This window comes from Molossus molossus, unplaced genomic scaffold (assembly GCF_014108415.1).
Source record: "Molossus molossus isolate mMolMol1 unplaced genomic scaffold, mMolMol1.p scaffold_m16_p_8, whole genome shotgun sequence".
NCBI classification, from domain to species: Eukaryota; Metazoa; Chordata; class Mammalia; order Chiroptera; family Molossidae; genus Molossus; species Molossus molossus.
Window position 1 is genome coordinate 90,342,389 of NW_023425402.1, and position 280,644 is coordinate 90,623,032.

At 39.8% G+C, this 280,644-nt stretch overlaps 3 protein-coding genes, 1 long non-coding RNA gene and 1 pseudogene across 9 annotated transcripts; 3 read left to right on the forward strand and 2 right to left on the reverse strand.

Annotated features, from left to right (window-relative positions):
* Positions 1-6,227: 6,227 nt before the first annotated feature.
* Positions 6,228-75,424, forward strand: ECT2L (epithelial cell transforming 2 like). Its single transcript, XM_036248694.1, has 20 exons — positions 6,228-6,293; positions 8,228-8,340; positions 29,203-29,365; positions 33,721-33,973; positions 35,298-35,466; positions 36,705-36,843; positions 38,348-38,516; positions 42,181-42,309; positions 46,515-46,607; positions 48,100-48,282; positions 50,028-50,131; positions 58,562-58,648; positions 61,709-61,923; positions 62,869-63,016; positions 65,136-65,209; positions 65,309-65,465; positions 66,086-66,151; positions 67,470-67,558; positions 73,489-73,661; positions 75,257-75,424. The coding sequence occupies exons 1-20, from the start codon at positions 6,228-6,230 to the stop codon at positions 75,382-75,384; spliced, it is 2,718 nt and encodes a 905-aa protein (XP_036104587.1). The 3' UTR covers positions 75,385-75,424.
* LOC118621263 lies at positions 12,456-26,584 on the forward strand (annotated as a pseudogene).
* On the reverse strand, positions 44,867-47,190 carry LOC118621378. Its single transcript, XR_004957682.1, has 3 exons — positions 47,015-47,190; positions 46,601-46,859; positions 44,867-45,061 (listed from the first exon to the last, which is right to left on the reverse strand). It is a non-coding gene; the product is annotated as an uncharacterized LOC118621378 (long non-coding RNA).
* Positions 75,425-77,500: 2,076 nt separating the features above from the next.
* REPS1 (RALBP1 associated Eps domain containing 1) lies at positions 77,501-156,878 on the reverse strand. Of its 6 annotated transcripts, none has more exons than XM_036248174.1 (20): positions 156,161-156,384; positions 120,328-120,451; positions 118,468-118,664; positions 118,182-118,335; positions 117,565-117,689; positions 116,871-117,033; positions 116,518-116,581; positions 114,719-114,873; positions 100,957-101,075; positions 97,346-97,423; positions 91,616-91,703; positions 90,535-90,636; positions 89,736-89,808; positions 88,418-88,536; positions 87,577-87,641; positions 85,166-85,351; positions 84,002-84,097; positions 82,112-82,260; positions 81,264-81,369; positions 77,501-77,911 (listed from the first exon to the last, which is right to left on the reverse strand). In XM_036248174.1, exons 1-20 carry the CDS (start codon positions 156,311-156,313, stop codon positions 77,843-77,845), a joined length of 2,385 nt encoding a protein of 794 aa, XP_036104067.1. In that variant the 5' UTR covers positions 156,314-156,384; the 3' UTR covers positions 77,501-77,842. The 6 variants fall into 6 exon arrangements, with proteins under 6 accessions (XP_036104067.1, XP_036104070.1, XP_036104069.1 ...); XM_036248173.1 differs by having other exon boundaries at positions 77,653-77,911; positions 89,736-89,805; positions 97,346-97,426; positions 156,161-156,878; XM_036248172.1 differs by having other exon boundaries at positions 77,715-77,911; positions 97,346-97,426; positions 156,161-156,872.
* Positions 156,879-194,456: 37,578 nt separating this feature from the next.
* On the forward strand, positions 194,457-206,816 carry ABRACL (ABRA C-terminal like). The gene is made up of 3 exons (XM_036248562.1): positions 194,457-194,584; positions 199,353-199,419; positions 206,238-206,816. The coding sequence occupies exons 2-3, from the start codon at positions 199,359-199,361 to the stop codon at positions 206,420-206,422; spliced, it is 246 nt and encodes an 81-aa protein (XP_036104455.1). The 5' UTR covers positions 194,457-194,584; positions 199,353-199,358; the 3' UTR covers positions 206,423-206,816.
* The last annotated feature ends 73,828 nt before the right edge of the window (positions 206,817-280,644 follow it).

The following is a 280,644-nucleotide window of genomic DNA, read 5'->3' on the forward strand; positions in this document are numbered from 1 at the left end:
CGAGATACGTGCTCTTGACCGGAATCGAACCTGGGTCTCATTGGTCCGCGGGCCGACACTCTAATTGCTGAGCCAAACCAGCCAGGGCCCTATTTCTTTTTTAAAAAACAGATACTCTGTTTTCTATAAATGAAAGTGTCCATCTCATCCACTTTAATTTATCATCCAACCAGTGTTCCCTTACTTAGATGTCCTTCTCCATGCTAAGACCATCCTACTACTCTAGCTTTCTCATGAGTCTTGCAATCTAGAAACACATCTCCCTCCTTGTTCTCTCAGGTTGTCTTGACTATTTTTGGCACTTTAAACTTCCATAAACATTTAGAATCAGCTTTTCAGTCACACACAGACACACACACACACCATAATATCTCCTGGGATTTTTAAAGTTGAGATTGCATTGAATCCATCGATCAGTTTGAGGAGAATTAATCTCTTCATTCTTCTGAGTCTCTAATTTGTGAATAAAACACGTCTCTCCATTTATTGGGGTCTTTAGAAATGTTTTTCCATAAAGGTTTATAATTTTTCTTCATAAAGTTTATACTTTTATTTTTTAGGTGCTTCGTAATGTTTTATATTATTGTAAATGATTTCTTTTTTTTAACTTATCTTTATTGTTGAAAGTATTACAGATGTTCCTCCCCTTTCCCCCATTGACTCTCCTCCTTGCTCCTGCGCCCCCTTCCCCAAACTATTGTCTGTGTTCACTGGTAAATGATATATTTCCTAAAACATCTTATTTGAAAGAGAAGAGATAGGAAATATGCAGATCATAAGTGTAGAACTCAGTGAAAGATCAAATGACTCACCTGGGCTCCCACCACTAGCAGCACCTCGGGGTTGCCTCTCATGTCCCTCCCTGTCATTACTCTCTTTTTCCTCCCTAGAGGAACCACCATCCTAACTTCCAACATTTAGTGTAGAACTTGGTATAAATTAAATCATATCAAACGTTTTGTTTTGCTTTCAGCTTTTGTTTAATGTCTTATGTGAGCGAGTCCTACATATTTGTGTGTGTAGCAGCAGATTGTTCATTGGTGTGTAGCATCCTGTTACATGAATATATGACACATAGTTATCCATTTATCTGTCGATGGTTGTTTGGGCTTTTTTCAGTTTGGAGCTATCTGATGCAGCTGTTAACATTATTATGGATATATCTGGTTCACATGTTCCTGTTTTTCTGTTAGATCAAGTGTATGCACATTGAGGAGCAATGCCAAACAGTGTTTGAAGTGTTTATATCACACCAGCTGTATATGGGAGTTCTGGGTGCACACCGGCACGTGGCATTGTCGGTCTGTGCTGGATAACAAACCATCCCAACATTAAGTAGCTTGAAACAGGACTCGTTAAGTTCTGTGGGTTGGCTGGCCTTCCCGGGACAGTTCTTCTGCTTCCTATTATAGGCTGAGCTCACTGATGCGGTTGCATTTACCTTGGAGATCAGTTTGAATGGAATACCCTAGATGGCTTCATTCACACGTCTGGCGCATTGGCTGGGTGGTCGACCTCTTTCTCTCCATGTGGTCTCTCAGTGTTCAGTTATCTCGCCCAAGCTTACTCAGTTGCCATCAGCTAGATCTCAGGAGTGCAAAAGTAGAAGCTGCAAATCTTCCTAAGGCCTAGACTCAGAAGCTGCACATCTTCACTTCCACAGCCTCCTGCTGGTTAAAGCGAGTCAGTGCTGGTGCCCGTTCCGATGTCAGTGTCCCGTGCTTTAAGTCATGCTATGGCAATGACCTGCTTCGGGTACCAATTTCATATCAGTTGTTATTGCTGAATAACAAACCACCCAAAATTCAGTGGCTTAAAGCAATAATTATTTCTCATGATTCTGAGGGTGAAAGGGGCCCAACTGGTCAGTTGTCCTACTCCATAAGTTCCTCACTGGGATCTTCGTTTTCCCACTTGTCTCTCTGTGATAGCACCTTTGTCTTAAATCGGCTGTCTATATATATGAGTCTGTTTCGTTGATCCTTTCTGTTTATTTGTCTATTCTTGTGCCAATATCTCATGCTCTTATTTACACTAGGTTTATAATAAATAAGTCCTGATATCACACAGAGTAAGTCTTACCACTTTGTTCCTTTTGAAATTGTCTTTGATATTCCTGACCCTTTGCATTTCCATACACTTTTATTTTATTTTTATTTTTTAAATCAGAAGTGTGAGTTTATTAATTAATTTTTGTTACAGATGTTTCTCCTTTTCCCCCCACTGATTCCCCCTTCCCCCTCCCTCCCCACCCTGTCCCCAGCTTTGTTGTCCATGTCTATTGTTCATGCATACATGCATATAAGTTCTGTGGTTTATCTCTCCCCCACTACCCCCTCTTCTGGGGATTGTCAGTCTGTACCCCACTTCCACGTCTCTGGGACTACCCCATTCCTCAGACTGTTATGTTCATTATATTCCACAAATAAGTGAGATCATATGATACTTGTCTTTCTCTGTTTGGCTTGTTTCACTTAGGATGATACTTTCCAGGTCCCTCCATGTCACCTCAAAGGATAAGAGATCTTTCTTTCTTACATCTGCATAGTACTCCATTGTGTATATGTACCACAGCTCTTGTATCCATTCATCTACTGATGGACACTCGGGCTGTGTCCAGATCTTAGCTATTGTAATAGTGCTGCTACACACCTGGGGGTGAATACATTCTTTCTCATGGGTGTTTCAGGTTTCTAAGGGTATATTCCTAGAAGTAGGATCCATACACTTTTTATCACGAGTTTGTCAAACACACACACACACACACACACACACACACACACACAGTACCTTCTGGGTTTTGATTGAAATTGTATTGAGTTGTAGATTTGTTTGATAGAACCAACATCTATAGAGATGTATACTCTTATTTAGATCTTTAAAATTGTCTCTTGATAAAATATTTAGTATTCTATGTGGAATACTTGTCCCTATTTGCTTTAAGTTGTATTTAAATTTAATTTTACGAATGATATATTGTTATTTGATAAAGGTTTGTTGTTAGTAAACAGAAATACAGATTTTTTAATGTTGTCCCTGTATGTGGCAAACTTGCTAAGTTTATGTACTGTCTGACAATTTATTTGTAGATTCTTTAGTATTTTCTACATATAATTATGCCATTAATAAATAATGGCAATTTGTTCTTTTCCATTATTATACATTTTACTTTCTTTTATTGCTTAATTACATTGGACAGGACCTTCAGAACAATGTGGAATAAGGATGATGGTAGTGATCAGAGGGAAAGTTTCAACATTTCATTATTAAGTTAAATGTTTGCTGTGTTTCTTATAATAGGTACTTATTTGAATTAGGAGGTTCCCTTCCAGTCATAGTTTCTAAGGTTGTTTTGCTGTTTTTGTTATGAATGGGCACTGAAGCTTATCAAATTTACTTTTTGGATCTATTGAGATTATCACATAATTTTTCTCCTGTATTTTGTTAATGATGAGAAGAACATTGATTTTTTTAATATCAAACCAAATTCTCATTCTAGGAATAAATCCACTTTGGTGGTGATATATTATCTTTTTTATATATTGCTGGGTTTGGTATTCTAAAATTTTCATTAGGATTTTTGCATTTATGTTTATAATAATAAACCTATAATATTCCTCTTTTGTAAGGTCCTCGTTGTGTTTGGTATCAAGGTTTTGCTAACTCCATAAAAGGACTTGGTAATAATTCTCACTTTTCTGTTTTCTGGAAGATTTTTTATACATTTACTGTTATTTCTTCCTTAAATGATTCATAGGTACAAATATTGGTTCCAGGAGTAGGGTGCTACCATAGCAACAGCAACACATTTCAAATTATGTGGCATTAACATCCAGTCTGGCACCATGAATTGGTGATTGGACACCTAGAAAGATGGCAATCCATGCTATAGCGTGGGGAAAAAATTTGTAAAACTATAGTCTTAAATAGGGTAAAGGGCATATTTTATACCCAGTGAGCTTGTGTTTTATGCAAAGAGGTAGAAAATTAATGTTATTAGAATGAGTTCATTACCACTAGCTGCATTTGCCAAGGCACTACAAGAAAGAAAGGCGCTCACGGAACATTTGGCTGGTTTGCGAGCAGGAATATCAAGGAGTGCAGAGACAGCCAAAAAACGCAGGTCCTGGCAAGGTTGCAAGGTGCAACTTATTCACATCTTCAACTAGTAAAGAAGCAACTGAGAAGACCTTTGATCAACAAATGCTGCTTGAAAGTCGGCCGAGTGGCAAGGGCCAAGTCAAGGGTATGGGTGCCACACCATTGTTAGGATGTCTGAATGGAACATGGTGGTGGCCAGGAAATACCTTCAATTGTAAAAATATCTCAGAGAAGGTAGACTTAGGCTTTGGTTCTTCCTAAGGAAGACTGATAGGCTCAATCTGCTTGCAATTAAATTAGAGAGAGAGAAATGTCTCTAAACAATTGTGGTACATAGCACTGCCTAGAATTAAATACCTGGCTTGAGATAGATTTTGAGAAAGTGGTATTGTCAAAGGTATGATGGGACATGGTTTAAAAGACAATGTGATTGAAACTAAAAATAATAATTGGGCCCCAGCCTTCTACAGCAGGATTTCAGAATTGCTATGGATTAACTATTTTATATGTCATTCTTCTTTACACAGAAGAGTTGTCCTTTGCCTGTTCAACCATTATATATATTATATATAGGACTGGGGCCAGAAAACTTATCTTTTTAGCTCAGAGATCTCTAGGTCAAGAGGTGCTATATCTGGATCTGTAGAGATTGTTACGAATCATTCATGTCTCCTGGGATCTAAGCTAAAAACACTGTCTCCCTTAAAAAGTGAGTGAGTATGTTCTGCATGTGGGAAAAGAAGGGGAGCGAGCCAAGGGGACTGTGAAAGACTGCATTACTCCTCATGGTCTGGTGTAACCCTTGCCCTTGAGTGTCGGACGGACCCAGTGGCTTGGTTTTTACTAACAGAATAAAGCGACAGTGATGGGATATCACTCCTGAGATTAGGTTACAGGGTGATCCTACCTTTTCTGTGCCTTCTCTTGCTTTTTCATTTGCTGGGAGCCAGGTGCCATTGAACGGCCCCTGGAGAAGCCCGTGTGGTAAGAAAGGCAAAGCAAGCCTCCAGCCAACAGCAAGTGAGAACTAAGACCTTCGGTTCAACAGCCCATGAGCTGCCGAATCCTGCCACCAGCACATGAATGAGCTTCAGACCCTTTCAGTGAGACGAGTCCTGGCCAACACCGTGACAGCAGCCTTGTGAGAGACCCTGAAGCAGAGGTATCTGTTATGAAACTGTTGTCTCCCCCTCCCCTCCCCAGTGTACATGTTGAAGCCCTAACCCCCAAGGTGAATATATTTGGAGAGAGAACCTATAAAGAGACCATGAAAGTTAGCTGAGGTTGTAAGGGTGGGGCCTTAGTCCAATAGGACTGGTTTCCTTATAAACAGAAGAGACACCAGGTGTCTCTCTCCCCCAACCCATGTGTGCACAGAAGAAAGGCCTTGTGGGAAGACAGAGAGAAGGTGGCCGTTTCCAAGCCAGGAGGAGAGGGCTCACCAGAAACCGGCCCTGACAGCACCTTGATCTTGGACTACTAGCTTTCAGAACTGTGAGAAAAGAAATCGGTCTTGTTCAAGCCCCCGGTCTGTGGCGTTTTGCATGGCAGCCCAAGCAGACTAAGACAGGACTCCACTAAGCTGTGCCGAGGCTCCTGACCCATAGGAACTTGGAGTTTTAGGGTAATTTGTGCAGCAATGGAAAACTAATACATTAACCTATTTTTTCCCTCTTCATTCTCTTTGACTTGTGTCCTCAAAAAATAGGCATTTGGAGTGGTGTCCTTTGTGCCCTTCAGATGCCTGCTGTCTGGGGGATAAAGAGTCGAGTCAATATTCCTGGCTGATACAGAATCATTCCCATTTCTGAGTCACTTCCCCAGCAAAGTGAAAGACAGCTCTGGTTTAGACTCACATTTGGGTGCAATCAGATAAGGACAGCATAAATTACAATGACTTGGAGTACACGAACTCCCTGTGTATATTTGTATGGAGTACCTTCCATGGATATGTATGAAAGTGAATGGCTGTAATTATTTGATTCCTAAAAGGGCAATATTAATATTCTGGATGTTTCTAGGTGATCTTGGTTAAGCATCTATTGAATGAGCCTGCAGTTTCTAGGACTGGAAGAAGATAGTTTGCTGAGATGTCAGTGGGGCGCTCTCCCAGGGAAACCCCGGAAATGGAGAGCTTCTACACAAGGTTCAGTGCCTGGACACCACTTAGCAACAAGTCATTAAACAGACAGGTGAGTTACATGCTCTAGAATGAAACAAGTTCCATTTGTGAAGCTCATTTTACTATGACACATTGCGTCTCCTGATGCCATATATTTTTTAAAAACACCCCTAAAGAATTTAGTTTTTGAGTCATTTTCAATAAAAATAAACCTACATCTGTCTGCACCAAAGACTGTTTCTCCTCACCCCAGTCTCCAACTCCTACCTATGGAAGGCTCCAATCCGTCTCCCCTTTCCTCTGTACCTCCAGGGACAAACAGAAGCCTCCAGGACACCTACTGTGTACTGTAACAGGAAAGAGAAAAGATGAGGTGCTTTTGGTGATGTGGAGTGTTAATGTACCGGGGTCGGCAGAAGTAGGGTTACAGCCCTGGCCAGGTGGTTCAGTTGGTTGGAGCATTGTCCATGCACCAGAAAGGTTGTGGGTTTGATTCCTGGTTGTCCGATGGCCTGGGGACTGGCGCCAGGCAAACTGCTTGACCATTGTCTCGCTGGCTCAGCCTAGACTCCCACCCTGCTGCGGAACCGCCTGCCGCGGGCTTGTAGACTAACTCCCACCCTGCTCGGTGCCCTGGGCTGATCCACTCACATTCCAGAGGCTCCATGCATAGCCCCCGCAAGGTCAAACCCTAACAGACAAATTCCAGCTGCAACGGGCGGATATAAAAAGCACAAACCCCAGCATCGGGCGCGGCTTCTAGGACTCGACCCCCGGAGTCTGTGAACCCGCCCGGAGTGCACCCAATAAAGCCTGATCCCTGTTTATTCGGCTGTTTGGCTCTCCAGTCTCTTCTCTGTTTTTCGGCGGCACCCCCGATTCCTTACCCTGGTCAAGGCACTTGCCTAGGTTGTGGGTTCGATCCCCAGTTGTGCATATGGGAGGCAACCAATCGATGTTTCTCTCTCTCCTTTCCTCTCTCTCTAAAATCAATAGAAATATATCCTTAGGTGAGGATTAAAAAAAAAAAAAAAGAGTAGGTTTATAGTCATGATCATGCAAAACAGAGTTTATTCTTGTATTATTATTTGTGTATGAATTATTATATTATTTCTTTGTATTATTACTTTATTATTATTTTGTATCCTTACTTAAGATATATCATTTTGGTAATGATGGCTGGTAATCTAACCCACTCCTGTATATGTCTCTGTGTATTTCTTTAATCCTCTTCCTTCCTGTGCCAACTGTGTGGCTGTAGGGCCTGGGGGTGTCCCCCTGAAAGGTAGTACAGGGAGCAGCCTTTGGATGGCTCTGTCAGACCTGAATGGGGAGGCTGGCCGAGCCCCTCAGAGCCCCGCCATGTGAGGTTCGGGCGTTCACGAGGGGAGGAGACTGCAGGCGGGTACCAAGGCTCGACTGAGTAACAAGCCAGTGAGCTTGCACATGGCATCTGAGCAAAGCTGGGCTGAAACCCAGGTTTGGGGGACGCTGGTTCTCGGTGTACGTCTTCCCTGGAGACGCGTCTAACAATGGCTGTTTAGCAATATTTATTAACTCTCATTTTGCTGGGTGCTGTGGATTAATAAAACCATACCTACTTCAAATGGCCTTGTTTTCACAATGCAACAAGGGTCGCCTGTTGGTTGTTGATATGAGATAGCTGGGATCTGTTTCCCCAGGACCTATTAGCCAAGGCAGAAACAAGAGCCAAGATTCTCCACCTCTTTGTTTTGAAAGAGGCCTCTTTGGGCCCCTCTGTAATTAAATCTCCTGCCAGCCTTTTCCAGCAGCCCACCCAGCAGGCCTGGGCTTGTCCGTCCCCCTGGATCAAAGCAGGTGAAGCTGAAGGGAGAGACCTCTACTCCACTCTGTGAAAGTGCTTTGTGAGCTGTGAGCACTGTGCAAACACGAGCCGCGAGGCGGTTAGATTGCCTAAGGATTGCTTAGCAACTAAGAATAGATTAAACTGTACAGAAAAATGTCATTTCCCTCCCTTTATAGCTCTTTCAGGAAAGAGTTGCTCTTATAAGTCATTGGTTTGACCTCTGGACTAAGAAGCAACAGCAAGAATTCTTATTCACGATACTTTTGCGATGTACTAAGTCACAATTAAGGTAAATGTATCTTATGGATGTAAGTATCATTGGTTCTTAAAGAAAATATATAGTAAAATGTTTATATAACGTTAAAGGATTTTTCCCTAGAAAAAAAACAAAGTCATTAATATTTGTAGGTTTATAAATAGACTTTTCTGCTGCTTTTCCTTAAGGGTAAAGTGGAATCTCTGGGGCTTTAATATCTTCATACCACAGTGGGATGTTTAGTTTTTGCAAAAACGTGTACATACTTTCACCCAGTGAATGTTTAACATCCCCCTAGTATATTAAATGATCGTTGGAACTATCAGACAGACAAGATATATCAAGTAGATATTTGGGACATAGGTAAGCACTCCATAAATATTTGTTACATGAATGGATGATCTGAGAAATAGCTGAGATGTAACCATGGTAACAACATTTAGGAATATGGGAAAGACTCGTACAGCTGTGGCCATTGATTACCAGTATGTCCTTGTTTTTGTTCTTACCCTTCTCTCCTACTATGTCTACAATTTACTTTGAAATCCTCCAGCAAAGACAGGGTGATAGTTGAAGGTGTTAGGTGAAATACCAGGGGTAGCTAGTATTCTGATCAGGAATTAATACTCTGGGGGTAGTTAGCTAGCATTGTATTGGAAATGTCACAGTCTCAGTTATCACCAGATACTTTGCTCATTAACAGAGCAAATATCTGACATTCATTATTATCAGAGCAACTAGTGGCTTGTTAACTTGTCAGGTGAATGTTAGAAATGGAGTCTCTCTGGTGAAATTCAAGATGTGGGACAGACCGAAATATTCTAGAGAGCTGTCCAGTGTGCCTGGACATGGGCGAAGAATCCAGCCATGCTGGTCACAGATGCTTGAAAGGATGTTTTCCCAGCCTTCATCCCCAAACAAAAGCCTTGTCAGTCTGGGGATTTCTGGTAGCCTGAGGTCAACAACGAGGATAATGATAGAATCCTGTTTCTGGAACTTGTACTGTTTCTTGTCCTTTCCCAACTGAGTGAAACTTTCAGCCAAAGGACAGAGAACTGAGACTTATGCCTACAGAAGAGTCTGTGTGAACTGGTTTGGGCTTATTTACTAAGCATCACTTGGTGCTAGTGGCTTTCCCCTGTAGCCCGGTGGTGAGGCTGGGGGACTTTGAACTTCTGAAGTAGCTACCAAAAAGCACTTGAGACTTATGCAAAACCAAAGTGGCTTATTCTAGTCTGCAACACCTGCCTCCCAATTTTTCCTGCTCATCTCTTTTGATCAACCATTTCATCTCTCCTATCTGCTCGCTCACCTTCTCCATTGTCAGCTTTCCCCAGCACCCATGGGTGCATAGTGGATTGGTAAAGGACTGTCTGTTACGAAGTCAGTGAGTCACTGGAGAAAGACAGACACTGTCCTAGTTGTGTTGAAAGAAGCTGCAAAACAAGCCACAGAAAAATAGCTCTTCAAGCAATGCTTAAAAATCAGGGAAGGGAACTTTTTATGGATGTCATTGGCTCAGTTTTCTTTTACTCCAATTTGACAGCTTTCAAGATAAGAAAAGAATGTACCAAGTCCCATATCTATAATTGCTTTGTGGCCTAGGCTCACATATCATAAACCAAACAATTTTAGTTGCAACCACTAGAGGTCACTAGAGAACTTCTGGTATATTTTGAGACTTATTAACATTAGGCCTGATATTTTGTCACTGGAAATGGCATCCTTTGTCTGGTACCTGGATTCTTCTTTCTGTGGGACAAGGATATGGAACTAATCTGTTCAGTGAAATTACTTTGCTTTGTTTCCTAGCAGCTGCGTTTCTGCAGAGATCTGTTTGTATTTCATAGTTCCGCAAAACTGTTCTGTATTCTGGGCGACTAGTTTTAGGGGAAGTTGTATGTCAATTTCTGCTCTCTAGATTTGGCATCCTAGACCCATCTTTAATTTGTAGTGGTGGTTTTTGTTGTTTAGCACTAATCATTTTGCTTCCCAAAGTCTGGAGTAAGTCTTTCTTATAGTACTTCCTCCCTTTCAGTCAGACATTTCTTCTCTTCCACTAACATCTCCAGACCCACACACCACCCACAGTGTAATCCAATCTGAACTGCACTCAATTTTATTTAAATCTTAAAGCCCAACTCATTTTATTGTTTGGATTAAAGTTAGTGCAATCAACTTTCTTTTAAACACCTTTATCGAGATATAACTCACATACAATACAATTTATCCACTTCAAGGGTCAAGTCAATAGTTTTAGTACATTCAGAGTTGTGCAATCATCACCACAATCTAAGTTTAGAACATTTTTATCACCCCCAAAAGAAACCCTTACCCATTAGCAGTCATCCTCACCTCCCAGCACTGGGAGACCACTCATCTACTTTCTGTTTCTAGAAATTTGTTTTTTCTGGACTTTCATATAAATGGGATCATATGATATGTAGTCTTTTGTGACTGACTCTCATGTATTATAACGTTTTCAACATTCATCCATTTTGTAGCATGAGTCAGCACTTCTTTCCTTTTTATTGCTAAATAGTATTCCATTGTATGGATAGGCCCTATTTTATTTTTCCATTAACCAGTTGATGGGCATTTGGGTTGTTTATGCATTTTGGCTACTGTGAATAATGCTGCAATGAACATTTTTGAACAAGTTTTTCTATTTGGATGTGTTTATCTCTTTTAGGGATATACCTAGGAATGGAATTATTGGGTCAAATGGTGACAGGGCAATCGACTTTTAATTATTAGATGTTTCTTTCTAAACATATTTATTTCTATAGTCCTTGTTTCCTGATAGCTGTGAATAAGCTTGTGAATAAATGAAATAATTTAACATTGTTTGAATGCCTGAAATCTTTATACATAAGCCAAGCTATACTTGTGTAAAATACCTTGTTTTCAAAGCAGAGAAGTCATTGTTTTAGATGTTTTATTTTATAATTTCTGAATAACATTGTTCTAATTCAGGCAGTTACAGTTATAAAGCTGAAGTAAGATACTACAGTATTGGTCAAAAATATCACAATTTCCTTTAAAAGTTTCTTCTTAACCTCTATGAGATATAGTCAAACATCTAAGATTTTCTTTCCTAATAAATATTCCATATTGTTATGCTTTAAAATTTCTGAAATGAGTTTTATGTTATTTAAGACATTTTTCAATGGTTCAACTTCTGAAATCATCCCTGTGGCAGTTTCTCCCTCTCATCTCACCTTAAATGTCACCTCTGCTGGGAAGCTTCCCCGACAGTCTTTGCAAACCTCTACCACTGGCCTTTCCCCAGTGCATTAGCTTACACGGCCGCGTGCCTAATGGTTTCCAGTGGTGTCCTGCTGCCACTCGACTAGGCTGACCTTTCCTGTGACTCCGCAAAGGAAACTGGGCTGTGTGTGTCTGTCCCATTTGGAGAAACCCGTGAGAGGTTGTGCGTCTGCCTCCCAGCCACACTGGTGAGACCGGTTTCAGATCGCCTGTGCTCAGTCCCAGGTAACGCCCCACACAAAGGCCTTTCTGTCCAGGGCTGGAGCTGTTGAGACTTGTAGCTTTCCCCGGTGGGCGGGGCAGCGTTCGTGCAAACTCTTTCCCCAGACCTGGGTGGAATTTCTGTTTGCGTGTGCGTCTGGGGGAGAGGGGGATGGCGCTCGGTGAAGATTCACTCTCATTGTTTCCTCCGAGCCCACTGGAAACGGGGTTGGAGGGCAGAAAATGTACCAACCAATGTACAGTTAGGAAAGCACACCCCCGACTCCCACCTCAGCACCCCACCCGGCTCCCCAGCAGCCGCGGGAGGGCTCGGTTGAGGATGTGTGTCTCAGTTGTGAACTGTGAGGAAATCTTGCATATACATTTTTCAGAGACAGCATACTACTAGGTTGATTTTGAGTACAGAACAGCTGCGGCCTGAGTTACTGAACGCCCAAGTGGAAGAACAGTTCTGCGTGCAGGGCGTGGCGAGGAGAGCGGGTCCTGAGACACGCGGGTTTCTAAACACCCGACAGGCTCTCGAAATTCGGGTCATCCCGACTCCGCCTCCTCTCAGCTTGTAGTCTGGACGCGTTCCTGTCCTTTCTCCGAGATCCGATGGTCACGGGCAGTCCTATGAAGTATTAGCATTTGTTGTTGGGGTGGTTATAGGGCGGATGAAGCGCAGAAAGAAAACCCTGGAGCTGAAGAGGAAGGAGGAACCAGTGAAACCCAAGCTGTTCAACTGGGTGGGGTGGGGCGCGGAGAGTGGACGCTGGAAGTGCATTGGCTCACATTAGGCAGACCCATGCGCTTGAAGTTCTCACTTCCCACTTCGTCAAGGATGTCTCTCTACTTACTGATGTTTAACTTCCCTTTGTGGCACTTAGCGCCACCTGGCATTATGTTACAGTACTTGTTGGTTTATGTCCTGTCCTTCTGTCTACCAGAACTTCTGGCGATTCTTTCTGTCCCTAGCGCTTCGAGCCAGCCACACAGCCACTCAACAAATGCTTGCTGAACGAATGGAGATGCCCAAGGCACTCCCATTACAATAACAAAAAGGTGCTCAAAAAAATACTTTGATAGTTCGCAGGAGGAAAAAAATTCTTCAAGATACTACGTTTTTGAATAGAGGCAACTACTAATAGTTTGCTTCATTCAAGAGTTTGCATTATTTAATTAATTCCAGGCCTCAGTAAAGCAATCCAAAAGGAATTATGCACAGAAACGCAACGCAAGGGTGCCAGTCACACGACGCCAGCGGCCGCTCTCCACGCTGTCAGCTGAGCCAGTGGCCTCTTGAAGTGCCCCACAGCGCTTCCCCAGTGCAGCTGCCCAGACAGCACCACGAGCCATGTGCCTAGTCCATGGTTTTAGCGTCCAGATCTACCAAGTGTCCTCTTAACCTCTGTGTAGGAGTCAAATTCACAGATAACTCGGGAGGAAGTGGGGACAAGGTGTGAGAGGCTGTTTGTACTCTGTATGCAAGAATCTCTGGATGACCAGGAGCGTTTCAGAGTCAGCGGCCGTGAGACCCGAACGCCTCGCAGGTCTGAGGCGTAGCAGAGCGCCCAGGGTGCGCAGTGGGCATGCGGGGCTATTTGCCAACTTTCCTCCCCCTCTCTATTATTCTTTGGATGTCATGGTCAGAATGCTTTCAAGTGCAAGGAACAGAAATGGAATTCAAACCAGCATAAAAAGAAGTGTGAGTTTATTGACATTAGATTTGTCCAGCTTCAGGCTGGGCTAGATTCTTGGAATCAAACAATGTTACTAGATTTCTCCCCTTTACTCCCCCCCCCCCGCCCCTTCTCTGCTCTGCTTCACTGTCTGTGTTGTATGCAACTAGCAAGACAAGTGCAAGACTGTTAAATAGGAAATTATAAAGTTGTATTATAATATATATAATTTATATAAATGATATAATTTATAAAGGAGAATTAAAAAATAACCCTGGATAAATAGATGGATGTACTATGTTTAAAGATGCCAATTCTCTCCAAATTAATTTTCAAGTTCAATTCAATCTCTAAAAAGTCCCAAAATAGGATTTCCTTATGGACCTTGAGAAACGGATTCTAAAGCTAATCCAGAAAAGAAAATGGATAACAGTTAAGCAAAATTTATTTTTATTTTTTTAGAAAAATTTAAATATAAAGAAAAAATGAGTAAGAGTTGCACTGCCAGGTAATTACACCACTTTTATCCACTTAATAAGTACTCCTTACAACCCAGCAATTTCACTTCTGGGTGTTTATCCAAAGAAAGCAAAATACTGATCTGAATTATGTATTGCAGAATTATTTTAAAAGTCTCTAAAATTATTTAAAATAAGATAAGGATGCAACCTAGGTGTCCATCAACAGATGAATAGATAAATAAAGCTGCAGTACATATATACAATGAAATATTACTCAGCAACATAAAGGAATGAAGTCTTGCCATTTGCGACAACATGGATGGAAATACAGAGTGTCAAGCTAATTGAAATAAAACCATGTGATTTCACTTATATGTGGAATCTAAGAAAAACCCAAAATAAACCAAATAACAAAACAGACTCAGGTACAGAGAACAAACCAATGGTTGCTAGAGCAAGGATGTGGGAGGATGAGTGAAAAAGGTGAAGAGGCAAGAAGAGATACAAATTTCCAGCTATAAAATAAATAAGCCATGGAGTTGTAGGGTAAAACACAGGGAATACAGTCAATACAGTTGCAATAACTTTGTTTGGTGACAAATGGTTAATAGACTTGTGCTGATCACATCATAAGGTATATAAATGTTGAATCACTGTGTTATACACCTCAAACTAATTCAGCATTGTATGTCAACTATACTTTAATAAAAAGCATTAAAAACTTTTTAGGACTTACTGTATAAATTAAAATAAAATAACCTTAAAATTTAAAAAGAAATACTCCCAAGGGTCATAAATGTAAAGAGGCTCTGGACTGAGATAACGAAGAACTTTGAAGGAAAGGGGCTGGTGTCTACAAAGGCTGGGTTGGTCAGACACTTAGGCAGCTGAGTAGATCTTTCCTCTTCTTTCTTCAACACCTATTTAGTGGGCTGGCCACTGTTGGTTATCCACTCACCCATGCCATCCCCCACTCACCCATGCCATCCCCCACTCACCCATGCCATCCCCCACTCACCCATGTCATCCCCCACTCACCCATGCCATCCCCCACTCGCTCATGCTATTCCCCGTGTTTTCTTCTTCCTGACAGAAGCCCTGGTTTTCCCCCAAGTACCATGTACTTCAGGGTGGCTGATCACCCCACCCCTACCAAGGTTCTCAAGGTTAGACAGAATCATGATAATTCTATCTCTGTTGGTGGTGTCTAGTTTAGGAAAGGGTGTGTATATATTAGTTCTGCCCAAGGAAATCTAAAAGAATGGCTACTAGAGCATTCTGGGAGCATTTTCTTCACTCTCAAGGGGACTTAAATAGGGACATGCCCTCTTCCAACATCCTACCTAGCCTGTGGTCTCTGTTGTGTGACAGTTATGCTCACAGTACTTAGTCATTTGGAAACTACCACAGAGGATAAGCCTGAGGACCATAGCAAAGTGTTGAGTAGGCCAATTGAAAACATGGACAATTTCTGGCCCTTGATGATATCACTGAGTCCTTGACTTTACTAGCCCTGGGGCTGCCATCATTTACTTTATTGTTTAAGAAATGTGAAAGAAAAGGCCATATATGGCAAACCCACAGCCAACATCATACTCAATGGGCAAAAACTGAAAGCATTTTCATTAAGACCAGGAACAGGACAAGATGTTCACTTTCACTCTTACTCAACATAGTACTGGAAGTTCTAGCCACAACAATCAGACAAGAAGAAATAAAAGGCATCCAAATTGGAAATGAGGAAGTAAAACTGTCACTATTTGTTGATGACATGATACTGTATATAGAGAACTCCAGTGATTCCACTATACAAAACTACTAGAATTCAGTACAGTAGCAGGATACAAAATAAATATCCAGAAAACAGTTGCATTTTTATACACCAATAATGAACTATCAGAAAGGGAAACTAAGAAAACAATCCCATTCACAATTGCATAAAAAAAATACCTATGATCAAATTTAACCAAAGATGTAAAAGACATGTATTCAGAAAATTATAAGGCATGGAAGAAGGTTGTTGAAAAAGATACAGATAAGTGGAAGCATATACCATGTTCATAGGAAGAATTAAAATGTGCATACTCCCCAAAGCAATTTATAGATTTAACATAATTCCTATTAAGATGCCATTGGCATATTTCACAGAAATAGAACAGACATTTTAAAAATGTATATGGAACCACAAAAAGCCCCACAGAAATCTTGAGAAAGGAGAACAAAGTTAGAGAAATCATGCTACATAGTAATCAAAACAGCATGGTACTGGCATAAAAATAGACATAGATCAATGGACCATAATAGAGAGCCCAGAAATAAACCCATACCTTTATGGCCAATTAATATTAAAAAACATTTTTTTCCTTTATTGATTTTATAGAGAGAGGAAGGGAGAGGGAGAGAGAGATGGAAACATCAATGAGAGAGAACATTGACTGGCTACCTCCGGCATGCCCCCCACTGGAGATTGGGCCCACAACCTGTGCATGTGCCCTGGTTAGGAATTGAACTGGCGACCTCTTAGTGCAGGGGTTGATGCTCAACCACTGAGCCACACCAGCTGGGCAGGCCAATTAATATTTGACAAAGGAGATGAGAACATACAACGGCTTCAAGACAGGCTATTCAATAAATGGTGTTGGGAAAATTGGACAGCTAAGTGCAAAAAATTAAAATAGACCACCTTCATTTACCATGCACAAAATATAACTCAAAATGGATTAAAGACTTAAATGTAAGACTCAAAACCATAAAAATTCTAGAAGAAAACATAGGCAGTAAAATCTCAGATATTTCTTGTAGCAGTATTTTTTCTGATACATCTTCCCAGGTAAGGGAAACAAAAGAAAAAATAAACAATTATGACTACAACAAACTAAAAAGTTTTTGCACAGCAAAGGAAACCTTCAACAAAATGAAAAAGCAACTCAGTGAATGAGAGAATATGTTCGCCAATGATACAACTGATAAAGATTTAATATCCAAATTTTATAAATAATTTTCACAACTCAACATCAAAAAACAAATAATCCAATTTAAAAACAGGCAAAAGATCTGAATAGACACTTCTCCAAAGAGGACATACAGGTGGCCAATCGACATATGAGAAGATGCTCAGAGTCACTAATCACCAGAGAAATGCAAATTAAAACCACAATGAGATATCATCTCACACTTGTCAGAATGGCCACCATCAATATATCAACAACAACAAGTGTTGGTGAGGATGTGGAGAAAAGGGAACCCTCATGCACTGTTGGTAGGAACGCAGACTGATGCAACCACTGTCGAAAACAGTATGGAATTTCTTCAAAAAATTAAAAATGGAACTGCCTTCTGACCCAGTGACTCCACTTCTGGGAATATATTAGAAGAATCCAGAAACACTAATTCAAAAGAATATATGCACCCCTATGTTCATTGAAACATTATTTACAATAGCAGATTTGGAAGCAGCCCAAGGGCCCATCACTAGATGAGTGGATAAAACAGCTGTGGTACATTTACACAATGGAATACTACTGATCATAAAAAACAGGGAAATCTTATCTTTTGTGACAGCATGGATGGACTTGGAGAGTGTTATGCTAAGTGAAACAAGCCAGTCACAGAAAGACATATGCCATGTGATTTCACTTGTATCTGGAACCTAATGAACAAAATAAACAAACAAAATAGAAACAGACTCTTAGATCAGAGCAGACTGACAGCTGTCAGAGGGGAAGGAATGGGGAGGCTGGGTGAGAAAGGAGAAGGAAGCAAAGAACCCCATACTTCACAGACACAGACAACAGTATTGTGATTACAAGAGGGCAGGGTGGGGAGAGGTGGAAGAGGGCAAAGGGGGATCAATGGGGACAGAAAGAGACTTGACTTTGGATGGTGAATGCACAGTACAATATACAGATGATGTATTATAGAATTGCACACGTAAAACCTATATAATTGTGTTATCCATTGTTACCCCAATAAATTCAATAAAAATATAAAAAAATGAAAGGAAGATAAATAGTTGTTTAAATGGTCTCTAAAAGTCCATTTATCTAGTTGTTATTTCTGTGGTCATGTCAACTCCAGAATATAGCTGTGAATGCTAGATGTGGAAAAACAAAAAAGCATGTAGCAGTCAAACAGATGCCTTTTACACACAGAAGAGAGCCTCCCAGACCCAAAGTCAGAGTCTAAGTAGTTCAATGATCAGGGCTTGAAAAGAGTCATATATACTCTTAAAACCACCATACATACCCCCCCTGTACCCGGCTGGGGTCAGCACCCAGGTCTGCGGGCTGCCTCTTCTACCAGAGGGACTCAAGCTCGCCGACGCTGATCACTCGGAATTCGTAACAACACAGCTTGAGTTTCACCCCATAGAGTTTGGCTCAACACACCAGGGATGAGGCTGAGGAAGTTGTTTTCCCCAAGTCCATGTGGTGAACAGCCAAGCGTAAGGCACAAGGTCAAGGCTTCTTCCACCTCTTGATTCTACTCCCCTTTGGAGGCAGAAGCACGGACCCCATGAGTGTCCCATCCCTCTGTTCTCAGTGCAGTGAAACAGAAGTGCTGGTTCAGGTTCTGTAGGTGCCTTTTTCATCTTTCACGTGTGATGTTCCTTGATGCTTGTACACGTAATTAAGGACATATTTTACCGTCACATAACTGAAAAATTCAGAGGTAGTTTTGGCTGTAGTTAAAAGCCTGATTCAGACGTTCAGTAATAAAGCCAATTTTTGTTACTTCTTGTCCCTCTTTTCTGCCTTTGGCAATCACGGCGTCATTATTACATTTCCCCCATTGTGTCCTGAGGGAAAAGGAGCTTCTTTGTTCGGGCTTCCCTCTGATTGGACTAGTTTAGGTCCATGCCCACTTCTGACAAATTGCTGTGGCCAGGGGGCTGACCCACAGGAACTGACTTCGCCTCCATCATGTGCCTTGTAGAGTCGGGGATGGGGTCAGCTTCCATGGAACCACGTGGACCACTAAATGGAGACTATTTTCCCCAAAGAAGGGGAAGTAAAAGATCAGTGACAAAAGCTCAAGTCTATTCATTCATCACTGAACAATATTTAGCGAGTGCCTGCTGTGTACTAGGCACAGTTCTGGGTACATGGGATTCAATACGTAACAGGGTGTGAAAGGTTCCTGCTCTCTGAAGTTCATGTTTTAGTAAACTAAGACTTGGGAAATAGAAAAGAGGGAACATCCATGCCTATCATTGGATGTTTGAGAGTACAGGTTAACACCACTAACTATTTGGGGGTGTTTTCCATATCTCGAAGTTAGAGTAGCGTGGTAGACTAAATAATGGCTTCAAACATGCTCCTGTCCTAGTCCCTGGAACCTGTGGGTGTTACCTAGTATGGCGAAGGGACTATGCAGATGAGACTAAGGGATATGAGATGCGGGAGATTATTCTGCATTATCGGGACTCGGTGGTTCTCACAAGGGATGCAGAGACACCATCAGAAGATACGATGATGAAGCAGTGGGAGGGAGAGATCTGAAGATTCTAGGCTGCTGGCTTTGAAGATGAACCAAGGAAGACAGGCAGCCACTAGAACGGAAAAAGGCAAGGAAACAGAGTCTTCCCCGAGAGCCTCCGAAAGGACCCAGCCCTGCCAACACCTTGACTGTAGGCCAGTGGAACGGATTTCGGACTCTGACCTCCAGACCTCTGCGGGAACAAAATCATACTGCTTTAAGTCACTAATTTGGTGGTATTTTGTTATAGTGACAAGAGAAAATTAATATAAGCAGTGATTTTCTCTTTCTATTTTTAACTTTTATTATTTTTCCATTCTTTTTAAAAATTTACACACATTTATTTAGCCCCTTCCAAATTATAAGCACCATACTAGGTGCTGGGACAGAACAGTGAATAAGACCACATCTTCTTTTAAGGGACTCAGGGTCCAGTGGAGGAGACAGACATTCAGTGGTGAGTCCAAGAAAGGACGGAGTTTGAGGGTCAACAAGAATGGAAACACAAAATAGCACTTAGACTACATGGCAGGGCACACCAAGTACAAAGGACATAGATTTCAGCAAAGGACATGAGGTGGCATGAAGTAGGGAGTGCCCAGTGAGTGACAGTAGCCTTGCATAGGGAAGTGTTTGGGCAGCTGGAACAGAATTGTCAGCCTGAAAGGGAGGAGGGTTCTAGCAGTACCCCAGAAATACCCCCCCTAAAAATTCATTATTACCTTATGTGGTTGCAAAAAATAGCTTTTTAGTAGTTACACGAACTGGAGCTACCATGCTGGTCCCGGATAAAATTTCTCGCTCCTTCCCCAGAACCATGTTTCTTCATTGGCCTGGCCAGTTGTATGATAACTGGGGAGTCATGCTGCAATTATACGACAATGACAAGTCTGTGTGCATGCATCCTTCTTTCATTTCTATAATCCAAGTCAGGCCTGGGCAGCTCGATAGATATCAGATAAGTAGCCACGACTGTGCTAAGTGACAAAGGAAAAGCAACAGGGACCCCACCTAGGCCGAGGATCAGGAGAGCCTTGTCTGAGGATTTGGCATTTGGCTGTACTTTGAAGACAGAGTAGGAGCTAGACAAGCAAAGACTTGGCAGGTGTGCTCACCTGGAGGGAACATGTATGAAAACCGTGGGCTTGTTTTAGAAGCATTGGAAAATGGGATAAACAAAGAGGACAATACCACTCACCTATAGTCCCACCACCCGGAGATACCCTTCTGATTTTTGTGTGTATGTATTCAAATAACTGTGAATGGATTATTTTTAAAACTCTTCAATCTCCCCTCCTTATGGCTTTACCCATACCCAGCTTTGCTCTCTTAAATATGTTGTGTGTGTGTGTGTGTGTGTTTTTACTGAGTTTTTAGAGAGAGAGGAAGGGAGAGAGATAGAAGCATCAATATGAGAGAGAAACATCCATCAGCTGCCTCCTGCACGCTCCCTACTGGGGATCGAGCCTGCAAACAGGGCATGTGCCCTGACCAGAATCAAACGGGGACCTCTCAGTCCATGGGGAATGCTCAATCCCCAGAGCACACCAGCCGGGCCAGCTTTGCTCTCTTATTCACCGAAGACTTTGGCCCCTGGTCCTCCATTACCTTTATAGCCTAATCCTGTGCAACTGGCATCCACATGGAAACCCATTGAATACAGACCCTTGCCATGCCACAGAGTGTTTGTAAAGCCACCAGACAAGACTAAGAGGTGCTACCTTGGCAACTAGAAAACATACCTCTGCCAAACCCACTCGCCCATCTCCAGGCCACCTCCCCAAACTGTTCTTCCAGTCATTTTCACCACAATATTGGCAGCTTCTTTGCACTTATCAGAAATTTAAGAGCAGAGAATTAGATTCAAGTCCCATATTACTAAGCCTTGCTATTTTTTGCAAAGTACACATTGTACATTCAGTGGCACACTGGAAAGCATTATCATGAATTATTTAAAAGAAACTATCCTTGTCACAATAAACGAGCAAAGCACATTTTGTTCATTGTCGCCTTACATGTTGTTACTTCTCTTCACAGATTTATTACTTTGCAACATTAACTAAAACGCAATCAGCCAGTGTCACGATTGCAAACTAGCTGAGTTCTGCTGCTCGTGTCTGATTTTTTTCAAATGTGGCGGAAGCATTTTCTTTCCTTCTTGCTTAAGATTCATTATACTTGAATGTGTCCTTGTCAAAGCAGCACAGACTAGGAACAACTATAAAACATGTATAATTGAGGTTTTCTTTAAAAAGTAACTCAGACTCACCCAGCTGGTGTGGCTCAGTGACTGAACATCAACCCATGCACCAAGAGTTTGCCGGTTCGATTCTTGGTCAGGGACATGCAGGAGGTGGCCAATCGATGTTCTCTCTCATCGATGTTTCTATCTCTCTCTCCCTCTTCCTTCCTCTCTCTCTCAAATCAATAAAGAAAAAAATAAAATAAAATAATAAAAAGTAACTCAGACTCATTTCTTCTCTTTTGCTCTGCTGGAACTAAATAGTAGGGGCTGTGCGGTCGGTGGGACAGAGGATGGGAACAAAAATTCCGAATATACTGAGAGCCCCCTTTTGAAAAGGAGGCTGAAAACACTCCTGTTTTGCCTCTTATTTTATTGGTCTGTTTTGTAATTCCAAATGAGAGCAAGTTGCCAGTGAAATGATTGTGAAGCCTTCCCTCCGTGATGCGTGAGGTCCATGATCCACGGGGATTAGTTGTTCTTGGTGTTGGCACAGTCTCATTCAGCTTTAATCTCCATCAATACTGAGAAGATCTGCCAAGTGACATTTCTGTCCGTGGACACTGTCTGCTGCCAGGACATGCACAACGCCATTCTTTGCCTTCCTGCTTACATTACACACGCACACACACGCACACATACGCACACACGTTCCCCAGACCGACATGCCAACAGGTGTATTTTAAAGCCACTCTCTTTTGTCTCAGGTTGTGACAAGGCTGCTTGGACAGGGATTAAGAAAGGGCAGTGATTTAAAATAAAGCCAGGGGAGTAAAAACACACACAGTACTAGGCAATTAAACCTTGGAACTAAAGCAGGAAGCCTCTTCTTTAAAAAAAAAATCCTTTTTGTTTTGCAATAATTTTTAACTTACAGAAAAGTTGCAAAAATAGTACACATAATTTTTTTTATCCTGTTCTTGGATTCCTCAATTCTTAACATTTTACGTTGTTTGCCATATTATTCCGAATCACTTGAGAGTGGTTGTAAACACGATGTCCCACCTACCCTAAGCATTTCAGTAAGTCCTAAAGAACAAGACAGTCTGCTGAAACATCAGTACATCCTCCAATGCCAGGAAATCAGCACTGATAGAGCACTACCATCCAACCCACATGATGTTCCTGATTTTTCCAACAATATCCCTTATAATCATCCTTTCTGTCTCAATCCAGAATCCAGTCCACGGCCCCCTGCTGTATTTAATTTCCATGCCTCTACAGCCACTGACAATTGCTCCGTGTTTCCTTGTCTTTCTTACCTGACACCTGAAGAGCACAGATGTGTTACTTTGTTGAATGACCTTCAATTTGTGGTTGGCTGACATTTCCTCAAGATTACATTCAGGGTATTACATTCTTGGCAGGAATAACACAGAAACAATGCTGTGTTCTCAGTGGATCACGTCAAGGGTCAACCATGTCAATTTGTCTCATTGCTGGTGATGTTGACTTTACCACTTGGTTAAGATGACTAATTATGAAGTGTTTTGTACTTATTAATAAGTAACTAAAAATTATTTGAATGGGGGGGAGCAGAGTGGAGGGGGTCAATGGGAGAAAAAAGGGGGGACATCTGTGATACTTTCAATAATAAAGATAAATTTTTAAAAAAGTATTTGAAAGATTACTTTTAAATTAATTGAGAATATCTAAATCTATGCAAATATCCTGTTTCTCATCAAACTTGTTTGGTGTATCCACTGATGATTCTTATCTGAAGCAATTATTACTATGATAGCTACCAAGCAGTGATTTTCTAATTGAATTTCTTCTCCATATATTAGTTGATGATCTGTTGCAAGGTGTAATTTGTTCTTCTCCCAAGACTTGCAGACGAGGCTCCAGTTAAGCCAGCAGTTTGGGTAAATTCATGGTCAAGACTCTTTCTGGATTAATGCATGTTCAGCAACCTGTTCATGAATGTAGCTAAGGTTCTTTTTGTCCCTAAGTGGTGGTACCATTTTCATTTTCATTTCACACTGAAAATTTTTGAGGCTTGACCGACTCTATGGGAATTTGGGTCAGAGAAGACCCATTGCGGAATGAAATCTGCTCAGTCATGACTTTTCTTTCAGCGAGTTCATCTGTGTCCATTAGTAACAGGGCAGCAGCAGCCACTTAGCAGAGAGGAAAAGTTCTCTAGTCTCAGTGGCCTGAGGCCAATGAGTCTGGTAAGTTTCTATTGCCAAAGTTTCCAATTGGCAGTGAGATTGGTCACAAAGATCTGTAATTCCATGAAGTTTGGAGGAGATTAGGAGTTCCAGCAAAGAGTTTGGTTTACTGATACCTGATTGCTTCCAAACTTTCTCGTTATAGTGATTCTTATTCAGCGATGACCATCTATCCAGGGATTTGGGCCTGCAGTAGATGTTTATTGCTAACATCCGAAGGGGACAATCATTTCTTGTTTGGTTCTGCAGTTGGTGGCTGCAGGGCCACCAGTGCACCTTCCATGGGCTGTCTAAGGTCTCCTTGGCCCATCCAGCCCCAAGGTGATCACTTTGACAGGGCCTTAGATTTTGTCTCCATTAAAGACCCATCTTTGCTTGAAGATGCACAGTAAGAAGCTTTCTTGAGGGATGCTACATAAAAAGTCTTCTTTATAGATGTCACAATGAGAAACTATTGTTGATTTATTCAAATATGATGATAGGATATAAATATATATATATCCTATCCATATATATTTAATGTTCTCATTGTCCTGGGCTTACTTGAAAATAATATGGAAGTGGGGAAAGAATAAGAAGAAAAAAAGAAAGAGGAGGAGGAGAAGGAAGAAAAGAAAAAAACAAAAACAGATGGGCTACAGGAAGATAATTATTTAAATCAATGAATGGAGTCATAATAGTTACCACAAATGTTAAGGTGAAACAAAGAAATTTTTAGGTAACAAGAAACACAAAGTTTGTTCTCAGAAGACCTGCAGTAAAGATGCTAAAGGAAGTCCTTCAGGATAAGGCCATTGATCCCAGATGAAACTAAGACTCATAAGCAGGAATGGAGAGCACAGAAATGGTATGTAGGTGAAAAATAAAAATAAAACACTTAGGTTATTTTAAATACATGTGACAGTGTAAAGCGAAAACAGCGTCTGGTGGGTTTATAAGTAGATGCAGTAAATGACAACAAAAAGAGAGGAGGTTGAGAACTACACTGTTGCACCGTTTTTGTTTTTCATTTTTACATAAATAGTAACTCTAAGTAGACTCTGAAAAGCTAAAGATGCATATTGTACTTCCTAGCAACAATTTAAAAGAGTAATTAAGGAGGTACCCTAAAAGGCAATAAAGGAATTCAAATGGAATACAAAAAAATGTATTAACTCAAACCAAGGCAGAAGAGGAGAAATATAGTTTCGGAAAACAGATGGGACAACTAAAACAAAATTGAAACTTGGATTCAACTGTATCAATAACCATATTCAATATAAGGGGACCAGACCCTCAAAAAGAGAAACAGTAGTTGTCAAATGAACTGAAAACAACAACAACAAAATTTAACTGTGTCCTGACTAGAAGGGATACACTTTAAATGTGAAGACACTGATTGGCTACAAGTAAAAGGAGAGGAAAAGATACAACGTGCAAATAGTAAGTATGAAAAGTAGGATGGCAATGTTAGTATCAGACAAAATGCACTGGGAGACAAGGGTGTGGTACCTGAGGGATGGAGAGGGACATTTTATAATGAGAAGAGGATCAATTCATTAAGAAGTCATAATGATTACAAATGTGTATGTATCAAATAACAGAGTTCCAAATTACATAAAGCAAAAACAGATAGAATTAATAGAACTAAACAAAAAATTAGTAAGAATATAGAAAAACTGAGCAATTTTTAAAACCACCTGGGTCTAATATTTACAAAAAACTAGACCCGACAACTTTCATATATATATATTCTTTTTAGGAGCAAAATAATGTTCACCAAGGTATATGATTTCTTGGTCCACAAAATCAGACTTAATACATTTCAAAATTGTTGAAGTCCTAAGAATCTTCTTTAACAAAATGCAATAAGTTTGAGATTAATTAAAATATATAAAAAATATGCAAATATTTGGAAATTTATTCACTTATAAATAACCTCTGATCAAAGAAGAAATCACAAGGGAAATTAGAAAATATTTCAAATTGAATGATAATGAAAATATATGTCTAAGTGTGTGGGATGCAGCTTAAGCACAGCTTCGAGGGAATTATATCATTTAAATGCTTATAGTAGAGAATAAAAAAAGGGTTTAAATTAATTATCTAAATCTCCACCTTAAGAAACTAGGAAAAATAGAGTTGGCTCTGGTGGAGGCAGCCGGTGCGAGGCGGGGGGCTGAGCCTCGTGTCCTGCCCTGTGCTGCCTGGACCATGGAACAGTACGGTCAGGACGGCTAAAAGGTGATCCCTAGCCGCCGAAGGGCACGATCTACTTCTGCCTTCTTTGTGCAGACATGCAGAGAGGAACAGAAGAAGAAAAACCCCAAGGCTCCTGTCAATCTCGCAGACTTTCCAAGAAGCGCTCTGAGAGATGGAAGACGACATCAGGGGAAGAGGAATTTAAATCTGATGAGATGGCAAAGGCAGACGAAGTGCTGCGGTTGGGAAGTGAAGGGTTATGGACCAGCTAAGGGGGTCAGGAAAAAGGAGGACCCTAATGCCCTCAAAAGGCCATCATCTGGATCTTCCTGTTCTGTCCATGATTCTGCCTCAAGATCAAGTCCACAGACCCTGGCATCTATTGGAGATGTGGCAAAGACGCTGGGTGAGAGGTGGCATCTCAGTGACAGTGGAAAGCAGCCCTACAACAAGGCTGCAGAGCTGAAGGACAAGTGCGAGAAGGATGTCTCGGACTGGAAGTCTCAAGGAAAGTTTAATGGCACAAAGGGTCCCGCTCAAGTTGCTTAGAAAAATGTGGCAGAGGAAGACAAAGAAGAGGAGGACAGAGAGAAGAGGGGGGAGGGGAGAAGGAAGGGAATAATCCCACTGTTTATCTGTGTCCTTGCGATTACCTTAGAGTAGGGGAGCGCCCTAATTGACACAGCTCTTATTTGAGAGGTGTCTGTTGCCCTCGTTAGGATTCATTACACAATTGGATCATGTTCATATGTAGTCTCTCAAAGTGCTCTAGAAATTGCCAGTGGTTTACATGAAGTGGCCATGGGTGTCGAGCATCCTGAAACTGCGTCCAAGTTGTACATACTGCCAAACACTTTCAGAATGAAAGGGCTCCTGTGTTCTCACTCTGCGCACTTTGCTGTTGGTGTGACAAGGCATGTGAAGATGTTTCTGGCATTTTCTTTTTTAATCTGTAAAGTGATGTTAACTCTTTGGTCATTGGCTAGAAACCATGAGTTACCAACTGTACATATCTATAGTTTGTAAAAAACAAACAAACAAAAACACCAACAACCAAGACAAGCTCTCGATGCTCTTGCTTGGCAAGGCTGTGCAGAAGATGCTTCTGGAGGGCTCTAGCCCAGGGCGTGCACTGTGAGCCTGGGCCTGTGGACACTGCATGGGATCCACTGAGCTTCAGGTCGGCTTGATTTGTGTACAGTGGCACAGCATTCTGCCGTTCTGAGCTGTGGAAAAGGAGGGTCAGCTGGCATGAGGAGTGTCTGGATCTTTTTTTAGTTAAGTGCGGTAGTTTGAAACTGTTGTTTTAAAACAAATTGCACAACTAACTCTTCATTGTTGGCAAAGTGAAGAGTCTCTCTGCATCAGTGAGAGTTCAAGAACCTTCTGTACTAAACACAATTTGGAATGTTTTGTTATTTTTTTTTATGTTTAGAATGCTGAAATATTTTATGAAGGTAAAAAAAAGTATTGCATTAAAAAAAAATCAGAAAAAATAGCACTGGCCGGTTTGACTCAGCGGTTAGAGCGTCGGCCTGCGGTCCCGAGAGACCTGGGTTCAGTTCCCACTAAGGGCAGGTACCTTGGTTGTAGTTTGGCTCTGGCCCTGGTTGGGTCATGCGGGTGGCAGCCACTCGATGTATCTCTTTCACATCGATGTCTCTCTCTCTCTCTTCCTCTCTATCTGAACAAAAAAAATGGAAATGTCCTCAGGTGAGGATAAAAAAAAAATCAGAAATAATGGTTTGGTGGTGATGAACTCCTTTAACTTTTCCTTGTCTGGGAAACTCTATGGCCATCAATTCTAAATGACAGCTTTTCAGGATAGAGTAGTCTTGGTTGTAGGTTCTTGTTTTTCATCACTCTGAATATTTCTTGCCACTCCCTTCTGGCCTGCAAAGTTTCTTTTGAGAAATCAGCTGACAGCCTTAAGGGAAGGAACTCCCTTGTAGGTAACTAACTGCTTTTCTCTTGCTGCTTTTAAGATTCTCTCTTTGTCTTGAACCTTTTGCATTTTGATGATGATATGTCTTGGTGTGGGCCTCTTGGAGTTCATCTCTGTGCTTCCTGGACTTGTATGTCTGTTTCCTTCACCAAGTTAGGGAAGTTTTCTGCCATTATCGTTTCAAACAGGTTTTCAATTTCTTGTTCTCACTCTTCTCCTTCTGGCACCCCCAAGATGCGAATGTTGGCACACTTGAAGTTGTCCCAGAGGCTCCTTACACTCTCCTCATTTTTTTGGATTCCTTTTTCTTTCTGCTGTTCTGATTGGGCATTTTTTGCTTCCTTATATTCCAAATCAATGGTTTGCTTCTATTGAATCTGTGTAAATTATTTTTTAATTCAGTTAATGCCTCCTTCATTTCTGACTGTGCATCCATCATTTCTGACTGGTCCTTTTTTTTTTTTTTTTTTATCACCACCAAACCGTTATTATATGAAATGATGAAGGGTCTTTTTGAAGAAAAAGATAAAATATATGAACAAACAAAATGACAATGAATACATATCTATCAGCAATGGAATCTACAAACAAAATGAGCAAGCAGAACAGAAACATTCTCATAGATACAGAGAACATTTTGTTGGTTGCCAGATGGGAGGGGGTTGGGGGAATGGGTGAAAAAGGTGAAGGGATTAAGAAGTACAAATTCATTGCTAGACAAATTCATTCCTCAAAGGGAAAGGGGTTGGGGGGTGGGAAGAAATAAACCAAAGAACTTACATACATAACCAATGGACACAGACAATAGTGTTGGAAAAGGTGGGAGGGGGCGGGAGTGGGGAGGAGGGGATCAATGGGGGAAAAATGAGGAAGAGTCTGTAATACATTCAACAATAAAGATTAAAAAAAAAAACCCAGAAAAAATAGCAAATTATACCCAAAGTGAGTAGAAGAAAAGAAATAATAAATAGTAAAAATCAATAAAACGGAAGATGGACAAACAATAAAAAAAGCTGTTTAAAAAAAAGAAATAAAATCGACAAGCTCCTAGAGTAACCGAGGAAAAAAGAGAAAACACAAATTATCCAATACCAGAAAATTTAAAAAGGGACTATTTCTATAAATCCTACAAACATTAAAAAGGCAATAAAATAAAATTATCAATAATTTTATACCCCTATGCTCAACATTTTAAATAGTTGTTGTGTAGATTCCATAGATATTAGTGTTCTGAACTAAAGTTCTGTATCTTTCTTCGTAGGTTTGTCCAGGACCAGTTTTCAGAAAGGATACAAGTGGCCAAAGTGGATTTCTCCACGGTGTTACCACGCTTCATTTCTCTCTACATCTTTTCCTTTCTGAGCCCAAAAGATCTGTGTGCAGCCGCACAAGTCAGCTGGCCCTGGAAGTTTTTAACTGAACAGGTTTACTGTTTGTCACTTTGTAGCATGGGGACCCAAATACAATAGTAATTTGTAATGAAGCTATCGGGGTAACTTTCTTTCCTAAAGATAACTGAGGGTATCTGAACCACAGTAAACTTATTCTTAGAAAAAAAAATGGGGGTAAGTCAAATACAGTCGTTTATTTTGTAAGTAAGGGGATATACACTATTCTAATAATTCATGCATTTTTTTAATCCTCACTCGAGGACATTTTCACATTTATCTTGAGATAGAGCGGGAGGAAGAGAGAGAAACATTGATGTGAGAGAGACACATTAACTGGTTGCCACCCACATAACCCCAACCACGGCCGGGCACAAACTGCAACCAAGGTACGTGCCCTTAGCGGGAACCAAACCCGGGACTCTGGTCCAGAGGCCAACGCTCCAATCGCTGAGCCAAACTAGCCAGGGCAATTCATGCATTTTTAATAATTTTTTTTAAGATTCATTCTTTTTTGTTTTAATTTTTATTAATTTATTTTTGTTGCAGATATTTCTCCTTTTTCCCCCCTAGACACCCTCTTCCCGCTCCTGCCCCACCCCCAGCATTGTTGTCTATGTCCATTGGTATTTTTAATAACTAAAAATGATTTTTTTTTCTTTACTGATTTTAGAGAAAGAGGAAGGGAGAGGGAAAGAGATATAGAACCATCAATGACAGAGAACATCGATTGACCACCTCCTGCATGCTCCCCACTGGGGATCAGGCCCACAACCTGGGCATGTGGCCTGGCTGGGAATCGAACTGGTGACCTCTTGGTGCATGGGTCAACGCTCAACCACTGAGCCACACTGGCTCGGCTATTTTTAATAATTTTTAAATACTAAATTATTTAGAAAATATTTTATCTTGGCAAAGAAAAACATTTTTTCATAAAAATTATTTATCTTTGCTTTTTATATAATATTATTTTACTCATGAAAATTCACCTTCGAGATTGCTGTACAACCACAATTTCAATTGAGCTCTCTTCGCCTAATATCTATAGAAGATGATAAGGCTGTCTCTGGCCTATTGGCCTCTTTATTTCCTTTGAAAAGACTTAATAAAATGTAATGGCAGACATACTTTAAAAAGAAGTCAATAATTGACTTCTTTAACCTCAGAGAACAGCTCACTCTCTGTGATGGGGCCACATGCAAATGCCAACTGTGAGCCCTGGGTTTATTGCCATAAAAACAGCCAGGCCTAGTTGTTTGCATGGTGTATTGTTCTCCGTCTTTCTACTTTCAACCTTTCTATGTCCTTGTATTTTTAAAGAATATGTCTTATAAGCAGAATATGATAGTGGAGGTTTTTTAACATTTAGCAAGCTTTGACTTTTAGCTGTGGTAATTTGCTGTGCTTACATTTATGTAAATACTATTTATTTTGTTTTTGTTCCATGTGGTTTGTATTTTGTTTTTCTCCCTGTCTTCTTTTGGAGTACTTAAATATTTATTTATTTTTTATTGTGAATTGTGAATTCTTTAGAAGGTCTTTCATGGCTACCCTAGAGATGACAGCATCATGCCAGGACAATTGGCCACCTATGAGATAATGCCAAGAGCTTAGAACCTTTATCTCCAGCCCTGCCCCCTTGTTTCTATGCATTTGTTGTCAGACATTTTAATGTGACATATAATTTTATATATATTTAACTATACAGAAAAGAGACAAACAAATGTTTATATATATAAATATATATAATATAAAAATAATAATTAAAAAAGAAAATTGTAATTGTAATAATTAAAAAAGAAAAAATAATAATTAAAAAAGAAAAAGACTATTACAATTTTCTTTTTTAATTATTATTTTTAAATCACAGTTTACAGTCAATATTATCCTGTATCAGTTGCAGGTGCACAGCACAGTGATTAGACAATCATGAACTCTACAAACTGGTCCCCCTGAAATTCTAGTACCCACCCAGAACCATAGTTATGATACTATTGACTGTATTTCCTGCTGTAATTTACATCTCTATGACTATTTTATAACTACTAATTTATACTTCTTAATCCCTTCACCTCTTTCACCCACCCCTCAACCCTTCTTTATTACTATTATTTTATATACTCAAATATTTATTTATAAGTAACAACATATTTATATATTCTGTTGCTCTTTATACCTTCCTCTGTCTCCGAGTCTCCATTTGGGATCATTTTCCCTTCTGAATTCTTTTCAATATTTCTTTTCATGCAACTTGCTGCTAATAAATTCTCTTAGTTTTTATCTGAAAACGTCTTTATTTCACCTTCATATTTAAAGGCTAGTGTCACCGGAAATTTGAACTCTAGGTTGGCAGTTAATTTTTTAAAGTATTTTGAAATTTTTTCATGGTTCTCTGGCTTCTATAACTGTTTTGAGAAGTAGGAAGTTTTATAGTTGTTCCTTTAAAGGTAAAATTTCTGTTTGCTTGTTGGGATGTTTGTCTCGCTCTTTTGTGTAATTTTATTATAATATACCTACCGGGTGTGTGTGTTTATCCTGTTTTGTGCTTTGCAGTGATTTTTGGATCTGAGATTTCAGGTCCTTGATCCATTTTGAAAATGGATCTTAGATGCTGTCTCTTTACATATTGCTTCTGCCCCATTTCCTGTCTTTTCCTAGTGGGATTCCAGTACTTACTTACCTTAGACTGATTTACCATATCCCGGAAGCCTCATTCTCTCTTTTCCTTTCTTTTGGCTGTCAGTGTTTCAGTCGGAATGTTCTTCTGGCCTGTCTTTCCGTTTACCTCTGGTCTGTCTTCCAGCTAATTACCTCTTTAGCTGGATTCTAATCTGCTCTTAAACTAGTCCATCAAGTTCTAAATGTCAGCTATCATATTTTTCACTTCTAGAATGTTGATTTAATTATCTTGACAAAATTTTCCACCTAGCCATTTAATTTCTTAGGCAGATTAATTATAGTATTAATTATAGGTTTGTTTGTTTTTAATGTTCATGTCTGATAATTACAACATCTGGATTTCCTGAGAGTCTCTCTCTATTGACTCAAAGACAAGAGAAAAAATGAATAATTTTGTGTGCCTCGTATTTTTGATTGAGTACCAGATACTGAGTATAAGAACTTAATGTGATAATTTGAATCTCTGGATGATATTATCTTCCTCCAGAAAGAATTTGATTTTGGTTCTGGCATTTGGTTCAGCTAGGGATAGATCCTTAAATCCAATAAGAGGATGAGCTATTTCAAAGCTAGCTTCAGTCCTGGTGACAGTTTGTCCAATTCCTTATCATCCTTACAGAAAAGGATCTCAATTGAAAGCCTGGTGTGGTTACCAGGGCTCCTCCTCTTAGTGGACCCTGAATTTAAATTTGTTTTCTTTCCTCCCTGTGAGAATGCCTAAAAGTCTTTATAACTTCGTAGCTTTCTGCTCTGCTTGTCAGCCTACATGTCTTTTGGATCTGTCAAACCCGCCGATTTGAAGGTGATGCTCACTGTCAGGCTCACCTCCGAATTTCCTCTCTCTGGGCTCTTGGCTGCCCAGGTCCTTTTTTGTTTTTTTAAATTGATTTTTCAGAGAGAGAGAGAGATAGAAACATCAATGTCAGAGAGAAACATCAATTGGCTGCCTCCTGCACGCCCCCTACTGGGGATGGAGCCTGCAACCCAGGCACGTGCCCTGACTGGGATCGAACCGGAACCTCTCAGTCCATGGGATGTCGCTCAATGCACTGAGCCACACGGGCCGGGCTGCCCAGGCCCTTTTTGCACTGGGTAGCTCTCTACAATGACTGCAAATAATGATTGTATAATAGTCTGTCTAGATATTTAATTAGATTAAACCACATGAAATTTGCTGTTTTCATATATAAAACTGGTTGTGTATTGGCAATAGCATATGGTTCAATCCAAGTTGTTCTCTGTGGGAAGATTTGGTCTGAAACAACTATACCATTGCTAGAAGCAGCAGTCTCAGGATCTAGGGTTCAAGTAACCAAATGCCATGGGAGTACTAGCTGAGAATGCAGAGATGACTAATACATACAATCATGGACTATATAGATGTCCATCAAAGAATAGTCTTGCCACGGAGAAAGGAATGTCCCTTATTTCTCGGAGTCAAGTTTAGATGGCACGTCCACTGCACTAGAAATCTCAAAGTATTAAAAAAATTATCTGTGCACCTGAAAGCATTATTACTAGGAAATTGACCTTTAAAAAAATCCTCACAGCCCTGGCCGGTTTGGCTCAGTGGTTGGAGTGTCAGCCTGCAGACCAGGGAGTCCCAGGTTCAGTTCCCGCTAGGGGCATGTACCAAAAAAAAAAAAAAAAAAAGGGAAAAAAAAGGAAAAAAAAACCCTCACAACTCATCTTTCTCATTTCTTTCTCTGCAGGATTGTTTATGGATGCCCAAATGCATCAAGTTTGGATGGTTTCTGCCCTATACTGCAACAGAGCACGAATATGGCGCTTGGAAGCACCACTACATTGCTTGTGTGTCCAACTTAGACTGGCTGACGCCTAGGGAAGCCGCTGCTACTTACGGGACCCTGAATGAACCCAAAGGAGAAGATGAGGAGCTACAGGCGAGACAAAGAGAAAAGTGCCTAAGGAAAATAATCTGGGAGAAAATTGCACTGCGCAAGAGTGAGTAGCATTTCAAAACTTCACATCGTTTGGCTTGTTTCACTTAGGATGATACTTTCCAGGTCCCTCCATGTAGTCTCAAAGGATAAGAGATCTTTTGATCTCACTTATATGTGGAATATAATGAACATAACAGTCTGAGGAATGGGGTAGTCCCAGAGACGTGGAAGTAGGGTACAGACTGACAATTCCCAGAAGAGGGGGTGGTGGGGGAGAGATAAACCACAGAACTTATATGCATGTGTGCATGAACAGTGGACATGAACAACAAACTGGGGAAAGGGCAGGGAGGGAGGGGGAGGGGGCAATCAGTGGGGGGAAAAGGAGAAACATCTGTAACAAAAATTAATCAATAAAAAGAAAAAAGAAATAAATCCATTTAAACTGACCTCAGATATATCTAGTAATACATGGTTTATTTGATTCTTCATTCTGGAAACAATATGACATTAAACTGCAAAAATAATGTATAAAAAGAAACAAAAAAACTTCACATCATAATCCTGTGCTGTAGACACCGGCGGATTTCCATGCAAGTCCCCGTGGAGGAGCATAGTGCTGTCTTTCTGGAACCGCGTGTGGGTGGCGTTCTCCAAAGTGTGTTCAGGACAAGCTCTTTTTTCCTTCACTGTCTATTTCAAGTTAATTAATATGCAAAAAAGATTTCAGATGAACTACATAAGGTCAAATACCAGTGTCTCCATGGCTGTCCTAGTTTTTCTCAAATTTATAAGACCAAAGGTGAGGAGAGAGAGGTATGAACATGGGTGAAAGCAAACAAACAGGTTCAGGACAGTTCAGAAGAAGTGGAATTGGTGAAAAAGCAGGAGAAATGAAAATGAGAACGAAGGCAGGAAGAATGGCTTTTTTTTTTTTTTACGTGGAAAGGGAGCAGGGACAAGACACATGTTCAGCCGAGCCTTCTGATTTGTGTGGCAAGTTAATCAACAAAGCTGACTTGAGTTCTCCCATCTTTTTTATTTTTATTTTCTACTGACACACCCTCTGTGAGATCGTAACAAATGGGAAATTACTTGAAACCAAGAAGAAGGGCAGAAATGGATGGGAAGCCTATAAATTAACTGGTTTTCACAAGAAAAGAGTTGCTTGTTCTCTTTGTGTCTTGACCTGAAATGACTGGGAACTTGCACCCATAGTGCTGACGGGCTCGGAAATCCAAACAGAGTCTATAAAAGTGGCTATAATGATTGCCATTTGGAATATTGCCCTGGTGCAGCTTTATTTTTTGATGCTTTTATCTATGGAGCCTTGGCTGGGAGAAGCGTGCAGTAAACAGCCAAGCCGGCTGCTGTTTGTTTTTCAGGGGAGTTATTCCGAGTCCGACCTCCCTGGGTGAGTGGAACAGGCTGCTCTAGATTTTTCGAATCCCGATGCCGTCCACGTCTCCCCGCGACTGTGAGGGATCGAGTGGGATTACGTGAAGCTTTGGAGAAGCAGCTTGTGTTGGCATCCTTAGAAGCTTTGCCCAAGCGGTAAGCAAACCTCCATCTCCTGAAGGCTCAGGACCAGCCCCTTGGTATCTAGAATGATTCCAAGAATTCATTCTAGAACAATCTAGTTAACATGCAGGATCTTTCATAATTATATGGCTCTTATCCTTTGATATAGCAAGAACAATGGTCTTTATTATTTTTTTATTTTTTAAATCCTCACCCGAGGATATTTTTCCATTGATTTTCAGGTAGAGCGGGAGGGAGGGGGAGAGAGAGAGAAACATCGATGTGAGAGAGACACATCGACTGGCTGCCTCCTGCATGACCCCAACCAGGGCCAGGAATTGAATCATAACCAAGGTACGTGCCCTTGACTGAAATCGAACCCGCAACCCTTTGGTCCGCAGGCCAACGCTCTAACCTCTGAGCCAAACTGGCCAGGGCAAGAATAGTGGTCTTTAACATGCTTTCTGAAGAGAGAAACATATGACATTCAAAATTTATATTTTAAATAGTATTAACTCTGCAAAGAGGCCATATTGTAGACGTAGTATTTTTTTCTGTATAAAGTTATTGAGCAAAAATAGCGTTTTTTTTCAGAAATGAGTTTTAGGGTGTAAACATGTCCAGATGATGATGTGGGGTGGGGGTGACTGAGGAGAGAATGAGCACGTTACTCGGAAAACCGTGAGGCCTGATGATTAAGGGAATTAAAAATCTCTCTGAGGCCGCTGTTCAAAATATCGTTTTGAACCCCTAAGTATGTCACTACATTCATTGTAAATGTCCTCAAAAGCTAAGGAAGTTCCAAGAGAAATTTCTGACATTCCACAGATGGAGGAGAGGCCCAGAGGGCAGCCTTGACCCCAACCCGCCCCGAGACCCATTTGCTTTTGTGTCCAAACTGCAGGGAGAGACTGAGGTGCTGAGCCACCTGCCTTGTATACAACAGAACTGATGGCTACAGAGAACATGCTGTTCAAGTTAAATTAAGAGCAAATGAGCCCAGCCCGGCAGTGTGGCTCAGCTGGCTGGAATGTCGGCCATACACTAAGGGGTGGCGGGTTCAATTCCTGGTCAGGGCACATGCCTAGGTTGCAGGTTTGATCCCTGGTCAGGGGAGTGGGGGAGGCAACTGGTTGATGTTTCTCTTTCACATTGATTCACACTCTCTCTAAAAAAAACAAAAACAAAAAACAATAGAATTTTTTTAAATGTTTAAAAAAAGAGAGAGAAAATGAGAACCTCACTTATTCCCCCCTTTCTTTCCCCTACAGAAGTAATGTTTCTGGAAGACATTCCTACCCTTTATTATCAAAGAAAAATTGGCGTGGAGTTTTTAAGAATGATGACAGCCCTTCACATGCCTTCCAGACACACTTCATATTAATATCATCTCGGATTCCTGCATATGAGGTGCGGAGTATGTCAAGAGGCCAGGCCTTTTATGAATCAAGTTTTTCATTGACACTAGAGATTATATAGCAACCTTTTGGCCACCATGTGTATGAAAATAATTCAGCTCCTAAAAGAAAAGTGGTCTGATCTAAGTGGAACTTTACAGAGCCAAACAGTTTTAAAAATGAGAAGCAATAAAGATAACCATAAATTAAAATTATATATTTTAAAAGCATTAAAGGCCTAAACTGCCTTGTATTTAGTAGGTATCCAATAAATTCTTATTGAATTGAATTTGTTGCACTTAATCCACAAAAGAGCAAGGTGATTACAGATTATTTTAAAACTTTTGGAATGCCCAAGGAATTTAATGATACCATATGCCTCCCATCTCTCAAAAGAATAATGTCAGAAATCCTGTTTTGCAATCTATTTAATGAGGATGTCATTAAATTAAAACATGCAATTTCTATAATGGTTATATATTTTAATTTTAATATGAATTAGAGAAATAAATATATATACATTAATACACACATAGGGACATACGTAAGTGAATAAATGTAGTGGGTTATATCCATTGGCCTACTTATAGTTTAAAAAAAATTCTTATTTGTAACAAAATGTTTGTTTTATGAAGTCACTTCTATCTCTGGGCATCTAGGAATGGACCGTGATCATTTACAACAGCTAGCTTAGCTGGTCCTCATGGAGCAAGATCAGAGTTTGATCTCCACATGGGCTGCAGATAGTTTCCTTAACGTTTAAAAATGCGTCACGCTGGGCACAGAGGATAATTGGTGACAGAGAATGGATGAATGCACTGGTATAAAATAGGTCCATTCTCCTATGTGTCTTCTTTATATAAGGTGATGTCATAATTATTTATTAATGTAATGGGGAGTTAGGTAAAAAAAAAAAAAAAAAAAAGGGTGTAGTCATGTGGCAGTGTTCTATTCTGTTGAACTGTGACCTCCAGAAAGTGGCATGAGGTTTTGCAAAAAATCAGTGACTTCAATGACTTTCTGGCCTGTCTGCTGCTAATCAAACTTCATCACAAGGAAAAGTTTATTCAGTTGTTGAATTCAAAGAACAGTGTTTTAAACTATTATTTAAATGGGGACTATTTATCAATATTTATAATTCAAAAATTCATAACTTAGGAAAAAACAAATCTATTTAAGAAGTCTATTGCAAAACTGAATGATTTCAATTTTACTATTTTATTATAAGTTGTATATATGTCTCTGTGTATGGGTGGAAGAAAATAACGTAACTTGTTAATAGACTCTACCTCTGAGTGATAGAGCTACATATGTAAATAATTTTCTCCTCTTATAATTAGAAAAAAAATAACTTTCTAAAGCTCCAGTGGAGGAGAAAGCTTATCTTTCTCTTTCCATAATTTGTGAAAAAAAATTAGTCTTTACAGATGACAAATTACCTATTCATTAAATGTTTTATTAACACATAGTCTAAAGTAACGGGCTTTGGTTCCTACAGCTTCAGTTTTATTTTCTAGATGGTGGTGGCCAGTGTTAGGGCAGGTGTCACTTCTGTGGTGTACGAACACAGTGGCGTAACCTTGGAGAGCATGCTGCAGCTCATAGACAAGGCTCTGGACGGGCAGAAGGCACAGAGTATGGGAATATTTAGCGACGGGGATAGCCGAGAAATCAATTTACTCCAAGGTAAGATGGGATAGGAAAGAACAACCCACCTTGCACTGATGTAGTGTGTGTCCACATGTATGACCTTCAGAGTCGTACTGAAGTCCCAATTTGTTAAGAAGGTTGATAACCCAGCTCAGAGCAAAAGGCAGAAGTAGTCCTATTCAGGCCTTCCACCGATTTAATGAGGCCCAGGCATATTAGGGAATCCACTTTACTCAATCTACCTACTCAAATGTTAATGTCACCCTAAAACACTCCCACAAACACACCCACCCAGAATGATGCTTGACCAAACTGCTGGGGACCCCAGGAAAGTGACACATAAAATTAACCATCACACCATTAAACGATAACTCCCCTATCCCCCTCCCCCAAGCCCCTAGGCATTACTATCTGCTTTCTGTTCCTATGAGTGTGACTACTTTAGATACTCATATAACTGGAATCATACAGTAGTTGACTTTTTGTGACTGGCCCTGTTTCATTTAACATAATGTCCTCAAGGTTCATCCATATTATAGCATGTAACAAGATTTTCTTCCCTTTTTAAGGCTGAATAATATTCTACTGTATTATATAGCACATTTTGTTCATTCACTCATTGATGGACACTGGTTGCTTCTACCTCTTTGCTACTGTGAATAATGCTGTTATGAATATAAGTATGCAAATATATCTTTGAGTTCCTGCTTTTATAAGGTTTTTTTTTTTTTTTTTTTTTAATGGTACAATCACCTTGGGGAAACAATTTGGCAGTTTCTTTTCTTTGTTAATGGTTTTATTGATTTTTTTAGAGAAAGAGGAAGGGAGAGAGAGATAGAAACATTGATGTGAGAGAGATACATGGATTGGCTGCCTCCTGTGAGCCCCCCACTGGGGACTGAGCCCACAACCTGGGCATGTGCCCTTACTGGGAATTGAATTGGGACCTCTCAGTCCGTCCATGGGACGAAGCTCAATCCACTGAGCCACACCAGCCAGGTCGAGTTCCTGCTTTTAATTCCTTTGGATATATACCCAGCAGTAGATTTACTGGATCGTATGGTAGTTCTATTTTTAATTTTTTGAAAAAATGTCATATTATTTTCCATAGTGGCTACACTATTTTATAATCCCACCAATGGTGCACAAGGGTTCCAATTTCTTTATATCCTTACCAACACTTGTTATTTTCTAGGTTTTTTTTTTTTAATAGTAGCCATACTAATGGGTATAAGGTAATGTCTATTATGGCTTTGATTTGCATTTCTCTGATGACATTGAGCATCTTTTTATATGCTTGTTAGCCATTTGTATATCTTCTTCAGAGAAATGTCTATTCAAATCCTTTGCTCATTATTGTTGTTGTTGTTTTTGTTAATCCTCACCCAGGGATATTTTTCCATTTATTTTTAGATAGAGTGGGAGGGAGAGAGAGAGAGAGAGAAAGAAACATCAATATGAGAGAGACACATCTATTGGTTGCCTCTCACATGACCCCAACTAGGAATCGAACTCAAGACCCTTCAGTCCATGGGGCTGATGCTCTAACCACTGTGCAAAACCAGCCAGGGCCTTTGCCCATGTTTAAATTTGATTCTTTGATTTTTTTGTTATTGAGTTGTAGGGATTCTTTATGTAGTTTGAATATTAACCCCTAATCAGATATATGATTTGCAAGTATTTTCTCCCATTCTGTGGGTTGCCTTTCACTCTGTTGATTATGTCTGTTTTATCAAATTTTAAGTTTGATAAAAGTTAAGCAGTTTTAATAGTAGCAAATACTAAGCTCTATACATTGGCGTACAGTAACAACATTCGTTATACTTCCAAATGGTTACACCACAAAGGAAAGGATTGGCCGATATCATTAACTGTGTGCCATCTCTTAAAAACTTCCGTGGTTACCGTTTTGGGGAGGCAGGAGATGACGAATGTTTTAGAAATAAACTTTTAGTTTCTATTCTTCCTCATACTACAACTTGCATCCTTCCTTGCATATACCTAAAATAAAATTAAGTGCTACTAACTTGAGATCTGCCATCTTTGTGGGATGAGCGAAGAGAGGGAACAGATGTCAAGGATCCAGCTGGTGGGGAATCACAAGATGGAACAGAGAGGACCTGACTCACCCTTCAAACTGCCATCTCTGTGGCTGGAACTCAACAACATGGAATAGTTTCGGTTAATTTCATTATTAGCAAAAACTGCCTTATTTTTGGCTTTTCTTGTTTAGTTTACCTGGGCCTGAAGCAAGTTCTATTCCACATTCAGTTTTTTAAAATTTTTTTATTTATTTAGTTTTTATCCTCACCTGAGGACATTTTTGAATTTATTTTCAGATAGAGTGGGAGGGAGAGAGAGAGAAACATCAACATGAGAGGGCCGGGGACAAACTGCAACTGAGGTACGTGCCCTTAGTGGGAACCAAACCCAGGTCTCTCTGGACCACAGGCCGACGCTCTAACCGCTGAGCCAAACCGGCCAGGGCTCCACACTCAGTTTTTATATCCCCCAAAGTAAAGCCCAGCTGCTCTCTGGGGTTTAAGTTTATGGTTAATTGCTCGGTGGCCCTTCTGTAACGGTGGAGAAGTACCGTGTGCAGTTCACACTGAGGTAGCTGGTTCACCTCCTCTCCGGGACTCCTGATCTCAGCTTGTTTGTTCTCCAGATGACAAAGGTTTCCAAACTCTGCCTTTTCTTTGTTGTCTTTTATTAAAGCAATAGTAATAATAACAAAAACACCGCAGGAAACTAGCGCTTCCTTTCATATAACTGTGGTGTTTTCCCAGAAGCTTTTGCCTTCCAAACAACGCAGTGACACCTCTTGGTTCGGTGGCCCGAGGACCTTCCATGTCCCGTAGACGTCTGCACGTGCAGGAGCCACCAGCAGGGCTCCTGTGCCGCCCTGGTCGGCTGGGTTCTGGGCTTTAGGGAAGCAGAGGCCCGGGGGTCAGGAATGGGCCGGCACTTGCAGGCTGGCTGAGTCAGGCACACATTCCCAGGGAGCAGCCTCGCAGTGACTTTACCCCTCCCGACGCGCTGCTTTTGCTCTGAACAATTTTGTTGTTGCTAATCCTCACCCGAGGACATTTTTTCCATTGCTTTTTTTAGAGAGAGTGGAAGGAAGGAGGGGAAGGGAGGAGGGAGGGAAGGAGAGAGATTGATGGGAGAGAGACACATCAATTGGTTGCCTCCCACATATGCCCGGACTGGGGGGGTGGGGGGATCAAACCTGCAACCCATGTATGTGCCCTTGACCGGCAATCATGCCTGTGACCCTTCAGTGCACAGGCTGACGCTCTAGTCCCTGAGCCACACCGACCAGGGCACAATTTATTTTTTGACTGACAGTTGTGGGAAACACTTCTACTTTGGAAGTTGGTTGCAAAGTCCCAGGATTGACTGGCCACCCGCCCTCAGCGCTGTCGTGAGCCGGGGAACCCATACGCCACAGGGCGGAGCAGGGACACAGTCCTGAACGACGTGCGCAGGGTCCCCAGCCCAGAATGTGAAGGAGACGGGCCATGCTGAAGTCCAGGGGTACCAGGTGGCCCTAACACGGGGCGACATTGACGATCTGCAGGTTCCCGTCTTAGGAGGAGATGGTGGCTTCTTGAAGGGTTGTCCCGTGGTCACAAAGTGCTAAGAGTTTCTGTTCATGATAGTGCTACAAATGAATGTGACTTTGGTTTTTCCTCAGGCTATAAAATTGGTATTAAAAATGTATTGAAGCCTGACGTGAGAGACTTCTGGGAGAAATTAGGAAGCTATGTGGCCCCTGAAGGAGAAGGGGGTCACGTGGACCTCTTTGTGCCCCTTGGAGCATCAGGTCAGTCCTGACAGGTAGTGGTCACACCTACTTTGTGGTGATAGTTTGTCAATTTGTGACATACCCTCAGTGCAAATGACTCTGTCACACAATTTCTTTTTTGCTTTATACAAATACTCAAGTATTTAAAGGAAACGGGTATTGGGTTGGTTGTCAGAGTAATCTATTTCTGCAAAAATAAAGTCCCTAGTGACAAGAGCCAGCCAGGAACATTGTCTCTATTTCTTCTGGAAAACACAGTCAATTCAGTGTGCACAATACAGGGACAGTGTCCGACCAGCAAGGGACCCGTCAGCGGTCAGTCTGAGAAAACACCCTGCTGTGTTCTGACCCTGGAATGCGGGAGCACCAACTTGGGGACTGAGGACCCAGACGTGCCTGCCACTCAGGCCACTTCAGCGGTGTGGCCTTAGGCAAGTTTGGGAACCTCTGTTTCCTCCTATGAACGTTAGGATAATAGTGCCTCACCCTGTAGGACTTATGAATAGCAAAACAACAAAAACAAATTGTACAAATAAGTAATAATAGCAGTACTGAAGATGAGAACACCGAGACAGTGCAGTGCTTGGTGGACACGAGGGGGCTGCTGCGCACTGAGGGGCTGGTGTGATTTTAAGGGTCCACCAGGCTAGTATCAGCCACCACAATTCAAAGTTGATTTCAGTACTTGAAGGGAAATTTCAGAAATAGTAAATCAAATTCCCTTTTTAGTTATCTGTTAAATAAACACTATGCCTTCATGGGCTCTGGGTTTGTTTGTTTGTACCAAAAAACCAGGGGAGAAGGAGTGTGAAATTCTATTTTCTCAAACTGTGTCTCAGTACCCATTCTTGGGAGAACTGAGTTTTAAAGTTCTTAATTTTCAAATGCCATTGGCAAGCTTCAACCAGGGGAAAGAATAAAAACCAAAGGATAGGAAGGGGTTTAAAAGAAAACAAAATACAAATTATTGCAAACAAAGTTTACACAGTTATTAGAATGATATAATCTCAACTATGTAGAAAATATGCATAGAAAAATCTATGAGGAAATGTAGCAAAATATTAACAGACTCTATCTCTAGGTGTGTTTTTCAAATTTTCTACTTTTCAAATCAGTGTTAAAAGAGTATGTTACAGAGAACACAGGCACTGCACTGTGATCCCATGTTTAAAACCTGTGCATGGGCGTGGAGGAGGCTGGTGGTGGTACATATAGAGAGAGAAGGAGGTAGAGCACCCTTTTCTAATGTTAGCGCTAGTGTTAGCACTAGTTGGATAAGATGATAAATGAGATTTCCTTCCTTTTATTTAGAATTTTTCTTTGATCTTATTTGCCTCTATTTTCTGTGCTAAACTAGTCTTACTTTCTTTTACAATGAGAGAAAGCAAATTTTCTAATTGGAGTAGAAGAATAAAGAAGGATGAGGGAAAGTGAAATATTGAAAGGCAGACAATGAAGGCAGAAGGGGAACAGAACAATAGATTTGGTGACGTAAAAATGGTCTCAAGTGAAACTCAATGGTACCCAAACACCAGATTTCCTAAAACCATTCCTGAACTTCTTGTCAAATGTCATTTCCACCTGGATGATCCATCAAGACCCTGGATCAGTCAGAAGACTCTGGCCTCTCAGTCCAAAAATCTTCCCACCACCTCAAGCATCACTCTTGAGCTTGAGCATCCTTGTAGCTGCATCACCTCTGATATCTTGGACTCCAAGCATTTGCCTCTGAGCAGCACTTCCAAACCATGTACCGAGTACAGTGATACCTCGGTTCTCGAACATAATTCGTTCCAGGAGGACGGTCGAGAACCGAATTGTTCGAGAACCGAAGCAATGAAACCCAATAGGAAAGCGGACTCCACAAAGCGTGACTCTCTCTCTGCACTCACACTGATGACGCAAGCAAGGGGCGCTGAGCCGAATGAACGCCATTCGGCTCAACTCGGAAGTTCAAGTTCCAAATATTTGTTCGGATTCCGAGACAAAAGTTTCTCGAATCCTGATTTGGTCGAAAACCGAGGCGTTCGAGAACCGAGGTATCACTGTAGTCCCATTCAATCAATTCTTTGCCTGAGACCTCCGATCTACACTCCTACTTTGCCACTATCACCATGCCTTCATCCTTGGTTTCTTCCTTGTAAAACTTGGATTTAATATTACTCTCCTGCAAAGACCCTGCAATTCTTTGTCATGTTTTTCCTGGCTAAATCCCCACCCATTTGGCTAAATCCCAGTGCTGGTTAAAACACAGCCATCTGCAAAATCTATGCCTGCCTGCACTACGGTAGCTGAAGACTGTTGGAAAAAGTAATGCAACTGTTCTCATAGGTCTGACTTCACTGGTGTACTTAGCCAATGGGATTGCAGCACCGAGGAGCCATCCTACCTGCGTTTCCTTGGTAAATTCACTGTTCTGCTCCTTGAGATGACTTCCAATCCTTCTCCTCCCTAGTCAGTCTTTTCAACAACGCTCTCTCAGCTGTTGACCTCACTTTGACTTCCCTGAGAAAACACCCAAATTTCTCTTCCAACTCCAAATCCACCACCTACCCCACCTCTTACCTTCACTGTCTGTCTTCCCTTCCGTTGACAACGGGAGAAGCTGCCCCGCTCAAATCAAAGTTCAGCTGCTCCACGGGGACCCCGTATCCCAATGCCTCTCACCTTCTGACTTCACTTCTACACTCGAATCCTCTCTGTAGCCTGGATTCTCTGACTTTATTGGATCATTCATATCAAATCAGGAACACCTGTAGTAGCTCCTCTCCTGGGGGAAAAAAAAAAAAGAGATCATAAACTTTCCCTCACCATATTTTGAGTTGACTCAAACTGTGGTGTGTATCTGAATCACCTAGAGGTCTTGTTAAAGTACACATTGCTGGGCTCCACCCTAAAGTGTCTGACTCAGCAGGTCTGGGATGGGGCCTGAGGGTTTTCAGTTCAAACATGTTCCCAGGTGATGCTGCGGCTGCTGCCCCGAGGGCCACGCTCTTAGAGCCACTGGTCTATGCTGACTGCCTCTACCTTCCTCACCTGTCACTCGCTCCTCCAAGTGGTCTCTTCATCTCTACTGAAATTACTTTCAAAAGAAAATAAGTGACTTTCACGTGCCCAAACCCAGTGGCCCCTTCTCCATCCTCACTTTGCTTTGACTTCTCAGCAGCGCTTGATGCAGCTGAACACTCCTGGAAACTCTCCTTCTTCTCTTGATTTCCCTAATCCCACCCTCTCCTTGTTTCCCTCCTCCGCAGTGGAGGCTTCTTCCCCTTCTCCTGTGCTGGCTCCTCCTCCTCGGCAGGACTCTTAAATGCGCCAGGGCTGGGCCTGGGCTGTCTCCTTTTCCATGACCGTGCTCGGTTCCTAGGCAGCCTCGTCTATTCCGAAGACTCTAAATTCAGTCTATACGCTGGACACTCCCAAGTGTACGCTTCCAGCTCTGATATCGCTAAGCTGTAGCTCCTGCTTGGCATCGTCATGTGACTGTTTAGTCTGCACGTCTAACAGCTTTCAAAGTGCACACATCTACACAACTCTCCATTGCCTCCCCAGCAGACCTCCCCCTCCCGAGGATTTTTTAGTGAAGAAATCATTCATCCAGTTACTTCATAAGCCGAAAACTTAAAATTCATCTTTTAGGGGCATTATGTTAAAATTTGTAAACAGCTTCATTAAGGTGTAATCGACATACAATAAACTGTGTGTATTTAAATGTGCAATCAGATAAACTTTGACATATGTTTAATATCCTGTGAAACCATAAAACAGTTAAGATAATGAACATACTTCAATCTACATAGTGTCACTGAAGACGTGAAATTAACGCCATGCTAAATTATGACCCTTGTATCCATTCTGTGTTTAACAGTTTTTAATCTATCCTTTTACAATGAGACTCCTCCCTGGAGTCACGCTGTTGTAGAAAACGCATGCAGACTTTTCTGTGTCTTTGGTCCAAGTATTTCAGATAGAAAATAAGCACCAGGTCGGACCTCGTGCCCTCTTTTGCACGCTGCTGCTCAGACCTCATAAGTGAAGTGTTTGGACTTCAGCACTGAGAGGTGAACTGTAACGTGCTGATGAACATTCCATGAGGGATCTGAACTGAGAAGGAGAACAGCTATGGGCTTTCTTAGCCAGCTCGTCGGGGTGCCTACGGAATACTTACCTGACTGTTCCATGGTGAAACCTGTGAGCAAACTAATGCAAGTATTTTTGTGCAGAGGCAGGCGTGGAAGTTCTCTCTCAGCTGTCTCAGCTAACCGGCACGTTATTTACTGCCCCCGCTGGGATCGCAACCGGCTCTTACCAGCACAGTAAGTGTGGATGGGCGCTGGCCTCGTGCCCAGCAACACCCACCGGCTCCGGGATGACCAAAGGTGAAGCGCAGCTAAATGGTTCTGGTTCTGGTTGAGGCCAACGACTGTCTTTCATTCCTTCTCTGAAACCGTGTCATTTCCCATCACTCGGTCATTTGCTTAGAAGAGGATTATTTCTTGCAAATATTTGCTTTAAGCCATCGTTTATAAAACTCGGTTGAAAACAGTTAAAGATGTTCAGTTGCAGTTCTAGAGAAATAATAAGTACATAGAATCATTTGCTGGTAAATACAATTAATCTGGTGTCACTTGGAAAAATGAATAAAGAGGTGAAAGAAGACGCTTGCTCGGGTTCCATTTCGGTAACATTATCTAGGAGGAAAACAGTCACTGACATAACATACCTGGAAGCGAAGTTTCATTTAGATATGAGCTGGAAATATTGGATCAAAACGTAACACTGGCTGACCAACAGGAGAACCAACTTGCTGTTACGGTAATGCTAATCATTTTTCCTTTTAAAACTCCCAGCCTCTTATCAAAGAAGGTTTGGGGTGAGGCAGAAACGATATAAAGTATTCGTTCTCTGATCCCAAATGCCAAGAGCCTTTGAAGACAGGAAAGCTGGCACGATCGGGGAGCTTGTACGGGAAGTGACATAACAAAAAGCACATTGACTTAATATAGTTTGGCAACAGAAGCTACTTGTTAATTGTAGTTTATATTACGATAGCATATTTGGCCCCGTGGAGACAGGAATCTGCCTAGCAGCGCACAGCGGGGTGCGAACACTGTTGTTTGATGGAACAAGTTTCCTTCTTTTCTGCTCTCTTTTTCCTCCTGTTCACCTCCTTTCCTCACTCTTCGCTTCTCCTCTAGAAGAACAGCTATAAAGACATTCACACGTTCAGCACTAAACACGGGGGGAGGCAAGTCAAATAAGTCCATTCAAGACAGAAAATCAAATGTAACGTGGCACTGTGTCCTTCAGTGGTTGAGTTTCAGGGAGAGAAACTTGCATAAGCACCCACTAGAGTCATGTGGAGATGTTTGTAGAGAGACAGCAGTTTGACATAATGTGAAACACACAGAGGGTTGACTTTGGGTGGCATGATGGGGAAATCAGGCAGAGGGTTCCCTTGTATTTTCATTTTGAGGATAGAAACATAAAACAGTATATTCTTACTTAGATGCCTAGTCTGCTTCCTGATGCATAAATCCAGTAGCTATTTAATTTTTTATTTCAAATATAATATCAGCCTTATCTATCACAGAGTAGATAGGCATTTGATACTATTCGTTAAATTCTTTCTGAGTTTCTTAACTTTACCTTTGAGAGCAGACTGTGGGTGTTTATCATCGTCTTCTAATGAGAAAGGATAGTAAGCCTGATATGAATACAACCAAGTGTTTTTGGTACTATAAACAAGAAGTAGAATTGTTTCGCCCGAGCTTATGTCTGCACTAATAAAGGAGAAAACAATGTCAGTTCTTAGTGACTGGCTGGGACAACCACAGGAGAGGGCTCCCCCCTTCATCTACTTCAGCGAATCGAAGCTGCTGATGTGGTCCAGCCTCACCGACTGCCTGGAAGACACCTTGAAGTCAGCGAGGAAACAGTTAAGCCCTCTCTTCAAGGAGCTGCAGAAGCACATCAGCGGCAGGTTGATAGGTAAGGACTCTTGCTACTTCTGTTGCAGATGTTCAGTTGACTCCTAAACATCTTCGGTGCTACTTTGTTCTCTTTTGTTTTCTCCCGTATCTTCTTTCAAATATAATGAATATCTGCTAAGATGAATATTAAATATGATTTGATAAGTATTTAATATAAAGATGAATAACTGTATTCATCTTCAAAATGCTGGAGCTAGTTCCTGGTTTCAGATTTTACCACCATCTGAATCCTGTCTCTGTCAATTATTTACAGAAACAAAATTCGCTCAGAGTTTGCTCAGCCAGAGAGCTCTGTCCTCCCACCACAGCGGGCTCTCAAAGCACCTTGCACACTGCAGCACCATTACTGTTGTTCTGTAACTGGTCTAATTATTCGTTACTGAACATGTGTAATGGGGTGGTGGATTCATGGTCCTCTGCGGAACCTATTGGACATTATTGGATTTCTCATTCATGCTCCACATCCATGATCAACTGATCACAATAGAGGCTTTAGGAAACAATGTCTTATGCCACCTAAATCAGTCCATTCTTTTAAAATACTTTTTTTTTTTTACCATATAGGTAAATGAATTTTCCCTCCATCTGTACTTGTAGAATTTTTCCCTAACTCTTCCCATCTAACTGAATAAAACACCCTATAAATCAAGTCATTAAGTCATCATAACTATGCCTTCTTTTCTTTCTTCCCTTCCCCAGCCCTCCTCCCTATTTAACATCTATTTATACGGTTAGTGTCTACACAAGAGCTGTAACACAAGTCGGCCTGCAGATATTTATGTCAATATATACCTTACTGTCAGTATATATCTTTACATAAATGCCTCCAAAAAGGGCTTTGTCTTCTTGGTTTTAACTACCACGTTTAGTAGATGTTCAACCATATTTTAAAATGGTTATTAGCCCTGGCCGGTTTGGCTCAGTGGTTGGAGCATTGGTCTGCGGTTCAGAGAGACCAGGGTTTGGTTCCCCCTGAGGGCACGTACCTCGGTTGCAGTTTGTCCCCGACCCTGGTTGGGTCGTGCGGGTGGCGACCACTCGATGTGTCCCTTTCGCGTCGATGTTTCTCTCTCTCTCTCTCCCTCCCACTCTATCTGAACAAAATATGGAAAAAGAAATAATAAAAAAATAAAATGGTTATTAAATTATAAGCAAGGAGAAATTATTTTTCCTGGTGTTTCGTAGAGATAAAAACTAGACAGAAAAGTAGAAAGATTAGCTCTTTAAAGATAGAAGTATTTTTTGATGACATATGTAAGCAATTAGAAGTAGAATAGGGGATAATTCTTTTTGTATAAATACATGTTGTCTAAAATATTTTTAAAATGTAAAAGATGTCTGTGTATGTTATGTTAGTATGTTATTTTCTATGGGCTTAAAATATTTATGTATTTGAGCACAAAGACAGAAGGGAGTGTGGAGGAATCTTTGGTGGGATTGCAAATCTAAAATTTAAACATATAAGGGTCATTTTCATGTGTTCTTTTCTTATTGCCCAATTTATAGATTTTATTCAGCATCAGCTTTGCCAGGGTGGGTACTTTGTATGTGCTGCACATTTCAGTTGCTTTTGCTCATCTTATATTTTATCATGGTAGAGAATCCTCATGGCATAATAGAATTGTAATTTTTATTCTTTGCATTTTTATCCACTGAAAAGCAATTGTGAGGACTGAGCTGCTTTCTTCTTGATCACATCTCTTACATAAATTAATTACAGGGCATATGGCCTTACATTTACAGGACAGTTTATGTTTGACACCATGACTATGACTAACATTCTGAATAACCAAGAAATTGCACAAGCTCTGGCAGATGGATTGACGGAGCTTTCAAAGGAAAATCCTGTAAGTATTTTCTTTTCAAAAGAAAGCACACTACAAAAACCCCAACACGTAAATAAATTTTTAGTTAGTATTTATTTATTTAGTGACCTGTATCTCTGTCCTGGGGCACAATTCCACAGAAAAATTACATCAATTTGTAAAAACAGCTACTGAGAGATTCCGGGCCCAAGATCTATTAGATACACAAAATAGACAAATAGGAAATGTAGTTTATTTAAGAGTTGACTCCCTTGTGCACTGTTTTCTGTCTTGTGATTAATTTCAGTCAGAAGTGACTTCTTTAAAAAAAATACACGATGGCTTTATATTTCACACAAACATTCAACAGTTAAAACAAGAGTATGACAGAAAAATGGAGAATGTGTGAAAGCGAATATAAAAACGTGAGGCAAAAGTCTAGAAGAGAGGAGGGGAGACAGAGCACAAAAGAACAGAAATAAGCACATCAATCCTCTGGTTGGGGACAAGGGTGGGGGCCTGATGAAGCGTTTTCATCAGAAGCGAATCTCGGATACTCGCCCAGAAACGTCGGTCCGTGTGGCAGGACAGTGAGGGGTGGCAGTGGGCAGACGCACCCCTGCCCAGCACCTTCACAAAGCGCAGGAAAGTGCAATGAGCCGCTGTGGTCCGGGGGAGAGGATAGGATGGGAATAGGGATGATACTGCCCTACCGGATGCTATTTAAGGTCTTTGGTTTTCTTTCTAAGGAGATAGTCTCAAATCCTCTTTCACGGGAGTAATTCGGCTTTGTGAGTAGATTTAACTTTGTCATACGTTCTCCTTACCTCTCATGAGTCTCTTTGGTTGCACCTTGGCTTCCTGGGCCACCACCGGTGTCCCCAGGGTCAGCTGTCCGGTGTGCAGTCGGAGGCTGCACGGGCCATGGTTTGCCTTCTCTGAAGTCTCAGCTGCAGGGCCCTAGCCAGCCCGGGGCAGCCTAGTGCTCAAAGCCCTGGTGAGCTTTGCTGATAAAATGGGCCAAGCCTGAGGCTTTGAATGATCCTACACTGTCTCCTGAAATACCGAAGATTTACTAAAAGTGTTTGCTGTGGGTTCAGGGTACTTACTGCCACCTCATTATTTAAAAATAACCTTAGATGGTAGAATTTTGATCGTGCTCAAAACGGCAGCCTGAAAGGGACCAAATTTGAGTGTTTCCCCCAGGAATTCAGCTGCTGTGGTCCCTCTGTCAAGCCTTCTATCTCCTGAAAGACCCCTCCAGTCCCCTTCCTCATCTGGCCAAGAGGCCAGTGTGGGCCACGTTAGTTCTGAAGATCTTGAGACCCCCTCATAAGACCCTGGCATCCTAACTGAATTGTGACAATCAGTTGAGAACCAAGAGTATACACGGTAACTGGAATGTGTGATTAACTAGAAGATCCCATTTACTGACTTTAATTGAGTAATCACTACTTTCTTTTCTGGACTTATAAATCAATTAGGTAGAAAGCTGAAAACTTTATTAAAAATTATGTTCTCTTTTCTACTGCACTTTTGTTGACCTATATTTCCAATGAATGCTTTAAATATAAATTTGGGGGTTGGGTGGGTAATATGGATTTTTCAGGACAAACCTCTGGAATTTTTGTCATATTTCCTGTTGAAGAAATGTAGTGAAAAGAGCAAAGATTTGGAAGAGCATGTGATTCTGACAAAATCTGACCCAAAGGCAACATTCGATTTATTCGTGAAGGTAAAGTTATTGCTGCGTTTTTATGTGTTGCTTCAATGTAGAGCTAGACACATGTGCTAAGAAATTCATACACAACAATGATGATTCTACCTGGAAATCTTCCAACTGGTCATTTCTTCTAAGAACTTTGTTTTCTTGCAAAGGTGTTTGTAAGTATCATGAGTGACATTTAAGCCACTTACAAGCATAAGCTGCACCATATTGGAGGGGATAATGCCCTGGGTCATGGAGGAAAAGTTGGACATTTGCATTTTGTCTCTTTTTCAGTTGAGTCCTGAGATAACAAAAAGATTTTTTTTTTTATCCTCACCCGAGGGCATTTTTCCATTTTTTTTGTTCAGATAAGAGTGGGAGGGAGAGAGGCGGGAGAAAGAGAGAGAGAGACAGAGAGGGAGAGAGAGAGAGAGAGAGAGAGAGAGAGAGAGAGAGAGAGAGAGAAACATCGATGTGAAAGGTACACATCAAGTGGCTGCCACCTGCACGACCCAAGCGGGGTCGGGGACAAACTGCAACCGAGGTACGTGCCCTGAGCGGGAACTGAACCTGGGTCTCTCTGGACCGCAGGCCGACATTCTAACCGCTGAGCCAAATGGGCCAGGGCACAAAAAGATTTTTTTTAAAAAAATATGCAGACCAGGATACTTTTTTGTGTGTGTGTGAAACTAAGAATAATTCTTCTTTTCTTAGTTGAGAATCAAATTCATAAAAGAAAAATGTGGTGGGTTAGAAACCAGTACTTTAGGCAAAGAAATAGTAATTCTGCCAGTATTGTATTCAGAATACATATATTCTTAAGTAAAATAATCAGAATTCAGGAAACACTAAAAATTACATTGTCATTCAGAGAGCTGATTTCTATAAAAATGTCATTTTAGAACTATTTATGCCCATAGAAAAATCATCTACCTATCTTGCACGATCACAGGCTTGGGATACCAGCCCCAACACAAACCCACCATAGAAACTGGTAGTAGGAGTAGACTTGTGAGCTCCTTTAGCAGGTAAATCACTTGTTGCCTTAGTAACCTGACAGTGTGGACGTCTTTGCAGGGATAATGACGTGCGGAGAAGGGCAGACAGGGAGGGCCACTAGAGGCAGAGTCCCCTCTATCCCCCCATAAATCTCTCTGCAATTCTTGGGGATTGTTCTCCCAAAAGGGTAGATGTTCTCTCATCCATCCTTCAGCCTGTGAAAGCCTTTGCCACATAGCACCCAGGGCTCCAATGCCACTCGTTTTCCCTTGGTTCACTAAAGGGAATAATCAACCCTGGCCAGTTGGGCTCAGTGGTTGGAGCGTTGGCCTGTGGACCAGAGAGTCCCAGGTTCAGTTCCCGCTAGGGGCATGTACAAAATAAATAGATGGATAAATAAATAAAATAAAATAAAATAAAATAAAATAAAATAAAATAAAATAAAATAAAATAAAGGGAAGAATTAACATGTAACCACATTACGCTGCTTCCAAATTCTTCCATAGTCCTTACAACATCTGGGTCATTACTGACTCCCTGGAAACCTTACTGGTTTCCACATCTATCCCAAAGGTGAAGCTGTCACCCCAAGCCTGGATATACAGACCCCCAAAATGGCTCTTTTGGAGCAAGAAAACTTGAACAAAGCAATAGGGTGCTTCCTCCTAGGAAGTGTTAATTTTATATTTGAAAGAATTTACTGCTTGTAAGAACCATTTCTGGCCTGTGACACCTAAAAGAATCATCACTTGGAGCATCTCCTCTCAGAAACACTGTCTTGCCTCCTCCAACTAAAACCCACACTGAATCAAATCTTTTCAACCTGCTGTTGGACTGAACATGTTTAGTTGGAGCTTAAAGTTGTCTCCACTGGAAATCAGGCCTGCTAGGGTTACACCCGTCTGCAATAAAACTACAGAAATGTCGCCCTGGCCGGTTTGGTTTAGCGGTCAGAGCTTGGCCTGTGGACCAAAGGGTTGTGGGTTCGGTTCCCAGTCAAGGGCACATACCTGGTTTTATCCCCGTGTGTGAGAGGCAACCGGTCAATGTGTCTCTCTCACATCAATGTTTGTCTCTCCCTCCCTTCCACTCTCAAAATTAATGGAAAAATATCCTCAGTTGAGATTAACAACAAAAACTACAGAAATGTGACACTCCTTCATGCCTAAAAATTTCTTTGATTTTTTTCATTTTTTATTTTTATTTTTTATTTATTTTTTATTCTCACATGAGGATATTTTTCCATTTTTTGTTCATGTAGAGTGGGGGAGAGAGAGAGGAACAGAGAGAAAGAGAGAGAAACATGGATGTGAAAGGGACACATCGAGTGGCTGCCACCCGCTCGACCAACCAGGGCCGGGGACAAACTGCAACCGAGGTACGTGCCCTTAGCGGGAACCGAACCCAGGTCTCTCTGGACTGCAGGCCGACACTCTAACCATTGAGCAACCGGCCAGGGCTTTAAAAAATTTTTTAAATGGATATATTTATATTTTAAATAAAAATTGAAAACAATGTTTGATTCTTATTTGGTTTTCTATTATCTAACACTTAATAGCTTGTGCACAAAGCCCATAAAACAAAGGTGGGGACCCCAGGAGGAAAAACCACAGCCTGAACATGGAGCTGTATTAGGATAATGTAGAGAAGCTGAGTTGCTACTCCACACATGAGGGTTTATTTTTACTTTTTTAAAAAAGAATTTAATTAATTAATTTTTGTTACAGATGTTTCTCCCTTTTCTCCCACTGATACCCCCACACACACCCTCCCCACCCTGTCCCCAGCTTTGTTGTCCATGTCCATTGTTCATGCACAGAAGCATATAAGTTCTGTGGTTTATCTCCCCCCACCCCCCACACACACACCGTCTTCTGGGGATTGTCAGTCTGTACCCCACTTCCATGTCTCTGGGACTACCCTGTTCCTCAGACTGTTATGTTCATTATATTCCACAAATAAGTGAGATTATGTGATATTTGTTTTTCTCTGCTTGGCTTGTTTTGCTTAGGATAATACTCTCCAGGTCCCTCCATGTTGTCTCAAAGGATAAGAGATCGTTCTTTCTTATAGCTGCATAGTACTCCGTTATGAATATGTACCACTGCTTTTTTATCCATTCGTCTACTGATGGACACTTGGGCTGTTTCCAGATCTTAGCTATTGTAAATAGTGCTGCTATGATCATGGGGGTACATATATTCTTTCTGATTGGTGTTTCAGGCTTTTTAGGGTATATTCCTAGAAGTGGGATCACTGGGTCAAATGGAAGTTCAATTTTTAACTTTTGGAGGTAACACCATATTGTTTCCATGGTGACTGCACCAGTCTGCATTCCCACCAGCAGTGTATTAGAGTCCCCTTTTCTCCACACCCTCGCCAACACTTGTTGTTGTTTTTTTTTTTTTATCCTCACCCGAGGACATTTTTCCATTTTTTATTCAGGTAGAGTGGGAGGGAGAGAGAGGAACAGAGAGAGAGAGAAACATCGATGTGAAAGGAACACATCGAGCTGCTGCCACCCGCACAACCGACCAGGGCCGGGGACAAACTTGCAGCCGAGGTACATACCCTTAGCGGGAACCAAACCCGGGTCTCTCAGGACCGCAGGCCGACGCTCTAACCGCTGAGCCAAACCGGCCAGGGCCAACACTTGTTGTTTGATGATTTGTTGATGGCGGCCATTCTGACAGGTGTGAGGGGATACCTCATTGTTGTTTTAATTCGCATCTCTCTGATGATTAGTGATGTTGAGCATTTCTTCATATGTCTCTTAGCCATTTGTATGTCCTGTTTGGAGAGGTGTCTATTTAGTTCCTCTGCCCAGAGGGTTTATTTTTAAAAGTAGATACTCATCCAGAAGACCACACAAACCTCACAGCGTTAGGAGTGGAAAGTCATGGCTTCTGCTGAGATATCGTTTTAAAGAGCCTTCACTGGGTCCTGTGTAAGAGGACTTGTGTACCAAATCCAAGGCCAGACACACACACACACACACACACACACACACGTATATAGAGATAGATACCTCTATCTATTGTCTATCTATCTACCTGTCCATCTACCCACCATCTTGCCGCCCAATCAGCAGTGGCTCCTGGTGTTTGTGCACCTGTGGTGTCTACACTAATATCACACAACCATGGCAATGGGTCGCAGCCAGAATCACAGTTGTTCCTGATCAATACCTGTCATTTCACAACTATTTCTGGCCCCTGATCCAGGAAGCCCAGTGTTTTCTAGGAGAAGTACCAGCATACTTGGGCGTCTCTGGGAAATGCAGTGCCTGCCTGAGCTCCATCCTGGAGGAAAATGTCTACCATGTGATCGGACGTCTCCCTTAAACGTCACGGAGAGAGCCAGGGCAAAGGCCCACCAACCTCAAATAATTGTTTTCTTATAAATGTGCAGTTTGTTGCTTCTGCTACTTCTTCTGAATTCATCCCTAAAAACAAAATAAGGGATGGCATCTTAATCTAAAAATAGTCTCTAAAAATCCTAATAATTAGATCTTCAATATAAAATAAGAGAGAACTTGCTATTTTTCTTTTTTTTAATCCTCACCGAGGACATGTTTGCATTCATCTTCAGATAGAGTGGGAGGGAGGGAGGGAGGAAGAGAGAAAGAGAGAGAAACATTGATGTGAGAGAGACATATCGACTGGCTGCCACCCACACAACCCCAACAGGGGCCGGGGACAAACTGCAACCGAGGTACGTGCCCTTAGCGGGAACTGAACCCGGGACTCCCCAGTCTGCGGGCTAACACTCTAACTGCTGAGCCAAACCGGCCAGGGCAGAACTTGCTATTTTTAGGTTCAAATAAAATGACTATGCTATATCAATTTCCTGTCCACAAAGAAAAATGCTTATTTTAAAAATAGCTACTGCTGAGCCAGAGGTGAAACAAAGCCCCAGTGTAAGCAAGCAGCTTCTAAAATAACCCGCCTGGCCTGGGGGTCCATGCCCACGCCTGCATTTTAATGCATAAGCACTCGTGTGAGCCTGTATCAGTAGGGTGATATCCCAGAGAAGGGTGCCCTCCCTTATCTGTGAGATCCACAGTGGGGTTCTGTCCTGCTTGGGTTCTCTTCGTCCTGCGCCAGCAGTTTGAGTTGAATCTTGGCTGTGTCTGTAACCTTCTACCTCCCCCCCTGTGGCATCCCTGCTGATGGGCGGAAGTCGTTGTTCCTCTATGCAAAGAACCAGCGCTGTTATCTGTTGTGGAAGAAGAGAGTGTTCACCTCAGAGAAATTTTAAATTATTTTGTTAAAATTCAAAGTAAATTCTGTTCCCTAGCTTAAATATAAACACATGCCCCATTGATGTGGGACAGCCACAAATGGGGAAGACACAAGAAATGACAGGAAACAGGCCTGGAGGGTGGGGGCTGGGGGGGAGGGGAGGGTGGTGTCTGCAGACCAGGGAGACACTATCTGGCTGCCCTTGGGACCAGGGCCCTTACCCAGAGCCTTCAGGTGGCTATAAGGAATGGCTACAGATAAAATTTATTTCTGACTGAGTAAGGCAAAAGGATTCTTGGTTACAAAATGATGTTCTTGCCTTGGCCTGTTTGGCTCAGCGGTTAGAGCATCTGCCTGCGGACCAGAGTCCCGGGTTCGGTTCCCGCTAAGGGCATGAATCTTGGTTGCAATTTGTCCCTGGCCTTGGTTGGGGTTGTGCGGGTGTCAACCGCTTGATGTGTCTCTCTCTGTCTTCTTCCCCCCCTCTCTCCCTCCCTCTCCATCTGAAGATAAATGCAAAAATGTCCTTGGGTGAGGATAAAAAACAAAACAAACAAACAAACAAAATGATATTCTTCTTCCGGTCTCACCCCTGGGTATCAAGATCTTACATGGGCAGTGTTATTTTTGACCAGAAGGGCAGCAGTAATGACCATTAACCCTCATTAGCTCTCAACACAAACTGCTCCATTGCTCCGTGGGCCCAGGGCTGCTGCTGTTCACAAGGAAGCCACAGAACCACCCCCAGGCACAGCCTCCAGGGTAACTGAGGAAAGAATATGCCACATTTAATGCAGAAACAGGTCTAGAAAGGGCACGAGAATTTTCTGACACATTTTCATTAAGTGAAAACAGGGGTGTGTTTTATAAGGGGCCGTGAGCGTTTCCTCCCTCCCTCCCTCCCTCCCTCCCTCCCTCCCTCTTTCTTTCTTATCCTTACCCAAGGACATTTTTCCATTTTTCTGTTCAGATAGAGTGGGAGGGAGAGAGAGGAAGAGAGAGAGAGAAACACACAATGAAAGGGACACATCGAGTGGTCGCCACCCACACGACCCAACCAGGGCCGCGGACAAACCACAACCGAGGTACGTGCCCTTAGCGGGAACCGAACCCGGGTCTCTCGGGACCCCAGGCCAACGCTCTAACCGCTGAGCCAAACGGGCCAGGGCTCTCTGGCATCTTTAAGGAAGTCGGCCTGTGTGCCCTCCAGGGAGGAGAGCAGAGGCCCTGACCCTGTGCAGCCTCAGGCCGAGGAGCTTCCCACTCCCCTGGCTCCCACGGAAAAGCCGCATGACTTAGTTCCTCGAGTATAATGCAGTTCAAAGGAAGCTAAAGGTTTTGTTTTTATTTTCATCGTGGCATTTACTTCAGGAGAGGCACTGATTTTGTCCAGTGCTTGATCGTTCTGTCTCCGGACACCGTCCTCACGGCTGGGCAGAGCCCGAGAGCCTCCTGTGGGCGCCGCACCGACGGGGCCTCCAGACCGGCCGCCCAGTAATCACATCTGCATTGAACCCCCAGGAAAGAAACGTTCTGGAAGACAGTCCTCGGCGCGCAAATCCCAGTCTCGGCAAAAATGATCCAAATTTTGAGTTGCTGGTTCAGTTGGTAAGCCAATTATTATGTAACGAGAGTTTTCTATTTGTCCTTCTCCTGAAGCCACACCCACACCCCCTCCCCTTCCCCGCAAACCCCAACCACTCTAGCTTTTATTCTGGTTAGTTCTTTTTGTCCTGAAAAACTCCCAGATGTAATTGGGGTATCCAGCCAGTAGCTTTTCCTCTTGAACAGTTCTTGGTCTGAAAAGAGGTTGAGTGGAGAGGATGGAGGGATCACATCTGGGAGCAGACGCCATCCGGCGACCCCAGGCTTTCCCAGCTAACGTGGCACCGCGCCCGTGAAGGTTCCCATCCCCCCCCCCCCCCCCTCGTGCCGGCTTCGAATGCTGCGTAGAATCAGCTCGGCTCTTAGGCCCGGCGAACGCCCGAAGGTGCGGCGGCGGAGGCGAGCGGAGGCCTGGTGCGTCCGCACTGGGACACGGCGTGCGGACACGGCGCTGTGGGCCATTTGCTGTTTCTTCAACCGTGTCCACATCTTTCATCATCGTTCAGTCTCGGGGTCCTGTAATGTAGATGGTAGAAACCACATTTTTGCAGATGAGGAATTAAAGTTAGGACACTTAAATGGCTTGTCTGAGGTCGGATCATCGGCAGAAAGACACCTGAATCCTGGGGCCCGGACAGCGTGACAGCCCCGGCGGGCACACCTGTCTGGCTGGGTGTCAGCGGGATGGCCGGTCTCATCTGACTGTGCGTGATAATGTCTAACAGTTTAGGACAACGGAAAGTTTGACAACTGAAACCTTAAGTCAAAATCATTATAAATATTGGATGGCTCCAATAAATAAATACACAAATACACATAAAATTATCATCTGGGCAGCAAGCCAGCCCTCAGTGGGATGCAGATTATTTTTTAAAAAACTCATTAGATATATCTAAACAGACATATACAGACCGGATATTTAAAGATAAAATTAACCAAGAACTGTGTGTTTATTGTATTCCAAACAGAGAGTTCTCTAATTTTTCTCTCAAGTTACTTTTCAATTTTAAGTTAATTCATAAACTTCTGCTTGACTTATTTTGGGTGAAGACCATAGGGCACTATGCTCTACTACTGTCATTTGATCTGGGGCAATGTGGGGCGCGCTTGGGGCTGGAGGGGAAGCAGGAACTGTGTTCTATGAGCACTCAGAGCTCTAGGCTCAAATAGAAGCCCCAAACATTTTAGAAATGTAAATATTACCATTGTTTTCCTATGGTAAATGTGTTCATTTTACAACTTTTGAAAAGTACAGATAAAAGGAAAAGAATGACCTATTCCCATGAATGAAAACGAATTTCTCCAAATATTAACATGGCACACATAATAATAGGGTGTGGAATTTCTCTACACCAGTTTCTGACTTTTCCCTCTGCATTAACAAACAAAACAGGACTTTGAGACATAGAAAAGGGGTATTTGGCAACCTAGCTCCCCAGGAGAGATGGGCTCAGTGGTCCCAAGATAGGTACTTTTTCTAAATGCTGAAAGAAGAGCATGAATTTCCCTATTTCATAGCGTGCCTGTGGGAAGCAAATTACTTGATAATGAGAGAGCTAGTTCTGTTCTTCTGTCTGCAGCCTAATCGATAAAACACTACAGGAAGAAAAACTAGGACAACAAACAGCAGTGGGCACCCCAAAGCCTTCCTCACCAGAGTCGCGCAAAGGCAGGACTCTGTCTTCACCATGGTCCAGCCAGCAGCTAGCACACGACACTGAACACGTACTTGGTGGGAAGATGGATAAAAGGAGAGTCTCAATCTGCCCCCTCAGGTTCCAGGATTGAAGACCCATCTGTACTGTGGCGTCACACTGGCCTGATGTGAGGGGCTATTTGGCAATACCAGGGACAAGTGATGGTCAGCGGGGTCCCCCATAGTCCCCTCCTAAGATTCCCTTCAGCCCTGGCCGGTTTGGCTCAGCCGTTAGAGCGTCGGCCTGCGGTCCAGAGAGACCCAGGTTCGGTTCCTGCTAAGGGCACGTACCTCGGTTGCAGTTTGTCCCCGGCCCTGGTTGGGTTGTGTGGGTGGCAGCCACTCGATGTGTCCCTTTCATGTCGATGTTTCTCTCTCTCTCTCTCTCTCTCCCTCCCACTCTACCTGAACAAAAAATGAAAAAATGTCCTCGGATAAAAAAAGAAAAAAAAAGATTCCCTTCAACCTTGCATGTCACAGGCCAGCAAGGGGCATCCCAGTGACGGCCTGACTGCTCAATATTTCCATTTCTCTGTCTCCTTCGACTTGCAGGCATTTGGAGGCTGTCAGCCTGGGGAAAATCATTATGCTTTCCCTGAATTCATTTTTTAAATTTTAATTAATTAATTAATTAATTAATTTTATTAACTTATTTTGTTACAGAAGTTTCTCCCCTTTTCCCCATTGACACTCTCCTCCCCATCCCCCCCATCCCCAGCTTTGTTGACCATGTCCATTGTTCATGCATACATGCACTTAAGTTCTGTGGTTTATCTCTCCCCCACCACCCCATCTTCTGAGGATTGTCAGTCTGTACCCTACTTCCACGTTTCTGGGTCAACCCTGTTCCTCAGACTGTTATGTTCATCATATTTCACAAATAAGTGAGATCATATGATATTTGTCTTTCTCTGCTTGGCTTGTTTCACTTAGGATAATACTCTCCAGGTCCCTCCATGTCGCCTCAAAGGATAAGAGATCTTTCTTTCTTACAGCTGCATAGTACTCCATTGTGTATATGTACCACTGCTTTTTTATCCATTCGTCTACTGATGGACACTTGGGCTGTTTCCAGATCTTAGCTATTGTAAATAGTGCTGCTATGAACATGGGGGTACATATATTCTTTCTGATTGGTGTTTCAGCCTTCTTAGGGTATATTCCTAGAAGTGGGATCACTGGGTCAAATGGCAGTTCAATTTTTAATTTTTTGAGGTAACACCATATTGTTTTCCATAGTGGCTGCACCAGTCTGCATTCCCACCAGCAGTGTACTAGAGTCCCCTTTTCTCCACACCGTCGCCAGCACTTGTTGTTTGATGCTTTGTTGATGGCGGCTTCACTGGATTCTTAATGCCTCTCTACAGGAGAGAAAGCTCCAGACGGACTCGGCAGTAAAGCGAACTCGAGTTGTCGGGGAACTCTTACAGAGTGAGAGAAAGTACGTGCAGATGCTGGAGATTGTGAGAGATGTTTATGTAACACCACTGAAAGCCGCATTGTCCTCAAACAGAGCAATTCTGAGTGCTGCAAACATCCAGATCATTTTCTCTGATATTCTGCAGATTTTAAGTCTCAACAGGTAATTCCTGAATACGTATTTTCTGAAATACTCACTACGTGGTGGGAGGGACCCACACTGAACTGCACAGAAGCTCAGGCAGTCTCTGCCTCTCATGGGGACCCTGATCATCATGCAGAAGAGAGAGAATTCTTGCCACTGGGCTGCAACCAGTGTTGATGATTCTCAAGGGCTTATTCCTGCCTCAGTTCAAAGCCATGGTACCAGATCAGTGCCGGGGTGGGGGTGGGGGGGTCTGTATTCTACATATTGTTCATGTAAAAGACAAGACAGTATGTTTAGTTGAGCAATGGGAAAGGAACTGAAGGATTTAATGGGACTAAGTCACTGGGATACTTTACTTGGAGAACCCAGGTGAGCTTCGTAACAGTAGATGCTTTGAGTATGTAATAGGACACAGAGAAAGTGATCATTTGCTCTGCTGGTAAAGACAAACTAAGCTGTGGTTCTCTGCCAGTAACACTCTAGAAGACTGGGACACGTTTCTACCCTCACTGGCCCACCTCCTACAAAATAAAAAGGTTGAACTAGGACTCATCTGTTTTCCAGGCCTGTGATGGCGGAATGAGGGATAACCTTAGATCTACCGGGAAAGGGGCCAAGGGAAGGTCATGGCCGTTTAAAGTGGGTTGAGCACTCTGCTCCGAGGCCTGTAAGAACCTTCCCTGCCTGGCTGGCTGGCTGCGTGGGAACAGAGGGTCAGATGCAGCCTGTAGAAGCCAGCCTGGGGTTCTGAGTCCAGGAATTAAGGTGAAGAGGTGGGATTCCACCACAGTCAACCTACTTCCTCCCTTCCCAGCTCCTCCTGTCCTGTCGAATCTGTATGTGACAAAAGCCCAGCCATAGAAGACTAGGCTGAAACAGGCCGCACTAATAACCACTAATTCATTCGTCAAGTTCATAGGTTATCGCTGGCCAGTATTTCATGCTTTTCTCTTCTTGCAGGCAGTTTCTAGGTAACCTGAGAGATAGACTTCAGGATTGGGGCCCAGCTCACTGTGTGGGAGAAATATTCATAAAGTTTGGAAGCCAGTTGAACACATATACTAATTTCTTCAACAATTACCCTGTTGTTCTGAAAACCATCGAGAAGGTAAATGATTGAGTTACCATCCAGGCATGTGTTAGACCTGAGCATGAAAGGACGTTTTGTGTGCAATTCAAAGGACTGGGATTAATAGAGAGGACGTGTTCCCTGCTCCTAGCTCCCCCCTCCAGGTTACTGTGGATGCTGAGGATGGGGACCTTGACATTTACTTCTGTATCACCGGGGGCTAGCACAGTGCCTGACACAGCAGGGCCCGGAAACTGGTCGTCGGACTGAACTAATCCTCACACAGACTGTCAGACTTCCATCCGCCGCGGATTCCCTGTGGCTCAGTTGTAGGAAAATGTTAACTGTTAGACACAAGAAAGACCGTGAGCTCTGATTTCACTCTGCCGCTACAGACCTTGTGACCTTGACAAAGTCAGCTCTCTTATAAAGAAGGAATTAATGGTCCACGCTTCTTGGAATAAGGATACTCAGTTCATGAAATTTCACTACGATTAAGGAATTTCTTTGTCTTACATTCCTTAGTGTTCACTGTGACTTGTGCCATATGTAGACTGAGCAGGGACATCCACTTCCCTCTGTGTCACTTGCTGTTCTGCTGGGGATCTCTTCTGATGGCAGTAAGACCCCTCTTTCTTTCTCCCTGAATTTGTATCAGAAGTGCAGCAGCAAGCCTGGCCAGTGTGGCTCAGTGGTTGAGCGTCATTGACCCATGCACCAAGAAGTCGCCAGTTCGATTCCCGGTCAGGGCACATGCCCAGGTTGTGGGCCTGATCCCCAGTGGGGGGACATGCAGGAGGCAGCCAATTGATGGTCTCTCTCATCGATGTTTCTATCTCTCTCCCTCTCCTTTCCTCTCTCAAATCACTAAAGAAAACAAAACAAACAAACAAACAAACAAACAAACAAAAGTGCAGCAGCAGAGGCTACCTTGCGACATGGGGGCACACTTCTGCCAATGTCCAGTGTGTTCACTTTGGCCGTGCCCCGCTCTGCACTGAGGTCTCTGGCCGATTTCTGACCTTGGACATCTCCCTTTATGGTACACCTCTCAGCCCACCCGGGGAGTTTCACACTGCTGGACAGTCTGGTTACGTATTATGTGAAAATTGCATGAATGAGGCAATTTCATAGAACTAATCATGAGGACAAGAACTGGAGGAAAGTGTCACATATCATCAGAAACAAATTGATGCCAAAATTTTTATAGGTATGGATAATAATGACATCTGCTTCGCTAGCATAGGTTGTGCATATAAGTACTCAATAATTGTTAGCTATTAATATTATTGAAATCAAGCAATATTTACTTGACTTCTAGGAATTAGCATTAATGGCCTTTTTTGGGCATATACCCACTGAGAAAAATGGGTACTTTCTGGGTACTTTAATGGTGATGAATGAACACATTTTAAAGCAGATGTTAAATGCAGTGGAGCACCTTTATAACATTACACATGATTAGCAGCGGTATCACAGGTGGAGACCATTAATTGTCTTTTACTATAAGGAAATAACGTTTACTGAGTGACAGGCATTTTATGGACAGGATTGATTTTTCCTTCACCACAAGAGTTAGTTACGCTCTTTCTGACTACAACATCCAGAAAGAGTGCACCTGCTCCTGGTCTCCCGTCTGAAGGGTGCTGTTAATTCAGTTTTGCATTCCTAGCGCCCAGTGATGGCACTACTCTGCATTTGCCCCAATTTAAGTTTAGAAATTACCAGTTTCAGTAATAACTGAATCTGTTCAAAATGTTAATAAAGTTTTCATTGCATGGTAGCAAAAAAAAAAAAAAGATTTAGTTACGACATCCATGAGGAAACTGAGGCTCCGGGGAGTTAAGTAATTTAACAAGGTCACAAAGAATTAGGTAGAATTAGATTAGAATGCTAATTCTAATCCAGGCCTCCCTGGTTGCAGAGTCTGTTTTTATTTTTCTGTACTGATTAAGTTCAATGGATAGGGTTAGGTCCGTGGTATGAATAATTCACTATACTTAGTATATTATGTTAGTAAGTACTAATAATCCTTTGACTGGATGTAGACATTACCCTGTTGCTTTGAGTGCTTCATAGATCATGTTTGCCTGGTGGAACAGTTGCTTTGCAACTGTCATAGAGACCCAAGTTTTGACCATATTACGCTCACCTTTAGTGCAGAGAGATGATACCAGCATTCCGAGCTTTCCTGAAGAGGCATGATAAGACCGTGGTCACCAAAATGCTGAGGTAAGTTCTGAGGGAGAGCACAGCTGAGGCACCCCGAGGACAGAGCATTTCTTGACCTTCAGAAAGAGCCCAGGGTTCCCTTCTCTGTGCCCCACACAGCCTGCCGGAGCTGCTCCTGTACCCATCCCGAAGATTCAAAGAGTACGTTCACCTTCTCTACGCTCTGAGGCTCCATGTTCCTGCAGACCATGCTGACCGTGGAGACTTGACCACTGCAATTGACCAAATAAAAAAATATAAAGGTTACATAGATCAGGTTGGTTGCTGACAAGAGTTTGTGTCCTTTAAAAATGTCACAATGCTTTTTTTGGTATCTAGCTCAAATTCTTCAAATTCTTTCACCCTTGTAATATGAAATCATTGTGTTCAGAGACTTGGAGCACTAAAAGCATCTATTTTGGGCCAAGCAACATGAGACAGAATGTTTTCAGATAACTATACAAGTACAATAAAATCTTTATTAATATGAAAATTTGAAGAATGGGGTATTTGGATTGATTTTTCTAGAGGACTAAAAGAAAAAAAATAAGATCCTTTGTTGCTGAAAGAACTTGTTAATGTATTAGATTTCCTGCCCAAGTAAGTCAGCGTCAGAGTACAGTACTGTCGTTCTGCACATATCACCAGGATGTGCTACTGCACGGGTGTCCAGGCTGAATGTAAACTGATCACACATTATGCCCAGAAGATGCTTTTGGAATACAGTCTCGTCATTTGCATCTTTGTTTTAGAACATAGGGTACATGAAATTAGATTCTTATTACAGTTCGTGAAAATACCAAGCCCTGTTCCAAGTGCCATGAAATATTTTAAATCTATTTTTTATGTATACGAATTTCACAATTTTATTTAGCCTAAAATCACTCTGTCTTCTAGATGAAGCAAAACATCGATATGAAAGATCAGCTGTCAGACATACAGAGAACCATCTGCGGGTGCCCTGTACGTATTGTGATGTACTTGCTACTTCTCATGCTCATGGATAAAACCTTGTATCGATGGCAAAAGGAGACATGCAGATGTCAAATCAGCTCACATCTGTTGAATGCCTGCTGTGTGCCTGGTACTGCCAAGCTCTCACATTTCACATCCGTCCTATCTGCAAGGATGCTGTACGAGAAGAGACACACGTGGACTTGACCCTAACCCTTAACTTTTCTGCAGCCTTAGCTCCTTGCTTGGTACTACTATTGTCATGGCCCCTCTGAGGAAAGAGGCCATGTCGTCTATGGCTTTGTGTTTCCCTGTGCATAGTACCTGCAAATTTTGCACACTGAGGATACCTGAAAAATCTTAGAAGCCCTCTGCTGGCTGTGACCTACAGAATATCATCTCTCTTACTGCCTTGCCTACCACTTTATGAGCAAACCACACAGATCTACTCACAGTTCTCCAGTAATGTCTGCCTTTCCTCACACGGTGCTTTGCCCATTCTCTTCCGTCTTGAAAATCACCTCCCTTTCCTACTCTGCTGGATAAACTACTGTTCATCCTTTACACATTCAGTTCAGTTATCATCTTCCTGTAGTTTCTCCTAACATCTCCAGCTGGGAGTTGCCCCCTCCTGGGGGTCCTGAAGCACCCCGAACATCTGTCACCTTCTATTGCAATCTTTTATTCTTAAGACAGGGGGCTCTGTAAGGTATGAGCTATGGTTTACTTGACTTCTAGTATTTGGCATATAATAGGAGCTCAATATATAAATTATATTGAATTAAAGTATCAATTGATTGGAAATGTTACTTTTATTTGGTCAAACGGGGGAAGCGAGATGGAGTTGTTTTGTCTGTATATTTTGGTAAAGAAAGTGGAGTTGATTGGATTGCACAAAGTCCAAACCATTGATACTCACAGAGTCCACAGAACTTCATCTCTAGGTCACTGTTCACGTGATCATCTCCATGGATACAACAGTGCAAGGGCCTGACTTCTTAATGTGTAACAAGTCATTCCCTTCCCTTCCTTGACAGATCCCTGCTTATTCACCCCACTCCCACTTTATTTTTGATACTAAGAAAATGTTTATAAATAAAACAATTTCAGTAGCTTAAGAAATCAGACAACACTCTAAAACATAGTTTTCATTGTCAATTCTGTGGCTTTCTAAAGAAAGCGTTTTATTAAAACATTCATTTTCGTAACTGAACTGAGTTCTACTCAACACTTACATATTCTGGGGTACAAAATGGTTCTGCAGAAGTGGGGCTTTTTCTTTTCTAAAAATGTATGTGTGCTTCTAATTTTGTTTTCTATTTCATAGACTCTATCAGAAGTAAACAGATATCTGATCAGAGTCCAAGATGTAGCCCAACTTCACTGCTGTGAGGAGGAAATAAATTTCTCTTTAAGGTAAACATCTAAATATTCTACAGCTGACACTGTGTTTTACTCATCTTATACCCGACATCCTGTACACTGTCTGACACAGTATACATTTACGGTAATCTGTGTGTTACACTGAAAAGTCACACACACACCCATCTGAGATAAGGTAAGATGCTTTATCACCTTACTTGATTTCCAGGCAGCTACTGGGCAAAATGGGAGAAAAGAAATAGTCTCTGCCAGGATCAGAAACTACACAGAAACAGAAATTCTAAAGGTTAGTCACTTTCCTACTGAGAGGTAATCCGAGTGTCGTGGTATCACATGAATGATCTGCTCAACTGTACGAAAAAGAACATCAGTTTATCATCCTCGGATAGTTATGGTGGTATTTAAAAGGTCTCACCTTAGACCACCCTTATATTGATTTCTCCCCATATCTAGTTTGCACAGAGCTCACAGTAATGTAAGAACAAAAGACGGGAGGGTGTCAGTTTCCATAAACTAGCATTCACTTTTCTCCTGTGGAACAACGAGGGACCCTGTTTCTGTAAAGGGTCGGATAGTAAACATTTTAGGTCTTGCTGGCCAAATAATCTCTGTGGCAGCTACCTAACTGTCAGAGAATCACAAAAGAAACTACATAACCACTACAATACATAACAAATACAGTCTTTATAAACAATATAATACATAAGTGAGTGTGGCTGTGTTCCAGTAAAACTTCTTTATAAAAACAAGTGGTGCCAGTATGCTGATCTCTGCTTTAGGAAATTGTTTGCCAAACTGTGCTCTCAGTATTAATGGCAAAGATGATGACTCAACAAATAACAACCAAATGGAGAGGAATTAACTTCTTTAATTTTTCCAACTCCAATAACAGAAAGAAAAATTGATTTATCTGTTATTTCAATGAATGTATCAGTAAATGTTTCCCAAAGACACAGGGAGGGGTGGGTGGGCGAGGGTCATTGGAAGAAATCAGTTCTCTCACCTAAACCCCACCTAGAGTGACTCTTAAATGAAAATCAAATCACACAGTTGTAACTTCACTTTTCTCACTGTCAGTTTTTTGCTGTTGTTGTTTTGGGTCAGTAGCAATAGCAAAGATACAGTGATGGAAGGAAAATAACCGCCAAACCAGCAATTCTAAACGCACTGGTACAGTAGGAACGTGCTAGGGATTTATTTTACCTTCATAGAATATATTTTACCTTCAACACTCTTCCTCTTTGTAACTCCAAGTTTCTGACCTACATAATTTTCCTTCTCTCTGAAGAACTTCCTTTAACATTTCTTGCTAGGCAGGTCAACTGGCAATGGATTCCCTCAATTTTTGTTTGTATGAGGAAGTCTTTGGAGGAATGATTTTGCTGGCTACAGAATTCTAGCTTGGTGGGCTTTTTCTTTCAAAACATTTCACTCCATGGTCTTCTTCCTTGCATGGTTTCTGAAGAGGGTCCAGTATAATTCTCATCCTTGTTCCTCTACAAGTAGGGCATATTTTTATTCTCTGAGTTCTTTCAAGATTTTATTTTTGTCTATATTTTGGAGTTTGAATGTGATATGCCTAGATGTAGATTCTAAGGTATTCATCCTGTCTGGTATTCCCTAGGGTTCCTGAACCTGTGATTTGGTGACTGTCAATGATTTTGGAAAATTCTCAGCCATTATTACTTCAAATATTCCATCTGTTCCTCTTTCTTCTCCATCTGATATTCCTGTTAGACAGACGTTGCTTATTTTATAATTGCCCCACATTTCTTGGGTAGTCTGTTGCTTTTTTTTCAGTTTTTTTTCCTCTCTGTTTTACAGTTTGGTAAGTTTCTATTGATGTATCTTGACTCACTGATTCTTTCCTTGGCTGTGTCCAGTCTGCTGATAAGACTATCAAAGGCATTATTCATCTGTTAAATGTTTCTGATTTCTAGAATTTCTTTTTAATTTCTTAGTGTTTTTATTTCTATTTATATTACCTATCTGTTCTCACACATTGTCCACTTTTTCCAGTAGAGTCCTTAACATATTTATCATACTTATCTTAAACTCCAAAATCTCTACCATATCTGGGTCTGGCTTTGAGGCTTGCTCTGTCTTATCAGACTGTTTTCTTGGCTCTTAGCATGCCTTGTAATTTTTCTGTGGCAAGTCAGACATGATGTGGTAGATGAAAGAAATAGGCCTCTAGTGTAAGGCTATGTGTAAGCCTGTGTTTCTATTTGTTGTAGCTGTGGTGTTATCAGCTTCAATTTTCCCTGGTGTTGTTTTTGTCTCCTGTTGTCATTGGGTTTTCTAGAGATCCTTTAAATGGAGTGTGAGCCTTGCTCTTCTTTTCAGCTGTAATCCCTTACTATTATAAAGAATCCTATTGATGTTCTGGCTGGTTTGGCTCAGGGGTTCGAGTGTCGGCCTGTGGACCAGAGAGTCACGGGTTTGATTTCCAGTCAAGGGCATGTACCTGAGTTGCAGGTTTGATCCCCAACCCAGTAGGGGTTGTGTGGGAGGCAACCAATTGATGTGTCTCTCTCACACTGATGTTTCTCTCTCTCCCCTCCCACTCTATCTAAAAATCAATGGAGAAATATCCTTGGGTGAGAATTACAAAAAAAAAAAAAGAATCCTATTGATGTGGTGGTAAGACATGAAGGGGAGGGTTAAGAGTTCTATAGTCCTATGATTTGGTCTGTTTTTTAGTGAGACTGTGCCCCTGGGCTGTGACCTTCACAAATGCGTCTCAGCTTTATTTTATTTTATTTCCTTTAAGATAAGACAGGAAAGCTAGAGGGAGCTGGAGTTGGGTATTTTCCTTCCTCTGGGTTGTCTAGGTTCTGGTAAAACAGTTTCCTTTGAGGGCAGTCCTTTGTTAAGGAGAAAAGCACTTTCTGGGCATGTTTCAAAATGGCTTTTCTCCTCCCTATTGGGAGGAATGAGAAGATTTTTCTTAGATATTCACAGTAGGTACCTGTTGGGAGTCCTGGAGGTAAAATTGATGCAAGTGGAAAGAGGATCTCCCTACGGCTAGGCCTCCAGGAGTTTCTCATCTCTTTACTAGTTCAGAGTCTCTAGCAATTAGCTAATCACCCTTTAACTCTTCTTACCCAGTGCTGGCTCCAGTGTGCAGTCTCTGCTTCCAGTAAACGCTAAGCCTCTGCATACACGTCTCTCCAGCTTTTAGGGTAGTGGTTTACCTTTTGACCTCAACTCTCTGACTGATCTAGGTAGAGTTGCTGATTCTGAGTTTTTCAGATTCTTTTTATGAGAATGTAAGTGATGACTTCCAAACTCTGTGCATGTGCAAACAGAAACTAGAAGTCACATTATAATTTAAATGTCCGTCTGCAGTTTCTACAAGAGTATATTTGAGAATTTGAGGGTAGTTAGGTAATACTAATTATTTTGCATCCTAATTATGAGGTACACATATATTTAAATAGGCACTATAGCAGTGCTTTTCTAGCAATAAATATAAATGTAATTTTACATTAATATTTGAAATTAAGTAAATGCAAAACAGGTTTATATTCAGAGATATCACAGAATATGTAGCCTATAACCTTGTTTTCTGTCATTTTATTATATTTGTTTATTGCTTTTTTTTAGAGAGAAGGGAGAAGGAGAGATAGAAATAGCAACGTGATGTGAGAGTGAAACATGAGTGTTTTCTGTCATTTAAAAAACACCACATAAAACTCAAGAAATGACATTTCCATGATTTTCATCATACTTAGAAGGAAATTCTGCTTATATATTTTTAGATACAATACCAAATCACATGAGTATAAAGCTCTGCAGTTGACCATGTATGTTAACTTCTCTCACTGGATACAGTCGTTACACTCACTCGGTGAGGAAGGTGGAGCTGGACCGTATCTGTGGATGGGGAGCCTGAGACCACAGAAGTAACAAGGACAGGTCTAGAACTCGGACCAGGTCCCAGTGCTCTAGCCTGATTAAACCAGCAGGTGGAAAGCTGAACTGAACTTCCTCATAATGAACTCACCAACATAGCAACAATTGCTAAATAAATAAAATCTACCACAGAAAGAGTAAATAATATTTGCACTATCAATAAAAAATTTTGCTCTGGGTAGAGAAGTCAGAGTGATTTTAGAGCTAGAAAATTTGGAGGTATTTGTCTATGCATATAAACCAGAGTCTGGGATATATTAAACTTTTAGAATACATTATGCATTATTGTGTGTGGTTTTTTTTTCTTCCAGAAACAGATTTTCATTTATGTGACTTTAAGCTTGCTGATTTTTAGTGCGCCTTTCCCCCTTCCCATGGGGTCTTCCCAAAGTTACAAAAGTGGAGCCCTCTAGAACTGGTGAATAGAGTCTTGAATCACTTCTCAGACTCAGCATCTTCTTGAGGAAAACCCTACTACAATGCCAACAATGCACAGTCACCTTTCCTTTTAGCTTTATCCAAAGGGACCTACAGTCAACTACCAGGGCAACCATGCACTTACCAGGGCAACTTCTCAGGGATACTTTACTCTGGGATTATTTTCCTAGGGACCCAAAAAGCCATTGTGATTCACCAGAGTATGAATGATGGGGGTGCGGAGTGGGGTGGCGGGCTCTAGTTTTGGCTCAGGTTAACTTACAGGACCAATAGTACACTGTTGTTCGTTCATGCCAAAGGTTATGTTCTGAAAATTCCTTGTAGTTTTATGTATTTATAGAAGTTGGGTACTTTGTTTATAAAAGTTGGGTACTTCGATGAAAATACACAAACCCTTTCACCAATGAATCCTACCCTTGGCAATCGTATGATGGAAGTAACAGCACATGTAAGGAATTTGTTTATATGTAAGGATCAGTTTATTCCAACATGGCTCATAGTGGCAATACAGAACAAATGAAAGGAGAGGGAGAAAGGGAAAAGACCCAAACCTGTAAACAAGGCAAATGTCCATTAAAAAGGGACTGCCCATTAAAATGGGATGAGTTGAATAAATAATGGTCCATCTACACCATGAAGTATCATTTAGCTATTAAAAATAATTAAAGCCATACCAGCTCACTTGTAATGATTTCCATTACCATGTGAGAAAAGCAGTGAAAAGTGTGTAATTACCATTTTAGTAAAATAATGCAAATAATGGCAAACCACCTGATGTGTACACACACACACACACACACACACACACAATTACCTGAGTAGATTAAAAGTTGGAAAGATATGTACTAGTTTGATATCTTGGGTGACCTAAGTGGAGGAATGTAATGTCACTTAACCATTTATTAAAACTGTGTGTGGATCTAAATTGACAAAAAATGAAGATAAAGAGGCTTCCTCTGAACAAGCTAGTAAATTGAATACCTTCCTTAGAGTTAATGAGGGTTGTTTGCTGCTTCCGAGAGAAAATGACACTGAACTTGCTTTACTTATCACTCCTGGTGGGGCAGGGCTCCCCCAAGCTCCTAGCACATCACTCGATGCCCTGTTGAGTCCTCCCACGAGATAATCCATACCAGTGTGCAGTGACACCTGCCTGACCTGGCTCCAACAACAGATAATAGATGGAGGTTATTTTGCCTGTTGATACATTTGCCTACATTTGACCAAGGTAGCGACCTCAGTGACAATCAAGAGCTACTTAATTCTAACCTTTCAAATTGATGACATATATTAAGTTATACTTCAATTTCCCTCCCTCCAATCAAAATTAGACATCTGTATTTCCCACCAGTAGTTAAATGCTTTCTATTTAAGATACCTCATGCCACACTGTTCTCCACCCCAACCTGTTTCCCTTAGAGATGAAACCAAACAAATATTTATTTTCCCCAGATTGCCCAAATATATCAAACACAAAATATCAAACATGACAAAAGTTTAAAAACAGTTTTGGCACGGTTTCTGTCACAAAGGGGGGAAAGCTGAATGTTGTCTCCCCCACTGAATATGGAACCCTTCTGAAGCCGCCCCCCTGCATTTTCACACAGGCGCTATGAACATACCCGCGATCTGAGTCTTTTCCTCTTCAGTGATGCACTACTTTTGTCTGGTCGGCGCACATCACACGCTCCATTTGAAAGGACTTCAAAATCAACCTACCAGTTCATTGCATCAGTGGCCCTTCATAGGTTACTCATTGAAGATATTCCAGATTCCAAATGTATGTATTCTTTCCTTCCAAGAGGTCAATACTTTTTAAAAGCTATATTATGTAAAGCTCATTAACTATTAAAATAGAAAAGTAGGGCCTGGCCAGTGTGGCTCAGTGGTGGGCGTCGACCCATGCACCAAGAGGTTGCCAGTTTGATTCCCGGTCAGGGTACATGCCCAGGTTGGGGGCCTGATCCCCAGTGGGGGGCAAGGAGGCAGCCAATTGATGTTCTCACTCATTGATGTTTCTCTCTCTCTCTCTCTCCCCCTCTCCCTCTCTAAAGTCAATAAAGAATAAATAAAACAGAAAAGTAGGAAAAGGACTGGAATTATAATTTGCAGTTTGCAAATAATTCCCCAAATCTTTTTAAGGATTTCATTAATGTATACTTTCAGCTGCCTGAAGGAGCAGAAGGAATGCTGGCACTATAGACACACAGCCTGGAAGTTAGGACGTTTCAACACTCACAAAGGGAGGCATAACCCCACATCGTCGCCAGGAGTCCTCGGAGGCAGTCTGATAGGGCTGGAGAGCCTAACCACTACTCTGTACTGCCTGTAGATGTTACTATTTTAGGCTTTTATCTATTACTTTTCCATCTTACTAGGACTCTGTCCTGCTTGTAGATGTTACTATTGTAGATTTTCTCTATTTCCTTTCTATTAGGACTAAGTGGTTATCACAGATTTGACTGTGCCTTAAATTCATATTTAAACTGAGAGTAAAGGAGAAATAAATCAACAGATTTGCAAAGGATTTTAGTAACAAACATTTCATTCATAATAACCTCAATAGAAATGTTATAAAAAAATTTCTGACTTAAAGCTAAACCTAGTGCCGATTTGTAGTTATCCTACAGTCTACTCCCCAAGCTCAAAAGGATCCATATCTTTCTTGTATTTCTGTTAGGCCAGACAACCTGAATGGAGCACTCTCATTCCAATATTTTTCATTGCACGTAAAGGCAGGACTTAAAGGTTAAAGCTGGAACCCAAATCTCAGAGAACACATTGATCCAAAAAGGACTGCTTCTCATTAGCTTCAGCTCCATTTTAAATCTGACCCTGAGAAAAAGTGAAAACCAAGTGTGGGGATAAATATTTCCACCTAGAAGATAAACTCAGTAAAGTAGGTTAGCTAAAATCACTGGGTATGTTTAAAAGCATATGACTCCCCTTAATCAGCTATGCCCTATGTTAAAATATCATGTAACCTAATAGACAGTGGCCATTCAGTTACGTAGCTGCCTTAATTCTGTCATTGGCCCTCATACCAAAGTTGTCTACGTCTAGCTCTCAGCATCTCCATCTGTAAGTGTCTAAGACAAAGAATTAAAGTCACATTAAATCATCTATAATTTAGTCCTTAAATATAATTGCTAATTACAATTATAATATAAAGAATATTATTTTAGATAATCATATATTTAAATTATTCAGTAATTTTAGGAAGTTATATCCTAAACTGTATTTGTATGTTTGAATTCCTTTTCATATTAAAAAAATTCTTAAGGAAGACTTGGTCAATTCTTGAATTCTAAACCAAATTCTCCTTTTGATTATTACCTGCAAAGATTGATTAGTGTACCTCAAATATTTTCACAGGTATCAAGAATGCATTTATTCTTCAAGGTCCAAAACATGAGTGGATTTGTGCCACAGAAGCTGAGGATGACAAGTTCCTATGGTTGTCAGTACTCCAAAATACAATCAAACGTACCATGGAAAAGTGAGACTTGAGTTTAACATCAGGGCCGCCAATTCTCCAGGCGAAGACAGACAGCATCTATTTCCTGTTCCATGTTGTGTCCCATGAGAGGATGGCCCATAAGGCTCCTCCTAACTTTTCAACTTTATCATTTATGCTCAATTATGTGAAAGGTACAATAAGAACAATCTGAGTCCAAGATTTCGAACCACCTCCTTTGGTAGTTATTTTTCATAGACTATGTTAGATAGAGTTACCTGACTGACAAAACCTAAGACAGAACAAGCATATTGTATATTTCAAGTCTTCTTTTATGATCTAATAGAAAATAAAATCAGAATAAACAGGGTTTCTTAAATGACCAGTCTGGAGAAATACTTTAATTTGTTGGTGATTTACCAATCATCTTTAACATTTTCATGAACTATTAATGAAAAAATACGTATAGGAAATATAAATGGCAATTTACTAAAAAAGTTGTCACATATATCCTCAATATGAATGTACTCTTCCAGACAGCATTAAAAATATACCATTTCAAAGTACTAAAAAGTTTTCTGTAATTTTTAAATGTTCTTTGGTTGCAAAATAAAATTCTGAGACCTTCCAAATAAAAAGTTTTAAAAATTTGTGACACTGTTAAGTTAAAAGGCCATTGAAAAGAAAAAAACTTAAAAAAAACAACAAAAATAAATGGAAGCCTACCAAAACTTACCTGTAGTGGAATTTACTTGAACAAAAATAAAGAAATTAAACAAATCTATTTCAGAACAGAGAAACAGCAAAACAGGTGTTGAGCTGAGTAGTTTCCTGGGCTGTTCTTTAAAGTCTTCATTTTATTATTTAACAAACTGAAGCCATAACTGAAGGTACTTGGAAACTTCAGCTGATATATGTAATAATATTTTTATTTAGTTAATGGTAGATAAAAGTTATATTAATCTAGAAAGCTTTTGGTTGTCAGTTTCCTTTTTGCTTCATATTCTCCTTTAAGTTAATAAAATCTATTAGTACACTAAAGGATTGTGAACTAGGGTATTTTAAAACTTTTCTATTTTCAACAATGAAAATATAAATTTCTTCTAATTCTTAAAAATTTAAATCCTTTTTAAAACTACAAACCTAAAATATAGTGTAAAAATCACACTTTTGATTCTGTTATGATATATCCATGCAGCTTAACATCTATGATCAGACAGAATAACCTATTAAAGGGAACATTTGTTGTTAGTCAGCAATGAATGCAAATTTACAAATTTGATCAAAATGTATATATATCATATGGTCTGAAACAAATCCTAAGACAGTGTATCATCCTAAATAGGGCATGCTTCAGAAACTGTTAATGGGAAAAACCTGTCTACATGGTAAAAGAGTGAGTGACAAGACAGCTGAAGGTAAATTAGAACTCCTAAGGAATTTATTCTGTGAATAATTAACATCCTCAGAGGTTTTAAAACATATTACTTAAAAATAATCTCTGCAGCCCAGCTGGTGTGACTCAGTGGGTTGAACGTTGTCCCATGGACCTACAGGTCCTGGTTCGATTCCCAGTCAGGGCACATGCCCAGTAGGGGGTGTGCAGGAGGCAGCTAACTGATGTTTCTCACATCAGTTTCTATCTCTCTCTCTAAAAAAATCAATAAAAACATATTAAAAAATTAAAAATATGTATCTGTAAAGACCGATGAGTATAAGCTTTCAATTGAGAATTAAGTGTATAAATCGTGCAAAAAGTGGTGATATGTTAAGCTTCCAAGTGGATGGTACTTATGTTCTTTGTGGTTCAACACTTTCCCTTTACTTTTAGAATATAATTAAGAAAGGTCTGTCTTCAGAGCTATTTCATAAGATTGCTGCTGAATTAAAATCTCACACACAAAAATTTTAAGTCACTGGTAAAACTGATCAAATTTTCATAACGAATACACAGACTCTGACCCTAAGTTGACACGGAAGACTTGAAAGTACCACATGACTTCAGAGAATGTTGATTACTGCAGAGCATGATTAAAGAATGCCTTCTCCAACAGAGTTCTTTCAAAATTTAAAGATTTTTACAAAACAAATAGATGCTTTATGTGAAACATTGAACCTAAAAGACAAACTTTACTTAATTTTGTCTCCTTTTGCAAATATGCTTGAGATGTAACGAGAAGCTCATTCTGTAAATCAAATCAGTGTGTAGTTTGGGCCATATAAGTCTAATGGACCCATGTTATGAAATCACTGATGCTTTGGAATAACAAGGGTGGGCTGTGCCAACAAACACAATATACCTTCCAGAAAAAGTCATCCTGACCCTTTTATTGTTGAAATTAAAAAATAAAAGATACTTAAATACAATGGTGAACATATAGGGCAAAACAGAATCATAAAATTTAATGTTGAATTAAGCAGTGAGCTGAATGTTTGGGTCTCCAAACTGGCTTGAACCCAAAACTGCTTAAAAATGGGTATGTTCACAGTTAACGGCAATTGGCTTATAGGTGAGAGAATGGTCGAAGTTGTTCCAGTTGAACTTCCAGGGAAATTCTCTCCTCAAGAACATCCTGAAAAAGATGTAAAGCCAAGTTATGTTTCCACATCTATAAAAATGAAGGCACATCTAACAACAGGTCTGCATCCAAAATAACAATTTAAATTTGTTAAGAAGATGAAGGGACAGCTGTTCATTATTTAAAAAGTACTTCACTTTAGAAATGTTTCTTTATGTAAATAATATTAAAATGCTATTAAAATATTTTTATTATATAAATCAGGGTATAAGTGTTTTTTGTTGATTATTAGAAAAGCCAGTCTTTGCCAACGATGGCTACCCTGCGTGCACCCTGCGCGAAGGAGCTGCTGCAGCCCTGCAGGTGAGTCCGTTCACAGCTTCCTTCCCCCGGAGAGCAGCTCTGCTTACAGCAGTGCCTGGACCTCCGTTTCGAGTTTCAGTTTCTCAAAGAATAAATTCACTTTGCAATCAGAATTTCTTTTTTTTTTATCCTCACCCGAGGACATTTTTCCATTTTTTGTTCAGACAGAGCGGGAGGGAGAGAGAGGAAGAGAGAGAGAGAGAAACATCGACGTGAAGGGACACATCGAGTGGCTGCCACCCGCACGACCAACCAGGGCCGGGGACAAACTGCAACCGAGGTACATGCCCTTAGCGGGAACCGAACCCGGGTCTCTCTGTACCTCAGGCCGACGCTCCAACCGCTGAGCCAAACCGGCCAGGGCTGCAATCAGAATTTCTAATCACCGTTGATCTTAAGCTGTCTTTTCAGATAGCCAGCAAATTCAAATTTACCTTTTTTCCTTCTAGCATACTGATAGTATCATATTTTAACCAGAGCCACCTTTTCCTGTTGGCACCATACTTCCTATTTTCTGTTCTCAGAGATAATGAGAAAAGTGATTCTTAAAATGGCTCCTATATACAAATTTCTATGGTTTTCTTTAGTTCTTTAGAAAAACACTCAACAAAATTTTCATCTTCAGTATGGTACTACATACACAACCTTGTCCTTAGTTTTATATTCTTCCTTTACAACAAAACAAATTTATAATCGTAACAACTACAAACATCTTCTTTTATCACAGAATTCTAAAATATCATTTATTCAACAGACATTTATTAAGTGCCTAATACGATACTGTCATTTATAAGAGAGATACATTGGTCATTCAGATGACCAAACTGTATTTCTCATATATATTTTGTCTTCATCCACAGTTCCTGGCTCACAGATTCCAAAAAACCTAGGAATTTCCCCAATATCTGGGGGTGGGGGAAGAAGGTTCTCTGTCGTAGCGATGAAGATGACTTTCGGAAAGCACCGAAGTCTGGTTGCCAGGAGAACTGACCAAGTGATGAGAAAGTTGGAACTTTCATTCCCACCCCCAGACTGAAGGCTGAATCAATAGCCAATGGCCAGGGATTTTATCAATCATACCTAAGTAATGAAACTTCTGTAAAACCCCCAAAAACCACATGTGGAGAGCTTGTGGATTGGCGAGCACACAGAGATGGGGGAGAGGGCCACCCGAAGAGGGCATGGAACCTCTGCGCCTCCTTCCCACATCCCTTGCCCTATAATCTCTTCCATGGCTGTTCCGAGCTATAGCCTCTTATAATCCAGTGTTCTAGTAAGGGACACATTGCTGAGTCCCGTGAGCCTTTCTAGCAAATTAATTGAACCCATGGGGCTTTGAGAACCTATCATTTATAACCAGTTGGTCAGGAGTACCAGTAACAACCTGGACTTGTAGATTGGCATTCTTAGTTGGGGGGGTTGGGGGAGGAGGGGTCACTGGAACCTCCATCTATAGCCAGTTGATTCAGAAACTTTTAATCTGTGGAATCTAATGTTATCTCCAGGTAGAGAGTGTCAGAATTGAGTCGAATTCTCATACACCTGCCAGTGTCAGAATTGTTTGTTGGCTTGAAGGGGGGGGGGGGGACACGCCTCCCCACATTGGAATGGTGCCTGGGAACCCTAAAAATCTAACATGTGCTAGGTTTAGGGGATAGAGACAAGATGGTTATAAGTTTATCTAGGACAATTCTAGTTTACCTCTGATGTCCTGGCCTAAGTACTAATACATCCCTCCCTCCTCTTTCTCAAAAGTATCTTGGTTTGGACATAAATTATAGTCACCCTAAACAGAAATCATTATAATTTACCCTCAACGAGTTCAGTTTAGTAGGGCAGAGACGAATGTACCACAGATAACAACTCCAGGACAGTGTGATAAATGCTGGATGAGGGATATGAACAAAATATTATGGAAATGAACGAACTCTGCATTCATTTTACATTTCTGCAAACGCTTTTCTACTTATCTTTGTGGTTGACAACCTTGCTACCCAAAGTGGGGCCAGCAGCATCTTCAATACCTGCAAGCTTTTTAGAAACGCAGAATTCTCAGGGTCCACTCCATACTTAATATGAATCAGAATTTGCATTTAAGATGACCCCAGATTAACTGTATACACATTAAGGTTTGAGAACCATGGTTTATAAAACATGAATGCTTAACAATGTTAAGCCACAAGTGACTCTGGCGGCTAATTTTTACTCATAGAGATGAAAAGAAGTCATGGCTAGAGCAAGGAAAACAAAGCCGTTCCTCTCAAGAGTGGATGACAGGAGTACAACTGGCCCTAAGCGCTTCTACCTAGGGCTTGTCTTCTCCTCTCCACATGCGAGATGACCTGAACTGCCTCCATCCTCTCCTTTAGACCTGTTAGTCCCTTCAGTAGAACCTGAGGTATCCTTGACAAAAGGGTAAGTTGACAATACTCAAATCAGAATCAAATAGAGCGTAGATGACAGGAGGTACCTGAAGTCACTATATTTCCTCTCTTGTGTTTCATTATGAAAAGTTATGGAACATGATGCCTTAAAAGGCAATCATATCAGAATTTAGTATAAAATATTTCTTTTATTTATTTATTTAAAAAAATCATCACTTGAGGATATTTTTCCATTTAACTTCATATAGAGTGGGAGAGAGGGAGGGAGGGTGGGAGGAAAGAAGGGAGGGGGCGGGAGAGACAGAGAGAGAGAGAACAATGTGAGAGAGACACATCGATTGGCTGCCTCCTGCGCGACCCTGACCAGGGCTGGGTACCAAACCACAACCAAGGTACATGCCCTTGACCGGAATCAAACCCGCGCCTCTTTGGCCTGCAGCGCGGATGCTCTAACCTCTGAGCCAAACCGGCCAGGGTTAAAATATACTTTTAATAGTAAAAGACTCAAAGGCATATAAAACATCTTAGCTACACATTTCTCTTGCTACATGGAAAGTTTCATACTACTGTAAGAATTACTGGATCAACTCTAAATTCCAGGTCAACTCTGACATGCTCTGTGCCCATGGAATTCCCCAAACATTCAGAAACTACATTACCTTTAATTGTTGCTGCAATTCACTATTCAGTCTGGCCAAAACTGTGTTGGTTTCCTTATTGCGTCGAATTGACGCCTGAATAGCTTTCTTATCTTTCCCAACAGACCTGAGGGGATCAAGAAGGCAAAATACATAAACAACTTTCCTATCATAATTCTTATCTTTAAATTCTCTCCATTCTTCCCTGATCTATCTCTAAACTAGAAAGTACGGGGAGCATCTTTTGCCTTATCAGTCTAGTTGAACCTCGCTTGCTCAGTTTCAATGGTCAACCAAAAGTATCTAAGCTTCAGAAGCTTAATTATTGTTGTTATTGTTTTAATTCTTCTTCTTCTGTTAACAGAGTTTAAGTTAGTCTATAGCAGGAGTTGGCAAACTTTTTCTGTAAATGGCTAGACAGTAAATATTTTAGGCTTTGAAGGCCCTATTCTTATTTTCTTTTCCTCTTCTCCTTTTTCTCTCTCTTCTCTTTTTTACAAAAATTGTAAAAGTCATAGCTCATGGCATTTACAAAATCATGCCACAGGCTGAATTTGGCCCATGAGACCTAGTTTGCTAATTCCTGGTCTAGAACGAGAGTTAAAATATCAATGTTACTTTATACTATTACTTTTTAAAATGCCTGCAATAGGGTGCTAAAATGAAGTTGGAAATGAACTTAATAATAGATGGGAAAAGTGGAAAGAATATTCTACCTATTCATAAATAAGGAAACTCTCAAAGAACAACAATTAAGAACCTTTCTTCAACTAAAGAAGTAGTCCAACCGTAATTTTTTGTTTGATATTTTTAATTGCTGTGCTTTTTGTTCCTAGTAATTAAATATGATTAGAAATAGCTTTGATTACCTAGGAATAGAAGGCTGTGGCGCAAGGACACCAGCTAAGACACCTGTCTTTTGTGTATGTTCATCAGCTTCTGGCCTTAACTCATCTTCTGATTTTAATCTTCTTCGAACAGGTTTGGGTGGTGGAGCAAGAGGTGTTGTACCTTTGCTCTAGAAGATAAGAATTCCATTAGTAATGAGCATTTTCTGAAGACATTCATGGTTAGTCAGAACTATGCCAACATCATCTGCTTTCTTTAAGCTTCTTATTCTCCAAAAATTAAGTCACTTTTCCTACTTTAAAACAATTTACAATTTGTAGCATCAACTAACTTAAACAGGAAACGATGTTCTTACTTGACATTACAATTGTGAATGTACCAACTAGACAATTTTTAAAGAGTAACATCAGCTCCTCGTGACCTGAGTCTGACTGAAGCCTGTAAGTCACAGGTTCAATATAATCATGATATATACTCAATATATATATCTGTTCAATAAATATACAAGGAGATCTCCAGAAATGTGCACCCACGATCACCACAAAATTTCCTACTCAAAAATACTAAAATGTATCATCTTAACGAACCAAGCAATTTATAAAAAAGTAAAAAGCTAGGCACTGTTTAAAAACCCTTCATGCCCTGGCAGTTTGGCTCAGCAGTTGCAGCGTCGGCCTGCAGACCAGAGAGTCCTGGGTTCAGTTCCCGCTAGGGGCACGTACCAAAAAAACCCACAAAAAAACCCTTCACTAAGGTGCATAAAAACTATACCTCATGAAAATGAGCAGACATTTCTTATGGTTGAGACCACCATAACCGATTGGATTTGTTAATAAATGAAAAGACTCAACTGCCATCTCTTTGGTTAAGTGCTATTTTTTAATTTGTTGCCATGACAAAAATTAACTATTAAAAAACACCACAGAACTACTAATGTAGCAAACAACAAAGTGTCCATAAAGTAGAATTTAAGCACTTTCAGAAACAAATGCTATTTTAATAACTATTAGAAATGTCTAGATAAAAACAGAAAAAATTAGCAAAATTTTTCTCCAAAGGGAAAGTATGCAAACACATATAAGGACTGCCATAGCTCAGAGATTTTCAACCAGTGTGCTGAAAAAAATCTTTAAACATGCAACACCTACTGTTTAATCAAGGCACTGACCTCTTTTACCTTAGATTGTCACATAACAAAGTGACAACAGCCAACACAATAGCTGTCCAGTGTGAACGAATCAAAATTATGTGTGTTTTTTTTTTTTGTCAGATTGGCAAAATATATATTTTTTGGTGTGCCACAGAATTTTAGTAATTAGTTTATATGTGTCATGAGATTAAAAAAAAGGTTAAAAATTGCTGATATAGACAGGTATAAGTCTAGAGAGATATATGATAAAGCAAGTATAGTAAAATATTAACGGCACAATAAAGGTGTAGGTTTGATATACAATGTAAAGTTCTTTCAACTTTCCTGTTATGTTTAAAAATTTTCATAAAATGTTGGAGAAAAATATCCCTAAAACAGTTAAAGAAAAAGAGCACAGAATATATATAACATTAACCTTAGAGAGCAGATAATTTTTCCCTATTATACTTTTTAAGAAAAAGAATTTGACCAATAAGCAAGTTCTATCTTATGTACTTAGAAGACTGTAATACCACATAAATTTTGAGAACCTGTGGCATGTACTAACATAGATAATAGACTATCATCTAGAATGTTTAATAAGCAGATCATATTCTGAGACAGATGAAATATGCCACATTAAAAGGCAGTGGAATGGGTTAGATGATCTCTAACTTTATTGCTAAGATTTTTGTCATCCTCAAAATCTTTAAAAGTGTAAATGATCTATAACGTTTCGTGTGTGCAAAGTGATCAATACTGTACAAGACTGCTTGCATACCACATTGGCGGGAGCACTAGCAGCTGTCTTTTCTTCAATTTTACTATCTGTTTTGGCAACTCGAAGAGAACTTGCAGGATCAGAAGCTTTTTCAACCTAGAAAGGAATATATTATTACTAAATATATATAATATACAATTATGCATAAATACATTTGTAACACATCAGAGTAAAACGTTAAGGAAATATTCACTGTGACAAGGAATCTGAGATGAAGATGAAAAGGAATCTGAGAGAACTCTGTAAAATGACCATTCTGTACTACTGAAGGGTAGACAGGAGGGAAAGTTAACAGATCTGAGGGCATAGGGGAGGGCTGAGGTTGCAGCCATAGTAGGAAGATCACGTGGGGCATGAGTACCAGCACCCTGTGCACATCACCTCAGGTTCTCCCCTGCCTTCCTGGGGGTGCAGTCCATACCCTTAGTGACGCCACTGTGATACAGAAGGTTACAGGCTTGAAGAAGTGGCCAGTAGAAAAATTTTCATGGATCACATCTATAAGAAACCTTTGGCTAAATTATGCCAGTCAAACACACATGGATTTTGGGATCTGTCAGAGAGGCTCAATATGGGTTGAGGCCATCAGAACCAAGGTTTTAGAATTCCTCTGGTTCCTCCAATTCCACATTTATATTTAGTGAGGTCAGGGACCCCTACAGAAGTTCTTGCCACCAGAACTAAACACAGTCTCCTGGAACACTGTCTTGCCAAGATTACGTTCTGGCATCCTCTAGTGTGTAAGTCTGTCTAACTACAGTGACTTATCCTCATTCAAACGGAGTACAGCTATGGCACCACAGCCTGTAGCTACAAGGAATCTTCACCAAAGAAGCTGAGCATGAGCTGCAACCCCAGAGCACTGTTCTAGCCAGGACCAGATGGTGGTTTGTGTCTTTTCACACGACAGCTACTCCCACCTAGTTTCTGATTCTGATTAAGCCAGACCCAGCCAGCAGGAGTCTAAGGCCAATGAAAACATTGAGACGCACTGACCTAAGGAATATAAATCCTCTCAAAGCAGCAGCAGTGGTGGATATTTTGCTTACTGATGTTCACTTTAATATCTGCTCTTTCAGAGGCTCCTCTGTTTACAGACAGGCTATGAGCATGGCATGGAAAGAGCGTCCCCATGGAAAATTAGACAAGCCCTTAAAAACTGACCGGCAAGACTTCTGGATGTTTCTCAGCTTCATCATCTTGTTCTTCATTTACATTTGATACAGCAAATACTTCAAACTGGCTAAAATCTGCAAAATTTGGTTGTTCTGGTATCTGCTGAGGTGAGGTACTAGTGTGAGTCATTAGGCCATCGGCATCCGCTGGGCGATGCACCGTGGGACCTGGAGCCTGCACAGTGGTTCAGACAGAGAAACAGTTCACTGGTGTATCGGTCACAAAGGGGCAGCTTTTCCTTTGAAAATATTATTATAAAGATGCTCAGTTTTATTATCTGTAAATTCAGAGAGTTGATCAACAGTAACATTTAACTCTAAAAAAACCCAGAAATGAAAGACACTAAAAAAATATTAAGGTAACAAAACCCCAATAAAGAAGGTACTTTCCACCCTGGCTGGTTTGGCTCAGCAGTTAGAGTGTCGGCCCACGGACCAATGAGTCATGGGTTTGATTCCGGTCAAGGGCACACACCTTGGTTGTGTTTGTTGGGTCATGCGGGAGGCAACCAGTTGATGTAGCTCTATCATGTCGATGTTTCTCTCTGTCTCTTTCTCTCCCTCCCTCCCTTCTACTCTATCTGATAAGCAGAAAAATATCCTCAGGTGAGGAATAAAAAAAAAGATACTTTTACAAAATTCTTATTGCAAAGAAAGTGCATAAGGAGAGGGAAAAGTCTGGCCCTACTCTCTGATTCTCACTAGTGCCTGTTTTTTTCTTAATTGGGCTACTGTACAATTGTTTGTTCTTTAAACAAGTTTTTCTTTCAATGTTTCATTGTGTTTCTAACAAGGTACTATTCTCCTAACACTTTGGTGTACTGTTGTTCAATTTGTCCTCCACTCCTTTGCCAGACCATTCCTCCTACAATCTTTAACTGAAAATATATTCTTTGAGTGTCTACTTTTGGCTAAGTACTATGGTTGTAACAGTAAACAAAACAGGTTCCATGCTCAATAAAGCTGACAGTCTATTGTAGGATGAGAGGGAGGTTAACAAGGAATTAAAATCGAGTGTAAAAAGTGTTATGACAAAGGGAAGTACAGGATGCTATAGGAATAAATCAGAATTCTCTTCCTTGCGTACCCTTTAAAAAATTTCCAGCTCCTTTAAGAGAAATTCTATCCTTCTTATAATGGTATAGGAGATACGCTGCCCCTTGCCAACCTCTTCAGTTTCCTTTCCCATCACTCCAGTTATACTAAACTAACTTGTTTTTCCTTTGAAGAACATGCCAGACTTACCTCATACCTGTATGGCTTTGTGGATGCTATTCCACCTGGTTGGAATGCCCTCTTCCAAAGAAATACCACTTTATCTTTCAAGTCTCTGCCTAAGTCTTACTTTCTTCACTTTACTAACTAGTAAAGGTATAGCAAAACATTACATAAATACATCTACTGTTGCCCTTATAACTGTTGTTTATAGTTGTCTTCCCCACTAGGTTGGTTCTTAAGTCAAGAGACCTACTCATTGGGTTTCACAGCTTAATCCCAGTAAGAATATTTTTGCTGGTACTTTAGATAAAATAAATACTGGAATATTCAAATTTCAGTATCTTTTATGATTTAGAAATCATTTTTAACTGCAAATACTCAACTTCATTTTAAGACTCTAACTCAAAAAAAAAATCGACCAAATTCATTCACGTAAAAGGTATTTAGTCATATAAAACTAACAGCTATAATCCAGAATATACTCTGGAACATAAATGTTTTGTGCAGATCAAAACAATTTCAACCTGGCAGGAATGCAGGGGCATCGGACACTTCCTTCACTGATACGGTAACATATCCAGACAGATGCAGTGAGGTCACTGAGTCACTGCTAGATCCAGGACATAAATAGACGTCTACTGTTTCCCAATCCATTTTTCTTTCTTTTTTTTTTTTATCCTCACCCGAGGACATTTTTCCATTCTTTGTTCAGGTAGAGTGGGAGGGAGAGAGAGGAACAGAGAGAGAGAGAGAAACATCGATGTGAAAGGAACACATCGAGTGGCTGCCACCCGCACAACCCACCAGGGCCGGGGACAAACTGCAACCGAGGTACATGCCTTTAGCAGGAACCGAACCCGGGTCTCTCAGGACCGCAGGCCGACGCTCTAACCGCTGAGCTGAACCAGCCAGGGCCCATTTTTCTTTCTGCTAACCCCTCCTTTGTCAAGACACTATCGTTTGGTTCACTATGACGCTTCTTTAAAAACATGACTAAAATTATTATTGGAATTATTTTTCAAAATAAGGTTTATCTTCCCTGAATTAAATGCCTAGTAAGAATGACAATTAACTAATTCTGGATCTTCAAAATCATTCTAGAATAGAATCAAATACCTAACAACCAAGTTGATCATGAGGAGTGTATAACTGATGGTCAGGAATGAATATGTTGCAGAATACCTGTGAGGGCTGTGGTCTTGGAGGCACTGCAGGAGGATGGGCAACAACTCCAGCCTGTTGTTGTCCTGCGTGAATATACAAGTCTTCTTTTTAGTAAATATATAATTACTTTGCTAGTAGAACAGGTTGAGTGACTATGATCAAATGATAAAGATTTCCAAGATTGTTTGGTTAGTATTAGAAGGCACAGATGTGACCTAAGGGCCAAATCTCATGGCCTGTTCTCAGATTTCATTTTCTCTTGCACAAGGCACTCTTGACATGTTCCCCTCTGTTCCCAGAATAGTATATACGTTCTTGGTTTTCTCCCCATATTCTGACTGATCTTTAGCTATCAAATATGAGGACTTCCCGTTTCCTTTTAATTAATACTTCACTATTGTTTCTATGTAAATGATTCTTAATACATCAATCTTTGTTAGGGTACAAATCCAGTGGCCTACTGACTATTTCTCTATTTCTTCACCATTCCAAACTCATAATGTCCAAACAGGAAATCATCACCCAGTGTCCTTACTTTTTATTTTGATCAACATAACAATGACCGATTATATAAAAATTAATATCTTGCCTAAGCTATGACTCCTCTCTCTCCTTTGTAAGCTAACTTAGGACTTATTAGCCTTCCCTCCTTGACATCACCACATTGTTCTTTTACAGTTTCTGTGGCATCCCTCAGGTTCCCATCTTCATCATTTGAATTCAAACACATTTTAAAGTCATTGAGAAAAATATGCCCTCTCATCTGATACTTAGACCTACTGAGAAAATAAAATAAAATGTTGTGTGTCCTTAATTTAAAAATCAAATTATAATATACATCATGTTCTCTAACCCTTACCTGTGGTGACTGTAAAGGTCCGATTCATATCCAAAGATGACGATCTAGAATGAGAGGGCTGGGGCCTCGGAGGAGGAGGTGGGGGGGCAGCGTTGTCAGGGGACGTTCCTGAATGAGACCTGCAAAATTCACCGCATCACAGTTGGTCATGCTACCGATCCTGGAGCTTTTGTCTTTTTGAGCATTCAAACTTGGCTAAGCAGCAAAGGATACGTTCTCACGTAGGTATACACGTATTACAATGAATAAAGACAGTACTATTTATGATGTACATTAAACAAGTGGTTATTTAACATGGCAAATAATCTTTTTTATAAAGTATAATTTTACATTTAATAAGATTTCAAAAAACTGGGAAGGACAGTTAATTACTAACAAGAATTCAAGGTAGACTGCAGAACTAGTATAATGTTTCCCTTCAATTAAAGGTAATATTAGTCTAAACTATTTATTTTCAAAAAAGAAACTCTACTTCCACATATGGATAGTTTTCAACGTATTTAAAGTTTGGTAAGTGGAGGCAGAACCGGGCTCAGCTACCTGAGGTTCCCACTCCTGTGTTACCACAGGCCTTCCCCTTTAGAGGTGACTATACTTATGCTCAACTCACCCTAGGGACGCACATTTTGCCATAAAAAATTTCTATATTCTGAAAAGAGTCTCAGACCCTTAGAGCCTTGACTCTAAGCTCTTGGCAATTCTATATTGCTAGCCTCTCTATATATCCTCCAGGTGTGTGGCAAAAATATATTTACCACATATAAGAAGCAAGAGGAGAAAGACGCTTCTGTCCTGTACAGTGATTGTGGACGGTGGAGCCCTTGAAGATAAACCCTTGCCACCCTTACCAATCCCGCACTTTGTACTTGAAAGTTATATGTAACACAGGCCTTCGGGGCCGGCAGGTAGCCCAGTAGTGGGCTAGGAGTCTAGATAGCATTTGGAAACACAGAATTCTTTAGGTACTTGCCATAGGCTATCAAAGGAAATCTGCACACTTGTTACTTAAACAGACTCTCATTGTTTACCTAGAAAAAAGACTATTAAATTGCTATTGCCAGGAAGTTATCAGCCCTTCTTAACCCTTCCACAGAATGCCAGGAGACAGTAAGGGCTCCATTTGTTTTCTATTCAGGTTGGAAAGAATCAGAATTACCACATTTTTACATAAATCAACAGGTAACCTAACAGCCTTCAGAGAAATACGAACTAAAGAATAGAGAAAAAGATAAAATTTATACTTGGTCCTAAATAATTTTAAATATTAAAATGTGATAAGATATTTTAATATGCTTTTTTTTTTGACAGAAATACTGACCTTTGACGAGTTACATTGTTCCCGATCTGTTCTGGGTCTGAAGTAAAAGAGTCTGAACTACTGTAACCATCTGCTGATAAATGGAATATATCCTACTTAATAATAATTTCTTCACTTGAACTCTATGTGCTCCAAACAAATATAACTGAATTACTGTTTCAAATCAAAGATATTCAAAGACTAGCTAACAGGTTAACAGTTCATCCCAGTATTACTATAAAAATTAAATATAAAGCAAGTATACAACAAAATACTACACATGTAGCATAAGTTACAATCTAGAAAAGTTAACATTTAATAACAGAAATATTCAAAATCAGTCCAAGGCGTTAATCACCTCCTAGGATATGAGTTACTTCTCCCTACCCCCTTTCCTCTTATCTCCCCTACAAAATGGAAGCCCCATAAAGGCAAATATTTTTTTGTTTTTGTTTACTTTACTGGTGAATCCCTAGTATCTAGAACAGAACCTGGCACATACTATTCAACGAATATCAGCTGTATGACTGAATATATACACAGTTTCTCGTGCAAGAGAAAGAAAGGAACTAGTGGGAAGGAGCCAGTGGACTGACTCTGGCGGACGGAGAAGAGTGGCAGATGGGAGGCCCGCCGTGAGGCAGGTTTGAGCGGCAATGGGGAGCCATTACTTGTACAGTGGGTAGGGCGTTTAAAAGGGTTGACTATTGTCTACATTATTCAGTGAAGATAATATTAAATGGCTACAATGTGCATTATTCAGTCTAAATCTAGACTTAATAAACTTCTAATGGAAGATATAAAGCTATCTTTCACTTACCTACAGTATTTCCAGAAGCAAATTTCACTGACGAATTTATCTTATTTTCTTCTGAAAGGTCAGATGTTTTCACAAGTAATGGGCTAGTGGGATTAGTATGATCTAGTAGGAAATTAGTAAGTAAAAATACAAGATATGAATTAATAAATTCGTAAATTTCAGAGTATACTATAAGACTTCATTTAGATATTCCAAGGAAGTGGCAGATAAATCCATGGGAAATAATACAAAGTAATATTTTTAATAAAAACCAATATAAACCTATTTACATAGAATTTTGTTTTCTGCCACAATACAAAAAATTTTATAATAAAAAAGTCAACTTGCATGTTCATACTTTGTTAATTTTGTGCCTTCAGGGCAATTCCTTAAACAAAACACCACACAAATGGTTGTAAATAAGTTAATTTATGATGTTTACTTATATAGGAAATAAATCTACCTTTGAGAAACCCTAACTATAAAACATTTAATCTAAAATGAGGGGAAAACTGCCCTGGCTGGGTGGCTCAGTTGGTTGGAGCGTTGTTCCGTAAACCTAAAGGCTGTAGGTTCGAGTTCCAATCAGGGCACATACCTAGACTGTGGGTTTGATCCCAGGATGGAGTACGTACGGGAGGCAACTGATCCATGTTTCTCTCAAGAAATAAATAAGCATTCTCAGGTAAGGATTAAAAAAAAAAATTAGAATGAGAATATTCAAGAATTTAAGCAAAAGACTTTCAAAGCCAAAATTTATCTCAACACACACCTCTTCAGCTACAATTTTAACATACTTTAAATGTAAATTCACAAAAGTGATCATAAAGACACATAGGGTATCAGAAAAGTCACATTTCCCAATGTCCTAATTGAAAAGTTTTAATAATTTAAATTCAATAATTTCCTTTTAAAAACTGTAACATAAGTTAAAATATACATGAGCACACACATATACGTATACCTGTAGAAAGTACTGTGTTAAAAAAATAAGCAATTATGACAGAAATCTGAACCTAACAGAATAATTACTTGTGCATTAGTTGATGCTAACCTAAACCAGGACCCGCTAACCTGATACAGCCCAGCCACACTTCCTTACCGCTGCCAGTTCTTTTAAGTTCCATTTCCTGCATGTGGATTTTGCTCGGAGTCATACGAATAGGAACTGGATGAACAATAGCAGTATCCTAGGGAAAAATGAGAGGAAATGCAGAATTTGTATTAAAAATACCAAGTTGATACCATGAAACAATAAAAATTAACACTTTAAAAACTGGTGGATAGACTCTCAATTCACACTAAGGCAAGCATAAAAATGAATTTTTAAATTAAGAGTTACAGAATTATATGTAAAAAATCAAGTTCACTGTACATGCCTAATAATCCGATTTATTAAAAACATAAAATATTTTAACTTTTCAGTGATTGGAGATTTGAATAAAAACAATGACCTTATAAAAATACAGGTTAGGACAGCATTCAAAGGCAAAGTGTGACATGATCTGGTGACATAATACAAATCTGAACCTCTCCAGGTTAAAGTGAACTGAACTATTTGATGAGAATTCAAAATTAAGTAACAGACTAAACTCATTTTTAGGAACCTGCTCAAGAAAATTTGAAACTTTTCTTCTTCATATATAAAACAAAGTTAATGAGATGCCTACTATATTGTAACAGTAGGCATAACACATCCTTCCTTCCACAGATTAGTTCTATAGAACTTTAAAATTTAGCCTGACATTTCCACCAAGGAATCCATTTTTTAAAAGGGATAAATAAGACTCTAACAGTTTTCTTAAACCTTTTCACGACTATAATACATCTGATACTCCTAAACTTCATGAGTGGCAAGTTTAGTTAGAAGAGTAAAGAAACTGGGAGAAGAGAGTTTTGAAAAGAACGAAAGAGTAAGGCAAGGAAGAGAAGAAGGAGGCAGATGGTAGCCTCTCAGAAAGGAAAGGAAAAGAGAAAGGTACACCTGGGTTCACAGGTAAGCCTGACCCTGGGGACCGTCACCCTGAGGGGAAGCAGCGTAGGATGATGCATTTGACTTAATAACAAAAGACCAACTGAAAAGCCTTGTGAAGGGGGATCGGCTCCTGCTATGAGTCAGTTCGCATTCTGTGTGTGCTGCTGCTAAAGACTGAACATGAGATCCTTAAATTCTGAGTAGTAATGAGTTAAGTTTATAATTTAGTGTAAAGGATGATGACCTTTCAGTTTAAGTCCACCGCTAATTTGGTGACAGTATTGAGTAATACCAAGCCTCTGCTAGAGAAAACTAAGTTCTGGCATACCATTTCTTGTTTGATGACTCTCCTTGGCTTACTCTCATAATCTCTACATTCAAACAATGTATAACAAATGAATTCTTTATTGCAATTATGCTGATAAATCTATTCATAGCAATTTCCTGCCTCTACACCAGTGAGATTCTGGACAGGGTTCATGTATTATCCAATCAACCTGAACTAACATTTCCCCTATAACTCTAAAATTACAGTTACTGTAAAGATGAACATTATAGATGGGTATAAGTTTAGATTTCTCACATAATAATTAACAGGAAAATATTTAAACAATATGCTTAGATGCTATGGTTATAAAAACATGGCTTTAGAAATAACTACTTTTTAAAACAATCTTAATAGCAGAAATAACTGCTTTGAAAATCAGAATGTAATATTATAAGGTAAGATTAAAGGAGAAAAAAATGATAGTTTGTGACACAGTAAGTTCTTACTCCACACACCCCCAAAACTAGCAAAAAATAAGCAACAAAAACTTATTAGATGCTTTAACTAATAGTATTTATCTTATATTGTATGTTTATAAAATCAAATGTATAAAGCTTATTAAGAGTTGAAATATTAATTTGCCTTTTCATATATTTCCAGTACAATAAATGGAAGTACAATAATGACTCCAAGAAAAGAAAATCATGATTGTTCTATTCATTCTCCAAATAGTTTGCAGAAGCTTCTGTACCAGCAATGTAATTTTGTATTGCAAACTTCAGCCATACACCAACTGGCTGCTATGAGCCTGCAATAGTTTTAGTCCAGTGGATCCTGCTACTAGCAGGACAAGGTAATTCCTTGAAGACCAGAGACCAGTATACCAGAAGCTTCATTTGTGACTATGGTGTCACAAATGATAGTCACAGAAAGATAGAGAGCTCTAACTTGAAGCATTTCAACATCCAAATGAAGAACCAGGAATGCCAACAAGCCTCTAAGTCCTAAGTCACAGGATGCCACAGTAATACTTTCTCTGTTCCAAACTAGAATCCCCAAATTTAAAAACAGAGAAAAAAGTCTAAGGCTGACTGGCAAGTTCTCCCCACTTTCTTCTCCCTATTCAAATCACCCAAAGCCTCTAGGCAATCCATTCCTCATCACTCATTGCACATTTGTATGATCTATCTGGGCACCTGATTTTACACAATTTAGCACTTTATTGAATATCAATGCTCACATATCTGTATTTTCTACTTGCTTTAAATCCTATTACCCTGCCTATCTGAATCCAGCCCTGCCTACTTTCTGTTTCTGTGTCACTAACTTAGTTCAGGTGCTCATCATCTCTCTCTTGATCCCATCAATCTTTCATATTACTGCCCAAGTGATCTCCCTAGCTACCACTTCCTCGCCCCCATTTTATCATGGTACTTCTAGTTAGCCAACAGTGTCTATGAGATTAAGCCTAGATTCTTGGTCTAACATACACAGATATTCTCTATCTGGTTCCAACCACATCCTTTAGTTTCCATCATTCTCCCATACACATGTCTACCCTATACTCTCACCACACTGAATTGATCCTGCTCATGATATTCTCTCTGCTTGAATGCCCTTGTCCAATTCTGACAATTCATAGTTTCATTCAAAGCTGAGCATTTAAACATAAGCTCTTTTGTGGAAACCTTTTGGGGTGAGTTGGCCCATGGTTCTCTGTCCACAGTTCTGTTCATAGTCACAGATGATAGTGATCACAATAAGCTGTATTACTATCATCAAGCTTATAATAATTTAACTGTGGTCTACTTAAGACTGGAATTTTGTTTTTGACATCTTTCTCTTCCTAGAAAATATCAGAAGCACCAAACCAGGGACTTGGCTGGGCGTAATCCATGATCAAACTCGTTTCCTTTGTATGTCCCAAAGGACTCCGAAGCTCTACAGCGTTCAAGATAAGGCATATATCAGGGAGAACAGTGCATGACACTTCTCATCAGTCTAGAATTTCCTTCCAGAAGCAGGTTCTACCTGGTAAGCAATTCAACAAAAATAATCAAGTTTCTGAAAATGAGATACCAGAAACTCAATTTCATCACAGTTCTGGAAGCCCAACATAACCATCTCAGTTTGCATGTGAGGTCACTGCACTGTGACAGCTGTCTCTCTCTGTGTGCTACAGAGCAGTTTGTAGCTCCTCACAGACTTTTACTTTACTGAGCAAATGGCTAATTATCAAATTTTAGTTTTTAAAAACTATCCCAATAAATATTTCCAACATTATAATGTATGTTCTCATCTGAATGGCCCTTATTTACATAAACCTTGCAAAGGATCATTTGGGATTGTAGTTACTAGCTGTGCATGTATAGGAAATGTGTAAGTATTAAATGAAGGTTAAGAAATTCAGACCTTTGGTGACAATAGGACATTCTCCTTATTAAAAGTTTAAAGAGAAATTACTAGTTGGGGAGCAAAGTTTAGATTGAAGTTTGCCACCATAAAAGAAAAACACTGTTTCTAGATACCCAATTATAAATATTTAAGACTGGCAACTCTATCAAATTTAGAGGTCTAAATTGGAGTTTAAAATGTCACCCATTTTTAATTTTTCTAGAGCCTCCAGTCACACCAAAGATAACAAAAGAAAGTACTAAGCCATATCATTTTAAAGACTAGAACTAGAATTCATAATTTGGATATTATTTCTAATAAGTTATAAGAACATCTATTTCCCTGTATTTCCTGCCAGTCATGAATTAATTTATTTTGCCCCTAAATTCTACATTTTTATATTTAATGTTCTTTCCTCACCTAAAAATCAAAACACTATGAATAATTTTGTTCATTTGTCTTAAGGGTTGGAGAATAGAGTTTATTATTACATCAAACCTTCCTTTCCAAATAAAGTATTTTTAAAATGAAACTAACTTGACTGTGTAAGGAGATAAGAATATGGAGCAATGAAACTGAGAGAGCTAAGGTAAAATTTTCTTTTAGCTTATAGCACCTGTCACTTTCCAAGAGACCTTAATTATAGCTGCTAATAAGCAGCAGAAATTGTTTCCTTTTAATTTCTCCTTCATTTTTCAGAGACTAACATCAAAGATTAATGAATGCCCTCAAAGTAGCAAGAGAAGCAAAAGGCGCAGATGATCTACATTATTAACTGACTCTTAAATTATTAATAAATTATAAAACACATTTAAAGCACTTCCATATATTATCTGTTTGAATTCAATTTAACAGCATCCTCTATATTTCAAATAGATATAAATTCTTTAAAATCTTAAAACAAACCAAAGATCCATTAAACTGTTGTACTATTCTCTTTAAATGCCTTTTCTCCCAAATCCATATTAAATAACAAGGCAATTTTTACATTTAATTAATAAATGCCAGCTGTCTTTGATCAGAAACACCTAGAAAGTATGCCTTGTGTCACTTTGTTCATATCTTTCCAATGAATTCACTTTTTTTTTTTAAATTCTCACCCGAGGACATTTTTAATTTATCTTTAGATAGAGTGGGAGGGAGAGAGGGGGAGAGAGAGAGAGAGAGAGAGAGAGCGCGAGTCAGAAACATCGATGTGAGAGAAACACATCAAGTGGTCGCCACTCACACAACTCCAACCAGGGCCGGGGACAAACTGCAACTGAGGTATGTGCCCGTAGTGGCAACCAAACCCGGGCCTCTGGTCTGCGGGCCAACGCTCTAACCGCTGAGCCAAACTGGCCAGGGCTGAGTTCACTTTTTAATCCTACCTTTACACCTTTCTTCCCTTCCTACTGACTTCCTCTTTTCTTTTTGAAGTGTTTATTAGTATGTCCTTTTCTTTAAATGAAAAAGAAATAAAAGAAAAAGCAGGAATGAACAGTGGGAAAAATAATTAGTAGCTAAGGTTTTGAAGTTTTCAAATAACTTGAGGGATAGGTGGGGCATATATGAAATTAAGTCTATGAGAATAGAATTTATTTTTGATATCAGGATGTGAACTTTGTAGCATTTTTCAGAGCAACACAGTGAACCACAGGAAGACAAGACAGGCTCCTTTGCACAATGGGAATCTTTGACTAACAACTCTGTATTGTTTTGCTGAACTTGATTCTCTTGCAACAGAAATCAACATACTACTAAAGTCAAAGCCATACCATTTGGACTATTAAAATAAAAGATGACATTGCATATTTACATACATAATACATATTACATGATGTGTAACCATACAAATACAAGAGTATTTACCAAGTGTCACTACACTAAAATAAACAGTATGTTCAATAAAACATATACTCAATTGGCAAATGAAAACAAGTCAACTAAATAATTTGTCACAAAATGCTTCTTTAGACGCACGTTACCAGATTTTAAAAAAACATACAGTTTTCTCTCACCAAAATAACTAGAAAATACAAACAATGATTAAAAAAAAGTTCTTTCCACAATTGGGCACACAAAAATTGAAAAGCCTGCCACCGTTTCCCTCTAAGCACTCCACTGAATCATGCATATCAGCTAAAAACCATAATGAATGGAAATTTGGGTTAATAAAATTAATTTCAAACAAGCAAGCTAAGTGATTGACTTACAGGATCAGCTGGTGCAATGTTAGAATCAAATTGGGTCAGAGTTTGTGAGCTTGAAGAGCGTTCACTAAATGTCTCCCACTGCTGAACAGACAGAGGAGAGACAAGTCAGCACGATGAGAAAGATGGAGTAAAAGATCACTGGAGAAGATTTAGCAAAGTAATTCAGAGGTTGCACTGCAAGTTGTGTTTCATAGCCTGACCAAATTCAATAATTTCTACTTTTCCATAGACATTTTATACTCATCTATGCTGAGTCGTCTTGTAATGAGAGGTGAAAAGCTTTACAGTCAAATGTATAGTAACAATTTATTGCAATCTCTATGAAGAGATTCAAAGCTTTACAGAATTCAACCTCAAAACACAAATTAGCTACAGAGTCTAAGTGGTATAAATGGTAACAATGTAAATGTATTTGAAAGAATAACTTCAAATCCTCCTTTTAACATTTAAATGTTAATGTATTGATTTGGTGATGTTAGAGAATTTTGAGTACCAAATTTTTGGTCAAAACAAAGCAAGTCAGCATGACTTGCCAGTGCGACCCCTGAAAGATGATTCTATTATGTACGTGCACATATTTGTACATATGTATACTTAATAAAATATAATTGAGATAAAATGCAAAGAATTCTGGAATTATAATATATGTTTGAGCTTATGTCAATCTGTAGCAAGTCAACCCCTGCAACCAGCACTACGAACAGGACCATGCCAGACCAAAAGACAGAACTGCCAACCAGGCACCGCCCCCCCATGCTAGAAAAATCAGAATGCGGCCACAATGAGAGCAAATCAAGCATCTGGGTATGTGTTATATATAGAAGATGTATTTTGATATGAAATACTATTCTTCTAAAAGAGGCACACAAATAACCATACCTCTTAACATAGGTGGAGTGATAAGCCAATATTAATTTTAGTCAATTCCATTTGTTTTGAAGATCTTGGTAATAAAATAGTATAGAATTTTTATATCAAAATTGCATTACAATTTGATTCTTAAGAATTATCAGTTGTACTCTGAAGAGGGGAAAACATCTACACATATACAATATATACAAACAAATGTTTACACACAGACACACCTACCCCATTAACCAAAATCCTTCTTTTAAAATTCGGTATGAAAAAATATACATTTTTATGCTTCAAAGTTCGACTTATTTAAAAAGTGATATTGAATTTAAGAAGACTTGTAGAAATTAAATATTAGCAAATTAATACATCAATAAAAATCATCTACAAAAATGATTAATACAATCATTCAACTTTGCCTAAAAATTAATTCGAAATCATGAAAATTAAAATATACTGATACATTCAAAGTGCTGCTTGAATAAAGAGAGTCCACAATAATTCGTTCTTATCATGGATGTCACTTTATGGGAGTGATTTACCAATATTTGTTGTTTTGGTTTTTTCAATAATTATTGTTGCATGTGTACTGAAGGATTTTAAAATCCAATGACCTGTTGAGAAAAGTTCAGATGTAGATTTTTTGCCAAAAAGAAGGCATTTAGTTACCTATTAGGTTTCATGAAGTTGTACTTGGTTTAACAAGACTGTATGTAAGCTACTGGGAGGGTAGAGAGACACTTTTATCTTCATAACTTTAGTATAGTATTTAGGAGCACAGGCTCTGGAACCAGACTACTGGAATCCTAGTCATGCTGTACAATTTTAGGCAAGTTATTTAACTTCTCTGTGCTTCAGTTTCACCATCTGTGACTTGAGGTTAATAATACCTATTGTCATAGGATTGTTATGAGGAAGTAGAGTTCATATATGTAAAGAGCTTTTGAACAGAACTGGCATATCAAAAGTACTCAACAAATGTTAAGGATTCATGACTATTAGTGCTGCTGTTATTACTGTTAGTGCTATCTCCTACATACAGTGCCTCATCCATATTCAGATGCTGAATAAATATTTGTTGAATCATTAGTGCTTTGTGGCAGAAAATTATTAAAATGTCTCAAAATCAACGTTAGTTTTATTAACATTTTAATTTTCCACACAGAGTTAGAAGAAAAATAATATGACATTCATAACCTTACTACCAAATACTACAAAATGAAACTTGCTAGGATTATGTAAAAAGAAAAAGTGCACCTGCTTAAATCAGAATATGAAAGGGACTTCCATTCCTTGTCTTTAATGATCATGCACAATTTTATTTATAATGAGTATGGAATTTAGAATTGAGATGCTTTAGAAAGAGTTGCTTTATTTATGAGCTGATATCAATGAAAAAAGAACTCTTAGTCTGATATATTTTTTTTAAATGAGAGCAAAAATAGTTTCAAGATCAATGACCCTACTCTCTATAAAGCCTCTTTACTAGTAAATTCTTTCAAGGCTTAATTCCTCTCCCTAAAAAAACACTTATATACATGCTTTTACATCCAATAGTATGACAAGTGGCATGTTGTCTCAAGTACAGTATCTGTGATTATGTCATTAAGCAGCAGCAAATCCTTTAAACCTGCCAGTTACTTCTGTTTTTCAACTGTCCAAAATTAACAAGTGTCTCTTTAATCCAATACTTTTCTGGCTTTAAAAGATATGGAAAGCACAGAAGTTTAGAATCTTTTTCTGAAAGTCAACAAACTTTAAATCTGCAACACTACCTAAAAGTGATATAAAAAATTTTTTTAAGAAAAAAATGAACTTTTTCACACACAAAAAAAACTGTTCTAATAGGTTAGAGCTATTTTTTTTAAACTGAAGTTCTACAGAGCACTAAGGTTTAATACAGGGACCACTTCCCTTATTCCAATCAGAGTGGCTCTATTTTTATCGTTTTATATCATGGAGTTCCCAAGTAAGGAGGAGGAGAGGGAGTGCAATAGACTCAATTTAATAGGGTTAAATTTAATTTTGTATTAAATAAAACAAAATAATTATAAATAATCTGGGTTGAAGAAAGTACATTTTTCATGTGCAAAGCTGGGTTAGTAACTTCTCATATCGCTTCCCATGCTAAGATTCCGAATGTATTACCACACACCTTGCTTACAGGGATGAAAAGGCAGTGTGACATGGTGGGTGTTGTAGCTGACCGCATGTCAAAGGACTTGTGTCTAAGCTCTTGTCCCTCAATGGCTATGAGCTATTTTGGCCAAGACATTCACTCTTTTGACTGCAAACTGCATGTGTCTGCCCTGTCTAACTCACAAGATTTTAGCAAGAATGAGTGGTGGCCTGGCCGGTGTAGCTCAGTGGATTGAGTGTCATCTCATGGACTGAGAGGTCCCAGTTCAATTCCCGGTCAGGGCACATCCCAGGTTTCAGGCTCAATCCCCAGTAAGGGTATGCAGGAGGCAGCCAATCGATGTTTTTCTCTCACATCGATGTTTCTTTCTCTCTCTCTAAAATACCAATAAAAAAGTATTTTTAAAAAATGAGTAGTGGAAATCAAAGGACAGTATATATGTGAAAAAGTACTTTGAAAACCTCAGTCACATAATTACAAACATTTATCATAATCTTATTTATATGTAATCTTAAATATGCATATATGCTGAAAGAGCTAGATGCTAAAATTACTGTTTGGAGCGTCTTACCTTAACAAAGTTAATGTTAATGAAAGGAAAGGAAGTTTTGCTAACCTCACTGCTCTGATTCATCTCTGGCCAAGCCTGGTTTAGGGACGGCATTGACGGCGACTTGCTCGGAGCTTCTGCAGGAGAGCCTGAGTAACCTACCTCGCCTGTCTGATCCCCAACACCTGCAATTAGAAAATAGAGAAATTCTCCATAAATAATATATTTAGTTTAGAAATACTATGTATTAAAAAAAAAAACCTAACTGAAGAATTTGATAAGTATTAATTTATAATCTGAATCTCTTTTCCTCATGTTCCTAAAATAAACATTTTTATATTGAATGTCAACTGTAATTGAAAAATAAACATTTTAACAATCAATTAGGCAGTACTTATTCCTGCTACTTACTGTCTACCCAAAACCATAGTTTTCCATGAAAATAAATTCTAGTTAGGAATAAAAAGAAAAGAGAATGTTATCATAATAATAATATAATAGCATACATTTTGAATCATGTTCTGACAATAGGGATGAATTCGTACCAGTTCCCAAAGTGTATTTAATGGAATATTAATCAGTGAGGTGCTTTAAAATTTAGGTTCAAGATTTTTTTTCTGTTCAGATAAATTTGGGGTACTGTAAAACTCCCTGTTGAAGCATCTCCACGAACATTTGTATATCTAAGACTTGTAAGGCCCTAGAGCAAATAAACTATTTAAATCCGTTTTCCCCAAACACAAACCGTTTTCACCAAATAAAATCCCTCAATATTCTCCTGGAATATACTTTGGGAACTGCTAATTCACACTAAGTCACTCACATGTTCTCTACTAGTCTCCCCTGTCACCAAAAAGCAGCCTACATTTGTAGGGCAGACAGAAAAAGGAGAGGAGGAGTCCCAGGCATGAGTACAAAGCAGTCAGTGAGCCCACATGAAACACACTTTTATCATTAGGCCACTGGCACTCACAGACTTCACTGAGAAAGCTACAAATCCATGACACAATTTCAAAGTTGTTTTTAAAGTACTATGTGGTATCATAGTTTACTTTTAATTAGTTAAGCCTTAATTTAAAATATCTCTTAAACTGCAATTTAAAAACAGAAGGACTTTTAATGGTAACTTAATTCTTATTTCAATCTTTCCAAGTTTTACATGGCTTTGAATATAATCCCAGTCTGAAAGTCACATTAATTGCCAAATCTATTTAGAACCTATAACAAAACATTATTCCAACATCTGTCACTATCTCACTGTTTGACCATGGGCAAGTTGAATAAAACAGCATCTGAGTTTCTCCACCAGAAAGAAAGACATTTGGCCCTGGCCAGTATGGCTCAGTTGGTTGGAACATTGTTCTGTATACTTCAAAAGGTGGCGGGTTCAATTCCTGTTCAGGGCACATACCCAGGTTTTGGGTTTGATCCCCTGTTGGGGTGCGTGCAAGAGGCAACAGGTTTCTATTTCTCTCTCTCCCTTCCTCTCTGAGATTTAAAAAAAAAAGACATTTTTCATTAAATGCTAGCACTGTACTTCAAATTCCTAAATAAAAAGTCATACAATAACTTAGCAATGTATAGGTTTTAACCTTTCAATTCATTCAAAAGTAGTTTTCTTCACAGTTTAGCACCTAACACAGAACCTAATACATACTAGGCATGCAAATACTTATTGAATGAGTTGCTTTTCATGTTCTTCTTCATTAAATTCATTCTCCTTTACTGTTACTTTCCTAGAACCAAAACTCCTGATATGAAAAACTACTTTTTGAAAAAGTACTCAATTTCTCTTTGCCCTATTTTGTTACATGACTATCTCAGAATACGTCCATTTTACTTACTCTAATATATTTGTTTGTAGTCATACTAATTTGCAGTCCAGCACTGTATTTTGATAAATTTTTGTTTTGTAAGATCAGAAGTTGTTGCTGTTTCTTTCTTAATCCTATCCCTTTCTCAATAAAGGTGTCAGAGTAGCATAGAAACAGTAAGAGGTAGACAGGCTTCAGATAATGTTCTATGAAGGCTCTTAAATCAAAGTTCTTAGAGAAAAAACTAATGAAAAAAAGCATTTATGATAAATAGTAGCAGCAAGCATCTCATGGGGATAGCTTGTGGTTTTTAGTGTGAACAAAAATTATGAACTTTTTTTCCTATGATAACAAAGAGAAAAGAAGTTAAGGAAAAGGAGATAATGGCTATACATTTGACAGTTTAACGAAACTGAAACTATGTCAGGAGGATGGTGAATGGAGAAGTGTCTTTAAGAGATTCAGCAAGCCATGGTCAGTTTGGCTCAGCAGTTAGAGCACTGGCCTGTGGACCAGAGAGTCAAGGGTCCAGTTCCCATTAAGAGCACGTACCTCGGTTGCAGTTTGTTCCTGGCCCCAGTTGGGGTTGTGTGGGTGGCGACCAGTCGATGTGTCTCTCTCACATTAATGTATCTCTCTCTCTCTCTTCCCCCTTCTCTCCCTCCTGCTCTGAGGATAAATGCAAGAATGTCCTCGGGTGAAGATTAAAAAAAAAAAAAAAAAAAAAAAGATTCAGCAAAGCAAAATAGAATTAAAGAAAAATAAACAAAATTAAAATAGTATTAAGTATAGGGTGATTAATTTTCAAAAGAAACTATCTATAGTCAGATTATAATACTTAAGTTTCAAATGTCATCTTAGGGCAAATTGGGGCCGTGGTCTGGCTTTCTAGACTCCACTCTCAGCCTTCTACTGGCAAATGTAGGACCACACTGTGCCCTACCCCCACTACAGGGTAGTTATAATTTGGGATAGATTTAGGGAACCTCTGAAATTCACTGGTACAGAGCTGGACCCACTACGGGTCCAGCCTCTTGACGTATAGTAGTCACCCAAATAATTATACTTCATAAATATTCCAATATGGTCATTTTCCTAGAGTAGCAGTTCCCAAACCATGGACCATGCACTCCAGGGAAACCCCATGATTCTTTTAGGGCATCTGAAAAGTCAAAAAGTTTTTTGTAATAATAATAATAATAATAGTACCTTTTTCTTGTGTTGGCATTTGAACTGATGGTACAAAAGCAATGATGGGTAAAGCTGCTTATCAACAAGAAACAAGGCAGTGGTACCAAAATATACATAATGGGCAAAATAGTTTACAGTTGTGAGTACGTGAAACAGAGTTTATCCTTGTATTATTATTTACACTAATTACTGTATTTTTTCCATACAAACAGCTGTAAACCTACTTTTGCTCCACCCTGTACTAGTCATTGTATTCTTCACCCCCATGCATTCCAGTTAAAAATAAATAAATAGGCATGTCAATTTCCCTGAAGAATGTTCACAATTAAGCAGTAAAAATTATTTGTATTAAATCTCAGCCCTGGCCCTCCTGGTGTGGCTCAGTGGTTGAGCATCGACCCATGTACCAGAAGGTCGCCAGTTCAATTCCTGGTCAGGGCACATACCCAGGTTGTGGGCCAAATCCCCAGTGGGGGGCATGCAGGAGGCAGTCAATTGGTGTTTTTATCTTTCTCTTCCTCTCCCTTCCTCTAAAATCAAAAAAGAGAAGGAAAAAAAAAATCTCAGCCCTGAATACACATCTATATTAATACTTTGTGAAGCAAAATGAGAAATGCGTGTGTGTGTGTACATGTGTATATATATATGTGTGTGTGTCTATATCTATATCTATATCCATAGAAAACTTTTGCTCCTTATCAAAGCACAATGACGATCATCTCCAGGAAAAGTTCTTGTGTCAGCTCTCAGCTGAACAGGCCACTTTTTTCATGGAACACAATTTTTCTTTAAAGAACAGCTGATAAACTGTAATTATTCAGACTCAGTTATTAGGCAGTTTCTCAAAAATCAATTAAGTGAGCCTGTCACTTCAGGAAAGCAACTGGGTTCAGTATTGTTACTAATAATAAACTTTGTCCTTTCAAGAGAAAATTAGAATTTTGGAAAATGTGTATCCATATCCACAAGCTCAAGAGCTTCTCAGAACTTATAGACTTCTTTGATGAGATAGGTTGTAGCATTAGCAAATATGCTTTTAAAATATTTTATAATAAAATATCCCAACACTTGAAAGATCTGTATAACTCAATAAACTAAAATTTTATGAATAATCAATTATGTTATAAAATCATGCATGGGCAAAAGATGTATCCAAAGCATATTCAAAGTGTAAGACAGATCTATGGATTTTAATGTGATAGTACAAATAATTCAGCTTTCACGTTTCAATTACCTTTAAGAAATTACCATTTTGTAGACATTTGGTGTAGAACCAAAGAATATCCATAATTATCTAAAAATAGTCCTTCCTTTCACTAAGCAAGACAAAACTTTCTTCACATACTCGGGATTGGCAACCTTTTTCTACCCAGGGCCAGATAGTAAATACATTAGGCATGCAGGCTACATGGTCTCTGGTGCAACTGCTCAACTCTGCTGCTACAGTGCAAAAGCAGCCACGATAATTAGTAAAGAATGAGCTTGGCTTTATTTTATTAATAGGCAGTAAATTTGAATTTCATGTGTTATAAATATTTTTCTTTTTATTCTCCAATTATTAAAAAGAAAAAACAAAACACTTTATTGTTGTAGGCTATACAAAAACAGTCAGCAGACTGGATTTGGCCCTCAGGGCTTACTCTGATGATCCCTGATACCTCAAACAAAGTAACATTTAACAGCCTGAATGCAGAAGCAAATACGAAAATCCAGCTGTCTTCTACTAAAATAGATATTGAAGAGATTTACAAAAATGTAATACAATGCCTCCCTTTTCATAATGTTTTATTTTATTTTGGGGAATATATTTTCCTAAAAATATTTATGCTAATATTTAAGGGGTTTATAATTGTTATTTAAAACAGCCATAAACATTTAAAAATTTTATCATTTTTCATTTCTAATAGGGCAACCATTGATAGAGCTAAGTCACATAAGCAGAGGTTCTTTGGGGTCCATGATAATTTAAGGATGTAAAGGGGTTCTAAGACTAAAAAATTCACTGTCTTAGAAAACCCCAAAATTATTTCTGGAATGAATTAGCAAAATTACACATTGCTTCTTTCCTGCTTCACATGTAGAACAGCAAAAGGCAGTAGAAAAAGAGCAAACTACCTACCTATGTTCTAGAAACTAACAATCATGAGTACTAGGTCTATAAATAAGCTATACCTCCTTGGTTCCCTACAAATACTCCAACAAAGAGCTTCATGCCCACCCACAAAAGCTGGTCTTTAAGACTATCCTCATGGAGGCAGGGGTGTAGTTTTACTCTTACCTGATGCAGTGTTCCAACCTAGCCTCCTGCTGGAACACTGTGTCAACCCTGCCTCCCTCCTGAGGGTTCTGCTCTGCCCCTGACATCATCAGAGCATCAGGGCTGAAAAAGAAGAGCATGAGCCTAAATTATTTGTTAAAGTCAACCCCAAAAGGGCCTTATGCAAAAAGTATTTCTATGTATGAAAGTGTGTTAGGAAGATACAACCCTGTGTGATCATATTGACGTACTGTCAGTCTACATTTTAGTTAGCAATGAGTGCAAATTAAATGAATGCAAACCATATTTTTCAGGATTACACTAGAAAATAAGAATGCTGTCCATAGTTTTCACCCTTCTATCCTCCAAAGACTCTGAAAAGTCCACAGATTCAATTCAGTACAGTGAACTTGCTGAACAACTTTTCTTAAAGAGCTTCAGTTTTTACCTAGGTTTATAACCTACCCACCCTAAACTTCTCTTATTTTCTTAGTGTTATATTCTACATACTAAAACACTGTTTCAAAAATGACTGCCAGCTATTATTATCTTATAGAAATATATACACGCCCTAAAGTCTTATGGTTTCCAACTTATTTTGTTTTCAAGTAGCAAAACTTATAGAAAGAATTCTTCAATCATAAAGATTCAAGGTTCCAATTTCATTTAATAGCTTCCTCAAAGCAAAGTAACTATAGTTTTTATTTACTTGAAATGTCAATATTCTTACAAGATATACTATTTAAAATAAAGAATAAAGAGGTTTTGATAAATTTTAAGTCTCTGAGAAAAGCTAGAAATAGTACCTTTTTCATTCATACTTAAAAAATAGGGATAAGCAGTGCATATGCAGAAATAAATTAAACGCAGTTTCAGATGTGCTTTGTTTTGAATGTTATATGGATCAAAAACTATATTCTATTTCCAAAATTAATTTCATTTCTCCCAACATGCCACAAAACGAAACTTACACAGTAAGCCAACCTTAAGAAGGTCTATGTAGAAGTCTTATAAGATTTAAAATAAAATCAAAGATGAAAAAAAGTAAAATGTGTCCAATAAGGTTTGAAATCAAACAAAGCATTCACCCAAAATACTAATTAATCATATTAGTTGACTTTTTTTTGGCAGTACTGATCAACATTTTAGAGCAACTACTATTTTACTCAGCTGTTATACTTCAAAGAACATTACCTACAGATATAGGAGGTTCCCATTACCTAAGCTAAAAATGGAAAAAGCCCATTTAAAGTTAATCCACTTAATATAAGAACTATAATTTCATAAAGAGGAAAAGAAATGTAATTGGGGCTTTGTCTTCAACATTTAAACAGAAAATTGTGAAAATGAGTACAAAGAATGAAAGATGTTAGATTTTGTGGGTGCAATTTGGTGACAAAATTAATAAAAGCATGAATTTAGTCGATGAACATTTACTGTGGACCCACACATGAATACAGTAAATAAAAATATAATATGAGCAAGAAGACAGGCTCCCATTTCCATGGAGTTTTCTTTCTAACAGAGGAAGAGAGACACTCTTCATTCACTTCTGACTTTTATAACACAAAAGTAAAAAAAAAAAAGTCATTTCTGCAAAATAATAGTAACTATTATTTTTAAAGGTATCATTAATTATTCCCAAGTACTCTTACTAATCAACTGATATTTAAACTATCATCTTTTAAAGTCCCTAATGTTTCATCCTGTAGAGATTTGTTCTCATATTAGCTAGCCTTGTTTGCCAATGTCTCTGCCAAGAATTTGAGGAGCTCTAATCATTTTGGCCAATTTCATTAAATGGTGCATCTTCGCCAATATTTGCAATTATACTGATCTGTGAGTAATAATACCCAACTATCTGGAGATAAACAATTCTAGTGTTAAGACAGTATATGTGTGTGTATGAGGGTGGGGAGCCTTGAGAAGTTAAGTCCTTAATTAGAAAGTTAATGATCAATATTAGTGCATATTTTCATTATTTTTTCCTCTGCAACTAAGGCACTTGGAGAGTGAATTTTCAAAAACAAAGATTCTGGGTTCTTTGTACAAAGATATATGTAGAAGCATGTCCAAAGCAGCACTGTTTTAAAGGCAAAGCCAAGAAACTACCTCAAAATCCATCAGTAAGAGACTGGTTAAATTCAGATAACAGGTCTGTAGATGACAGTGCAAAGGTGTCCAACATTATAAGAAAAAAAATCAGGGATATATAGTGTGAAAGCACTTGTGTTAAAACAGATATCTGCATGTGATACTTGTGTAAGCTTTTAATGTTAACATTTTCTGGATGAATACAGAAAAACTCTTAATCAAGTTAGTCTCAACTATAGATTAAAACATTCATTTAGAAGTACTTTAGGAGTCTGAGGATCTATGTTGTGTATCATAACAATGAAAATCTGCTCAAATTTACTGTATAAAGCAGTGATTATGAAGGAGGAGACAGAATGGGGAGCATATTTCTTTCCCTCTTTGAACATTTAGTCAGATTATTACTGAGTTACTCATGTGGGCATTGTGGTGTGAAGATGGAAAACAGTTTAGAAAACAAGTAGTTAAGCCATTTAGTCATTTAAAAAATGTCTACAGTCGGCCCTCGTTTAGCGCAGTTGATCAGTTCCAGACTCTACCATGATAAATGAATTTCTGCGAAGTAGGATTCTTTATTCGTAAAGCGAATATTTTCACAGTTAGAGCATAGAAAACCTGTTTACGACCTTCTAAATACGTTTTTTACATTATTAGAGCCCTCTAGACATGAAATAACACCTTTAGTCACCATTACACTTGTATTACCCATTAGACAAAATAAGAGAAAATAAGACATACTAGACGTTACAAATATCGTATTATTATTGTACATTTAATTACATACACACACAGTTCTTACACACAATCACTAACCTATGAAAATAGTGCAACTTGTTCAATGATGAAGCGATGAAGAGATGTATTGCACAGCAAAGAAGAGCAAGGTTACTGCCCCTCTGAAGGCACGACCTCAGCAGAAGAGTCTTCAGGTGGTGCAGTATCTTCAGCAGGTGTGTCATGGTGATCTGCTGAAGGAGCACTAGGAGTAGGCAGCGGGTGGCTGGGTGCGCAGCTGAAGAACACTGTGACAGGCAGTTGCTGGTGCTCTTTTCATATGCGTGAGGAGGCTTTGCAGGGTTCCATCACTCCATCAAGTGCATTCTGGAACCGCAATGCATGCATCATTTGTGGGTCCCATTTGCCAATCATGTCCTGTACTACCTTAATAGTTCTCCAACTTGTGAGAGATGCTCCTCCTGACCCCCAGGAACCTCTGGCTGCTCTTCCTCCTCCTCACTTGCAGACTTAGTCATCTTCACCAGATCCTCATCAGTTAAGGGATCTGAATATGTCTCCAGCTGTGAAACCTTCTCCTCCCAGCATCCAGGCTAGCCTAACTGCCTTATCCACTGCCGAGTTGCATACATCCTCTGGGGTGAATCCTCTGTAGTCGTGGACAATTTCAGGTCACAACATCTCCAGCTGGCCTTCACAGTCTTCATCTTTATGTCCTTCAACATGGCCTGGATGCTCTTCAGACAGGTCACGATAGTATACTGCCACCAGTACTCCTTCAGCAAGAAATTCTCCTCCAGGTCCATGCCTTCGACGAGGTGCTGCAGGGTGTTTTGCGTGTAGAGAACCTTGAACGTGCAAATAATACCTTGATCCATGGTCTGGATCAGCGAAGTGGTGTTGGGAGGAAGGAACTCAATCCGCACACCGTCGTAGGATAGGTCTTGCGCATGACCTCCAGCACTGTCCATGAGAAGGACATTAGACACGAGTCCCTTCTCTGTGAGATACAGCTTGACTTGGGGGATGGAGCACTCATGGAACCAGTCCAATGACAGCTGCTTCATGATCCAGCCCTTGTGCATCCAATGCACTGGCAGCAGTTTCTTGTTTTTATTCTTCACGGCCCTAGGGTTCTTGGCCTTGTAGATAGGGGCAGGCTTGAGCAAAAGCCCCTCAGCATTTCCAAACATAACAATAGTCACGCGATCCTTATATACCTTGAAACCACGGACCTTGGCTTCATCCTTGAAAATGAATGTCCAGGAAGGCATTCTTTTCCAGAACAGTCCTGTTTAGTCCATATTGAACACCTGTTCTGGATGATACTCGCCCTCCTCAAGGATCTTCTGGAACGTGTTTTTCACGTAGTCCTCTGCTGCAGACTGGTCAGCAGAGGCAGCTTCTCTGTGGAGAACTACACTCTTCAGATGATACCTCTTCTGGAACTTCTCGAACCAACCCTTGCTCACTGTGAAATCCATGAACGTTGCAGAAGAGGGTCCTGGTTGAGGTCTGTTCACCATACAGTGCTGACAGAGCTGCTTCGCCTTCTCCCGGATGACCAGCGAATCCAATGGAATGTTTTTCTTGTGGCTGTCGCTGATCCAAACAGCTAGGGCAGATTCCATTTTTATTATGAACTTATTACGACTTGTCACGACGTGCTTTGCTTCCTTCTTGAAAGAGACAGTAGCCATTGCACGGATGTACTTTTCATCTTTACGGATGGAGCAAACAGTAGACTCATTCGAGTCGTAATGGCAGGCAACCTCCACGATTTTCTTGACATCTTTGATCATATCCAAGAGTTTCACCTTCTCCTGGATGGTAAGCACCTTCCTCTGGCACTTAATTTCATTGTCAGAAGGCTTAGAAGCAGCAGCATGTTTAGGAGCCATCGTGGGGCTTAGATAAAAGTTCTCAGAAATCGCAAACACTTATAAGAGCAAAGATGCTTCTGATGCACAGTGATGCAGAAGCATGTATGAGAGAAACAAACTTGCATGAGGCTGAGCCAATCAGTGGCCAGGACAGGAAGAGGATAGGATAGCCAATCAGTGAACAGCACACTCTGATTGGCTTGGTTTCACCACATCCAATTTTTTGGAAAAAAGTTATTGCCCACACACAAGGAGTGGTCGAGTGGTTGCACCTGGTATTGAAGGATTTGCAGGGGTGCTCGAATACAAGGCCTACAGTCCACACGTAGAGTAATTTTAATTGTAATTGTAATACAGGGGTGTATAATTGACTCAAGACAACTGAGCACGCGCTGTATCATTTTCACTGTCTTGATCAACCTTTTAATGAATGTATTTGAAAAAACCACAATAAAGTGAAGCCGCGAAAGTCGAAGTGCAAAGTGGCGAGGGATGACAGTAATTATGTACTCGATTTGCACTCTGTTAGGTGCTGAGATATAATGAATAAGACCGATTGATCTAGTTACTGACCACCAAAGAGCCTCTAGTGTAGCTTAACACAGATATTTATCAAATAATTACATAAATACAGTATATGTAAAATTGCAACTATGCCACAAAGATTTTTGGGAGACTGATTTTACGATGCAAAGAATCTCAACATGTTTTTCCCCCCTTTTAAGATGTAGTTTGTGTTAGGCTAACAGGTCACCTTAATCTTTTTTTATTTTAAAGAAGATAACTATTCTTAAAAGATAAACATTCTTTCTTGAATTCAGCTGCAGAAATCTGTTTCCACAGATGAATTTTGTATGCTTTCTTTTGTAAAACAACAAAAACTAAATTTCCTTTTTTATTTACTTGCCAAACCTAGTGCTGATGTTAAATTTTAATTCAGATCCAAGTACTTGTACCTATGATCCTTAGCTATTTTATTTTATCTGCTATTTCATACTGTAAACTTGTTCACATAATTTTGGAAAATATACGTATCTATTCCGCCCATGTCTGCATGCCTTTAAAAGCCTAGCTCATTTCTCCAAACAACTAACTCAAGTCAACATTTTCATTATTTTTCTGAGTTATTAAATTATAAATACAGAATTCTTGTGGAGTGACTATTTTAGTTATGTCCCAACATTACAAACATATAACAAAAGACTATATTTTCAAAGATACAAATATGTCAGGAAAAATATCCTACTTTAAAAATGGCATTAATTTAGCATTAATTCACTGAGTAAATATTTACTGAGCAACTTAGTACATGCCTGCAAAATGCTAGATCCTGGGGATACTACAGTGAATGATACATTTCCTTTTTTGTTTATTAAAAGAAACTCAGAATGTTAATGGTAGAAAGAGGGAAAAAACAAACAAACCAGGATTCAGTGTGATGTATGCCACAATAAACAGCATGTAGAAAAGATCAGATAAGACAGAAACTACTTTTGTCTGTAAGTCAGAAAGTCTCCATAGAGGAAATATATATAATGAATGTTCAGGTGAGCCTAAAGAAACTATCTGGGTGTTTCCCCTTCAAATATGAACTTCTAAAAACATAGCTATTTAAAAGGATTTTTACAGATCGTGAATGATCCACAGTGTCACATGACAATTTCTATATTCAAAGGACTTTGTCTCATAAGAATCTCAGGCTTATGATAGCTGGGAGAGAAAAAAAGATTAATCAGTTTCCCCACCCCCAAATTAACAAAATTTCAAATTTATCATTTATTAGCAGGCAAAGCAGACTGAAATTTAATATCATGTGTCCAAATGTTTACAATAAATTTCATCAGAAAACTATATAGATTATGTTGAAATGGGATAAAACTATCTGAGTCTTTGATACCTTTAAAATGATAGCCAGAACAATAGTGCACAAATACATGCAGGGGAAAAATAAGAGTGACTCTTGAATAAACAGATTTAACAGAAAGAAAAATGCCCAGAAAAGAACTGCTACTTGAATCATCAGTCTTAAAATTCAGGCAGTAAATCAAGTTGACAAAAAAACAAACAGATTTTACTTAAATAAAAGAATAAAAAAAAAAACTACAGGCAAAAGCCAGACTCACCAATGTAATTGGAAAAGATAACAGAATCATCAGACAAGTTTCCATTGAATGACACAGAACACAATAAGCTTGACTTAAATTATACTATGCTGTCAGTTTCAAAGGATTCAAGTCACAGAAAAACTCTAGACACAAGGCCTAATTCTAAAATCAATGGCACAGCAAGTCTGTAGCTACCAGTTTCTTCCCTTTTGGCTGCTACTGAATAAACGAAATGAAGTTCTTTTTTGTTTACTTCTTAATTAGATAAATCAAAGTATTTTGAAGCAAAATTACCCAACAAAAAAATACTAAGCTTTCAGCTCCAGTCAGAGGTTAACTGATGCCTAACAACTGCCTAAAATGATCAGGAAAATCCTAGGATTCTTATAGAATAATGTTTCTAAAAACCTAAAACCAACCCTAAAATTTTAAATCAACCTATTGGTTGATAAAACAGTGTACAATTGAGGTCCTGAAATGTGAATGATATGAATCAACATTTCAGGTGGAGAAATAAGAAAAAAATTAGAGCAAATGGTTAGAACTTGTCCAAGGTCACAGGAGTAATTAGCAAAACTAGAATCACACTCAGATTCTTTACTCTATAGAGACCATTCTCTTTGTGAGAGTACTAACGTACATGTGATTCCTACTATATAATTTAGGCAATAAAGTCAAATCATATGCAATTCTGGGTTAAACAGACGCTGCCTAATAGAGGAATGCCCTTTTGAGAGCCAAATTTTGTTTTAAATTCTCTTCTAAAAGTACAAAATTCCTTCCATCATATCTAAAAAAATTTTTATAGAAAAATCAAAGACAATAATATAGTTTTAAGTAGACTCATTAATTTAACATTAGATTTTCTTTTATTCATTCAGAATTTAAGAAAAACATACTCATTTTTCCCCTTATATTCTTGTTTTCTTTAAAATAAAGCTATCAATAAATATGAGCATTTACAAAATCATTCTTGTAAACCTAACAATGTAGCATTATGCACATCAAACACAAAGTTTCCAGATTTCTTTAGAGTCTGAAGAAATTGGCTTTTTAAAGGAAAATGCTTGCAGATTGCCAAGATCTAATGATAAACCAGGCATTTTCCTTCAGTAAATTAAGATGCATTAAATGTAAAGATGTTGATAATGGAGACAGGCTACTTTCCCCACTTTAAACAATATAAAATGCAATTAAAGGATGGCAAAATAACAAGACACTTTGAAATGCTCTTTAAATCTCAGTAAGTCACAGGTGTAAAGTAAAATAGTGGCATACATTCTTTTTTTTTATCCTCATCCGAGGACATTTTTCCATTTTTTGTTCAGATAGAATGGGAAGGAGAAAGAGAAAGAGAGCGAGAGAGAGAAATATTGACGTGAAAGGGACACATCAAGTGGCTGCCTCCTGTACAACCCAACCAGGGCCGGGGACCAACTACAACTGAGGTACATGCCCTTAGCGGGAACTGAACCCGGGTCTCTCTGGACCACAGGCTGAAGCTCTAACTGCTGAGCCAAACAGGCCAGGGCCATACACATTCTTTATCTTTGTTTAAAGCTGACCAAATAGACAAAACATTAATCCAAGTTCAGGCTGTACATATTATTCTAACGGCAAATGTACATGCTCTTGATGAATGTCTATGCTCTTAAGCTAAGTTTTAACATGTACCTTGATTTTGCTTTGAGAACCAAGTGTTATTTATCAAGGCATGCAGTTGGGTGTCTTCAAGCTCCTGGATCTTACCTGCTGAGTCTTCCAAGTCAATCAGTTTGGGCATTAAACTTTCAGGGAGTTTTTCTGGTAAGTCATAGCCATTCTTCCTAGCAACTACCAGATGAAAAGCAGCACAAAACTCATCCAGTGTCAGTGCTCCATCTTTATCAAAGTCTGAGAGTTCCCTAGGAGACAAACTTATCATGAATATAATCATATTCTGCTTTGGATCCCTTTATGTTTAAAAAAAAGAGAGAGAGAGAGACATCCTTTCTCAGAAAAAGTACAATCAATAAAGTAACTTAAAAAATCCCATAGATGGGAAGTTGTATCATGAAGCAAATAAGCAAACTGTTATCTGAGAATATAGGTAATGGGCATGTGGATGATTTAAGGCATAATTACTTAAACCTTTCTATGTGTTTGAAATTTTAATAATAAAATGCTGAAAAAGAGCCCCCCTACCACCAAAAAAATGGGCTTTAACACATATGTATCTTCAGAAACAGCATTTAGTTGAAGTCAGGATTATTTAGTAAGTCACTACAATTTTTTAAAACTTTATTTTTATTGTTATGAAAAGTCTACATGTATGGACTTTAAAGGATCCAGTAGAGCCCGAGTGGTGTGGCTCAGTGGTTGAGCATGAGCCATGCACCAAGAGGTTGCCAGTTCAATTCCTGGTCAGGGCACATGCCCAGGTTGTGGGCCTGATCTCCAGTGAGGGGCATGCAGGAGGTGGCCAATCAATGTTCTCTCTCATTGATGTTACTATCTCTTTCTCCCTCTCCCTTCCTCTCTCTCTAAAATCAATAAAGAGAAAAAAAAAAAAAAAAGCAGAGAAAAGTGATCTTTTTTTTTATCTTCACCCAAGGATACTTGTCCATTTTTTTCTCAGACAGAGTGGGAGGGGGAGAGAGGAAGAGAGAGAGAAACATCGATGTGAAAGGGACACATCGAGTGGCTGCCTCCCACACGACCCCCACCGGGGCCGGGGACAAAGTGCAACCAAGGTAGATGCCCTTAGCGGGAACCGAACCCGGGTCTCTCTGGACCACAGGCCGACGCTCTAACCGCTGAGAAAAACCCACGAGGGCGAGAAAAATGATCTTTTTTTTTTTTTTTTTAACAAAGGATCCAATACAATTACAAGGCTTCATACAAAAAGACAGCAGCCCCACCCTGCTATCCTTCCATTTCCTTTAACTATAAATAGTATGTATATATTGCTAGTTCTTGATTTTTTGGTTTTAGGCATTATCTATCTACCTCCAACCACAGCACTCTATGCAACTAAAAACCCTATTAACAAAATTTAGAATATAGAGAAATATATTGATACAAAGTGGAAACAACACTTATATGTTTATCTGATAATTGTTTTCAAAGAGTAATTTGTGATTGTAATTTAATGACTAATTCCAACCATACAGCAACTTTCCTTAGTCTTAAGTCTGTACATAAATGGGTGCTAAGCACTGTTCTTAAGCTCATGGCTGGTATAGGACCTACTAAAGTTGTTTAAAACCACGTGGAATAAACACAACCATGTATGAACAAACTAGCTTTTATTCCATGCATATTTATACTAGCAATAAGAAATAGTTAATACGGCTTAAAGACTTTCAGCACTTTATAAAGAACTACTCTATCAATATCACTTTATTTCTTTTCCAGAGAGTGAGAGAGGAGCTATTTTAAGGCAATACTGAGTTAAGAACATTCTTTAAAAGGTTACTCTAATAATTTTTTTTTAAATTAAAAAACCAACCTGCTGGAAACTCCTCTGAAGCAACCCATATTACCCAATTAATATATACCACACTTACCAAATATGAGAAAGTTCAAGAATGGGAAGCTTTGATTTTGTAAAAAACTCTTTAGCTGCAGACCCTGAAATATTAAAACAGTGTTGTTTAGCATTATTCTGAACCTACAGATCCAAGAATAAAATGTAGTAAGTCTTAATTAAGGCCCTTTGCACTTAAAGAAAAAAAAAAAAAAGTAACCTTAATGTGTATATGTCATGTTTTTGGTCTCTAGTATTATAAACTCTTTCAGACAAATAATTTGATAATTAATTATCTTTTATAATCTCTAACCAATAAAGCCATGTCTTTGAGATTAGGAAATTGAGACTTTAAACGGTCCCATCTAGAAGAATTTGTTTTTAACAACTCACCTGGAATAAATCCGTTTAGATCAGGCTGAATGGTTTTAAATTGATTTACATAATACTGTCTTTGTTCATCTGTAATTTTCCAGGGATCATCATAGCTACTGGATTGCCTACGAATTTCATTGGCAGTTGTAGCTGATGCTACAGTTCGTACTGTTGTCTGGTCCTGTAATGAAACATTTTTTTCCTCAGTACAGTATCTATCTATAATGATTACATGGACCAAGATTGCTAGGTTACTTATCTTTGAATGTAAAATTTACTTTTTGTGGATGTTTAAAAGTCTTCACAAACTCATCAGCAAATCACATATTTATAATCAGGTTACTGAATGTTTTTGGACAATGATTATATATATGTAAAGAATGACAGCAATATGTAAGCAACAGAAAGTTATGAAAATGTGCTAAGAAAGCCAAGCAAATATATTCCTGGATGCCAACACCTTTCAAAAGTTCACTGAGGAATTAGAAAGAAAATCAGCCAATATTTTTAGTGGAACATTTCAATGGTAACAGACTTAAAGAAAAGGCACAGAGCAGAGGTCTGGGTTTCTTGTTGTTGTTTGGTTGGTTGGTTTTTAATAAAGGAGTGAACTTGCATTTATAAAATTTGCAATAGCAAAATATAAAAATAATGACGGTAGCAATACTCTGAATGAAGCAAATAAAAACGCAATACCAATAAAATGTCACACCTGGACAGAAGCAGGGTGCATGGTTAAAAGAGTACTGGTTGGTGGAGTATCTGCAAAACTGACCCAGTTTTCTTGAGGTGGAGGTGGAGAATGCCCTGACCATACTGCATCACCAGCAGAAGAACCTAAAAGCAGAATGGGTACATGCTGACTCACTTTTAAAGAAAAAAAAAGTTATCAGGTTTTTTATTGTAACAATTCACCATACACATATCATTAAGTTTTCTTTCAAGTTCTAACTTTGAATAAATATTAATTTCCAAAATGAAATCTTTCCTGTCAATTTGAAATAATCTCATTTAAATCTTTTAAATTGTTACTGAAACTAACATAATATATACCCAATATTATGAAAAATAATCACTTCTTCATTTTACCTTCAGAGAATCTGGTGTCTATAAACTTTTGTCTAAGCATCATAGATGTAAGTAAATGCAATTACCACTGTTCAAAGTGATACATCTACTTACAAATTTTCATGCTTGCCTTTTGTTTCTATTTAAGGCACTTAATATAATTAAAAATTGTCTTGGAGACAACTCTTAAAGGAATGTTATCAATTTTCCTTCAATTTACACCTTTAATAAATAAGTGTTACCTCTAGAACATCTAAATACCTGATTGAGCTTCACCAAAGGGAGACCAAAGTGGCCCGGGTCCTGCAAGAGGCCTCTCGCCATTTCCTCCACTGGGATGACGGCTGTGTTTCCTCCATGTGTGTGGAGAAGTTGGAGGGGACTGCTGTGGTGAAACTACTGGAGATGCAGGTTCCTAGAAAGAGTATTATTATTTTTAAATTTTAATTTTAAGGTAACATTTTCATTATTAAGGCACTCAGTAAAACTTTTAGTATAAGCATCTACACAGGACATCAACTGATAATAGTGACATGCATGTGACTACCTGTTGATCTGCAGATGTACGAGACTGGACAGTGTCATGGCTTACAGATCCCTTTTTCACTTGTCCCCTTCCAGGTGGTGGAGGAATTACACCAGAATAAGACCCTTGATTTTCAGAATCTGAAGAATATGGGCCTGCATGGCGAGATTCCTGTTCATTCTTTGAAGCAACAAATCTTGGCAGAGGAAGGTCCTTCACTATTAATGGCAAAAATGAGTATTACTTCAAAATAATAAATGACGCATACATTAAAAACTGAAATAAGAGATGAATTAGATATTAGAAATAATTTTTGCAAAAATGGACACAGAAACAACAGATACAAAATGTCTATTGCTACAAAATTTAGACCATCATCTCCCTCAGATTGTTTAGGGAGACTCTAAACTAGAAAGAAATATTAACACCGAATTGTCTTTCCAAGGGGTTATAACAATAGCTGTATTAAAAGTCCGTTGTGTGTCTGGTCCTATGTTTGCACTTCACATTTATCTTATCTCATAACCATATTGGCCCTGTAAGTCCCTATTTTACAGGACAGAAAACTGAGGCTCCAAGATGCCATGTCACTGACAGTAACTGACAAAATCTAAACCCAGGTTGGTCTGACACCAAAGCCTATGCTGTTTCTCCTCACACTGATTCTCTAAAGTAAGATGTTAGAGTTCTAAGTAAACACAGAATATGTCACTAAGTTTGAGACTAGATTAATCTAGACATTTTCATGGCAGAAATTCCATGAAACTATCCCAAAAATGTCTTACTATTCACCTACCAAGGACACAGTACCAGTGGCTCAATCTATCAACTTTAGTCTGTCTTATTTCAGTCCTATCGCAAATACCCTATATTCAATTTAAAAAAACAAAACTAAGAACTTCTCTGCAGGTCAGTCATAGCTAGGCTAGAATAAGACAGCAGCAGAATCATTTTTAGAAGAAAATGTACTTCCCTCCACTATGATTACCTGCATCTCTCCTTAGAATTTCTACCATAAGGAGATTAAGTTTATTCAGTATTTATGTCAAGTATTCAAAACTACCTGAAAAGAATGTAAACTTCAGCACTTAGAAGAATGATGTGTGGCAAACCAGAGATCCACAATGAAAACCTCCAACTAAGCTGATACTTAATACTAAGTACTTAAAACTAAGCTGGTACTTAAAACTATGGCATAAAAATTCTAACATGACATAAAATACAGTTTTCTCTTTCCCCTTTTCTCTATGAAAATCATAAAACTCTCTGTACTTAAGTGCCTACCTTATAAAATTTCCATCTACTTCCATATCAACACACCTCCAAATAACAGAAAAACAAATTATCCTCGCTGATACTTATAAGGCAGTCAATATCTGTAACTAGGTTTTAGTCTGTCAATATTTAAATACTGTCTCTATCAATCAGAAAATTCTGGTTAACTAATATTTCTAATTTTTTATGGAGCTTTTACAGCCTTCACAAACAAAAAAAGAAGAATGTTGCTTTATACTTAGAAAAAAATATAAACAAAACATATATTAGGGTCACTACAATTCACCATTTACCTTGATAAAATTATTCATCTAAATTCTAAACAAATTCTTAGTAAATTTATGCTATAAAATCACCATTTTAACAGTTTTATATAATCAAATATGTATAAAGTACATATATGCCATAACATTTAAGACAAATATAAATGTTTTCTAATATTCACAAATTTTTAAAAGCATGGTGGTAAGAATAAGGTAATGATACTTTCCTCAAGGTCACAAATGCCACTGTAATATCAGAAAGAGTCAACATTTGTACTGACTTTATTTCATTTGTGATTCAAAGTCTATTTTCATTTTAATTACTAATGAATCCCATATTTACCTGTATTAATACTTTCCACTCTTAAAGGGAAACCAGACTGGGCAACAGCTACAAGTTTCAAAGCAATATAGAATTGACTTCTTCCAAAATAACCAAGTCTTGTTGCACCACAAAGCTCCATAATCTATAAAGGAACACAATGTAACAAAAGATTTATGACAATAATTCTCTAAACAAGCAACTATCTAACTTCCGTTGATAACTTCTCCAAAACACATAGCTGACATATTACTCTCAACTGACAACCAGCTTCCTCAAGTTTCAGGTTCATATGTTTGAAAACAAAAAGGCACTGACCTTAAATAAGAAGGTTATCATTCTCTTACTTATTAAAATCCATGTGATAAGCAATTTTATTTTATTAGAATAACTATTTTTCTTTAGAGTCATATTTTTTAGAAACACTCTTCTTTATAAATATTGCAAATACAACAGAGCCATACAACTAACAGATTAGTATGCAGCCATTTAAAGTCATAAAATGACATACTAAGTGGAAAAGAAAGCAGGCCACATTTAAGCCACAAAAACACAAATTTAAAAACCAAATACATAAAAATTCTATCAGCAATTCTGTTGAGTGAGATTAAGAATAGGACCTTTTCCTCTTATTTTCCCGATTATATTTAATGTGGTTATATTCTTTCCTTTAAAGGAACTTTTGTTTGCTTGTTTTGTTTTTTTAAAGCAGTAAGGCTTTCAAGGATCTACATTGATCATTCTAGTCATTCAATAAGTATCAGACTAGAAAAGATAATTTTAGGTTACAAGATTAAATTATAACTCTAAAAACTGGAGTAGATGTCTACTATACAGACATTATAATCTTAAAGTAAAATAAGCACTGAGTATCTTGTCTCACTTTCTCAAAAAAGATTAATTCTTACAGAAAGGAGTCATATTTAGTCTGTTTTCCCTAAAACACTCAAAAGAAGATTAAGGTACCTCAGATGTTGTGGTATTAGGTTAGAAGTCAAGTCTGTATTTACAAGAATTCAAAAACTACCAGTGGTTAATGCATAACAATATCCATGTTTATATGCACAAGAAAAAACAGTAATTTTTGCTGTGATTGATCAGCAGTGGAAGAAGTTCCTGTTTCTGCTACTAAGGGGTATCACTTTTGTGTACATTTGAAAGAGTAAGGAGGATAAAGAGGCAGGTTTACATAAGGGAAGTATGAGGAAAAGGAGGATGAGAGAATTAAGAAAGGAAGGCCACACAATCTTGCAGGCTGTGCAGGCATTTTGTTAAGATTACTGTCCTTATCCACTCCCCTTTTCTACCCCTTGTTATAGAACAAAGCATCTAAAATATGCCAGGTGTATGGTAGCTAAAAGGAGGAACTAAATGGAAACGTAGTTTATTTGTCCTTGTTACATCCATTTCAGGTGCCTGTGGGAAACTCAGGGGGAGAGACACCCAGGGAGCAGCGAGAAGTAAGAGGCAGTGTCCACACGGAGCACGCTGTGGAATGGGCTCCATACTTGGGAAGTGGACAACAGGTGCAGGGACTGGGGAGTAAATGAGCTTCCCACAAGCCCAGAGCAGTGAAAGGAAACTCCTCGGAAGAACACCAAAAACTAAAGGGCAGGCGTATAAAGAAGCCTAGGAAAGAGGCAGAGAAAAAGTACCAAAAGGATAAGCAAACTAAACTTACCACAAGAACAAAACAGATAAAATGAATTATGGAATAAACATATAGTAAGAAAACAATACAATCTTTAAAACTCACTGCTCAATCTATAGATTCAACACAATCTCTATTAAAATACCAATGGCACATTTCACAGATCTAGAACAAATACTCAAAAACTTACATGGAACCAATAGAAGACCCAAAAAGCCACAATCTTGAAAAAGAAGAAGTTGGAAGGCTTACAATATCAGACATCAAAGTACACTACAAAGCCACAGTAATCAAACAGCCTGGTTCTGGCACAAGAGCAGGCATACAGATCAATGGAACCTAGAAATTGACCCAAGCTATTTCACCCAATTAATATTTGACAAAGGAGGAAAGAGCATACAATTGAGTAAAGACAGTCTCTTCAATAAATGGTGTTGGAAAAATTGAATGTACTCTGATAAGGTAGGTACATGCAAAAAAATGAAACTAGACCACCAACTTACACTATACACAAGAATAAACTCAAAATGGATAAAAGACTTAAATGTAAGTTGTGAAACCATAAAAATCCTAGTAGAAAACAGAAGCAGCAAAATCTCAGACATCCTATGTAGCAAAACTTTCACTGGTACATCTCCTAGGGCTAGAGAAACAAAAGAAAAAATAAACAAATGGGACTACATCAAACTAAAAAGTTTCTGTGCAGCAAAAGAAAACCAGCATCAAAATGAAAACTCACTGTATAGAAGAACATATTTGCCAATGACACCTCTGATAATGGGTTAATTTCTAAAATATATAAAGAACTCATACAACTTAACAAAAGGAAGAAAAACAATCCAATTAAAAAATGGGCAAAGGACTTAAATAGACACTTCTCCAAAGAAAACATACAGACGGGCAAGAGACATACGAAAGATGCTCAAAGTCACTAATCATCAGAGAGATGCAAATTAAATTCATTATGTTTTAACTGGTTTACAATAGATATAAACTATGTCCATCCTAGGAAACCAGAATGTACTACTACTACCTTACTCATGTCACACTTTATGTGTGTGTTCTAAAAGCATTAAGGAATATAAAGCAGGGTATAAATATAATACCAATTTTATTACGATATGCACATATAAATGGCAGTGAATATGCCAGTGCAGAGATTAAGGGACATTTCTATTTTTTCATTACATGAGTCTGTATTAACTACCAAAAATATAGTATCATTTACTCAGAAAATTGAAAAATAATTTCTAAAACAGAGAAATAGTGGCCCCAAATAAAAAAGGAAGAAAAATGTATTCTATGTTTTGCAATCAGGAGGTGTTTGCTGGGAGCAGAGATGTCAGGGTAAAATCTAGTTTGTAGTGGGCTAGAAAAGAACAGGAGCACCCTGGCCGGTTTGGCTCAGCGGTTAGAGCGTCGGCCTACGGTCCGGAGAGACCCGGGTTCGGTTCCCGCTAAGGGCATGTACCTCCATTGCAGTTTGTCCCCGGCCCTGGTTGGTCGTGAGGGTGGCAGCCACTCGATGTGTCCCTTTCACGTCGATGTTTCTCTCTCTCTCTCTCTCTCTCTCTCTCTTCCTCTCTCTCCTTCCCACTCTATCTGAACAACAACAACAAAAACAGGAGCAACTTAAGTGGAAAGACAGGTACTTTTCAAACTTAACCCAACAGGTTAAGATGCTGGGCTCTGAAAGAAAGTTCAGTAGAGTAATGCTTCTCCCCAAATACAGAGCTAGTCAGTGGAAGAACTGGCACTAGAAACCAGGTGTATTTTTTCCAAACTAAAGCTCTTTTCAGAGTGGTTGAGCGCAAGGGAGGACACCACCTTTCTACTGTATTAGACATAACAAAATTTTAAGAGTTTATATGCCAAAATCCCATCCCCGGAGGCATGAAAAGAAGTTTGAAAGGGGAGAGAAAAAGGGCTCAAAGACAATATGTGCAGTTATTTCTCTACAACTGATCATGGTTATGCCACCTAAAAAACTCACTTTGTGGCCCAAATCAAGTTTGAGTCACTGATGATCTCTCCAAGCTACACCAACGGGAGAGGCCACAAGCTCCTGAAAGGAGGAAAGGAGCTGTGACGTACGATTTGCAAAAATAATTTCTGATAAACAGTATCTAGAAGTCTGATTTAAGACCACAATCTTGTGGATTAGATAAAATGTATCACCAAACAAATATCTAGAACAAATTCCTAAAGGCAAAACTACTGGATCAAAGTATTTGTACAGGTGAACATGTAATAACTATCGAATTGCCTTTCAAAAAGGTTACTGGAATGTATGCTCCCACTGTAAATATGAGTGTGCTTGTTTCTCATCTTATCTCATCTTTTCTCCAGTAACTTGAAAAACCACTCACACACTTATAAGTATTATCTCTGGCTCCCTATTGTTATAGTTTTGTAAAGCTAATCCTAGACTTGTTTTTTAATTACTTTAGCTTCACTTTTGTGGGAATACATAAAGGAGTTCTCTCTCTCTCTCTGCTCATGGCTCATGCTTGGCTTCCTTGCATTCGCCCCTATGGCCCACAGCCATGTGGACCCCACACACAATGGACTAATGGACTACAGCTAGCCTGATGCTGGACTGGACCCTGTTCCAACATGGAAAGGAAACTGGACACAGGCTTTGATTTTAGCTCTACTGAAACGCCGCTACACTTTCTCAACAAATGGATTAGGGAAATGAGACTTTGGAAACCCAGGGGTGCAATTCCACAGAAATAAAGTTTTCTACTATACTGCATCCTCCTGTGGGGGCCTCCGGAAAAGCTTATTCCAGTGGTACCCCAAGAAGCACCGCACTTCCACGAGCAACCAGGGGAGATGAACCCCTTTCCTGCCTTGTAACACTTCCAGAGGCTCTACCAGATTCTTTTAGTGAATCCTTGTGTTTCTGGCAGAGGGAGAGAAAAAGGAACCATTTTGAAATCCACCAGAGCATTCTGTTCTTCTTTAACAAAGCCTGTCTTCAGGAAAAACTATTGAAACAGAGCCTAACCTGCCCAGGTTTTATCAGAGCTGAACTGACCTGGGGAAAGGGAAACACCCAACGCCAGCCTATTCTACCCACAGAGATAGGTAGGACTGAGAAGCAATTGTGAAGTGTGTAGTCCAGAGGCACAGGTTCACTGAAAGACTGAAATATAACCAGACTACAGAATGCTTCCCCCAACCCCCACCTTACCACCACATCACTAAAAGCCTATTTACAGCACTTCATTAACCCAGCACATGTCTGGCTATGAAGAAAAAAAATCACAAGACATACTAGGCAAAAAAAACCCACCACACTTTGAAGAGACAGAATAAGCATCAGAACCACTCTCAGATATGGCAAGGATGTTGGAATTATCAGACCAGGAATCAGAAACAACAATGATTAAAACCTGAATGGCTTCAACAGATAATGTAGACAGCAAGTGAGAACAGATGGGCAATGTAAGCAGAGAGATGGAAATTTAAAGAAGAACCAAAATAGTACTAGATATTAAGAATACTTTCAAGGAAATGAAGAATGCCTTTGGTGGGCTTATTAGTAGATTGGAAATGGCTGAGGAAAGAACCTCTGAGCTTGAAGAGATCTCAATAGGAATCTCTAAAACTGAAAAGCAACGATTACAAAAAACTGGAAAAAACCCCACAGAATATTCAAGAACTGAGACAACTATAAAAGGTGTAACAAAGGCTACCAGTGAAGATGGCAGGTGGGTAAATGCGATATCGCCTCCTCCCACAACCACATCAAAATTACAACTGAACTACAGAACAACCATCATTCAGAACTATCTGAAATCAAGCTGAATGGAAGTCCTACAACTACGAAATTAAAGAAGAGGCCACATCAAGACTGCTAGGAGGGGTGGAGGTGCGGACGGGCTGGTGGCAGATACAAATCAGGAGGATACCTTGGCTGGGAAGGTCCTCCTTGAGGAGTGAGGGGTCCCCGACCCACACCAGGCTCCCGGCTCAGGGTTCTAGGGCCAGGAAGAAAAGTCCCCATCACTTCTGGCTGGAAAAACCAGAGGGAACTGAGGCTGAGGGAGTTTGAGGCTGATGGAGCCTCAGGCAGCTCCTCTTAAAGGGCCCAACCACAGGCTTACTCGGTTTTGCTCCTTCTGGGTTCCAGAATTGGGGAGGCAGCTTGAAAGGCACCAAAGACATACGGGGAAGAACTGAGCTGTTTGGCATTGGGGCAAGAGGTGGAGGGGCAGCTTTCTCCTGGTCAGATTTGCTGTCCAGGCCCTTGTTCCTTTGGTGAGCCCTTCCCTGGGGTGGCAGACAAGTGCCATATGTGGGACTCCAGCAACCTGGCTCACACTGTTTGCCCCGCCCTACTGATTCCCTGAGGCCCCTCCCCACTCAACTTTCAAGCCCACCCAAACTGTTTCCAATGGCTTTACCATAGGATTGGCCTGTCTTGGATCCTGCTTCAGAGTTTCCTAAAATCTCTCAAACAAGCAATATCTGGTCTCAGTGAGCTTTATACCTCTCTCGTAAAGTAGCCCCAGGCCTGACACTAGAAGCAGCCAGCCTTGGTTCACAACTTGGCTTTTCCTGGGCACCTCCAAGCCCAGCACAAGAAGCAGCCATCAAAACATCACTTTGTAGCTTATGCTGGGTGGCCCAGCATGGAACACAGGCAGTGGCTGACCTTGCCCCAGAGCCAGCATACCCAGTGGACAGCTGCAAACCACACTGAAACACCACCACCCAACCACCTCCACAAGTGACACACTCAATGAGAGGACTCAGTGGGTACCAGAGCCCTGATGCAGTAAGTCTTGCTCTGTGTGGTGGACCCCTATGTAGCTCATCATCCAAGGTTGTCAGAGGGCAGTGGGCATAGCCAATCCTTGTAGCTGATCAGCCTAAGTAAATCCCTACCATTGGTGTGCCAACAGCAATCAAAACTCAATTACAACAGAGGGGTGAACAGTCCACATGAGGAGTGCACCTTGAGGGTCCAGCTGGGGTGATCAGGGAAGCTGTGCCACTGGATCTTACAGGATACATACTACAATAGACCACCCTACGAAGCCTAGGAGACATAGCAACTCTACCTAATACATAGAAACAATCACAGGGAAGCAGCCAAAATGAGGAGACAAAGAAACATGTCCCAAATGAAAGAACAGAACAAAACTCCAGGAAAAGAACCAAACAAAATGGAGATAAGCAATCTAACAGATGCAGAGTTCAAAACACTGGTTATAAGGATGCTCAAGGAACTTAGTGAGAACATCAACAACATAAAAAAGAACCAGTCAGAAATGAAGGAGGCACTAACTGAAATAAAGAATAATGTACAGGGAATCAATAATAGAGTAGGTGAAGCTAAGAAGCAAACCACTGATTTGAAATATAAGGAAGCAAAAAACATCCAATCAGAACAAAAAAAAAGAAAAAAGAATCCAAAAAAATGAGGATAGTGTAAGGAGCCTCTGGGACAACTTCAAGCGTGCCAACATTCACATTATAGGGATGCCAGAAGGAGAAGAGAGAGAGCAAGAAACTGAAAACATAGGGACAGACAACTTCCCTAACCTGTTGAAGCAAACAGACATACAACTCCAGAAAGCACACAATGTCCCAAACAAGATCAACCCAAAGAGGTCCACACCAAGACACATCATCATCAAAATGCCAAAGGTTAAAGACAAAGAGAGAATCTTAAAAGCAGTGAGAAAAGCAGTTAGTTACCTACAATGGAACTTCCATTAGACTATCAGCTGATTTCTCAAAAGAAACTTTGCAGGCCAGAAAAGAGTGGCAAGAGATATTTAAAGTGATGAAAAGCAATGACCTACAACTAAGATTACTCTCTCCTGCAAAGCTATCATTTAGAATTGATGTTCATATAAAGAGTGTCCCAGACAAGAAAAAGCTAAAGGAGTTTATCACCACCAAACCAGTATTATATGAAATGTTGAAGGGTCTCCTTGAAGGAGAAGAACAAAAATATGAACGATAAAATGGCAATAAATACATATCTATCAACAATTGAATCTACAAACAAAACACGCAAGCAGAACAGAAACAGACTCTTAGATACAGAGAACTTTTTGTTGCCTGCCAGATGGGAGGAGGCTGGGAAGATGGGTGAAAAAGATGAAGGAATTAAGAAGAACAAATTGGTTGTTAGACTGATGAACCTGCCCTGGCCGGTTTGGCTCAGCGGTTAGAGCGTCGGCCTGCGGTCCTGAGAGACCCGGGTTCGGTTCCCGCTAAGGGCGCGTACCTCGGTTGCAGTTTGTCCCCGGCCCTGGTGGGTTGTGCGGGTGGCAGCCACTCGATGTGTCCCTTCACATCGATGTTTCTCTCTCTCTCTCTCTCTCTCTCTCTCTGTTCCTCTCTCTCCCTCCCACTCTACCTGAACAAAAAATGGAAAAATGTCCTCAGGTGAGGATAAAAAAATAAAAATAAATAGACTGATGAACCTCAAAGGGAAGGGGGTGAGAGAGGGCAGGAAGTGATAGACCAAAGAACTTCTATGCATAAATGCATAACCAATGGACATAGACAATAGTGTGGGAAAGGCAGCGGGGAGGGGACCTGGGCAAGGAGGGGGTCAATGGGGGGAAAGTGGGGGAACATCTGTAATACATTCAACAATAAAGATAAGTTTTAAAAAAATAAATAAAAGGTGTAACATATATGTAAATAAGAAGATGGAAGGAAAAGAAAGAAAAAACAAAAGAAATATCTGAAATAACAATGACTGATAATTTCCCCAAATTAATGCCAGAAACTGAACCATGGATCCAGGAAACTAAGATAACAGCAAGCAGGACAAATACAAAAAAGGTGTATATATATATATATATATATAGTCCCTTTACAAAAATTAACTCAAAATAGGTCACAGACCTAAATACTGTGGACGAAAAAGAAGCCACCTACTAAACATCCAAACTCAAGGGAGGCCTGCGTGGTAACCTTACAAACTCAGAGACCTAAAGTAACCACATAAAATGGTCTGAAATTAAAACTTAACTGTAAACTAGTCATGGTGGGTAGTCATGTCCTAGGCCTGTAGCTTCCTTGACAAAGGTCAATCTTTACCTTAACCAAGCCTGTCTATTGTCTTTTTGCATGTACAATAACAAAGACTGGAACATCAGAATAATCGCTTCCAGCCAAACCCCTCAGGGCACAAATTCCCACCAGAACTCCAGACCAAACCACCCTGGTTGCTGTCCAGCATACCGTCTCTATGATTGTGAATGTAAAAGGATTTCTCAAATCTCAGCGATTTCCCTGCTTTGCTTTCTCCTGCCTCCCTAATCTATCACCAATGGATTTTATGCAACCCCCTTACATCTTCCCTTTGATTCTCATGTATAAAATAAGAAGTAAAACTGCCATCTCCTGGAGCATTTTCTCAATCCATTGAGATTTTGCTTCCTGGCAAATGTCAATTTGGCTCAAATAAACTCATAAAAATTCTCTACAGGTTTGTATAAAATGCAAAACTATAAAACTCGCAGAAGATAACACAAGAGAAAACCTATATGGCCTGGGGTATGGCAATGACCCTTTAAATACACCACCAAAGCCATAATCCATGAAATAAATAATTGATAATCTGGAATTCTGCACTTGGAAAAATAAGGTCAGAAGAATGAGAAAACAAGTCATAGAATGGGAGAAAACAGTTGTGAAAGACGTAAGTGATAAAGGGCTGCTAACTAAAACATACAAAGAATTCTTAAAACTCAACAATATGAAAACATGGGCCAAAATTGATTAAAATATGGGCCAAAGACTTTGCCAGACACCTCACCAGAGATACAAAGATGGAAAATAAGAATATGAAAAGATGCCCCACATCACGTCATCATGTTAGCATAGGCAGCTAGTTTTAAATGAGAAAGAAAGCAAAAGAAAATTAAATAATAAGCTTTATAAACTGGGAAGGTGCTTCAGGTATCAGGACAGCATCCATCAAGTTTGCTGGGAAACTGTAGTGCACTGTAAACAGACTCATTCACACACTCCAGGGGGCTGCCACCACTGAAGAGACTTAATCCTCTGAACTGACAGGAAAATCTCCCCTGGGTCCTACTAGCCACATACTGAATTCCCAGAGGGACGAGGGGAAATTCCTCTGCTGGGCATATTCACAGGAGAAACCAGATCATGTAAGAGGACTTCTGGACATGCGTAGCAACAGCCAGGTTGAGGACACAGAGGGGCAGAGCCTAGTCTGGGAAAAACTGAAAAGGTAATCAGATTGGATAAAGGTGTGGAAACCCAGCAGGTTTAGGAAAAGGATTTGCTGGGAGGAGGGCACAACTCAGGCCCAGGAAATCTCAGAAAGTTGGGTTAAATGGTTTGAATGGTGCTTTTCTACCCTAAACCAAGAAACTATATGAAGGACTAATAGGAGCCTTGTGGCAGCCTGCTCACCCTCTATATCCCAAGGGTGTGTTAATTCCCTTAACTTCAAATAAAATAATGCCATAACTTTTTTTTTTTAATCCTCACCTGAGGACATGTTTCCATTTTTTGTTCAGATAGAGTGGGAGGGAGAGAGAGGAAGAGAGAGAGAGAAACATCGACGTGAAAGGGACACATCGAGTGGTTGCCACCCGCACAACCAACCAGGGCTGAGGCATGCGCCCTTAGCGGGAACCAAACCCGGGTCTCTCCGGACCACAGGCCAACGCTCCAACTGCTGAGCCAAACCAGCCAGGGCCATGCCATCATTTTTAAACTTCTCCATGTATATGCCATTTGACATTATTTTCTCTAGACACTGCAAAATAACTCATTTTCACCAGTAACAGACTGGTGACCATGATGGGACCCCATGGATAACAGATGGTGATGCAGATAGGACCCACTGGGAGAAGCATTGGTTCATAAAAAAGTGTGGAAAGCATCGCTTCTCTGCTCCTCTCTGCTAAAGGGCTTGCAGCCTCAGGACCTGCTGCACTTGAATGGTGAAACAACAGGAGAATGTGTGGAATGAGGTGAAAAATGGGTGCATGCACAGTAAAGTCGGGGTGACATAGGGGAAGTGCTTCTAGCCTGGGAAAAAGATAACTGGCTAGGGAGTGGAGCCACTGCAAGCATGCAAAATCTTGGAAGGTTAAAATTCTCAAAGAAACTTTCTCTCTCATGTCCTCTTGCCTGCTCTTTCACTCCTGTTTTTGCTTGCTCCATGACCTGCACTTGCCCATGCCCTTGCCAGCCATGTGACCTTAGCAGTTACATGGACCATGGCTGTGCGGACCCCACACGAAATGGACTACATTTGGGAACACAGACTAAGGTAGCCAGGTGCTGGACTGAACTGTACTTTAATATGAAATGGAGACTATGGGCAGTGGCTTTAATTCTAGCTCTACTAAAGACAAGACTAGACTTTTTCCATAGTTGGATGGAGGAAAATGGGACCTTGGAAACCCAGAGGTTTAATTCCAGGCAAATAAATACCACTCATCCTCCTGTGTAAGTCTCAGGAAATTCCTTTCCTTGTGACACTGCAAGAATTCCACTTCCACTGGCAACAGGTAGGGACACAGAGGACACCCCACCAATAACAATCAGAAAAATGCAAATGAAAACAACAGTGAGATACCATTAAAACCTATCAGAATGGCCAACATCTGGAACACTAGTAACACCAGATGTTAGTGAGGGTATGGAGCGAAAAAAAAACTCTCATTCATTGATAGTGGGAATAAAAAATGGTGCAGCCAGTCTGGTGATTTTTTACAAAACTAAACATACTCTTAACATATCACACAGCAATCACACTCCTAAAGGAGTTGAACACTTATGTCCACACAAAAACCATTTTATAGCAGCTTTATTCATAATTACCAAAACTTGGAAGACACCAAGATATTTTTCAGCAGGTGTGAATGGATAAACTGGTGGTCATACAATGGGATGTTATTTAGAACTAACAAGAAATGAGCTATCAAGTCATCTAAGTGAAAGAATCCAACCCAAAAAAGGTACCTACTGCATGATATTCTGGAAAGGACAAAACTATGGAGACAGTAAAAAAAAAAAAAAAAAAAAATCAAAAGGAGGGGGCAATAAATGAGCATGGAGGATCTTTAGAGCATGAAAATATTCTGTATGATGCCACGGTGATGGCTACCTGCCATTATACATTTGTCCCATCCCCAGGATGTACAAGACCAAAAAGGAACCCCACAGTAAAGTCTGGACTTGGATGATTACGATGTGTCAGCGTAGGATCATCAGCTTTAGCAAATGTATCCTCAGTGGAGGCTATGAATGTATGGGGACAGGGGCTCATGGGAAATCTCTGTACCCTCAGCTCAATTTTGCTGTGAATGTTAAACTGCTAATGTCTATTTTTTTTTTTTAAAGGCATAGGCTCATATTCTCAACTGATGTTAACAGGACAAGAAATAAGCAAATAAAGTTTCAACAGTAAGAAACTAAAAAATAAAATTTTGGCAAAGAGAGGAACAGAGAAGTAACTTAATGAAACCCTTATTTACTACAGCAGAATAATGTCTACAAACCAAGATAAAGTGTTTTGTTTTTAAGTATAGAAGTCATCATCAAAGAAACAACTGAGTTAGTTCAAAGCGGTTTCTGTAAGACACGCTAAGTACAGGAAAGGAAAAGGAGGAAAGGAAATTGTTGCTTTTTATATAAGCCCTTTCAATGTCTTTGATTTTTTTTAACCATGTGCAGATATTATTTTTAAGAAAATCAAAAGCATATACTTTTAAAAGGTATGCTAAACACAGACTCATATATTTTCAACAATGTAGATTTTATAAACAAATTAGTGTACTGTAGTATATACCAATGATGTATTCAGGGCCTTTCAGAAAAAGTAGAATGTTTTTCTTTCACCTAATAAAATAATCCCATTTACAGTTTTTGTTTGGTTCTATTCTTTCCAATGATTTGTGACTTTTTCCAAGCTCTCATTCCTTGCTCTATCAGCAGACTTTCCTGTTGTTGCCCTTCTGCCTTATATGCTATGGCTTAGAAATAAAACCAACTCTTTAATACTTTATAAAACAAAAATAAATAGTTCTTTAATAATAACCTACAAAGTACATGACTATCATTTTTTCCTTCCAGGTATACAAATATGGCGGTGGTGGTTGGGGCAGGAGGATCAACATTTATTGAACACATACAATGCTTAGTACAGTGATAAATACTCCAGATTCCCATTGAATCCTTAAAAATAATGGGGCAGAATTGGCATTATCATTTATAGAGGAAGAATGAAAATCAGACTGGCCAGGTAACTAAGGCCAGAGTAGCTAACAAAATGCACAGCTATAATTCAAATTTATGCTTTTAACCTCCTACCAAGACATGCTATGATGTACATTGTCCTTTCCCCAGGATAAAGTCTGCTTCCTCTTGGCAAGTATCTTCAATAAATCCTAAGGTATGTCTTAGGGTTCAGAGTGTCTCCTACACAGTGACAATGACAATGGAAGAGTAACATAAATGCTTAAGGAAGGCTCTTTAATTCTATGCGCAGAATGTGAGGGTACAGGAAAGGCTAAGAATAATAAAGGTATATGGAAATTATTTCTTATATGAAATAAGAAAAGACCAAAGTAAAGTAGATGCCAAATTACGTATTTGGGCTTGAATACATGAGCTAAATCACAAATATAAGAACTCAAAAACACAAATGAGGGGTATATTGAAACTACACATAACACTGAGAATCACCCCAGCAAGCTGTCAAAAGGAAATTTTATAAGTTTAATATACTAAAATATACAATAGAAGATCTTCCCTTTATAGTCATTAGGTTAAATTTGAAGTGACTTCATCACATTCATTTTTATTGACATTATTCAGTTGAAGCAGGACTGGGTTAGTGGACATGTTGACAGTCATTTTTGATGGTTTACAAGCTGGGGTACTTTGGTCTACCTACATGCACAAAGCTGGCTAGCCAGTCAGTGTAATTTTTATTTTTCCATTAACTTGTTAGACTAGTCTCTATACCTCTCCATGACTCACTAGCTTTATTAACATGGGAATACTTGTAATCGACAGAAATTAGAAGAAAGTAGGGAACAATTATACTGAGTACCTATTATTAGGAAGGCTATTTACTTGTCATTCCACTTAATGCTCACAACAATCCTCTAATGTTTGCTATCATCCTCAGTTTGTAGGAAAGGAAACTGAGGCTAATGAGTGACAGAGACAATTCTAAGCCAAGTTAGTCTGAGTCCAAAGCCTCTCTGTTCCCAGCTGTCTACAAGACATAGCTAAACCAAACACTTAACACTGACATGCTTATGGGGCAGTAGTTTCAAAATGTATTCCAAAAAAATCAGTCAAATTAAAGGCTCTGTAGTCAAATACGCTGAGATATATTATAGTCCCCTTGGAAACTTCACAATGCATTTTTAGCCCATAAGAAGCACTGAAAAATCCTACAGTCTAGAAATGAACCTTTGGGGGAGAGGGGGTGTATTATCTATTGAAATGCTTCAGAGCTCGTGGCCTACACATCAGATGCTCTATATAACACATTTTGGGAATCAATATTATAGACTCCAGAGTAGTGATTCTCAAACTCTTTGGTCTCAGGATTCCTTATAGGTGCTTACAAAAATTATTAAGAACTCCTATAAAGCTTTTGTTTTTATGTGTTATATTTATTGATATTTACCATATTATAATTTAAACTGAAAAATTTTTAAAAATATGTTATCCATAAATTCAATTTAAAAACAAGAATAATCTTGGCTTCTGGTCAAGATGGTAGAATTAGATAAACACTGTATTCGCCTCCTCTCATGACCACATCAAAATTACAACTACAGAACAACCATTATTGAGAACCACTTGAAGTCTAGCTGGGCAGAAGTTCTATAACTAAAGATATACAGAAGAAGCCAAGTCCAGACTGGTAGGAGGGGCAGAGACATAGGAATAGGCTGGTCCCACACCCATGAGTGGTGGTTAAGAATCAGGAGGGATAACTTGGCTGTGGAGGTCCCCTCTGGGGAGTAAGGGATCCCAGCCCCAGACCAGGCTCCCCAACCCTGGGTTTCAGTGTCAAGAAGAGAAGTTCCCATAACTTCTGGCTGTGAAAACCAGAAGAGATTGTAGCTTAGTAAAACAGAGGCTACTGGAGTCCCCAGGTGTTCCTCTTAAAGGGCCCATGCATGGATTTATTTGCTGACAGAATCCCTCGCTCTGAGCTCCAGCAGGGGCCATCAGTTGAAAGGGTGCCAGGGATACATGGAAAGGAATTGGGTTGTCTGGCTACAGGGTGACAGCTGAAAGGGCAGCTCTCTCTCAGACAGAAGTGTTAGCAGAAGCCATTGCTCCTTTGCTGAGCTCTTCTCCCATCCTGCCTGTAGGCCCATATCTGAATCTCCATCAACCCCAGGCTAACACTGTTGGCCCACCTTGGTGATTCTCAGAGACTCTACCCTACCCAACTTCTGGGACCATCCAAGCCACTTCCGGTGGCTTTTCCATACAAATGGCCTGTCTTGGCTCATGCTGTGGACTTTCCTAAAATCTCTCAAAGGTTCACAAATCCCAAAGCAGCAGCATCTGGCCTCAGTGTGTCCTGTACCTCTTGCTAAGCAGCCCCAAGCCCAGCAAGAGAGACAGCTGACCACAGTTCACAGCCTAGCCTCTCCCAGGTACCTCAAAGCCCAGCACAAATGGCAACCACCTGCAGATCACTTTGTAGCTCAAGTGGCCCCAGACAGTGGCTGATCCTTATCTGTACCTCTTAAGAGGCCCAGAACCAATATAGCCAGTGGTCAGCTTCAGATTACACCAGAACCCCACTCACCACTTCCACTAATGACACACTCCAGTGGCTGATTCAGCAAGCATTAGAGCCCCTCTAATATGAATGTTGCTCTGCAGGGTCAATCCCTGAACAAAAGGTCCTTCATGGTAGTTTCAGCCAGTCCTTACAACCAATCAGCCTGAAAGTCAATCTCTACCACTGACATGCCAACAACAATCAAGACTCAACTACAAGAGAACATACACAACCCACAAGGTTCAACTACAACAGAGCAACACACACAGCCTGGCTCAGGTGATCAGGGAAACTCTGCAACTGGCCCCACAGGACACTACATAAGGCCACTCTACCAAAACTGGGAGATGTAGCAGCTCTACCAAATACATAGAAACAAACACAGGAAGGCAGCCAAAATGAGGAGACAGAGAAACATATCCCAAATGAAAGTACAGAACAAAACTTTAGAAAAACACTAGACAAAATGAAGATAAACAATTTACTAGATGCAGAGTTCAAAACACTGGTTCTAAGGATGCTCAATGAGCTCAGTGAGAACTTCAACAAAGATATACAAAACATAAAAATGGAAATAAACATAAAAGAACCAGTCAGAAATAAATACAGTAACTGAAATGAAGAATACAATAGAGAGAATCAACAGTAGATTAGATGAAGCAGATGATCAAATCAGCAATTTGGAAGATAAGGTAGCAGAAAACACCCAATCAGAACAGCAAAAAGAAAAAAAAATCCAAGAAAATAGAGACAGTTTAAGGTGCCTCTGGGGCAACATACCAACAGTCACATCATAGGGGTACCAGAATGAGAAGAGACAAAGAATTGAACATCTATTTGAAGAAACAATGACAAAACGTCCCTAACGTGACAAAGAACACAGACATACAAGCCCAGGAAGCACAGAGAGGCCCATATAAGATGAACCCAAAAGAGGCCCACACCAAGGCACATAATTAAAATGCCACAGATTAAAAACAAAGAGAATTTTAAAAGCAGCAAGAGAAAAACACTCAGTTTTCCTCCAAGGGAGCTAACATTAGAATGGTTCTCAACCTGTGGGTCGTGACCCCTTTGGGGCTTGAATGACCTTTCACATGGGTTGCCTAAGACATAACAGTAGCAAAATTACAGTTATGAAGTAGCAACAAAAATAATTTTATGGTTGGGAGTCACCACAACATGAGGAACTGTATTAAAGGGTCACGGTATTAGGAAGGTTGAGAACCACTGCACTAGATGGTCAGCTGATTTTTCTACAGAAACTCTGCAGGCCAGAGGGATTGGCATGATATATTCAAAGTGATGAAAATCAAGACCTGCAACCAAGATTTGTCTACCCAACAAAGCTATCATTTAGACTTGAAGGACAGATAAAGAGCTTCCTAGACAAGAAAGAAGTAAAGGAGTTCATTACCAGTAAACCAGGATTACAAGAAATGTTAAAGGGACTTCTTTAAGAAGAAGAAAAATAGACCGAAAATATGGCAATAACCGTCTATCAACAATTACTTTAATTGTAAATGAATTAAATATTCCAATCAAATGGCTTATGGTAGATGAATGGGTAAGAAAACAAGACACTGCCCAGTCAGTGTGGCTCAGTGGTTGAGTGTTGACCCATGTACCAAGAAGCCTCCAGTTTGATTCCTGGTCAGGGCACATGCCCAGGTTGTGGTCCAAATCCCCAGTGTGGAGCATGCAGGAGATGACCAGTCAATGTTCTCTCTCATCGATGTTTCTCTCTCTCTTTTCCTCTCCCTTTCTCTCTCTCTAGTAATCAATAAAGAAAAATAAATAAATAAATAAATAAATAAATAAATAATAAGCAGACCAACAGAAGACTTAAACCACCTATCTACACATTCTCTCCCAGAGGGTGTTCTATAGCTAATATTAGAAAAAAAGCCAAAATAAAATAGTAAATGACAAAAACTGCAATAATGTCCCTTCAGGTCCTCTAGCAAGCAGGGCAGAAAAAGAAGGTGAAGCCAAGTTTCATGAAACACAATCACATATACAGGCATTATTACATATTACTGTCCAACTTACATAATGGTCCTAGAGTGTTTCAGCTGTGTGAGACTCGGGATGCCCAGAAAAAAAATTATTCTCAGCCATCAATGAATCATATATATTAGCTTTATATAAGGTCTTATTTTCTGGCAAAGTGACTCCAGGTACCAAGACAACTGAAGAGTAACCAAGGAAATTAATTCAAAGAAAATGCATTATCCTTCGCGGATGTATTAGGCATAGTCCTTACATACACTTTCCCACAGCATAAATAATACTAGAGTCTAAAACATCTCTTTCTCTTTTCCTTCTAAAAGTCAGTATTGTTTCTGCTTCAGGCACTTTGCACTTGTTACAGCCTCAGTATGTTTTCCCCTGCGATCTTTGCTTGGCTGGCTTCTTTAGTCATTCAAGTCTCGGCTCAAGTGTCAGGATCTCAGGGGCTTTCACTGAGCACCCTACTGTTTACTTATTTATTATAAACATTTACCAAAAGAATGAGATTCCAGAGAACAGGGAAGAACTCTTATATTCTTGGCACCAAAATAATTTCTGATGCACAGTATCAATGTTTGCTGGCTGGATGAATAAATGAAAAGTTTTTGAATCAAGTAGGCTGCAGTCTTTTACCGCTCCTATACACAGACTACCAGATTGACAATCCTAAAGCATAGCTCCAAATTATGTTTATTATATGTTAAAGAACAAACTTCTAAGTCTAGGATTCAAAACTCTCCACAACAAAGCCCAAAACTTCCTTCTGTCTTTTGACCAATCTAGACTTGAGCTCTCTTATCTCCATGCTTTTGCTTTTCTCTCCACCAGATTACTCTCTAACCTATTTCTACCCGTTTAAATTACACTCTTCATTCACAACCCGCCATAAGAGCCTTCCCCATCCTATAACATTTTCTATCCTTCCTACTCCATAAGTAAATGACTTTTTCCTTCTTTGTATTAGTACTCCAGGTTCTACCATTTGAGTTACTTCAGTTATCTGTGTAATTATGTTAACCACCCACACACTCCCTATACCCCATCCCTCCAGTAAAGCTTCTTGGGGGCAGAGACTATGACTTAGTCATACTGGAATCCCTTGCAAGACCTGGCTCTGTACTTTGCACAAGTACACTTGGTGCTAAAGAGAATCACTACCTGATGATACCCACATCCTCCTGAATTGCAATTTTCATTTGAATTAAATCTTTTTTGTTTTGAAAGATCATTTTTACCATTTTTTATAAAGTTAAATATTTTCTAATAAACACCGTTTGCTTTGTCCAGGTAGTCTGGACTATACACGATCCACACATATCATGTTTATCACTGTAATAAATTATGGCAAGGAGAAAAGGTCAAGAAAAAAAGCAAAGAAGATAGGGGCATATATCAAAGCCCACTCATTCCAACATGACTAAATTTTCTTTCAAACACAGCTGTCAACACAAGTGTATGTGGATACACTAACTGCTAATAATTTTTCTTTGTTACAAAAACAATTTAATTTAAATACTTAGCACAGTCCAACAAACAAGTTGGTAACTAATATCCATTACTGCAATCATGAAGCATGTTTGCAGGTGACTTTAGCTATCACTTAGTGACCAACTCCACTGCCAAATCTCCTTACTAAACTCAGGTCTAAAGTGAAATGCAATCTGACTAACTCGTTCAAGATCCTTAGTTTTACTAGAGCAAACATCTCAACTCACTTTCACTATAATTACTTTCTTATCCAAAATCTTTAATGCTTATTGCTTGACTTACATAACCCAAAGGATCTTTGATTTCAAACATGCTGCTCAAGACCACATTGCTTCTTTGCTTTCTCCTGCTATGATTTTATCTTAACTCTTATGTAAATAAATGGGTGTTCTCTTGGCTCTTTTCTTCCTTTTACTCATACCTTCATCTAAAACCTCTATTTCACGTATCAACCACTGTCCTATCTCAGTTAAGGATGAGTTTTACCCAATAGTATCCTTAGGTAAAATGAAAAATTGTATGTTATGTTGACAAATGGCACACATTAATTTATAGACCACCTGAAATATAAGAAATGTAAAAAACATGCCATAACTACTATAGCAAAGTAGCAATATGACTTTCTTGAACCCTTACTATCTAACTATATATATCAGGCACTGAAATATTAGGTACGTATTGAATAAGTATTAATCCCCTTTCTATACTATAAACTAGTATTTGAAAGAGGTGTATTTTTCAGTACAATAACTTTTCAGCAGAAAAAGTTCAAATATATTATATATAGTCTTTTCCCCCTACTAATATTATCATAGAAATTTATCAAGTGAACACACTATAATAATATAGATTACTGCTATTAGGGCCTGAAAGCTTCATAATATTTGAAAGGCAGACTTTATTCTACCTGCTAAAAAAAGGAATCATAAAAAATGTGTTGAGTTAAATAATCAACATAAAAGAGGATCAAAGTAGACTTTAAAAGTTTATGAAGTTCTTGACTTGAATTTCTGGATAGTATAGATAATTAAAGAGATTCCTCTTAACTATCTTCTAAAAAAATGTTATTTATTGATTTATTGATTTTAGAGAGAAGGGGAGGGGGATAAAGATACACACACACACACACACACACACACACAGATATACAGAGAGACAGACAGACAGACAGACATTGATTTGTTGTTCCACAGTCATGCACTCATTGGTTAATTACTGTATGTGCCACAACCTTGTATAACCCGCAACCTTGAAGTATGGGGCTGGTGCTCTAACCAACTGAGCCACTGGCCAGGGCTGACTCTTAATTCTTTAACTACTATAAAGTTGACTTGCTTTGAGCAATATAAATTCTCATTGACACTCTACTATGATAAGAGGAGCACATATAGACCAATAAATATTTTACTGCTCATAATCAGTATGTCATTAGTTATCTAAACAAATAAAACACTTCTGAAATGTAAAGACTCTGTGATATGAAAAATAATATGACTACCTATAAAGTTTACTGGTAGTTCAAGTCCAAATTCCCAATTACAATAATTTTTCACATTATCCACATTAACAACAACAAAACTTTAAAAAAGGACTGAAATAAGGACAAAGGTAAAAAGAAAAACAACAAAAATGCATAAGTGGTTTCAAGAATATCACAAACCATCTAATACTTAAGCTTAATATAGTAGTATTTGTCTTCAGAAAATATTGGAGCATGGGGATAGTCTAGTAAAATAAATTTGCCCAGTAAAGTACACTTAGTGTAACCATAAAATTTACATCCAACCTGAGACATTTGCAAGAGTGAAAGGGAGCACTATTTATAGTTATGCCTGAACAAAAGGCCTAAGTTTGTATTGTCTCAAGCAAACCTAGACTTATAAGTATCCTTCTAAAACACCATTCAAAATGGACGATCCTATTAAACCAATAAGATGCGTAAGGTAACATGAAAAGCCAACATTTATAACTGTTTCCTTACAGTACGCCATATTAAATAATAATTTTTGATTAAGTAGTACTATTTTTCAGGAACCAATTACTAATAATCACACCCATCTATTTTCTTTCTTTTAAAAAAAATATCTTTATTGGCCCTGACTGGTTTGGCTCAGCAGTTAGAGCACCAACCCTCAGACCAAAGGGTCGCGGGTTCGATTCCGGACAAGGGCATGTACCTGGGTTGCAGGTTCAATCCCTAGCCCTGGCTGCAGTCATGTGGGAGGTAACCAATCAATGTGTCTCTCTCTGATTGATGTTTCTCCCCCCAACCCCACTCTCTCTAAAAGTCAGTGGAAAAATATCCCTGGGTGAGGATTTACAAAACAAAACAAAGTGTATATATATATATATATATATATATATATATATATATATATTTATTTGTTTCTACAGAGGGAGGAAGGGAGAGGGAGAAAGAAACATCAGTGTGAGAGCAGAACATTGATCGGCTGCCTCCTGCACACCCCCTACCCCTGCATGCTCCCTACTGGGGAATGAGCCCACAACACAGGAATGTGCCCTAATCGGAAATCAAACCAGCAACCTTTGGGTGCACCAGACGACATCCAACCAACTGAGTCACACTGGCCAGGTCAAACCCCTCTGTTTTCTTACTTAGAGACCTAACTGACTATTTTAGAGCCTCAGCAACTCCTACTTAATCAAAATTTAAAAAAATATAATAATAAAAATTAAACATTTAAACTCTGTGGGACAGACATCATTCCAAGCACTTATAAATTAGCTCATTCAGTCTTCATAATAGAAATTTTTCTCCCTGAAAGACAGGGACCTTTATCCCATTTTTACAGATGACAAAACTAAAGCACAGAGAAGTCAAGTAACCCACCCATGGTATGTGGGAAAGCTGAGGGAGGATTCCAGAATGTGTTTTTACCTACTGCACTATGTCACAACTATTACTCCTTTAGTGGGGGGAGTTGGGAACCCATGATTTTTCACAAACACATAGAACAGAGTGGGCTTCTGAAGTGTTTGTAGTCAGTGAGCAGAATCATACTAAACAAGTGTAAACATCTATGATGTAATTTCTGGTACATATTCTTTACCAGCACTCAGGTGGCAGCAAACCCTGGCCTGGAAAATTTCTTTTATTTGTGATAAAGAAAAACCCATTCATTCCACTGTTACTACAATAATGATTTAATTTATGCTATGGGCTATTGCAGGCTATTACAGGGTGAGGAAGATGACAATGATGATTATGAAAAAAGGTAACATAAATGGTGTATATACGTGTCAGGTGTTATTCAAGCTCAGTAACATATTCACTAATATGATCATTCTAACAACCCTAACAGGTAGGTACTGTTTCACACTAGTAAGCTTGCTCAAGGATACACAGCAAGTAACAGAACATGGATTAAAACCTATGCTCTTAATAACTATTTTATTTTATAAGGGATCCTATTTGCCCAGGGGTAAATTTAAAGAAGTTGTATTACAAAAGAGTTCTATGTTATGTCATAAAACAAGAGTCGTTAGTTTTTGGTGGGCAGGCCACAGAATCAAGTTTTGATAACTGCTTGCTATGTAAATATAGGTAACTCAGACATCCCTAGCTTCCTAAACAAAATGAAAAGATTGGATTCTCTAAGATCTTTTTTAGTGCAAATATTATTTATCTGAATGTAAATTTCATACTAAGCCTATTACATATGATATACATAATTATATAATTATAACACAAACTACCCTTTGAAAACTATTTCTGTCAAAGTATCGTACATAGATTATTATTTTTTTAAATACTCTTTCTTTCTTTCTTTCTTTTTTTTAGAGAGAGGAAGGAAGATAAAAACATCGATGATGAGAGAACATTGACTGGCCGCCTCCTGCATGCCCCCTACTGAGGATTGAGCCCACAACCTAGGCATGTGCCCTGATTGGGAATCGAACTGGTGACCTCTTGGTGCATGGGTCGATACTCAGTGAGCCACACCGGCCAGTCCCAGACATAGATTATTAAAGTGCCCCCTTTAAAAAAAAAAAAAGCACACAGATGTATATTTAAATATGAATTATGATGAACAAAAATATAAGGAGTTAAGGAGTTAAATTAACTGTGTTGGGGATTTAAATGGGAATAATAGAGTGATATGCTAAATGTTGTCCTATAAATCTAGCTCTAAAGGAACAAGATCTGGTATAAAATTCAAGAATAAGTAGAGTATTTTATTCTGTGGCTGTTTTATCATGATTTTGTATTAAATATTTGATAATGAAAAACTTTCTGTATTTTATCCAGTTTGTTATTGTCTTAGGATCAATTTTGCCCTTTGTAGAAAGAGTACCAATTTAATAATTTAAAAAAATAGAGAAATAATTTGGCTTACCATATTTGTTTTATAATCAACATTTTAGAAACATAACAAACAATAATAATAGCTAGCAGGTATACAGCACTACTGCAAGTACTCAGGACTATTCCAAGTATTTTATGAATTAATTTAGTCCTCAAAACAATCCTATGAGGCTGTGCTATATTATTCATAATATGATACGAATAAAACTAATGCCCAGAGAAACTAATGCCTAGAGCAGTTAGTACTTGCATAAGGGTAAGAAATCCGAAGAATTAAACTGCATCTTCAAAATTCTATCAAAGATTTTTTGTTGATTAAATGTAAAAACAAACAAACAAAAAAAACAAAATTGGTGATAAAGCTATCATTTAGAGTAGATAACACAGTGGTATACCAGCACTTACCTAAAACAATCCTCAAACAGCCTTAAAAAGCAGGCACTATTATATTCATTTTACAAATTAAAATAGTGAGGCAAAGAGAAAGTTCTTGCCCAAGGTTATATACTAGAAGCCAACAGGGCCAAAATATGAGCCCAGCTTTGTGAAACTCCAAAGCCAGGCTTTTTACCATCATGCCAGTGTTTCCCAAACTTCAGATAGTGGCATATTATACCTTCACAAATTCTGCCATGTCCATGGGCCAGCTGTACTACTATGTTCTTAATATTTCATCTTTAGATCAAGACTTTTAAAAAAGTTAATAAATTTACTTAAAAAAAAACTTGTATCACAATATAAATGGAAAATAAATATCACTTGAAATAGAAGATAACAAAAACAGTAATAAATTCAATGAAAACAAAATTATTATTTATAATTTCTGCCAAATAGGCCTATATGAAAGCCTACCTACTCTTTATTAAAAGAGTAACCTGTGGCCTGGCTGGTGTGGCTCAGTGGTTGAGCATTGACCCATGCACCAAAAGGTCACCAGTTCGATTCCTGGTCAGGGCACATGCCCAGGTTGTGAACCAAATCCCCAGTGGGGGGACATGCAGGAGGTGGTCAATCAATGTTCTCTATCATGAATGTTTCTATCTCTCTCTCCCTCTCCTTTCCTCTCTTTCTAAAATCAATTTAAACAATTAAAAAAAAAAACCTTCAATAGGTTTATATAAAAAAAAAGAGTAACCTGTGTTGAAAAGGTGTTAAAAACTTACAAGTACCAAACTTAAAAACTTACAAGACGCTAACAAAAAGAAGAAATAATATCTACCAAGAAGTAATTCAGTATTAATTACAAGGGAGGTGGTAAAAGAATAAGACCTAAGAAAAGGTTACTGGATTTGCTGACTAGGATAAAAATAAACTTTGTGAGTATCCTCTTTTAAAAGAATATCTATATTTTAAAGAGTATCTTTCTAAAAAAGAGAATAAGGGGAAATAAAAAAAGTTAGATTACTAGTGCTTAGGGAGGATACAGGCAGCAAAGAAGAAATCTGGGTCATTTATTATTTGGCAATAAAAGGAAGAAGAAAAATAGGAAGACAGTAAATGGGTAGGCAGGGTCAAATGAATAACACAGGAAGCAAAAAGGAACACTATGCAGAAAATAACCATAATACAATACAACTGGTAACTATGACAATTCTGTTTTTGTTATTTGTTAGGTACAAGTGGGAAACACCGAGTTTGCATTCACTCCAGAACGAAGTCTTGGGGGAATCGGCAGAAATGTGATTAGGGAAGTAAAAGATTTCTATCTCTAGAGGTTCAAAACTGTGGGTAGTAACAGAAAATCTAACCATAAACTCCCTTCCTCTGGTTATTAAATCCTTAGTGTTTTCAAGGCAGGCACAGAATATAGTAGGCTCTTAGATTTCAAAGGTTTAACACCTCCCAGTTTTCACTATTTCTGTGAGATTTATATGGACAAGTAGTACAATCTGTCATTTTGACGTGGCACAAATATCAATGGCCTTTGCTAGGGAATGTGCTATTCCTGTGTGATACCACAGTGAGTGTCCAGCAGCCTCATCTCTACATGGATTTGCAGTCTTCTCCTTTCAACCAGGTTCACTGAAGTCAACAGTAGCTGTGCTTTCTTGTGTTTTATAAAAGAATGTATAATGTGCCACGATATCCGGACTCTGCCATAATTTATTTCTTTAGTAAAATCTCAGTTTTGTTTCTTTTTAAACTTATAATCACTTTGCTAAAAATAAAAAATGGGGTGGGGGGTTCTAAAAGGGAAGGAGGGGAACTAACAATGTCAGTCAGCAAAGTCAGAGCTCAGAATGCTACTTGTTCCTGTTTTTGCCACCTGCTTCTTGTCTCTTCTTTTGCCCAGAATGTTGATTGGGCTGGGGGGGAGTACCCAACGTGCTAAGCAATAGAACATCCAAGGTTGCAAAGCTTCACCACCCTCACTTTTTATTTCCCTGGGTGAGGAGCCCAGAATTGCCTTAATTCATCATCCCAATCAAATTTATGAAAGCAGAGCAAGAGCAGGGCTAAGCAAATAATTTGCCCTAAAAAGTGGGCTGTTTTCTAAACATCTACTATGCACTTTTGCTGTTCCAGACTTCATGAATCCATAAGAGAAAAAAGACCTGAATTTTATTGTTTGCTTACAATATTGTTGGAATGCAAATATACTAGAAAAGCAACTAAGCAATGACATAAATGAACAAAAAGCAATATAAAGCACAAAATACATACAAAAGGATGGGCAAATAAAAGTCTCAGAGTGAGCCCTGGCCGGTTTGGCTCAGCGGTTAGAGCATCAGCCTGCGGTCCGGAGAGAACCGGGTTCAGTTCCCGCTAAGGGCACATACATCAGTTGCAGTTTGTCCCCGGCCCTGGTTGGTTGTGCGGGTGGCAACCACTCGATGTGTCCCTTTCACATCGATGTTTCTCTCTCTCTGTTCCTCTCTCTCCCTCCCACTCTACCTGAACAAAAAATGGAAAAATGTCCTCGGGTGAGGATAATAAAAAAAAAAAAGTCTCAGAGTGAGGGTGAGGTTGTTCAAATTAAATTTCCAAAGCCTACAAAAGTTAAGTCACATTTTGAAAAAGGGGAGGACAGAAACATACAAGTTAGGGGGAGAGTACAGATGAAAAAAGTAGCATGATGAAAAGAAACTGATAAAGAGCAAGTAACTGTGAGAAACAGAAAAGAGATGTACTGGGTTGGAACACAAAGTCCATGTTAGGAGAATAATAAGAAACAAGATCGTGAGATGTGAGGGTGAGTTGGTAGATAATTATTAAGGCTGGGTAGACATGACCACTCGGATTTGATTTGCTTTCACCATTGTCATGCATTTTATTAGAATGCTATGTTTTCCCTCCAAAAGTGTTTACTAAATTAAATAAGAAATCACTGACCTATTTCCTTATTTAAATTAGTTGTCTACCACCACCTGTTTATTGTTAAGTTCAAGAACTGGAATTATAATTCTGAACAGCAGAGAAACGCATGTGAGTTTACTACTAAAATGCACGCCCCCTACTGGGGATGGAGCCTGCAGCCCCTGCATGTGCCCTGACCTGGAATCCAACTGGAGACCTCCTCTGCATGGATCCAAACTCAACCAACCAAGAGCCACAACAGCTGAGGCAGATAATACAATCTTATAAAGATGTTTCTTGATGATTCAGGTTATTTAGATAAATATTATACCTGGGATAAAAATTATGAAGAAAACCAAAAAACCATAAAAATATATATTGCAAATATGTCAATATAGAAAAGAAACTCATCATGAGAACAACCACACAATTTGTACTCTTTTGTGTCTAGCTTCTGTTACTTATGTTTTTGATATTCACCTTCATTGTAGCATTTATCCATGATTTGTTCCTTTTTTTTTTTTACAGAACAGTAGTCCATTGCACGGATATATCATATTATTTATCCATTCACCATATGATGGGAGATTTTGATTCCTTTCAATTTCTGACTATTGTGAATAATGCTGCTAAACAAACTTTTACACTTAAGAAACCTTTGAAATGTAAAAGTTTTTAAAAAGTTTTAATAAAGTCCAATTTATCAATTTTTCTTTTTTTTAATCCTCACCCAAGAATAATCTTCCATTTCTCTTCAGATAGAGTGTGTGTGTGTGTGGGGGGGGGGGAGTGAGAGAGAACTATCAATGGAGAGAGACACATCGACTGGTTGCCTCCCGCAGGACCCGACCAGGGCTGAGGACAAACCACAACTGAGGTATGTGCCCTTGACCAGAATCAAACCCACGACTCTTTGGTCCATGGGCTGACACTCTAACTGCTGAGCCAAACTGGCCAGAGCTATCAGTTTTTCTTTTATGATTCATGCTTTTGGTGTCACATCTAAGATTTCTGCCTAACACAGGTTATAGATTTTCTTCTATGTTATCATCTAGAATTTGTATAGTTTTAATTAAGTATGTGATCTATTTTGAGATTATTTTTGTGTATTGTCTGAAGTATATTCAACACTATATCTAAGTCCGTTTTTTAAACATACTGATATCCAACTATCCCAGTACCGTTTGCTGAAAGACTATTCTTTCCCAAATGAACTGTCCTGGCACTTTTTTAAAAAACCAAATGATCATGAATGTAAGGGTTCATTTCTGGATTCTCAACTCTGTTCCACTGATCTACATGCTTATTCTTATGCTAATCATATGTTCTGGATTACTTTAGATTATAGTTAAATTTTTTAATTAGTTAGGGCAAGTCTCCTATTTTGTTCGTTTTCATAATTGTTTTGGTTATTCCAGTTCCTTTGCATTTCCTCATAAATTTTAGGATCAGCTTGCCAATTTCTTCAAAAAAGTCTACTGGGATTTTGATAGGAATTTTGTTGAATCTGAAGATCAATTTGGGGAGAACTGTCATTTTGACAACATTCAATCTTCTAATCTATGAACACAGACCATCTCTCCATTTATTTAAATCTTCTTTAACTTCTCTCAGCGACATTTTTGTAATATAAACATCTCAGTGCTTCTTCTGTTAAATTGATTCCTAAGTATTTTATTCCTTTTGATGCCACTGTGAATAGATTTTTTTTTTCTTACTTTCATATTCAGATTATTTTTCACTACTGAACTGTTAATCTTACCTCAGTTTGTAGAAAAAGTAAAAGCCATTAGGCTAGAATATCCTAATTTCCCTCCACCAAATCTATATACCTACTTGTCTCTGTATTTATGATCTTACTTCTCTCTTTAAAACTGAGGATGATCCATTTGCTATCAGAGAACTGGCCCTCTGTGCAGTCATGATCCTGACCTTTCTTGTTTTCTCAAGGACTTCTCTCATCTTCCTTCCTTCCTTTATTAATCCTAACAACTAAAATCATGCTGCAGTATTTCTTACACTCAACAAAGACTTCCTTTATATCCTCATACACCTCTATCTTCTACCCCATATCTGTTTCCTTTCATAGACAAACTTCTTTATAAAGCTATCTATCCACCAATTTCCTAGGCCTGGGCTATCATGTATCCCCTTAAGTCACTTAAATCTGGCTTCCATCTCTACCAGTCCATGAAACCGGCTCATTTCAGCTACTGATGACCTCTAGGTCACCAAATCCAAGGGCCATATTTCTATCCGCATCTTCTCAACCTCTAAGCCAAATTCAATACAGTTAGATATTCTTTTCTTGAAATACTTATATTACATGGCATTCATGACATGACCTAATATACATTCCAGTTTCCCTAAAACCACTCTGGCTGTCCTTAAGCCTCCTTCCTAGTGGCCTTCCAGTTTAACCAACTTAAAAATGTGTAGTATTTCTCAGGGCTCTATTTCTAGCCAATATTTTACTCTCATAGTCTCTTCCTAAGATGGTTCACCTATTTTTGTGGCATTAAATATCGCTAATACACCGATAATCTTCCAGTTGACATCTCCAAGCCATATATCTGACTTCCTCAAGATTTGTTGATCCTCTCTGATAGGGACCTACTTGACAATGTTACAGGCTTCTGAGAACTCAAGATTGACAAAAGGAAACTCCTAAATTCACCATTATCCCTCCACTAAAATAAAACAAACAAAAAATGGTGTGGCTCAGTAGACTGAGCGTCATCCCATGGACTGAGAAGTCCCAGTTCAATTCTTAGTCAGGGCACATCCCTGGGTTGTGGGCTCAATACCCAATGGGGGGGCGTGCAGGAGGCAGCCAATTAATGTTTCTCGCATTGATGTTTCTCTTTCCATTCCTCTCGCCAAAAAAAAAAAAAAAAAAAAAAAAAAAAACAATTAAAAAATATATTTAAAAAAACTAGTACCCTTATAAAAATTAAAAATAAACTAAAAACTAAAAACCCAAAACATTCTTTCCCCAGCAATCCAATAATGCTAACTTCCAGCAACATCCCTGAGTTCTACCCTCTCTTTTAAGTCTCACATCCAACCCATTATCATGACCTCCTATTTCCACCATCTAAAAATATCTCAGATATATCCACTCTTCTCCATTCCACTGCCACCTCACTAATGTACGTCATCGTCCCCTACCTGAATACTGCATATCCACTGGCCAGTCTATTTCTGCATGCTCTAGTATTCTCCATACGGCAGGGCAATCTTTCAAAAACATAATTCATATGAATCTGCCTGCTAAACAAAATCTTTCTGTATTTTATAATCCAAACTCCTTATCACTATCTATGAAGCCCTGTAGCCATTCTCTTCTCTTGCTCATAATGCTCCAGCTTTTCATTTCCTCAAACACATTAAGCTTTTTGCAGCATTAGGCCCTTCGCATGCTGTTTCCTCCATGTGAAACATCTCATTCTCTCTTCCTTACTCATGCCCATGTCTCCTCAGAGAGGCTTTGCTTACACCTAAGTAGGTCCCCATGATTCTCTATTTAAACTGTAACAATTCTTTTCCTTTTTCACATTGGCACAAGTTATAATCCAAGAAGACAGGGAAGATTTCTGATTTTTCCCACTGCATATACACCCCAAATATAAACAGAAACCATGAAGAAATATTTACAGAAAATATACAAAACTTTAAGAAAGACATATGTTCGTTCAGCATTTCACAGATCCGTCTGCTCTTCCTAAAAACTTTCTTATTGTAGTGGTCTACGGATGCGTTTGACTAGGTTGGAGGAAAGCTGACAACCTCAAATTATATGCAAAATTTTGTTTAACTATGTTTTCTAAGCAGATGTCCAGTGTATGTGTGTGTGTGTGCCAGAATTTCAAAAGAATCCACAACCTAAAAGAGGTTAGAAGGAGATCAATGATCTAATAAATTCTGGTTTCATCATTTAACAAGATAAACTCAAAGTCAACATACAGTCAATTCTTGAAACAAAATGAAGAGATGTAACATTTTTTTTAAAAAGCCTAAGTCCTATAATTTATCAAATCCCAATGAAATTTGGTATATGGTAAGAACTTATGATATGAGCCAAACTTACACATTCTGATTTTAATGTCATGCCTATGTGCATGCAACCCATCAGACATAAATTCCTTACACAGAAATAAAGGAGGGAAAAGATGACTGAAGATGCATCTATCATAGGAAAAAACATCAGAAATTCCAAGTCTTCTCACCCATTTAAAATTCTCACTGGTCTTCTAGATACTTTAAAGAACTAAGCACCACGGACCTTAAAACCCTTTGAGATTCTCCCTTTCAAATCTCCCAAAGAATATAAAAGAAATGAATACCAGTGTTAAAATCATGAAGCAACTAATTTCAAGTCTATGTGCTACTTTCTTAAGGTTGTGGTTAGAGTGGTCATCCCCTACACTATGACACTCATCTGAAAATCCAATCCAATCAATTCATGTAGTGAGAACTAACACCCGGACATTAAATGATCTGTTCCAGGTCACAAAGCTAGCTAGAGACAGGACTGGAACTTGCCTCCCCTGTTCAGTGCTCCTTATATCGACCTCTCACGCCCTTTTACAGCTCCATCAAAATGCTTAGCATGAATTCCCCAAATACTAAGACTAACTATGGGATGTAGGTTAAGGGGAAAAAACACCAAAACTAGAACAATGTGATATAAGAAAAAGAAACTTTTTAAGTAAATATAACACTACATAAAGCCATTAAGTGTGACTTTTTTTCACAAACAGTGTATGTTTTTCAACTGTGCTTAAGAAAGTGTCTAAGTCAAGATTATTTTTGTAGTTTCTTATAATTATTTTAGTGATTCAGAAATTACAAATGAAAATAATCACTACTCCAGAATAACAAACTTGACATTTATTTGTATTGAGTTTATAATTTTCAGTGTATAATAAGGCTGTTTCCCTATTTCAATCCCATCACTAATGAGTAGTTCTTATAATTGAACAAGTTTTAAGACAAAATGGTTTCTGTTCATTCTTGTCACTTTTCCCCAATTAAATTAATGTGTGATTCAAATATACTAACAAGATGTTGCTCAATACATGATCTAAAACATTTTTCAACCTCATTAATAGCGTACATTGCTTATAACCTTCAATAAAGGAACAATTAGTACTAGAAACTTTTATCAAGTTATGCATTCAAAATCTGTATGAAGCTTTAAAACATTTCCCAACATAGAGGTTTTAAGCAAAAGCTAAGAAAACATAATTATTAGTGTGGTAAATATCATACCTTCCCTAACCTTTAAAACATAAAATAAATTACTTCTGGGGAAAAAGTGATTTTTAAACCACTGAATATCTTCTTGCACAGCACACAGCAAAATTCCTTATGATTAAATCCTATGAATACAGATTTTTCTCCGCCAGTCCTGCTCCTTAATGTGGAGCATAATTCTTCTATAAAGTGTTATCTATTCGCTTTGTGTATCGCCACACTGTCTCCAAAAACAAACCCTTAAGCTCAAAATAGGTTTTATTCTGCTATTCCAAAACAAGTATACTTAATGAACATACCTTAAGATGTTTGACAGTTGTAATAATGTAAAACTGTGTGCCTGTGTGCCCAGGATACCAATTTCAAGAATCTTCCTGTTTCTCTTAAGTGGCTGTGTTTCTAACATCATCATACATAAAACTATTTACTATGTGAAGGAGAAAATCCATACATAACTCAAAATCAGATAATTTAAAATATTTACTCTACATAAGAACTATGGGCAAAATAATCACATGAACTGTGAAAGTAAGAAAGAGCTAAAAGGCCCTGGCCAGTTTGCTCAGTGGTTAGAGCGTCAGCCTGCAGTGCAGGGAGACCCAGGTTCCCGCTAAGGGCACGTACCTTGGTTGCAGTTTGTCCCCGGCCTGGTTGGGTAGTGCGGGTGGCAGCCACTCGATGTGTCCCTTTCACATCGATGTTTCTCTTTCTTTCTCTCTCCCTCCCACTCTATCTGAACAAAAAATGGAAAAATGTCCTCGGGTAAGGATAAAAAAAAGAAAGAGCTAAAAGGTGGCAAGGAATAATGATAAGAGAGATACTATTCACTAACAAGTTATTTAATTGTTCTGCCTATAAAATTCCTAGTTAATAAACAAAAATAATATCCACTTCAGAGTTGTTGCAAGGATCAAATGAATTCTTCCATGAAAATTATTTGCTTGGTAAAAGGAACATAATAAGCACTCAATAAATGCCAGCTCCTTCCTCCTCAGTTCTGAGCCCTCTGTTCTTTGTTCCTAGACTCATTTCCCCAGATGACTCAACCTTTTCATGACTTTTATTAACAAATGCTGAAAACTACTATATTAGGGGGACAAAATAATTCCCCTCACTATTGCCTCCCTTCCTCCTATATTTGAGTACCATCGCCCAGTTCACCACTTCATATATGCACTTAGAAAATCAGTCCCTAAATTCATCTGCAGTTTCTCCTTCTAACTCCACTGATCTAAAGACTTCCTAAAGCACTGCTTTTATGCGTCATTTCTCTTTTATCTACAACTACCTGTTACCTTCACAATTAGTTCAAAGCTCTCCACCCAGCCTTGATAATCTGCCCTCATTAAACATTATCCCACAAAGCACCTTACATAGTGACTTCCCAGCAGTCCCTTCACAGACCTATTTGCTCATCCAGCCCCTCCTTTTCTCTTCTTCGGCTGTCACCTGGTTTGGATTCCCATTACCTAGCATCCATTCCAGACCACTGCGCGAGCCTCTTTCCCCAGCCTCTGCTCTCTTCCTCACCCAAAGTAAAAAAATATCAATGAGTTCTACTGCCTATTGGAATATGAAATATTCCATCTGTTCTTTCCAGTCTTTCCTAATATGGTCTATGTTCCCTTACCCAGAAAACATACACTACCTTTGGCACAAGCTGACCATCTGCTAGTCCTTGAAAAGGCTCTTATACTTTCCACCTTTGGTCATGTTTTTTTCTCTGTCTGGAAGTCCTCTTAATCCCACTGCCCTCCCTCAACACTAATTTAAAGTCCATCTGAACTAAGAAGTCTTTCCTGATCATACTTCCTTTGTACCTCTCTTATGGTATTCACTTTCTACTTTATGTTACACATGTGTATTCCGACAGTTCACAAGGTCCCTGAGAGCTTCTTACGTTTTTAATGCTGTGCAATGTCCAGCCCAATGCTAGGTAGATAACTCAACAGTATATGAGCTTCCCCAAATGTTTCCTACATTGAAAGCAATGGAGGGCTGTGTTTTCAGACAATCTCAAACTCCCTTTAGTGAATTAAGTTCACATTCCCATCCCTCTGTCTCACATTTTATGTCTTAAGCAGTTTTAAGTAAATTGCCTTCAAGATACCCAGAATGCTATTTATTATATATTACTGTAAGAGTTCTGCTTTAGGGAGTTCCTATAGTTTCCAATTTGTAACTGAATCCTGAATATTTATGCTACTTAAGCTCTCTCTTTATACAAAAAGGCAACAGATATTTGTTTTCCATTGTTAATAAAATTAAGCAAAACATGAAAATATAAGTGGATTGGATTAAACAGATTTCAAGCAAACGTTAATTAATGCTAATTTGTCTATCCTAAATAATACATTTAAAGTCAAATAAATGAGTCAGTTCATTTCTACTTCCCTTGTCCCAAAGACATAAACCAAAACAGAATATGGGAGGTTTCTTCTTAATTTTAGTTCCTAAATGAGTTGAAGGTATGTTTTTCTACAAAAAGACTTACCAAAGCCATATGAAGAGAGTAACACTGCCACTACCATTTAGCAGGGTCCGCAAACTATTAGGCCCTGTTTTGTATACCCATGAGCTAAGAATAGCTTTTACATTTTTATATTGTAAAAAACAAAGAAGAATATGTGACAGAGACTGGCAGGCAAAGCCTTAAACCCTTTTCCCTGTTCAGCAGCATGAATTTGAGACTCGCAGCTGTTTGTATGTGAGACACCCAACTTTTCCTCCCAAGATTTTTAAAAAGCAATATGAAACATACAAGACTGTGCAAAAAGATAGAATTCATTCAACTTAGTCACAGTTAACATACAGGTAACTTCTAAAACAGAGGCCTGTGTGAATTCTCATACTTCCCAGAATTATTGTTAGGAAGAACTTGACTCTCATTCTATAGATGAGCACACACATTTATGCTTAAAGAGTAAAAGTGCCTGGCCCAAAGTCACAGCGTTAGTTAACAACAGAGTGGGGTCAAAGACCCAGGCCTCAAAACTCCTGATTCCGTGCTCTCTGCAGTTCACTGCATCATAACTATGCATTTTGTTTTAAGTTTTGGAGATCTGGATAACTAGCTTCAACCATTATAAAGTTGAAAGCTTAAAACCTGTTCCTGATATGCTGTTTACATAGACTCTTACTAGGAGCTATGAATCATTAAATAGTAACATTAATGCCCACCACATTCATTAGATAAGAACTTCTAGGAAGCCTTTTATATTAAAAACGGATGTGATAGAGAAAGCTTAAAACTTGCTGGCTTGCTCCTCTAGCTAGTGCTACTGATTGAGGCAAATATGCACGTCTGACCTCCAGCTGCTCAGTACTTATCTCCCAGTTCAAATCCACAAGTCTCACCAAATGCTATCCAATGCGAATGGAAAAACCTGTCCCGTTTACATCGCCCACACGTTCTATAGTTAATTTTAAGTTCTTTTCGGATAGTCCTGCTAACTACTGGCTAGAAGTTCACATTTCCTTAGAAAAACTGCGTTCTCGATTTCTAAATCTATTAAAACCCACTTCATCGCGTCCCGTCTGCTCGGTTAAATCAAGAAAAAAACATTTACTGATACTGTACTGATGACTACCCTGCACGATCCGAAGAGCTCTGTATACCACGACTAGGGTTCAAAGACACAGTAACAATCCAAGATCCTTCATTTGAAGTTGCGCTTCCAGTGTTGAAAATTACAGATTCTGAGGGGGTAGCCGAGGGATACAGGTTTAGAGCTCTTCGGAGATAATAAACAGACCCCCGCCCCCACTGTATCTTTGTATGACTTTTGTCCTCTAAGAGCGACCCCCTCTCCCTCGACCGCGGCGCGAGTGCGGGCGGCCCGGGCACCTGCGGCCCCTGCGGCGGACCGTGAGCGGGCGGAGGTGGGGGGACCTGCCCCCCGGCCCTTCTGGAAACGGTGCCCACTCCCACCCCCCGGCGGCGGAGGGCAGGAGGCCCGAGCGGCCGGGAACAGACCGCTGGCGGCCAGCAGGCCCCGGACGCAGCAGGAGACGGGGGCGGCGACCTTACCTGGAGGACCACGTCGTTGGACAGCTGTGCGGCCCGGAACAGCTCCAGCACCCGCCCGTTGGCCGCCACCTTCTTGGTGCTCTCGATGTCGCAGTAGGAGAAGAGATCCGAGTAGTATTTCTGCTCCGCATCGCTCAGCGTTAAGCCTTCCATCTTCGCCTCCGGCTCACGGCCGCCCCACCCCGCATGCAACACCCGGGGCCCGGCCCCACGACCCCGGGACGGCGGGGGCTGCGCGCGGCCCGGCTCTCTCCTCGCCGCCGGAGCCCCCGGGAGCCCCGGACTCGCGCGCGCGGGGTGCGCCCGCGCAACAGGGCCCGGAGGGCGCGAGGAGGGGGCCCGGCCGGGCTCGGCGCGCCGCCGCCTGCGAGGCCCCGCGCAGTCCCGGGCTCGGCGCGGCGCGCGGCTCCGGCTCGGTGGCCGCGGGGAAGGAGGCGGGGGCGCGGCGGCGCGAGGCTCGGGCGGACTCCGCCACCGCCCCCGCCGCGGGTTCGAGTCTCCCCGGCTCCCCGCCGCTTCACCCGAGACTTTCCGCCTCGGCTTCCCCTTCTGTCCACCCTCCCCCCGGAGCAGCAGCACTTCCCGGAAAGTTGTGGGGCTTCGACTCTAAAGTTTCGGGGTCTCCGGGCTGAGCGCGGCCACCGCTCCGCCTCCCTCCGCCGCCATTTACTGCGCCGGGCCCGGCCCCCGACGCGCCCGCACCAACACTGACAGCGGCCGCGCTCCAGACCCGGATGTGAGGCCGGGAGGAGAGAGCGCGAGAGGGAGAGAGAAACACCCACCGGGCTGGCTCGGCCGCTCCCGGGAGAGGGGGCGCAGCGCCCCCTGGTGGCCGGAGCTCGCGGCGGCGGCCGACCCGCCCGCCCTCCGCGGGACGAGCTGGGACCCCGGGGAAGCCCGGGCCAGGCGGGAGCAGCGTGCGGCTCGTGAAGATCAAGGCAACTTCGAGATACCGGTTGCAGTTCAGATTGTTTCGAAGCTTCCGGCACCCAGCGCTGAATGAACATTGGGTTGAAAGGAAACATTGTTCAGGTTATTGTATCCTTTTGCACCTTTTTGATGTCAGAAGCGTCTGAGAATAAATGCGGCATTTCTGTGTGCTCTGAAGGGCTTTGAACTCCCAATCCCTTTGGAAACGCTCCTCGTACAGACACTAACCCTGAGACTTAACCCCGACTCTTGGTTTAAGCCATGTTTACCCGAGAAACAAAATTTGCCGACTAGAGGGAAAACTGGCAAGTTCCCTTCGTACAAGGTCGTCTGGTCACCAGGAACTCAGTGCTATAAGGTTATACCGTGAACTCTGCAAACTCTCATTTCTCCCTTCGTAGAAGTCACGGGGTTGCACTGTTCTGTCTGCATCTAGCAGACAGAGGGGGGTCTGAGGGTGTCTCAAGTAGGAGAACTCAAAGAGAATTTATACGTAACAAATGTGAAGTATTTCAAACAGCAGCTAAGGCAGAATTATTCGGATTTTCCAGTGTGGGTTTTTATTTTGTCTTCTACGTGTTGCTCCCCAGAATGCTGATCCTGCCAATTATTACAGGTTCCCAATCCTTTATCTGGAATTCCAAAATTCAAAAAAGCACTGTAAAGTCAGAGCCTTTTTAGGTAACTCTTTGGAAGCAAAACCTGACTTGCCTCATTTGGAGGCAAATATTTTAACTCGCATGAGGCTATTTATAGTCTTTATATATGCCACTTAGTGTCAATATTTATTCATTTTACTCCTGACTTTAATGGGGTGTTAATATATACACTATTATAGGCATTGTGTTACCTTTCTTAGGTTAAAAAAGAAGGGGGACTGTGGAGCTGTAAATCTTTTCTAATTTGAATAGTAGCATTTATATAGATATAACTATAAGGTGACATTAAGCACAAATTTCCCTCTCTCTGGAATTTTCAATTTGCCACAGAGACACCTCGCACACCCCTGACAGGGCACCTGCCACAGGTGATCAGAGCCCCACAGATGGCCTGTCTTCCGAAGGTATAAATGGGAGAGCAGAGCGGAATAGGGACTAGTTCACAGTAGTCTTCAGCACTGTTTTCTCCACCTCCTTTCCTAGGTGTGGAAGGTCTTTCACTCCCCAGGGCCGTCCTTCCTGCCAGCTAAAATACCCTTCCCACAGACCTTCCTTGGCTTGTCCTCACACCATCCAGGTCCCTGTTCACATAGCATCTCCTTAGCGAGACCGTCCTTCAACACCTGATCCAAAGTAGCCCTACCACCACACTCTATCCCCTTCTCTGAATTATTTTTCTTTATAGCACATTTTACTACCTGACATTAAAGTGTATATCCATTTATATTTTTGATAGCTAATAATTATGGAATACTTATTATGTTTCAGGCACTGTTCTAAAACTTTACACTAATTACCACATTAATTACAACAACCTTATGAAGTAGGCACTATTAGTATTTTTATTTGACAGATGAGGAAACTGAGGCACAAATGGGATAAGTCACTTATAAGTCATATTGTTATTAAGTGTCAGGGTCTGGGATTCAAAATGCAGACAGTCTCAACTCCAAAATCACTATCGTATAGTGTCTTCCTTACTTAAGTCCCCTCAGCTACCATCCTTGCATTTACCGGAAAATATTTGTTCATTACCGTAGCTCCAATGCCTAGTGTGTACTCATCAAGAAATTGTTGAATGAATAAATGAACAAACGATTGTGATGAGCCAGTCGACACCGTCAGCTCCTAGTTCGGCTGCCTTCCCTTGGGCAACCTCCAACTCTACTCCTCTGTAGCAACTTAAAATAATGATAGGATTGCTGCACTTCCAAGTTCTGGGATTCTGAAATTTCCTTCTCAGTCCATAATGTGCTATCCTTTTACTCTCGCTTTCCATTCCTCAAATAAACCTGATCATTATAACCTGCAGTTCTCCTCTGTCTATCCAAACACATAATTCATACATTGAAACATACACTTTGAGCATCTTGTGCCAGTGTAAAAACTACATGATCTTCTCAGGGATCGCTCTGCAGCACCCTGGATCCATGCACTGTCCTCCCCCCCATCCCTTGCCAAATGCTAACACTGAACTGGCCACATGTGTTACAGGATGTTGAGCGGCACTCTTCCTGTGGTCCTATTGCTCTGTGAGGCTTTCCTAGGACACAGAGTAGGAGTTTTCCTGTTGATGACCGCAGCCACGCTGAGGACAAAGAGTACCACATGTTCTAAAGAAAAACAATCAAGTCAGACCCCTTCTGCTATGTAAGGGCTTATTAAGCAACCAGATGGACCCTGTAGTCAGCAACCACTGCCTCAGCCCCACTGACCCACTCCCCAGGGTGGGGGAGGGTTCTAGTATCTGAGTGAGAGCCCCTCCAAACAAGCATGTCCTCCTGGGGAGGCAGGGGCTCAAATAAAGAAGGAAGGCCTATGTGAAGGGGAGACCTTTTCGGCCCCTAGCTTGATACTGGGTGGGCTTGGTGCTACAGGGTTTGAGTTTTGCAAGTGAAAGAGATTTTTCTCTATATCTGTCACTTAAATTTATATTTCTAGGTTTGAAGGGAAAGAAATGATTTAACACATGGGCTCTTTGAGGTCAACTCTATTTTCTTTCCTTTACATTTCTAGACATATCAATTTTAAAAAGTGACATCATGACCAAGGTATTTTAAAACACATGGTCTGTATTATATAGCTACACATTTAAAGAGGTTGGTTTTCAGGTAAGATCAAATGGTTGGTTATTGCCAGCAAATATCAACTGTTTTTTAATTGGAAATCTGTATGTTTTTAAAATAAACTACACACAGTAAAATGTATAGTTTCTGATATGCAGTTCTATGAGTTTTGACAAACGTATATAGTCATGTAACCACCACCAAAAGCAAGATGCCAAATCACTCCGTCGCCCCTCAAATTCCTTTATGCTGCGCCTTTGTACTAACTCTGCCCTCTACTCTCATCCCCTAGCAACCACTTTTTTTTTTCTGTTTCTATACTTTTGCCTTTTCCAGAATGTCATATAAATAAAATCATGTGGTATGTAGCCTTTTGAATCTGGATTTTTTTTTTTTTTTTTTTACATAGCCTAATGCATTTAAGATTTTTTTATGTTCTTGCTTATATAGTGGTTCAGTTTCTTTTATTGCTAAATAGTATTCTTTTGTATAAATGATTACAGTTTGTTCATCCATTTACTACATGAAGGATGTTTGGGTTGCTTTTAATTTGGGGTGGTTATTAATAAAAACACTGTAAACATGTGTGTGTATAGGTTTCAGTTTGAATTTAAGTCTTCATTTTTTTCCCTGGATAAATGTCTAGGAGTAAAATCATTGAGTCATATTTAATTTAAAATAAATTGTAAAATTGTATTCTAAATGATTGTACCATTTTACATTCCCACCAGCAATGTAGAATTTTAGTTTCTCTTCATCCTCACAAACCATTCTAACATGATTGTCATAGGTGTGTGGTGGTATCTCACTGTGATTTTAACTTGTATGTCCCCAATGACAAATAGTATTAAGTATCTTTCATATGCATATTTGGCTTTTGGAATAATTTCTTGGGTGAAGTGTCTATTAACATTTTTGCCTGTTTTTTATTGGGTTGTTTATTTTCTTATTGTTAAGTTTTGAAAATTCTTTATACATTTGTGATACAAGCTCTTGTCAAATACGTGATTTGCAAGTATTTTCTATAGACTATGACTTGCTTTTTTATTTACTTATCAGTATCTTTTGCAGAACAGAATTGTTAAAGTTCAGATTAAGTCCAATTTAGTGGTAGCCCTAAAAGACATTAATGAGGGGAAATCCATTGGACAGAGTTTCAGTTAGTGTACTTGGCCATTCAATTTGCATAAGAGAGGTGGTTCAAGATAAGAATAGACATTGAACTCATGGAGAATGACAATGGTTGGGCTGGTAGGACAGGGGCTTGGAAGGAGGCAGTTAGAGAGATCAGGGAAGAAGAGGTCTGGAAGAAAACATGGGATTGAACCTATGAGAAGGGGCATAAGTTTGAATATCTTTGTATTATATGTTCACATGCACCAGCAAGCATACACGATGAAGGAAGCACAAGATAACCAAGTAGACATGACAACTTGGCCAGTTGACATTAGGCAGCCTCTATTCTCAGCCACTCCAGGGTTCGCACACTGGTGCGGGAACTGAACAACTATTGTGAAAGAGATGGAAGGTAGGCATGGGCCCATGGTATGAATTTCCACTTACTAAGGCCAAATGTCCAACCTGCCAGCAACAGTTGAGTTCAGCTCAACTCAGCTTGATGTCAGCTCAACACTAAATTGAGTTTCTGATGCAGTATCATCTCTCAGGGAGACCAATGGTGACTAGTTGATTTATCTTTACGGGAAACAAGGATATTCTAGGCATAATTTTGCTTTCCTATCCACAGGGCATCAATTAGCACCAGTATCTGAGGATCTAAGAGCATTTTTATCACTAACCTGGAATCTGCATAACATCACTTCAGACCAAGAGACACATTTTACAGCAATAGAAGTACAGCTGTGGACACATGACCATGGGATCCACCAGACCTCTCATGTACCACATCATCTAGAAGCTGCTGACCTCAGAGTATAGAATGGCCTTTTGAAGGTACAGCTGATATATCCGCATGGAGATGATATTCTGTGAACATAGGAATCCATATTTCAGGATGCAGTCTGTATCTTCCAAGATGCTCAGGGGTCAGTGAAGAAGGTGTTTTCTAGCAGAGCACATTGATGAGACTGGAGTTTGGACTGGAAAGCTAACCTACTCTGCATAATAAAGGAGGTAACCGGAGGTTCTGGAGCCTAAGAAGCAGGACCTGGGGATGCGAATACAGGGAACCAAAGGGTGGGGGAAAAAACACAAAAAACTGGCTCTACTTGCCTTTGTCCTCAGTGACTCCCTTGTGGGAGTGTGCACTTCCTGTCCCCTCAGTTGTAGGTTTTGAGCATCTGGAGGTTCTGGTTCTCATAGCAGAGTGCTTCCACCAGAAGGCTTATATTAGTCCCATTAAAATGTAAGCTATAAATGCTGTCCTGTTCTTTAGGGCGCCTCATGCCAATGGATTCGTAGGGGGGACAAAGAATCACCACACTTGTACTGAAGGGTAATTGAACCTACTCATCAGGAGGAAATGGTACTTATTTTGCACAGTTGAGGGAGGAAAGAATGTTTCACATCCAGAAGCTCCACTTCGGTGTTTCTTGGTTCTTCCCTGTTCAGTTTCAGTGGTAAATGGACTAGTGTAACTGCCGCAGTCTGAGAGGGCATGGTGACGAGGGACTCAGACCACTCAGGGAGGAGGGTCTGTGTCACCCCACAAGGTAAGCCACCTGGAGCAGCAAAGCTGTTCATTGAGGATAAGTGGATATTCTACTGTCCTTGAAATGAACTGCAACTCACAGTTCACTCTATTAAACTCCTCTTGTTCTAAAATTTACCAGGAAATAAGACCCATCAGAATCCTGAGGCAGTTGTCCCCATATAGGGTAAATATATGAAGCAAGCAGATCAGAGTGGTGTATGTGTGGACTGTGATGGTTGCTGGGGTATACTACCCAATTACCCCATCCTCACCTCAAGACTGAGGCACCCATTGTTTAAATCTTCTAGCTGTAGTAATGTTCAAATGTCAGCTGAATCTCTCTGTAGGACTTGCCCTTGGTAGAGGGAAGTTGCCTCACCCAGAATTACATCCCTGCCCTAGGGACAGCCACATCCAAGAACTAGTTAGTCAGCACCGCAGGAGCCTAAAGGTCCTTGCGTTGTTTTGGGACAACTTTGAAGAGCTATCTCAACTCCAGGCTCTTCCGGGGGTTGACACTCCCTTGTTACCATATCACAATTCTCTCTCTGCCTATTTATGGGCTTTCTTCACTTCTGTATGGGTGTTGTTCTGACAACAGTTATCAATGAACTTCCTGTACCGAAATCTTCTCTTCAGTGTGTTTCCTGGGGAACCTGACCTAAGCCACCCACACACTTCTGCTCCTATTGCGTTAGTGCTTACCAACAGGTTGTACTTATTATTGCAATTGTTATAATTGAATTAATCGTTACATAAACAAAGATGGTTTTTGTTTTATGAAAACAAGGAATGGTGTCTTGGGAAGACATAATAATGGCAAATTGCTAAGAAAGGCTGCTGTTGAATTAGCTATGGAATTCATGAAGCAAGACTTAGAAAAAGCAATGTGGTATCCACATGTTGGGCCCACAGTTGTGCTTCTCTTTGATTGGTCCAGAGTTCGTCATGGAGTATGGTTTCTTATCTGTAAACAAAATTTGTCTTCTTATTGTTGAGAAATCTATTATTTTTGTATAAATTATACACACTAATTGTAAAAATACAAAATAACCCAGAAAAAACTAAATTTAAAAAATTACCTGGAGCCTGGCCAGTGTGGCTCAGTGACTGAGCATCAACCCATGCACCAAGAGGTTGCTAGTTCAATTCCTGGTCAGGGCACATGCCCAGGTTGTGGGCCTGATCCCCAGTGGGGGGCATGTAGGAGGCAGCTAGTCGATGTTCTCTCTCATCGATGTTTTTATCTCTCTCTCCCTCTCCCTTCCTCTCTATTAACATTTTGATTAATAGCAACCTCTATTAATATTTTGGTGAATATTCTTCTGTCATCATTTGTTTAAAAGACACACAAAAGAATAGGCATACAATATCAAATAAAGGGATGGGATATATATATATTACATATATACACACACATATACATACGCATATACATATATTACATTATTTATATATTGTATACACATTGCTACATATTATATCAAAATATATCAAATAAATGGATGCATTACATCTATTACCATGTCATTACTGCATAGTATATATATGTATATATATATATACACACATATATATACTGATATATAATTCACCCATTTATTTGATATTATATGTCTATTTCTATTTTTTAATAATTTTTTTCCTTTATTGATTTTAGAGAGAGAGGGAGGGAGAGGGAGAGAAATAGAAACATCAGTGAGAGAGAACATTGGTCAGCCACCGCCCCCCCCCCCCCCCATCAGGGATTGGGCCAACAATCTGGGGATGTGTCCTGACCGGGAATTGAACTGGAGACCTCCTGGTGCATGGGTCAATGCTCAACCACTGAGCCACACCAGCTGGGATGTATGCCTATTTCTTTGAAATATCTTTTGTAGCAGATCTTTTTCACTCAACTACAGATTGTATTTGTAATGGAACCATCCCTTTTTAACTTAAAAACATTCTTTTGTTGTTGAGATGTAATTAACTTATACCATTATGTTAGTTTCAGGTTTAAAACATAATGATTTGATATTTGAGTATATTGCAAAATGATTACCAGAGTAAGTCTAGTTAACATCTATCACCACACATAGTTACAATTTTTTTCTTTCTTGTGATGAGAATTTTTTTAAGATTTACTCTTTTAGCAATTTTCAAATATGCAATTTAATGTGAATCTTATTCCTTTTCCTCTTTTGAATTCATTGTAAAGGTGATAATCAGATTAACTTTAAAAAATACCATGTATCCTCCAAAAACCTATAAGGCAATCTTTATACTACACTACCAATTGACCTATTTCCATTACTTAACTCAGAGAGAAACATAAAATTATTATTTTTGTGGAAGTTGCAGTTGTAAATCAGTAATTTAATAATGAGATAGAAAATGCCAGATAAATTTAAGATCTCATAAGACAGCATGAGATTCATCAGGAGCAAAGGCATAGAAACTAAATAAAATTGTTGGCACAGCAAAAGTAAATCAATTCTTTAAATAAATAGAATTCTCAGGAGAGACTAACCAAAATGAAAAGCAATTTTCTCCAATGAAAATCCAAGCAACAAATATTTATTACTTATACTTTGCAAGGCAGTTTTTTCCTCTAAGTTTTCTTTGTAAACATTTTTAATTTAGTGTGCTTTTAATATTCTGAATTTTTAACATGGAAAAAGTCCAATGGTTTCCCTATTCATCATACTAAAGCATGCAGAGGTAGTTGGAGAAAATGCTAAGTCATGTTGCTTGCCATTAGCAGTGTCTTCTAAAGCAAAGATTTTGCACTTAGGCAGAGTCACCTCCAAACACTTCACCTTCTTAAACTTGTTTTTTTTAAATATGTTTTTATTTATTTCTTAGAGAGAGAGGGAGGGAGAGATAGAAACATCAACATGACAGGGAAACACCAATTGGCTGTCTCCTGCACGCCCCCTACTGGGGGTTGAGCCGCAACCCCGGCATGTGCCCTGATTGGGAATTGAACCTCTCAATCCATGGGATGATGCTCAATTCACTGAACCACACTGGCTTAGCCACCTTCTTAAACTATTAATTTAACAAAAATAAAACAAACTAATCCGTCCTTTATTCTACTTCTACAACCTATATTAGTACCTGTCATCTCCCCTTCACCTTGCATTGAAAATATTTTACAGGGTCATGTGTTCTATATGCTTCCATGGTGCTTAAAAGCTAGAAGCTCTGCTCAGCCAGTATGGCTCTGTTATTGAGCGTTGACCCATGCACCAGTAGGTCCCTGAACTTCTCCCAGATGTCAGGGAGGGGTTTATGGGCATGGGACATAGAGATAGCTTGCATGATTTTTTCCTATTTTTTTTTATCCTCATCCAAGGACATTTTTCCATTTTTTGTACAGACAGAGTGGGAGGGAGAGAGAGGAAGAGTGAGAGAGGGAAACATCGATGTGAAAGGGCCACATCGAGTGGCTGCCACCCGCACGACCAACCAGGGCCAGGGACAAACTGCAACCGAGGTACATGCCCTTAGTGGGAACCGAACCCGGGTCTCTCCGGACCGCAGGTGGACGCTCTAACCGCTGAGCCAAACCGGCCAGGGCAAACAGTGATTCCTTTTCTTTTTTTTTTTTTTTTTTATCCTCACCCGAGGATATTTTTCCATTTTTTGTACAGATAGAGTGGGAGGGAGAGAGAGGAAGGGAGAGAGAGAGAGAAACATCGACGTGAAGGGACACATCGAGTGGCTGCCACCCGCACGACCAACCAGGGCCGGGGACAAACTGCAACCGAAGTACGTGCCCTAGTGGGAACCGAACCCGGGTCTCTCCAGACCGCAGGCTGACGCTCTAACCGCTGAGCCAAACTGGCCAGGGCCTTGCATGATTTTTTGACTGTGAGCGAGAAGGGGCCTCAAATCTACAGGAGTCCTTGTGCTGTCCAGTGGTTTTACTGTAAGGTGACTGGGGTGGGGTGGTTCCTAAGTCTGTGATGAGGTATCCTTAGAGTTAGCTGGTCCAGTCTGCCCTTTAAGGGCATCAGGCTGTTATCATGAAATAACTTATAGCCTTTAATCTCTAATCATTAAATCTGCATTTGGTGGACTGTCATTCACCAGTCTTCCCATTATTATTAGTTCCACCGGTCCACACAGGAACTTGCAGGAGTGAGGGTGGAGATTGCTTCTTGGAATTGAGACATTGGTCTAGGCAGGTGGTTTGGTTATCTATTGCTGCTTAACATATCCCAAAATTGAATGGCGCAAAATGTGATTTTGTGGCCCAGGGATTTGGCAAGGGCTTGACTAGGCAGTTATCTTTTGTGATATCTTCTATGTGCAGTCATCTGAAGGCTTGACTGGACCGCATGTCCAAGGTGACTTACTCACATGGGGAGCCATTCACCCTGGCTGTCATCTGGGAACTCATCTGGAGTATCTCCTACAGCATCTCACAGTATCTCCATTTGTTCAGGTTTTTTATAGCATGGTGGCTGAATTTTAAAAGGGAGCATCTGAAAAGCAAGCATTCTAAGCAATCAAGGCAGAAATTATGCATCATCATTTCAATGCATTCTATTGATTATAGATAAGTTATGAAGGCCAGACCAGATTTAATTAGAGGAGAATTATATTCCTTCTCTTAATGGAAGTGTTCACTATTTTTCATTATAATGAATAAGCCATATAAAATGATTTGTCTTTTTAAATCATATATATATATATACTATAACTGACAAAAAATGAGTACAGCTAACTAAAGATTTATTTTAGATTGGGTTTCTCTTTGTTTCTCAATCAATCTCATATCTTTCTGTTGTTGCTTCTTCCCTATCAAAATTACATTTGTCTCCAAAATAACTGGTTTGTTTTTTCTACTTATCAAGGGAATGATTTATCTATAAAACCATTTGATATACTTGGGTGGTGTTTTTGTCAACTTTATCAGTTTCTTTCTAGGTTATTGGTATATTCAGATTTTCTTTTCCTTGTTGAATGAATTTTTTTCTCAGAAACGTATCCATCGCATTGAGATTTTCAAATTGACATAAATCTTCTTTAATGTGCCTTATGTAACTATTTTAAAGACAGACCATAATTAATTTTCGAGCTAGAAGATAAATTTAACTTCTTTCTTGGATCATTTAGAAATAGATTTATACTGTCTTTAATTTTTTTTTAAATCTCATTGTGAAAATGTATTACTTGAACTGTAGCAAAACTGGTTTTACCAAGGTAAGTTACTTCAGCTAAGGACTGTAAAATTTACCATCTGCTACTTTCTGTCGCATGTAATAGAGAAACGCATAAAGGTTAGTTCAACAAGAAGTCGACAAGCACACTCAGATTCAATCTCAGTGAGCCCAGGATCCACAACACCCATGTTCCCTGGAATGATAGTTTGATTCAAAGACAGAAAGTTTTTTGCCAAAGTAACGCAAGAAACCAGTTAAGTCGCTCAAAGAGAATTATTTTTCAAATGATGATTTATGAGAAAGGTAGTCGTTAAAATGACTATTCTATCCACAAAGAGAAATAAGAAAAACAGAGATGCAGCTACGGAGTCCAAACCGCAAGTGTCCCTAACATTACCTGATAACCAAAAAAGAAGTTGTTTGCTTAGTTTGACTTAGTATTTGTTGTTGATGGTTGTATTTGTAGAACTTGGGACCCTTGAGAAATAATGGTTGTTTTAATTTTCTACCTTATTCTGTAGACTGAAACATCTTGCATGAGAATTTAACTGAAGACATGTCCCTAATGAGCCAGGCTGAGGAGGAGTTACAGTGATTGTATTGTAAGAGTGCCTACGAATCATTGGTTTCCACAAACTTAGTGTTATATTTTCTCTTCTTTCATGAGTAGAATGCACTACCTAACTTCTTTCATCCTCTTTCCTTTTTTTGTTTTGCTCCCTTCTGATCTCTCCTCGCCTTCCTTTTTGTTCATCAATTATAAATACTTAACGATATGTCAGGCTCTGTGCTAAGTGTAAGGATTTGAAAAAAAAAACACATTTCTTGCCTTCAAAGAGGTAAGAAGCTAGTGAGGGTGACATTCACTACAAGTAAACAAATAATTGCAATTCATCGTGGTATGTGGTCTAAGAGAGAAACAGAATATATAGAAATGTTGCCCTACACAGATCTGGAGTGGTAAGAAGTAAGGTCAACTTAATTTTTGCTGCTGACTGCTCCTTCCAGGGGGAACTGTATGATGACTATCAATACTTGGGCAGAGAGAACAGGACCCGTGACAGTTAATACGATGAAAGTGATGACATTTCACATTAGGTCATTGGAAATGGGGCAATGCAGAATGGAACTAGAAGTGATGTGGAAGGCAAAAGTAAATGAAAGATGGTGAGGAAAAGGAGGGAAAGATAAGAGAAAGTTATACAAGATGATTAAGTTCCAGTGATCTGCCGTACAACATACTTAACAATGCTATATTGTATACCTAAAAAAGCAAGATGGTAGAAACTCATTTACCATAATAAATTAGAAACAACAGTGACAACAATATTTCCACAACCAATCGTGTTGGCCAGGCTGAGCCTTGGCTGAGGGTGATGCCTGGTTCCCCACGCCAGCCAGACACCAGCCTTTCTTGCCATTTTCCCCTCTGGAATTCCTTCTCCATTGCCTTCATCATTTTGAGAAGCTCTTTGTAAATAAGACTGTAACTTGATGTTCTAAGTCTGCTCTAAAAAGGTCAACTAGAATAAAAGGAATTGTTAAATGTGACTAACTTTGGAATAGGAGAGTCACCCTTTACTTTAGTTTTTACAACCAGGCACTTTTCTACCTATTTTCTTAATATTGTCTTCCTCTCAGTCTAGGACATTCATGGATATGCATTCATTTAATGTTTCAATATATCTCTAATGCTCTAAAGCAGTGATTTTCAACCGTTTCCATTTCAAGGCAGGCATGCTAATTACTAAAATTTTCTGGCACACCAAAAAACATGGCATATTTTTCCAATCTGACCAAAAAAATAGGTATAATTTTGATTCATTCACACTGGACAGCTATTGTTCTTTTGGCTTTTGTCATTTTTTAATTTGACAATCTAAGAGAAAAGAGGTCAGTGCCCCTGACTAAATAGTCAGGTATTGCATGTTTGAAAAATTCTTATGGTGCACTGGTTGAAAATTGCTAATCTAAAGGTTCAAGAGTTATCTGAGATGTATAGGGCTTTTCAGACATCTTGGCAGCTTTGCATATAACTATAATCCTGTCATGAAAACAGTTTGATGAGTTTAGTTCATTTCAAGTAAACATTTATTGAACACCTACTAAGTGTTTTTTTTTTTAACTTACCTTTATTGTTGAATGTATTACAGATATTCCTCCTTTTTTCCCTATTGACCACCTCCTCCCTGCTACCACCCCTCTTCTGCCTTTCTGTATACTATTTTCTGTGTCCATTGGTTATGCATATATGCATAGAAGTTCTTTGGTTTATTTCCCACCACCCTCCCCTTTCCCTTTGAGGTTTGTCAGTCTAACAACCAATTTGTACTTCTTAATCCCTTCACCTTTTTCACCCATTCCCCCAACCCTTCTCCCATCTGGCAACCAACAAAATGTTCTCTGTATCTATGAGTCTGTTTCTGTTTTGCTTGTTCATTTTGTTTGTAGATTCAATTGTCGATAATTATGTATTTATTGCCATTTTATTGTTGATATTTTTGATGTCCTTTTTCTTCAAGAAGACCCACCATCATTCCATATAATACTGGTTTGGTGGTGATAAACTCCTTTAGCTTTTTCTTATCTGGGAAACTCTTCATATGTCCATCGATTCTTAAGGATAGCTTTGCAGGATAGGGTAATCTTGGTTGTAGGTACTTGCTTTTCATCACTCTGAATATTTCGTGCCACTCCATTTTGACCTGCAGTTTCTTTTGAGAAATCAACAGACAGTCTCATGGGAGCGCCCTTGTAGGCAATTAACTGCTTTTCTCTTGCTGCTTTTAAGATTCTCTCTTTGTCTTGAACCTTTTGCATTTTGATGATGATGTGTCTTGGTGTGGGCCTCTTGGGATTCATCTTATTTGGGACTCTCTGTGCTTCCTGGACTTGTATATCTGTTTCCTTCACCAAGTTAGGGAATTTTTCTGTCATTATTTTTTCAAATAGGTTTTCAATTTCTTGCTCTCTCTCTTCTCCTTGTGGAACCCCCATGATGTGAATGTTGGCACGCTTGAAGTTGTCCCAGAGGCTCCTTACACTATCCTCATTTTTTTGGATTTTTTTTTCTTTTTTCTGTTCTGATTGGGTGTTTTTTGCTTCCTTATATTCCAAATCAATGGATTGCTTCTTGGATTTACCTACTCTACTCTTGATTCCCTACAAATTATTCTTTATTTCAGTTAGTGCCTCCTTCATTTCTGACTGTGCATCCTTCATTTCTGACTGGTTCTTTTTTTTGCTCTTGAGGCCCTCACTGAGTTCACTGAGCATCCTTATAAGCAGTGCTTTGAACTCTGCATCTGTTAGGTTGCTTATCTCCACTTTGTTTGGCTCTTTTCCTGGAGTTCTGTTTTGTTCTTTCATTTGGGATCTGTTTCTTTGTCTCCTCATTTTTGCTGCCTCCCTGTGTTTGTTTCTATGTATTAGTTGGAGTTGCTATATCTCCTGGGCTTCCTAGGGTGGCCTATTTTCGTAAGTGTCCTATAGGGTCTAGTGGCACAGTCCCCCTGATCACCCCAGCTGTGCCCTCAAGGTTCACCCCTTGTGAGGACTGTATACCCTTCTGTTGTAATTGAGCCTTGATTGCTATTGGCACATCAATGGGATGGATTTACTTAGGCTGATCAGCTTCAAGGACCGGCTGTGCCCACTGATCACTGACGTCTGACTGCCTTGGAGGTCCAGCTGTGCAGGGGCCCATCACACAGAGCAAGACTTACTTCAGCAGGGCTCTGGTACTTACTGAATTCACTCCTTGAGTGTGTGGCTTGTGGAGATGGTTGGGTGGTGGTGCTTTGATGTGGTTTGACTCTGTCCACTGGGTGCCCTGGCTCTGAGGCAAGGTCAGCCACTGCTTGTGTTTTATCCAGGGCCACCAGGTATAAGCTACAAAGCGATGTGCGGATGACTGCTTCTTTGCTGGGCTTGGAGGTAAGCACCTGCTATGTGTTAGTAACTGTACTAGATGCTGAGACATGATCACTCACTCTCATTAAGGAATTTATAGTCTTGTGGAGGAGACAAATATATATGGCTGTTTCTTTTCTGTCCCATGTTGTACTTTATAACTATGCACTTCCCCACCTCCACTCTCTGCCTCTGAGTCCCAGCTTGGCTTTGTTCCTGGTGTGAGGATGTCTGGTTCTTCTCTAATGGCCTTTGATCCCCTTTTATGTGAACATTTTGCAGTAGCTTGTGAACTTTCAGACTGCTTACTATGCAAGCTTTGTTTTCCCTTGCTTGTCTGCACAAAAAGATGGAATGCAAACATGTCGCCTCACTTCCAGGGCAGATTTGGAGTTAAGCTTCTTGCTCTCAAGAAGAGCTAAATGTTCAGTTTTTAATTAACAAGTTAATTTCTAAATGATCAAAGTCTATTGTGAAAATGCCACAGAAGAAGAAGGCAGTGCGAAGGGGACAGGGCTTCAGAAGGAAACAGGAAGTGGGGACAGGGACTTCCCTTGAGAGGGACTTACCAGAGGGCCGCTTGGGAGACGGGGAGCTGGTCCTTAGAGAAGCAGCCTAGAAGGCTTTGCGCCACTGCCCCAGGAAAGCAGGGTGAGTATACCTCAGAAAGGGCAACCAAGAGCATCACTGTTTGAGGTTCCAATAGTCACAAGTCTCAGAACCCCGATTTCACTGGAGAAGCCCCTTTCCTAGACACAGAGACCAAAGCAGCCATTTCCCTGTCTACACGCAGTACTGCCCAGCACAGGGAAGCCCACTCAGGTTTACTCCACTGTGATTACCCAAAGGGACCCTGCACCACTCTCAATGACCCAGAATATTTGCACCTTCAAGAGGAAAGGACAAAGACTCTACTCTTAGGGTGTGTGTGTTGGGGCGAGTTCTCCCATACTTGGTTAGGAGCTCAATCAAAGAATTTTGGAATCAACCTGGGCTGAAATAATAACTGACTTCTCCACCTGCCCCTTGGCCAGTGTCCTAATCAGGCCATGTTCTCCTGTCCCCTCACCAAAACGGAAGGGGGAGATTCAGACCCTGTCTCTGAGCCTTAGGACAAAGTCCAGGTTACCGATACCATTGCCCTGTTACCAGTTAATCCTACCTGTAAGAGATACCTGTCCAGTTCCTTAGAGTTACCATTCAAATTAGCTTTCTGACCTAGCCTAGCTTTCTGGCAATTTCAGAGGAAAAACTTTTTGCATTCTTCTCTAAAGATAGAAAAGCAGGCCCTGAGTAAGCTTATGTGCCAGGTAACTCTGGGAGCTCAAACTTGTGGCTTTCATGTACACCTTTACTTCTCCTCTTGAACACTTGCTATGGTTTGAAAGGGACTCATTTGCAAGTCCTGAAATGTCCCATCCAGCTGATGTGAAGGAGGCTCAGAGGGTTCCTATGCATCATACAAGGTTAAATTACAGATTAACATTTACATGGCTAAAGAGAAAATTGAGTTACATATCTGTGCAAGATGAGACAGAATGGCAATTTCCTTCAGCTTCTTGGGTCCCTATAAAATGCAAGTCAGCAAAAGGGACATGGCACCCACTTTCTTATCTTGAAACTACACTGCAACACCCATTCTACCCAGTAATCCCAGAAGAGACTGCCTGGCTTCACCCTAGACGAGATGCCTCCCAAGGTCTTGACGAACAAGCTCCACCATTAAATCACATTGTACATAATAATTACTAGCCATTGAATGATTGCTTTGGGCTAGGTAAGCCTTACAATTACACTACAAAGAGTGGTACTCTTCCCATTGTATATCTGAGGGAGCTGGGTCTAAGAGAGATTGAGCCCACACACACAGGAAGCGACAGAGCTGGGTTTCGATCCATGGGCTGTCAGGCATCAAAACGTGCACTTTGGTGTTTTCTCCATTGTTGCAGGAGGACACCAGCTTCACTGGACCCACTTTCTCCAATGGGGGGAGGGGAGAACTTTCTGAGAACAAAAATTTGAAGAGATAAAAAAGTTATAGTAAACTTCTAGCTTGAAGCATTTAACTTACTTTATAAATGGAATGAAGACATACATACACAATTTATGTATCCTAAAACAATCTATAAATTACTAAATAATTCAGTCAGTTGTTATACTTAGTAAGTATGACGAAAGTTATTTAAGTAATATAGATTCACTTGGAGCATATAATAAATTAAATGTTACCATACAGCAAATTTGGGGTGTCTTCAGGAGGACTTGTCATTTGGCAATGGCTTATAAGAAAATTATGGGCCTGAATTAAAACTCTTGCAAATATATGATACACTGTAAGTTAATAGTGATGTACTCAACTAAAAGTCATTTATAATTACTCATGAATATACTTAACAATACATTTATGATTATTAAAAAGCAGAATGACAGTAACCAAAACCAAGAATTGTCACAGGATAATACTGATTCTTAATCAATAGCAAAGTGGTCAAATTCCAAATCTTTGTCTGTGGAAGTGCCAGTAGATGCTTTGAAACACAGCATGGCAACTGTTATTCTTAGTAGTGGGCCTTTTTAATCTCAAATTTTCCACATGAATGGCTGCCTAACCCATGTTTACTAAGGCCTCTGTACCCTTACTTGGTTTGAAAATAAGCCTGGATTTACCTAGCTCTCAGAGGCTCTCTACTGATGGGGGACAGAAGAATAGTTTAACAACTACGAATAGATGATCACTGTAAGGTACTGAGCAGGGACAGTTTGATAAGACACTTACACAGTCTCAGCTGAAGCATCATCTTGTAGATACCCCATCAGAGTAAATGGTCCTCCCACGGCCTGGATATCAGACCAAAAACCCTTGCTAAAGGAGTCACTTATCAAGTTCATAGTAGGTACTCAGTAAATATTTGTTTAATAAATGTGTTTTGTGGTTATAATAATCAACGACTGTAATATATATTACACTTATATATTACTATAACATACCAAGTCATCTTCTTTCCTTCCTCTCATAAGCTTTGAATTCCTATTAATATGCAAGTATTATATAACCTCTAGAATAATCCAAACTGTTTTGTCTTTAATTCTGTGATTATTAAAACCACTTTGTGGAAAGCAATCTGATTTTGCAAGTACGGTAAACTGTGGATGGCCCTCAGTGGATAAAACTAATCTAATTTTTTATACAGTTACTGTTCTTACTGTATAATAATACTGATGCTTTGAAGAAAATAATGTATATTCACGGTTAATATGGTGAGTTTTTCTAATATAGTATACCTGGATGACCCACCCGAACCCACCTAACGACTCGGAAAAGAAACCCATTTAGAAACATCCGGGTGTTTGAACTTTTAAATTGAAATCTAAATGGCCTGGCTGGTGTGGCTCAGTGGTTGAGCATCGACCCATGCACCAAGAGGTTGTTAGTTCGATTCCCGGTCAGGGCACATGCCCAGGTTGTTGGCCCGTTCCCCAGTTGGGGGCATGCAGGAGGCAGCCAATCAATGTTCTCTCTCATTGATATTTCTAGCTCTTTCTCCCTCTCCCTTCCTCTCTCTAGAAACAATAAAGAAAAAAAAATTTAGGAAAAAAAAAAAAGAAATCTAAATGTTTGAATGACATAACCTGTTCAACTCAACTGGACTGTATAAGCCCCAGGAAGTATTCAGCTATTTCAAGGAAATGTGTGGCACTAACAACCATGTTCAGAGTTCCGAATAAATCAATGAACAGATCGCAACCAGTCCCCCCCCCAAAAAAAAATCTCTATTCATCAAAGAATTCTTATGGTTTATTTAGAACATCCCATTTTAATCAACACCACTAAGACCAAGAAATAAGAAAATGTGGTATATGTGCCTTCCCCACATATTTTTGTTGTTTCACCTCTTAGTTAAATATATAGAACAACTGTCACAAAGACTTCAAATGTTTAGTCTTCTAGATAAATCTTTTAAACATATGTTGATAAAACATCAGACCATATTTCTGCTATCTTTCTCTGAAATTTCTCTCGGGGAGAATTAATAAGTGTGTTTGATGCTTGAATATTTATTAATCACTGACAGCTAAAAGGCAGCTGTTATAAAGAATTTTATGTGCATTTAGTAATATTTAAAATTTACATCATGTAAATTATAATATCAATGAAATGTTTATTGTTGTGATTACTTGTCACTTTATCCCATTAAAAAGGTATTCAACTAATTTTTACATATTTTAGTGGCTTATTTTAATTGAATATGACCCAGAGGCATTGATATTGAGGGCAGAGATGTTAGACATTAATTTCACAATAAAAAAGACTGTGGAAATGAAACATAATTGCTGGTAATAATATGTACTCAATACATACTAAATTTTCTTATATTACCTTATTACCTCTTCCCTAGAAACTTGTTTAGATTTGGGTAGAATTGAAAAATATTCAGTGTACAATGGCTAAGATAATTGGCTTACACATCTAATCTTTCATTTTATTTATTTTTTTAAAATTTCTTTCTTTATTGATTTTAGAGAGAGAGGAAGGGAGAGGGAGAGAGAGATAGAAACATTAATGAGCGAGAACATTGATTGGCCACCTCCTGCATGTCCCCCACTGGGGATCAGGCCCACAACTTGGAATCGAACCAGCAACTTGTTGGTACATAGGTCGACGCTCAACCACTGAGCCACACTGGCCAGTCTAATCTTTCATTTTAAATAACCCTGAGAATTGTCCAGAGGTTAGATAGTCAACCCTCATGCCCATTCAACAAGGCCGTTGCTGAACACCCACTCCCTGCCATACTTGATGCCAAGCGTTGCAAAGAATACAAACTGTCCACCCGCAAGAACTTTATAGTCTACTAAGGGGAAATGACTAAGGTACAAGTTCCAAAACAAATTTAATTCAATGTGTTATTTAAAACAAGAGACTGTAGTAATTTTTGTCTTATTAAGAGGGTTGTCATAATTCACATTAAAAGAATTTGATATAGGCTTACTGTCACCGCTAGAATTTAATGATGGAGAAGGACAAAAAAAAAAAAAAAGAAAAAGAAAAAGAAAAGGCGAGGCAGAATTAAAAGCCTCCTCTAGATGGTCTTCCAAGATGCTCAGGGGTCAGTGAAGAAGGTGTTTTCCAGCAGAGCACATTGATATTGATGAGACTGGAGATTGGACTAGAAAGCTAACCTACTCTGCATAATAAAGGAGGTAACTGGAGCCCAAGAAGCAGGACCTGGAGACGTGAGGACAGGGCCCCACAGCAGACAGGAGGCTGGCGCTGGGGCAGAGGGGCCAGTGAGCATTCCAGAGGCAGGGCAGCGAAGGGACTTTAAACAGGGTATCTCATATGCCATTATAAATTGCTTGCCTTACTTTCATGTAACTGGCCTTCATCCTTAAGCTTTTGGTAAAGCCTGACATTCATCAAGTGTGCCAAATGTTAGTTTGGGTATGTAGGAGGGCGGGGCGTGGAGAAGGAGTTGGTTTTAGGAGGGGGTGACTTAAAGAAATGGAGCTCTTTGTGTCTATTTTGGGTGGAAATGGTTGAACATCTGTAAAATGTGATACATAACTAGGATTAGAGAGCTCAGAGCCAGCGGAAAGCGAACATACAGCTTGGGAATTTGAAAAAAATGTAAGGAAGGCATTAGACTTCCTACAGGATGAACTTGAAGCGATTTTATTAAATTTCAGAGATAATGGTGATGTTTGCATTTCATAAGGTGGTATGAGATAACTGTCCTCAAAGATTTCCAAGTGCTGGAGGACTCTCAAGAGGGTGTTATGGCACTTTGGGCACAGAGACGAATGGGATGAAGAAAGAGAAGCAGAGCTGGGCATGTTTCCTATATTGTCCATTTCACTTCAGGTCCTTTGGAAATGAGGAAGGATGCTTTACAAAAAGACACCGTTTTATTGGATCATTACAGCAACCCTGAAGGTAGGTTTTTAGTATCACTAATTTTTAGATAAAAAAACCGAGGCTGGTCAAAAGCACATACCAGGGTGCCCGGGCCATCTCTACCTTAAAAGTACCCATCACAAGGACCTTTGTGCAAGAGCCGGCATTTGAGTTTGGCCTTGGATTTCAGGAGGCAGAGACACAGTGGAGGGGAGGACTCATCAGGCAGAGGGAACAACCAGAGCAAAGGCAAGAAAATGGGGATTTGGTGGTTTCAGACCTGGGTGAGAAGGAGCAGGTTGTATGCTGAGCACACAGGAAGTGCTAACTAAACATTTACGGAACAGAACTAATTTCCACCTCAACCCCACACTGCGCTATGGACCAGATGCAGGAACAGGATATGGTCAATTTGACTGACTCATGGTTTTCACAGATGGCTCTGGACGCTCAGGAATCTGCAAGGGAGTAGGGGGTCAAGTGGTAGAAGGTTTTAAAAGACACAGGGAAGCATGTATAGTGCTTGATTTAAGACATCAGGAGGAGACACTGGGGGTTTTGATCAGGGGTGTAACATTATTTCAGAAAATTACCCTGGCAGTAAGTGAAGGATGACCCAGAACAGGGTGTCTCAGGCTTGAATGTAATGCTGGCTCTGTGACTCTGCATTTCTAACAAGCTCTCTGCCTTAGAGACTGACGGAGGTGGGGGTGGGGGTGGGGCTGGGGGGACTTGAGAATCTAAGAAGCCCATAGAGAAACAGGGAGGGAGGGGTAGGGCAGAGGGAAAGTGAGGAGCCCCGAGAGGCGAGAGGCGAGAGGCGAGGACTTCCTTTGTTCAGAGCCCCAGGACAGCAAAAGGAGTCAGAGACGGGAGACATGGCAAGGGGCGGAGCCTCAAGGTAGCTCTTTGTCCATCCCCTGCTGCAGGACAGGATCTGAGCTCATGCACGGTCCTGTCCCTTCCTGTGTACACATGCGAGTGTTTTCTGGTTGGCACTCCTCTCCCATAGCTGATTAAAGGAAACTGAGGCTGTCTGACCCCAGCTTCTCCTGGAGTCCCCTCCAAAGGGGAGGCTGCCCACCGGTGTGGCAGTGCTCACCTACATCCTACTGAGAGCAGTAGGGTGTGCAGGTTGGCGGTCTGACCCATGATTTCCTCTGCCTGGGCCCTGGCTTCTGGTTCTATTTCTCCCCTCCACCCCCAGCCTGAACCCAGTGGCAAGATCTCTGCCTCCGTTCCTGCATCTGGTCCAGGGTACAGTGAGGGGGTAGGTGGAGATCAGTTTTGTTCTGGAAACATTTCCTTAGCGCTTTCTGGGTGCTAGGCATACAACCTTGTACCTTTTCTCCTCCCAAGCCTGAAACTTCCAGATCAGAACCCACCTGTGAACTACTTCAGCTGCGCTTCGTTTGAACTCAGCCTCAGCACATCACCTCCTACCAAGGGATGGTGCTTGCTCATTTCCTCCATCCCCCTGCCTCCTGCTACCTTGCTCCTCTCTGAGGGTCCCACTTCTTCCTGATCTCCAGCAACCTAGAGCCACGTGCCCTCCCTTACTGGGTAAGGATAATTATCTAAGGGGTAGATGACTGTGCCAAGTGCAATGGGGAGCTGCAGGACAATCAGAACTGGGAATAGGCCGTGTGTCTGCCAAGTGGGAGTCATCAGTGACCATAGACTAGAGAGAGTCGCTTGAGTAAAAAGGTAAAGGCAGAAACCAGATTACAAGTAGTGCAGTAAGGCGTGGATGGTGAGGGTTAGAAGCAACTAATGTAAAGTGCTGGAAGAAATGTGCTGAGGAAAACGGAAAACAGAAGCTCAAACAAGCAGCAGGATTGAGGGAAGGAAGTGTGAATAAACTGGAGGATCTACCAGGATTGTAGAAAGAGAAAAATGCTCCAATAGAGGCAGGAGAGAAAGGAAACCCTCTGCTGCTGCTTCCAGGGACGTTTGCATGTTGATAAGGGATTTTTCCAGCCTGTAGACAACTTTCGTTTTGCCCGGACAGTCTTCTAAAAGCTTTTCAACAAGTTGCTTCATTTTTAAAAATGGGAGCTATATATTTTTTTAAATCCAGATTTCTATTTTTCCTTGAAAAATTGTAAGGCCCTGGCTGGTTTGGCTCAGCGGTTGGAGCGTTGGCCTGTGGGCCAGAGAGACCCGGGTTCAGTTCCCGCTAGGCCTTAGAGGCTAGTGGCACGTACCAAAAAACAAAAACAAAAACAAACAACCAAAAAAATCGTAAGAGCTAGCCACTTTGGGTGCACATTCCCAGAGATGTAATTTATGTTAGTTGCCTGTCTCTAAAGGCATTTGAATTTGCAATGTCTGTTTTAAAGTAATGTGTACTGACTGAAATTCCAGGCATGAAGTATGTCTAGGTATTAGACGGTCCTCTGCTCATCCTGGAAAGTGCCCACCCACAGATACCACGAGTGAGGGAGCCTGGACAGAGACCAGAACAGACCCTTTACATTCTGAGGAATGGACTAAAAAGACATCAGTGAATGATCATAGCTGAAAAGCAGCAGAAGTCCCTTGGAATTCTTTGGAGCAATTGCTCCCTCAGCTTGCCCTGGCTGGTGGCTTCACAGGCTAGTCTGGGTCAGTGGTCCTCAACCTCAGTTGAAAATAAGAATTCCTTTGGGACTTAAAACACAGATGTCGAGACCCACTTCACAACAAAAGAATCACATAGATTGAAAGTGAAGGGATGGAAAAAAATCTTCCAAACAAACAGAAAAGAAAAAAAAGCTGGGGTAGCAATACTCATATCTGATAAAATAGATTTCAGAATGAAGGCCATAATTAGAGACAAAGAAGGCCACTACATAATATTGAAAGGATCTATCCAACAGGAAGATATAACCTTGATAAACATATATGCACCCAATATAGGAGCACAAAAATATATTAAAAAACTTCTGGAGGACTTCAAAGGAGAAATCGATAGCAATACAATCATAGCAGGGGACTTCAACACCCCACTGACATCACTGTATAGATCCTCCAGACAAAAAATTAGCAAGGAAACAGAGACTCTTAATGAAGCACGAGACCAAATGGATTTAATGGATATCTACAGAGAACTACACCCCAAAACTATAGAATTCACATTCTTCTCAAGTGCACATGGGACATTCTCAAAGATAGACCACATATTAGGGCACAAACTAAGTCTCTACAAGTTCAAGATGATTGAAATTATATCAAGCATCTTCTCAGATCACAATGGCATGAAACTAGAAATCAATTGCAAGAAGAACATACAAAGAAATTTGAACACATGGAAGCTAAATAGCATGTTATTAAACAATGAATGCATCACCGAGGAGATCAAGGAAGAAATCAAAAACTTCCTGGAAACCAATGAAAATGAAGACACAACAACACAAAATCTATGGGATGCAGCGAAAGCAGTTCTGAGAGGGAAGTCCATAGCACTACAGGCCTACCTCAAGAAACAAGAAAAATCTCTAATAGACTATCTAACCTCACAACTTAAAGAACTAGAGAGCAAACAAAAAGAAAACCCCAGAGTAAGTAGAAGGAAGGAAATAGTAAAGATCAGAGCAGAAATAAATGACATAGAGACCAAAAAAAACAATTCAAAGGATCAATGAAACAAAGAGCTGGTTTTCCGAAAAGATAAACAAGATTGATGCACCCTTAGCTAGACTCACCAAGAAACAAAGAGAGAGAACCCAAATACACAAAATCAGAAATGAAAGAGGAGAAGTAACAACTGACACCACAGAAATACAAAAGATCGTTAACAACTACTATGAACAAGTATATGGCAACAAGTTCGACAATCTAAGCGAAATGGGACAAATTTCTAGAAACACATAGTCTCCCAAAAATGGATCAGGAAGAGATAGAAAATGTAAACAGACCAATAACAACAGAAGAAATTGAAGATGTAATCAAGACTCTCCCAGCAAACAAAAGCCCAGGCCCAGATGGCTTCACGGGGGAGTTTTACCGAACATTCAAAGAAGAACTAATATCCATTCTCCTCAAACTATTTCAACAAATTCAAGAAGAAGGAAGACTTCCAAACTCCTTTTATGAAGCCAGTATAATTCTAATTCCAAAACCAGAAAAAGACACTACAAAGAAAGAAAACTACAGGCCAATATCCCTGATGAACATAGATGCCAAAATCCTGAACAAAATACTAGCAAATCAGATCCAGCAATACACCAAAAAAATTATCCACCATGACCAAGTGGGATTCATCCCAGGGATGCAAGGCTGGTACAATATTCGCAAATCCATAAATGTGATACACCACATAAATAAAATGAAGAATAAAAACCACATGATAATATCAATGGATGCTGAAAAAGCCTTTGACAAAATCCAGCATCCATTTCTGATAAAAACGCTCAGCAGTGTGGGAATAGAGGGATCATATCTAGACATAATAAAGGCCATATATGAAAGACCTACAGCCAACATCATACTCAATGGGCAAAAACTAAAAACATTTTTCTTAAGAACAGGAACAAGGCAAGGATGCCCACTTTCGCCACTCCTATTTAACATAGTACTGGAAGTCTTAGCCACAGCAATCAGACAGGAAGAAAAAATAAAAGGGATCCAAATTGGAAAGGAGGAAGTGAAATTGTCATTATTTGCAGATGACATGATACTATACATAGAAAACCGCAAAGACTCCATCAAAAGTTTACTAGACTTAATAAATGAATTTACCCTAAGAAGCCTAAAACATCAATCAGAAAGAATATATGTACCCCCATGTTTGTAGCAGCACTAAGATCTGGAAACAGCCCAAGTGTCCATCAGTAGATGAATGGATAAAAAAGCAGTGGTACATATACACAATGGAGTACTACGCAGCTGTAAGAAAGAAAGATCTCTTATCCTTTGAGACTACATGGAGGGACCTAGAAAGTATCATCCTAAGTGAAACAAGCCAAACAGAGAAAGACAAGTTTCATATGATCTCACTTATTTGTGGAATATAATGAACATAACAGTCTGAGGAAGGGGGTAGTCCCAGAGACGTGGAAGTGGGATACAGACTGACAATCCCCTAAATAGGGGGTTGGTGGGGGAGAGATAAACCACAGAACTTATATGCATGTGTGCATGGACAGTGGACATGGACAACAAACTGGGGAAAGGGCAGGGAGGGAGGGGGAGGGGGGAATCAGTGGGGGAAAAAGGAGAAACATCTGTAATAAAAATTAATTAATAAAAAAACAAAAAACAAAACAAAACAAAAAAACCCACAGATGTCCCAGAAATTATGATTGAATTAATTTTGGTGGGTGCTGGGTACTACTTCTTAAATGTTGGCAGGTGGCTCTAATGTGTAGCCAGAATAACTACCACTGTCATGCTTTTGGCATTCACCCCTTCCACTCTAGGACTCTGTAACCCCCAGACAACACCCTGGACATCTGGACTAGACGTTGAATTTCTTAGCCCACCTTGACACCTGACTCCACTGTCATCACACAGCTACCTGTCTGGCTGCTCTTTGCACACAGCATTTAACCTCTCTTGACTGAGTTCAATGATCTAGAAATTTTAACTCTGAGGTGGCAACACTGACCATTTGGCCCAGGCCCAGTAAAGAATAATGTAGCCTCTCTCTTACTGGAACTACAAAAACGACTCAGGAAAAAGAAAGTGGAAGAATTGAAAACCAAAGAAACAAATCTACAAAAGAGAGGGTGAAATATGGGTCGGTGACCAGTTGTCCTAAATGGACTGGGGCTGTCCCAGATTTCACCTTTCTGAGCAATCATTTTAGGGTTACAATTTAGATTTTTTGTCAGAAAAGTAAAAAGCCTAGAACATAGCTGACTTATAAATGTTTTGGTTGGTGGGTTGGGATTGGGAGAAGAATCACAAAAACTAAATAGTGTTTATCAATTTGTTAAGGGTCCTACCAATTTTCCAAATTTTGTTAATTTTTTTTTTTTTTTTTTTTACTATTTATAATAGCTTTATCCAATAGAACTTTCCAGGAAAATATAAATGCTCTGTGCTATCAAAAATAGTAGCAATTGAGTGCTTGAAATGAAGCTATTGTGACTGAGAATCTGGATTTTTATATTATTTTATTTCAATTGATTTAGATGTAAATGAAAATATCCACACGAATCCGGTAGCTACTTAGTGTGCAAGGCAGACCTATAGACTTGCTGTTGTCTATGGTAGACATATTTTGGTGTGGCTTCTATCTCATAGCTTCTTTACAAAGAAACTATCTCATTTACAGTTTTTGGAAAGAGCAGCCCTATGTATTGGACATAAAAGCTTTAACTGGGTCGATCTGAACTGGTTCAATCCAACCTGAGTCCATTTCTCTCTTTTAAGACTCTGGAACTGAGGTAATGAGAGGCTGCATCCATTTGCTAAGGGTGAGCTGAACAAGTAGGGTTGACACTAGAGACTTGTCCTGGAAGCCAAAGCCCTCTGCAACCTCAAGTTATTGGGGTGGAGACTAGAAATTATGTAGTGAAACTGGGGAAAGAGTGGGTGAGGGGAGAGGAAGAGAGAAAGAGAGAGTAGAAATTATATTTTGTGAGTGATGGACATAATATCTGAGCTTTGTTAAAGACATTGTTTCTAATTTGGGGTTAAAGAAGAGAGAAAAAATATTTGAATATTTAAAAATATAGAGAGGAAGGGGAAAAACGAAAACATCTTAACGTAAATTCTAGAAATAATGGTGTTTATCAAATTATATATATTATCTAATAAGCCAGCTTAGAAGAGCCCTGTTCTTCAGACGACAAAGAAAGGTTCTCTTTCATGTGGGAAGGCTGTTCTCTTAACCACTCTATAAGAGACATACATAGCTTGGCACATAATGGTTTTCAATAAATATTTGTTGAAGGAAGAAAGGGAAGGAAGGGAAGCAGTGGGGAAATACAACACCTTCCTAAAATAGTCAGATTAACCCTTTTGTTCAACAGTTTTTTATTTGTTTCTCAGCTGAATCATTTTTATTTGTTCTCTGGTTTACTTTAAAATTGTTCATTGTTCATTAGTCTTATCTTTTCATTGTTTCTTTTTCAAAAACAAGTAAATTGACATGTAATTCATATACCAAAGCCTCATCATTTTAAGTGTACGATTCAGTGGTTTTTAGAGTATTACAAGATTGTGAACACTTCACCACTGTCAATTCCAGAACACTTTCCACCACCAAAGAAGAAACTGCATGCCCTTTAGCTGTATTCCCCCGTCCCCTTCATCTCTAGCAATCATGAATCCATTTGCTGTCGATCTGTCTGCTCTGAACATATAACTCCTGGGTATACAACTAGGAGTGAAATTGCTGGGTAAAAAAATGTAAAATATACGTTTAACTTTTTGAGGAACTACCAAATTGTTTTCCACAGAGGGTGCAGCATTTTACATTTCCATGGTCAATGTATGAGGGTTTGACTTTCTCCAGATCCTCAGCAACATTTCTTTTCTTTCTTTCTTTTTTTTTTTTTATTACAGCCATCCGAGTGGGTATGAAGTGGCATGTTAATGTGTTTTTGATATGCATTTCCCTGGTGACATATGAGCATCTTTTTGTGTGCTTATTGGCCATTTATTTATCTCCTTTGGAGAAATGTCTATTCAAATTCTTTGCATATTTTAAAATTGGGTTATTTGTCTTTCTATTTTTGAGTTATAAGAGTTTTCTACATATTCTGGATATGAGATCTTTATTGGATATATGATTTGCAGAATTTTTCTTCCATTCTGTGGGTTGTCAAAAAAATTATTGCTGGTGTCCTTTGAAGCACAGAAAATTTTAATTTGATGAAATCCATTTATCTGTTTTTTCTTTGGTTGCTTGTGCTTTTGGAGTAATACTTAACAAAATATTGCCTAATCCAAGGTCACAAATATTTACATCTAATTCTTCTTCTAAGTATTTTATAAGTTTTCTGCTTCTACATTTGTGTCTTTGATTCCTTTTAAGTTTTTGTGTATGGTGAGATAGGGGTCCAATTAATTATTTTCCTTGTGATAACCAGAGTCCCAGCACCGTTTGTTAAAGATATCATTCTTCTTCTGCAGAATGGTCTTGACGCCCTTATGAAAAATCAATTGATCATAGATAAATGGATTTATCACTAGACGGTTAATCCTTTTTTTAAAATTAATTTATTTTTGTTACAGATGTTTCTCCTTTTCCCCTCACTGATTCTCCCTTCCCTCTCCCTCCCGGCCCTGTCCCCAGCTTTGTTGTCCATGCCCATTGTTCATGCACACAGGCATATAAGTTCTGTGGTTTATCTCTCCCCCACTGGGGATTGTCAGTTTGTACCCCACTTCCACGTCTCTGGGACTACCCCATTCCTCAGAATGTTATGTTCATTATATTCCACAAGTCGGTGAGATCATATGATACTTGTCTTTCTCTGTTTGGTTGTTTCACTTAGGATAATACTTTCCAGGTCCCTCCATGTCGTCTCAAAGGATAAGAGATCTTTTTTTCTTACAGCTGCGTAGTACTCCATTGTGTATATGTACCACTGCTTTTTTATCCATTTGTCTACTGATGGAAACTTGGGCTGTTTCCAGATCTTAGCTATTGTAAATAGTGCTGCTATGAACATAGGGATACGTATATTCTTTCTGATTGGTGTTTTAGGCTTCTTAGGGTATATTCCTAGAAGTGGGATCACTGGGTCAAATGCAAGTTCAATTTTTAATTTTTTGAGGTAACACCATATTGTTTTTCATAGTGGCTGCACCAGTCTGCATTCCCACCAGCAGTGTACTAGAGTCCCCTTTTCTCCACACCCTCGCCAACACTTGTTGTTTGATGATTTGTTGATGGTGGCCATTCTGACAGGTGTGAGGTGATACCTTATTGTTGTTTTAATTTGCATCTCTCTGATGATTAGTGATGATGAGCATTTCTTCATATGTCTCTTGGCCATTTGTATGCTCTGTTTGGAGAGGTGTCTATTCAGCTCCTCTGCCCATTTTTAAATTGGGTTCTTTGTCTTCTTTTTGTTGAGTTATGTAAGCACTCTATATATATTGGAAATTAACCCCTTATCTGATATATCATTGGCAATGATGCTTCTCCCATACAGTGCATCGCCTTTCCATTTTGATGATTGTATCTTTCGCTGTGCAGAAGCTTTAGAGTTTGATGTAGTCCCATGTGTTCATTTTCTCCTTTGTTTCTGTTGCCTTAGGTGATGTATCAGTGAAAATTCTACTGCGTATGATGTCTGAAATGTTGTTGCCTACAGTTTCTTCTAGGATTTTTATGGATTCATGAGTCACATTTAAGTCTTTTATCCATTTTGAGTTTATTCTTGTGGATGGTGTAAGTTGATGGTCTAGTTTCATTTTTTTGCATGTAGCTGTCCAATTTTCCCAATACCATTTATTAAAGGGGCTGTCTTTACTCCACCGTATGCTTTTGCCACCTTTGTCAAAATTAATTGAACATATTGCCTTGGGTCCATTTCTGGGTTCTCTGTTCTGTTCCACTTTTCTATATGCCTGTTCTTGTGTCAATACCAGGCTGTTTTGATTACAGTGGCTTTGTAGTATAACCTGGAACCTGGTAATGGATCCCTCCTACTTTGTTCTTCTTTTTCAAGATTGCTGTCGCTATTGGAGGTCTTTTTTTTGTTCTATATAAACTTTTGAAGTATTTGTTCTAGTTCTGTGAAGTATGTTGTTGGTATTTTGATGGAGATTGCATTGAATCTATAGATTGCTTTAGATAGTATGGACATTTTAATGATGTTAATTCTTCCAATCCATGAACAAGGTATGTGTTTCCACTTTTTTATATCTTCCTCTATTTCCTTTTTCAATGACCTGTAATTTTCTGCAAATAGGTCCTTTACTTCTTTGGTTAAGTTTATTCCTAGGCATGTTAATTTTTTTGCCGCAATGGTAAATGGGATTGTTTTCTTAGTTTCTCTTTCTGTGAGTTCATCATTGGTGTATAAGAATGCCATCAATTTCTTGACGTTAATTTTGTATCCTGCTACAGAATACAATTTTGTATTTGCCCAATTCATTTATTAAGTCTAGTAAATTTTTGATGGAGTCTTTGGGGTTTTCTACGTATAGTATCATGTCATCTGCGAATAATGACAGTTTCACTTCCTCCTTTCCAATTTGGATCCCTTTTATTTTTTCTTCCTGTCTGATTGCTGTGGCTAAGACTTCCAGTACTATGTTAAATAAGAGTGGTGAAAGTGAGCATCCTTGTCTTGTTCCTGTTCTTAAGGGAAATGCTTTTAGTTTCTGCCCATTCAGTATGATGTTGGCTGTAGGTCTTTCATATATGGCCTTTATTATGTTGAGATATGATTCCTCTATTCCCAGATTACGGAATGTTTTTATCAGAAATGGATGCTGGATTTTGTCAATGGCTTTTTCGGCATCTATTGATATAATCATGTGGTTTTTATTCTTCATTTTATTTATGTGGTGTATCACATTTATGGATTTGAGAATATTGTACCAGCCTTGCATCCCTGGGATGAATCCCACTTGGTCATGGTGGATAATTTTTTTGGTGTATTGCTGGATCTGATTTGCTAGTATTTTGTTCAGGATTTTGGCATCTATGTTCATTAGGAATATTGGCCTGTAGTTTTTTTTCTTTGTAGTGTCTTTTTCTGGTTTTGGAATTAGAATTATGCTGGCCTCATAAAAGGAGTTTGGAAGTCTTCCTTCTTCTAGAATTTTTTGAAATGGTTTGTGGAGAATGGGTGTTAGTTCTTTTTTGAATATTTGGTAAAACTCCCCCATGAAGCCATCTGGGGCTTAGCTTTTGTTTGCTGGGAGAGTCTTGATTACATATTCAATTTTCTTAGTTGTTATTGGTGTGTTCAAGTTTTCTATCTCTTCCCGGTCCCGTTTTGGGAGACTATGTGTTTCTAGAAATTTGTCCCATTTTGCTTAGATTGTCGAATTTGTTGCCATATAATTATTCATAGTAGTTTTTAATGATCTTTTGTGTTTCTGTGGTGTCAGTTGTTACTTCTCCTCTTTCATTTCTGATTTTGTGTATTTGGGTTCTCTCTCTCTTTGTTTCTTTTTTTTTTTTTTTTTATCCTCACCCGAGGACATTTTTCCATTTTTTGTTCAGATAGAGCGGCAGGGAGAGAGAGGGAGAGAGAGAGAGAAACATCGATGTGAAGGGACACATCGAGTGGCTGCCACCCTCACAACCAACCAGGGCCGGGGACAAACTGCAACCGAGGTACATGCCCTTAGCGGGAACCGAACCCAGGTCTCTCTGTACCGCAGGCCGACGCTCCAACCGCTGAGCCAAACCGGCCAGGGCTCTCTCTTTGTTTCTTGGTGAGTCTAGCTAAGGGTGCATCGATCTTGTTTATCTTTTGAAAAACCAGCTCTTTGTTTCATTGATCCTTTGAATTGTTTTTTTGGTCTCTATGTCATTTTTTTCTGCTCTGATCTTTACTATTTTCTCCCTTCTACTTGCTCTGGGGTTTTCTTTTTGTTTGCTCTCTAGTTCTTTAAGTTGTGAGGTTAGATAGTCTATTAGATATTTTTCTTGTTTCTTGAGGTAGGCCTGTAGTGCTATGGACTTCCCTCTCAGAACTGCTTTCACTGAATCCCATAGATTTTGTGTTGTTGTGTGTTTATTTTAGTTCTGTTAACTTGCTGAACTGTACCTCATTTATCTCATCTTCGGTAGAGGTCTCTTGTTCTTTCATTTGGCATTTGTTTCTTTGTTTCACCATTTTGGCTATCTCAGCGGGCTTTGGAGCCTGCCAAAAGTTCCCTGTGGGTGTTGGTGTTCTGCTGTTTTTGGCACCCTCTACTGGGTTTGGATGAGCGTGGGAGGACCTACATTAAACACCACTTTTCCTTCCTGGGCAGAGTTGCAAACCCAGGAATGGTTCAGTTATTCTCTAGCTTTTTGCCTGGAGGCTATTAGTCACAGTTACTTGAAGAGCCTTGGCTTCTTAGTTGAATGAAAAACTCCCTCAGGTCTTCAGTGTAGGGGGATTTCCTGAGGGTGGGGCTGATGCTGGTTGTTAATGAGCCTCAATTTGCATTTCAATGGCCACTGAGTGGGGTTGAATCTCCAAGGGAGGGGCCACCACCTCTCTCAAAGCCCTGGGAAGGAGTAAGATGACAACTGTCCTGTGTGGCCGCAACTCAGCAAAAGCTCTGAGTGCCCTCCAATTCCTGAGTGTCCTCACGCAGTTCCAGTCCAGTCTGCCCACCTCTGCCGGAGCCCAGGGTTTTAGTGGCTGTGGCTATTTTAGCATCTGTCCCAGCTCTGGGCTGTGGAACCGCTTTAACTGGAGGGCGCTGCTCACAGCTAAGGCCACTGCTGTCCATGGGCTTCCAACCCCCTCTCGTGCCTCCGCAATCCTACCAGGTTTGAATCAGTGTCCCTGGTTATATGATCCTTGCAAGCTGCTTTTCGGTTGCTTTTTCCTGATGATTTGTCTTTATTTTTGTTGTAATTCCAGTTTGGTCCTGGGAGATGGTCTGTGTAGCTTCCATTCACTCTGCCGCCATTTTGGAATCTCTCTAGACTGTTAATTCTATTTCATTTTCTATTCATCTATCCTCATGCCAGTAGCAGTAACTGTAGCTTTATAGTAAGTTTTGAAATCAAGGAATGTGAGTCCTCTTTTACAAGATAGTTTTAGCTATTCTGGATCCCATTCATTTCCATGTGAATTTTAGGATCAGCTTGTCAAAGTTAGAATTTTTATAGGGACTGCATTAAATCTGTAGACCGTTTTGGGGGAGTGTTGCCATCTTCATAATATTAAATGTACCAGTCTATGAGCATGGGATGCCTTTCCATTTATTTAGGTTTCTAAAAAATTTACTTTCAACAATATTTTGTACAAGTGTACATGTCTTGTACTTCTTTAATTAAACATATTCCTAGGTATTTTATTCTCTGGGTGTTATTTTAAATAGACTTCATTTGTTAATTTTCATATTGTTCATTGCAAGTATATAGAAATACAACATCTATATCTATATCTATATCTATATCTATAACTATAATCCTCACCTGAGGATATGTTTTTATTGATTTTAGAGAGACAGGAGAAACAGAGAGGGAGGGGGAGAGAGAGAGAGAGAGAGAGAGAGAGAGAGAGAGAGAGAGAAACGCTGATGTGAAAGAGAAACATCAATCATTGCCTCCAGTATGCACCTGAACTTGGGATCGAACTTGTAACCTGAGTATGCAACCTGACTGGGAATCAAACCCATGACCTTTTGATATATGGATGACACTCCAACCAACTGATCCACATTGTCTAGGTCTACTACTGGTTTTTATATGTTGATATCATATTCCCGCAACCTTGCTGAACTGGTTTATTGGCTCAAATAACTTTTTTGTGTATTTTAAGCAGACATTCTTATTTTGTTCCTGATCTTAGGGGAAATGCTTTCAGTCTTTCATCATTAAATATGATATTAGCTATTAATTTTTTTTTTATAGTTGCTCTTTATTGGGTTGAAGAATTCCCCTTTAATTCTTAGATCATTGAGTACTTTTATCATGAAAGGGTATTGCATTTTCTCAGATGATTTTTCTGCATCTATTGAGATGATCATGTGGATTTTCCCCTTTATTTTATTAATATACTGTATTACATTGATTAATTTCAACTTGTTAAACCAACTTTTCATTCCTGTAATAAATCCCACTTGCTTGTGGCATATAATCATTTTACCATTTTTTATTTTTTAATTAATCAATTTTTGTTACAAATGTTTCTCCTTTTTCCTTCATTGACACCTTTCTCCCACTCCCCACCACAGCATTGTTGTCTGTGTACATTGGTTATGTATATAAGTTCTTCTTACTATTATTTCTTGAGAGTACAAATTTTACTTTCATTGCATTGTGTCACCCAAAGCAATCAAACAGTAGTACAATTGGATCAAGAATTTGTGCCCAAGACATGCAATCATCATTATTATTACCATTATTGTCAACATTAATATGAGCACAAAGTAATGGTAGTCTGAACTAAAATTACAGGTCCAAATGAGAAATCTTATTTTAAGGAGTAAGATAAAATGTAGAAACTATTGGCCACAGGGGATTATTAAATTTCTTAATGTTGTTAAATAATTCCTCCATTCCTGGGATACGCCTTGCTTGGTCAAAATCCTCTACTCTAAAAAAATTTTTTTTTTAAGTTTTATTAAAATAAAGTATAGCCACAGGAAAAATAGTATTTATCGTAAGTGTCCAGCCTAAACAAACAAAACAAATTCATAGACACAGACAACAGAAGAGTGGTTACCAGAGGGAAAGGTGGGTAGGGGAAAATGAAGAGTATAAAGGGGGTCAAATATATGGTGATGGAGGGAGACTAGACTTTAAGTGATGAGCACACAATGTAATATACAGAATATGTATTTATAGAATTGTACACTTGAAACAGAATGTTATTAACCAATGTCACTCCAATAAACTTAATTTAAAAAATCTAGCTTAAGGAATTCTCAAAACAAAACATCTGTTTAACCAATACACAGATCAAGAAACAGAACATTATCAGCAACCCATAAGGCCCCCCTCATGCCCCATCTCAGTTGCTACCTCCCACTACCCAATAAGGATAATCACTATCCTTAACTTCTAACACCACTGATTCTTTACAAAGATTTTTTTTCTATTAAATGCAATGGAGAGAATTATATATATATTTTAATGAATACTTCAATTTTCCATGAAGCTTAAATGTTATAATTTTTCTCATTCCAGAAACATGTAATTTCTTAAGTAAAATTATTAGCATATATGTCATGCTTTATTTTGGAATTGTCTATAGCTTTGCTGACCAATACAATAGCCACTAGCCATACTATAAGGATATCGAACACTTAAAATATGCTGCAAGTGTAAAATATACAATAGACTTTGATGACTCAGTACAAAACCAGGAAATGTATACTGTCTCAGTAATAATTTTTAAATAGCCATTATAGGTTGTAATGATAGTATTTTGGATATATTAGATTAAATAAACCATATTATTAAAATAAATTTCATATGTTTCTTTTTTGATGTGGCTACTAGAAAATTTTAAGTTACAGATGTGGATCACAATTATATTTCTATTGGACTATGATGGTCTACACTATGCAATTAAATAGATGGATAAAGATTGTCTTAATATTTTATATGTACATTACTCAAAGTTCTTTTTAACAAAAATCATGTAGTAAGCTACTTTGTACCCTCTAGAACTGTCACATGCCTGAAAGTTAATGAATGCTTCTTAGCTGTTTGACAAACTTTATTTTTTGCTTTTTAGGTTAAAATTCCACATTGCTTAGCTACATGATGATAATATTCCTAAATGATCAAGAAAAGATAGCAAAAATATGTATGGAAACTGAAAGTAGAAATTGGGTATGAAAAATATTAGTTGTCAAATTTATAAAATTTCTTTCATCAAAAACAACTTTCCTGAATTGTAATTCCTTATAGATTAACATGACATTTATGTTATGTTTAGTGCAGCATGTGTCTAAACAAAGTATGTTTAAAGAATGAATCCATTTTTACATTAACAAGGACTTTTTCTTGTTTAGGTACTCTACTTTTTTTTTGCTTGCTGGCAGAATACTGTGAAACACTAATTACTTAGTCATAACAGAAGTGTCACACTACAGATTAATTATTCATTTCAGTGTATTATGTAGATTTTTAAAGATATAAAGTATAGCTTCTCAGATTTCATTCAGTGAGAAAAAAAATAGGCCTCAAAGGATCCTGGAGTCACCTTAAACTTTATATGACATGAGAAACCTAGATGAAATCAATCAGACCTTTGTTGAAGAGGAATCTTTTGGTCCTGGGGAACAGAGACTCATTCAGAGTCGCCCCAGAGTGATAGGTGTTTACTGTGAAAGGGTAACTAGAACGGCAATTTGGGAAGTGGATGGATCCTGTGAACTACCCTATTCCCCTAGCGAATTGGATACTCATATGTCCCTAGGGAGCTGGTCTTTTTTGTTCTAATTCCATTATTGGGTCTCAGCTTCCCTTTCAGTCAGCTTCTACCTTCTGCCCCACCCACCCACGCCTACTTCATCCTGCAATTTCTGCTCACTCAAATGTTTTGCTTTCTGGAAGCCCATTTTCACTACTCCTGCCTCAGCCTTCTCTCAGCTGCAGCCTTCCTACCCGATGGCTCCTTCTCAGTATTCTCCCCTTTCAATTTCCAAGGGAGAATCTGACTGGCTTACTGAATCACCAGGGTCACTATTCGGGGAGAACTGTTTGTTTCAGGTCACCTCCGAAGTTTATGGACTGTGTACTCTTGGGTCACATGATTACAATCCAATCAAGTGTTTGGAGGGGGTTGCTTCCTGGGTAGTTGTGCAACCTCTGCCCTAGGAATGGTTTGGGTCACTTCTCTCAGCAGAGCCTCGGTTTCCTTTCCAAAGGGACTCCAGGTACAGCAGGCATATCACACACACACACACACACACACACACACACGCGCGAAAACAACAGTGATGCAAATGTAGGAAATAGAACGAAGAAGAGAAGAAATCTCTATTGACCCAGAAGCAAGAACTAGCTCTGTCCATGTGAAACTCCTTTGCAGTAGAACACATTCGTTTTCAAGATGAGTTTTGTTTTGCAAATCGGGCCATTCTGCTGTCCTGTAGATTTCTGGTGGCCCCTGCCCCTGGCATACAGAACCAAAGTCACATTCCTCCTCGATCTCACTATTCAGCACGTTGGGGGCGCTTCACTTCCTCTGTTAGGAAAGACCTTGGCAGGAAATCACGCCAAAGATCAGATGCGCGGTGGCGGGGGAGCACTGGCTCTGGGCAGCGCGGAGGAAAGGTGGCAGTAATCGAAGGTCTGGGTCCGTTTTCCACCGTCTGGAATCTGTCCCTTTATCGGGCGTCTCCTCTTCCGAGTTTCTCCCTCATAGGCTTGTTAGTGGGAGCGTGGGCGGCCCACTTCCTGAGCGCAGAAACTCTTACCGCCTCCCCACACCCCTCCTCCTGCACACCAGCCTTCCTGCGCCTCAGCCACTTCCTACCCCAGCCTCTTCCTCCTAAGCGCTGAATAAGCTACACTCCCGGGGCTGACACTGCACCAGTTTTTCATCGCAAAAGAAAAGGAGGCAGAGAGGTGAGTCCCCTGGGAAGATGTGGCCAGGGATAAGGGGTGGACCGGGTCACTCGTGGAGGCCCAGCAGCAGGAGGAATCGTGGGCCGCGGGTGGAGAGCTGGGTCTCGAGGGGGCTAAGGCGCGGGGATGTCACAGCTGAATTGGGCCGGGACTGTGCAGGGGGCGGGATGGACGCACCCCACGCCCCCCCCCCTCCGCAGACTTCCGCACTCGGCTCACGTGACGCTGAGCAGGGCTCTGCCCGGGAATCCCGCGTGGGGTTTGCCGCGGTGCAGCGCGCCCGCTTTGCACTTGGCGGTCCGGAGCCAGCTCTGCAGGGCGGGGAGGGGACGGGAAGAGCTGCGGGTGCGGGCGAGTCACCCACCAGGAATCTGAAGGCCTCCTGGCAGCGAGTTTTGTGGCGTGGGCGGTGGGTGCGGCTCCGTGCTCTCCCGTTGTACTCTGTACTCGGGGTGAGGGGTAGTGAGGAAACACTGGGGTTTTGTGGAGCCCGGAGCAGGGTCCCTATCCCTTGACCGGGTTGGCCGCTGGGTCTGGCGGGCGCTGGGGCGCACCGGGCGCGGGGAGCGCGGAGACAAAGGCTTCCGGGCCCGGCCCTTCCCGGGGATGCCGACGCGGAGCCCGCCGAGCTGCCCCGGAGCGGGGGGCCGAGCCCGATGCTCCCCAACTGCGTACCAGTGTGGGGGGTGATCGGAGGAAGGCCTTCAGGGGACAGGGTCTTGGGACCCCTTCCGGGCCAGCTCCCCAACTTGGAGCGGGGATGACCAAATAAGGAGCGTGCGCGCCCGCGAGCAGGCAAGTAGGAACCCCGTCATCCTTTGACCCGCACCAGCTGCTAGTCTCCGATTGCTTAGGAGGGTTGCAAAAGTGGCCAGCCCTGGTACATAGAGTTGGCTCCCAATTCCCAGACGCCCTACTCCAGTAGGCTGTAATCCTTGAAAATGTCCATGTAGTGACTTCAAACTTAAAAAAACAAAACCAAAAAAAAAAAATAAAAAAATAAAAAAAAATTATAAAAGGGTCCTTAAATAGATGTGTATTAATGATGGAGCATTTCATCATATGCCCAATCCTCTGACATCCGCTTTCTTTGTGATTCCCACTCACAGTGCCTAATTACATTCTGTCACAATTAGAAGGCCCGCCAAGCATCTGCCACCGCCTTCCCTTGATCACTACACTCCCCCCCCCCCCCCACCCCCAACTTGCCCGCTTCTGGCCTCTCATTGTTTTTGATTTTGCTGCTTACTCTAGTTTCAGGCCTGACAAATGCCATGGGCCTTCCAAGGGTTGTATAACAATGAGTATTTCTCCCCCTTTGTCCCTGCTAAATAATAAAATAAATAAATCATGCCAAATTATGTATGCTAGCAATAGTTCCTAAGCCTGCTATTTTCCTACTTGGAGGGGTCTGGGCAGGGAGCCCTTCTTGCTTGGTAAGTATTTTGCCCTAGTAAGTACTCAGTCTGTAATATTTCATACAAATGCAACTCTATTATATTTACTGCATTTTGCGTAATGACTAGCAAGGAAAAAGAAGAACAAAAAGGAGGGGGAGATGGAGGAGGAAGAGGATGTGGTAGAAACAGCATTTAATTGTGGGAGCCTCCTTTGAGCCAGTTTCATCATTCATAAAATGAGGATAAATAATAAATACTTTGCAAGGCTCTTAGGATTACATGAATTAACATAGATAAGGAGCCTCTTATGTAATTAATTATAAAGAAATGCTGGTTGCATTTCCTTCCCTTCTTAAAATTGGATGAGCATACATTTGTTTAATACAATGCAGGTACTCACACTATACATAATAGTGGGGTTTCCATTTTGAGTCTCATTATCAAAGGAGAGCTATGTCTGCAGTGTGTGGCCAGTGGTAGGTGGAAGGAGTGGAGAATGGTGTTAGAGAAATTTTCAGAGTGGGAGGAAATCATAGAATCTGAGAATTAGGACCGTAATCCCCTTGGACATTCTCCTTTCTGACCAACGTGGGCTAATTTCTTCAACAACCCTCACAGATCCATACTACTTCTGCATTAATGTTTTTGAGAATAGGGTATCAACTTTATTCATTGTTAGGCAGTTTTGATGGTTAGAGAAAATTTTTTATATATGGCTCCATCCCATCAAATAGAGCACCACAAAACAAAACTTCATATAAGTACCTAAAAGGAGCTTTCATTTAAAAAGAAAATAGTGGTAGGTCATCTCTAGGCTAACTTTTTGGGTCAAGAGTCTTTAGAGTGTAAGTGACGGAAAGTCATTCAGACAACACAAGCAAAACCAGGAAAGTTGGTTCATGTAACTGGAAAGTCCAGGGTCATGTACCGGCTCAATCATTGTTATGTGATTGGACTTTTCTTTGTGCCAGCTTTATCTCTGGCAGTCTTTCCACATGGTAGCTCTTTACTTCAGAGGCGGTTTACATTTTAGAACCCAGTGGGACAGTGTTGTTTTACTACTGGTTCTGGCAAAATCTCTGGGCTGAATCTTATTGTTCAGGATAAGATCATCTACCTATGCCTAAATCAGTTATTCTGGCTCTGAACCATTCCTGGAGTGTAGGATGAGGCTCTATCCAAGATACATGGGTTTATAGTTAGGAAAGACTTGATCCAAACAAAAATTAGACTAATGGTTTCAAAATGGGGAATAGGTACTGGGTAGGTAAAAATAGCAGCTGTTCACCATACTGACATTTACAGGTATTTTTTTTTCTTCTAACATTCTCATGGTGTGTCTTTCAGTTATGTCCTCTGAGTGTATTTTAGCTAACGAGTATCTCTCTTAAACTATATCTTGAGTTGAGTATAATGCTATAGATAAAATTCACCAACACAAAGTTCCTAGTATTTAGATGCTATAATTTTTGATAGAGTTATATGTAGATGCATTGACCTAAGATGTTGTATTTTATTGCAAATACAAGCTTCTTAAATTATAATATTCACACATATAATGTAGCAGATGGCAGTTGTGCTTTTAATTATTAGCTGATGGAAAATCTGGGGTCCCAATCAGTATAGTCTAAACATAGATGTCATTCTTGTTTTTAAAAGCTTCCAGGAATTGGTTACAATCTGTCTGGACAAAGTTGTTTTTTCCAAATTGTCACCCCGAAGTAAACCATTCACACACCCCATTTTTTAAGTCCCTTATTTGATTTGGAGGATTTAGGATTGGGAACAGACTGATGAATGATGCATACTTTCTGACCCTCCTGTTGTCCTTTTCACTGTAAATTACTGCCTTCTTATGGAAACTCTTCTTTTGTTTCTTTGACTCAACTCGATCAGGGCTCTTTCTTCCACCTCTATCTGCTTTCCCTTCTTCTTGCTGACTTTTCTCTCCTGTCACTTCCATAGCTGTTTACCAGGCCCCTTTACCTCCTTCCCCTTTCTGTCTTTGAGTGCTCTTTCTCAGAGAGCTCCTGTCTCTTCCCCACTTAAATCAGCAGCTTTATGGCAACCATTCCCACAGGTATAGTTCCATCCCCTCTCATGCCTTTGCTCCTTCTATCAGTCCATGAAACCAGTATTTATTGAACCTATGCTCTTGGTGCCAGACAATCCAGCAGACAGCAGTGTTACAGTTAGATCCCTGCCTAGAGGAGCTCACCACCTCGTGAAAGCTGAGAAACTGGTCATTTCAATCAAATGAAATGAAGAGGGTGGACAGTGCTTTGGGGACACTCAGCAGGGGAACTCTCCTACTCCAGGCTCCATGGAAGGCTTTGGAGGAAGTTATATCTGAGCTGGACTGAATGTGTGGGAGTTAGCCCCAAGAAAGAGGAATAGTCATAATCTGGGTTGAAGAAACAGTATGTGGGAAGGTTGGAGGTGAGAGATGAAGGGCTATTTAAGGAACAAAAAGAAGCCCCATGTAGCTACAGCCTAGAGTTCTAGAGGGTTGAGTAGAGGAGGCTGGAATGGTGGGCATAACCCAGTCTACGGATGAGCTAGTGAGCCGAGTTTAACAGCTCCCATTATCTGAAGATGAGAGGTCTTCACCACTACTCTATTGTAGTCAGGTTTACTGGACACTGTCCAGGGAAGGACATGTCCCTGTGTGTCACCCAGAAGTCATTGCACTGACTCGATACTATTAAAATTGCCTTGTGTCAATCTGCCTTCCCTTCTAGAATGCAGGCTCCAGGGGGGAGGGAGTGTGTACCTTTATATCGGTACCTCCAACTCCTAACTTAGGGCCTGCCTTTTACCTTTTGCTTCTGTGCTATTGCACAGGCTTTTCCCCATGCATAGAACACCCTTTCCCAACTGTCCACCTGGCCCAGTCCTCCCCAGTGACCTCCGGGAAGCCTTCTGTGGCTTCCTCCTTTGTGCTTCCTTTGGACCCATCACTCGGAGTACAGACACATTGCTATGCATTCCAGGCCTTTCTTTGCCTCTGGACGGTGAGTTGCCCTGAGGGCAGGTCCTGTGTCACCCACCTTTGTATTTTTGATGGCCTGCAGCATGCCATGAAGAGGATGGGCTTAGAGTTAAGAGTGGGCGCAACGAAAATTGCTGCATTCTTCCCAATAGACTGCGTAGAAGAAGAGTGGGGTTGGCCCAGAGGGGAAGTTACACAGATGGAGGAAATGGAGGTAGTAGTGCCATGTATAACACACAAGTATTTTTAGGAAGAGGAGCATGGTAAAGTAACAGCGACAAATGCAACATAAAAGAAAGGGCCCTTGGATTTGGCAAGATGTGCTTAATGGCATGTAGAAATGGCAAATATAGACATATTATTTTTTCTCCCTCAGGCAGCAATGGATGTGGATCATGAAGTTAGCCTCTTAGTGGAGGAAATTCATCGTTTGGGTTCAAGAAGTAAGTATTATTGCCCAGATACAGTATTTCTATTGAGTTTGAGTTTGCTTCAGAGCAAGTAGGACCAGCCCTTTTGGTAGAAGCCTGGGAAGGGGTCACCAGGCCTCAGGACACAGTTACAACAGCTCTGCCCTCAGTCCCAAGGACAAGTACCCTCAGCCACGAAGTAATATCTGGAGACACAAAACTATTGGGGTATTGGGATTCTGATGCAAATAATGGGCGACATATTTCATTATCCTTGGACTGGAACAAAAGTTGCTGTGCCTCTTTAATCTGGTTGCATTGAAATCTGGTAATTGAATCATGTTCAAATTTTCATTTTTCACATTATTAAAATTTATTTTCTGCTTTATCCTGCTAGCATTTTACAAACTTCCAAATGATTAGAGAAGAAATTTGAAATTATTAAATTGTCTTTATTTTCTCCAAATTCTTGAGTCTTATATAATCAGGTATTTCTGTACATTCATATGACTAAACCATCCTTTAGGTATTTTTTTTTCTTCAGTAGCATATAGGAAGCTACCATGACATTAGTGACATGTAAAGTTGTTAGTATTAGTATTCTCCTAAGGTGAAATGAAAATAACTGTTGTGCTTGTAGCTTTGGGTTTTGTACATCTCAGGTAAGACATGCAAGATTTGGGGAACATTTTGAAAATGTAAGAGCAATAGACATATTCAGCAACAACTAGGATAATGGAACTAAAAGTTATAAAATCACATTATGACAGCTTTAAATCACCTCATAAGAATTGTTTTGTCATTATAGCTTAATTCTCCTTACAGCTCTGTCTGCTTATGAATCACAGGTCTTTTGAAATAACAAGAGATACTTTGAAAATTCCATTAAGCCATTCATATCAAATGTCCCCTGTATTAGTTTTCTATTGCTGTTGTAACATTACCACAAACTTAGTGATGTAAAACAACCCATTGACTATCTTAATAGTAACGTAGGATAGGAGTCTGTCTTAGTTTATTGGTGCTGCCATAACAAAACACCACAGACTGGCTTATAAAAAACAGAAATTCATTGCTCATGGTTCTGGAGTCTGGAGGTCCAAGATCAGGGTGCTAACATGGTCGTCTTAAATCCTTCCAGGTCGTTTCTTCTTTTATCCTCACATGGGGAACAGGACTGGGATCTCTTTGCAGCCTCTTTCATAAGGCATTAATCCTTATGATTTATGACTTTAAATCCTTACACTATCATGACTTTAGCATCTCCCAAAGGGACCCCCCTGCTAATATCATACCTTTAGCAATAGCAACTTTTAAAAAAAATATGTTTTTATGAATTATTTAGAGAGAGAAGAAGGGAGAGAGAGAGAGAGAGAGAAACATCAGTGTGAGAGAAAAACATCAATCGGCTGCCTCCTACATGCCCCCTACTGGGGATTGAGCCTACAACCTGGGCATGTGCCCTGACTGGGAGTTGAACCAGGACCTCACAGTCCATAGGATGACGCTCAGTCTACTAAGCCGCACTGGCCAGGTAGCAATAGGAATTTAACATAAGAATTTTGGAGGAGGGCAGGTACGAACATTCAAACCATAGCAGAGTCATATAAGGATGTCCCTGAGCTAAAATCAAGGTGTTGGCAGGGTGCATTCCTTCTGAAGGCTCTAGAGAACCTGTTTTGTAGTCTTTTTCTAGCTTCTAGAAGCAGCCTGCTTTCTTGGTTCATGGCCCCATTTCTCCATCGTTAAAGCTGGCAACAGCTGGTTGAGTCCTCACATCACACACTCTGATTTTGTCTTCTGCATCCCTCTTCCATTTTTCTTTTTTAATCCTCACTAAGGAAATGTTTTTTAGAGAGAGAAAGTGAAAGAGAGGAACATCGATATGAGAGAGAAGCATTGACTGGTTGCCTCCAGTGGGTCGAACCTGCCATCTTCTGGTGTACCAGATGACACTCTCACCAGCTGAACCACACTGGCCAGGCTTCCTTTTCCATTTTGTAAGGATACTTGGGATTACACTGGTCTCACCCAGATAGTCCAGGATAATCTCCCCATTTCAGGGTCCTTAATTTAATCACATCTACACATTTTCCTTTGCCATATAAGGTAACATATTCATGGGTTCTGGGGATTAGCACATGAATATCTTTGGGGACCATTATTCTTTCGGTCACCTCCCCTTTTTGGTCTTCTCTAGTCACTTTATTTCCTCATCAAACCTGAGTCATCATCACTGAGATATGCCAAGAGAAAATAAACCAGGGATATAAAAAGTTGGTATGGATTCAACAACTGAGTTTAGTCGTACGGTCAGTTACTCTTTGTTGGGAATCTGTATATACAAGCACTGTGTTAGTACAAGCGGCACTGAGTATATTCCTCCCCTCAAGGATCTTACTACTTAATTGAGGAAAATAGATAGAAAAACCTCATGAGTTAATTATCAGAAAAAATGTTATGCTAAACTGTGAAATGCTGACATCTAATTCAGGATGGTCCCAGAGAACAAGGTCATTGAAGACCATAGTAGTGGGGGCACCCAGTGAATCCTTGACTGTGAGGTAGGACTTTGGAGTGGAGGGTGGGTCAGATCAGGGGCAATGCATGAGCTGCATTTGTTTATGGAGAACACCAAGGGGACAGTGGAGGATACCCTTTACTTAGTTCCTCAATCAAACCAATGAACAATCTTTCCTGACCCCATTTTTCTCCCACCCACTTCATCACACCAACTTGGTGAAAGTTTGGTGAGTCTTGTTTACAACAGTGATGCCTCTACCTGTGATCCTCCTCTCTACATTCCCAATTTGCTCTGTGTTACTCCTGAGAGTAGAACTGTTGTTTGGTTTGTTAAAGGTCTTATAGATGGATTTCCAAAGATTTGGAGCATTCTTTTTTCTCTTAGATCTTTCTCTATGTCAACTTAGTGTTTATTGGTCAGATTCATTTAAAAGTCTAATCTCTATCACTTCTCGCCTTTTGCCTAAGATCAAGTGTAAAAGTCTAACCTCTACCTCCCTAGCACAGTGTTACTGTTCTACAAGGGTAAAGTGAACCCACACTTCAAAATTAGCCGCTTTACAACCTAGAAGACAGCAAGGTGATTATCATAACTTCTATAGGATGAAAATACTTCGAACGTTGCAGTTTCCCTGGGTCTTCTTGACTTACCTGTTTCTGGTAATGGTTGACTTATGAGTTGGAAAGCATCTGTGGAGATATGTTATCTACTGACATGGCAAATTATTTAAGTTGTGTGGAATAGTTTCGATGAATCTAAATTATGATATTTAGGTTGGCCTAAATATGATATATTAGCTAAAGCCCGAAGTTGATGACTTTAGTTTTATCTGTTTCTTTTAAAATTAATTTTTTTTTTCTCATTTTCCATGCAGTAGAAAAACAGTAAGTGGATCAAGGTTATTTGGAGATTTAAATTCTTTCATTCAACAAACATTTCTTGAGTGCTCCTTTTGTGCTTAAGTGCTGGAGCTGTGAAAATAAACAAAATCCCGTCCCAGCTGGTGGGTCTCCTTAGGCAGCAGGAAGGAAGACAGCACACTGGAAGCATGTATTGGGAAGCGGTGGAGAGCATGCTTTCTGGAGTCAGACTCTGGGAATTAATCCAGCTCCTAAACGAGCTTGCTGTGTGACCTCGGGTACATTACTAAACTTTTCTGTGCCTTACTTTCCCTATTTGTGTAGCAATAATACTCTATTTTGATGCTTCAAAGATGCTTTTCCCCCACACTTTGAAATCTCTAAAATAAGGATATACTGTATCTTCTAATACAAGGTGTGCTATAGTTAAATTGGCAGTTCAGTTGGAACATAAAATAATGGTCCTTCTTGAAATCCATTGTATCTTTGATGAAATGAGGAGTAAGTCTTAATGACTGTAAAATGCATTGAGCAGTTCTAGCAATGCATTAATATCAATAAATATTAACTATTATTACTATAATTGATGGTGAGTGCTTTGATAACGGTACCTTTAATTTTATAAGAAGAGCTATTAACACAGCTGAGGGAGTCACGGAGAAATTTTCAGACAAGGTGACATCGGAGTCCGTTCTTAAAGAAAAAGAATTAGCTAGGGAAAGTTGTCTGGACAGGTGGCTCAACATGGGTGAAATGACCACAGCAGGATTTTTCATGTCACCTTGGGTAACAGCAAGTTGTTACTTTAACTGGATCAAAGGGTGCATGGAATGATATGGCAGGAGACCAGGCAAGGGATAATGCAAGGGCCCGCAAATGAGGGGTTGTATCCGTGAGGCCACAGACTTAATTTTGAGGGTGATGAGGGCCATTGCAAGATTCAAGTAGAAGACTATCAATAAGTGAGCATCTTACAAAGTTTTTCCCCACATTTTTTATTCTGGACCAATGTGGAGGATGCACTGGGGGGTGGGAGGGGGGTCAAAATGGAAAAGGAAGGCTGGTAAGGAGTCTTGCAGGTATCCACATGAGAATCAGTTTGGGCCTGAACCAAGGAACTGCTGGTCCATGGAGAGAAGCCAGAGCGACAGACGATACAAGGAAAGTGGTGTCGCTTGTGAGACTGAGGGGTGAGGGGCAGGAGAACTCCAAGATTACACCCAGGTTACTGCCTTTTGTGCCTTTAAAATATTTAACCTGAATGTACCATATGCAAAGCACTCTATTAAAGGCTTTACCTATATACACCTTTTAGTCCTTGTATCAACCCTGGGAGGGGTATTTTTACCCTCGTTTTATGAATGAGGTAACTGCAGTGCAGAGAGCTTGAAGGGCCTGCCCAAGGTCACCCAGCAGCCCCACTTGTTTCTGGAATCAGGGAAGCAGAGTCATGCTGCTAGAAGTTGAAAGAGATCAAAGAAGTACATCTTTGCTTCCCAGGCCAAGCATGGTCGGATTCTCTGTTTTCCTTTATAAACTCATTTCTTTGTCTTTTCACCTTAGTTTACTTGAGGTGAGTCACTCTAGTTACTCTTCCCCTGGACACTTACTTGCTCCCCATGTAATTCTGGCTTGGGACTCTCCCCCATTTCTCTCACACTTAATGAAGCCAGTGATCACTGCTCAGCTGCTCAGTGGGTGTGGGCACTGTGTTGTGTTGGACGTGTGTTCCCCAACAGCACTGTGCAGGAGGAATAAAGATCCCAATTTTATAGGCAAGGAAACTGAGGCTTAGTGAGCTTAAGCAAGTTGCCCAAGGCCAAACAACTAGTAGGTGGCAGAGATTTCAACTGAGGACTATCGAGTTATGCTCCCCTTTAAAGTCCAGAACAGGTACCGCCTCCTTCATCATTCTAGCACATTCTGCCCTCCTCCACATTGTAATATACATCATCTTTGCTACCACTTGAATCCAGTCACATACTGCTTTTCGCTGTTGCTTTATTTGTCAGGTATATACTGCTCATTGCCTCGTGGGACTTGAAGCCATTTCTTTGGAAGCTAGAAAGAGATTCTATGCTTCCTGCTTTCTGACTCTAGCGCCCAGCACAGTGCCGCACTCCACTGGGCGATGACTCGGAGCTTCAGGTTGGAAGTCCCAGCGGGGGAGCACAGGAACTCAAGAACCTTTGGCTAAAGAATGGTCCCCTCTCACTGAGATGACCATCTTCTTGACAGTGGTACAGCTTTGAGAGGGAAGAATGTGGAACAGAGCTGTAGGAAGGGGTCAGGCTCAGCCAGGCAGATCAAAGGAATCAACCAACAGTGGTGACATGTCCCAGATTCCCCTTACCTCCGAGTTTTCTGTTGATAGTGTTTTTATTTCTCCCCAATGATCCTCCTTTTGTATACCTTAATTTTTTAAAAGAAAACTTTATTTTCTAAGAGCAGTTTGAGATTTACAATAAAATTGAGAAGAAAGTACAGAGATTCCCCAATTATCCCCAACACATGCATAGTCTCCCCCATTATCAACATCCCCGACCAGAGTGGTACATTTATTACAATCGATGAACCTACAGTGACATGTCAAACACAGTCCATGGTTTTCAGTAGGGGTTTAATCTTGGTGTTGTATATTCTGTGAGTTTGGACAAATATGTAACGACACGTATCCATTATCATTTTACCATACAGAATATTTGCACTGCTTTAAAAATCCTCTGTGTTCTGCCTGTTCATCTCTCCCCTGCCCTACCTATGAAAACCACTAATCATTTTACTTAGTTTTCTCTTTTTTCATAGTTTTGCCTTTTCCAGAATGTTCTATGGTTGGAATCCTTCAGCATGTAGCCTTTTCAGATTGCCTTCTTTCACTTTGTAATAGGTATTTAAGGCTCCTCCATGTCTTTTCATGGCTTGATAACTCATTTCTTTTTAGTGTTTACCTTATTTAATATATTTAACATCTGTGTTAAAAAACTGTTCTCTAATCTAGATAATCTAGAGATCTTGGTAAACACAGATTTCTTCATTTTTAATGTTATCACTCTGCCCTGGGGGTTCTGAATACATTTAGAACATACTTAGAGAAGCATTGCTCCTGATCTGGGGTTTTCTTGTATTTGTTATTTTTATTGGCTTAACAACTACTATAATTAAAAAATCAAAATGTAGACAGAGAAATTGTTCCAATAGTAGCACTGTAGCATATTCACCTTTTGTAAATGTTTCTTGGTTTTCTTCCAGTCTTTGTTCAGAGGATACTAAGACTAGGAGGTGTGCAACACATTGTATTTTATTTCATCACTTTTTGGATCTGGTGAGAGGTTACATTGCATTTATGACTTAAATTGTAATTTTGGTTAACCTATGGTTAGATGTTTATTAAAGATTATGTAACTCTTCCATACACAGGGGCAAGAAACAGACTTTGCATTGGCTAACATTGTATTTTCTCAAATTAGATGCTGATGGGAAGTTAAGTGTGAAATTTGGGGTCCTCTTCCAAGATGACAGATGTGCCAACCTCTTTGAAGCATTGGTGGGAACAATCAGAGCTGCAAAACGAAGAAAGATTATTACGTACTCAGGAGAACTACTTTTGCAAGGTGTCCATGATAATGTTGACATTATATTGCTGCAAGATTAATGTGGTTTACATATCATTGTTTATTGTTATTTTCTGGTAAACTGGAATATTTTCAAGTCAAAGGAAAAACATGAACATACTTAATGTATTTTTATAGAACTTTGTAAACAAAAGGAGACTCATTTTAGAAGTCCATCCTTTTCGTATCTTGAAAGAAAATTTATGTCTTACACTGTAAAATAAATAAAACTGATCATTTTTTCCCTCAGGAATCTGATTGAAAAATGTAGGCATTGAGGCTCTTTTGGTGGTTGTGCGAGAGTGTCCCATCAATCATTCTTAGATAATTTCTATAGGTAATTGACATTCTGTGAAAGCCAAAAGCAAACTGACGACCAGCTCCCACAGGGAATATTATAATGTTTATGTAATAAAAGCATGAAACTATCTTAAAAGTACTTTATTGTCTTATTTTGTCATTGAAGAGTTATGTGCCTCTCAGAATCAAGTTTTTGCATCAAAAGTAGGTAACTGCAGTGAAAGTTATCTTAGTTTGAAGAAAAATTAACTTAAAGCTACAGAATAGTTTAGAAATTAAAAAATAGGAATGGCTAGTGTTATGATTGGACTCTCTAAAAATAAATATTGATTTTGATGCCTATTGTGTGCTTATCATGGAGTTAGGGGACACACCAAAACAGGTAACCTAAAAACTTCACTCTGCTATTGGATGAGCTAGACCCACCTGACACAGTAGAGGGTTGTCTATAATTGCACGTTGCAGGCTGTGGTACAGGACTGAAAGTGGTAGAGAGACTCAGGGAGGTAAAATCAGTGGAAGCCATGACAGTTGGGAAAGGTATCACAGAGGAGGCAGAATTTGCACTGTCAGAGTTGGTTATCCAGAGAGAAAAAATGGGACTGGTGAGGGTGATGACCCAAGGTAAGATAGCAAGGCATAATCTGATGGAAGGTCAGATGTCAGGTGGACCAGAATACTAGGGAGAGAGGTGATTCAGATTGGGCAGTGTTTTAGCTGGGCTTCTAGATAGACAAGCCAGCTGAAACATTGCTCAGGAATCTCATGGTGGTGATAACGGAAGGGCAAGGGAAGGCTGGACCTCAAGCACATTTTGAAGTAAATTGAAACTGTCATTAGTACCCTGTCTATTGTGACAGGATCTCAGTTCAAACCAGATTAAACAACAGAATCCATTAGCACTTCATAGTCATTGCTAGTGTTCATTGAGCATTTACTATGCTAATCCTCATATAACCCTGTGAACTAGAAATTAATATTATCTCCTATGTTATAGATGAGGTGAGAGAGGCATAGAAAAGTTAAGTAGCTTGTACAAGTTCACATACCCAGACAGTGGGTGAGACAGGATTTTGAAATCTGAACCATCTGAAAGTTCAGGGATGGGGACTCAAGCACTGTTGTCAAAACTCTGCCTTCCATATTGACTCCTTTGACACCTGTGGTTTAATTTCATTCTCTTTCTACTTTAGTAGGCTTTTTGCATACAGCCATACTGCTGGTAGTTGCAAAGTCACATACTCTTAGATTAACAACCCCAGTAGAAACAGAATTTATTATATATAATGAGTTCTAAGAAAGGAACCCTGATTGGCCCCGCTCGCCCACTCAAACCTACCCCTTTGGCCAATAACATTTGATAGAGGGATAAGATACAAGGGACTGACCTGCCCAGGTCACCTCTGAGTGCAGGCGGGGTAGGACACAGTGCTTCACATCCTCCCTCAAATACGAGAGAGGTAGTTCCCCAAAGGAAAGGATGATGGCCGTATGGGAATGACAGAAGTTCACCATAGACACAAGAGACCTTTTGAAGGACATCCATAAAACCATGTGACAAAATAAAAGGTAAATGAGAAGGAATAGTCCGAAGCCATCCCCGTATGTGGGCTGAGTGACGGAGAGAATAATGTGCTAATGGAGAGGGAAACTGCAGGAGCAGGGGACTGGCTTTGGGAGCCTGGTGCGAGCCCAGTGAACGGCAGGTGGTTAGAGGGAGTGTGCGGTAAGCAGGTGAGGGTTTGGTTCTGGAACTCAGGTGGAGGCTCAGGACTGTAGACACAAAAAGTAAGGTCCAAGATGGATTTTTGCCTCAATTTTGCTATGTATAGATGATCATAATTCGGTCTCTGTTGTTTGGAGTAAGTTGAAAATTTAGCTATCAGGCACTTAGTAAGCCCAAAAGACCCAATCTACATGCTTTTCAAAGCCTAGCCTGGGAAGCTGAAACAGCCTTCGGGGAAAATCTTCTGATGGGAGGCAAACTTCATATAATCAAACACTTCTTAAAAAACAAAACTACAGAAGTAAGTTGAAATAGTTACTCAGCTTGTCACTTTATTTTAGTGTCTTTTTGGTGAGTATTAAATGAAGTTTCAAAGTTTCAAACCATAATGGTTTTGAATTTGATAAATACCTCCCAGAAAAGGCATACCATGTAATTACTTAGAGAAAATGGACAGAATAACATTCCTATCTACCACTGACATTCACGTACATTATTATGTATTTTCCGTTAGATTCGCGATTCCTTTATAACAGCTTCATATATGGGTAGTAGTTTTCTTTTATTTGGATCCTGGTCTTAAAAATTCAAAATCATAAATTTGATTTCTTTTGAGCCAGGTTCACAGTGCAACTAATCTTTTTTGGCTATAAACTTCATTCTAGTTAATTATATCAGTAATGATTGCCATTAGCTATAGGTGGATGGTCGTTACAAATTATAAACAGTGTACACAGACATTACTTCAGTCATGAAATGAAAATGTATAGCATCTACTTAGGGCAAGTCACTGTGCTAGGCATGGATTATTAAAGCAAAGCAAAATAAGACTAAAATGTGATTCCAATTTTCAAAGAAAAACAATTTGCACAATATATATTCAGTATAGAAGCTTTGCTTAGAGATATAGAGATACAGGTGCACAAATGATGAATTATTTGAGGGGGAACTGAGATGAAGTGAAGTTTGTCTTAAAGCAATAGAATGATCTGGAAGGACTTTACTGGCGGTTACTGCCTACAAAGGGAGAGAAAGGCAAGTAACTTAAGGAAGGAAGGAAAGAGGGGTATTGAGCGCCGGGGCTGGAAAAGTTGGTTGGGGAATTACCTTGAACCCTTGAGAGAGAAGAAACAATTCTAAGTGTATGTCTTAATAATGAATTATAGCCCTGGCCGGTTTGGCTCAGCGGTTGGAGCGTCGGCCTGCGGTCCTGAGAGACCCAGGTTCGGTTCCCGCTAAGGGCATGTACCTCGGTTGCAGTTTGTCCCCGGCCCTGGTCCGTCGTGCGGGTGGCAGCCACTCGATGTGTTCCTTTCACATCGATGTTTCTCTCTTTCTCTGTTCCTCTCTCTCCCTCCCACTCTACCTGAACAAAAAATGGAAAAATGTTCTCGGGTGAGGATTAAAAAAAAAAAAAATGAATTATAAAGAACTGTGAAAAACTTATATAAAACAATTTGATAAGTACCACTATTTATGATAAAACTTTAATTGGAAGTTCCATAACAGTGTTATGTTTTATATTGAGATTATATAAGACAATCTATATAGCTTATCATCTTATAATGACTGCTAATTGGAAAGTCAAAGTTACCACTTTTGCACTCAAATTTCCTTAAGTTCCCATCACAGAAAATCCAAGCACCCTTTGTGTTCTGGAGGCACAATTAAAAAATAAATTATAGAAATGTTGATTGGAGTCCTGGCTGGTATGGTTGTGGTTAGAGTGTTGACCCATGCACCAAAGGGTCTCAGGTTCGATTCCCAATCAAGGGCACATACCTGGGTTGCAGGTTCAATCCTGGCCCTGCTGGGGTCCTGCAGGAGGCAACCAATTGATATTTCTCTTACATCAATATTTCTCTCTCTCTCTCTCTCTCTCTCTCTCTCTCCCTCCTTCCCTCCCTTCCACTCTCTTAAAAAAAAAAAGAATCAAAGACAAAACTATTCTTGAGTATTAACAAAAAAAGAAAGAAAGAAAAAGAAATGTTGATTTATGTTAATTGAACACTGACATCTCAGATTTTTCTGCTGTCTGAACTGCTTCCTATGGTTTCAGACAATAAGGAGAAACAAGCCTGCGGACTGATAGAAAAAATGCAAACACCTGTGACAGCCAAGGAGGAAGGAAGGAGCCTTCTTTTCCGTGTGGCATGCGGTACTGGACTCCTTAATTTATAGCCTCGTATATCTAGAAAAAGTCCAAAGAAAGGCATATACTGTAGTTATTTATGACAAAAAAATCTTGGAGTTTCCTCTTCCTTAGCAAAAGATATAAATTACACTTCAAAGAAAACTTGCTCCTCAAAAGATTTTGATGATGAGAAATCAGAAACAACCATATTTTTCTGGAAGATGATTCTATATGAAAAATTTTTGTTTAGCTGCCTCAACAAAAGATTTCATTAAAAATATATTTTTCCCCTGTAGTTCTTTTTCTAGTAAGAACAGTTTTTGGTTATAAAGAATGGACTCAGCTGGGTAATGGGGGTTAACTATTAGGATGTACACACGGCAATTAGGAAGATAAGGTAACTAACTCCCTGTAATCCAAGTCAGAGAAATATGCTATGGTGGGGTTTCTGGAGATGCTGAACACCTAACCAGAGAGCGTCATAATGGCTTTGGCAATGCAAACGCTTTCCCAACATCTAAATGTCCCAGAGATTCTGCCTGAGTAGAACTGGGGGCCCAAGCATTTCCCTGAGGGAGCATTTCCCAGGCTGATTCCTCTGGACAGCCCTGGAAAGAACCATTCCTGGGGCATTACAGCTTCCCTGTCATAACACCTCTCAGCTGTTTTCGTGGCTCCAACTTTATCTATTGGCTTCTCCTCTTGCTTCTGATTAGGTTCTTCATCCTTTATCTTTTCTCTAATTCATAGCTTCTATTGAAGCTTTAGTTTGCTCCCTCGTTACTTTATTACTATCACTTGCTTCTAGCTGTCTCATATGCTGTATGTCTGAATTAAAATGCTTAATATAAAGAGTCTGAATAGCTCAGTCTGTGCCAGCCTGCTCCTTTGGCCACTGGCCAGCTTAAGGACCGACTGGGTCAGCTACCCTTTCCTGGTCAATCAGTTATGGCTGAAAATGGGGGAGGGGAAGGGGTGCAGCCTGCAGCTCCTGCCCAGGGTCTGTGAGCCCAGCCATCCAGCCGCGCCTGTGGGCCTGGCAGGCTGCAGGACTACATTCTAACGAGATTTCCTCGGAGATTGTCTGTGATTTGTAGTGGACCATGAAGACAGTAACTTCCAATTTGGAGAATATGCATAAAAAGTATTCCCTCCATATGTTGTACTTTTACTATCCATGATTAAGAAAACACATAATACAAAATATATACTACAAAAATAGAAAATATGAAAAACTACTATACTTCAGCAAAGATTTCAAATGAGTTTGCCTTTTATTAATCATAAGATCAGTACTTACACTTTAAAGTAATAGTGCATTTACTTATGTATACATGGCACATTATTTTTTTTTTAATAAATTTTTTATTGATTTTTTTTGTTACAGATATTTTACCTTTTTTACCCCATTGGCAGCCCTCTCCCCACCCTACCCCTGCCCCATCCCCGGCTTAGTTGTCCATGTCCATTGGTCATGCATACATGCATATAAGTTCTGTGGTTTATTTCTTCCCACCCCCCCACCCCCCATCCCCTCTTCTGAGGGATGTCAGTCTGTGCCCTACTTCCATGTTTCTGGGTCTATTGTATTCCTCAGACTGTTATGTTCATTATATTCCGTATATAAGTGAGATCATGTGGTATTTGTCTTTTTCTGCTTGGCTTCTTTCACTTAGGATAATACTTTCCAGGTCCCTCCATGTCGTCTCAAAGGATAAGAGATCTTTCTTTCTTACCACTGCATAGTACTACATGGCACATTATTTATCTTCTCAAAATGTTTGGTGCACATACGGTGTCCTGGATTCCTTGCAATATCTCCATGTCTCCTTAGAGGTATTGTGCCCACAGGTTAGAAATGGTTTGTGGTACAATAACCACAGATCCTATATCAGGAAAGCCTGCATTTGAGTCTCAGGGTTTATTACTCACTAACTTCTTTTCTCGGGGTCAGTGGTATTTCTACATTTCCTCCTCCCGAATTTGGGGAGGCTTGTGACGGGTCTAGCACATGGAATACAGTAGAGGTGATGCTAGTGATTCTGGAAGGTTGGTCATAAATGGCCAAAGAGCATGTTGAGGGGGGGGGGGGGGCAGGGCTTCAAGGATGGCTTGATAAAGCAAATCAATGATGTCACCCAAATCCTGTTTTCTGTTCTTGTTTATGCATTCTGCTTTCTATATTAGTTTTGTTAATTTTATTCTAAGTCTGACTTGCTTCTGGGTCAAAAAATAGCTGGCAACAATTCCTGCGGTCATGTGGCTCTTTGGAGAGAGAGAGAGAGAGAGAGAGAGAGAGAGAGAGAGAGAGAGAGAGAGAGAATGGAGCTCTGGGGCAGAAAAAGTAGCATCGATAGATTATCAACTACCTTCCAGTGCTATTGTTGAGAAGTCAGGTGACATACTAATTTCTTATTTTTATCTTTGGTGTTCTAAAGTGTTGCTGTGTTGTTCCTTGGTATGGATAACTTTATTAACCTTTTATTTTGGGCATTAGACTGACTTCGAATCTGGAACCATCTATTTTTAGTTTTGGGAAGTTTTCTTATGTTATTTCTTTGATAATTTTCCATCCACTTACTCTGTTTTTGCTTTCTTTCTGGAAGTCTGTTTAGTTAGATGTTCGGCATTTCTGAATCGATACCCTAATTTTCTCTCCTATGTTGTTTCTTTTTATTCTCCTTCCTAAGAGATTTATGTTGATTTATTGTTGAAACTTAATCATTAAAATTCTATTTTCATATTTTGATTTGTAATTCTTTTATGAAAGAATAGCCTTCTGTTCCTGTTTCATGGATACAATATCTTGTCTCATCTCTCTGAGAATATTAATAATGGTTTCACTGATGTTCTCTTTTACTCCCTGGATTGTCTCTTTCAACTGAGGTCCTTTTTTTGATGGATTTGTATCTCCTTTTTGTGTGTTTTTGGTGGAGTATTTATTCAAATACCTAGAGATCTTTGGCTCTGTTAATATTTTATAGTAACTAAAACACTACTAGGAGGCTCTGGATTGGTGGGCAGCTTTTGCCAGCTTGTACTCGTGAGCTTTGCTGTATGGTGATCAGGTGGTAAGGAAACCTTTCCTTGTGAAAATCCCAAACATCAACATTGAAGTTTTTGTGGTTTTTGTTTTTTGTTTCCTCTGAAGGCATTCATTTTCTCTTGAGAAGAATCCAGCTCTTTTCTGCCTGGGTGTATCTCATGGGTGCTGACTTTCCGGAAGCAGAGTAGGGGAAGAGGCAGTTCCTACCCTTCAGCCACTGTCTCTGTTTTCAGCTCTCCTCATCACCCCTGCTCGACACCATATCTGGGTTCTCTGGTACCGAACATCTTGCTTTCCATTTTCCAGAGACCTTAGTCTCTGTGTAGTGGGGAGAAGCGGTAGTTGTCTAGATTCATGGTAAGGGAGATGGGACCTGGAAAGGTACATCGGCTCACTGTACAGATGATCAACAAATCCTCCTGATTGTAGTCATACTTCTCCTTTCTGCCTTAAGGATTCCCTGGAAGTACCATATTCTGAGCCTTTCTGGGTCTCCTTGGGGATAGGTTGGCTCAGTTCCTGCTGATCCCTATCCATAGGTACTTAGGTCACAGCTATCTCAAGTCTATTATTCTTCTTCCAATTGCTTTGTAAGCTCCAAAGATTGTTGATATTGCTTATCAGCCATTGTCTTCTGTCACATTCTCTTTGTCCTAGAGAAATTTTGACTTTCTTTATGTATTTGCTGCCGTTAAGAACAGGGTCAGGGCTAAATGATTATTAAAAAGCTGACCAATTTACTAAATTTAGCTGGATAGTTGCTTATTCTTTTCTATTCCTAAACTCTTTTCTCTAATCCTTTTGCTCTAAGATTCCTGGGAATCTCAAATGTAAGAAATCCAGAGTTAATATTTAGTTCAGCTTTGTGATCACCTGTGTTTGAGGTCACTGTCATGCCCATTCCTCAGTGCATGATACATCTGTAACCCTTTCAAGACAAACTTTGCCTGATTCTTGCTGTCTCTCTATGCTTTGTCCTTCAGGTCATCCAGGCAGAGATGAGGGTCAGGAAAGTAGGTGTGGGTATCAGGAGAAGCCCATAAAAATCTCATTCCTGGGACATGTGGGATTTAGGCCATTAGCTAGTACAATCTAGGCTCATCATATTTAATTTCATGTTCATGTGTTCTGCAGAGACAAAAGAGTAAGTGGGAGAAGAAAGAGCATTTCACATCAGGAAATGGTAGATACTGCACAATTTAAAAATGAAAGTAGAAAACAAAAGATAATTACTTGGAAGCAGAACTTATTGGGGCAATTTTATTTATTTGCTATACATTTGAATAACAATTATGTATCTCATTAAATAGGCGCCAAATTTATTTTGTGGAATGCACTATTTGATTAAAATAGTAAGCAGTCTAAGCATGTATTCAATATTATTGTATGCTGATGTTGTAATCAGCAGAAAAGGACCTTGCTGACATCTGGCTGCAGAGAGAGGCAAAAGGTATTAGCACCAGAAGCCTGTAATAAAGGTGAGGTACTTTTGGAGCTGGAGTTAACCACAGAGTTCAGTACTTCAGCATTGCAGCCAGGAAGCACTCAGTAAATCAAAGAACTAAATCCTTGGCTTGGAATGTGGACAAATCTAATAGCCTCTAAGACTTGATTTCTCCTCATTTGTAATATGGGGGAAATAATAATAATACCTAACTCTTAGGATTACTGTGAGGATTAAATGTCTGAAATACAGTAATTACTCAATAATTATTAGTTGTTACTATTATTTGTCTTGGCAGGGACATTGTTGTTGGAGTTGTAATTGTTATCATTACGTGTTTCATGCAGTCCTAAAAGTAACCTGCGATGCAAGGGTGACTTATGGCAAGCAGAGGGAGTGGTCACGGTCAAGGTTTCACTGTATCAGACTTCCGCTGTATCAGAAAGAAGGCTTACAGAAAGTCATAAGACTAAATTCAGAGACAAATGTACAAATAATTTTTCTTTTGGTAGATTTTTGTTCGAAGGCCAAATCTCCTTTTCCCATCACTCAATATATCATTGCCTATCCTCTAGAGACTTTGTCTTTTTGTTCACTGATGAACTCTACTCCCTAGAACAGTGCTGGCACTTAATAGATGCTTAATAAATCATTGTTGAATGAGTGGATGAATGAAAGGGTGGATGGATGGATTAATTTAGCAGAAGAGCTTGGTTGCTGTTCTGAGCATCAGAAGCATGCTCATGGATCATGGTCACTTACAACCTAAAATAACAAGAAAGAATATGTGTTGGCAGTTACGGTTCTTTGATTTGGCGGTATGCTATAGTTAAAAAAAAATCCATTTTGGCAGCTTTTATTATACACTGTTTGGATGATAAATGAGTACTTTCTTACAGAAAGGTAACACATGGCTCCTGTATTTTATGAAATAACAAACCCTTCATTCCATTGCCAGGTTTTTAGAATATGTTTCATCATTAGAGAAATAAAAACGAGCCTTTGCAAGGCTGTGCCAAAATTGAAAAGTTTTGGGATGAATCCAGAACAATCTAGTCTTAGGTATTGAATATTTGGGAACTGGAACCTTACATACACAGGAGCTTGCGATGCAGGAGAAAGGATGGCAGCTGCCTTCCCAGAGTTGTGGCCATCGAAGTTTCCATTATGATAGGCCTGGCTAAAGAAGCTGCTGTTGAGTAGGACATTCCAAGGTTATTAAAGAATAAGAGTAGGGAATGGTAGATTTAGATAAAGGTTTAGAGAGCTTTTATTTTGGAATGACAATCGGTTTGGAAATTTGGAGAGGCTTCAAACTCTGGGTTGAGAGAGAGAAAATAATCAAGACAAGACTAGACCATAGAGTTAAGAAAAGGGAGCTTATGTAGTGGGTCGCGGGCAGAGATACCAGCAGAGGAGAAACAGGGCAGCTAATGGCCTAAAGGGACAGTTGTTTGCATATTCCACGTCAGTACCATGGTTTGCAAAATGTGGTTCGTTGTAGGGTCCTCATGAGGAGTCCACAGCTGATCTAAACATGCTAGGTATTTCTTTGGTGTTTAGGAGCAAGTTACTTTTATTTTACACAGGGCTAAGAGGTGCTAACTTGCAACCTACTCAGGAAACTAAGGGTTGCTAAACTTAGTTGTTTGTAGACTAAAATTAATATAACTATCAGCCTTAACAAAGCACCTAATTCTGGAGCCTACTGACAGAGCTGGTTGGTACTCAGCACTGCACACATCATATTGCAGGGCTTGTATTGCATGCACATGTCATGATGTTTGGCTGGAATTCCCATAGTTTTTGAAGGGGTACTTTGTTAATGGTGTTTCACCAGTGTTTTATTCAGTTGATCCCAATTTCCAATTGCTACCAGTCTTGCTACCTAATGACTAACTGTGGACTTACCTTTGTTATTTTATTTAATTATGTTTTTATTCCTCACCCGAGGATATTTTTGTTCCTCACCTAAGGATAATATTAACTTATTATCAGTTAGAGTGGGAGGTAGGGAGGGAGAGAGAGACAGAGAGAAACATAGATGTGATAGAGCCACATCGACTGGTTGCCTCCCTCATGACCTGACCAGGGCCGGGGATGAACCACAACTGAGGTATGTGCCCTTGACTGGAATCGAACCCATGAGTCATTGGTCTGGGGGCCAACGCTCTAACTGCTGAGCCAAACCAGCCAGGGCTACCTTTGTTATTTTAAATTTGCTGGTTTTTCAATTAGACATTGCAAGTGATGACACATATTTGAGGCAATGGTATTTTTGGCCTATAATTTCCCCTAAAACTGGACTTTGAGATATGAATAACCCATACTCTATTGCTAGAGTAGAGGTATACATAAAACCCACGATAAGTGCTTATAGAGCTATAGTTCATTTTTATCACTCAGTTCTTTCTCCTGCTGAAAAATGAGCCTATTTGGTGGTGCTTGAGCCATTTTCCTTACTCAAATGTACTATGGTCCAAAAAGTTTGAGATGCAGTTTCAACCAAATGGTTTGATAAAACCTCTAACGACAGGCAGCTACTTGTTTATGTTGGTGACATTAGGAAAATGTCCTGAAAAGCTAAAGTTCCTGTAAAAATTATTAGGTTATAGAAAGAATCTTCACTTCTATTATCAATCACTTGGAAGTCCAGGTGATACAATTTATCAATACGTGACTGCAAAGCAGGCTGACAGACCAGTGTCAGGCAGGAGGAAGAGGAGCAAGCCAGGAGCTGGTCAGCCCGGGAGAAGGAGCAAATACCTCTGTAGCTCTGGGTTTTTAAGAACTGGTCACAGTCTCCGGTGTTGAAGGTATCAATCCCTATAATTCAGAGATGTTGATAGTGGTGGCTACTTGAATGCAGACTTCTAGTCCAGAACCCTTGATCTTCAACGAGACAAAAACATAGATGCTTCTGAACTATTGTATTCCAGACCTGACTGTGTTGGAGTGATTACAGGCTCAACTCAACCCAGGTCTAAGTGGGACAACATGAGAAGGGAGGGCCAAGAAGGCCAAGAATAAAGGTCTGGGTCCAGAATGGTTTCCCAACTGGTTCAGGTATTTTCAGTGGTTGTTTAGGCAGTGACTCCTTTAGCGAAAGGAGGGAAGAAAGGGAAAGAGTAGAAAAAGGCTCCCCATAGCAACCTACTACCCTCTTTTGTAGAATCTGTCAAAATCCAAGATGACTCCATTTGGGCTGGGTCAGGGTTGCTTTTAGGTATGATAAGACAGAAACTGGAAAACACCAAGCGAGAACTTTTCAGCCTTCTGCCAAAAGCGGAGTGCTTTCAGAGGTTGAATCCAGGGTGGTTGTGGCTCATTCATAGAGTGGAAATTTACAGGGTGGACACAAAATAGTTTTGCTTACCTGGGTAACTGTTCCAGCAATTAGGGGAGGATTATGGCCCCTGTAGCAGGACTTGTGTGATATCCTATCATCATCTTCCTTTATTTAATATGCAAATCAAGGTATTTCTTTCCAATTTATTTATAGAGGTACACATATCAAAAGAACAAGAAGGATTTCCTTTAAAAGAGTTTTTAAACTAAAGATTTGCAGGTGCTAAATTTCCCCTTTCATTGGTACAAGCTGTCTCCAGGGAAGGTGTAAAAGATCTTGGCATACCTCTTTTACTAACAGTGGTCTCAGCCCATCTGGGAGGAAAATCAGTACAACTGTGATGCCAGATATCCCAGGATTCAATTAGGAGATTTCCCATACCTGTCTCCTAAGGTATGTCTTAACATTCTCATCTGCTACACCTTCACACTAGAACGGAAACCCCAACAAAGCAGGCTTTTTTTTTTTTTTTATCCTCACCCGAGGACATTTTTGCATTTATCTTCAGATAGAGCAGGAGGGAGAGGGGAAGAGAGAGAGAGAAACACTGATGTGAGAGAGACACATCGACTGGTTGTCACACACACAACCCCAACTGGGGCCAGGGACAAACTGCAACCAAGGTAACAGGCCAGGGCTTTTTTTTTTTTTTCAGAGTTGTGTCCTTAGTGCTTAAAACAATACCTGGCACATAGTCGTTGCTCGCTAAACATTTTTTGAATAAACAAACATATGTCCTTCATCTCAGTCACCGTGGATGGTCACAGCAATAGTCAACATTTATTAAGCTTTTACTATGTATTAAACAATGTACTAACCACTTTACATATATTATTTCATTTAATCTGTGTAACACTCATCATATTGGTATTAATAGTAATACTATTATTATTATTTTTTCTTGCTTTACATTCTGAGGCTAAGGGAATCTAGTGACTTCCCAAAGTTACTCGGCTAAGCAGTAACATAACTGGGAGTCTGACCGCTCCATCACTATTCTACGCTGTCCTCAAGAAGTTTACCATCTAGTTGGGAAGATAAATAGATGCATGTGAAGTAATTAGTCTCACTGTTGTCTCTATCAGTGCTTCTATTTTCCACTGAAGCCATAGGAATCACCAGGGGATTCATTAAGGTTGTGTTTCAGTAAGTCTGCAGTAAGGCACAAGGTACTGCATGTCAGAGAAGCTCCCAGGGGCTGTCCCCAGACCATGCTTTGAGAAACCAGGGTCCATCCCCCTGCCCCTCCCCAGGCATCACTGGTGTTAGAGGCCACTGGTATAGGGCAGTGTTTCTCAAGTGTCTCTTAGAAAGTGCCTCCTGCCTCCTTGAGTCTTACAATAACTAGGGAACATAGGAATTGCTCTAAATTTGGAATTTTTGATTAAATATATTCACTTTTTAAAAAGAAAAATACTTTTATTTATTTTAAATTGCATTGATTTTTCTAGAATGTATGATAAAGTGTACATCTTATGGGTACAGCTCCATGAATTTTTACACACACACACACACACACACACAAACACACACACACACCTCCCACCCATATGTAGACATAAAACATTTCCAGCCCTAGAAGTCTCCTTCATGTTCCTTCCCAGTGAATATCACTCCCTCAAGTATCACACTCTAGACATCAATCAGCATAGGTTAGTTTTGCCTGTTCTTGATCTTCATAAAAGTAGTATTGTACAGCATGCATTCTTTTGTGTCTATCACCTGTGATCATCACAATGTCTGAGAGTCATCCATGTTGTTGTATGTAGTAGTAGAGTGTTGCTTTGGTATTAGTGTGTAGCATTCAGCTATACGGATATTCCACAATTTATTTATTCATTTTGCTGTTGGTGGAAATTTAGGCTTGTTTCCAGTTTGACTGTTAAGAATAAAACTTGTACTTATACTTGTCTGTTGGTGGATATCTACATAGGAGTAGAATTACTGGGACATAGAGTAGGCACATGTCTAGCTTTTGAACTATATCTATTTATGAAAAGAAACTTCTATTATGGGCTTAATGTGTTATTTTTTCCTAATACACATTAAAATAAAAGCAGAACTATTATTATTCACCCATGTGCCATCTAAAATAATTTTACATTTGCTACTTTGGAAAACATTGGTATAGCAAAAAGAAGGCATGAACTTTGGGGTGAGACATACTTGGTTGGACTCTTGGCACTTGTGCTTACTATAGCTGGGTGATTTTGGTCACATATTATATGATTTAAATGATGGTTTGCAATCTCTGAGTCTCACATTAATGAACTGCAACTTCATGTTAACATGGATGAATCTTGCAAAGATAAAGGTTGAGGAAAAGATGGTGGGCCCAAAAAAGAACATGTTGTATGATTCCATTTATCTAGAGTATAAAAGTAAGTAAAATAAATCTTTGCCACTGAAAGTCAGGATAGTGGTTACCTTTGAGAGGAAGTAGTGATAGGAAGAGGAACCGTCTGCAGCGCTGAAATTGTTTTATTTCTTGATCTGGATAGTGCTTACACTCATATACACATGCATATATACAATTACAGATATATATATATATATATATATATACACACACACACACACACACACACACACACGCACACACACACAATGTAATGCTGGGCGGTGCTGGCTGGCCATGTTCTGTTTCTCAATCTAGGTGCTGGGTACACAAGTGTGCTCAGATTGTAAAAATTAATCAGGTTGAACATATACGATCTGTGCTCTATAGATGTTTTTCTTCTGTGTAAAAATGGAGATAATAATGAAAATTATGCCTACTTCAGACATTTGTTTAATGAAGTATAAAATGTATCTGCTCACCCTGGCCAGTTTCTCAGTGGTTAGAGCATCGGCCCACGGACCAGAGAGTCCTGGGTTCGGTTTCCGCTAAGGGCACGTACCTCGGTAGCAGTTTGTCCCTGGCCCGGGTTGGGGTTGTGTGAGTGACAACCACTCGATGTGTCTCTCTCACATCAATGTTTCACTCTCTCTCTTCTTCCCCCTTTCCCTCCCTCTCTTCCTCCTTCTCTCTCTCCTGCTCTACCTGAAGATAAATGCAAAAATGTCCTCAGGTGAGGACAAAAAAAAAAAAGTATCTGCTCAATAAATATTAGTTTCTTTGCTCTTATTTTTCCGTAGACTAAGGAGATGTGGCCAAAGGTAGAATTAGGACTTGTGATGCAACATGAGAACAGCTCCATCACAAAGTATTAACTTCACCATATTCACACTTTATCAGAGATAAAAGCCTTACACTAAAGAAATAAAGCTTTAGGGTAGACTGATGAGCAGGTGAGAGGACTGACTGAAGAAGCATATTTTCCAGACTCATAGCTGGGCAGCCTGTATCAGTCAGGGTGCTCCAGAGATATAAACACATGGATAAGCAGTCATGTGACGCATAACGACATTTCAGTCGACATCAGATCACATATATGATGGTGGTCTCCTAAGATTATAAGGGAGCTGAAAAATCCCTATTGTCTAGTGACTTCTGTGAAAGAAAAAGGGATGCCGTAATAAGTCTAACCAAAGTAATCTCATAAGGGATCTGATCATAAATTTCTAAGAGGGCAGGTTAAGCCTCAGGCTAAACCTCAAGCTCTGTCCATTGTTTTTTGTGCATCTAGGTTAACATACCTTTGAAATTCCCCTTTTTAAGTGGGTCTACCTTCCAGGGAGCACATAACCTTTTTAACGATCCTATAAGCCTATCCCTGCCTTGCGTTTCCCCCACCTTCATGTAATGGTCCTTCCAGTCCCTCCTTAATTCCAAATGCATTAAAAAAGTCCAGCAAAATTCATTCTTCAGAGCATTTGAGCTCTTGTTTCCCAGCTATTGTCCTCAGTTTGGCTCAAAAAACTCTTACAAAAATTCTCTACAGGTGTGGCCGTTTCTTACATCCACGTAATGTTGTAGTGCTTTATTCACTTGTTTGCAGTGATGCTGGTGTAAACCAACCTACTGTGCTGACAGTCAGAGAAGAGCACAGCACACACAATTACGTACAGTACATAGTACTTGATAATGATAATGAATGACTGCTATTGGTTTATGTACTTACTATGCTACACTTTTTCTTGTTATTCTCGAGTGTGCTCTTTCTACTTATAAAAAAATAAGTTTGCGATAAAACAGTATGTCTTGTTACATCAGCAGCAGCCTCATATATCTTGTGTTTACCATTTCTCTCGATTGTATCATTTTCTCTGGCAATTAATTTGATCTCATGCTGTTTTGTATAGCAATGTGGGATACAGTTGTGTAGTCTAGGAGCAATGGGCTATCCCATACATCCTCGTTGTGTAGCAGGCTGTACCATCTAGGTTGGTGTAAGTGCACTCTGTGATGTTCGATCAACTGTGAAATAGCCCAGTGATGCCTTTATCTGAACATATCCCTGTTGTTAAGCAGCTCATGACTATATTGAGAGAGCTATTTGAACAAAATGGCTTTTGTGATTGTGGGGGCTGGTAAAGCTGAAATCTGTAGGGCAAGCGGTCAGGAAGGCAGTCTGGAAACTCAGGCAGGATTTCTATGTTACAGCCTCGAGGCAGAATTCCTTCTCAGAGTAATATCAGTCTTTGCTCTTAAGGCCTTCAACTGATTTGATGAGGCCCACCCACATTATGGAGAATAATTTCCTTTGTTTAAAGTCAACTCATAAATGTTCGTCACATCTAAAAATGCCTTTAGGGCAACATCTAAAGCAATGTTTGGGCACCACGGCCTAGCCAAGATGACACACAAAATTAACCATCACAGCATCTATAAATCTTATTTAAAGTTAAGACAGTTATATACCCTGCTTAAATGGCCCTGCCTATATATTTAGTCAGAGCATATTAATCTTCTGGTGGATATTTACATTTGGTTCCAAGTAATATATGATTTTATGATTTAATGTTCCATGGGCCATAGGCAATGATACTCTTGGCGGAGGTATCTTTCTTATAAAGGAGATTAGTTGTCTATATAATATAAAAAAACATCAGATAGCTTGCTAAATCTTCAGGAATTCTCCAAAATCTTGTCAGATCATATTTCATATAAAACTCTCTCTGATTTACTTCAACCAATGAAAAGGTTGAGTTCCAAAAGCATATTTTTTGTTGTTGTTGTTGGAACTTGAAACATGATTTTCCCCAGAATAACGTTATAAAACACTCTGTGACACCTTGTTGGGGCCTCTGTCACACATCCAAGCTCCGAGAAAAACCTAGATAGATAGTATCTCCATTTGTGTTGTCAACATAGGAAATGTCCAAACCTGTAGAGAATTTTTATGAGTTTATTTGAGCCAAAACTGACAGCATTTTTGGGAAGCAAGATCTCACATGCTCTGAAGAATGACAGCTTTGCAGTTTCTTTTATACATTTGAAATTAAGGAGGGAACATAAGGAAGCTTACATGACGGCGAAACAAAGCAAAGGGGGATTGGATTACACAACAGGAAAATGATGTGGTCTTTTGAGGGTGGTTGCGTTTCCTAGGGGTCTGGAAAAGAGGGTTACTTCTGGCATTTCAAAGGTGTGTTAACATAGATGCACACAAACAATGGACAGGGCTTGCTCAAACTTTTACTAAAGAAGTTGTAAGCCTGGGGTGTGACTACCCACCATGCCGTGCCCAGTTGGGATTTTATGATTGATCACTGTGTGAGGATACTTTCAGGTAGATTTATTAAAGTGCCCCTTTTTGTCCACAGTATAATTCTAACAATTCCTTCAGGTGATTAATTTCACAATTAATTTCCAGATTGCCTATTTCCCTTTTTCTGACTTCCTGAAAATATCAGAAATGACAGATCATGGGCTCCTACCACAAAATTACATGGAGAAGTTCACTGAACAGGGAAAATGTTTAATTGACAAATGATCCTATGGATTATATCTTGCTCACAAAAGTATTTCATTTTGATCTATATGTTTAAAAAACAATTAAAGTTAATTATTGACATTTAAAAGTCAGGAGATTTCTCAAACCAAACCAAACCAGATTCCTGGATTCTCTTGAAAATAAAAACAACTCCCCTCCTCCCCCAAACCAGGAGGTCTGGTTATACAAGGCCAAGATCATGTCATAGTAAATACTGGAGAGAGCAAAATAATGGGGGTCCCTGGATTGTGCACCCAGATCACCAACCCCCAGCTGGCTTCACTGTAACGTTATTTGAGTTGTGACTGCAGCCATAGAGACACTCTGTGACACCTTATTGGGGGCTCTGTCACACATCCAGTATACTGTGTGTACACTGTCTGAGTACACACACAGACAGTGCACTCAATACAGATTAAAAGCAGGGGATGGTGCCTGGTGGGGAGAAGAAGCGGCAAAGGGAACACAATGAGCTGTGGTTACCTTTAGAAGGAAGAAGTTGTGCCCCGCTGACGTGGCTCAGTGGACTGAGCATTGTCCCATGGACTGAGAGGTCCCAGTTAGATTCCTGGTCAGGGCACATGCCCAGGTTGTGGCTCCATCCCCAGTGGGGGCCCACAGGAGGCAGCCGATTGATGTTTCTCTTACATCGATGTTTCTATCTCTGTCTCTCTAAAAAAATCAATAAAAACATATTTTAAAAAAAGAAGGAAGAAGATGTAAAGGAACATTGTGTATAACACAGGAAGGGAGAGCCCTTTCTGAAGCAAATTCACTAGCGTCAGTTCACACTGGGCATGCTGAGGGGCAGAGGGACACGCCTTTACTCTGTGTTTTACACCACGTTCCTGGAGTATTGTGCCCTGGACTTTCTGCAGGTGCGCTTCAAGTGAGTATATGATATGATCATGAAAAATAAATCCCCAACACAGCTAAGGAAATACGTTTCAAGTCCAATCTTCTGTCTTTATGTGTATATCATACCAGGATTCCCAGCATTGCAAGAGGGGCCTTTAAAATAGTAACTAATCATAGTATATTATAGGGAAACAAAGACTGGCCAGATGTTTCAAACTTAGTGTTTATTTTAATGTAGTCCAACTTAAATCTGAGTATCATTATCTCTTCTCAACTCTGAGTACATAATCAACACATAAGGCATGATGGTGCCTGTATTATAAAGATTAAATGGACAATTCACGTTGTCAGTATTCAGTTATTCCCCAAATGTTTTAAATGCTCACAATTTGATGGAGCTATGATTAGACCCTATGTATATTAATCAGACAGGTAACCACCCAGGCATCATTCATTATTCAAAATAAACAACAATGCTAATAAGACACAAAATAATGGCACTAGTCTGATCGAAATGGCATCTTTAGAAATAACTGGGCTGAGTCCATTTTACCACTGGATTCTTTGCAAATATTAACTTCATAAAAGTTATGAAATCCATAAATAATTATATCAGCTATAACAGGATTTATTAGTGTATAGTTTGAGTTAAAATTCATATGTATATGTATATTATACATATATTATATTTTACACATTTAATTAAAAGCAAGTTTTCTACACTCAATATAGGGATTGCAGCATTTTAGATTTTCATTTCTCAGAAAATAATACAATGATTATTGAATCAATTCTCATTAATCCCTTAGTTCTCTTTCTCTATGTGTTTTGGCAAGGGGGGGGGGTGGAATCAGGAAGGCCTTCAAGAGAGAGATCAGTTGAGTGTTAAAAGAAGAGTAGATGTCTATCTTGATGATGGGAAGGATGAAGGTTACTTTAAGGGAAAGAGGAGAGAGAGGAAAGGTCAGAAACAACAGACAACTTTAGTGTGGCTCAGTTTGTCTGGAGCGAAGAGTGGGGGGAGCATGGTCAGAAGTTAATTTAGCAAGGCAAGTAAGAGTAAGACCATATCCTAGAACCTAGTGTTTTATTTGAGGAAGTTGGTGCTTCATTCTACAGTCGACAGAGGCCATCTGAAGCTTTGGTGGTAAGCTGAGACCCTAATAAGGATATACACCGTCGGAGAAATAATGGACAAACAGAAAGGCTCAAACTAAGGCCGTGGTTGTAGGGACGGAGAAAATGTGAATGATGGTGGAGATGTTAGGGAGACAAAATAATCAGGTGTGGACACCAGGTGGATGGGAAGAGTCAGGCAAAGGAGTCTTGGAGAACGGTCCAGGTTTCTGGGATGGTTAGGACGTCAGGATTGTCCTTGGTTAGCAAACTGGCAATGGGATCTACTGAGATCTACTGCCAGTCTTCAGATTGTGATGTGGGCGGGGTCGTAGGCTCCTCCTACTTTCTGCTCAGCTTCTTTAGTGTGGACCTTCATCCTCTTGTTGTCATCTTGTTATGATAGGAAGCATGTGCTATGTCCAGCTGACATCATACCTGTGGGGATTCAGGTTGGATGGAGAAGAGGGGTGAAGGACAAAAGGCTGAGTCTGCCCCTTTTATTTTTTTATTATTTAAAAAAATGAATTGGGGTAATATTAGTTAATAACATTATACAAAGTTCAGGTGTATAACTTTATAACATCTGTACACTCTATTGTGTGCTCACCACCCAAAGTCTAGTCTCCTTCCTTCAACTTGTATTTGACCCCTTTTCCCTCTTTGGACTCTCCCACCGCCTCTTTCCCCTCGGGTAACCCCCGTTCTGTTGTCTCTATCTATGAGGGTTTTTAAAAATATTGTTTACTTGTTTTGGTTGTTCATTTGCTGCTTTTTGTTTTATATCTCACACATGAGTGGAATCATACAGTTCTTGTCCTTTTCCATCTGACTTATTTCACTTAGCACGATACGGATCTCGAGTCTGCCCTCAATGTCCCATCCTTCACTGTAATATGTATTAGCCAGAACTAGTTTATACAGTTACCCTGAGTTGCAAGGGAGTTTTAAGCTGGGTATACTGCCTCTCTGAACTAAATAGTGGTTCTGTTGGTGCGGATGCATACTGGACAGACAACAGAAACATTTCCCACATGTAATTAGGGGATGTTGGCTTCATGCTCTGAGATAGGAGATACAGGATAAGCAGCAAGTCTGGGTGGAAAAGACAGTATGCTCAGTTATGGCTATACTGCGTTCATGGTGACTGTGACTCATCCGGGTGGAAAAGACGGTGTGCTCAGTTATGGATGTACTGCGTTCATGGTGACTGTCTCTCGTCCTGCTGGGACATTCAGCTGGCATCTGAAAATTGTGAAGAAGTAAAACCAATGACAATTGTGGGAGTCCTTGGCTTATATGTGGCAGTTGCCTTTCCCAGCATAGTAATAATTGTTCCTGTTTATATGCCCGGTTCCTTTAGGTATCAAAGCAGATTGGTTATGTGGCTCCTAACAGCAGTAGTCTTCAAAGTGGGGTTCCCCTGAACATGGAAGACTTCCCAAAGGTCATATGAGTGTAAATAGTTTTAAGGAAAGCAATTTCTAGGTTCTCAATTCCCACACATACGCATATGTGAACATGATCTCCTGTGGATGCTGACATGTTTATGAAGGCTCTGCATTCTGACATCTCCTCTCCCAGAGCCTCTCTCTAATTTAAAGAGAAAGGCGTGCTTCTCCTCAGCTAGAACTTCATATTCCATCACTTAATTATAGCTTCATGATGAGAAACAGCATCATTTTATTTTTTTATAATTTATTCTAAAAATGGAAAAATTCTATTACCTCTACATAATTTTAATCTTGACTTTTAGCAATTTATCTTATGAGATGTGCTTCATTTTTTAATCAAGTTTTCCTAATATTTCTTAAAATCCACAGTAATATATTTGCTTGAATTGAGAACTAAAGTCAGAGTTTTTCTGAAGAAAGTAATTGTAATATGACTGGCCTTAACAGTTAGATTAGATGGCAAACATTTTTACAAATTTGGTGAACTAAAGCTGTTGTTTTAGTTAATCAGAATTGGAAACAAAATATATTTAAAATATGTGGTAAGACAAAAATAATTTTTTGAAAAATAAAAAATAATTTTATTGAAAATTATGATTATGCAAAGATATATAAAAATAAAGATTTTTTTCAACACATTTGGAATATGTCTCATTTTAGAAAAGTAGCTTTAAGTCAAAAATAACATGTATAATTAGTAGTCATTTCATAAGTCTTGACAAAAGCTTTCTTGGCAAAAGACCTAATAACTGGATAAAAATCTGGTTGTAAGCCAGGTAGTTTCCAACTCTTTTCTTTCAGCAAAAGTCAAGGCAAGCCTAATCAAGTTGTCATTTCATAGAACATGAAAATAATTTTACGACAAATCACTAGGTGATTTTTGACATAAAACTTAGAAGTTCAAAGAGCTGAGTGGCTTTGTTTCAGCAAAACCTTCTCTATGCTGGTGTACAGGGTGGGGCAAAAGTAAATTTACAGTTATTCGTGTGGAAAAAGACATGCAGGTTATGATTATTACAATAGCTTCATTACCTCTGTATTAAGCCAACTTTTGCCCACCCCTGTACTTACTTAACAACATTTCTTGGACTTTATAAAAAAGAAAAGAAAAACAAGCTACCAAATCATTCTCATATTAGTAAATAATATTCATGGATGAATACATGAACTAATTTTTAAAATGCAGCCTCATTTATTTCATTAAGAGATGCATTTCCAACAAAAAATGTCTTTTATGTTTAATAATTATCTATCAAAAGTGTCAGTATATTGATGTTGTGTTGATTAACTGTGTACTAGTAAATTTTTTAACTCATCTTTATTGTTGAATGTATTACAGATGTTCCTCCCTTTTTTTCCCCATTGACCCCCTCCTCCCCAATCCCTCCCCCATCCTGCCTTCCTCACGCTATTGTCGGAGTCCATTGGTTATGCATATATGCATGGAAGTTCTTTGGTTTATCTCACCCCACCCCCCCTCCCCCCTTCCCTTTGAGGTTCATCAATCTAACAACCAATTTGTACTTCTTAACTCCTTTATCTTTTTCACCCATCCCCCCGCCCCCACCCATCTGGCAAGCAACAAAAATTCTCTGTATTTATGAGTCTGTTTCTGTTCTGCTTGCTCATTTTGTTGGTAGATTCAATTGTTGGTAGATATGTATTAATTCCCATTTTATTATTTATATTTTTGTTCTTCTCCTCCTCCAAGAAGACCCTTCACCATTTCATATAATACTGGTTTGGTGGTGATGAACTCCTTTAGCTTTTTCTTCTCTGGGAAACTCTCAATATGAACGTCGATTCTAAATGATAGCTTTGCAGGATAGAGTAATCTTGGTTGTAGATCATTGCCTTTCATCACCTTGAATATCTCTTGCCACTAGTTTCTGGCCTGCAAAGTTTCTTTTGAGAAATCAGCTGACAGTCTTATGGGAGCTTCTTTGTGGGTAACTGACTGCTTTTAGTATTCTCTCTTTGTATTTAACCTTTGGCATTTTGATGATGATGTGTCTTGGTGTGGACCTGTTTGGGTTCATCTTATTTGGGACTCTCTGTGCTTCCTGGACTTGTATGTCTGTTTCCTTAACCAAGTTAGGGAAGTTTTCTGTCATTATTGTTTCAAACAGGTTTTCAATTTCTTGTTCTCTCTCTTCTCCTTCTGGTAACCCTATGATGTGAACGTTGGCATGCTTGAAGTTGTCTCAGAGTCTCCTTACACTATCCTCATTTTTTTGGATTCTTTTTGCGCTTCTGATTGGGTGGTTTTTTTTGCTTCCTTATATTCCAAATCAATGGCTTGCTCCTTGGCTTTACCTACTCTACTATTGATTCCTTGTAAATTATTCTTTATTTCAGTTAGTGCCTCCTTCATTTCTGACTGGTCTTTTTTTTTTTTTTTTATTGGTGTACTTTTTTTTTTTTTAATCTTTATTGTTGAATGTAGATTGTATTACAGAATTCCTCATTTTCCCCCCATTGATCCCCTCCTCCCCACTCTCGCCCCCCTCCCGTCTTTTCCCACACTATTGTCTGTGTCCATTGGTTATGCATATAAGTACTTTGGTTTATTTCTTCCCACCCCCCAACCCCTTTCCCTTTGAAGTTTGTCAGCCTAACAATGAATTTGTATTTCTTAATCCCTTCACCTTTTTCACCCATTTCCCCAACCCCCCTCCCATCTGGCAAACAACAAAATGTTCTCTGTATCTGTGAGAATGTTTCTGTTCTGCCTGTTCATTTTGTTTGTAGATTCCATTGTTGATAGATATGTATTCATTGCCATTTTGTTTGTTCATATATTTTATCTTTTTCTTCAAAAAGACCCTACATCATTTCATATAATAATGGTTTGGTGGTGATGAACTCCTTTAACTTTTTCTTGTCTGGGAAACTCTTTATATGGCCATTGATTCTAAATGACACCTTTGCAGGATAGAGTAATCTTGGTTGTAGGTTCTTGCTTTTCATCACTCTGAATATTTCTTGCTACTCCCTTCTGGCCTGCAAAGTTTCACCTTATGGGAACTCCCTTGTAGGTAACTAGCTGCCTTTCTCTTGCTGCTTTTAAGATTCTCTCTTCGTCTTGAACCTTTTGCATTTTGATGATAATGTATCTCGGTGTGGGCCTCTTGGGGTTCATCTTATTTGGGACTCTCTGTGCTTCCTGACTTGTATGTCTGTTTCCTTCACCAAGTTAGGAAAGTTTTCTGCCATTATTGTTTCAAACAGGTTTTCAATTTCTTGTTCTCTCTCTTCTCCTTCTGGTACCTCCAAGATGTGAATGTTGGCACGCTTGAAGTTGTCCCAGAGGCTCCTTACACTATCCTCATTTTTCTGGATTCTTTTTTCTTTTGGCTGTTCTGATTGGGTGTGTTTTGCTTCCTTATATTCCATATTGATGGTTTACTTCTTGGATTTACGTAGTCTACTATTGAATCTGTGTAAATTAGTCTTTATTTCAGTTAATTCCTCCTTCATTTCTGACTGTGCATCCATCATTTCTGACTGGTCCTTTTTTATGCTCTTGAGGCCCTCCCTAAGTTCACTGAGGTTCTCACTAAGTTCATTGAGCATCCTTATAAGCAGTATTTTGAACTCAGCATCTGTTAGGTTGCTTATCTCCATTTCACTTAGTTCTTTTCTTAGGGTTTTGTTCTGTTCTTTCATTTGGGACCTGTTTCTTTGTCTCCTCATTTTGGCTGCCTCCCTGTGTTTATTTCTGTGTATTAACGAGCGGTATGGGGCTAGCTGAGACCAGATGCTGCTTGTTTGAAAGAATTTAGGAAAAACCTGAAGCAGGATCCAAGACAGGCCAATCCTATGGTTAAGCAAGTGGCAACAGCTTGGGTGACCTTGAAAGTTGGGTGGGGCGGGGCGGGGCCTCAGGGAGTCAGCAGGGCAGGGCTACCAGTGTGAGCCAGGTTGCTGGAGTCCCAGGTATGGGGACTGTCTGCCGCCCCCGGGAAGGGCTCCCCAAAGGAACAAAGGCCTCTGACAGCACCTCTGTCCAGGAAAAAGCCCCCTCTCCAGCCCTTGTCCTGAGGCCAAACAGCCCAGTTCTTCCCTGTATGTCTCTGGCGCCCCTCGAGCTGCCTCCCCTCAGAGCTCAGAGGGAGCAAATCTGAGTAAGTCCTTGCATGCACAGGCCCTTTAAGAAGCTGCCTGGGGCTCCAGAAGCCTCAGCCTCCCTCAGCCTCAGTTCCCACTGGTTTTATAGCCAGAAGTTAGGGGGACTCTCTTCCTGGCACTGGGACCTGAGCTGGGCACCTGGTGTGGGATGAGACCCCTCAGTCCTCAGGGAGGACCTTCCCAGCCAAGGTGTTTTCATGATTTTTATCCGACACGCGTGGGTGTGGGACCAGCCCGTCTGCCTCCGCCCCTCCTACAGTCTCAATGTGGCTGCTGCTTTAATTCCATAGTTGTAGGACTTCCATTCAGCTCGATGTCAGGCGGTTCTGAATGATGGTTGTGTTGTAGTTTAGTTGTAACTTTGATGTGGTTGTGGGAGAAAGCAAGACCGCATTTACCTACCCACCATCTTGACCAAAATGTACTAGTAATTTTGATGATAGAAAATTTTAACATTTAGAGCATAATGGGCACATAAAGTACATTTTTTTCAACTTACATATTGAAACTACATGTTACATATTGAAAATACAAACATTTTGTGTTGCAGGTAATATACTATGGTCCTCTATAAAGGCATAGAATGATATTACATTTGGATACATTTATGGGGAGGAGGTGAAATGGATTTAGTGTTGGGAAAATTTCCCCCCAGGCTGAGACTACAGGAAGAGGCTGATAACACTATTACATTAAAAGTTTATTAAAGGAATTTACATGCCAGACACTGGCTACCTACCACACTGTTGGGCAAGTGTCAAGGGGGTATGCAGGACAAGCAGGATGGATGGGGGCACTGGGGCACCAGCCACCCCACAGAAGGGGAAAATGCCTATCAGGGCAGGGCAAAAGCCTGTTCCATGAACGAGCACAAAGCGGCATGCTGTGGGCAGAGGCGAGGGGTCCCTCAGGCCATGTCTGCAGGGACGGAGGGGAAGCAATCTCTGTTTCACCCCGGGTCTAGCTGGCAGGCCTGGTGGCACTCAGACAATAGTCACATCAGAAAGTGATCTTTCCTCTACATTAGCAAGGAGCACACTAAAATTTCTGACTGCTAAAAGAAACTCTGTGTTCAGATATTTTAAAAACAGATACTTGTGGTATCAAATTTCTAGAATGTTTAGGTTTCATCGGCCACTTTTAAAAGAGTTATGCCACAGTTGTAATAAATACATCAATATTTAATGCACACTGGAAATTATATTCTTGGCAGTTATTAAGTTTTATAACAAGTGCTCTTAGAATCAGGTTTAAAATGTGTGAAATGGCCCTGGACGGTTTTGCTCAGTGGTTAGAGCATCGGGCCGCGGACCAATGAGTTGTGGGTTCGATTCCAGTCAACAGCACATACCATGGTTGTGATTTGGCCCCGGCCCTCATTGGGGTTGTGTGGGAGGCAACCACTTGATGTGTCCCTTTCATGTCGCTGTTTCTCTCTCTCCCTCTCTCCCTCCCCCCTTCCCCCCCACACTCTATCTGAACAAAAATGAAAAAATATCCTCCGGTGAGGATTAAAAAAAAATAATCAAAATGTGTGAAATGGTACACAGTTTTAAAAATCTTTATGTCATACACAAGGCTTTTAGCTGTTGGATCCTTGAAGACACTACTGGACCTCCTGGTCATGGAAGCAGGTTCTTCAGACCCTCCCCGCTCCAGGCCCCATGTGGGAGCCCCCCACTGGTCTCCTGTGCCCTGCCCCTCCTCCAGAGCCAGGGTCAGCGCCCACCCACCACCCCTTCCCTAGGAGGGGACGATACTGTGCAGGGTTCTTCTGGGGCTCTTGAGAGCTGGTCCGGAAGGCGTTCTGTGGCCAGGAGGAAGAACCATCGTGGATGAATAGTGGTGGAAGAAGAAAGTCCAGGGTCCGTCTAGTTGCACTCAACACTGGGGTCTAGAGGTTTAAGTGTTCTGGTGAAATGAACAGTGTGACACCCAAGAACAAGGGAACAGTAAGGAAGAGCGTATCAGGTGTCCATGGAAGGAAGTCAGGGGCTCTGAAATGGAACCTGGCAGCCACTCCTTGAGCTGTGGAGGTCTGAATGAGCACAGTAATATTTGGTACCACTGATTTCTTTCTATTTAGATTTTTTTTTTAATCCTTACCCGAGTATATTTTTATATTGATTTTTAGAAAAGTGGGAGGAAGGGAAGGAGAGAGAGAAAGAGACACATTGATGTGAGAGACACATTAATTGGCTGACGCCCGTACAATCCCAACTGAGCCAGGGATCAAATCTGCAACCAAGGTATGTGCCCTTGACCAAGAATCAAACCTGTGACTCTTCCGTCTGCAGGCTAATGCTGTAACCACTGAGCCAAACTGGCCAGGGCCACAACTGATTTCTTAAGAAGAGAAAGAAAGAAATATTATTATTATTATTATTATTCTTGTGGTACATGCCCCTAGCGGGAACTGAACCCGGGACTCTCTGGTCCGCAGGCCGACGCTCTAACCACTGAGCAAAACTGGCTAGGGCGAGGTTTATTTTTTATAGTGAGTTTCTAGTTCTTGGTTGTGTGGGTTTCACAATACAATATAATTAAAGGCTTTTCTTTTCACACGGAAGGTTCATCCTTGAAGTCCCTGAAGTATTATCAATATGCTCAAGAAACTCCTGTTTAGGTCACTAATTCAAATCCAACTTGAGATCACTAGAGTGGCTGCAAAATAGTTACTATTCAGGATCTTCACCAACACATAGTGAAGACTATTATTAATGTAATTTAAAATATTGTCTGCCTCCAAAATTTCGTGATGAGCACCACTCACTGATCCAGACACCTACTGTCAGGTAGGAGTGAGAGTTGGCGTTACCTTGGGTGCTTGTGCTGGGCTGCACATATCTCTGTTACCTTCTCTTAGGACTTACCATGTTCAGTGTGTGTCGTGGGAGTTTGCCCATACTAAATCCTCTGATTCTAGCTGAAGGGGGTGTCGTGCATCCTTCCAACTAGAATCAGAGAATTTAGTATTTGTGATTATGACTCACAGGAACAAAGTACATTTTTATTGACTCAGTACACATACATGCACACACGTGTGTGTGTGTGTGTGTGTGTGTGTGTGTGTGTATGTCCTACTGGATTAAATCCTGCTCTTCCTAAATCCATGTTTTCCTGTAATTTCAGAATGTAACCTGATTTGGAAATAGGTTTGTCAAAAATATTGTAAGTTAAGATAAGGTTATGCTAGATTAGGCTGGGTCCTTAATCAAATATGACTGGCGTCCTTATAGGAAGAGAAGAGGCAGAGACAGACCTACAGAGAGGGAAGAAGACCCTGCAAAAATGGGGACAGAGATGGGAGTTACTCAGCTACAGCTAAAGGAAGGCCAGGGATTGCCAGGAACCGCCGGAAGCTAGGAAGAGGCAAGGAAATATCCTCCCTAGAGCCTTCAGAGAGAACATGGCTGTGCCAACACTTCCCAGTCTGTGGTGCTTTGTTGTTTTTTTCTTCTGTAAGAGGGCAAGAGGATTGTGGTGCTTTGTTATACTGGTAAACTGGAAATCCCTCTCTCTCTCTCTCTTCCTCCCAATACATCTTTTTCACAAAATAATTCTCATCTATGTCATGTGCAACACACACTGATATTTTATTTTTTGGTATACTCTATTATATTTTATTTTTATTTTTTTGGTAAAGATTTGGCTATTAGCCCTGGCCAGTTTTGCTCAGTGGTTAGAGCGTTGGCCCACCGACCAGAGAGTCCCGGGTTCAGTTCCTGCTAAGGGCACGTACCTCGATTGCAGTTTGTCCCCGGCCCTGGTTGGGGTTGTGTGAGAGGCAAGCACTCGATGTGTCTCTCACGTCGATGTTTCTCTCTCTCTTCCTCCCTCTCTCCCTCCTGCTCTACCTGAAGATAAATGCAAAAATGTCCTCGGATGAGGATAAAAACAAACAACAAATAAACAAACAAAAAAAGATTCGGCTATTATACAGATTTCATTAGGGTGCCATGCTCCCCTCAGTAAATCTGCAGAATGGAAAGCACTGAACTAGATACGCCTAAAGGAAAGAGAGTATATAATATCTTGGAGAAATACCTAAAGTGTTTAATAATGCAAGAAGAAAAGCCACCAGAGTCATATGCATTATATTGGGATCATTATTACATTAATTAAAAGCCTCCAAAGGAGTTAAAAGTGTTAATGTGCTTCCAGAAGTGGGTGCGTATTTCTGTTCCATGATTCAGTGGCTCTACGCAGAACACAAACAGGAATTCTGTCCAGCTTAGAGACACCGGGCACAACTTCAAGTTTCAGTGACATGGACTGATTCTCAGCTGCTTACTAGACAAGTGATTTTAAGGGAAAATAGTATCTCTGAGCTGCACTTTTGTCCTCTGAGAATTCACGATGATGATACTGTCTACCTCACATCACATGCAGTGTTAGGCATAGGGAAAAGGCGCAATATATGTGGGCTGTCTTCTGTTTCCCACTTATGCTAATGGGTTCCGAGAAGGGGTCAGTGGAAAGATCACGAGGACACCAGATTCTGAACAAAGAGAGGAGGAGATGGAAATGAAGATGTGTTAGGGATCGCCACAGATGCCACAGAAATGCAAGGTCCCAGGGGTTGCAATGGTAGCAACTGGTAATTATTACACGTGGCTCTAATTTTTATTTCTAGGTTGGCCAGATTTTGCCATCAGTTCAGCTAAGTATTTGTATTTGTTTCTGCATTAATATGGTAAACCACAAATGTTAGAGCACAATATGAGCTCTTGTAACAAAGCAACCCCAATACACAGTGGCTTGAATAGGTGACGGCATAATTTTGTCAGGTAACAGTCCAGAATTGATCATGTCATGGCCAGTGGGAGGCTCTACCACTTTCATAAGTGTCCCTCCTTGCCACAGTTCCTCATCTCCCACACAGCAGAGAGGGGAAAGGGCAGGAGGGCACACATGCCTTCCTTTCGGGGGGCACTACTTTGTAGAGACACTGATCTCTTCTATCCAGATCCCATGGGCCAGAACTTAGTAATGCGGTGACACCAAACTGTAAGGGCTGCTGAGAGCTCTCTCTCCTGCCTCGTCAGTCCTAGGCCCCCTGGACTGTGGGCATTTGGTCATTAAAGGGAAAAAGGGATCTGGTGGACACCGGGTCTCCGCAGCAGTTCTCCCTCTTGCCTTCCAAACAGGCACACCTCTCTGCCCCCACACTGAGCACATTCACTCCTCCCCAAAGAGACAGTTCGGACTCCCTTCCAGTCACCTCTACCCGTTCAAAGCCCACGCACTCGGACATGCGGTCCTCCCAGCTGGGCTGGAAGTGGGTTGTTTGGTTCGTTAGCCCACTAATAAATAGGAAGGTGCTGTTCCCTCCACCTAGTGCCCAAAACACAATGGAAAAGTAGAAACAGGGTAACTCCAATACATATTCTCATTTGGAAAAGAGGACAGGAAGCACGTGGTCCTTGGCCAACGGGAATTATGAATATGCGGTGGGTAGGAGAGGTGAAAACCTGGGCCCTGGTGATGAAGTGAGGTCCCTGGTGAGACTCAGGATCTGCACTCTGGGACACCTTTCACTGCCAGAAGGGTTATTCAGGATGGAGGCCTGGATGGCTTTCAGGGTCCAAAATCATCTGGGTCTGGCACTCAGGATGTGCACTCCTGAGACTGTCACTTGAGCCACGAGTCCAATCGTGTGGCTTTGCTACTGTATTCCAGTGGCCAGGAAGTGGAATCAAGGCATCATCTTCGCGGCTCCAGCTGCTCTCACACTCAGGAGCTGAGAACAGGACCTGGATCATCGCTGTTGAACGAATGACCAGCACAGGGCAGGAGTACGGCCTCGGCCTCACTTCCGCCTTCTACGTCTCACGTGCTTGCATGCACTAGACAGCATACAACTCACGTCCAGAGCTCTATCTGTAAGAGGATTTTGGAAAGATCATTTTTAGAGTCCGAAGCTTTCCAACCAGAGGATCTGGGTTGCACATTGAGTTAGCCAACTCACAGCATCCATCACAAGGTTTACAGAAAGAGTGTACTTACTTGGATTAGGAAGTTTACTGAGAGTCTCAGTGATGTGAATTTAGGAGATCTTGATGCACAGTTAGAAGACCTTAAGCCCTATATCTTGGAGGGTGTGTGATTTTGGAAAATTCCAGAGCCCCTTCGTATACTCAAGAGGAATTTTTGTGAATGTCAGTGTGTAGCAGTAGGTGCTCCCAACACCTCTGACAGCTCAGGCAACACAGACTGTGAAACACAATTCTCAAGGGCTGGCACTGGATCAACAAAACGGGAGAGGGGTTCAAGTGGCCCTGTGACCTTACCATGAGTCTAGGGGTACATTAGGGCTTCCTGGGCCTATTCTGGGACTGAACAGGAGTCTTTGGCATCTTTCCAGATACGTGGCAGAATGACAAATGTGTCATGTTCTGGCTTTGTAGCCTTAATAACACCATCTCCATGTAAAAATATAGTATCAAGATTGCTTTTGCTCTTGCTGCCGCAACAATGACTCACTACCAACACTGTTAATATTACAACCCTCTTTACAATGAGATCTGGGTAAAGTGTTGGCCTCTTTGCCACTCGGAAGTGGCAGTACACCAAATGCTGATTTTTTTTTTTTTTAGGATGAAAGAAGGAAAAATTTAATTCAACTTGCTGGGCACCTTACCATAAACACATGATTTGGATTTAAGAGATTATCTGGTTTATTTTTTTGTTTGTTTCTCATGAACCACACTGAAATAGTCAAGACTAATCTGATTGTTAATACTCTGTCTTAAGACATTTTCTTGAAGCCTTGTAAAACTATATAAATTATAGGCTATTTGGAACAAAAATATCAGCACGTTTTAAAGTTGCAATGTCACAAAAATCCCAAAACAGCGCAGTAGAAAACCGTAAATACTTTTCATATATTGAGGAATGTCCGTAGATTTGAATCTGATGCCTCTGTGGTCTGAAAAATTTCAGATCATGAGTTAAGGAAGCTTTGAAGTGATTATTTTTTGTTTGTTTGTTTGTTTTTTTGGTATATGCCCCTAGTGGAAACTGAACCCGGGACTCTGGTCCGCAGGCCGATGCTCCAACCACTGAGCCAAACTGGCCAGGGAGAGGAGATTGCTTTATGAGATAACAAAAGACAAGTCCCCTTCAGTGGTCAGAAAAAAAAGCGTCCCTTCTATCATCAAATGAACGGAATATTCTGAGTTCTAGCAATAGTGACATTGTTGTTCACAGTGGAGTTCCACACAGGAAATCTGATTGGGGTAAGTGGGTAGGTAAGCAGGTACTGAGATGCAGAGGACTTCTCATTCTACATATTTCTCTCTCTCTCTCTCCCTCTCCCTCTCCCTCCTCCTCTCCCTCTCCCTCTCTCTCCCTCTCTCTCTCTCTCTCTCTCTCTCTCTCTCTCACACACACACACACACACACACACACACACACAAACACTTTTTATCTCTACCTAGTTTGGAGAGGTAATGCCACTTGATAGTTAAAGTTTGGATTTTGGAGTCAAGCTCCACTGTGGCCTGGTTCTGGGATTCTGCTGAGGTGATTTAATTCCTCTGAGCTTCATCTAGCTCACTGGAAATTATTATTATCATTCCAACCTCTCAGAGTTGTCGAGGAAGTAAATGAGATGAGGTCCACAAGGTGCTCAGCGCAGAGCATGGCACATAGTAAATTCTCACTAAGTCTAAGCTATTTCTTTCATTCCCAGAGAATGATTATAATCCACACTGTAAAATTTTAATGGGCTGGAATTGTGTTTAAATTTTAAAGGTTACATATTTGGAGGAAACAGCATTACGAACAACATGTACCAATGTGTTATTATCGGAGCACTTGTAAACATCTCATGATAAAATAAAAAAACAAAACCATGGTGTTTGCTCTCAGCCCCAAAGTTCAAGCCTATATTTTGCAGTTAATTTAGATGCTTAAGGGGCAGCATCAGCTCTTTGAATACACTGCAGCTATAGGAAATATATTAAAAGATACATTAAATAGTTTGTAAAGTTGTTGCGGTAAAAATGTGTAACCTATATGCAAGGGGGCAGAGCATGGAGAAGTGAGAATTTTTTTAAGTATTAAAAAGGGTTTTCTGCAGCAATAGCAGTTGGAAGGCTGGTGGCAAGGTTTGCATATTAAGTAAAGATCTCTTTGTCCCTTGCCCTGAAGCTGTGGAATAAGAGAGATCTTTTAAAAAAGAATCCAGGAAGCAGCTATAGAGAAAGGAGTCATCTATTTCTAAGGAACTGAAGCCTCCTACCAAAAACCACAGGAACGGTAGAAACGGCTCTTCCCAGGAAGGTGTGAGCAGGGATCCAAGATTCTAGAAGACAACAGGAGTACTGAGAGCTGGGAAGTCTAGGGAGCCGTAGCCACACACTGGGAAAGATCAGCCCATTGAGGCTGATGATGAGAATGGACCAGCAGGTAAAGACCAGAGAGAGGTTCTGACCTTGTGATCTGGGAGCCAAGGTGAGTTCCCTTGGGAGATTGTCTTTGAAACCTGGTAAGCAGAAAGAAATCAGTTTTGAGAAGGAAGAACAACCAATCACAGATGAAACCAGAAGTCCTACCTTTGGGACCACTCAGAGAGGGGCTGGCACTCAGTGCTGGGTTTGGAATCGTGTACCGAGGACATGAATCCATTGTGATAGGAGGTACAAGAAGCAAGCACTGCAGTAACTGTGGTTGCCGAGGAAAGGCAAAAAGCCTCAGAAAATTAGGGGAGAATCTTGTAAAATCATGACTATTACAAAAGACAGAGTAATCCAGCCAGGTCAGGCCTAGAATCTAGGAGAGGACGAGGCTGAGGACCACGACAAGGAGTGAGGCTGTGCCCCACTCACCTGTGGCTGAAAATGCTCCCCGGTCCTTTAATGGGAAAGCATGTGGTGACTGCATGGAAACCACTCCCAGGTCTTACTCCTTAGTGACAGCAGGACACACATACATACGCCCAAGTTAAAAGCTCGGCAAATCCATAGTGTAGCCTGGATTCTTCTCAACCAATCTCTTTCAAATCTCAATTCCCAACAAAAAGAATCCTATCCAGATGTTTCAATAACATCAACTACCCCCCTCCCCTGAGGAAACTGAATTAAACAACTAAACCTTACGGGATCCAGGTGAACATCTGCTTGAGAAAGCAGTAAGGTGCAATTGTAATCATAATGTGCGCATATTTTGGAGTCAGCCAGGTCCAGGTCTGAGACCTACGCCTAGCACTAGTTAGAGCTGTGGGCACATTGTAAACCTGTATGTGCAACATGGGGACAGTGATGGCAACCTTGTCGGGTTGGTTGATTGTTTTATTAAAATTAAATGACCTTACACATGAAAAGTATTTGGAATGAGGTTGAAGCTCAGTAAATATTAATCCCGTTTGTCATGATTTTGACATTGTCAAGAAACAGACCTAGATGCAGGCACTCTGACAGGTATGAACCCTGGGCCAAGTACTACCAAGTCGTGAAGACTTCCAAAGGGGCTGCTGCCCAGAGCCCCTCAGTAATGGTACGACCTAGGAGGAGTTACTTATCCTCTCTGTGATTTGGATTTCTTATTTATTAATTAAGACAGGAACACCTACCTTGCAGGGTTGTTTTGAGTGCCCATTGAAATAATTCATAAAAGGTACCTGGAATGATCTGAGAATGGAAGATGTAGCAATCTTCTGGAAGTGCCTACTTAGGCCTTTGTCAAAGGTAGCCCAAAAGGCTAGCATGGCCTCTACTAGTCCCTGTGGATGATTCTAAATAGGCCACAGTAGCCCTCCAGGGGACATTGTGGCATAGGTGCAGAACCTGGGATGGCCTCTTCTGCTCAAATATAATGCCATTCAACCTGGTAGAGCCCATCTCCCATGGCCAACTTTGGGTGGATACTTTTGACTTAAAATTCCACTCTATTTTTTTTTACTTGCTTATTTTCTCATCTCCCCACTAAAATATAAGTTTCGGAGAAGAGGGGCATTAAATTATGTACTTTGGTGTTCCCAGTGCCTAGAACAGAACCTGGCACAAAGTAGATGGGTAGGTTCTCCATAATACCTTCTAAATGAATGTACAAGCATTCCTCTGTGATTCTCATATTTGCATGTGAGGTGTTGCAATTAGTCAAATCTCTTTTGACGTAAGTGACAGGAACTTAAAACCAAATAGCTTAAACAAAAAAGGAAATTTATTGGCTCATATAATCAAAAGATCTTCCAGGCTGGTGTAGCTTAATGGTTGAGCATCGACCCATGCATCAAGATGTCACCAGTTTGATTCCCAGGTTGTGGGTCCAGCCCCCAGTGGGGGGCATGCAGGAGGAGGCCAAATGATGTTCTCTCTCATCAGTGTTTCTCTCTCTCTCTCTCTCCCTTTCCCTTCCTCTCTCTCTAAAATCAATGAAGAAAAAAAAAAAAGAGAGAGAGAGAGAGAGAGAGATCCAAGGGCTGGATCCATAATGGCCTCATACAATGTAATTTGGATTCTATAGTACTGCTTCTCTCTGTGTTGGTTTCATAGGTTTGAGATAAAGATTGGTGTGCAGGAAGTATATTGGGAGTGTTCTTGGTATCAACAAGTGTGAGAAGAGTGAGGAAAGTAGGACTGGGCAAAGGGACGCAGCTGATTCTGCGGGGCGTTCTGGAGCTGGAAGACCCTTTAAGGTTTTATTGTTTGGAGGAAAGAGGTCTGGGCATTTATAAGCCTTCACCTCCACATGATTCAGTCACTGATCCAGGTGGCTACCTTTGGCTGAGGGCAACGCATGGAGAAAACTCAGCTGAAGACCATCAGTAGCTGATATTCCAAGTGCCTGGGAAGATGCGTGCTCTGGTTCTGAAGGAGTGACCTGGGCAGTGTGCCACACGTAGAGTGGGCTGACTTTATCCTCAGGCACTGACTTCCCACATGCCACTAAAGATGGTCACCAGCAGCTAGGCTTCCATGATCCTTAGCACTGTAATCTTTCCTGGTAGTTACAGTAAAAGTCCCAGTGAAGACTTTGATTGGCTTGAGTCATGTGCTCATCCTAAACCAATCATGATGCCAGGGAGATGTGCTTTTCTGACCGTTGAAGTCTGGATAATATACCTACCCTTGGAAGTAGTGGTGACTCTTGGAAAAAGATTACCAGCAAGAGATTTTAGTTCAAGAAGAAAGTACAATGGATGCTGACCAGACACAACTAGCAGTTGTTTATACAACATTATTATGGATTGAAGTGTGTCCCCCTTTCCCCTCCAATTCAAATGTTGACGTTCTAACCCCCAGTCCTTCAGAATGTAACCTTATTTTGAGATAGGGTTTTCACAGAGGTAATCAAGTTCAAATGAGGTCACTTGGATGAGCCCTGATTTAACACGGCTGATGTCCTTACAAAGAGGTGAAATTTGGACAGTCAGCCATACAGGAAGAACGCCATGTGAACATGAAGATGGCCATCTGCAAGCCAAGGAGGCTTGGAACAGCTCCTTCCTCATAGCCCTGAGAAAGAAACAACCCAACAACTGATTTCCAGACTTCTGGCCTCCACAAATGTGAGACAACACATTTCTGTTGTTTATGCCTCCCAGTTTGTGGTACTTTGTTATGGCAACTCTAGCAATTGATACAAACTTGGGCTACTAAGTATTTTTAGGCACAAGATCCCCTGAAGTCATAGCACAGATTACTGAATAGGTCTTGTAAATTTTGTCTTATAAGTTTTGTTCATAAGTTTTGCTGTCCAGTACTTTGTAGATTGAAACATCAAATTGCTCAAGAAGGTGACCCACTTTGCTTGGTAGAAGTGTAATATATTTAGTTATTATCTTAGCCCTCCTCAACTAAAAGTTTACAAGGGAATTAGCTTTAAAGCATTCAATGTATACGACATAACACTCTCCTCTCTTGTTTGTAATGGCACTAGTAATGTATCATCAAGGGATAATTGAGAAAATAGTCATTCCAATCATTTTCTGTAGGGTTTCATTTTGTCAAAGAACCCTCATGGAGAAAGACCACTGGACTATCGTAGTCTAAGTGTTCTGTTTTGGGCTACCTGAACTCATCTAAGTCATACATCTTGCTCTGTGATTGACGCCAGTTCTCATACGTGCACATGGAAGTTGTCTTGGCGTCATAAGCAACGTTATGGAGAGAGGTGATGGGAAGGGTTGCTCCTGCCTCTGTCTTCTTGAGACACCATGACACTCCTCTCAAGTTGGAAGCGTCCATGCTGATGGCATAGAGCTGCATCAAGCCAGAGAAAGTCAGGCTCCTGTAGAGACAAACGTAAACAAAATAGTCAAAGCCTTGATATCCTCCTAATCTTTGAATAGGTCACTTGGGTAGAGTTAAATCAACAGTAGAAAATGCACAAGTTGAAATTCTGACAACCTTGGCAGGAGATATTATCAAATTCAATATTGGCTTAGAAACTTGAATTTTTAATATTTACACAGGCCAATGATATTCTTGGCTCTCTGTTTTGTACCCAGACCTGTTATTTTGTAAGGGGCAATTTCTCACTTATTTCTTCTTCTAAATAAAAAACCCTAAAGCCCTGAGGAACTGCTGATATCCTTTATTGTTCTGAGGGCCTCTTTGCCTAGGATTTGATGTGCTTTCTGCATCACACAAAATATGTTTTTATATCTTTGAGTTTATATATCTAGTTTTTCTTAGTTTAAGAATTTTCTTTCATTATTAACAACTCTGTAAACATAGTTTTTAATGGCTTAATAGCATAGCTTCTAAGAATATGTCAAGTTCTTTATAAAATAATTTCTCCATAATTGGACATCTAAATTATTTTCAATTTTTTATGCTTATAAATAAATAATACTATATTAATTTTTGTGCATAAGTCTGTTCACATTTCAAATTATTTATTAGGATAGATTCCTACCAGCAAAAAAACTGAATCATAGAATATGGACAGTTTTATCTTCCTTATTTTAAAAATTGCAAATGTAATAATTGCTTATTATAAAGTATTCATGAAATATAGGAGATTTAGCTTATACATTTCTACTAAGAAGTAATTAATATACATAATTTCCCTCCCAAACAAATAGAACCATCTCTTACTGCAATCATCTGGACTTTTATTTCACAATGATCATTAGTTTGCTTTTTTTATCTTAGAAATTCTTCATAATTATATCACCAACACTCATTTCAACTTAACTCTAAGTTTTACAAATTTCTTGGGACCCACACTTTTACTTTTTTTTTCCCCCCTGGAATATATCCTCTTTACTTGACTAATCCACAAAGTCACAGTGGGGACAGCCATGTTCTATACATGACTTTGTCACTCAGGTTACAGTGATTGTATCAGGGGTGAACCTCTCACCCAAATTAGGATATAAGCTCCTCTCCATGAGAAAGGTGTACTTGAATTAGGAGATTCAACCTCAGTTTGGCTGTTTGGCTTCTCTCTTGAGCGAAGGGCTTATCAGTTCATTTCTCACCATGCAGAATGGGTGTAGACAAATAAAACATTCAATGCTTTCTTGTGTTCATGAGGAAGAAAGTGAAATTCCTAAATTCCAGAGAAGAAGAGAAGCAACAGCACAAGCTAAAACTGTGACAGTCCCAGACTAGGCATTATCAGATTCACTACCAGCTTAACAATTTGAATTTTAATGTCTGCATAATGACCAGAGACATCTTGACTATCTCTTTTGTACATTGATCTCTCATGATCTGTTTATTCTTACTCCAAGCCAAGTATAATTGGATATATTTTAATAGCTAAAAATTCCAGTTTCTTCATATTATCATTGATTTTCATTTTTAAAAGTTAATGTCATTCATTTCTTTCCCCAGCTAATTTTAAGATCCTACTCCAAATTCCATTACAATGGAGACTGGGATTGTAATAAATCTATAAATTAACTTGAAATCACTGACATCTTTATAATAGTTGGCTTTCTATTTATTTATAGAATGTGTTCTTTCTAATTATTTATTTGTTTCATTTTTTAAAACTTAGATTCAGAGAGTTGAGTTAAACATGTTCCTCTTCATGCTTGTTTCTTCCAGGCTATTCTCCTATGTTAATTACCCTTCACTCCTGAGGAAGTCCATCTGTAGCTTTAGAGAATAGGGCTGACTTACAGAGAAAAGCAAAAAGAGAAATGAAAACAAGGGCAACTATGCTCTTCCTGGGTCCCAGTCCTGGTTTTTAGTTTATCACAGAGGCCCAACTATACCCCTATTCCTAGACTCTATCAGAAAACCTCTAAAAGTGCATTCAGATCCTTTCAGCCCCAATTATCTCGAGTCTTTGGCCACTTGTTGTTCTGATCAACAGATGAGTAGCTTTGGGTGAGCTTTAACTTCCCACAGGTACAGCCAGACAGGGCCTACACTGCTTAGCCCTCACCCCCTCTTCTCACCAACTGCCTGGAGCCTCCCTTTTGACCCGAAAGCATAAGAAATTTCAGAACCTGTGTAGTGTTCATTTATGATGGTTTAACCCAGAACCAAGTACCTTGTGGGGCGAACCATTGTCCTGCAATGGAGTCAGGAGCTGTTGACAGACTGCCCTGACTTTCAGGCATTCATACAGCTTCCTGGAAAACACACTCCCGTCAGATCACTCTTCGGGTACCAAGTGACAACCACTTGGTAACATACGCTTCACTTTGGTTCCCCTGCCTTCTCTGTCGCCTTTCTGCCCCCCTCAGTCCCCTTTCGGTTGGCGGGCTCTAGTGTAATAATGGCACATAACCTTTCGCTTCAGGCTTTGTTTTCTAGGGGACTCAATCTAATATAGGCTTTGTAAAATAGCTTTGCATCCTTATAATAACTTGCCCCTGTGCCTAAGCTAGTTCACATATATTCCTGTTACTTGCAAATATAATAGACTTAAGTAATAACACCCTTCTATCGTTTATTGTAAATTTTCTCTGCCAAAAAGTCTTTAAGAAAAGGTGCAGTGCAGGCACCTTTTTTCCATGTGTAGGTATCATCCCCCCCTTGCATCATGCAGAACATAGACGTGTAAATGCAGAACTGTGGTATCTCTTATCCTTAAAACGTGAACATTTCTTTATTATTTCAACTCCCTGTTTCACAGCTAAGTCTGATGCCAATATGATTCTTATTATTTTGTTTTATAATGTTTTTAGAATTAAAATTAATTATTATTATTTTTTTTATCCTCACCCGAGGACATTTTGTTCTTCCATTTTTTTTTTCTTCAAATCTTTATTGTTGGATGTAACATGTATTACATATGTTCCACATTTTCCCCCCATTGACTCCCTCCTCCCCACTCCCAACCCCTCCCACCTTTTCCCACATTATTGTCTGTGTCCTTTGGTTATGCATATAAGTTCTTTGGTTTATTTCTTCCCACCCCCCTAACCCCTTTCCCTTTGAGGTTTGTCAGTCTAGCAATGAATTTGTGCTTCTTAATCCCTTCACCTTTTTCACCCATTCCCCCAAACCCCCTCCCAACTGGCAACCAACAAAATGTTCTCTGTATCTATGAGAATGTTTCTGTTCTTCCTGTTCATTTTGTTTGTAGATTCCATTGTTGATAGATATGTATTCATTGCCATTTTGTTTGTTTTTACATTTTATCTTTTTCTTCAAAAAGACCCTTCATCATTTCATATAATAACGGTTTGGTGGTGATGAACTCCTTTAACTTTTTCTTGTCTGGGAAAGTTTTTATATGTCCATCGATTCTAAATGACAGCTTTGCAGGATAGAGTAATTTTGGTTGTAGGTTCTTGCTTTTCATCACTCTGAATATTTCTTGCCACTCCCTTCTGGCCTGCAAAGTTTCTTTTGAGAAATCAGCTGACAGCCTAATGGGTACTCCCTTGTAGGTAACTAGCTGCCTTTCTCTTGCTGCTTTTAAGATTCTCTCTTTGTCTTGAACCTTTTGCATTTTGATGATGATGTGTCTTGGTGTGGGCCTCTTGGGGTTCATCTTGTTTGGGACTCTGTGCTTCCTGACTTGTATGTCTGTTTCCTTCACCAAGTTAGGAAAGTTTTCTGCCATTATTGTTTCAAACAGGTTTTCGATTTCTTGTTCTCTCTCTTCTCCTTCGGGCACCCCCAAGATGTGAATGTTGGCACGCTTGAAGTTGTCCCAGAGGCTCCTTACACTATCCTCATTTTTCTGGATTCTTTTTTCTTTTTGCTGTTCTGATTGGGGATTTTTTGCTTCCTTATATTCCAAATCGATGGTTTGCTCCTTGGATTTACATACTCTATTATTGAAGCTGTGTAAATTATTCTTTATTTCAGTTAATGCCTCCTTCAATTCTGTGTATCCATGATTTCTAACTGGTCCTTTTTTATGCTCTTGAGGCCCTCCCTAAGTTCACTGAGGTTCTCACTAAGTTCATTGAGCATCCTTATAAGCAGTATTTTGAACTCAGCATCTGTTAGGTTGCTTATCTCCCTTTCGCTTAGTTCTTTTATTGGGGTTTTGTTCTGTTCTTTCATTTGGGACCTGTTTCTTTGTCTCCTCATTTTGGCTGCCTCCCTGTGTTTGTTTCAGTGTATTACTTAATATGAGGTATGGGGCTCGCTGAGACCAGATGCTGCTTGTTTGAAAGAATTTAGGAAAAACCTGAAGCAGAATCCAAGACCGGCCAATCCTATGGTTAAGCAAGTGGCAACAGCTTGGGTGGGCCTGAAAGTTGGGTGGGGTGGGGCGGGGCCTCAGGGAGTCAGCAGGGCGGGGCTACCAGTGTGAGCCAGGTTGCTGGAGTCCCAGGTATGGGGACTGTCTGCCGCCCCCGGGAAGGGCTCACCAAAGGAACAAAGGCCTCTGACAGCACGTTTGTCCCCGAGGAAGCCCCCTCTCCAGCCCTCGCTCCAGTGCCAAACAGCTCAGTTATTCCCTGTATGTCTCTGGTGCCCCTCAAGCTGCCTCCCCTCCGAGCTTAGAGGGAGAGAGTCCGACAAGTCCGTGCGCGGGCCCTTTAAGGAGCTGCCTGGGGCTCCAGCCGCCTCAGCCTCCCTGAGCCTCAGTTCCCGCTGGTTTTTCCAGCCAGAAGTTATGGGGACTTCTTTCCTGGCACTGGGACCCTGAGCATGGGACCTGGTGTGGGATGGGGACCCCTCAGTCCTCAGGGAGGACCTTCCCAGCCGCGGGAGCCTCCTGATTTTTATCTGCCACACGTGGGTGTGGGACCAGCCCGTCCCCTCCGCTCCTCCTACCAGTCTGGATGGGCTGCTGCTTTAATTCCATAGTTGTAGGACTTCCATTCAGATTGATTTCAGGTGGTTTTGAATGATGGTTGTTCTGTAGTTTAATTGTAACTTTGATGTGGTTGTGGGAGGACACGATACCGCGTTTACCTACCCGCCACCTTGACCGGAAGTCCCTTTCCTTCCATTTTTTGTTCAGATAGAGTGGGAGGGAGAGAGAGAGAAAAAAAAACATTGATGTGAGAGAGACACATCAAGTGGTTGCCACCCATATGATCCAACCAGGGCCGGGGACAAACCGCAACCGAGGTACGTGCCCTTAGCGGGAACCGAACCCAGGTCTCTCTGGACCGCAGGCTGATGCTCTAACCGCTGAGCCAGACTGGCCAGGGCTAGAATTAAAATTAATTAAAAACCAGTAATTTCATGATTATATGTATAGCTTTGCTAGTTGTGTCCTCTGAGAGAAGCAGACCTGAGAAGGAGTTTTGAATATGACATTTATTAGGGTGTGCTGCTTGTGAAAGGTAAAATAGGAAGGATTGGTCTGGGAGAACATCTGGATGATTATACGGATCTGATACTTAATGACACGGAATGGGTGAGGTTGTCATCTGACAGATGTAACCAAATCTTGGCCAACCCAATGAGGAACTCTGAAACAATGTTCCCTGTAGAGGAAACCCGCCTCGGATGGAAATGGCCAGCACCAGACCTGCCACACTCAGCCACTGGCTGGACACGCTGGCAAGACCAAGACCTCTGTTCCAACGCTACGGTCCTGACGGCGCCGCCGGCGGCTCTCAGCTGACTGCCTTCCACACAGCTGGACAGCTCACCCCTGGCAGTGGGAATGGAGCAGCTGGCTGCCTCCTGTGCCTTTTCCCCTCCTGCTTGACGCTTAGCCAGCCCCTTCGACACGGCGACTCGGTATTTCAGGTCAAGGGAATTATTTTATATGATTTCTTTTATTACACGTCTTCCTAGTCTTGATGTTTATTGTATCTGAAGTACCTCTTACTCTACTAGACATATTATCCATGTTGTTTAACTTTTCTAACATTTACATCAATCTTTCAAATCTATATTAAAAAAAAAAAAGAGGTCCTTAACCTTATTTTTTCCTATGTTACCTCTGATTATTCTGTAATAAGCTTTTCTGTTTGTCTATTTTGACCTAGCTTTTCCATGCCTCAAATGTCTGGTGTTCTTTAAAAATCTGTATATATATCTATAAAATTTGTTGTTGTTGTTAATCCTCACCTGAGGATATTTTTTCATTGATTTTTAGATAGAGTGGAAGGGAGAGAGGGAGAGAGAGAGAAACATTGATGTGAGAGAGACACATCGATTGGTTGCCTCCCACACGACACCAACCAGGGTTGGAGATGGAACCTGCAACCCAGGTACGTGCCCTTGACTGGGAATTGAACCCAAGACCCTTCAGTCCACAGTCTGATGCTCTAACCGAAGAGCCAAACTGGCCAGGGCTGTTTATGATTATAACGAGGGGACATGATTGATCACTTGGAGTGTCTGCTTGGGTTTGCCCAGCCATTGTGATGCCTGTTTCCCTAACAGACTGTCCCCTGAACAGGAGGGCTGATTGTAGGGCTCTGTGTAGGTTATACCAGCACTAGCCTTCTCTTCACAAATCATGAAGAGCCTTTGGTGGGGCAGAAGGGAGCAGGCAGTTGGACTTAGAACAACATCAACTATCAGTGAAACAGAATTTGATTTAGGGGCCAAGATAGGGTGGGAAATATTCAGTGAGTTTCTCTTCTGAGTGTGAAAATCTTCCATGTGAGTTGTATGGGTTCAAAGCAGGCTTGTTTCATGTTTCTCTTTGGTCACTGAGACAAAATCCTGTGTAACTTAGAGTTGTTATTCTAGGGCAAATATCCCAGGGGAGAAGATTGGGAAAGAAAGAGAGATACATGTAGAGGAGACGGACCTAGATGTTCCACGTTTTTAATGAATTACCATGATAACTGTCCCATGATTTATTCGTGCTCACTATCTTTTACTCCAAGGCTGGCACACTATGATTTCCACAGGCTCTCAGAGAGCAGCAGATATCTCCAGTCCAATTTCCACTTTGTGTTGCATGTTCTTATTCTAGCTTCTTTGTCAGTTTGATCTTATCTGCTCTCTATCTTCCAGAAACTCTTTAACATTTCTGGACAGCTAATGGTACTCTTTCATGAACTCTTTCCATTTATATATATTCCAGAATTCAGTGAAATATGGGATGAAATGATGAGAAACATACACTTAATCTGCCATCTTAACCTAGAAGTACTTAAGAACTTTCTCAGTGTTTGTGTGTGTGTGTGTGCATGGATATATATACATTTATGAAAGTAAATTGTACACACACATATATACATATTTGCTCTATACGTATGACAAAACTGCTTTCATTAAGGTTGTACAAAGTTAAATTTCTATTAGCTCAATATCAGTGTGATATTTCACTTACAGCATCTCCACAATTGAGTTCTGTTAAACAAACAACTAAAACTTGTCTAATACCGTAGATAAAGCATCTATGTTTAAAATGTGCAATTGTCTTTGTAATCTAGAACTTTTATTTTAACTTTCTATTCTGGAAAAATTACCAACATATACAAAAGTAGAGAAAATTGTATAAAAAAAATTCCTGTGCTCATCACTCAGCTTCAACAATTATCAATTATTTTATTGATAATTAATGTTGACCAAGGTGAAACATTTTGTTAAATATATATTAGATATTCTTTCTTTCCTTGTGAATTTTCTGTTTAATGCTTCTAACTACTTGTCTTTTGGGATTCTGGTGTTTTTCTTGTGAAAAATGATGAATTTCTTAGAAATTAATGTTATTTCCCTTCTGTCATAATCATTATAAAATATTGCTATCACATATTTTCCTTGATTCTCTATTTTGTCCTACTGAACTTTAAATATTTGGTAAATGCAACGAGGTATGGACTTCCTATACTTTTTAAAACATTTTAATCAATTTTCTAGCACTACATTTTTTAAACAGTCTTAATTTTGGAATAATATGGCAGGCAGGCAAAAAAATATATTTTTTTCCTAGATTTTAAGATTTCTCAGAATTATTTTGGTAACAGAAAGTGTGTTGCATCGTTATCTTTATAAACAATAGCCTATATTTTTTAGAATAAATTTAGCTTCACAGAAAAGTTTCAAAGATAGTATAAAGAGTTCCTATAAACCTCATATCCTCTATTATAATCATCTTATATTAATATAGTACATTCATAAAAACTAATAAACCAATTTTGATACATTATTATTAGCAAAATTCCATATGTTAAACTGATTTTCTTAGTTTTCACTTAATATCCTTTTCCACTTATACTCTACTTGTCTACAATAGTTTCTTAGAATTTCCTTGTAATGATCTTGACATAGTTGATAACTAGTCAGGTGTTTTGTAGATGTTTCTCTATTGGGATTTGTGTGGAGATTTTCTCATAATTGGACTGGGGTTATGGATTTGGGGCAGGAAGGCCACAGAAGCAAAGTGCCATTTTTATCACATCGTATCAAGAGTACATATTATCGTCGTGACTTATCACTGCTGATACTGACTTGATCACCTAGCTAAGGTAGTGTTTGTCAGGTTTCTCTACTATAAAGTTACTTTTGTTTCCCTTTCCATACTGTACTCTTTGGCAGGGAGTCACTATGCAAAGCCCACACCTAAGGAGAAGGGAGTTATGTGCCCCCTCCTTGAGGTACAGTACCTACATGAATTATTCAGAAGTATTTTGCATGAGTTTTTGTGCCCTCCTATTTATTTATTTAAATTAAAATGAACTTAAGAACATTTATTTTATACTTTCAGTTATTATCCAACTGAATGACAAGTTCAGTTACAACTGGCTGTTCCAGCTTTGGTCATTGGGAGATCTTTTGTTGGCTCCTAGGTTCTTTTGACATGCTGTCATCTCATCAGTGTGTGTGTGTGTGTGTGTGTGTGTGTGTGTGAGCACTTCCTTACTTTTTGACACCAAAGGATGTCGTTCCAGGCCCATCTTTTATATTTTCTGCTCTAGTCTCAGAATCACTCATTTCATCAAGGAGCCTTGCTCCCTTTTATTGGGGAATGATATTAGAAACCAAGATCTGGGTGGTAGGCTTGTATATTGCTACTAGGGTGCTATTGCTTCTGGGCCTTCTCAGCTGACAGTGCAAGGACATACATGTGTGTACACCAACCGGTGTATATACACAATCTATACATATTTCTATGTGTAACAATCTATATCTATATGAAGCTAAACATGAATCATACTGATGTCTCCAACTTGAACCCATTACCACAGGAATCATTCTAAGCATCTTCCCTTGTTTATCTGTAACCTATTACTCCAACAATGAGAAATCAGTTTCCCTCCAATCATCATCCATTTATTTAATTGTTTAAATCCAGTATACATGTAGAACACAGCAGAATTGTTAAATCAACCAGAGTATAACTTTATCAACTAGAGTACAGTGTCTATATACAGTTTCTTTTGCCTTTAGTTTTAGAGTTTAAACTCATTTCCAAAGTTTAAAGTTAGCACTTCCCCCACTCCTGGCCTTCAATCTCCTTCAGGGAGGTTGTTTCAGATATTTGTAAAATAATTAAATTGTTTTGTCATATTCTGCATTCCATCCTGGGATACCCCAACCTCCTAAATAGCTTTATTTTAATTTGCATAGATAGTTTCACTCTGTGTTTACAAAGCTACTTTGAAAAAATAATTATTTTCTTCACATTAGTAGTAAGGCTTTACTCATCTCATATTAAATTCTTATGTCTACTGTATCTGCTTCTTTGATCACTCTCTGGGTGGAACATACACCTCCTAAACTAGAAACTAACATAAAAATCAGTCTCAAGCCAGAGCAGAGAAAAACACAAAACTTCCTTGGAGGCACTGTCCTACAACGCAGGTGGAATGGGATCCCCACAGGATAAAATCTGTTAAAACAAGTTCGAGATATACAGTGAGTTACAAAATGAATAGGGAAACAACCTACCATGGGTGGGAGTCAGCAGATAAAACAAGAAGATTCACGCTCCCAGGAATTTGAAATGCAAGTTGAAAAATGGATAAGATGATAAAATAAGTTTGAAAAAAAATAAGTAATGTCTATTTGTAGAGTTAGAAACAAGGTAAAACTAAATACTAGAATATAGTTACATAAGAGATGGGAGGATTTTTTTTCAGTATATTGGTATTCCAAATCCTTGTACTATCAAGTATAAGGTCCAAGATATTAACTTAGAATTTGTTAATTATGTATCCAGGCAAAAGCAAAGTAGTTCTACAGAAGACAAATTCTAGGTCTGAATGAAAACGAGCACTTTGACAAATACATTGTATACCAGTTACATTTTACTGTGAGAAGCTCTAAGTCTAACAGAGAACATCAGACAGGCAGATACTAAACGAGCGTGGCTTCTTGAGTCTCCTCAAAGGCTTCATAGACATGCTGGACTTGGGCAATAGTGCTCTGCCTGTTTAAGGTAAAGTAATGTTTACCAAACCTCTTATACTCCAGTTCTCAAATTTCAACACATAATTAACTTTTATGGTTTCAAAAGCTGCCTTTATGTAGTTAGGTCATTGAACATTTGGTTCTGGGCACAGAAGTTGTGTAATACTATCTGGGCTATAGTAATATGAAACCAATTGTCTCCTGGGTTTCAAAGTTGAAGAGCATTTAGATAAAGCAAGCTTGACCAGAACCTACTATAGAGTGTTAAAATAAAAAAAAAAGTAAAAGTAAATCGTAACATAAAGTAAGACTTTCAAACTAGTTGAATAAAAGGAAATGTAAACACTAAATTCACTCAAAAGAAGGCAGGAAATAAGAGAGACAGACAGAGAAAGACATACATAAACACACACACACAGAGCGAGAGAGAGAGAATTTGCCTATGAACAAAACCAAACATTATTAAGGCCAAAGTGGTTTTATAAGCAAGTCCTACTGAATTTTCAAGCAACAAAACAGGTAATTTCCATCTGATACATAATATCCAGATAATAGGTAAGTAGGAACAGCCCTCCCCCCCCATTCATGTTATGAGAATAATGTAACTTTGATTTTAAGGACTGAACAAAAACGACAAATAATTGGCTAATTTTACATGGAGACAGAGGTAGAAATGCTAGATGAGTGGTTAAATACATCATTGACTCTTCCAGCAGGGGGAGCCCACTGACAGTATCCATCCTTAGGGACACTTCCTTAAAATGGTTGAGTAGCTGGGCCTGTTGGATCAGGTCCGTATCTTAGAACCTTACTGAGGATCTTCAGTCTCTCATAGTATGGAAGGTCATGTTGGTATCTGTTGTGGATTGAACTGTGTTCCCCTCCCCCACAAATATGTTGAAGTCCTAACCCCCTGGTATTTGTGAATATGACCATATGTAGAAATGCAGTGGTTGTAGATGATCAAATTAAGACAAGGTTATTAGTGAGGGCCCTAACCCAATATAACTGGTATTCTAATTACCTGGGTGAAATCTGGACACAGACACAGTCACAAAGGGAGAACCCATGTGAGGAGAGAAGATTGGAGTGATGTATCTACGGGCTTCAGACTCCCAGGAGGCAGGAGAGAGGCAAGTAACAGATTTGCCCTGAGAAAGAAGCAACTCCACCAACACCCTGATTTGGGACTTCTAGCCTCCAAAACTGAGACAATACATTTCTTTTTTTCAAACCACCAGGTTTGTGGTACTTGGTTAGGGCCACCCTCGAAAACAAACACAGTACCTATAACTTTAGTTCCAAGGCAAGACGAAATCCCCCCACCTTATGACATGCTAGAATTGAAGACAAGGTGGTGTAAAGATCTTCCTGGTCCCCATTCCTGGTCTTCCTGGTTCTCATTCCTCTGCCGAGTTGATGGTTTCTCAGACACTCATGCCTAAGGGTGGATATAATTGTCCAGCCTGCTGTTGGAGTATTTTATGGATCTCATCAGGTAGAGGTTTCAGGGAGGGCCCTGTATAGGATTCCACTACCTCTCCCCAATATTATACTTGGCCGAGGCCTCCTCTGAGGCAGGGAGGAGGTCTGGGTGGCAGACAAGCCGTCCCTCCTTGCTCCTATATACATCAGAGGAGCTAGAGCAGTGACTGGCAACTGTGCAGTGTGAAGATGGGATACTGTCTTCTCCTCTTACCGCTTGCTTTTAGTAATAATTTTCCATTTTTTAACTTTTTATTTTTAAATTATGATAGATCCAAAGGAAGTTGCTTTTCCATTTATTCTGAAATGTTGACTAGACTTGGGGGAGTGTGCATTAGTTTGCTAGGGCTGCCACAAAGCACCACACGCTGGGTAGCTTAAAACAACAGCAGTTCATTGTCTTGCAGTTCTAGAGGCTGAAAGTCCAAGATCAAGGTATCAGCAGGTTTGGTTCCTTGGAAGGAGAACCTGTTCCCTACCTCTCACCTAGCTGCTAATGGTCTGCTGGCGACCTTTGGCGTTCCTGGACGTGTGGATGCATCACTTCTCATAAGGAGAGTCATGCTAGATTAGGGCCCATCCTAATGCCCTCATCGTAACCCGATCATCTGCAAAGACCCCATTTCCACATAAAGTCACATTCACAGATACCGGGGATAAGGAGATATATGGCAATATATATTTGGGGGCAGGGACACAATTCAATCCTTAACAGAGTATGTGAGCTTTTTTGTTTATCAAAAGTAGATATGAGGTTTAAAAGGTTGAAAACTTCACAGCTAAAGGGTGTTCGCCACCACAGCTGACTTTTTAAAATAGGTTCCTCTGAGATGCTTCCTAACTGGCTAACATGCGTCACAGCCTTTTCAGCTTTTGAAGTGGAATTCTTTTGCCTATTCACCCCCACAAGCCAGCAAATCGAAGGATTTGTACGCCTTACTGGGGAAGCCTCCACAATGTCAGTGCGTTTGGGCTTCCCACACAAGCCATACTCAAGAGTAACTGCCCACACAGTTTTCTTGGAAAACTAAGCTCATGCTACAGGATAAAAAAAAAAAAAGCTTTATTAAATAAACTGAATTATGCTAGGCCCCCCTCTCCAACTCATACACAACACATACACACAAGGAGCATGTGTGCATATACACAGAGCAAGGCTGAGTCTGCTGTGGAAGACTTTTCACAAAGAAGACAGTAAGGCACAGGCTGGCTTTGGGTCCCACAGAGGTGTTCTTGGCCAGCCCAACTCCTGGCAGCGAGAACCCAGGCTGAATAGAAAAGTCCCTTACCACCTAACCATGACCTCCTTCCTCTCCAGCCGCATCTAGAGTCTTCTCTCTTGAATTCCTTCTCTTGACTGTGTGCAGGGCTGGTTCCCTCTAGTTCGTTCCTCACGTAACATGCTGTTTATTACCTGCACAACATTTATTTTTCAATTTTTCGTTATCATTTTTGTTTACCTCTTCAGTGGAACATTTCCCCAACTAAACTGTGAGACAGTGACTAGCCTATTCTGTTCAGCGTCTGGCACATGGGGCTGCCTCGGTGTTTGCTGAATGAATGAATTCATGATTGGAGTACAGTGGCATCAAAGATAATCTGTGACTCTTTCAATATTTTCTTTAAAAACAATGGTTTTTTTCTGTATTGATTTTAGAGAGAGAGAGAGAAACATCGGCCCACAACCTGGGCATGTGCCCTGACTGAGAATCGAAACGGTGACCTCTCTTGGTGCATGGGTTGACGCTCAACCACTGAGCCACACTGGCCATGTTCTTTCAATATTTTTCAAGGTCAGATATCACACTATTCAACAGATTCTATTAATGAGCCCAGCATATCTGATGCCATGTATCCACCTAAAGAGGATAAGGATGCTTTGTTTAATTCTGCCAGGTCTTGCTACCTGTGGATGATGGCTCCTGGTTAAAGCTTATTTGATGCCAGGGCTACAGTTGTTCATCTTTTTTTTTTATCCTCACCAAGGACATTTTTTTTGTTGTTGTTGCATTTATCTTGAGATAGAGCAGGAGGGAGAGAGGGAGGAAGAGAGAGAGAGAAACATCAATGTGAGAGAGACACATCAAGTGGTCACCACCCCCACGACCCCAACCGGGGCCAGGGACAAACTGCAACCGAGGTATATGCCCCTAGTGGGAACCGAACCCGGGACTCTCTGGTCCGCGGGCTGACGCTTTAAATGCTGAGCCAAACCGGCCAAGACTACAGTTTCTAATTTTTAAGTGATAATTGCATGGTCCCTAAGGAAAGATATTACAGGAAGGTCGTGTTTGATTTTCAGGCACGTCTCATTAAAATTTCATTCTCAATTAATTAGCCAGTGAATTGTTTCTTTATATGTCTTACAAACTATCCCTATTTGACTCCACTTGCTCTAGGAAACAAAAGTGATATTTTAAAATAGGATGAGAAATACTTTACAGTTTTTAAAAAGGAACTAGGTAAAATTATTAATGTACTATTAGATTCTAAAATTCAGTGCAAATGTTTTATTAAAATATAGTCTTTTTATTCCCCCATGGTAATGGAATCGTCATCATAGGACCATTAAGAGCTATCCACTGTATTTGTGGATACTGGAAAATTCTGTAAGATCTCAAAGTATCCTTCATTGAATGGGGTCAGGGTAACACTGGATCTGTGAAAATAAGGAGTGGATGTTGCTAATGAAAGTATTTGAACCATTTCCATTCATTGTACTGCTGGAAAGATAATATGTGGTAGGAAGGGAGAGTAAAGAGAATGATCCACGAGTCATAATATTTCTAAATTGTTGAGAGTAGAGCCAGCATTAAATGGATACAATGATACATACAAAATGTAATCTGAGTCATTTAATGGTTTTCCATTAATATTGTTTTCATTCAATTACAACGAAATGTAATTACTATTTATTGAGTACCTAGGGGAAACAAAGTTTTGATCATGAGTCTGGTATTCTTTAGTTGTTCTCAGTTAAAAGCTCTGTTCCAGCTGTGAACGTAATTCTCTCTTGCTCTTCTCAGTCCCTGACCTAGTCTTGGCTGCTCTGTTCTTATAATAAAATTATACTCTGTTCTCTTTCAAAACTCTGCTTAAGATTAATCTCCTTTAAAAGCCTTCCCAGACTCGCCCGGCCAGTTTGGCTCAGCAGTTAGAGCGCCTGCAGACCAATGAGCTGGGGGTTTGATTCCAGTCAAGGGCACGTACCTCGTACCTCGGTTGCGGTTCATCCCTGGCCCTGGTTGGGGTGCTGCGGGAGGCTACCAGTCGATGTGTCTCTCTCACAGAGATGTTTCTCGCTCTCTCTCTAATCCCTCCCATTGTGTCTGATGATAAATAGAAAAATATCCTTGGGTGAGGATTAAAAAATAATAATAATAAAAAAAATAAAAGCCTTCCCAGACTAAAACCAATGGGTGACAGTTATGGTATTTATCCCCACAGTTTCTTTAACACAAGCAGAGATGTAGATTCTCAAGAAGAGAAAGCTATTGGACTGTCCTCAGTATACTTTCCATTCTCCAAACTCCCCGCAGACACCCCCGCTACACCCCAAATCTGTGGCTCTCAGTCCTGACGGCACCTTAGAATTACCTGGGGAGCTTTAAAAAAGTTATTATTATTATTATTTTTTTAAGTTTAAGAAAAACTTTTAATTTGGGAGCTCTTCCCAGGCTAATTAAATCATAATCTCTGAAAGTGAGGCTCTTAGTTTTTAAAAAAAAATATTTCCAGGTCCTTTTAATATTTGTTCAATGGTATAATTTTCTGTCTTACACACTGCAGGACTTTCACATACCCTTATATATTATATTTGAGTATGTGTTTGTTTTTTTTTCTGTTATTTTTTCTGTGTAATTTTATTTAATCATTAGTTTTAAGCATGTCTTAGAGCTCTTCTCTTCCAGCTTACTTTTGGAAGTCTCCTGCAAAGGACCTGGCTTGCTTGCCCCTGTGGAGGGAGACCCATTTGGAAAATTTCAAGATTTATTAGGCTGAAGATGTTTGGAAGATAACTACTTAGAAAGAAAATGCAAGGATCTTTTTTTATTTGGAAGAGTGTGAGAACCGTCTTTCACTGACCTTACAAGATAAAGAGAGAAATAACTATTTTGCATTTGGTGTTTCTTAATTCTAATTAAGTTTTAATGATTTTTAAATATCTCAAAGATTCCCACCATAATCTGGCTTAATTTCACCATTTGGACTTTAAACAAATGTACCTGGCATGCTTCCTGGGGTTCGTTCCGTTGTGTTCTTTGAATCATGTGGAAGAAGTATAAGCACCATTGTTGTTCAAAAGGAATTTGGCACAGTAGGAGCCCATGAGACAACTAACGTATAATGTTTAAAATATATTCTTTTTAAAATTTGTTTAGAGGAAGAAAAATAGAAGTACTTGAAGTGAACAAATCTTTCTTATGAACCTATGGTTGCAAAGACCCGAAGCAGGTAGAGGACAGACACGGTGATGTATTCATCACAGATGAGGAAGGAGAGTGAGAAATGTAGTGGCAATGTGAGCCTCCAGGTGCAGTGACCGTGTGTGCGCGTGCATGTGCGTGCATGAGTGTGTGTGTGTGTGTGTCTACATGTTCCTAGTGGTCCTCTTTCAGTTTGAGCTTGGAGGAAAGCAAATATCAAAGCACTTTTCTATTCTGCCCAGGAGGAGAAGTACCAGGGCAGCCTATCAGAGAAAGAAAAACAAGAAAAGATAAGATCTTAACTAGAGTAAGGAGGGCAAGCACTTGCTTTTAACCTCAGAATCAGGGGAAGTGGTAGAGTTTCAGAATGTTGTTTGCAAAGTCTGAAGTTCTGTGGGAGGCTAGAGCAATACAGATGTCTCCCAAGGCCTCTGATTATAAATGGCAATTTCAACATCAAGTTTATTGGATTAAAAATAAAACAAAGAAATGTCATTTTTTAATATTTTCAGGGGAAAAATTCTTAGAAATATTATTTGCCTCTGTCTTCTACTCCCAAAGAATGTAATTGTTCTGTTTTGGTCTGAGGAGACTACAGAAATGATAACATGAAAAACTAAATGGTGACAATTGAGTCTAGTCAGAAAAAGTATCACATTGTACTTAGGGGTGAAATACCTTTGAGTCTTAACTGTATATAATAACTTTTAAATTATATTTTGAATATAAGTTAGAATAATGAGTTATTATTTACTTTGATCCAGAAAGCATTGTTAGATATAAAAGTATGTATCTTATTTCACTTGTCTTAATTCCCTACCCTTTTGACCTAGAATATGTCATTTTAAATCTTTTTTAAAAATTAAAGTACAGTTGGCATACAATTTTACATTAGTTTCAAGCGTTCAACATAGTGATTCTATATTTATATACCTTACGATGTGACTGACCAATACCACAAATCTAGTAACCATCTGTCCTCATACAAAGTTATGATATTATTGACTTTATTGCCTATGCTGTACATTACATTTCTGTCTTATTTGTTTCATAATTGGAAGTTTGTATCTCTTAATCCCCTTCATCTTTTTTTACCCATCCTGTTATTCCCCTCTATCCTGGCAGCCATCAGTTTGTTCTTTGTGTCTTTTTCTGTTTTGTTGTTGTTGTTCCGTTTTTTGTTTTATTTTAATTCCACATATAAGTGAAATCATACAGTATTTGTCTTTCTCTATCTGACTTATTTCATTAAGCATAATGCCCTCTAAGTTCATCTATGCTGTGGCAAATGGCACGATTTTATTTTATTTTTTTCTTCTTTATTGATTTGAGAGAGAGAGGAAAGGAGAGAGAGAGAGAGAGAAACATCGATGAGAGAGAACATCGATTGGCCACCTCCTGCATGCCCCCAACTGGGGATCAGGCCCACAACTTGGACATGTGCCCTGACTGGGAATTGAACTGGTGACCTCTTGGTGCATGGGTCAATGCTCAACCATTGAGCCACACTGGCTGGACAGATTTTATTCTTTTTTATGGCTATTATTCCAGTATATAGATCTACCACATCTTTATTATCCATTCATCTATTGATGGACACCTAGTTGCTTTTATACCTTGGCTACTGTAGATAATGCTACAATGAACATAGGGGTGCACATATCTTTTCAAATTAGTGTTTTTGTTTTCTTCAAATAAATGCCCAGAAGTGAAATTGCTGGGTCATAAGGTAGTTCTATTGTTCATTTTCTGGGAAACCTCCATACTGTTTTCCATAGTGCCTACACTAATTTACCTTCCCACCAACAGTGCATGAGGGATCCCTTTTCTCCACATCCTTACCAACAGTTGTTATTTGTTGTCTTTTTGATAACAGCCATTCTGACAGGTGTGAGTTGATATCCTATTGTGGTTTTGAGTTGCATTCCCTTTATGATTAGTGGCATTGAACATCTTTCCATGTTTCTGTTGGCTATCTGTATGTCTTCTTTGGAAAAATGTCTATTCAGGGCTTCCTCCAATTTTTTATTTAGATTGTTTGCTTTTTTGATGTTCAGTTTACAAACTCTTTATATATTTTGCATATTAAGCCTTTATTAAATATATCATTTCAACACATGATCCTATCAGGAACTATCTGCCCATTCAGTAGGTTGCCAGTGTGTGTTGTTGATGGTTTCCTTTGCTGTGCAAAAGCTTTTTAGTTTGATGTAGTCTCATTTGTTTATTTTCGCTTTTGCTGCCCTAGCCTGAGAAGACATATTTAAAAAAATATTGCTAAGACTGATGTCAGAGTGTTTATTGCCTATATTTTGTTCTAGGAGTTTCATGATTTTGTATTTTACATTTTGGTCTACTCCATTTTGAGAGGTGTGTGTGTGTGTGTGTGTGTGTGTGGTTTTTTTGGTATATTGTGTAAGCAAGTGGTCTGTCTTCATTCTTTTGCATGTATCTGTCCAGTTTTCCGAATGTCACTTATTGAATAGACTGTCTTCTTCCCATTGTATATTCCTGCCTCCTTTGTCATAAATTAACTGATCATACAAGTGTGGTTTATTTCTGTGTTCTTCTGTTCCATTTATCTGTGTGTCTGCTTTTGTACCAGTACCATGCTATTTTGATCACTATAGCCTTGTAGTTATAGTTTGAATTCAGGAAGCATGACACCTCCAACTTTGTTCCCGTTTCTCAAGATTGCTTTGGTTATTTGTGGTCTTTAATGGCTCCATACAAATCTTTGGTTTATTTGTTCTAGTTCTGTGAAAAATGCCAATCATATTTTGATAGGCATTGTATTAGATTGCTTTGGGTAGTATAGACATTTTAATAATATTAATTTTCCAATCCATGGACATGGTATATTCTTCCATTTAGTTGTGCCATCTTCAATTTTTTCATCAGTGTCTTACAGTTTTCAGAGTATAAGTCTTTCACCTCGTAGGTTAAATTTATTCCTAGGTGTATATTCTTTTTGATGCAAGTATAAATGGGACTGTTTTCTTTCTTTTTTTTTTAATCCTCATCCGAGGACATTTTTCCATTTTTGTTCAGATAGAGTGGGAGGGAGGGGGGGAGGGAGGGAGGGAGGGAGAGAGAGAGAGAGAGAGAGAGAGAGAGAGAGAGAGAGAGAAACATCGATGTGAAAGGGAGACATCGAGTGGCTGCCTCCCACACAACCCAACCAGGGCCCGGGACAAACTGCAACCGAGGTACATGCCCTTAGCGGGAACTGAACCCGGGTCTCTCTGGACCGCAGGCCGACACTCTAACCACTGAGCCAAACCGGCCAGGGCAAATATATTTTTTTTTATGGGACTGTTTTCTTACTTTCTTTTTCTGATAGATTGTTATTAGTGTATAGAAATGAAATAGATTTCTGCATATTAATTTGATATACTGAAACTTCACTGAATTTATTTATTAGTTCTAATAGATCTTAGGTGTAGTTTTTAGCGTTTTCTATAAATAATATCTTGTCATCTGCAAGTAGTGACAGTTTTACTTCTTTATTTATTATTTAGATGCCTTTTATTTATTTATTTGTCTGATTGCTGTGTCTAGGACTTCTAATACTATGTTGAAAATATTGGTGAGAATAGGCAGCCTTGTGTTGATCCTGATTTTAAAAATACTTTAAGCTTTTCACTATTAAGTATGTTAGATGTGAGTTGTTATATGTGGCCTTAATTACGTTGAGGTATGTTCACTTTATACCTACTTTGTTGATAGTAAATGTATGTTGAATTTTTCTAAAAGCTTTTTGTGTATCTATTGAGATGATCATATGATTTTTATCCTTTGTTTTGTTAATGTGATGTAAGTTTTTGATTTGCAGACATTGAACTGTCCTTGCATTGCTGGAATAAATCCCATTTGATCATCGCGTATAATCCTTTTAATGTATCGTTGAGTTTGTTTTGCTAATATTTTGTTGAGAATTCTTGCATTTATATTCATCAGGGATATTGATTGCAATTTTCTTTCCTTTTTTTTTGTAGTGACTTTGTCTGGTTTTGTTATCAGGGTAAGGTTGGCCTCATAGAATAAGTTTGGAAGCATTTCTTCCTCTTCAATTTTTGAAATAATTTGAGAATAGGTATTAATTCTTCTTTAAATATTTAGTAAAATTTACTTGTAAAGTCATCTGGTCCTTCTGTTTGTTGGAGTTTTTTAAAATTACTGATTCAATTTCATTACTGGTAATTGTTCTGTTCAAATTTTCAGTTTCTTCCTGATTCATCTTGGAAGACAGTATGTTTCTCAAAATTTATCCACTTCTTCTAGGTTGCCCAATTTGTTGGTGAATAACTGTTCATCGTATTCTCTATGATTTTTTTTTCTGTATTATCAGTTTTAACTTCCCTTTCACTTCTGATTTTATTTGGGCCCTCTCTCTTATTATCCTTGATTAGTCTGGCTAAAGATTTATTAATTTTGTTTATCTTTTCTAAAAACCAGCTTTTAGTTTCATTGATCTTTTCTGTCATATTGTTAGTCTCTATTTCATTTATTTCTGCTCTAATCCTTATTTTTTCTTTCCTTCTACTAACTGTATGTTCTTGTTTTTCTAGTTCCTTTAGGTGTAAGGTTAGATTGTTTGAGGTTTTTTTTGTTCGTTTGTTTGTTTGTTGAGCAAAGCCTGTATTGCTTAGCATAGTTCAAGGTAAGTCTAAATGATCAAGCAAGTCTTGAGTCAGGCTAACACTAAATGATCATCTGCTTCAGAATGTCGTGGAAAAAATTCCAGAGCTCAACAGGAGGTTGGATTATAAGGTCTTTTCCCAATATAAAATTATATGATTGAATAAAAGAAATCTGATACAGAGTCCTTTGGTTTCTGCCACCTTTCTGATTTTAGATGATAATTCAGTTCACCAAGTGTTTATGAATAACACCCTAACTCAAAAGTGAGAGAATGAAGAGTAAGGCGCATTTCTAAGTTGGAGCCCCTTCATGCTATATTGGGGATTCCTTAGACAACATTGATAGCACTTTTAAAAACTAAAGTATCACCCAGCTTTATTGTCTTAGATTCTTTTTATATGTATTCCCTTGGTCCCACTTACCTGCCAATATATTCTTCTGTTTTATGTTTTAGCTATACATTATGTCGATTATTTTTGATTACAGGATACTTCCATGGTGGATTAATTTCCATTGCAGACTTGAGTGAAATTACCCACATCAGTTTACCAATAACCTTTGCAGCCTGAAGTCTTCGTCTCTGTATCTACTTCAGGTATAAGGTCTATCATTGGTGCTTTGGATGGAAAATATGTTGTACAAAACAATTCATTTCTTTTAATGCATTAAAAGCTATTTTTAAAATAATAGCAAAGTTTATTCTTTACAAAAAATGGGTGCAGCTAGAATAGAGTCCTCCCCACTAGTGCTGGGTATTGTACATGTTGGGATAACAGCTGGCATGAGGGATAGTCACAGGCAGCCATTGTCTTTGTACCTGGCTGGGGATCACAGTCTGAGATTCTAACCAGTACAGCTGCAGGGGTTCTTGTTAGATTTTTCTGAGCTACAGAAGTGAGAAAAATAATAATTTTAGCTACATATAGTACACTAGCCTCCATTATGTACCTTAGATATTAATGAAGGATAAATGAAGAATACAGTAAAATAAAATTACTTTGAATAGTTTCCAAACTATTTAGTCCACTCTTCTATTATCCTAAAAACAAAGAACACTGATTGGAAAAAGTAAAACAGAAGAAGTTTTTGAATAAGAGAAAAATCTGGGCTAAACATTACTTTTTGTATATGTATAAACACTGAGTGATTTGCTCTTAGAAGGTACAACTAAAATACCCATTCCAAATAAAATAAGGATCTCCCTATGAAAAAGAGCATGGAAAAGCTTATTTTGAAAGGAAATAAATTAGACTTGTTCTGCAGACCTATTATATACCCCATATAAAGAAGCTATAAAATTTCTTCTACTCCCTTCTTTCCCCTCCCCCCCTTCATGCCATTCCATTCATTTCCATTCTCATTTCATTTCTATCCTCATCTAGTTCCCTTTATTTTCTTTCTCCTTTGCTTTCACAAAGACATCCTAAACACTAGTTGTGTATAAGGTGTTGTCCAATCTACGAGAAGAAAGCAGCCCTCATATAGGTTTTGCTATTTCACTCAGGGATGGTGTCTTCATAAATACTTCAAATATATCTTAGAATGAGCACACAGGGTAAGTTAAGTACAGAACAGAGTGATGAGTATTGAGGAGTGAGAGAAAATGACCCTGACGCAGAAGTCAGGGCAGGTCATAGAAGGGAAACAATAGTAGAAAGAGAATAAAGTGGGATTTACTCTTGAGAGACTTTGGAGGCAGAATCCGCAGGGTCTGGAAAGTAGGTGAATAAAGTAGGCAAGAATGAGCTGGAGTCCAAGGTGCCTTTGACATGTTTAGGAGTTCCCATTTTAACGGATTCCTCACAGAGTCAGGAAGGTGGAGGGAGGTGCCTGCACTTCACAGCAACCTCTGTTCCTGCCTCTCTCCAGCTGTGAAGTAGGATTGAACACTACCATTGGTTCCCCCAAGAAAATCCACTCGAGTGTTGAGAGGTGGGTATTTTACATGTGGTCTTATATTTGCATATGTGAGTACGTGGCGAGGTGTGAGAGAAAGGTAGTTACAGGGCAAGATGTTTCATTGGAGGAGGGGGTTCTTCTCCCCCGAATCTCTTCTTCCCCAAATCCCTTTGCCCCTCACCCCCAGTTGATGAGTCTGTTATGGTCTGTATTTCCTCTTCTTTCCCTTTCATAAAACCCCCCGTTCTTTCCTCTTTGTGTTTTTCACACCTACCTTTCCACTCTCTTATGTATAGAACTGTATCTCACCCCAACTCCTCCTCACCCATCATTTAGCACCATCCTCAAGTGCCTGTAGTTCTGAGGATGACCTCATCTGTGCTCAGCAAACAAAAGATCCTTAGTCTAAAAGATCTACCCTCTGTACGGGGTGGCAGATGGATTTTAAATACTTAGTTTTTATATCTGTCACCCAAAATATTGTCAAGTTTGGTATATAAAGCACTGCTGGGTAAAAAAATTTAATATCCTTTTATAATCTCAGCAACTAATCACATGTGCTCGGAAATAGAGAAGTCAAGGTAAATGTTTCTGAATGTTCTCTGATGTGGCTGGCAAGCAAGATCACCTCTGATCGTTTTCTCTGCCCATCATTCTCATTTCGTGCATTTTTATCCACGGAGATTTAACATTATCCTTTGTTATCTGGTGTTAACCCCAGCCACAGTGCTGGGGGGCCCCTCTGCTGCTCACCTGCATGGTTGGTTCATGGAGGCTGCTCTGGACCTGTGGAGAAGCAGCTAGTCATGGTATAAGAAGCTGGGAAATTCTACTTCCCTTTCACATCTGGGTGAGCATTGCAGAAAAATACTACTTTCATAAAACCCACCACAGAAGCATATTACATTGTCTGTGCTTTTCCTTTCCTTCAAGACAAATCTGTCACCTCTTTTCATCGAGTAGATTAGAAAGCTAAGACTTTTTCTTTGACACCAGATGTGTGGATTATTTTAGGTTGAAAACCTCTTTTTCTCTTTACTCCCTCTATTACTAGGCAGAAATAATGTAAGTTGATTGTGTAATTTTTTTAAATGCAGTTTAACATGGAACCAGAACTAATTCACATAGAGGTTTTGTTCTGTGCTCCTGGATTTCTGGGGGCATCTACTTTACACTTAATATACCACTAACCCCTCACTGAGTCTCTGGGCACCCACTCCTCAGGTAGGCAGGCTCTATATTCTTAATTTATTTGTCATTTCATTTCAAGGGTCAAATGACATATGTAAACTACAAAGAAAATGAGGGTCTTTCAATTAAAGTATGTTTTAATTTTTTAATGTGAATTTTACCGTGATGAGAACTCCCTTTTAAAACAATATCCAATCCATAGTAAAAATTTGAGTCCTAAGGTTTAGGTGTTTGCAGCAAAACCTGCCATTTCCTTTGGAAATTGAATAGAAGCTCCCAAGACCCCGCTCGATGAGGACATCTGCTTCCGTTCTGATGAAACTGCAGTGGCGTCCCCCTGTTCTCCCATAGCACTGGACACATATTTCCACCACTGTACTTACCACAGGACAATGAAATGTTCTGCTTAAGTGAATCCTGTAAAATTGCTTTCACTGAACTTGACTTTATGATAAGCCATCAGCCCACACTGAGATGTGCTGTAAGAAATAGCCCCACTCTGCCTGGCCGGTGTGGCTCAGTGGTTGAGTGTTGACCCATGCACCAAGAGGTCACAGGTTCGATTCCTGGTCAGGGCACATGCCCAGGTTGTGGGCCAAATCCCCAGTGTGGGGCATGCAGGAGGCGGCCAATTGATGTTTTCTCTCATCAATGTTTTTATCTCGCTCTCTTTTCCTCTCTCTCTCAAATCAATAACAACAACAACAAAATACTTAAAAAAATGCTAGGAGGATATTATTAAGGATGTTCTACAGTATTGCATTTTCAGAATCCGTGTGGGTTTGTTTGTTTGGACTTGTATCCGGGTTAGTTATATCCTGAGCAATTGGTCTGCTTTTGTCTAGTGGAACCCGTGTAACTGATCATATTATTCCTTGTACAGAGATTGCTAAAAGGCTTAAGGCCAAATTTCTGGTAGATCCTTAGCAAATACATGTAGGCCTCCATTGTATTTATTTAGTGTATTAGCCTACCTCTATCGTATGAGCCCATTATTGCTTTCCCTTGGCCTTATCTTTCTACTTGCTTCTAATATACCTTATTTTCCTGTGTTGCACATCTCATTGTCCTCACTGTGAGTCCTTCCAAAGAAAGGCATGGGAATGCAGACTTAACTGCATCTCCCTCTCATTAGCCTACATGTTCCCAGAGACTGGACTGGGATCATTTCTTCATCAGTTTGCGCTTGGCTCTGACCCAGACCTTCATTATATGCTCAGAAAATATTTTTGAAAATGAAGTATCCATTGTAAAATAGAAAAGAAATACCTGGTAATTTGAGCAATGCGTTTTCTTTCCCGTAGTAAGACAAAGGGAGAAGACTGCGAATCAAATCGTCACCCGCAAACAAGAAGGCAGAAGATATTCATTACGTGAGTCAAGGGTGAACAGATGAACTAAAGAATTCCTCTTTCACCTGTTGATGCTATGGTCATGACACTTTTGTGGCTTATAAACCAAGAGAAATGAAAGGTGCTTGCTATCCATCTGTTACAGAGCTCTGCAAAGAATTGGTACTGGTACATGCTGGGTTAAATCTACCTCATTGGGTAATAGGTTGGAAAACAGAGTTATCTAGAATGCTTGGCAGAAAATGTCTAGCACTTCTTCTATCTCAGACTGGAACCTAAAAATAACCTGGGAAATCTTTGAATTTAGGATTGTTGACTTAATCCAGAGTCGGTACAAAAGACATCCAGCTCACTGGGCAATGTCTTTGCAGGACAAAGTGTCCAATTTTACTTAGAACTTTCAAGTCTTGATTAATAGTAAAGTAATTTTGTTCTTTAAAAGCAAACAAATCACTATAGTAAAGATTGGGTTCTTGTTACCCTTATAGACTTTCCTAGAATAGAAGATCCTAACAGCTTATTTTGTGGGTATTGAAATTCGTGGTATTCATCTGAATGGAATAAGGTGTTGATGAGACTGCCTTTCTTTAAAATCAAACTTGTCTTCAGGTCCTGTGATTTCTTCCTTCATAATGTCTGCCACAGAAATCCTTTCCTCTTGGTTCCCTGTTAGCCACTTAGTCTCAAAGTCTCATGATTTCACCCCAGGATTGATACAACAGCTTTTCGGTTGGCTTCCCTGACACCACTTTTTCTAGCAAATCAATCCTGAATGTTACAGTCAGACTATTATTCCAAAAATAGTTTTTCTCACATTGGAAAAAAAAACAAAAACATTTAGTAACTTGCAATAACTTCTCATATCCATGCAAATCAACCCACGACTCTCGGCACAGTATTGCTTCTCATGATCTCCCACCCTGGCTTCTCGCTGTGTACACCAGAGTGCGCTCTGGGGCATGCAGTCTAGCATCCGGCAGGGGTGCCTGGTTTTGACTGTCTCTTTAAGGTACCTGTATTTGCATGCCACAGGAAATAGGGTGTGGTTAGTTCGTAGAGGAGAGGAAAGTTGTGTGCGGAGAACAGTTTATCCTTGACCTAGAACTACTGTTGCTTTTAGAAAAAAAAAATCTTGTTTACAGTTAAAAGGAGGATAGTTAAATAACAATAGTGCACATAAACTTTAAGTGATTCTAATAATGATAATAGCTACTATTGCGAGCTTACTATATGGTAAGAACTACACAAACATTACCTGTCTTAATTCTGAAATAGATACCATCCTTATTTCTCAAATATGTTGTCCACGGTCACACAGCAAAGCAAAACTGAAACCCAGGAAGTTTGGCGTCATGCAGACTCCTAACCACAAAAGTATAATAACTCTTAATAGAACCTAAATCAAGTGCACACCCTGAAACCTGAGAAGTGGCTGCTCTAGAAAATAAGAATTGCCTTGGCCAGGTTGGCTCAGCCATTAGAGCATCAGCCCATCAAGGGTTTGATCCCCTGTCAAGGGCACAGTCGTGTGAGAGGCAATCAACCGATGTTTCTCTCTCTCCCCCTCCCTCCCTTCCAGTCTATCTAGAAGTCAATGCAAAAACTGGGTGAGGATTAGCAATAACAACAAAAAGAATGTTTTGGGTTTATGTGCTAGAAGAAATTCCCTCTACCTGGAAGGAAATATTTTCTCCTGCACCAAAGCATGCTCTAGCATGAGCTCAACCCTGGCATAGGTAGACGTGCCCTCAGGACCCCTGCTTTCACTCTGCCTAGCTCCTTCAGTTATTGTTCAGATGTCTCATTTTACAAAGAGAACCCACAGTTTAGTGAGGGCAAGGTTTTATCCCCAAGCACACTATTTGCTTCAGTACTAAAATGTGAGAGTGTTGTGGGTGTTGTGGGATTACTTTGGAGTAGAGTCCATCCTGTGATCCTTTATAGGAGCCTCTTGACTAAACCCAGTTGGGCAATTTTAACAGTGCAAAAATAACACATGACTGAAAGACAGTAGAATCAATGTCTCATAACTTAAAGAAGCTTCTAATAGCAATGTGACCACAATACACAAGTAGAGAACCCTGACTAGGTGGTCAACTGAACACAGGGAATGCCCATGCCTAGAATTCAGATTTCAAAAGACATTGTATATGGGATATTGCCTCAGTTGTCTTTTGCTGTGTACCCAAGTCCCATTGGCTCACGGAGCCCATTGTGCACGCCTCTTTCCAGCCCTGAGTTCGGTGGCTTACAGTGGTAGCCTAAAACCGACTATGATAGGAGTATTTATACCACGGGCAAAGGTAAACACTACAAATCAGGGCTCCCTCCTCTTCCCCTCCTCAGTGGTTTAACAACAGCATAACATTGAAACAACCCCAACAGATGCTTAAAACAGCAGCTGCGTATCATCTGTCACAATTCTGGGGACTGACTGGGCTCTTCCGGGCAATCTGCTCCATATGGTGAAGCTGAGGTGACTCATGTGGCTACATTCAGCTAGAATAGGATTTCTCAGCCTTGGCACTGCACTTGGTGCTGGGTAACATTTTGTTGTGGAGGCTGTCCTGTGCATTTTACAACACCCCTGACCTCAACTTATTAGATGCTAGTGGCAACCAAAAACGTCCCCAGGGGGCAAAACTGCCCATGCCAAGAAACACTGAGCTAGGAGCCTGGCTGAGACTAGAACATCAGAGATGGCTTTTCATTTTCTAGATGTTTAGCATCCTTTGTTAAAAATATTTATTCATGCCCTGGCCGGTTTGGCTCAGCGGTTAGAGCGTTGGCCTGCGGTCCTGAGAGACCCGGGTTCGGTTCCCGCTAAGGGCGCGTACCTCGGTTGCAGTTTGTCTCCGGCCCTGGTCGGTCGTGCGGGTGGCAGCCACTCGATGTGTCCCTTTCACATCGATGTTTCTCTCTCTCTTCCTCTCTCCCCCTCCCACTCTACCTGAACAAAAAAAAAAAAAAAAAAATGGGAAAATGTCCTCGGGTGAGGATTAAAAAAAAAAAAAATGTTTATTCATGACACTTGCTAAAGACAGTAAGGCAGACTTTATTAGGAAACTATTACAAAGAGGTTTGTAATAGGGGAGAGAGATTGGGCTAGACTCTTAATACAACAAGGAAAAGAGGGAATTTATAGCCAGGGAGCAGGGTGGGGGTCAGGATGGAAAATAACAAGAGGAAACATCAGGGGTAGAGAGATTTTGGTTAAACTGACCTGACAGGATTCTTGCTGAAGGAAGACCAGGGTGGTGAGATAACAGAGGTGATCTGATGCCAAGCCCGGATATTTTAGATAAGCTGAGTTAGTAGAATTCTTGCTAATCTTGGCCTAAGCAAGCCAAGGACAGAGTACAAGGTGAAGGCCTCATGAAAAACAGGACTCAGACGACCCTCACTCAAGTTTGAACAAGGAGAGTCTTTGTCACCTTCTCCATATGGCCTCTCATCATTCCATAGTCTAGTTCAAGTTCCTTCCCAGTGTGGTGGCTGGCTTTAAGGAAGTATGAGCAAAAGCAGGATTGGAACTGGAGCAACAGCCCTTTTTCTGCATTTCTAATTATTCAAAGCAAGTCACAGACCAGGTCAGATTCAAAGGGAGGGGAGAACTTTAACTCTTGAAGAGAGGAATAACAAGGTTGGGCATCTTTTATCCACGTAGTACCATGTTTGCATGCAAAGACTCAGGATCGATATTTTGCAAAAGGAAAGAAAATCTTGAGAGAGAATTCTATTCAAGATCAATCACCATGAACTCCAGAAACCGACATAATACTCCTTATTACTGCACTAAAAGTGAAACTGATTATTTATGTGATGTGAAGTAAAGAACCACATCATATTAAGAGGGTATGAGGCAATATATTTCTAGATTCTATAATACTTATTATAGCAAAGGTTCTGAACAAGAGATGGAAGTTGTTTCTGGTTATAAGATTGGTAAAAATGTCTTTGCTTTTAAAAAAAAAAGTCGTCCTCACTAGGTTGTTGACACTACATTTTGTTCTTCAACAGAACAACGAGAACATAACTGATGTCACTACAACTGGGAGCGGTGTTGTGAATGTTCAGCTGTTTTACATTATTTAGAGTTAGTACTTCATGCATATATATCAATATAACAGTTGGAGTTCATAGAATTTTAAAGACATTTCTCGAAGCATTTTCTAAAGAACAGCTTGTTTACAAGAGGGATCTAGTGTCTGCCTTTCACCCGAGTTTTCACCATTGCATCAACTCACTTGAATGTTAATGCTAAAAGTAGGTGGTTGTTTTTGCACTAAGGCACTATTTTCCTCCCCAAAAATATTTAGCAGAATTCTAGTTTCACAGATGTTCACTGATTTACATGTAAAGGGATTCACAGGTTGTATAAACGTGGGAAATTCTAAGTTGAGAGTAAGCAGGTTTCTTTACTGCTGAACTTCTTAGAGTCTTTACTATACTGACATATGTTATGACTAAAAAAATACAGTCTTTTCTAGACTTATTTAACCACAGAAATAGAGACATGTCTTATATAACAAGTATTCCTCAGGATCCTCTTGGTAGAAATTGTTCTACGTGGATATAAAGGAGGTGGAGGAATCTTGAGAGAGAATTCTATTCCAGATCAATCAAAATTAACTCCAGAAACAGCATAGAAGATCCTTTAACACTTTAAAAAAAAAAAAAAAAAAAAGGTGTCCTTGAAGCAGGTCCTTGGATCCAATAATGTTCTATACTGTTGTGTTTGTTCTAAATGTCAATAGGTTTTGAATATAGAGGACTGAAATAATTTATTTATTTATTTTTTATCCTCACCCGAGGACATTTTTCCATTTTTTGTTCAGGTAGAGTGGGAGGGAGAGAGAGGAACAGAGAGAGAGAGAGAACCATCGATGTGAAAGGGACACATCGAGTGGCTGCCACCCGCACAACTGACCAGGGCCGGGGACAAACTGCAACCGAGGTACGCGCCCTTAGCGGGAACCGAACCCGGGTCTCTCAGGACCGCAGGCCGACGCTCTAACCGCTGAACCAAACCGGCCAGGGCAGGACTGAAATAATTTAAAGAAAACTCATTTTGCATAAGTTATTTTAAAATTCATAAAGTTTAATCAGCTAACATCACCAAAAGTTTAGTTAAAACGATAACTTAGAAAAGAAGAACCAGAATAGGTTCTTACCTTTTCTCGCCCTTTTCTTATTGATAAATAAAAATTGCATATATTTATGGTGTACAAAGGTGAATATTTTGACACATGTATACATTGTGAAGTGGTTACCACAATCCACTCTTCTTGTCGAATAACCTAAACTTGAAGCCTTTAGGAATTAGAAATTGGAGTGCAAGCAATATATTAACATGCTGTGTTAAGCAGCTTCTAAGATGGTTTTCAATGATCTCTATCCCCTAGTATTCATTCACTTGCATAAACCTCTCCCCTTGAGTGTGGGCTGACCCTAGTGACTTGCTTCTAAGGAACTGAGTGCAGCAACAGTAGCAGATGTGAATTCTGAGGTTAAGTTACAAAAAACACTGGCTTCTGTCTTGCTTACCTTCTCCTTCTCTCTCACTTGTTTGCTTGGATGAAGTCAGTTACCTTCATAAGCAGAGGCTTACGTGAGAGAGGCCTCAGGCCAGCAGCCCCAAGGAATTGCATCCTGCCAACAACCTCAAGAGTGAGTTTGGAAATGGATCCTCCCCCCGCTGAGCTTTGACATGACATGACTGCAGCCTTATGAAGACCCTGAGCCTGCGGACCCAGCTGAGCCATGCCCAGATTCCTGACACAGAAACTGTGAGATAATATATGTTTGTTGTTCCGAGCCACTAAATTGTGAGGTAACTTGTTAGGCATCAATGGATAACTGGTACAGTATTAAAATAGGTATTTAGAAAAGGTTAATGCTGTATTATCTAAATCACACCTTCCAGACAGCCAATGACAGCACAGCACAATACTGATTTAATTGGGAAGAAACACAGAGAATCACAGGGATGAAATCTGGGTGATAACAATCTGAATTTTCAGTGTCTCTTCCAGAGGAGATATCAGAAATACAGGGTATTAAAAAATTGAAAATTGCATGGCTACTGCATTGCTGAAGAAGATATTGCTATCATGTCTTCTTGTTATAAAGAACTAGCCTCTAATAGACCCACCTTGTTCGGTTGAAATATTATGCTAGCTCCTGGGGAAGGATGTTGTGTCTACCAAGAACAGATGCTGTGGTTTAGAAGGCTTTTATTCCATGAGGTCTGGTTTGGATTATTCCTTATAGGTGTTCTTCTGTATGTTCTGTTATGTTGCAAATATGTATTGAACATGTGCTATATATGCTAGGTGCCATTTTAGGCACCGATGATTCAACAGAGCAATCCTCACCCTCTTGAAACCTACATTATAGTGAGGAAAGATAAATACTAAACAAAGTGAGCAAACATAAAAATAAAGTATATCATATAGTAATAAAAATAAAAAAAATACACTATTATAAATTATGTACTATTGGAGAAAAGGGAGGAGGGTGAGTTCTAGCTACCTTACCAGTTATCAAGTTCTGGATTATGTGTCCACTGCTGCTTTGGGCTCATCGTGATCTGGTTGTTTTCCAACAAACACCCCAGTTTTACATCTTCCTCTCTCTCCTCTGTATGCTCCATACTTATTCATGTTTGCATGATTTTTTACAAGACTGATCTTCAAAGCTTTCCCACGAAGCCTCCTTTGACAATTTTAGCCTCCACCAACCCCTCTGTCATCTGGGGATCTAAGCAGATGACTCTACGTTCAAAACAAAAGGTAACAAAACAAAACAAAATAAAGATGACCTACTCATCTTTATCGTCTCCTTAAAATTTTTAGGTTAACAGTCAGTTAACTTTTATTTCTTTAGTATGTATTAGAATTTCAGGTCTTTGAGTCTGGTTTGTTTTTGCAAATGTGTGGAACTTGCAAGCAAAGTACTCCTAATGGTAGGTTCATTAAAAGAAATAAAAAAGATGAACAATATGATGCTTCTCTTTGGAGAATTTAAAATATGCCTGTAGAAAGAAAATGCTCTCCCCGAGGTGAGAAGACCATGGAAAGGTAGCCTATATAAATAAAATATTGCATGGTATGGTATAGCAAGTGGTTTTCAGATTTTTTTTTGACTTGCACCACAAAAAGAAATCGACTTATCATGACACTCTCTTTATATGTGTGCGTTAAGTTAAATTTTACAAAATAATATGTTTCACAAAACAGTACTTAATTTTTACATGCAATACATTCTGATATTTTCTATACTGTTCTAGTTTTTAAAAAATGCTAACAGAAATCCTCTGAATTGATTTTACAACCTGCCAAGAGAATATGACCCACAGTTTGGATAACATTGGTGTAGCCAGGAAAACATTGGTGAGCATGTGAAGGTGTGAAGTAAAAGAGTATTGAGTGGAATGAATGCAGGGAAGTCCGTCTTGGGAGAGATTATACTTGATCTATCTCTTTAAAAAAATTTTCTTTTTCTTTATTGATATGAGAGAAAGAGGAAGGGAAAGGGAGAGAGAGATAGAAACATCTATGAGAGAGAAGTTCAATTGGCCGCCTCCTGCATGCCCCCCAGTGGAGATCAGGCCCACAACGTGGGCATGTGTCCTGACCAGGAATCAAACGGTCGACTGCTTGGTGCATGGGTCAATGCTCAACCACTGAGCCACACCGGCCGGGCTACTTGATCTATCTCTTGAAAGGAACATCCTGTTTAGGTTATTGGGGTCCAGAACAGTGCCGATGCTGAGTGGGACAACAGTATGAGCAGAGAAGCCGCTGAGGTTAGAGTAGGCAGCAAGTTCAGGGGTCACTAAGAACAGAATTCTGATTTTTTAAATGACTACTTTTGTAGGTTATGGAAATAACATAAAAGTCAAACTAAGGACCTAAAAAAAGATTCTGAGGGTAAATATTTGGGAAAAAATACTAATATTAATAAGTGGGAATAGTCCAATGACAGAGCAGATCTGTGGCATTTAATAATCCATATTATTATTTGCATTAGTATTCCATTTGTGTCAAAGTTATTTATAATCACAATTATCATTATTTTTCAAAGTAAACCTGTGGGCATAGGAGAGACTATTCCAGAAGAAGAAACTGGTACATAGAGATAACATACATTGCTCAAGGTATATTTACATGAAGTGACTTTAGCAGACCATGCTAATTTGGCCCAAATGACTTTGTTGACCCCCAAGAATTCAGAAGACAGGCACAAGTGTCAGACAAAAAATGAACAGAATAAGAATACTGAAACCATGACCACTTATCCCAGCCTATCTCTGAAAATTAGCTTGTCCCTTCCCTCAAGGGTATAAATTATTTACCTTTGATGACCTTTATTTGTTGCTATGTTTTGTTGAATTTTGCAAAGACCTGGGTGATGGAGTGGGTGATGAAGTTTGGGGGAAGGAAACCTTGGGTACAGGTACAATCTTTTCGAAGTTCATTTTGGACCATATGAGCTGATTAGGGAAATTACAAAAAAGAAGCCAAGTGTGGATACACAGAGTATAGTGGCTTCCTTGGGTCCAGCTCATCATATTTTTCTTTCTGGAAGTATCTGAGGGGAGGGCATTGTCACAATTTGCCATCTTTTCTTTTTAGGTAGGCTGGCTGGCTCTCTTTCTCTCTCCCCACCCTCCCCCCTTCAGATATGGTAGGAAAAGATAATTGGGCTAAACAGCAGGATTTCTATGAAATTCCACATGTTGTATGGAAGTAGGAAATGTAATCCTTTAACCCCATCTAAATTTTATTTTTAACATCTTGACTTTAGTACATTTTTGGTAACAATACATCAGAACTTTTGACTAAGGCTAAAAATAGATTAGCAAGGTTGAGCATGGACAAGTGACCCAGCTTCACTTTCTCCTTTTCATTTGGTTTCTGTTTGAATGAGAAGGGGGTGGTTCACACAATGAACAAGAACAGCAACTGGCTGTCTGTGAGCTTTGAGCCAATTATGATATTTTTGTGGGAAAGTTTCCAATTCTTAACTCTCAGTTATGTAGAGGTAGGAGGCAGCTGGTGTGAAAGTCTGTCTGCAGGGTACATGCACAATTACTCTGATCCAATATGGCATGGCAGCAATGTGCTTATTCAAGACAATAATTATCTCAATTTTCTTAACCTAAGCTTCTTCATCCTCACCACTTAAAAAGACACAAATAAAACAAAAGAAGAAAGAAGGCCAAAGCCAAAGGTATCAACAGATTTTGCGATCTCTCAGCTACCTCTAGTGAGGGATATCAGTAATGAAATTAAGCTAAGTCTGAATGGGCCACTTTACCTCATTATCTTTATCCACAGCTCCTACTGTCCTCCCCCTGGAGTCTCCATTAAATTAACAATCATCATCATTTCCTCCAGTTTTCAGAAGTTCTTGATTTCACTCTCTTCTTCATCTCTCATATTCAAGTGACCACCAAATCAAGCTGCATCTACCTTCAAAGCACTGTGCATTTATTTATTCCTGAATGTGTCATGCATTTATTAAATATCTACTGTGTACCATGCACTGTGCTAGGTACCAAGGATACAATGGAACTAAGACAGACAGTTTTGCCATCACAGAACTTATAGCCTAGTGGGAGTCGAGACAAGAAACTAGTAAATAGGCAATTTCAATATCGTGTATACAAGCTGGTGGGGAACGTACAGGGTGCACATGGGAACAAATCTAGCTTTGGGTTTTCAGAGAAGACTTCCTAGAGAATCAGTGATTTGGCTGAGACTTTAAGGTTCAGAAAAATGTAGCCAGAAGAATGCTTTACATATCCTCCATTCAATGAAATTTAACCGAACATTTACTGTGGGCCATTTACTGTAGACTCCCCAGTTAGAAAGAAGACCAGTCCTGGCTCTCCTAGTGCTTAGAGGATGTCAGGTAGGGGAAAAACAGACATGAAAATATAGGCATAAAATACACAAGCAGCAATTGCTCCCGAGTATCCAGCATTCTTCTCCGCAGCTCCAGGCTCTGCTATGGATTCTGCAATGAATGCCTAGAGTTCCCTTTTAGAATCCCTGCTTAGGTGAGCACGTGTACTCTTCTTGTACTTCCCTGCCTGCCTCTGTATGCTTGGAAACAGCCACAGAGCCTTTACCGAAGTGCTGGATTAAAGAAGATCACACTGTAGGAAGGGAAAACTGTAAACTGTCAGCTAACATAGTTTTTCCTCCATAGTTCATGGGAAAAGAACATTTTATGCATTCAACATATATATGCTAGCTGTTCCCTGAGGTGCCCAAGACAAGAAAAATCTCCTACCCTATGGAGCTTTCATTTGAGCAAGAAAGAGACAGAAAATAAGTACACATATAAAATGACAAAATAATTAGAGATGGATGAGGGAAATAAAGGTGATAATTTTGACAGCTCTTCTCAGAAGGAGCCTCAGTTATATCACCCTGAAGGAAGTGATGGGTTGGAACTGAGACCTACGGGAAGGGAAGCAGCAAACAGGTAGCAAAGAGCTGCAGAAAAAGACCATGTGCAAATCTTCCCAGGGGTCCCCTGCCTCAGGTCATGGCCTCATCACTTCTAATCTCCACCTGCTCACAATGTGGCCACCTATCTTTCAGGACAACTCAGTCCTATCCACAGGGATAGCTGGGTTCCCCTCTAGGCAGGGCCTGCTTCTAGATCACCGGCAACATTTAGTTACATCCTTGGGTGGTGAGTCCTGTTTGCATGAATTCTTTCACCAGGACTGTGATGGCTTCCCATGCAGGGACCCTGCAGTTCATTCCCATTGTCTAGAAACTCAAACGTGTTTCTGCAAGTATTGAATCTATGGCTGTTTCTGAACGGCAATGCTTTTTAATGGATTATTCGCCCGAAACCCGAAATCCTTTGTTTTCCATTCCTGTTCTACTCACCGGCCTATTTTTCCAGACCACAGTGTGCTAAATCTGAATTACACGAAGGTCAGGAGGCCACCGAGTAACTTCAGCCGCCATCGGACTGGCATTCTGGGCCATTTCAGGAAGGGCGGGTCCCGGACTCCCGAGCTCCAGAGGCCCGGGATTACGTCACTTGAAGGTGGCCGACTCCGAGCGGGGCGTGATGTCACGCGGGCGGGCCAGTCCGCCGTGAGGTCACCTGGTGGGCGCGGCCAGGCCGAATCCCCAGTGTCGTCACG

Coding starts and splice junctions, on each gene's coding strand:
- ABRACL (XM_036248562.1), top strand. CDS start 199,359: ATGGATGTGGATCATGAAGTTAGCCTCTTAGTGGAGGAAATTCATCGT. Junction 199,420..206,237: donor TCATCGTTTGGGTTCAAGAA/GTAAGTATTATT, acceptor TTCTCAAATTAG/ATGCTGATGGGAAGTTAAGT.
- ECT2L (XM_036248694.1), top strand. CDS start 6,228: ATGGAGAGCTTCTACACAAGGTTCAGTGCCTGGACACCACTTAGCAAC. Junction 38,517..42,180: donor AGAAATCAATTTACTCCAAG/GTAAGATGGGAT, acceptor GTTTTTCCTCAG/GCTATAAAATTGGTATTAAA. Junction 63,017..65,135: donor TTCTGAAAACCATCGAGAAG/GTAAATGATTGA, acceptor GCTCACCTTTAG/TGCAGAGAGATGATACCAGC.
- REPS1 (XM_036248172.1), bottom strand. CDS start 156,313: ATGGAAGGCTTAACGCTGAGCGATGCGGAGCAGAAATACTACTCGGAT. Junction 117,690..118,181: donor CTTTGGTGAAGCTCAATCAG/GTATTTAGATGT, acceptor TTCTGCTTTTAG/GTTCTTCTGCTGGTGATGCA. Junction 82,261..84,001: donor CTAGTGCTCCCGCCAATGTG/GTATGCAAGCAG, acceptor CTTATCTTCTAG/AGCAAAGGTACAACACCTCT.